The 267,036-nt window shown below is 48.0% G+C and overlaps 13 protein-coding genes, 2 long non-coding RNA genes and 1 pseudogene across 34 annotated transcripts; 13 read left to right on the forward strand and 3 right to left on the reverse strand.

The window, feature by feature from the left end:
* Positions 1–4,571: 4,571 nt before the first annotated feature.
* Positions 4,572–29,084, reverse strand: CALCOCO2 (calcium binding and coiled-coil domain 2). 2 transcript variants are annotated; one of them, XM_019740661.2, is made up of 14 exons: positions 28,947–29,044; positions 25,825–25,876; positions 22,464–22,653; positions 17,806–17,908; positions 17,515–17,648; positions 16,560–16,685; positions 13,808–13,896; positions 12,680–12,749; positions 11,579–11,701; positions 11,232–11,318; positions 8,825–8,920; positions 7,145–7,280; positions 6,116–6,144; positions 4,572–5,596 (listed from the first exon to the last, which is right to left on the reverse strand). In XM_019740661.2, exons 3-14 carry the CDS (start codon positions 22,641–22,643, stop codon positions 5,420–5,422), a joined length of 1,350 nt encoding a protein of 449 aa, XP_019596220.2. In that variant the 5' UTR covers positions 22,644–22,653; positions 25,825–25,876; positions 28,947–29,044; the 3' UTR covers positions 4,572–5,419. The 2 variants fall into 2 exon arrangements, with proteins under 2 accessions (XP_019596220.2, XP_019596219.2); XM_019740660.2 differs by lacking the exon at positions 25,825–25,876 and having other exon boundaries at positions 28,947–29,084.
* Positions 29,085–32,926: 3,842 nt separating this feature from the next.
* Positions 32,927–33,258, forward strand: LOC109451955 (E3 ubiquitin-protein ligase RBX1; annotated as a pseudogene).
* A 2,858-nt stretch (positions 33,259–36,116) lies between these two features.
* On the forward strand, positions 36,117–72,411 carry TTLL6 (tubulin tyrosine ligase like 6). 2 transcript variants are annotated; one of them, XM_074319781.1, is made up of 16 exons: positions 36,117–36,420; positions 44,195–44,418; positions 44,770–44,808; positions 45,749–45,867; positions 45,995–46,125; positions 47,587–47,743; positions 48,536–48,679; positions 49,260–49,345; positions 54,363–54,588; positions 55,904–56,079; positions 57,582–57,770; positions 58,621–58,798; positions 59,771–60,052; positions 66,958–67,327; positions 67,796–68,049; positions 71,704–72,411. In XM_074319781.1, the coding sequence occupies exons 1-15, from the start codon at positions 36,320–36,322 to the stop codon at positions 68,002–68,004; spliced, it is 2,631 nt and encodes an 876-aa protein (XP_074175882.1). In that variant the 5' UTR covers positions 36,117–36,319; the 3' UTR covers positions 68,005–68,049; positions 71,704–72,411. The 2 variants fall into 2 exon arrangements, with proteins under 2 accessions (XP_074175882.1, XP_019596235.2); XM_019740676.2 differs by lacking the exon at positions 44,770–44,808 and having other exon boundaries at positions 36,119–36,420; positions 44,216–44,419.
* Positions 72,412–100,377: 27,966 nt separating this feature from the next.
* HOXB13 (homeobox B13) lies at positions 100,378–102,914 on the forward strand. The gene is made up of 2 exons (XM_019740578.2): positions 100,378–101,209; positions 102,126–102,914. The coding sequence occupies exons 1-2, from the start codon at positions 100,609–100,611 to the stop codon at positions 102,377–102,379; spliced, it is 855 nt and encodes a 284-aa protein (XP_019596137.1). The 5' UTR covers positions 100,378–100,608; the 3' UTR covers positions 102,380–102,914.
* A 24,501-nt stretch (positions 102,915–127,415) lies between these two features.
* LOC141568787 (uncharacterized) lies at positions 127,416–156,218 on the forward strand. Its single transcript, XM_074319372.1, has 4 exons — positions 127,416–127,559; positions 139,616–139,990; positions 149,743–149,887; positions 152,439–156,218. The coding sequence occupies exons 1-4, from the start codon at positions 127,416–127,418 to the stop codon at positions 152,453–152,455; spliced, it is 681 nt and encodes a 226-aa protein (XP_074175473.1). The 3' UTR covers positions 152,456–156,218.
* A 3,566-nt stretch (positions 156,219–159,784) lies between these two features.
* On the forward strand, positions 159,785–164,840 carry HOXB9 (homeobox B9). Its single transcript, XM_019740696.2, has 2 exons — positions 159,785–160,396; positions 162,977–164,840. Exons 1-2 carry the CDS (start codon positions 159,880–159,882, stop codon positions 163,210–163,212), a joined length of 753 nt encoding a protein of 250 aa, XP_019596255.1. The 5' UTR covers positions 159,785–159,879; the 3' UTR covers positions 163,213–164,840.
* On the forward strand, positions 160,264–173,878 carry HOXB8 (homeobox B8). 2 transcript variants are annotated; one of them, XM_019740697.2, is made up of 4 exons: positions 160,264–160,396; positions 170,897–171,140; positions 171,421–171,892; positions 172,694–173,878. In XM_019740697.2, exons 3-4 carry the CDS (start codon positions 171,469–171,471, stop codon positions 172,999–173,001), a joined length of 732 nt encoding a protein of 243 aa, XP_019596256.1. In that variant the 5' UTR covers positions 160,264–160,396; positions 170,897–171,140; positions 171,421–171,468; the 3' UTR covers positions 173,002–173,878. The 2 variants fall into 2 exon arrangements, with proteins under 2 accessions (XP_019596256.1, XP_074175919.1); XM_074319818.1 differs by having other exon boundaries at positions 170,897–171,892; positions 172,697–173,878.
* A 1,209-nt stretch (positions 173,879–175,087) lies between these two features.
* HOXB7 (homeobox B7) lies at positions 175,088–178,583 on the forward strand. Its single transcript, XM_019740699.2, has 2 exons — positions 175,088–175,654; positions 177,754–178,583. The coding sequence occupies exons 1-2, from the start codon at positions 175,255–175,257 to the stop codon at positions 178,005–178,007; spliced, it is 654 nt and encodes a 217-aa protein (XP_019596258.1). The 5' UTR covers positions 175,088–175,254; the 3' UTR covers positions 178,008–178,583.
* A 2,621-nt stretch (positions 178,584–181,204) lies between these two features.
* Positions 181,205–234,963, forward strand: HOXB3 (homeobox B3). 7 transcript variants are annotated; one of them, XM_074320788.1, is made up of 5 exons: positions 181,205–181,340; positions 211,628–211,804; positions 229,674–229,761; positions 232,680–233,278; positions 234,128–234,963. In XM_074320788.1, the coding sequence occupies exons 4-5, from the start codon at positions 232,831–232,833 to the stop codon at positions 234,961–234,963; spliced, it is 1,284 nt and encodes a 427-aa protein (XP_074176889.1). In that variant the 5' UTR covers positions 181,205–181,340; positions 211,628–211,804; positions 229,674–229,761; positions 232,680–232,830. The 7 variants fall into 7 exon arrangements, with proteins under 7 accessions (XP_074176889.1, XP_074176888.1, XP_074176890.1 ...); XM_074320787.1 differs by lacking the exon at positions 181,205–181,340 and adding an exon at positions 195,398–195,507; XM_074320789.1 differs by lacking the exon at positions 181,205–181,340 and adding an exon at positions 203,239–203,366.
* Positions 181,857–189,976, forward strand: HOXB6 (homeobox B6). Its single transcript, XM_019740672.2, has 2 exons — positions 181,857–188,051; positions 189,077–189,976. The coding sequence occupies exons 1-2, from the start codon at positions 187,637–187,639 to the stop codon at positions 189,334–189,336; spliced, it is 675 nt and encodes a 224-aa protein (XP_019596231.1). The 5' UTR covers positions 181,857–187,636; the 3' UTR covers positions 189,337–189,976.
* HOXB5 (homeobox B5) lies at positions 190,128–194,420 on the forward strand. The gene is made up of 2 exons (XM_019740671.2): positions 190,128–192,540; positions 193,198–194,420. The coding sequence occupies exons 1-2, from the start codon at positions 191,979–191,981 to the stop codon at positions 193,443–193,445; spliced, it is 810 nt and encodes a 269-aa protein (XP_019596230.1). The 5' UTR covers positions 190,128–191,978; the 3' UTR covers positions 193,446–194,420.
* Positions 199,519–207,201, reverse strand: LOC141569005 (uncharacterized). Of its 4 annotated transcripts, none has more exons than XR_012492376.1 (4): positions 207,129–207,201; positions 204,220–204,300; positions 202,179–202,254; positions 199,519–199,654 (listed from the first exon to the last, which is right to left on the reverse strand). It is a non-coding gene; the product is annotated as an uncharacterized LOC141569005 (long non-coding RNA). The 4 variants fall into 4 exon arrangements; XR_012492377.1 differs by lacking the exon at positions 207,129–207,201 and adding an exon at positions 204,488–205,901; XR_012492374.1 differs by lacking the exon at positions 207,129–207,201 and having other exon boundaries at positions 204,220–205,901.
* HOXB4 (homeobox B4) lies at positions 207,155–210,158 on the forward strand. The gene is made up of 2 exons (XM_019740639.2): positions 207,155–207,783; positions 208,630–210,158. Exons 1-2 carry the CDS (start codon positions 207,327–207,329, stop codon positions 208,926–208,928), a joined length of 756 nt encoding a protein of 251 aa, XP_019596198.2. The 5' UTR covers positions 207,155–207,326; the 3' UTR covers positions 208,929–210,158.
* On the reverse strand, positions 230,631–240,000 carry LOC109451991 (uncharacterized). 8 transcript variants are annotated; one of them, XR_012492368.1, is made up of 6 exons: positions 238,581–240,000; positions 236,836–236,907; positions 234,907–235,392; positions 233,121–234,368; positions 231,995–232,178; positions 230,631–231,795 (listed from the first exon to the last, which is right to left on the reverse strand). It is a non-coding gene; the product is annotated as an uncharacterized LOC109451991 (long non-coding RNA). The 8 variants fall into 8 exon arrangements; XR_002138076.2 differs by having other exon boundaries at positions 230,631–232,178; positions 233,121–234,339; positions 234,958–235,392; XR_012492369.1 differs by having other exon boundaries at positions 230,631–232,178; positions 234,958–235,392.
* Positions 240,001–240,152: 152 nt separating this feature from the next.
* HOXB2 (homeobox B2) lies at positions 240,153–242,529 on the forward strand. The gene is made up of 2 exons (XM_019740638.2): positions 240,153–240,716; positions 241,449–242,529. Exons 1-2 carry the CDS (start codon positions 240,335–240,337, stop codon positions 242,129–242,131), a joined length of 1,065 nt encoding a protein of 354 aa, XP_019596197.2. The 5' UTR covers positions 240,153–240,334; the 3' UTR covers positions 242,132–242,529.
* An 8,825-nt stretch (positions 242,530–251,354) lies between these two features.
* On the forward strand, positions 251,355–252,721 carry HOXB1 (homeobox B1). The gene is made up of 2 exons (XM_019740583.2): positions 251,355–251,931; positions 252,393–252,721. The coding sequence occupies exons 1-2, from the start codon at positions 251,355–251,357 to the stop codon at positions 252,719–252,721; spliced, it is 906 nt and encodes a 301-aa protein (XP_019596142.2).
* The last annotated feature ends 14,315 nt before the right edge of the window (positions 252,722–267,036 follow it).

Consider the following 267,036-nt stretch of genomic DNA (forward strand, 5'->3'; position numbering starts at 1 on the left):
GCTTTGATCATCTTTCCAGCCTCCTATGTCACTAAGTCCCACTAAGAACATTATGCTCTCATCACATGAATGGTGGCAATCACCTCATTTCAACATGCTCTTTTGAAGCTCCTGTTCTTTTTTTAAAAAAAAAACTTTTAATTTTGAGGTAATTGTAAACTCATATGCAGCTATAAGAAATACTATGGAGAGATCCCGTGTATCCTTTTTGCAGTTTCCCTTAATATCTTGCAAAACTTTAGTAAAATATCACAACCAGGATATTGACATTGGTACAATCTATCCGTCGTATTCAGATTTCCTATTCACATGTGGTTCTCATTCACATGTGTATTTAGTTCCAGGTAATGTTATCATGCGTAGGTTTGTGTATTCACCAGCAATAGTCAAGCTGCAGTTCTACCACAAGGACCTCTTGCATAACCCCTTATATCATCCTTCCCTCCCCTTGCCTTGACCTAACTGCTGGCAATCAGTAATCTATTCTCCAGTTCTATAATTTTGAAATTTCAAGACTGTTAAATAAACACAATATACAGTATGCAATTTAAAGTGCTTTTCAAATTTAGGATAATTTTCTGGAGATTTCAATCAAGTGACTACATGTATCAGATTGCTGAGTAGTATTTCATTTCAGCCTTTTTACTGAGTCCTCCTCAATTTTTTCCCACCCAAGAGCCACTCATCTTTTAATATCAGATTGAAATCCCATCTTCCCACCTCCAGCATTTGGTGCATATTATTGCAATTATTTGTGGTATGCTCAGCTCACACCTATTCTTTTTTGGTGTCTCCCTCTCCCACCGCCCAACCCTCCACATTCTCAAGCAAGTTAAGAACAGCCAGGTGTATATTGTTTTAACAGAGTAGCATTTTTTTTTTTTTTTAAGGAGGGCACAGCTCACAGTGGCCCAAGCGGGGATCGAACCGGCAACCTTGGTGTTATTAGCACCATGCTCTAACCAACTGAGCTAACCAGCCACCCCTAAAACAGTAGCTTTAAAAAAAATAAAAAAAACACACAAAATACCCAGAGCTATAGGTAGCCATCATTTTACATCATGTGGTCCATGAGGCAGAGTCAGCCTAGAGTGAAGAAGTGTTGAAGAGGCTGAAAAGCAGGACGAGAGATGGCAAGGGAGGATGTCTGCGTTACCTACAGCTCCAGACCCCAGTGGGGTTCTGAGATGCTCCTATAGCCTTATAAGCACCATCCTTTCCCCATCCTGAATCCTGTCCCTTCTGAGCTCAAATGAGCTTGTTAGATGGAATTCAACTAGACTGTAGTGCCTTTCAGGACAGAAACTGGTTTCTTTTTGTGAATATGCTATTACTTTTGCTTAGAAGTACTTCGCATTCTGGGCCAGCTTCTCCGTCTTCACTTCTCCTTCCCCCTTTGTGGAGACCTTCAGGATACCCTCCCTATTTTGTCTGCCATTTCTGTCCCCCAACCTCTTCCAAAGCACATGCTTATCTGACATTATTCACTCCGACTTAATTAACATTCAGGTCCCACACCCCTTCTGTCCTCAGTTTGCAAGATGCCAACCCTTGTCTTTGTGTCCTTAAATTGCTTTGGTGAGTAGCTATCTCTTTTCCCCATCAGATTAGGAGACCCCTGAAACCTGAGACTCTCTCCCCTAGCACTAGCAGTTTGAGAGTTCCCTAAGGGCAGAGAGAATGTCTTCATTAATCTTGTAGATGCCTCAAGGGAAGGACTTGTCTATTTTTGTAATCCTGGCTGTCTACTAGTTCTGCACACTGTGGGCGCTCAATGAATGTTGATCGACTGAGTAAACAATAGACTTAGTCCCCTGGAGCACCATATGCTTTCTTTCCACAGCGAGAAAGGAATAACGTTAGGCAGAGCAGGCTGGATCCCTTAATATGATTACCCGGGATTTGTGGGCTGGTGATTCTTTCCCCCACCTTTATTGGGTACATTCATCTCCACAGAATAGATATTCCCAGAGACCACTAATGCTGCTGGCCAAGTAGTGGGTCACCATTAATTGCCCTGACCCCGTTAATTACAATGAAGCTGCTGTCTGCAGCCCCAAATAGGGAGAGAACCCAACACTGTTATGGCAGTGGGTTGTACTGAAATAAGTGTATGCCAAACAAATTCAACAGTGTCGAACTGGCTCCGTACTATATCTGTATTTAAGATATCCTACCCTGAGCCAATGAATGACCTCAGCAAGGTATTTTTTAAACCTTTACAAAATATAACATCTTGAGATAGAATTCACACAGTATACAATTCACCCATTTCAAGAGTATAATTCGATGGTTTTTAGTACATTCAGAGTTGTGCAACCATCTCCATAATACTTTTTAGAACATTTTCCTTACGCCCAAAAGAAACTCCATACCCATTAGCAGTCGCTCTCCATTTCTCCCAACCCCCAGCCCTAGGAAAACACTCATCTATTTTGTTTCTATAGAATACATTTGCCTGTTCTGGCATTTCATATAAATGGAATAATACAGTATGTGGCCTTTTGTAACTGGCTTCTTTCACTTAGCATGTTTTCAAGGTTCATTCATGTTGGGACATATATTAGTACTTCATTCCTTTTTATTACCATTTAATTTTGCCAAATAATATTGAATGGATATACCATATTTTATTTACCTATTCATCAATTGATGGACATTTAGGTTATTTCCCCTTTAGCAAGTTATGTTTCAACTTATCCATCTATAAAAACATGAGATACATTTTAAACTATAAGATACAACATGCATGTAAAGACATTTTTTTCATATTTATATGAGATCAACTAAGGAGAACACTGGAGGTTAGTGTGACTTCCCTGAGTGCAGCCCATTGTCGGTTAACTCAGGGAAATTAGGTGTCTCTTTGGGTTTGATCTCACATATGTAAATCCATTTTGCTTTTTTCCTAGTAATGGACTGCTTCTCTTATCCCCAGTTTATCAGCTCATTAGCATTTGTTGCTAGGAGACCAGGTTAGGGTAGCTTAGCTCAGTATAATCCACTGCTACTGTAGAAAATTACTTGAATCGTAGGAGAATGATATTTAAACATTAGGCAGTTTCATTTCATCCCAATTTTTAGCAAGAACAGGGAAAAGGGGTGAAGCTACAGGTGTCCTCAGGGATGTAGGTTTACCGAATATCTTGCCGACTCCCTTTTCTGATTTTAGGTTAGCTTTCCTTCCCCACTCACACTCAAATGTGCCAGGGTGACTTTATCCCACTGCCCATCAAGTAAGTGTGCTAAGGTGATGCAAAAACATTTTACTATTAGACCAAGAGAAAATGAGTTAGGAAGGAAAACTTGTGGCCATCAGAAGTAAGATTCTAAAATCTAATTTAGATATAAATACGATTTTGCTCCCATACTTCTTGCTATTTTTTTGCAGGTATTTTACAGCTATAAAACATGTGGGTATGAGAGGTGTAGACGGAGAAGGCTGGGGTGAGGAGTGGATTATATAAGAATGATTGTTTCCTTTACCACTAGTAGCTGCCTGGAGCATAATTTCCCCTTCAAAGCCTTGGTAAGAGCAGCTGGGGATAATGAACAGTGGTTAAAGATGCTTTGTTTTACATCCAGCAAAGAGGATCATTAACACCTCAACTGTTTCTTCACCAAGCCTGTGGAAGGGCTCCTGCTGCTGTTGACAATCATGGTGACCCTCAGGGTGGCAGGGGCAAAAGAGTGGGTAATTCACCAGAAAATGATATTCACTGGTTTGGATTATGTGCACCACTGCTCGTCTCCATTCATGTGCTTAATTAAAAGCTGACTAGTACAAAATAAGTGAAATTGCAATTCTTCGCTGGAACTATCTGGGGAGCAACAGAAATTTTGCAGGGAGGCAGGGTATCTGCCGGAAAAACTGCATTACCATCTTCCCATTATATTTCTATTCTAGAGTGAGTCTTAACGCCACATCTGATTCTTATGGGGCAAAAGGCTTACGAGGCCAACAGACATCTTATTGAAATGATGATACAGGAGGAGTGGTAGTATCATTTCATCTTCCTTTTATCAGAGGAGAAATAAAAGCAAGGAGCTGTGACGAGGACAATACAGTTAGTTTAGGGCATGGCTCCGATCACATTAGGGAAAACGCCAGAAGGAATGCGGCCATAGTGGGCTCAACCTTATCCATGACCTCATGTGACCATCATTCAGAAGTTTTTGTAGAAGTCTCTACAGTGACCAGCTGGCTAACTGCCTGGGAGTCATTTCCATTTGTTCAGTCCCTGGGGGGAGAGAAAATGGAACTGCTTTCTTATTGTTCAATTAGGAAAATCTGGGTGGAGGGAATTGAATTTAGTTCACGAAAGGAGCCAAAATCCACACTGCCCCCTTTCAAAAAATGCACGGAAAGTTACAGCAAGAAGTCAGGGCTCCAGATTTCTCATATTAATGCTTCATCACCTCCCTTTTCACCTCAAGATAATTGCCATGACACTTGTCTGTTGACTAGTAACAACAGGTGAAGAGAAATCATCAGTGGGGTCCACAATTCCCACAATCCTTTTGATTACACTTTTCCATAAGCTTAAAAATAAAACGCCATAAACTCAAGGTTTATGTTAAATTACCAAAGTCCGTGAAACAGAGGACTAGTTTATTTTTAGTATTAAAGAGATTAACGTTAGTTCTCATTATTCTGTCGTATCCATATTCAAACTCACCTGTTCAGAAAGTTGCAAACCCATACAGTTTCTAACAACGCCTACCAACCATTAAGAAAGGACTTACAACAATAAAAATTATGTGCATAGGAAATATCAAAGTAGAAAATGCCAATCAGAGGTATCCAGAGAGAAAGGCTTTCTGTGATTGAAATAATACTTCATGCCCATGATTCGGGAATAAGGTGCTTCTATTGGGAAATGAGAAATCAAGAAAAGAAACCTTTGGTATCCAAATTGGATGCCTGAGTTCTCTGCCATGCCATATTTTGGCTAGTCTAATGCAATTAGTTGGAGACAGAGGCCTGAGGAAGAAGAAGAAGAAATTCTCAACCTCTGGTCAATCTCCAGCCCCAGGGTTAGGACTGAGGACTGAGTACAAATACACTGCCTTTAGTGGCTGTGGGACAACTTGGAAAACTAATCACTTAGTAATTGAGTCAGGCCTGTTGTGAACAGCCAGTTCTGTCCCCGGGCCCCTGTACTGAAGGCCCTTGGAAGAATGGGCACCATAAGTGAGAGTTCTGTGCTTTAAAAGATGGTAACCTACACGGATAGAAGTAATAGCCCTTAACACGATCCTTCAGATAATAGAAATAACTCTATCTTTAGGGCAGCAGGACTGAATACATCCCTAATAATTTCAGGTTAGGCAGGATCTTGAGTCACACTCATAGTAAAAGCTATAGGTCCTACTATATAAAATCTATGTACAGTATAGATCCAAGAGGCTAGGACACTTATAGAGTGTGGCAGAACACATGGTCTTCAAAGATTTGCTTTTCTTTTGCTGAGAAGCTCTTGTCACAAATTGGACAAGTCAAATAAAGGGTCTGGATGTGCTGCTCCTCCAAGGTGTGATCACACATGTCATCAGCAAAGTCTGGCGTGCAGGTGGGGCATTTCTTGATGGAGAGCTGAGAGGAAGAACAAAGGGGTCAGTAAAAATGAGACCACATCTATCTTAGTTCCCACTATATCCTTAGCACCTAGCATAATACTTGGCCCATGGTAAGTGCTCAAGACATAGAGAATGAATGAACAAATTCACACTTGGAGATACTCACTGCGGATTCCTCCAATCCCAGGACTGAAAGGACCTAATGTCACTGAAGCAGTTAAATAGCTTCCAGCCTGGAAGGGGCACTGGACATACCTTGTTTGGCTAGCTGCCTGGTTCACATTTCCTCCCTCGTCCTGCCACCAAACTCAACTCACAGTGGAGTTCTTGAGCGGAATGCTGATGGATGAACTGTGATTTCTTCTCCCCGCCTCAAAAGACTCACTCAGCTTTGGGCTCTGAACAAACTGACCCAGCTGACTTCTGGAGTTATCAAAATGAACCCATTTCCCTATGGTTCTCCTATGAATTGGAGCAGGAAGGGAAATTTTCTCAAGGGTTTGATGTGGTCTACCTCATGATTCAAAATACTTACCAGGTTGGGGGCAGAACTTTCTTGGACACCTGAGGGTAATAAAAAAGGTTTCAGTCCATGAAAACATATCCCTGTATTCTCTAACTGTTATAGCAGTTGTTTTCTGTAACCCCCTTGTTTCCTTTCTCCCCACTGCCTCTGACTCTTTATCTCTCATATAAACCATTTACTTCTGATGGAGGGTGTCTAGGTCAATGATAAGGGAAAAAATGAAAAAAATAATGAACTATATTACGTATATGTTACATAATCAGAAGAAAACAATAAACCTATTTTCAGTGTGTGGAAAAGGAGATTTTAATAAAAATAGTAACAATTTAACAAGGAGACCATCTGAGAATAGATTTTAAGATTAAATCCTTCCAGTTATTTTCCAAATTAAATGCTTAAAAATCTTTTTAAAGAAAAAATAAACTTGTACCCCTGCCTGCGGCAAAGATCTGATTGTGACTCTTGAGAGAACATGACTGCTTTAAACCGTCCAAAAACAAATGAGGTATCATATTGCTTTGGGAGATAAAAGAGGAAAGTTCCCTGTTTGGCAAGGACATCGGTCCCCCGGTCCTTGAGTGACGTGAGTGGGGGACATTCCCTGACCGGGGGTGCCTGTGAAGCATGCTCCTACCCTTGGTCAGGCCATCAGGTGGCTACTGTCACTGCCCATTCCTGGGCAGCATTACCCATCTCTTGTGCTTCCATTTCCAAACCTTAATTAGCTTCCTCAGCTTTGGATGTGTTTATCTTCTACTCAGACACATTTCTCTGATTTATATATTTGGAATATAGCCACGGGACTCAATTTGTGTATGCTGCCTCTAGGCGAATGATCTGATTTGCGTCTTCTAGATTCAGATTTATTTCTCAATTAACACTTCTTGCCTGGCAATCTTTCTATTGGGTCCTCAGCTTCTGCCCAGCAAGTCTTAACAATGAGACTGTCCTTAATTAGCATCTCATACAAAAAAAAATTGTGTGGGGGGAAGAGAAGCAGCCAGGGGCGTTTCACCTCGAATGGCAACACTGTCTTACCAGAATATGGGTTTCCGTAGACAAGTCCTGGGCTTTGTCCTGTGCCTCCTTGGTCTGCAGTAGGCACTTGATACGGCAAAGAGTCAAAATCTAGGCCCATGTAACTCATCAATCTGCCATTCTCTCTCTTCAAAAGCTAAGGATAGAATATTTATAAAGACATGTTGAAAGACAACAACAGAGAATGACCCCCAAGGAACTGGCTAGGGCATGCCCAATTACAGGTTGTTCTTAATAATGCGGAGAAACCCAGGAAATGATAAACCTTTTGATTTTTCAAAAGGGCAAGCAGTAGCCTCCATACCCCAAAGATTTGAGTTCTTGAGATCTGAATTTAAATACATACTGAATTTTGTTTAGATTAATGCAAAATAGAATTTTAAATCTCTAAATACACACCAACTGAAGGGGGTACAAGAGTTATGTGGCTATGTGAGGGTGGTAGGAGCTATATTAAGATGGAAACTGTTTTACATTATTGAAAGCAAAATGCTTCTTTTAGTCTCTTTCCTAGAACGATTTTTTTACATAATGTGAATATTCATCTGATATAATTTCCCCTTCCTTATGTTTTATCCCATCAAATATATCAACAGAGACAGTTAAAAGAAGGAAGGAAGAGAGGGAGCGAGGGAGAGAGAGAATAAATTACAACGGGGGCAGACAGCATTTAAAATTCTTAGAAAACAGAAAATTAGTCAACTGCCCATTAACATCTTAAGAGGGCTTTATTATAGTTCTTAATAAAACTTCCTAATATCAGATCTTCTCCTTCTTGTTGTAAGTTGTGTGCGCACTTCCTCCCCACCCCTGCCCAGCCCCATCAGACTCTCCCAGGAAAACAGGGATTTCAAAGTCAAGGCATAGGTACTTATTTAAATTAAAAGGTAGACAATGACAGGGCCAGAAATAGACAACAAGTGCCTTCCTCAATACTGAAACACACTGGCATAAATAATGAAATGAAAAGTAGAAATGGAGGTGTAGCCCAGAATGGTCAGAGAGAGAGCAGAGATGGAGAATGCCGGAGGGGTAGATCTAGGAATAACATGAATACGAGGACACCCATGCTTTGATGCCCCATAAGAAAATGAGAGCGGCTTCAAGGGCAACCACTTCATTTGCTGCCATCATCCTCAATCAATCAATCAAATAACAACTTGTGTTTAATACGCAACAGAAAACAAATACTGGTTGGATGAATGCATGAACTGATGAGTGAATGAATGAATGCAGAGTGTTTATTAGGGGCCTACTATGGGTAGACCACTGGTACAGACCACTTCTGCTCCTGGTTTGGCAGCAGAAAAGAGGAAAACGCTGGGCTGAAGGAAAGGGGTTCCTCAGCTAGCATAAAAGTGACGTAGGATGTTAACACTCCAAAGACAATACTTACAATAATGGTGAAGTTAAAACCAAAAATAGTTAAGTTAGATCTTCACCAAGGCTCTTCCTTTCAAGTTGACTATTGCTATGGCAAACAAGTTTGTCATAGAACAAAGAGGGTTTTGTGGTAGATTAAGAAAACTGATTAAATTTACTCGGTTTAGAAGCAACTGTCTCCCCCACTGTCCAGGAAGAGGTTCTTTTATTTAACTTTTTATTTTATCACCACATCTCTGGGTCACCCCGCTCCTTCCCTTTAAACCCCTGGGGTTTTCTACCCTTTTACACACTTACATCATTTTCTCTTTCAATCCTCTCTTTCTCTCTCTGCAGAACGTCGCCTATAATCTTGTTCTCACTCAGTCTTTTTGACAAGTCCAAGTTCTTGTCCTGTCAATAATGAAAAAAAGAAAATCAGGATTTGGATCACAAGGGTAATCATGGATTGGGGGCGGGGGGGCGTTGTAGAACAAGGAGATCACAGAGGCTCTAGCTTTCCAAAGTGGTGGGACTGAGGTGGGGAAGAAGGGAACTGGGGTAGGGACGAGTGTTTCTGTGGAGGGGACGCTGACTCACAGAAAAGAGACTTAAAATGCCTAAAGGCCTGGGCTGGCATTGAGATGCGGGTTTCTTTTGGTTTCGCTGGGAGTATAAGTGACCAGAGAGTGAAACAGTAAGCTTGGGGAAAACCTCAAGACTGACTTATCAAAATTAGGGGAAAATGGAACCTGGTTTAATCCCACCCAACCATAGAAAGAGTCATTTCTGTCTTGAATAAACATCTCAATCAATGTAGCGTGAAGCACTTAAGAGTTAGATTGGAGTGACTCCCTCGCAGTGTGAGGATGGGCATGTAGACTCAAGTTACACTGAGGAAGGAACCCTGGAAGGCATTTATCCAAGGCTACTGGGAACGCACACTGGAGTCTTGGGCTTCCCAGTATGATGGGTTGACCTGATGAGTTTCATGGACCCCAAGCCCCTAGGCATGCTTCAATGCTTCCCATCGCCTACCTACCTACATACACGTGCGGATACCTCACAAAAATACTTTAAGCTAATCCTACCAGTAGTGGGGGTTTTTTCAAGATTTTTTATTTGAATGCTGGTACCCAAACTGCTGTGTGCTTTTAGCTAACCCTGAGGTAGTAATGAGAGAGGGGCTACCCGATAATAGTGCTAACTGCAGGTTCCTGGCTCCCCATCCCCATTGGCTCCTGTTGGCTCTTCTGGTCCTGCTTCACTTCCTCAAAAGGCAAAAATAAGAAAGGACTATCTGAGTCTGCACAGAAGCCTGCTCAATGGTTACAAAAACCTTCTGAGACCCATGGCTGAGCTGGGGCCTGTTTCCAGAGATTCCCAGGCTGGTTTCTGGCCACACACTCCATCCCTCCTCTTTTTAGCAGAAAGATAAATTTCTCTCCTTAACAAGGGTGTACGATCCTCTGGGTTTCGTTTAAGAACCACAAACCTTCACACTCCTTGCTTCCTGGGCCCCTTATCTCTGTCACCTATCAGCGCAGCAGCCCTGAGTTGCCTGATCTGTTTGTGGAGCCGCTGACACTCTTTGTACTTCTCTAAGAAACAGGCTCTTCCACCTTTGCCTTTAGGTGTTCCACCTCTTGTACTAACTGCTCCTCCACTGCTGTTGTCTTGTTCCTAGGCTACTGAAGTGTAAGACACAGTGCTCATAGTTAGGGGCCTTTTGGATGCATGAGGAATAAAGAATTGCTTTTAGACAGCTGGGGAGCCCCTGGGTCTTGAAAAATACTCCACGAAAACCATACCGTGTTTCCCCGAAAATGAGACCGGGTCTTATATTAATTTTTGCTCCAAAAGACGCATTAGGGCTTACGTTCAGGGGATGTCATCCTGAAAAATCATGCTAGGGCTTATTTTCCGGTTAGGTCTTATTTTCGGGAAAACACGATACCTGCCACATGGAGGTAGCTGTCATCACCATAAAGCCTCTTTTCCAACAATATATTATAGGCATTATTAGTCAATTAAACTTTTATTATCATCTTACTATAGCTCAGAATAATTTATCATGATAATATCTAATATTATATTGAAACAAAATTTGTTTTGACTGTTGTAATATTTTCCAATCATAGAGCTCAACACTATAATCATTAATTTGTCTACCTGCACAGTAACTCTTTAAGAAGGAGATAGGGGGCGGCCAGTTAGCTCAGGTGGTTAGAGAGCTGTGCTCTTAAGGTTGCCAGTTCAATCCCCACTTGGGCCACTGTGAGCTGCGCCCTCCATTACTAGATTGAAATAACTACTTGACTTGGAGCTGAGGGGTCCTGGAAAAACACACTTAAATAAATAAAAAGTTAAAAAATAAATAAATAAAAAGTTAAAAAAAAAATTTTTTTTAAATTTCCTTTGAAAAAAAAAAAAGAAGGGGATAGGGTTATTTTGTGTGATTCCTAGCCCAAGGCTCTGTTTACTACAACTTGTCATGAAGTTTAACTTCCAATATTCTTTATTACCCATCACACATCAGAAATGCCCACCTCTCCTAAATATTTTTAAATCGCAGATTCTCAGTCCTTTTGGGTAGAGTATAAAAAGTCCAGCGGTAAGTGCTAGCCTAATCTGTCTTATTTCTCCTTTCCATCACTTGAAAATAGACCCTTATCCCCCTTTTCTGTAGACTCTCTCCCACATAGTCATCCAAAGACAGACATGCCATTAACTCCTGCTGTTTCTCCGCTGCAGTAGCTTCTTTCTGCTTCAACTCTTCCACTGTCTGCTCGAGCGTCCTCTGGTACTCCCTCTGCACGAAAACACATTTCAGTACCATTGCTGGAAACATGCATGCATGCACTGGGGAAGGGCCTGCTGAGCTAATGAGTAAGCAGGATGCAGAAAAGAAGCAAGTCTTCTCTTAATAATTTCTGAGAAAAGCCATGAGATACCTTATTTCAGATGGCTTCCTCTAGGACCCTTCCCAGAGTGATATGATAAAGATAGAACAATATATATATATAATCTCTTTAAATACCTAAAAAATGTTATTTCCTTCCAGGACGCTACCTGTTCAGTTAAACTGAGAAAGAGCTGGTCATTCTCTTTTTTCAGATGTTCCAACTGCTGTGTCTTATTTTGATTTTCCTGAACAAACTTCTCCATTTCTTCCTCTTGAGTTGACAGCTGGGCCTAAAGCAAAAAATAGTGAATACAGTCAAGATATAAAGAAGGAAGGGCCGGCCTGGTGGCTCAGGCGGTTGGAGCTCCATGCTCCTAACTCTGAAGGCTGCCAGTTCGATTCCCACATGGGCCAGTGGGCTCTCAACCACAAGGCTGCAAGTTCAACTCCCGCAAGGAATGGTGGGCTGCGCCCCCTGCAACTAGCAATGGCAACTGGACCTGGAGCTGAGCTGCACCCTCCACAACTAAGACTGAAAGGACAACTTGACTTGGAAAAAAGTCCTGGAAGTACACACTGTTCCCCAATAAAGTCCTGTTCCCCTGCCCCAATAAAATCTTTAAAAAAAAAAAAAAAAAAAAAAGAAAGAAAGAAAGAAAGAAAGAAAGAAAGAAAGAAAGAAAGAAAGAAATAAGGAAGGAAAGCTAACCAGGAATAATGCTTTTAAATATACAGTAACATAAAGAGATGTATGTTCCCTAGCAACTCCCAACTACCAAATATCCTTTAGAACTTCTTCCCTTTACAGTTCTATCTTATACCCTAAGAATCTAAGACTCAACTGAATAAACTTCGACAAACCACTCTTTAAAGCCCTTCTTTAAGACACAGCTTCCTAGAAAGAGAGCAGTTCTGCTCTCTGCTTTACATTCCAGGCTTCTGAGTAAGATTTTGGTTGAAAAGATTTTATAGCTAAAAGAAAGAAGTTTGAAAACCATTGGTATAGATGACAGTCATCCACCTGAGCTCATGACAAATATAAACCGAACAAGTTGTTCAGTTCCTTGTGGACTGTGACTATTTAAAAAAAAAAAAAGGGTGTGGTGGGGTCAAGAACAGAAAACACACACTCTGAAACTTTAGCCTCATGCTTTGAAAGGTACACCATTAGGCACTCAGTACAATGAAATGCATCTTTCTGGGCCATGAGAGAGGAGTGGTGGCAAGGCTAAGAAAACATACTTGCGCAAAGGTTTGGCATCACCTACCTGAAGCTGATCCACTCTGACTACCATCTGCTCATTTTCTGAGGATATCTTCTGGTTTTGCACTCGCAGTCTGTGGAGGTGGAGATGATTATGTGAAATATATGTTGATGGCAGGTTGGCTCCCCTAGGCCTTCAATGATGGAAGGCTGCCTTAGCGCTAAGCCTTTACCGTGTTTCCCCGAAAATAAGACCTAGCGGGACAATCAGCTCTGATGCATCTTTTGGAGCAAAAATTAACACAAGACCCAGTCTTATTTTACTATAAGACCGGGTCTAATATATAATATAATAAATATAATAAATGTAATACCGGGTCTTGTATTAATTTTTGCATTAGAGCTGATTGTCTGGCTAGGTCTTATTTTCGGGAAAACAGGGTAGAGGCCTTTTAAAATCCACTATTTTTTTTTTTTAAGGAGGGTGCAGCTCACAGTGGCCCATGCAGGGAATGAACCGGCAACCTCAGTTGGTTAGAGCTATTAGCACCACGCTCTAACCAACTGAGCTAACTGGCTACCCCTAAAATCCACTATTCTTGGGGCTGGCCCGGTGGCTCAGGTGGTTGGAGCTCCATGCTCCTAACTCCGAAGGCTGCTGGTTCGATTCCCACATGGGCCAGTGGGCTCTCAACCACAAGGTTGCCAGTTTGACTCCTGCAAGGGATGGTGGGCTGCACCCCCTGAACTAGCAACGGCAACTGAACCTGGAGCTGAGCTGCGCCCTCCTTAAAAAGACTGAAAGGACAACAACTTGACTTGGAAAAAAGTCCTGGAAGTACACACTGTTCCCCAATAAAGTCCTGTTACCCTTCCCCAATAAAATCTTTGGGGGAAAAAAAGGAAAATAATAAAAAATGAATAAAATCCCCTATTCTTTTCTTCAAACCTGTTTTGGCTTCCTGACCTCAAAGTGCAAGTATATTCAATACTTAACATTAATACTTGAATTCAGGTCATTTCTCCTTACCATTCTGACACTAATTCTCTAACCTAGAATCAAAGGCTCATGATTCAAAGGGGAGAATCACACCTATCATTGTCATAATAGGAAGACTGTTTTCTAACAAACTCTAGAAATCTAAGGGTGTCTATAACACAGCAGGTCCTCCCATCCAAGAATCACACTCACTGAAGCAGCTCTGCCCCCCAACTGTCCTCCTGCTCTTTCATCTTCTGTTCCAACTTCTTCTTGAGGCTCCTTAGGCTTTCTAGCTCCTCCTACAGATTGAAATGTCAAAGGGACAGACCATTTCTAAGATAGTTTAGTATCTCAGGCAGCCAACAAATATTACTGAGCACATATTATATGTCAGACATCGCATGATACAGCAGTGAATAAAATATCCAAGTAAAGGGATTTCTACATTAAAATGTTCTTAATATGTTCTTTCCATATTAAAAACACATCTACCTTAATTGTTCTTCCACTGGAGCATATATTTGCCCATTAATTCATTAAACAAATACTTAATGAGTGCCTATTACACACCAGGCACTGTTCTTGGCACTGCAGACACAGCAGTGGATAACATAATGTTGCTTTTCTCCTAGAAAAGTGCTCTCCAATAAATTCAGAAAGCCACATACGTAATTAAAAAATGTTAGTAGCCATTTTAAAAAGTTTACATTTAAAAAAGTAAAAAGAAACAAAATCAATTTTACCAATAGCATATTTAACCCAATATATCTAAAATTATATTGTTTTCGTACTGAGTCTTCAAAGTCCGGTATATATTTTATGCTCACAGCACATCACAATATACCACATTTCACATATCTAGTGGCCACCATATTGGTCTTAAACATTTGTTTTTTCTTTCCCAGTTTCATTCTGCACTGAAGCCAACCTTGTGTGTCAATAACGACTCCCTGCTTTTAAAGCCACAATTTAAACATGTTTAGTTTATAGCCATTTTTAAATCATTTTTTTCTTTTTAAAAAATTGTAGTAAAATACACATTAACATAAAATTTACCATCTTCACCATTTTTAAGTGCACAATTCAGTGACATTAAGTACATTCACATTGTTGTGCAACCATCACTACCTCCACTGAAAGAACTCTTTTCATCTTGCAGAACTGAAATGAAGCTTTATACCTATTCAACACTAACCCCCCATTTTTCCCTCCCCGCAGCTCCTGGCAATCACCATTCTACTTTCTTTCTCTACAAAGCTGACTACTCTAGGTACCTCATATAAATAGAATCATGCGGTATATATCTCTCTCTGTCTGACTCACTTTATCCCAGATGTCCTCAAGGTTCATCCATGTCACAGCATGTGTCAGAATTTCCTTCCCTTTTAAAGCTGAACAATATTCCATTGTATGTCCACACTATGATATGTCTATCCATCTATCCGTCACTGGATACCAAAGGTTGCCTCCACCCTTTGGCCATTGAGAAAAATGCTGTTATGGACATGGGTGTACTACTAGTATCTCTTTGAAAAAACAGGTATTATCAATCCCCTTTTTACAGGGAGGGAAACTGAGGCTCATGAGAGATGTTAAGAAATTTCTTGTTTATCAAACAATAAGTGGGAGAAACAGCCTGATTCTTAACCACTGTATGATCCTGGCTCTAAAACCCTTGGGCTTTAACATAAATATCTGAGTTAAAAAAAAGTAAAAAAAAATAAAATATATATATATATATATATATATATATATATATTTACATATATATATATATTTACACATATATATATACACACACACACCTATATCTATACACACACACACACACACATATGTCTGAGTTCAAATCCCAGCTCGTTCCAAAGCCGCAAACTGTGACATTGAGCAAGACACTTAACCTCTCTGAGCTGCAGGGCTGTTGTAAGAATTAAGTGAAACGATGTGCTCATAGTGCCTGGCACATAGTAGGTGCTGAATAAATACTGGCTTTTGCCATCATTATAACTGGTAGCAAGTATGTAGGAGAGCTATCTCAAGAACCCAGACCCTTTGATTCCTTGGCTAGAACCTGGCAGGTGGGCTGGGCTGTAGGGCTCCTGGCCAGATGTTGGTTCTTGACAGCCAAGTTGTGAGTTATATCTATTCCACCATTGTTTGCTCTTTCACTGCCTCGGACAGGCCAGGTCTGCAGCCTGGACCTCCCATGAACACTTTTATACCAGTCAAGGGCAGAGGACATCACAGGCACTTGTGTGACGCAAAGTATAAAGAACAGAGCACTGTCTGGAAGTCAAGAGAAGTGAGTCCCAGCTCAGTGTGATCCCTAAACAGACCTCTCTGCCCCTCCTCTGCGCCTCAGTTTTCTCACTTGTAGATCAAGGGCTTTACAGGTGGCAATTGCCAAGGTCTGTGTGTTCTGGAAACATCTAAGTTATAACCCCAGTGTAATTAGTTTATAGTATTTAGAGAAAACTCTCCACTTCAGCTTCTAGCATTATCAACTCTCATTCACCACCTGCTGATTTTAAGGATGATTAAAAAGCAGCAGCAACGAGTTTGGATAACCCATCGCACCTTATTTAATACTCTCTTCTCTCTTGATGTCCATGTTCTAGCTAATCAAAGAAAATTATTTCAACTTATAAATAGGCAATGGGGAGAAGCCCTCAGACTGCCTGGGTATGAATCCAGGCTCCATCACTGATTAGCTGTGTAAGAGATTACTTAACCTCTCTGAGCCTCGGAGAGGTTACTCATCTCTAAAACTGGGATAATAATATTACCTGTTCCAAAGGTTCACCACGAAGTTTAAGTAATCCATGTGAAACTTTTAATACTGTGCCTATTCAAAGATATTAGTATAAGGGAGGGAGATCACAAGTAAAAGAGAAAATAGTGCTGGATAAGAGGACTCCTCTGGTCTGCACACTCCAAGTTCACCCCTAACCAGCAGCCATACCTGCATCTTTTGGAGATCAGTCTGCAAGTCTGAGTTCTGCTTCTGGAGGCTGAAACAGCTGTCTTTCAGCTCCTGGTTTTCTTTGCAAAGCTCACTGTTGTGCTGCTCAATCTCTTCCACCTCACCCTACGAAAGAGCATTCCATACACTCACACACTCGTATTTGACCCTTTAGAGCTCAGTGCATATTCAAATCCCTCTAGCAGAAAATTCCTACAGCCTGGGATGTCAAGGGTCTGGATGATTCCCAGTCACTGTAATGACATCTGTGTGTGCCAAATGGGAGCAGCGCCTCAGTATGGAGGGAAGGGGTAATAGAGTACGTCTGTATGATTGTAGCACTGAGCCTGCCATAACCAAGAAAGAGAAACAAAATTAAGGCCATAAAAAGTGAAAAGGAAGAACGACAGAAGAACGTAGGTTCTTCTTGCAAACACTTAGTACTGTTTGTCTCTCCTGCTGGACTTTGCTCCTTGAGGCCAGCGACAGGTTTTAACTGATTCTTCACCGCGTCCCCAGTACCTACTATCATGCTGGAGGGAAAGTAGGTGTCCCGATAAGTAACTGAGTGAGTAAGTGAATCTAGTACTCATGCATGACAGACTCTGGGTCAGAACTGACAGATGCAAAGATGTGGTACGTCTCTCCTCAGAGGAGTTGATCAATTCACTGTGGTGATAAGACGTGGAGATGACAAAAATTAAGTAACTGGAGAAGTTAAGGGAATCACTGAATGCCAACTGAGGAACAGTAGCTTTAGAGAAAGGAGAAATCCCTTGCTGTCATTCTTGTAAATGTCCCTAAGTCACTCCTGAGTGGGCTTGAGTGGGTGCTGTGTAAGTTCTCAATAGCATCTGTCAGACACTCAGTAAAGCCTTATTGACTCAAATTCCACCCTATCCTGGAATTGCTACTCTTACTGCCAGGAAGGGATGGAGGTGAGATATTTACGGACCTGAGTGGTAACAACCAGGATGTCCTCCTCGTTTTCTGGGCGGAACTGGAACGGAATACTTGCTCCCCGGACCACACCATCCTGATCCACATAACAGAACTGGTAATACTCATCATCCTTGGGCAGGTAATAAGCTGAAAACACAAAATGATTTATAATCTAAAAATAAGGTCTATTCAGAAAACTAAAAACCAGGAAGTCTCATCTGCTCTAGAAAGCCCAAGTTCAAGGGAATGAATTAGTCTTGGCTGCTAACTGTCTTCAGTACCTTTGATCCAGTATTTCTCTCACCTTTAAATTGTACTTCCTGCTGTTTGGTGGATTCGCTCTGTAGGTCAGTAGGCAAATTAACCCACATGAAGGTATAATATTCACGGGTTGTCTTCCATCCCACCTGTAATGACAAGAGGCTCTCGTTCAGCAGCTGGAAGTGCTCAGGGGAAAATCCTTATTTGGGCTGTGTCTCCTCAAAATGCACTTACTTGTTATGTATGTTGAAAATTCAATAGAATGAGTTCATTATGACAAGATCTACCCACCGTGGATCAAATCTTGTTTTTTGATTTATGACAATCATATGTGGTAAAATGTCTGATACAACTAAAAATTGGCACACACACAGAGTTCAAAATATCTGCTTTAGAAGGAAATGAAAACTGGCGACTCAACATCCACGACAAGGGTTCCAGAAATTATATCTCCCAGTCAGACAAAGAACTGAGAGGGACTGGGGGAAAAAGTTATAGGATTGCGAACCTCGATCCCACTACTCTTGCAATGGTGTTCTTGGAACTTCTCCATCAGAAAGCACTCCGGATCTGACAGCTCCATTGGTTTGTCCTTTTCTGTGCCCAATTCAATCTGGTCACCTATACTAGCCTGGTCATACTACTGCATTTTAAAAAATGCATTTTTTGAATAATGTGTCAGGGGTAGAGGGGCAAGAGGCTTCTTAGATTATGAGGCACCAGATAACTGAGTCCAGTCTATATAGTTTTCTTTCCTTTAGTGTTTTGCTTTTTTTTTTAAAGGAGGGCACAGCTCACAGTGGCCCATGCGGGAATCAAACCAGCAACCTTGGTGTTATCAGCACCACGCTCTAACCAGCTGAGTTAACCAGCCACCCCTCCTTTTAATATTTTGTTTTTCTAAAGTATTTTGTTTTTGTTTAAAATGTTTTTAATTTTTTTTTAAATTGGGGAATATTGGAGAACAGTGTGTTTCTCCAGGGCCCATCAGCTCCAAGTCATTGTTCTTCAATCTAGTTGTGGAGGGTGCAACTCACTGGCCCATGTGAGAATCGAACCGGCAACCCTGTTGTTCAGAGCTTGTGCTCTAACCAACTGAGCCATCCAGTCTCCCATAGTGTTTTTCTTAATGCATGCTTCATGAAGGTTTTTGGTGATAAAAATAATAACAATCTGGTATTCCTAAGGCCTCGTCTAGGTATTAAATGCAGTAAGTCATAAGATATAAGGATACCGTAAAATATGCCTTGGAGTAGACGCTGGCTAAGTGGAAAATAGTCTCACTAAATGTGAAGAAGGTAAAAGATGGCTCAAATCATATCTGGAAGATAAGAGCACATCAGAGAATAGAAAGAGAGCCATTGTGTCTTCAAGGGGAGAACACTGAGCAGATGAGAAGCAAAATTACATTTATTGCCAAATTTTGACCCTGCCTGAGCCCAGTGGGAAGAAAAAGAACTAAAAATAAATTCCATATACGAAGGAATCAGAGCAGGGTTGAAAAGGCTACACTGAAAGCTCATCAGGACATACTAGGGCATGTTTTAGTGTCTCATTAATACATACCCCATTGCTGTAAGCATCTCAGAGCCCCTGCAGCCTGCGGTGGTGCAGGAAACAGGAATTTTATGGAGTCTTCATTCACATCCTGGAGTTTCTTAATGCACTGTGACCAAAATATCATCTGGAAAGGCCTAAGAACTACTGCTGCCTTGGAACAAGGAAACACCTTCTAGCCACCTGCAATTTCTGTCCTTGGCTCCTCCACCTGAGGAGTCCTGGTCCCAGCCTGCCTCTCGTGGCACAGTATTTCCCCTCTCCAGAACCTACGAAACACTTACATGCCCAGGTAATGGAGAGTATGGAGCACAGAACTATGCAGTAAAGGAAGGAGAGCCGACTCCCACCCACTTGACGCTCGATCATGGGTGGTAGCTTTTGCTGTATTGAGAAGAGGTAACATACAGCACATCCAGACACATTTCCTGAGCGCCTACTTGGTGCCAGGAAGTACCAGCATTAGGCTTGATGTGGAGTTTATGGAATACGATTAAGACCACGTTGTAAGAACTCCAGACTGGGCGAGCTTTAGAAGTGACATACGAAGGACACGAAACTTCAATCAACTTTTAGTTCTCTATTTTACCATTTGTTGTTCAAAGGAATTCAGCAGAATAGAGGCGGAAAAGCAGAGAGGTTTGGGAGTGCAACAAACCTGCTTCACCACTTACTCACTGGGAGACCCTGGGAAAGTCACCATCTTGAGTATATTCATTATGTTCATCTGTGCTCAAGAGATACTACTTACCTGAGGGGACTACTGTGCTATGAGGATTAGATCAGAAAACACACACACACACAACCTCATCAAACATCTAGCACATTGTATATTCTCAAAGAGTCTGTGTTCTCTGTTACTCTTAAAACTTTTTTTTCAGGCTTCAGGATAGGTGTTTAAATCAATACCTTTACGGACAATGAACATTAGAGGCCATTCTTTGGATTAACCACGATTTCTTTATTGAGGCATGGCAATACTTCTGAAATGCATGAAGCATTTCAAGTATAGATGCATTTTTTTTTAAATGTTTTTAAACATTTGTTTTTAAAAAGCATAAGATTTTCATTTGGTTTATGGTGAAGTACTCACTGGAAACTGCTAAGTGCTTTGGGAATACAATCAGTGTATGCAAAACAGAAACATAATTTTTAAAAAGTTACAGATTATACTTCAAAGACTAATAAGTAATTTTTGAATCCTCCTTTTTCTTTTATTATCTATGCCTGCACTGTCCAATATAATAGCCACTAGCCACATCAGGCTATTTACATTTAAATTAATTAAAAATAAATAAGATTTAGAACCTTGAGGGTATTATGCAAAGTGAAATAAGTCAGACTGAGAAAGATAAATACCAAATGATCTCACTCATATGTGGAATCTAGACAAAATAAATGACAAACAAAACAGAAACAGACTCAAAGGCACAGAGAACAAACTGACGGTTACTAGATGGGCGGGCTGAGTAAGAAAGGTGAAGGGATCAGGAAGAACAAATTGGCAGTCACAAAACAGTCCTGGGGAGGTAAAGTACAGTATGGGGAATACAGTCAATAATATTGTAAAAGCTATGTGTAGCGTCATTGTCATGTGGGTACTAGACTTAGCGGGGGAATCACTTAATAAATTATATAAATGTCTAACCACTAAGCTGTGCACCTGAAACTAATATAAAATAATATGGAATGTCAACTATAATTTAAAAAAATAGTCACAGGGATATATAGTACAGCATAGGGAATACAGTTAATAACAATGTAGGAATATAATCAATAATGTTGTAATAACTATATACAGTGTCAGATGGGTAATAGACTTACTGGGGTTATCACTTTGTGAGGTATATAAATGTCTAATCACCATGTTGTTCTGTACACCTGAAACTAATAAAAAATATTTTTAAATAAATAAATATTTAAAATCCTGTTATTCATACTAACCACATTTTAAGTCTCAATAGCCACATTAGAGGTTACTGTACTAGACAGTGAAGGTATAGCTCCACTGTAGAAAGTTCTACTGGACAATTTCGCTACATATGGGAAAGAAAAAAACAACTACCCTCTTCTTTCCAAAATACAAAACACTGTGGTGTGGCAGTTTTCTGTGTTAGAACATCTTTTGGTCTAATGTTTCCCTATCCTGCAGTCTCAGAAGCTGTCACGATACCTGCCAGTGTCCTTCGGTTGTCTACTACCCCTACCTCTAAGCACCAGCTACCATGGCTCTATTAATTAGCTTGGTATTCCAAACGGAAAAAGGAACTCAATTAGAGATGGGAATAAGCACGAGCGCCTTCAAAGTGCAGTCAAGAATAATGTCTGATTTCAGGATGAACAGCATTGGCAAATAAACACATGACATACTGAGGTGTCAAAACAAAGGTCATTGACGTTGGCGCGCAACAATATAAATTATTTAATTTGACCTTTATCTCCTGTCTCCAGAAATAGGACAATTTGTCATTATGGTGTGTGTGTGGGTGGTGGGGGGGAGAGAGAGAGAGAGAGGTGAGAGACAGACACAGATGAGGGAGAAGCAGAGAGAGAGAGTAAGTTGACTATAATAAAAAGGTACCATTTCTGTACTTGAACTGAGAAGGTGATTAGACACTAGAAGAGGTCATTGAGGGACCTCATAAACCTTCCATCCTTTGAAATCTTTACAAAAAAGCAAGACACACTTATTCACGGACAAACTTCTTGGATGCAGTCTGTTGAACTAGGTAACTTCTCCACATCCTTTTCAAATTTGTAATCCTCACATTAAATGAAACACTCTAAGAAAGTGATGTCTAAAGTCACAGAAATTATGTAAGGGGCCATTCATCCCAGTCAAGTCATAGACAAATATTTCAAAATAGGATAATTAAAAAAATTACGTTCGGCCTTTGAGGGCATAATCAAACTTGGGGACTGTATGATTTGCCATCTTATTTTCGCTTGCAAATGAAAGTAAAACTTGAGTCCCACAGCACAGTTTGGTGTGTGAAGGGGGAAGTGCTAGGGAGGTCAGTTTAGGATTTTATAATTGGCCAGACATAATATGCAAAATGTTCATAATACACAGACAATCGCACAGTCAGATCATGAAGATTCACCTCTAGATCCTAGTCACTTGGTACTAAGTTGACCACTTACTCTAAAGATGCCAATCCAATCCTTTCGACGGGGAATGAAATGCTGGGTGAAGGTGTAATAGCATGTGACATCCCCTCCAGGGACATAGAACTTCTCCACATTGTTAAAGATGATCTGAGAGAAATGACAATGATCCAGCAAGACAGCTGATGTGGGGGGGTCCTCTATTGTGTCTTCCATGGTGGGGTTCCTGTTATGAGATATGGGATAGAATAAGGCTCAGAAGGGTTTTATGAAATACTGGAGATTTCTGGACTCTCACCCAGGGAACATTCTGTTCTAGACAAGTCAGCAAAAGCAAAAGCCTGACTAGTACTGAGATCATACACACAACTTGCTTTCTGTTTCATTTTCAGGCATTTTGTGTGTACTTCCTAGGCTGTAAGAATTTTCTGAGAATATCTTTGACCTCTTCACCATAGGCACTACCACCACCCTTATATACCCTTATTCTCTGCTCATAAATAGTTTCCCTACTTCTAAATGCCTTAAGTAAGGTAGCCTAGAGGAAAATAACCTGAGCTGGGAATTGTAAGACCTAGATTCTAGAGTTTTCATCCTAATAAACCTGTGACTTTCAGAATGTCAATTTCTCTAGATTTCAGCATCTCCATTCAATTCCATTTATCCTATAATCATTAGGCCCTCCCATATATTAAGGCACTCTGTTAGGAGCTGGGGATGGGTACAGGAAAAAAGACAGGGATGAGAGGAGACTATTTGACATGCAGTGGTGACAAGCATGGGTTCTGAAATCAGAATGGTGGGAGTTCAAATTCCAGGTTCACCACCTCTTCAATGCATGACCTTGGGTGATTTACTTAATTAACCCGGCTCCATATCTGTTCCCTCATCTGTAAAATGAGGCTAATAACATCTACATCACTTTTTTTGGTGTGAGCATAATGTAAATAATGTAAAATGTCTAGTCCTTAAATCTGTACTTGCCATAGAGTAGGCACATCATACCAGGTAGAAACATGTTGAATGAGAGAATAAAGTACTTAGCACAGAAACTGCACAAAGAAAGGGTTTAACAGATGTTAGTGTTTATTACTGCTGTTGTAGGTTTTATTTCTTTGGCAAGTCTTTGCCCTCAAAGGGTCCCAATCCAATATGGAGCTTAGATGAATAAACAAGTGACTGCCAAATGGATGGAATAGTGCAAAATGCTCTTGGGTTCAAAAGAGGGAGAGATGCTACTGGTAAGGAAAGTGCAGAAAAGCTTTGGGTAAGTGAGTAGAATCTTAGGTAAGCCCCTCAAGGAAGATTAGGATTTTGACAAGTAGGTTTGGGGTGAGGAAATTCTAGGTGAATGAAACACCATGCATAAAAGCAAAGAAACAGAAAAATGCAGCCCATGTTTGGAGGACAACAAGCAAGTTTGGATCCCTATCTATAAAATGGGGATTATAACCAGTATTTCACCTTTCTAGGTCACAACACAGATAAAATGTGATCAAGGATAGGAAACTATTTGGGATGTAAAAACAATAGTTAAAAGAACAAAGTTCTTTTGGATTGTTAAGACCTGAGACTTCCTGCCCCTCAAAAGTCACATGCCCTGTCTTCTAAATGCCTCCCAGGTCTACCATTTAGTGAGCCCCTGATTCTCAACCCAGAATTTTACTGGGAAATGAAAACAATATTGCAGCTCTACACAGCAGATGGATAAAGAGCTATACATATGCAAACACCACATGACACCTTACAAAGTCAGCTGTTGGAGCATGTTGGAAGATTGCATGCACACATACACACAATTAAAAATAAAAAAGTAATAAAAAAACACAGTAGCTCTTTTAGCCCTGCCCCACCCTACTTATTTCCTGGTTTTATTTTGAACTGGAAGCAACCAGGCCTCTTCTTCCAACTCCCCCAGAAGTCAGTTTTTTCCACAGAGAAGGCCAAGGGATTTTGAGGCACTGAACTACCTCTTCTGGTTTGTGACACAGTTTAACCACATCCTCAACCTCAAACCTCAGATCAGTTTTTCTAAGGAAGAGAGAGATCACATTGCTGTCTAGGTCAGAACTTGTTCCTCATGATAAGCTGCTGCCTGTGTGAGCTCTTAGATGTTATGGGAGGGTGGGCAGGAGACTTCTGAGCCTTCAGAGACCTCTTTTTCCTAGTGGTCTCCAGTCAGACTGAGGCCAGCATATCCCCTCGGTCCTAAGCCTGGGGCACCATTTATCTGAGCACATAAAATAACTTAATCTGTCCTTTGACTACAGATCTGAAAAACACTCTCGTAGGAATGACTTCAGGGCCTGTCTATCATCCTACATACCACCCTCCCTGTTCTTTTCCTTCATAACATTATCTACCATACACGATATAATGCCTAGTCCCCAGTGATCGCTGACTGAGTCAATGACTAAATGAATGAATAAGATATGCATGTAATTCATCAAAAAATAGAAGGAAGGGGCTTTGTAGTAAACAATGGTGTGAATGATGGTCCTGCTCTTAATTTGTTAGCTACCCTTGGAGAAGCTGCAGTTTCTGAGCTTTCTCTTTTTCAAAATACAGTGAGGAGATGATAATCTCCAAGTGCTATGTCAATTCTTGGTATAGCTGGTTCAGCTGGCTGAGCTGGTTCAAGTGGCATGGTGCCAAAAAAACAAAAGGCACAGATTTGATTTCCTTAAGGACCCATAAAATTCACACTCCATTACCCACCTTTCACACACTCAAACTCTGGCAAGCTGCTTTGCAAATGGAGGCTACTGTGAAAGGCAAGACCAGCCAAGGGTATGCGGGCCTGGTATAGCCTCTCTTTCCTTACTAGAAAAACAATCTATAAGTTAGCTCATGAACAGGACACTGAAGAGAGGCCAGCATATTTATTCAAAATGACTTGGAAGACCTCATGTCAAGGCTTGAGTGTAGCCTATGGAAACTATCTCTTTTCATTCACCTGAAAACCTAATCATCTGTCTGGAAAAGTCAACAGTCTTGGTTCCTTGCTTATCAAAAATGCAAGCGACTCCATGAAGTTTCCAATTTCAGAGATCTCATCACCTTCCCAGGACGCAGAGGGCACCCAATGGCACTCTGGGTATTCGGAACTCAATCATTCTTGAAATAAAAACTCTCCTCTGCCAAGACTGGGAAAGAGGGTGAGGAGGCAGGCAGAGGGGAGGACAGCAGCAGCTTCCCTTGTCTGCTTCTCAGCGAAGCTGAGGATGAAAAAGGCAAACCGAGAGCATAACCAAGCCAACCTGACCTGGGTCAATGAAGAGGTACCTCATTTGACTTTTCCTGGAAGGAAGGTATCTACTGATTTTTAAGGTCAGTGATCCTTAAAGCCTTCCCTCCCTCCCAATGATAAAATTCCCTGGGAGAAATGGGAAATTACCTTTCTGACAAAGCAGTCTAGAAATGACTTTTTGTGGAGGGGGGCAAGGAGGCTGTAGAAGGAAAATTAGAAAGACTTAAGCATCAACTTCCTCTTCCTTTAATCACTCTTCCCACTATAGAACCTGCTACCATTCACTTCTAATTCTGGCCACATCCATAGAGGCAAGGAAGGGAGAAGAGATATAAGAAGAGCAAAAGTTAAAGTTAGAAGCCCAGAGCGCTACTTGAGTCAAGAAAAAAACAGTGGGGTGAATTAGGCCCCCTGGAAATTGTGGAATGGTATTCCACTTAATTCCTTACTCTTACTCTCAAGTCAAAGACTGACCACATAAGGAGTGACCAGGGGAAAGAAAACAAATAGGGATTTTAAAAAACAAACCATCAAGCATGGGAAAATAATGCGGATTCCACAAACTGTCACAGGCACTTTACTTAGACTCTGAGGTTGCTGTTACTTTTTTTTTTCAGCTCAGTTTTCAAAAGGATTAGGGTCCTCGGAGGTGGGTAATAATAGGCAATGTATTTTAAAATAAGTCCCCTGAACTGGCTCGTGGCTTCTAGGAAAATCTGACACATTTTCATCTAATGAGCTTTCAAGCCTAATATACTACTCCCAGGACTGTTCCATAAGGGCATAGATTCTCTTATGTTCTCCTGATGAAAAGGAACAACAGCCAGTTCCGCTTCTGCTCATTCTGAGTGAATTTTAAACTACACTGGTAAGCTTTTTAGCAGAAAAAAATTTAAATGTAAAGCTTCCTGGTTCCTAACAATGAGCTTCTAGATCCTACCAATGCAAATATTCAACCCAATCAACTCACCAATTTTCCTAAAGATTTTTCCTCATGTATGCTGAACCATGAAGAAGAAATAACTTTATGAAAAATAACTAAAATTCTACCTTAAAGAATGTCCAAGATTTTTACATTAGCTTTTTATATCAGTGGGCACGTTTCAAGAAAAATAAAGGGTATAGGTAGTTTCTCTGGATTAGTTCACGGAAGAAAACCAAATGCTTCCACAGCCAAGGGAGAAATAAATGCAAATCAATTCTTCATTTGGGAACAGTAAAAACAAAGACAAGTAAAAACCAAAACCACATCAATCTAATTCCTTCATCCTTTCGCTTACTTAACTTTCTAAACTATCAGCAATTAGCAAATGAATGAACTGATTTGAGTCCCTCTCCTCCTTGGCCCAGGAAGAGATGCTGACACAGAGCTACGCTTCAGGGAACCTTGACAATGGATACACTGAGTCTGTAGATGGCCGGAGACAGGGAACAAGAGCAAAGATGCAGTCACTGGTCCTCCAATTATTAAGCCACTTGCTCTAATTCAAATTTTCCAAGTTCATTCTAGTTCCTTACATAAAATCTTTCAGAGTGCTTTAGAAAAATTGTATACCCCCAGGAAGCTTTAAATACTATTCATGACCAACTGTTTGGACTGGCAAATAGTTCTGGGACATGAGAATGCAGGCAGCTGAAGAAACTGAAAAGCTCAAAGCTGCTTACTAAATTTCCATTTTACTTGACTGAGATTTTACACTTTTTCCTTGAAAGGGGTTGACTATGATAACCCCTGAAGTGACGAGGGTCGTGATAGTGTTTGTAGTGTAGTGGAAACAGGACTAGACCATGAGCCAAGGGACCTGGGTTTCTGCCTTAGTGCTGCCACTAACAAGCTCTGCGGTCTTGGCCAAGTCACACTACCTCCCTTTAGGCGTCAGTTTCCTCATCAGTAAAATGCCTGGATCAGGCTAGAAAATTTCTAAGAAAATTTCCAGGTATAATGATGATCCTAAGTGAATGAAAAAGGAAGTAAGAGTTCATTTTAACTGTCTCTCTTTTCATCTAAGAAACTAAGGAGGCGTGGCATTATATCAATAAGCACAACATTTTTAAAGAGCCCTGGATATACTACCTGACTCGAAAGCCAATACGACTTATTAGTGCTACGGAACTCTTACTGACCACCTTTCTCAGGGTCCTTTCCACTCCACAGCTGTCATGTCTGCCAAAGGGTAGAGTTTCAGGTAGAGGCCCTCTGAAAACACCTGTGAGTCACCTGGGTGGTCCTTAATCACGTGCTGTACACTATCTACAAAGACCTACTACATAAAAAGTCCTTTGCTTTAAACAGTTTTTACAATAATGGAGAAAAGTTATAATATACAGCAGGTCCTCGAATAATGTTTTGTTCAACATCATTTAGTTCTAGTAACGTTGATGAGATGCCGTAGGAACTTAATTTAGTTTATATCATTAGCCTATGGTAAAATTGGTTTGCTTATAGGTTCTTTAGCTTAAAATTGCAAAACCTGTGACCACATTAAGTGTAGACTTACTGTGTAACATGTGTATTATTCTACTCAGCTCCAACCATGGCCTCTTGTTGGCTTGCATCAGGAGCAAATAACCCAAGTGACAGAAAAAAGTTAACATGCCCAGGAGAGGTTGAAATCATGTGTTTGGGAACATTAGCCCCCAAACTGAATTGACCTGATGGTGGCAGTGGGAGGGGCTCTGGGAGATGACGGTAGAGAAGCAGGTCACCACACGCCAGCTGCTCTCTTCTCGGCTGCCTAGAACACCTCCTCCAATTACAGAGGCCTCATCTGAAGGAAACGGGGCTTTAGTGATCAAGCCTACTCGAGATAGGGAAAAAGAGGCCCACAGAGAAAGTAACTTGCCTGGGGGAACTGGGCAGAGCCCCGTCTCCTTCTCGAAGCAAAGGGCTATGATGTCAAGGACAGGGATTAAGAAACCACTAGGACCTCGGCCCGCGGGAGGGGGGCATGACGCTGTGACGTCAAGACCCTCACTCCTGTCTGTGGGGTCCCTTCTGCCCAAGGAGCCTCCTACCCAGCCACAAGCACTGAGGCCTTGCCCTCCTCGAGCGAAAACTGTCCCTCAACCTTTCAAGGCCGCGGAAGGGGCTGCAGTGGCTCCATGACGCCACTCCCTCTTACTGTCACCCTAGAAAGACGGAAAAGGGTGAAAACCGAAACGAGCCACACCTCTACCGCCCATAGTTCTTTTCCAGGACTGGAAGTCTGACTTGGGGCACACGAGGGTCCAGGTGCCACTAATTGCCCTACTTCACTCCAGAGACTCACCAGGGGTAGCAGCAGGCGGCGGCGAAACTGCAACAAAACTGCAACACAGCAGGGAAGGGGACTTTGGTAGGAGCGAAAATCCCAGGGAGAACTGATCCCGTCTGACCCCCGCCTATACGTCACAACGGTCAACAAGCCCCGCCTCCACCGCGGTGATTTCTGGGACTTGTAGTGTTCAGTGACTTGCGCCCCAGGGACGCTCAGCTAGCTGCCCTTTTGTGGTTTTCCCCAGTCCGGAGCAACGGTCTCACTCCAAAACAAGCTGTTTACTTACCTTAAAAACAACAAAAACAAAAAACACCAAAACACCACAACTTTATTTCTTTCAGTTTTGAATGAGAAACCTCCATACCTTTGAAGGGCCATTGAGAGGTCATTGCATTTTTCTCCTGCTTCCACATAACACTTCACCAAGAATCTTATAGATGAGACTCCCTTTGGCGTTTAAACACGCCTCCCACCTGCCCCTAAAGGAGACCCAGCCATCTCCCTGGGTGCCTCAGATTTTGTGTTTCATCATTCTCTTTCTATAAAGAAATTATTCTTTAGCTTTAACACCGTCAACGTCGTGCTCTTCCTGAGGTAAGAATAAACTCAGCAAGAATCCTAATAAGTCAGTTTAGAGAACATTCCCCATCCTTGATATCTGAACAATCCTTGGCCTGCCTTCAGTAAGAATCTGAAGTTGGTTTAGCAAGAATGCCCCGAACCTTGATGTCTCCTTTCAGTCATTTTCCATCCACTTGTCCTTCTTGTATTTGGAGATGAACACAATCTCTCTCCCCCTATTATAATGTCCCTCTTGCAATAGTCCTGGATAACGTCTTTCTTACCATTTTAACAAGAATAATTATTTCTCTAACATTACACGTGCTATCTATGGAAGGTTAAATTCAGAAGTGCCCCTCCTCCACATCTGTCTAAATCCGGAAAGGAATTTTCTATGTCATCTAACCAGAGAATGTATGCCCTTGAAGCCACTTTAGGTTTCAGGCAGGAAATTGAGTATTCCTAATTCCACCTTCTCACAAGACTGGTGGCATTCAACTGAGATGAATGGATGGTGGGAAATGATGACTAACTCAAGGAGTGGGGCTTCTGCTGAAAATTCAAATCACCTGAGTTACCAAAATAATACTCTTCCATTTTAAACTCTGTCTGTAGGGATAAGTGCTGTCAGTATCCTGGATACATTTCCCTTAATTTTATTTACTAGCTTTTTAAAAAGCGTGGAGAACTGACACCTCCTATACCCACCCGCACAGCTTACTGTCTACATTAACACGACAACTATTTCATGACACTCTTGCCTGGAAATTAAAAATGCAAATAAATCCATTGTTCATTTCAGAACCGTCCTAAGAGAACCATCAATTCTTCCATAGAAAGCATCACATGACAGTTCCGTACACTTCAAGACTTGAAATTCCTGGTCTCAAAATCCTTGCTTTGCTGTGTCCACCAACTCTAAACTATCATGAACTTACCCAATCGTCATCAACTCCTGACCTGCCCCCAAGGCAAACTTCAAGTTCTCAGTCAATAGCACTACTTTGCCCTGCCACTTCTGAGCCATTACTACAACTCTGTCAAGGTAGTGTTCTTCCTCACTGCAGTAAGAATAAACTCAGTTTTGTCTTATCAACAACTTGTTTTGTTGATACTTCTGGGGAGCTAAATTTGACAGCATAAAGTAAAAACAAGATTAATTAGTTTGATTTATTTCCAATAGAAGTGTCAAGGGGAAGCCTGCAAGTACAACATTTTATTACTGAATATTGAAGGGATGGGACTTGACATTCAGAACTACAGAGAAAATCTTCCACTCCTATTTTCAACTGCTAGGTATGGAGTTAAACAAAGACTGGGAGTGGGGGTAGTTACTCTGTGCCTGACACAGTAGATAATTGTATTTAATCTTTAAGGGAAGCACTTTTATTATCTCTATTTGACAGATGAGAACATTGTGGCTTAGAGACATAAAGTTACTTGTCCAAGCTCATACAGCTAGTAAGTGTCATCAGAAGACTTTGAACCCAGCATTCTGATGCATACTTTTTATGAGAGTTCAGATAATCCAGAAGGGAAGACAAACGCATAAATGAGTATGATACCCATGATACTGGCTCTAGAAGAGGAATTTACACAGTGCTAAGATAGCACAGAATTAATTTTTTTCTAGGGGCAAGAAAGAAGGTTTCATAACAGAGGTGTCAAAGAAAAATTATTCTGAAGCCTATTAGAACGGTAAGAAAGACTTTATTCAGGAATATTGCAATAGGGACATTATAATAGGGGAGAGAGATTATGCTCTACTCCAAATACGATAAGGACAAATGGAGATTCACAGCCATCTAGCAGAGTGAGGGGGTCAGTGGATGAAAATTTACCTAGAGGAGACATCAAGGGAAGGGGGGGACTCTTGCTAAACTGACTTAATAGGATTCTTGCTGAAAGCAGGATGGGGATTGATCGGGTTTCATGGGCGGGGCATTGTCTCTAAACTAACACAATTTTTACCAATATTGGACTTGGCAAAGACAGAAACGAAGCCCAAGACTGAGATCTAGTCAAGAAATGGGCTCAGAGGAGCCTAATTAAAGCTTGGTCAAAGACAGAGTCTTTGTCAGAGGTGACATTTGATTTATTTGAATAACAGGCTTGGCAGACACAAAAAGGAATGGGAGAGAAATCTGAGATGGAGGGAGGGAATGCTCACCTACAGCCCTGCTGTCCCATAGAATTCTCCACAATGACGGACATGTTCAATATCTGCACTACCTGATCTGGTAACCACTAACATCTGTGGCTATTGAGCCCTGGAAATGTGGCTATTGCAGCTGGGAACTGGATGTTTATATAACTTAAATTTAAATATCCATATGTAATCACTGGGACTCTGGGAAGGAGAATCGGGAGGCAGCCTAGGAGAAGGTGCCCAAGCAGCAGCTGCTACTTTCACCTCTGCCTTCAGCTTCAGCCCTGTCCAGTCCTGCCCAGCAGCAATGAGTCTGGCCTTTCGACTCTCCATGAAAAAAGAAGGTGAAAGAAATTTTATCCCTGAAGCTTGCTGTTTCTGTAACCACCTAGGACTCTGCAATTTGATGACTTACAAAGTCCAGATAGTTTCTATGCCCAGGTTGGAGAAAGAAGAGGATTGAATAATAAATGGAAAGAAGGAAACTACTACTTAGCTTGAGATACCATTGGGATTTTACCTGTATGCAGGTCAAGTATGGTGTTTTATAAACTTCAAGAAACACAGGAGGGCCGGTCCGGTGGCTCAGGTGGTTAGAGCTCCATGCTCCTAACTCCGAAGGCTGCCAATTCGATTCCCACATGGGCCAGTGGGCTCTCAACCACAAGGTTGCCAGTTCAACTCCTTGAGTCCTGCAAGGGATGATGGGCTCTGCCTCCTGCAACTAAGATTGAACATGGCACCTTGAGCTGAGCTGCCGCTGAGCTCCCGAATGGCTCAGTTGGTTGGAAGGCATCCTCTCAACCACCAGGTTGCCCGTTTGACTCCCGGAAGGGATGGTGGGCTGCGCCCCCTGCAACTAGAAAAACGGCAACTGGACCTGGAGCTGAGCTGCGCCCTCCACAACTAAGATCGAAAGGACAACAACTTGACTTGGAAAAAAAAAAAAAAGTGCTGGAAGTACACACTGTTCCCCCAATAAAGTCCTATTCCCCTTCCCCAATAAAATCTTTAAACAAAGAAAAAAAGAAACACAGGAGCCAAGTATACTTCACATTAACAAACACTGCTTTGTAAGTCTGGATTTGACTACGGGCATATATTACTGTTTTTACCATAAAATGCTACCAATGTGTAAGGAAGAGGACTCCATACTATATACCCATTTCACACACATACATACCGTTTGACTCACCAAACATAAGTGTTAGTGGGACATGAAGGCTCTAAGTGCTTTTAAGAAAAATAAAAAGGTGAATGGCCAGATGACAGATCATGTATTTCCAAAATGCTGGCAGCAATGGATGTGGGTACCCTGACCTGCACCAACAGCAGCACGGACAAAAAGTGGTTTGAGGTGAAAAAGTGGAATGCAGTAGCCCTGTGAGCCTGGGATATTGTGGTTGATAACTGTGCCATCTCAGGACACACATCATGGAACTTTGCATAGAATGTCAAGTTAACCAGGAATCTGCTACTTCTGAAGAGTACACCGATGCATGGGGAGTCTTTAACCATGCTTTTTACTTCCACTGCAACTCTCGCTGGCTCAAAATGCAGCAGATGTGTCTGCTGGACAACAGGGAGTAGGAATCCCAAAAGTATGGGCACTAGAAAAAAAATTCTTCCATCAAGCTCAACTGTTTTGTTATTCACTTAGTGATTTGCCCTCCTGTTATTTAATTATCAGTTAGATAGAACTGTGTCTTTTCTGATCCGTCTTTTCAGTTTGCTATTCGGTTTGTATGGCAATACGATCGCTATACGATACAGTCATATTGTATTATTTGTCAAATAAAATCCAGTTGGATTCTAGAAAAAATAAAAGAAAAAACAAAAAGGCAACTTTGACTGTAGAGGATACTTTAGTTACATGTAGTGGATGTATTAGTGCATGTGTCTGTGTGTCTCCCATGGCACCCAGCAAACTGCTTCGCATATAGGAAGTGCTCACATTGTATGCCCGATACCGGCACCTAGTCAGAGCACTTTCTATGGAGCTTATTTCTAAGAGCCATCCACACTAAGAAAAGGATGCCCTGAAAACAATCATGAATAGCTCCTTTCAGGGAAAACTGTTTTTCCCAGAAGGCAGAGGGAAGATGAAGGACAGAATAAAAACAGAAGTCTGGAAGCTCCATTGCTCATGGCCAAGCAGCCCCATTCCCAGGGGCTCTCTCAGCCCCATTAGATACATGTCAAAACAAAGGACTCAAAAGAGGTGCCGGGCAGCGATTTCTGTTTCTACGTGGATTTCACCAAAAACAGTAATAAGAGTGTGTGAAGGAAGGAGTAGTGGGCTCTCTGAATCCACTGCAAGGCCTTGGCTGTGCCACCACATTTTCCTGGGCCTCATTCTCCTCATCTGAAAACAAGAGAAATACTAGGGAGACTCGAAGATCTATTTTAATTTAGCAAGAATCCTGATTCTGATTATATACACTTCTACAACATTCCCTCGTACATTGCAGACTTAAAAAAAAATAAAAATCTAAGCACATTTGCTTCATTTCTACTCCTTATTGCATCCCTGGTACATATATCAAGACTTCTTTTGGGGGCTTCCAGGAGGGACCTTGCTTCATGGGAGCAGAAGCAGGACTTTTTTTTTTTTTTCATTAACTACTTAAAGCAAGAGTGTTCCCCATGGTGCCTAGTTTCCCAAACTGAGAAACAGAGTGTATGTGCCAACTGTAGAGCAAACAACCTTCTGAGGGTTTTATAGTCTTACTATTTAGACAGGTGGGTGCCTAAGGAACAAAAAAACAAAACAGGGAAAACAACAGTTTCAGACCTGGCCCCTCCATACTCTTGCTTCTGAGTTAGAGCTCGGAGGGGACACAGTCCACGTGTTTTGATGTCTCAAAGGATCTTCCAACACATCACTTCAATCTTTCACATCCAGGTTCAAAAAAACTCTCAGTTCTGCCATGTGTAATTTTCTGTTTCTGGTTTGCCTGACACAAATCACAACTACTCTCTGATTTCTTGGCAGTCCCTCTCTGGCCCTGGAGAGGATGCCTGATTGGGGGTGGGGGTGGGGGTGTCAAGCCTGCTTTGCTCTACAGTGGGGGCAGCTCTACTGTCCTGTCATCACCCCTGAAAGGACAACGGTGCCAGGCTCTGGCCTATTAAATCCTACTGCATCTAGCCCTCTCATAAATAACCAGTTGTCAGGGATTTGAATGGAAACCCTCTGGAAACTGTAAATCTTTGCTGCTCCCTCCTGCATCCTCTTCCTCATTTCCATCACAATATCACTCCAGAGGGATCTGAGACCAAAGCGTGAGCTTAGCAGAGCAGATTGGTAGGACACTAGGGAAAGAAAGAGGCGGGATGGGGGAGGAGAACAGAGCAGGCACAGTTGGTCTTAGGGAAGCATCTGCTGGGTGGCCAGTTGATGATGGTGTCACCTGGGCCCCCAGGGCCCTGGAGAGGGGGAGGGGCAAGATAGCTCAGGGCCACCTGGAGGAAAGAGAGAAGAGGAAAGAAGCCAGGATAGTAAAGGTTTCTGGAAGAGCCTCAGATGGAGGGCTGGTTCCACCTCCTGCTCTTCAGGGTGAACTTAAAGCACCACGTAGCCGGCCGGCTTCCAGAGTCTGCTTGGGGCTAAGCCATGCCTTTGCCTCTAGCCTCCGGCCTGGGCAGATCAGCAGGTAAAGCCGCAGTGTCCTGTGTTAGGAGGCAAGTTTTTCCCCTACCAATTTAGGGCCAAAAAGTAACAAAGTTTATTCATATGCATATGAGAGCACTTAGTAGTGAGTAACTCCCCAAGTAGCGAGTGATAAAGGGTTTATAGGTCAGCTTAATGGGGGAAGGGGTGGGTGTTAGGGCTTCAAAGGATGGAAGGCTCTGAGACTTGTTTACACAATTTTTTTGGAAGGTCGATGTGTTCAAGGAGGAGCATCCCTTACTGGAGATCACCCGGGGGGTTGGCGGTTGTGGCAGCTGACTCTCACAAAGCTCTGCTTTATTCAAATAAGGGGAATTCAGATAAGGTTTCTTTCTGCTTCTGTTTAGCTGAAGTTTTCACTTCGAAGTGAAAACCATGCTGGAGGGTTTTTCAGCCCCTTCACCTGCACTCACCGACACAATGTTCCCAATGAATATGCTTACATCCTCTAGGAAACTTTCCTGGACGAATTCCAACATGCTCCGCCCCAGAGATGTGGATCGTGCCTCTTCCATGAGTCATTTTGACAAACTAGAAGTTTTCTGAGAAGGCTTATACAGGTATAAAATGCCAGAGATCTTGATTTGGATATTGACCCATAGTGCGTAAGTACAACGTGCCCCCCAGCGCAGCTGGAGCTCCGGAGCTAGACGGTTCGGACCCGCCCCTGCGTGCGGCGCGGGGCTGGTGCGGACCTAGGTGAACGCGCGCGACGGTGCGGAGAGGGGAGGGGAGGGGCGGGGACCAGCGAAAAGCGAGCGGTAGTGGGGCCCCGCGAGCCGGGAGCGCCGCCCAGCGTCCACAGAGTCTCCCGGGACAACCCCCGGCGCTTCCCTCTCAGAGAGCAGGAACGGTTAATTGGAATGGGGAGGGAGGGGGGCAATAGCAGCCCACCGCAGGGGCCAATCGAAGGCTTAGAAAGCCCTATATGCAAATATCAGGGCCGGGCGGACCTCAAGGTAGGAAGAGCGCGGTTTAGAGTTAGGGGTTGTCTGGTAGCCAATGGGAGCGCGTCTCAATCCTTCCAGGAGGGGGTCCGCAATTGTGGTTGCGAGTGAGACCTGCGGCGGAGTCAGGGCGAGACTGGGGAGTCGGAATCGCGGGTAAGAGCTCCCCAAAGCCCGGTGCTGGCCCCAGATCGTGGCCTCCGAGTGCCTCCCCACTACTGGTTCTACACGCCTCGGATGTCCCCCACGGTGCCCACCCCTCTGCCCTCCCTGGTGGCATTCTAGGGCCAAAGTCGGCCCCTGCTCCCCCTCCGCGCCGAGGCCCATCTCTTCTCAGCCGGTGTTGGTAACGCTCGCTCTCTTCCCCGCCCCATACCCGAGCTCACTGCTAAAACACCCTCACTCCCTTTTCTCACCCTGAAGACCGGATGCCAGGACATTTTTGCCCATACACCGACCCCTATTTTCTCAAATCCGTTAGCCTTCCTGTCTTTACATCTCTCCCGAAGCCGGGTCTCCCTCCGGGGACACCCTCACTTCCTACCCTCCCTCGATTTCCCCAAACCCAGTGCCCGCAGGGAGCTAGCTGTCCCTTAGATACCAGAGATCCCTGGGAATCTCACAACTCTCTTCACCACCTCTTTTCCTCTCATTGCATCTTTCTCATGATCACCTTTCTTTTGCCTGGAGAAACCTTATAGAAAGACACTTCAGTTTTTTCAGGGCCAGCACAGCCCTCTGCAAATATCCCTACCCTCTTTCCCCCTCTTCGTTCACTTCCAGTTGTTATTTCTCACCCTCCTGAAGGAAAACTGTTTTAGGCTTGAGGAAAGTTCTCTTTTGGGATTTGAGCCCTAGGAAAAATGTAACTTACATTTGGGGATAACATGGGAAGGAAGCTAACATTTACTAAACACTAGTATGTGACAGGCACTTCAGTAAGTTATTTAATATGTACACCAGTCCTACCATTATATTTTCATCTTACAAAATAGCCCTTATTTTGAACCAAGCAGTGCTTTAAGAGCATTAGAAGTATTAACAAATTTAATTTTTAAAATAACCCCATGAGATGAATATTATTAGGTTCATTTTACTTATGAGGAAACTGAGGCACAAAGAAGCTCAGTTCATCACCCACACTCACCATTCTAGTAAGTAGTAGAGCTGGGTTGGACCCAGACCCATCTCTCTTTGCTAGTCATGCACTTGAGTATTGTGGAGAAAATGGTTGGGCATGAGCTTGCCCCGAAAATTGCTTCTTCCAGTCTTGTGGAATTCCTCAATTTCTAGCAGGATAAAAGATGGCATTTGAGTCATCAGGATTCTTATGATTCCCAGTGGATATGGCCAGTCATTCTCAGCACTTCTTTTATTTTTTAAAATTAATTCATTTACTTTTAAATTATAGTTGACGCACACTATTATATTAGTTTCAGGTGCACAGCATAGCGATTCAACATTCATATACCTTACGAAGTGATTACCATGATAGATCTAGTACCCATCTGCTACCATACATAGTTATTACAATATTATTGACTGTGTTCCCCATGCTGTACATTACTCTCAGCATTTCTTATTGGCAAAGCCCTTGACCAGTTGAGTGCCCCCATCCCTCCCTTGCTTCAGGCCATGTTTTGCTACTGACCCCATTCAGCCCCTGCACTGAAATTCAAAGGGTGGCTAGAATGAAAAGCCAAAAAGCCATAAAAGGCATCTTATTTTATCCTCAAAGCACTTTTCTAGACATGAAGCTTTTAATCTTCTTGGTGATCCTCTAATCACAGAGAAGATAGGGAATGCGGGAGGAGATAATTACAGTATTCCCTCTTATTCCCAGGGGATACATTCCAAGACCCTCAGAGGATGCCTGAAACCACGGATAGTACCAAACCCTATATATAAGAGGTTTTCCCTATGCGTACATACCTATGATAAAATTTAGTTTATAAACTAGGTACAGTAAGACATTAACAACTAATAATAGAATAATTATAACAATGTACTGTAATAAAAGTTATATGAAATGGCCTCTCAAAATATCTTATTGTACTGTATTACTCTTCTTATGATGTGAGATGATAAAAGGCCTACATGATGAGATGAAGTGAGGTGAATTACACAGGCATTGCGACGTAACGTTAGGCCACTTTGATAATAAGTTAGAAAGAGGATCATCCACTTCAGGTGATCTGGGTCATTGAACGATGACAGTGTCGATGGTTGGATGTCAGAAGCAGATGATGTTGTTGTTTGGGGAAATTTAATATTTTTGGACTTTGGTTGACCGTGGAAAGAAAAACTGCGAATAATGGGGGACCTGTATACTTGGCTTCTTAGTACATACTATGTCAAAGAGGCAAAGTTGAAAGCAAGGTTGTAAGCAGACCTCTTACCTCCACATCTCCCTCCTCTCTCCATCCACTTCAACCTTTTCTGAGAGCTAGCCACTGGAAGCCTTCAGAGGGATGCTTTTAGTGGGGGAATGAGAATCGGAACATGAAAAGAGGAAGGGGATGAAGGAAAAGCTGTTATTGGAGAAGAGAGGGAAGTCACAGGCAGACACAGTAGGAGAGCTCTTCAGTGCCATATGTATTCCTGCAGACTGAAAGAAAAGTCTAGGCTGTGAAGTTCAGGATGAAAAAACTTGGTTAAAACTTGAAACACGTCCCTCTGTTGTTCTTCAATGATTCTTTCCTCCTATTTACAGGACACGCGTTTTAATTCAGCCTCGCAAAAGAAAGCACTAAACATTTTCTACCCTTCTGCAACACCTGTAGGGTCAAGAAGAATAGTCAACACGAGCTGTCCTTCAGAAGTAGAAATGAGGCATGGTCCCTCCTTTGAGATTTTCCAAATAACCTGCAGTGTTTGCATGGAGCCATCCCAGTGCTCATTCCTTCCCCCTGGTGGCCAACGGAGGTCATTTTCAGGCTGTCTAACCAGGATTTGGTTGGCAGCCCCTGGCTTGGTTGATCCGAAGATCAAACCCCATTCTAAAATGAAAGGAAACATCAGGGTTTTGGTTTTTCCCCCCACTGTTTTAACTATCCTATTTGGAAAGGTGAACAGAACGTGTCTTGTGTCATTAAGGAAAACTGAAGGTGGCATTTATCGTGTTTGGTACATTGGTAGCCCAATGTAGTCTTCTTTTTTAAACTCCCCAAAGCACTTAATCCACATTGCCTGCCCACTAACCTGGCATAATGGAAAGATACGTTGAGAGGCAGAAAGCCAGGCCTTCTGTTCTGTCTCCACTAACTTGCTTTCTGGCTTTGTGCAAGTCAAACCTCCTCTTAAAAGCAAACAGGTCGAACTAGGCACTCTCCAAGGTCCTTCCAGCTGTAATATTCAGGAATTCCATAAGAGCTTAGCACATGTTCTAATTACACCCCAAATAAGAGCCCTGGTACAATGTGGGCATTGGTGAAAAGAAGGGAAAGAAACAAAATAAATACAAAGTAGAAACGATAAAGCTGTTCGCAGTTTATAGCCAATTTGGGAGATCCAGGCCCTTGTTGGAGGTGGGAATTTAGATGCAGTTGGCTTTAAGGAGAATGATGTGGGACCAACTGATTCTTATGGGATTAAAGTCTCCAAGACTGCTTCTGAGAGCTAGAAAATCAGTTGCTTCAGTTTATGGTCATACCATTTATGGGTGATCAGAGAGGGAAAGGCCGTGGGTGGAGTGTGGAGGAGAGACAGACATGGCTTCTAATCCCCGCTCTGCCTCTTACCTTACCCTTTCTGTGCCTTAGTCTTCTCATCTGTAATAGAGTGAAAATAATATCCACGATCTATTATGAGGACGAGACAGTATGTATGTAAAATGCTTTCCTATGTAAATGCCTATTACTTGGTAAGAGGTTGCAAATAGTAGCTACTGTTATAAACAAATGAAACTAAGTGTTTTAAGTGCCTGCTATATGAAAGGACCCAAGGTCGATGCTTTAAAAAATGTTATTTATTTAATGCTCACAGCAACACTTCTATTATATAGATGAGGAAAATTAACCTTAGAAAAGGCAAACTTAGTTCATGAATTTATTCCAGTCAGTTCGCTCTAGAAGCGTACAAACCTCTGCTGTGTGTCAGACACTGTGGCAGGAGCTGAGCATTCACAGACATGGCCTCTTCCATCAGGGAATTCAGTCCAAGGCCCCACAACTGATCATGATAGACAGCATTTAGTGAGTACCTGCTTTGTGGCAGGCACTGTTCTAAGCACATTGTATTGACTCAAGTGAATTAGCTCATTTACTTCTCATAACTGGGACAGACCATTTTGCAGGAAACTAAGGCAGAGGAAGGTTAAGTAAATTGCCTGAGGTCACACAACTAGGAAGTGGCAGAGCTGGGATTTAAATCCAGGCAGTCAGACTCCAGAATCTACGTTCTTAGCCACTTCACTATAGCTACCTTTTAGCAAGTGATTTAAAGTCACATCTCTGACTACAAAGGCCTTTACACCAGGATGTGTGTATATCTCTTCACTCTCTGTATTTTCTTTAGGCCTTTTCCTTTGAATCTGTTGCCTTGCATTCTTTTATTCCTTAAGGCTACCAGACATCTGACCAAATTGGAAGGCAGGAGAGAAGGTCGGAACCCCCAGGTTAGCAGGGAGTAGTTGCTGAGGCTGGGAAAGAAAATTATGGTAGAGCCAAATAAGGCCCACATCTGAAAAGATGGAGTGGGTTCTGGCTTCAGCCAGGTCATATCTAATTCTTGTTCTGAAAATGAGGGCATTAAAATGTTTTTGGTCCAGCGCTGGGGAAAGCAGCTTTTATTCTAACTCTTTGCTGCTTACAGGCCAGAGGTACACTAGAGAAGGATAGGTAAATTCAGATATCTATGGGACCAGCCATGTAACCCCAACGAGAGAAGTGATCCAGCCATACAAAAATGTTCCTTCTCTCTTAATGCTACTGTAAGGAAAACAACAGCACAGGGTGACTGTCACTTGACTTCTGTATCAGAGAGACAATAGGGAATGTTAGGGGCTGGGGCAGACTTAGAAAATGTCTGAAGAGAAAGCCAATTCTCGGCTCTGGTTGATTGCTGGCATGAAGCAATGGGGACCTATTCTCTGAAAGGAATGGAAATCTGGATTTTTATGATAAAAATCTACATTTTCTAGTTACTGGCAGCTTCTATTTAACAACTATAACAACAACACACTACTGTGGGCCAAGTAAACGTTTCTGCGGGTTAGATACAAGATACAAGGCCCAGAAGGCAACATCTTGAGCAAGGTAGTTTCTCTCTGTAGGCTTTGGAGAGAAGCCAGCAGTATTTAGCTTCAGGGGTGGGGGAAGGGAAAACCAGGGGACCAAAGACAAAGCAAAAATAGTCACTTGTGGCAATGACTGTTGTCTGCCATCTTGCACCTGATTCAGGTGCCTCCTATGTCTCTTGTGTCATAGGAGCCTAGAATATGGGGAAGGTAGGCCAGAATGCCATTGCGAGCCAGTTGTTTTAGAGAAGTACATGGACTCAGTTCCTTGCTATATGTGCCTGAGGCCCTCTCTTGCAAGAGTAAACAGAATTTGACCGTTTGTTGTTGTTGTTCTCTTTGACACAGACACATAATAAGCAGCCATGACTTGTTCTTACTACTTGGGCAAGGACTCGAAAAAGGGCAAAAATAGCCCGGCAACTCCAGAGGCCAAATTCAGGGTCAGTTTTCTCTCCTCAAGTTAACATTAACCTTTAGGTAAACGGGCACTCCTCCTCGAGGGCTTGGTAAACAGGAGCCGTTGTAGAGGGGTAGGGGAGTGGAGCTGGCTGTTTACCTGGAAGGAAGGGAGCAGCCCAAGGTCAAGATTTCATGTACCTTAGTCCTCTTGAACTTTGCCAAGAATGTGCCTGTTCCCTGGGAAAAACTGACTCTCAAGGCCCAGGTTTCATCGGTTAGTTGCACTGAGCACAACTATTTCTCCCCTTGCTCAGGTGTCGCCATAAAGGGACTTGGGTGTAAGTGGCAGCCCTCCTCAGCAAGAGAGAGACAAGTGGCAATCCTTAGCCGACTTAATAAGTGTGCCTCCCTCTTGTGGGCGATTATGAGCATTCAGTGAGATGGTGTATGTGACAATTCTTTGAAAAGCCTAAAGAACTATACCCTCGTAAGGGCTTGTTATGAAATGATTCATAGGTAACCTCCAAGTTAGAAGGTTCCCCCAATTTTGGTTTGGAAAAGGGGCAGAGAGAAGTGTCAGGGTGTGGTAATATTAAAAACATGGCCATAAGGTATAAAAGTTGTCTAGAATGAACACGTTTGGGTGCAAAGGGGAGGTGATTACCAAGAGACTGTGTGACTCTGGTGAGCCTGCTGTAATTGCATATTGCTGGGGGTAGTCCAAATTGTTGGCATTCCACTGGGAAACAATATGGTAAAAGAAAGAGAGAGAGAGAGAGAGAGAGAGAAAATCAGAAGCTACGAAGTTTTCATATTCATTAACCTAGTAATCTTGGTTCTGAATAAAGAGCTTAAGAAATCCTAAAGAGGTAAAAGGCCTTCTATACATGAAAGTGTGCATTTTAGAGCTATTTACATAATAGAAAAATTGGAAGCAGCTTACTTTGTCAACAATAGGGCAATGGTTCGTTAAATTCAGACACATTCCTTCAGTGGGGTGTTATTACACAACCATTAAAAACTAGAACTATGTAAACTTTGCCATGACCAAAAGGATATTTATGATGTGATAAGTGAGCAAAAAGCAGATACAAACTTACTTATTACGGTTACAATGATATAAAACAATGTTTAGAAATTAAGAATAAAAGAGAATACACAAAAGGGCCAAAGTAGGGTAGAGAAGCTAAAGATGATTTCCCACCCTACTCTTTCCTATGCTTCCTTTAATGTTATAGTAGTATTTCAGTCACAATAAATTAAAATAAATTGTAATAAAGATATTATGAATATCTTGTTTAAAAGACAAAGGGAAGGACAGGTAATAAATAGCAAGAGGACTATAGGCATCAAAAGAGAGAGACTGAAACAGTGAGGAGGTTGGCAGGGCTTGGGAGGTGAAGAGAGGAAGGGTCAGCACCAGAAAATTGGCATTATGGCCACAGGAGCCTTGGATGTGAAGTGAATATGAGTCAGTTGATCGGACCTGGGCAGTTCTGGATTATCCAGAGGCAAACGAAGCACGTTCTTAAGGATTAGTGAAGCACGGGCGTTAAAAACCATTTAAAAAATGATTTGATATTTCAAATTTCAAGCAAACATCAAAGAAGTCATCATGGGGGTGGAGGGAAGAGAACTTTGCTTGACTTCTTACAGGTATTTTACATTTGGTCATTTTTTTTGTTTGTTTTTGGAATTGAATGGTCGGGAAGACACTAGAACGTTTTCTGTGGTGGGGGTCTCTGCAGGTCTGCATCAGGCCCTGGGCTTGAATCTTGTTCAATCAGCTGCAAGTCAGTCCTGCAGTCCATGAGCACCAGTTGCTTTCACTCTCAGGCCAGTAGATTGCCTGCGGGAAGTTCAGTGCAGTTCTGAGACAGTTAACAGACCTCCTCAAAGCACCTCATCTGCACCCACTGGGACTAACTCCCTCAGCTAGGAAGGCTTAGGGCTTGGTTCTGAGGCTGTCTCCAGATACTCACTCACTTTCATAATAAGATTGTTTACCAGGTGGTGCCATGCATAGCACCTCAGCCAGCTCCTGAAAACCCCAAGAGGGAAAAAACCAAGGCCAGGGTTGGCTAAGTGAGTCCCCAAGGTCATTGTCAGTGGCAAAAGGTGGAATCAGCTCCCTCCCAGAGCCTGCAGCAATGGTGGAAATAGGGTGGCATTTTATAATAGTAATCTGTTGCCTGGTCTCAGAGCACCTGTCGACCACCCCCCGTGAGAAAGGGAGGGGGCTCTCCTGCAGGTGGATCCAAGTAACTGCTGCTTACTCTGTCTTCTCTCCAGTGTGGGCCCTTATTTCCCCAGAGTCGCCTCCCAGCCCCCGGAGATGCTCCAGTGCCTGCCTTTGGAAGGTGAGGAAGGAACAGAGTCAGAAAAGAGGGAAAACAGTTCCTTAGAAGATCGGAAAGAAATCGTCACCCTGGCTTTTGTGAACACCGAGAACTCGGAGACGCAGGAGGGGCTTCAGAATGCCCAGCAGCAAGGCAAGAAGAAGAGGAAGAAAAAGAGGTAAGGATTGAAAGATGGGGAATGGGGATCTATGTTGGGAAGAGCAGGAGGGACCTAGGAGGACGGGGGCCTTGGCTTCTGATGAGTGGGGGAAAGGAGAAACTGATGAGACTCAAAAATCACGCCTCTTTTGATTATCTGTTTTATAGAATCAAATTGTAGTGTAATCTAAAACTATACTTTACCCTAATCTTCATTCTATTTGTTTAGAATGCCTTTTTTTTTTTTAATTGTAGTATATGGTGGGTTAGGTTTCATGCAGCCCCACCTGGGACAGGATGTGGGCAGTCTCTTTTCTGGCAAGTGTGTCTGTCTCTGTCTTGCTGCTTTCCTTCTTCTGTTTTCCAGATGATTGGTGATCAATCTATCCAATTGCCGATATGAGAGTGGTGAGCATCTGCATTTAAGGGATCGATGATGGGGACCCACTGGATCCCCCCAAAGGGTTGGGAAGGGTCACTCATATATTTTTGAGGATGAAAAGGGGTGTCTCCAAATCCTAGTCTTTGCTTCTCCCACCTCATTTAACTATTTGAGGAAGTTGGGAAGCTCATCCCAAGAAAATTTGGGTTTGACCATGATGGTGTGTACTTCAGCCATCTGTAGTTCTTGTATATGGTTGTTAGGGAATCTGATTGTAGAGGAGGCAGCCATTGCTGCAATCCACGGTTCTTTGTCAGAGTACAAGCTCCACACTGGCAGTTCATGGGCTGAAGGTGACTTACAGACCTTCTCTGTGCTACAGAGCAGAAAGTTGTTGCCGTTATTTTAATTTTGAAGCTTTAGGCTGGTCCTGACTCTCCTGGTTACTGCAGGCACTTTCCAGGCCCTTGAAGGCATTTGAGTTTGTGTTGGAATTAGCTCCCAGTTATCAATATTATCAGGGACAGGAGAAGAAGGGTGTGATAGCATATATGTAATTTTGAAATACAGTGTATAAATTTTTTCCTGTCAGCTTACCTTACTGATTAAGCTTGGCTGTAGCTGATGTTAAGGGTTTCAGTTTATATTCCCTGAATATTTAGTGCTTAGTGTTTGGAGGAAAGCCAAAAGCCAACTTCCTGGTAAGGGGAGGCCAGGGCAGTTAAAACATTCATCCCAGATAAACTTCTGTGGGGATTTTTGGGCATATTCTTTATTATTCAATAGCTTTCAATTCTCTGTATTCCTTTCTTGGCAATGGTGTGTCTAGGCAGGAAAAGACGGCTTCTAGTTCCAAGGAGCCAAGGTGTCTTGCTTCAGTGCTTGGTCCCCAGACCAAGTACCCAGAAATGTAACCTCCCTCACTTCCCGGGCTAACCAGCCTTTCTTTCTCCAACTCCGTGGCAGTGCGTAGGGCTGCCCAACAGTATGGCCTTCGAGAGGGAGGGGAAAACGACGACTGGACTCTCTATTGGACTGACTACTCGGTGTCACTGGAGCGGGTGATGGAAATGAAAAGTTACCAGGTATCTGAGTCAGAGCTGGTCCTCAGCATGTGTAGCATCTGCCCCGTGGGGTCCCCGCTGTCCCCTGAGGGGGTCTTGAGGGTAATCGCATGTCCCCATTGTTCATGAATTCTGGTTTCCTTCGTAGAAAATCAATCACTTCCCAGGGATGAGTGAAATCTGCCGCAAGGACTTGCTGGCCAGGAATATGAACCGCATGTCAAAGATGTTCCCTAAAGATTTCCACTTCTTCCCTAGGACCTGGTGTCTTCCTGCTGAGTGAGTACCTACCTGTGCTCCCTTCTGCTCCTGATTCCCGGCTGCTACTTTCCCTTTCCACAGGATCTCCCATCTCTCCTATTCAGGAAGAGAAGGGAGAAAGGGCATGGCCAAGGTTGAGGAAACACAAAGCTCTGCCTATAAAATTAGATGACATTGAGGGGCTGGGTGCTTTGCAACCTGTGCCCACAGTTAGAGTGAGAATTTGTTCTGACCCTGAAAGCTGTTGGTTTTGAACTTGTTCCAACCTTTTAGCTGTGCAGTTTCTGAATTGTTAAGGACCATGAGAACTTTAGCAGGGAGTGAGGTACTAGTTAATGCCCAGGTTAGGAGCAGGGAGGAATGCCTGAGCTCTGTCTGATGGTAGTGCCCTGGGTGGCAGTCAGCCTTTCCCCATCTCTGGTCTCACGTTTTCCATCTTAAAACTGGACATCCATTCCTGGTACATAAAATACTCTGGACCATACCACCAAGAAACAGGAGAAATGTGAGATGACATGAACATGACTTGGGTACAATCTGATGTTTGAGATGAGGTGAAGGGGACAGAGAAATGTTGCCATCAGAATTATCCTCACATGGCAAGGGCCTCAGAGAAATCCCACTTTCCCCTCTTTGCCCAGTGCTTTCCAGAACCAAGAGCTCCAGGGTTCCCAGCCTTTCCTAGCTGTCTGGAGCAACTTTCAGGGCTTAGCAGCAACTTAGAAGGGAATGTCTTTGCCATCAGGTCAGCAGGCGCTTCCAGATTTCATGGCCACTGAAGAACATTGCAGTTAAGTGACCTGCAGTGGTCACAAAGCTCCTTTGAGTTAAAATGCAAAACAAGAAATATAACAAGACTGAGATTTATAAATCCATTAAGTTCGTTTCTTTATTTCTTCCGACTATACTTTCTTCAAAGTTTGTTCAAAGATAGTCTTTGTCCTCTCACATTCTGGCCGAAGTGGAGATGTTACAGAGGAAAAGCTGAGCCCAGGGCAGGGGAAGAAACAGATTGATCCAAGGTCACATTGCTTGGAGCTTGAGCCAGATTCAGAACTCCAAATCTATGTACAAAGTCAGGAAGTCAGACTCCTTGGTCATGGCTAACTTTATGGGGTGTGCAGCATGTATCAGCACCTTGCCTGCATTATGTCATGTATGAGATAGGTGTCATTATCCTCACAGTATAGACGATGGAATTGAGGCTTACAGAGGTCAGGTCTTTGCAAAGGGCGACACAGCCGGTAAGTGGGATTGCCTGGGTTGCAATCCAGGCTTGAATTCCCTCCAAAGCCCACCCTCTCTCCACTGTGTGTGCTCTACTGTCTCTTCTATGATCCGACCTGTGGGTGTCTTTCAACTCCAGGACTTTTGTCACATGAGATCGTTTTTGTTGTTGTTGTGTTTTATAAAGAACTAGCCTTCCTTTTCACTGCTCCCCAACTAAAGGTGTATATCATTCCCTCCTTGTTCTGGTAGCTGGGGAGAATTGCAGAACTACAGCAGGTCAAGAAAAAATAAGACATACATTTGTAAGCCAGATTCGGGCTGCCAAGGGAGAGGTATATTCATCACCCGGACGGTGAAAGAAATCAAACCAGGGGAAGACATGATCTGTCAGCTCTATATTTCAAAGGTACTTCCTCATTCTGATTATCTATTTGTCCCCACAGCGACCTCAGTCTCAAGCCCCACTGGACCAAATGTGAAATGAGGGAATGGAGGGCCAGGGTGGGGGTGAAGCTGAGTCCTGTCTTCTGCCTTGGATTTGTCAGCCCAAGCCTTCTGACCAGGGATGTGACATATGCCTGGGCCACAGCGTCCCTCGCCCTGGCACCTTTGTCAGTTGGTCTGGCCCTACCAGGCTGCTCTCTTGCCTCTTAACACGACAGCTGGGAGGCCCCAGCTCATTTGGGACAGGGGAGTAGTCCTGGAGAGATAATGGTAACGAGCTTTACTCCATGGCTGGGGGTCAGAGGTCACAGTAGAGCCCATTGCTGGAAGGGAGCCCTCTAGACGTGTGTGTGGAGGGGAAGCATCAGCCAGCACTGCAGATGAGCATTGTAGGGAGAACTCTTACAGAACTGCACCAGTAACACAGCCCTGGCTGGTGACAGCATATTCTTTATCACAGGATTTCTTAGTGTTGTCTTGGTTGTTGCCAGGAGACCTCTCGGCGGTGGTTACTCATGCCATTTGACAGATCAGGAAACTGGGGCACAGTGTGGGTTAATGACTTCCACAAGGTCACATGGCAGGTCACGGAGCCCAAAACCCCTTCTCCTCCTCCCCGGCCCTGGCCAAGTCTACACTGTGTAACACCAGGCAATGTTGGAGCTCACGCCAGGACACCCAGATGGGGTGCTAACGAGCTACAAGTCTGAATTTCTCCTCCAATGCTTGTGTGACCTCTGTTCTCTCCTCACAGCCCTTTATCATTGATGGCTTCAAGTTTGACCTACGGGTTTATGTGCTGATGACATCCTGTGACCCTCTCAGGATTTTTGCATACAATGAAGGACTGGTCCGCTTTGCCACAACCTGTTACTCCCACCCTTGCACGGACAACCTGGTAAGCTCAGGGGACATGCTGCCTCCCCATCTTCCCTTATCATGATTAAAAAAAAAAAATCAACCCTAGTTAAATCCACATTTTCAAACATTGTGGATGTGGCTATCATTTGCTGAGCACCTACTATGTGCCTTCCCAGGAGCCCTCAGAATAGGGATTATCACCTCCCTTCTACAGAGAGTTAATGAAAACCCAGAGAGTGTAAGACTTGTCCAAGGTCACAGAACTAGGAAGAGCTCAGGCTGGGACTCGTGGCTACTTCTGCCTGACTGCAAAGCCAGTGCCACAGTTCCATGGTAGGAGGGGAGGCCTTGGGCGAACCCTCCCTCCCCCCACCACCCCAGTCTTCTGAGGTGTCCCTCAGGCAAGGCACTACCCACTCTCAGGAGGAATTGGAGTTTCTTATACTCCAAGTTGTAGGATCATTATTCTTATTTCCTTTGTCTTGCCAGTTTAAATAAGGCTGCAAGCTTCCCCTTTCTTCTCCATCTCTAAGCCCCAGGGACCGTGGGAAGGCACAGGGAGGAAGTGGGAGGCCTGCCCTTCCTCCTGACCCCACACACTTGTGTCTCTTCCCCAGGATGATATCTGCATGCACCTGACTAATTATTCCATTAATAAGCACAGTTCCAATTTCATTCGAGATGCTCACTCTGGCAGCAAGAGGTAAGGAAGTGGCTTTACTTCTCTTTTCTTTCCCTGCCAGTCTCAGAGCTGCTCTCTGGGATTCTAACGAAACCCTGCCAGTCCCCATCCGTGTTTCCATCTTGAATCTCATGGTCTCAGAAAACGTTTCTTTGCCTCTAAACCCAGAACAGACTCCTTAGTCTCTGCCCTCAGGCTGTTAATCATTAAAAGAGGGCCACATCGTAAACCCTAGGAGGATGGGAGGAGGACAGATAAACATGAACTATTTCCCTGGCAGGATACACACACACACACACACACACACACACACACCAAAATGTTCTTGTTACAGTTGGCCCTTCTGACATTTCCAAACCAACAGATATTTATTGATTGCTGGTCTGCCTTGAGAAAAAGATATGTCAGGCAATTGTTCCTAAGCTTGTGTTTCCCTGGGGTGTTGCTCCAACAGAGATTCTCAAATGATGTGTCATGATGCCTGGTGTGACATGACATGTGGCTAGCTGGCTTTAAGATTCTCCAGAAGAAGGAGGAAAAATGAGAGGAATGCATGAGTATCTTCCCAAGCATCTTTTACATGCATGTTATCGTCTAATCCTGTCTCATCTGAGTTTTAAGAAAAAGGAGGGCTTAAGAATGTGAACATGACCAGGCAAAGGGGAAAGAAAAAGGAAATATTTATGGAGGCCGCTTGTGTGTTGGGACCCAAGCTGGATGCTTTGTGTACATTTTTTTTAAATTGAATTTTCAGAACACTATGGCAGAAGCATTATAATCTACCTTTGCAGGTGGAGAACTATGAATTAGGTGCCATCTTCATTTTACAGATGAGGAAACGGAGTCTCAGAGAGGTTAAGTAAGTTGCCCAAGGTCACACAGCTATAAATGCTGGAGCGGATGAGAAGGTAGATCTGTCAGACTCCAAGGCACATGCTCCTTCTGCACCAGGCTTCAAAGGACTGATAAACAGGCAATCTGTTTGGCTTCAGAACATCAGAGAGGCACGGGAAATTTCACGAACTCCCTCAGTGGCAGAGCTCCAAAAATCAAATGGAAAATCACTAGATTAAACCTACTTGAAGGGGACATGTTGGGCTAGGTGGAAGTGATCTCGCCTTTCAGAGAGCACCAGCCACCCGTCTTGCCTGAAGCTCTCCCACCTTCTCTCCCCGCCTGCCCCACGGGCACCAGCAGAGACTCCTGTGCCGTTGCATGTGGAGCTTCAGTGCTCAGTGAGGCCTGACTTCCAGTCCCGCTCTCACTTTTGGTAGCTGAGTCAGCTTGGGCAAGTGCCTTCATGTCTCTGAGCCTCCATTTCTTCTTGGTCTGTAAAATGAGGGTGCTAGGACGCTCTCCCCTGCCCTGCCGTACCCTCCTCACGTCCCAGTTACTGTGAGACTCAAGTGACCCACGACAGCAACGTGAACAGTGCTTGTGATTCACGTTGCTTTTCCTTAGGCTAAGGGTGTGTGATCGAAGGGCCCTCATTTTCCTCCTCTTAGGAGAACTGCCACTCCAACCGCAGGCCTGCAGCCCTCAGGCTGTGAGGGAGAGGGGATCATGGAGGACTAAGGTGGGGGTGTGCAGTATTGCTCTGCTGCCCTCCATTCCCCCTCCCTCCGGCCCCTTCCTTCTCCTCACCCCTCTCTCGCCCCAGGTCTGGCCTCACCCCTCTGTTCCTCTCCATGCACCCTCTCTGCTGGAGCAGTCATCTGCTCCCCTGGCCTCCACCCTGCCCTTGCTGGTCTCAGCCTGTGTCCCCTGAGCTCCAGGCCCGTCTCGCCTCAGCTGCACCTGGACCTCTCCCTGTTGCCTCCAACTTAGCTTTTCCCAACATGGCTGTGTTCTGTCTCCTCGCTTCCACCTCAGTGTTCCAAACTGGTTCCCCTGCCCAACTCCCCCGTTTCTACTTTCCAATTGGTAGGATTAGACTTTGGTGTCATCTTGGACATTTCCTTTTCCATCGAGTCATTGAATCCTGAACATTCCTCCTTCAAATGTCCCTGCATCCCTTGCCACTAGGCCCAGACCTCAGTTCAGCCTCAGACCTGATGGCTCCATCGGCCTCCTCGCTCTTCTCCCTAGCTCCAGACACCTCTGCTTACCCAATCTGTACCCATTTTTTTCATCTCCAAAGTGACATAATAAAATAGGAATCCTGGCTGGCCAGCCTCACAGAGATGTCTTAAGGATCGACTGAGACGATGGGTATGAATGGGCTTCAAAAACAGTAATCCCCATGCAAGTGGAGGCTGTTATCATTAGGCATCCCGTACACTCATTGCTTCCACTTTCAGAACCAGTGTGGCTCCCGGGTGCCTAGAGCATCAGGTTCAAACTCCTTTGCTCAACCGAGTATAATTTGATTGACCAGATCGCACTTTCCACTATTATTACTACTACACTAGTAGTCAACATTTCTTTCTCTTTTTTTTCCCAAAGTCATTTATTTATTTATTTATTTATTTATTTATTTATTTATTTATTTATTAAGGAGGGTGCAGCTCACAGTGGCCCATGTGGGGACTGAACCGGCAACCTCGGTGTTATTAGCACCACCCTCTCACCAGCTGAGCTAACCTGCCACCCCAACATTTCATTTGTTGAATACATGTTATATGCCAGGCACTGCTGTGAGAAATTTACATGCCTCAACCCAGTTCATCCTCACAACAACAGTATATTATGAGCATCCCGATTTTGCATATTAGGAAGCAGGTGTAAAAAGATTAAGGTTCCCCAAGGTTGTGCAGCTAGGAAGTGGTAGAGCTGGAATGAAAACTCCCGAGGGCATGCCCTTAACCACTAGCAAACACTGCCTGTTCTATTTGCTCCGTGGTGTTCTACCAGGACACTCTTGGTCATCCTCGACATATAGGCCTTGCTCATTCCTGCCTCTTGGCCTTTGTCCAACTGAAAACATGGGAGAGCATCCGTGAAGGCCCTTCTGTCTTACTAAGCTTCCACGTCGCCTTCTGTGACCTGGTTCTGGATACTGGTCCAGCCAAATAACCACTCTAGTGTGGGCGAAACCCGTCTTCTCTGTTGGCCTCTGTTTCCTCACTTATCAGATGAGCGCATTGGGTTCCACCTCTAAGGACAAGCCTGTGGAATCTGAGTCTAACAACCCACTGTGACCTTTCCATCTCTGGACTCCCACCACCCTTCTGGTCAACATCAGCCAGAGCCCATAACTGCTCTTTGCTTAGTGCACATGTTTGTCTTGTGTCCCCTGTTGTACCTAAGCCCCTTAAGGGTTAGCATGGGACTCTGGCCTTCTGGGTACTTCCTATGTTGCCAGGCGGAGTCCTCCTTGCCTTCTCTCCCTCCCTTTTCTTTCACCTTTTTTCTTCTTTCTCTTCCCCATCTTTTGAGACAACCTGCTTCTCATACTGACTGCTTCACCTGCCCCCAACTTCCCCCTCCCCAGCCTGAGGCCAGCTGCGCCCCTGGTCAATCCCCCACCAGGCTGCAAACTCAGGAGGAGTAGCGGAGGAGAAGACAAAAAACCTGGACACCTGGAAGGCCTCTGGGGCAGAGACCAGGTCCTCTTTATCTCTCAGGGTGCCTGGCACTTACTGGTGTAGTAAATGGAATTGACTAACCACTGGACATTATGAAAGAATTTACACAATATATACTCATTGTGATATTCCGGAGTCATCACAAAGAGGTTATGTTATGATTCACAATGTCTGTTATAAGAAGGCAAGGAAGTGTATAATCTACTTTGGGAAATTTTATTTCCCAGTTTGACAGTTTAAATACCTTTTTTTTTTTTTTTTTTTTTTGCACTTGAAAGGATTGGCTTCAAGCAATCTGGAAAATTCATTTATGTGCAACACTCTATTCCCTGACGATGGCTGGTAGAGGATATGGGCCTCGATATTAACTGTCTTTATATAAATGCATCCTTGGTTGTTTCATATGTGTGTTGACTTCCCAAATGGTCCTTAGGCTTCCCATGATAAAGGTGGTATTTTCTTGGGATCCCCTCCCTGACTGAGCTTTGCATGCACAGCAGGCCCTTGAAATGTGCATTGACTAGCCTACCCCACATCCTCCTTTTCTGACTATATTGGCTGGGGTCCAGTGAGCTCTTTGAACTCCGTGAGCCATGTCTCTTGTCTTCTCATTCCCCTCTGCTCTTCACTCCCCACCTCTACTCCTCCCGTTTTTCTACTTCCCACTTCAACTCTCTGTGCACACACGTCTGCATGGGAAGGGGTAGTTGTCTGTCCCATTGTTGCCTCTGGACCTGTTGGATTCTCCCTCTCTCTGTCCCGCCAGCGCAGAGCTGCCTGGGGCATCCCTTCAGGTGTTTCCTCATGAACCTCTCCCCATGGGGTAGACATCCTCTGATCTCTGTGACAGGGTTACCAGCCATCTCAACTGGCCTGCAAGTGAGGGGTTTCCTGGGATGTTGGACTTCCAGTTCTAAAATCTGGACTATCCTGGTTTGCCTGAGGCAGTTTGTAACCCTGTCTGTGGAAGTGCCCTGGGGCTGCCTTTTCCCTGTGGGTAGTCCTAAAACAAAATTCCTGTGTCTTTAGTGTCCCCAGAATCCTCTGAGATGGCTGAGGTGGAACTCAGGTAGTGGTGTTCTTCAAAGGCTCCCTAAATACTTCTGATAAACACCAAAGGCTGAGAAATTGCCACCAAAGCAAAACCATGATGTAGGATGTTGGTTTTTATTTTTTAAGTTCATCCATTAAACTTTCTACTCAGGATATTCAGTCCCAGCCACAGCCCATGAGTGTTTTCTGGGTCACAGTGAAAGTGCCCAGGCAGGTCTTAGCATGTCATTATGTTTGTGCCCACTCCAGTGTTGTGGAGGCTTGAGGAGTGTGGCCCCAGGGCTCCCACAGGCCCCTCCTGAGCTGACACAGCCCTGATGTCACCCTGGCTCCTGTATGTCCATCCCTACTGGCTCAGGGGCTTTATCTCCTCCAGAAGTTTCTGGTTTACAGTATGCCATAGGCTTAGGTGACCAGAGGTGGGCCGCCCTGACTTATGGCCTGTGGTTCCCCTCCAGGAAGCTCTCCACCTTCAACATGTACATGGAGAGCCATGGCTACAACGTGGAGCAGATATGGAGAGATATCGAGGACGTCATCATCAAGACAATCATCTCGGCCCATCCCATCATCAAGCACAACTACCACACCTGCTTCCCCAGCCACACGCTCAACAGCGCCTGCTTTGAAATCCTGGGCTTTGACATTTTGTTGGACCACAAACTCAAGCCCTGGCTGTTGGAGGTAGGAAGGTTGGGGTGAGGGGTGAAAACTGACTCCATTACGGCCAGCCGGCTTCGGGCTCATCTCTCCCCCCTCAGCTAGATCAGTTTAATCAACTTCCTGGGCCCATTCCTCTCTGGTGCTTGCTGCCTGGGGCTTCTCCCTTAGCTAAGAAGTGGCCACCAGAGGGGGGTAGACGTCCGGGAATTAGAGAATTCCTGGTGCCTTTTTGAGGTCCACCCAGACTTGGAAACTCTGATCTCAGGCACAAAGTGATTCTAAACACAGGTCTACCTTTTGTAACAGAGTCATCTCCCATAAAGGGGGTATTCTTTATCAAAGCTGGGTTGACAATGTTCAAGGTCAGATGGGAGCTGCCAGGCCTGGCTTTCAGGAGCCTGGACCACTCAGTTCCAAGCACCAACAGAGAATGGCCGGCTGCCTATGGCCACAGGAATGGGTAGGGAGACACTCACTGACTTTCCTGCCTCCCCCAGACCCATGGGTGGTGGAAAGAGGAGGAAGAGAAGCTTCTGGGTGGCTGTCTGTCTTCTGGATTGAACTTGTGCCCAGCAGCCCTTTCAAGCGGCCATTTAGTATACACACAGGGAACGGGGGTGTGGGTGTGGGTGGGATGTAAGTCAGAAGTACTAGTGCCAGCTGCCAATGACACAGAGTCAGCCTTTAGAATGAAGAACCCAGAATTATAGATCAGATTCCTGGGACCTTGCCTTTTCTCCATTCCCAGTCCTGTTCCCATGTGTGGGTGCTTCCCCTCACCCACTGTTTGGAGCTCTTACCAAAGAGCAGAATTAGCCACCAGAAGCAAGCCTTTAGAAACTGCTAGAAGGTTTCAAATGTCACATAGTGCCTCTGAACAATATGGACTTTTCTGTAAGCAGGAATGAATCCCCTCTCTCCTCCCACTTGCCTTCCCCCCAAACCCCAGGCAGGATCCTGAATGCATCACTTCTTTCTACTCCCTACCTTCCCGACTGGCCCTTCGGACTGCCCCCTTCCGTTTGCTCTATGGAATGCACAGTGCACATGAGAGAACACACACACCAGACGGAGGGGAAAACAAAGATAGGGCACTTCCTGATGCTTCTCAAGAAGAATGGACTAAAATAAAAGCTAGTTAAACTAGAAGGGGTTCCACTTCCTCCTTTCCTCACTGTGGCTCCAGGACAGACCTTCTCTCCCTCTCCCTTCCACTCATCTTGGTAGCCAGGGCCCCAACGTGGGCTCAGGTAGCTCCCTGGAGGTGGCCTTTTGGTCTCACTCCCTGCTTTCACTCTGGACAGTCTAGCCCCCAGCTGCTGTCTTGCCCTCACAGGTCAACCACTCTCCCAGCTTCTCCACCGACTTCTGGTTAGATAAAGAGGTGAAGGACAGTCTGCTGTATGATACCTTGGTTCTGATCAACCTGGGAAGCTGTGACAAGAAGAAAGTCTTGGAGGAGGAGAGGCAACGGGGGCGGTTCCTGCAGCAATGTCATTCTCGGGAGACCAGGTACAATAGGGTCTCCTGCCCCCCCTAGGGACCCCATTCTTTATGACGTCTCTGCTCCCAATAAGACTGGTCTGTCCTTGTCCAAATTACAACTCAACAGCCGACTAGTTATGTGACCTTTATGTTACCTTTCTGAGCCTCAGTGTTCTTTCTGTGAAATGGAGCTAATGATACATAAGGTTGATTGGGGAGATTAAATGCGATAATGTATATAAAAGGCCTGGCACTACAATTTGTGTTAGAGACTATTAAGAATCTTGCCTGCAGTTGGTGGGGAGAGGGGTCCATTCTTACAAATGATAATCCTACTTGGAAAGTTAGTTTGTATTTGCAGAATGTGGCAGTTTGAACAGTTTTACTGTGAATATTCCTTTGTTCCTAAAAACAGAAGATTTAAATTATAGGTATAACTATATACAATGGATATGAGCTTATTAATATCAATGAATATTCCAGAATCACCAATACCATTCCTTTATTTTTACAAAAAGAAAGATGTGCCTGTCCTATCCCAGGTTTCTGCTCTCTCCTGGACAACATTTGCCTTTTACCAAAGGCCTTCTGCAGAGTGAGTCTAGTATCAGAAGACCCGGAACCTGGTCAAGGAGATGCCTGTGTTGCTTTTCAGATCCCACTGTGGCTGCTGCCCTCCTCATGAGTGGAGCCAGCCTGGTCCTTCCAGATTAAACTTCTGGAACTGGGGCAATAGCATCTATGTTTGGGTGGCACTGTGTTTCTCAGAGCACTTTCACGTGTACTATCTTCCCTGTAAGGAGCCTGGTAGGCAGGTAGTGTGGGGTGTTGTATGGTCCCATTTTTGGAGCTAAGGAGACCAAGACTCTGGACTGTTAAGTGGCAGGTCAGGACCCACAGCCCAGGGGCTGTGCGGTGGGATTCCAGGGTGCCTTGCACTGTGCCAGCTTTCTCTAAACTCCTTGAGGAGGAGGCAGCGTCAGTCAGGGAGCGGCCAGAGACCTCTGAATCATTCTCCGTATCATGACTTAGCTCAGTGGCTCTTGGTTTCCCTGCTATAAAAGGGGCTTATCATTTCTCCCTCCCTGAATTCTGTCTCCTGAGGGGGATATGAGGAAGAATGAGATCATCACAGCTCATAAAAGCTCACCAAGCTTGTCCAAAAAGCCCTCACATTTAGCAAAACACAAGCTGTTATTCTCCAGAGAAGGGTAATAGGGGCTGTGATTCGGAAGGTGGCAACAGTCTTTCTCATCAAAACTAAGCCACAAGGGAAAAGGTTTTTACTTGTAACAGGAGAGAATTTGGTGAGCTGTCGGAAGACTATTCTAACCAGTTCATAATGCATTGTGACACTGGCTATCCCGGAAGGGCTAGAATCTCCTCTCAGGGAAACACTTAGGAAATGCTGATTGATCACTGTTTTGTGCAAGGCCATTACCTGGCCCTAGATGTCTTCCAGCTTGGCCATGTCCCTTCCAGGAATTGAGTCATGTCCCAATGCAGCCCTGTGTTCTGCTTCCCAACAGGATGGAGGAAATCAAGGGTTTTCAGGCCGTGCGTCTAGAGAAAACTGAGAAGTATGAGAAGGAAAATTGTGGAGGGTTCCACCTGATTTATCCCAGTCTGAATTCAGAAAAGTATGAGAAGTTTTTCCAGGACAACAATTCCCTCTTCCAGAATACAGTCACCTCCAGGGCCCGGGAGGCATGTGCCCGGTAGGCAGACACCCTCGTGGTGGGCAGGGTGTTGGGAGGATTGTGCTTGACTTGCTGGGTAACTGGCCTGGGACCACGAGGAAGGTCTCTGAGCTTCATTCCCCAACCTTGAAGTTGCCAGGGGAACATTTGCTTTAGTCTCACAAGGACCAGGAATCATAAGATTCCCTGGCATGGGTGTAGATGTGTGGCTGTTTCTAGAAGCTCACCCCTGAGACAGGCTCCCCCACCTCCACTCCAGAATGCCAAGTCCCTCAGAGCTGCCTCCTGGATTCATGCAGGTATAAAAACTAAGAGCTATAAGGGACTCATCCCATCCAGTCCAATCCCTACCCACCACCTCATTTTATGGAAGGAGAAGGCAGAGCAGACATCATACAGCAGATAGTGACAAGAGAGGGACCAGAGCCCCTGTCTCCTGACTCATGTGACTATGTTATTTTCACTACGTCACTGGCCAGAGAGGCCCAGGATATGAAGTGGTTCAATGTGGGTTCCCCTGACTTTGGCCTCCTGTGAGACCCTCTTCTAAGCACCTGCCGTGTATGCCATCTGGCCTACTACGAGGTGAGGGTTGTGGGGAGTGGAGTGGAGTCCCCTTCTTGCGCATCTCTCCTTGGATACTATTCTCCAGACTGGGAATGGTAGGGTTGGAGGGATGACTCTCCTCCACCTCCTGCTCTGTGACCTTCAGTCCCTTGTGCAGACTGGACCTGCTGGGGGAGGGAAGGTGGAGCACTCCGCTCTTTGCTCAGTCTTGTCCACCCCTCAAGAAGAATGCCCACATTTAGGGATGGGTTAGGCAGCCCATCCCTACCCTACGTGACACTCACTGTTCCTCAATGGGCAGGCAACTGATCCAGGAGCTGAGACTAAAACAGGAGAAAAAATCCTTCCAAACTAAAGAGAAGAAGGTAGAGATGCAGGGGGAATCGGCAGGCGAGCAAGCAAGAGGCAAGAGCTTGAAGAGCTGGCAACAGACACAACGGCAGAAATACAAGGCAGCTACCACCCACGCCTTCAAACAAGTAAACTGGGAAGGGAGGGGAGCGTATGTACCCAGCACCCTTCCCCGGCTGGGGCCAATCTGTGGGGGGATGCTGAGGAGACCACTACTCAGAGCCCAGACACACTGAAGGAAGGGGGCTGCCTGGAGGGCTGGGCCACAGGAGGGGCAGCCCAGAAGTCCCAAGGAGCCAGCATCCTTCAGAGGATCCCTCCATTCAGGCAGAAAGGATGCTCACTTGTCTGTCCTTCTTGCCTCCTCCAGTAGGAGTTAGCAGCTGGGAGGCTGAACACAAGGGAGTGGGCTCCCGGACTGCATGTACTCATTGTGCCCACCTCCGGTTTGGATTGGAATGCTCCCTTCCAGCAGGCCAGGGGCACAGCTGAGAGAGAAGGCCACAGGGAAGAGCTTCTGGGAGGCAGGACCCTCAGAGCATTACACAGGGTGACTGACCACAGCTGGGTCCTCCCAGCCTGCTCTCTGCTCAATGTGTGGACCAGTTTCCGGCTGTGGACCAGGCCCGGCTGTAGGCCCGCTGTCCAGTTGTCCTGTGATCTGAATCTTTGGATTCCCCCTTCTCTGCCTAGTTCTCTCTTCTGGCTCAGTGGAAAGATTCAATTGACTTTTCAGTCCATCTCCTTTTTCTCAAAGACTTACCTGAAGTAACAGGATTAGAGCAGTGTTTTTGTTTGTTTTAATAACTTTGTTAGGGTCTTGAACTATTTGAGAATCTGATCAAAGCAATGGAATCTCTTGCCATAAATGATACAATTTTAAAACCGCAGTTTTAAGTGGCTCAAAGACCCCATGAAACCATCCACAAGCTCTCTAGGGTCCCTGCACCCCAAGTTAAGAGCCTCAGATTAGAGAGACTTTGATACCAATTGCTTTCCTTCTCCTTATCTCTACTGCACCTACCCTTGGGTGCAGATGAATCTGGAAGTGGACAGAGCTGGGTTCCCATGGGCTGTGTGTTTGGTTTCCTCCTTCCCAGCACCTTCAGCCATTGACATTAGTGTCCCGCACACCTGACTTACTCTTGAGTGTCAGAGATGCAGAGAAAAATGAGACAGACAGGAGCCTCGACCAGGAGATCCCCAAGGAGGAAGATGGCCCTGCTCCGCCTAAGCTTCCATCTGTGAGGCATTACTGCTCTGTACCCGACCTGAGGAATTCAAGCCTTCTCTGCTGCTCCAGGCAGGAGCTCAGTAAACTCATCTCCAGAATCAAGGCAGTCATGTCTGCCTCTGCAGTGAACATATTCACTGGCACACTGGTAAGTGGAGTGTTCTACCTCCCAGAGGGCTGAGCTCAGGGGGTAGTGCTCAGGTGGCAGTGGTGGGGGCCTTGCTTTCTGGTCCCTTCTTTGCCCCTGACTTGCTATGGCCCTTTGAGTAAGCCACTTAACCTCCCTGGGCCTCAATTTCCCCACTTGTGAAGGCCAAGTTGCAGAATGGCATAGCTGCTAGGAGTAGAGACCTATACTTTTAGGGCTTTTAGAAAGGCCACCTTACGCATCCCCTCTTTTTACACAGGGTACCACCTATTGTATTAGTTTCTTAGGGCTGCTGTAACAAATTACCACAAACTTGGTGGCTTAAAACAAAAATTGATTCTCTCAAATTCTGGAGGCTAGAAGTTCGAAAACAAGGTGTCAGTGTGGCCATGCTCCATTTGAAGGCTCTCCAGAGAAGATCCTTCCTTGCTTCTTGCTAGATTCTGGTGGTTGCAGGCAATCCTTGGTTCCTTGGCTTATGGCAGCGTAACTCCAATCCCTGCCTCTGTCGCCACATAGATTTCTTCCTTATGTTTCTCCTCCGTGTATCTTTACATGGTCTTCTTTAAGGAGACCAGTCATTAGATTTAGGGCTCATCCTAATCCAGTATGACCTCATTTTTAACTTGACTAATTATATCTGGAAGTAACCTATTTCCAAATAAGGTCACATTCTGAGGTTTTGGGGGTAGAATTTGGGGAGGGGGACATTATTCAACCCAGTACTGCACCTAAACAGTGTTTCTCAAACTCCATTAATGGATGGACACCATTTGAAGGAAAGAAAACTTATAGGCTTAAATTATTTTTATAAATCCATACAAGCATAAAACCAGGTACAAAATCTCTATACTTAAAAAAGCTCTTAAGCACCTACAAAACCAAACCCAAACAAATACCAAAAAAATTCACATCAAAAATATTAATTTAATGTGACAGTGATGTGCTGTTTTTACAGAAAATAAGTTGCCACGTGAATGTGGTCCTGGCAGCTCTAGCACATGTTCTTTAGTGTTCATTGTAGTTAGGCCCACTACTGGAAAATCAAGTGCAGTATCGAGTAGTGCAATGATTTTAATATTCCTAACCATAGCCCACAATAGAAATCCATTTTATTTCACAGTCCATCACGTACATACACAACTAGGAAAAAATTTCTAAAACGGTGCTTAGCCATACTAAATATGGTGACTCATTTGATATTTTTTGTTCTGTGCTATTCTGTTCTATTCTTTTAAAATATCAGTTACAATCCGCTAAATTAATTTCATGACCGACTAGTAGGTTTACAACCCATAATTTGATAAACACCTTTAAGAGAGTATGATTTCGAGCTTCATGACATTGAATTTGGCAGCGATTTCTTGGATACGACACCAAAATACTGGCAACAAAAGCAAAACTAGGTAAGTGAGACTACATCAAACTTAACAGAGTGAAAAGGCAACCTGTGGAATGGGAAAAGATATTTACAAACTGTATGTCTGATAAGGGGTTAGTATCCAAAATATATAAAGAACTCTTACAACTCTACAACAATCAAATAACACAATTAAAAATTTAGCAAAGGACTTAGACAATTCTCCAAAGTGAAATCAGCCAGTCAAGAAAAAGACAAATACTCTATGATTCCACTTATATGAGGAATCTAGAGTAGTCAAACTCTAAGAAACAGACAGTAGAATGGAGGTTGCTAGGGTCTTCAGGGAGGTAAAAAGTGGAGTTGTTTAATGAGTATAGAATTTCAATTTCGCAAGTTAAAAAGGTTCTAGAAATCTGTTGCACAACAATGTATGTATATATAGTTGACACTACTGTACACTGAAAAATGGTTAAGATGGTAAATTTTACACTATGTGTTTTTTTAAACACACACACACACAAGTAAAGAGTATGCTTTGGGGATCTGGCTGCCTCTGTTTGGATCTAGAGTCTCCTTTTATTATATATATATGACTTCCATCAAGTCACTTTAATCTCAGTAACTAGAGTCTCAGTTTCCCCATCTAAAAAAATGGGAGTACCTACCAGTGGATTACTGTGAAGATTAAATGAAAGGATCCATGAAAATGTTTATAGAGTAGTGTCTGATACACAGGACGCAAGTAAACATTAGCTATTTTAATATTACTGCTACTTCTTAAGACTGCCTTTGTTCTTTTCTCATTAACCTAAGACTTAAAGCAGTACTACTTAACTGTGAAGAGATTTAAAAAATAAAGCAGGAACACTTTATTATTTTTTTTCTTTTTTGAATTTCATGTGCAGAGGGTTGATTTAATCAAAATCCTTGGTTCAGGATGTTGTATCATATTTGGTTCATTTGAAGCCTTTGCCTGTTTTATTTATTTTCCTTTTTCCCTATGCTCACCTCCCATTCTCCTATCCACCATCTTTTGTTAGTATGTTTTTCCTTGCAAAGTAGGGATTTTTAAAATACATGCATTTAGAATTTATGTAAGTATGATTTGGTTATCTCATTCCATGTCATATTTTTTCTTGTTGAACCCCAGTTTTTCTTTACTTTTTTTAAAAATTAAATTTACATACACCGAAATGCTCAAATGTTAACTGCACAATTCTGACAAATAAACATCCCTGTGTAACCCATAGCCCTATCACAATACACAACTTTCTGATATTTCAAAAAGTTCCCTCCTGTCCTTTCCCAGGCAATTGTCCCCCTGCCTCCTAGGTCCCTCCTGGAGACATCCACTGTCCTGACTCTGACTTTTTTTTTTAACCTTAGATTAGTTTTGCCTATTCTAGAATTTTATCTAAAGGGAATAATGTAGTTTATATTCTGTTGTGTCTGGCTTGTTTAGCTCAGTATTACACCTGTGAGATTCATTCATGTTGTTGGGTATATCATTAGTTTGTTCTTATTTATTTATGAATTGTATTCTCTTGTGCAAATATACTGCAGTTTGTTTATAATTCTCCTGTTGGTGGACATTTATGTTGTTCCCAGTTTTTATTTTCTTTATTGCTATTGGGATATTGCTCCTATGAACATTCCTATATGTCTTTTTGTGGAGATATGTTTTCATTTCTCCTAAATAATTACCTACGAGAAGAATTTCTGGGTCAAAGGGTAGATCTATGTATAATTTTATAAGAAACTCCAAAATCTTTATTTAAAGTGATTGTATAATTGTACGTTTCAGCCAACAATGAATGAGAGTCCAGCTGTTCCATCTTTGTCAACATTTGGTGTTATCTGACTTTTAAAGTTTTGCCACTCTAATGGCTGTGTTGTGATTTCGTGGTTTTAATTTGCATTTCCCTGATGAGTAACTATGTTGAGCACTTTTTCAACTGCTTATTGGTCATTCATATATCTTTCTTTGCTGAGAGTCTATTCAAGTTTTTGCCTCCTGCCATTTGAAAAATGGGATTATTTTTTTACTATTGAGTTGCAGGAATTCTTTATATATTCTGGAAATCTGCCTATTCTTATTCTCAGTAGTGTCCTTTGATTAGTGAAAATTTTTAATTTTGATGAAGCTTATCAATTTTTCTTTTATGGTTATTACTTTCTGTATTTTATCTAAGTAATTTTCATGTACTCCCAGGCCACAAAGATATTTTCCTAGGATTAAAAAAAAACCTTAATGGCTTTAGCTTTGTGTGTAGGTCCATGATCCATTTTAAATTAATTTTTGAGTATGCTAGGTGATGGGAAGCTGGGTTTGTTTTCCCCATATGTATATCTAGTTCCAGAAGTTTTTTGTTTTTTTTTAAGATTTTATTGGGGAAGGGGAACAGGACTTTATTGGGGAACAGTGTGTACTTCCAGGACTTTTTTCCAAGTCAAGTTGTTGTCCTTTCAATCTTAGTTGTGGAGGGTGCCGTTCAGCTTCAAGTTGTTGTCTTTTCAGTCTTAGTTGTGGAGGGCGCAGCTCAGCTCCAGGTCCAGTTGCCATTGCTAGTTGCAGGGGGCACAGCCCACCATCCATTGCGGGACTCGAGGAGTGAACTGGCAACCTTGTGGTTGAGAGCCCACTGGCCCATGTGGGAATCGAACCGGCAGCCTTCAGAGTTAGGAGCATGGAGCTGAGCCACTGGGCTGGCCCTAGTTCCAGAACTATTTGTTGAAAAGACTTTCCTTTTTCATTGAATTGCTTTGGTGCCTTATAAATTCTAGTAAGTTTTTTCATTGTTGGTGAAGTTTAGGATTTTCATCATAATCAATTACGTTATCTTCAAATAAAGATGTTTTACTTCTTTCTTTCCAATTTTTTATGCCTTTTATTTCTTTTTCTTGACTTATTGCACTGTCTAGGATTTCTAATATAATGCTGAATAGGAGTGGAGAGTGTAGACATACTTGCCCTGTTTCCAATCTTAGAAGGGAAACATTCAACCTTTTACCATTAAGTATGATGTTAGCTGTAGAGTCTTTGTATGTGTCTTTTATCAGTTTGAATAAGTTTATTTCTATTTATAATTTGCTGAGAATTTTTTAAAATCATGAATGTATATCAAATTTTGTTAAGTGCTTTTTTGGTATCAATTGATAGAATCATATGGTTTTTCTACATTAGATGATTAATATAGTAGATTACGTAGATTGCTTTTTGAATATTGAGCCAGCCTTGCATTCCTGGAATAAATGCCACTTAGCTGTGGTGTGTTATTCTTTTTACACATTGCTGGATTCAATTTTCTTAATGTTTTGTTGAGGATTTTTGTCTGTGTTTATAAGAGATATTGGTCTATAGTTTTTTCTTTTCTTCATCTGTCTTTGCTATCAGGTAATGTTGACTCTATAAAATAAATTGGGAAGTGTTCCCTCCTCTTTTGTTTTCTGGAAGAGATTGTGTAGAATTGTCATTATTTCTTATTTAAATATTTACGTAGAGTACTCCAGTAAAACTATCTGGACCTGAAGATTTCTTTTTTGGAACATTTAAAGTTATAAATTCAATTTCTTTAACAGTTGTGTATTTTATTTTGAGTGAGTTTTGGTGGTTTTTGGTGTTTGAGGTATTGGTCAATTTTATATAAGTTGTTGGATTTATGTATGAAAAGTTGTTTATAATAGTCCCCTATTATCCTTTTAATGTCTGCAGAGTCTGTACACAATTTTGATAAATCGTATTTTCATTCAGTCCAAAGTATTTTCTAATTTTACTTGAGATTTCCTTTATTACCTGTTTTTTTAAGTGTAACACATTTAGAAGTGTGTTGTTTAATTTCTAATTGTTTGGATATTTTCCTGTTACTGATTTGTATTTTAATTCCCTGTGATCAGAGAACATACTTTATATGATTCCAGTTTTTTTTAATTTGTTAAAGTTTATGTTATGATCCAGGATATGGTCTCTTTTGGAGGCTATCCCATGTACACATCAAAATAATGTGTATTTTGCTGTTCTTGGGTCGTGGGTCAATTAGATCTATTTGGTTGATGATGTTGTTCAGGTCTTCTATGTCCTTGTTAATGTTCTGTGTACTGGTTCTAGCAATTACTGAGAGAGAAATGTTGAAATCTCCAACATAGTTGTGAATTTGTCTATTTCTCCTTTTATTTCTAGCAACTTTTTCTCCATGTAGTTTGAAGCTTTGTCATAAGGTACATACACATTTAGGATTGCTATGTCTTGGCATATTGACTCTTTTATCATAATGTGATGTCATATCTCTCTTACTCTACTCCTTTTGTTCTGAAGTCTACCTTGAGGATATTCATAGAGCCACTCCAGCTTTCTTTTGATTAGTGTTTGCATGGTAGATCTTTTCCCATTAGTGATCTATTCTTTTCTTCAGTTCTGAAAGTTTTTGGTAAGCTGTTTATGGGCAGAGTTGCACATGGGCAGCTCAGGGGTGATCCCAGGAATTCATAATCTACTTTACTGAGTCATGTTCCCAAATTCCTTCCTCTCCATAGTCTCTGTGGTACTTTCTGGTTCCCTGAGCCTCTCTTTTTCAGTTTTATGGTTAGCAAGCTGAGGTTTTATTTACCTGCTTTGTGACACACTTCTGTGACTATACCTACTTTCAGGGCCAAGTGGCAGGAAGTCATAGACAGAATAAGTATTAGGGAGTCACTCCACCCTCTTGGGACCACAGCTCTTTCACTTGGAGAGGAAGTTTCCCCTCCCTCAGAGATTTAGGTTTCTTAGGCCCTGCTGTTGATTCTGTTGCTACCACTGCTGCCACCACCTCAGGATTTCATGGAGATGAGGCTCAAGAGAGTAGAGAAAAGAAGGGAAAAGAAAAGAAGGTCTTTGAGCCAAAACTATAGGGTTATTTTATTTATTTATGTATTTATGTATTTTTTTTAATCTATTATCTGATATCATTTCTCCTTCACCTGAAAAACTCCCTTTAGTATTTGTTATAATGTACATCTACCTGCTGGTGAATTTGTCATAATGCACATCTGTCTGCTGGTGATGAATTTCTGGTTTTATTTATCTGAAAATACCTTTATTTAGCTTTTCTTTTTTTAATAAATTTTATTGGGGAATATTGGGGAATAGTGTTTCTCCAGGGCCCATCAGCTTCAAGTCTTTGTCCTTCAATCTAGTTGTGGAGGGCACAGCTCAGCTCCATGTCCAGTCACCGTTTTCATTCTTTAGTTGCAGAGGGCGCAGCCCACCATCCCATGTAGGAATTGAACTGGCAACCTTGTCGTTAAAAGCTCATGCTCTAATGCTGAGCCATCCGGCCGCCCCTCCAGAAGCTCAGCGACAGCTCGTTGTCTTCAATCTAGTTGTGGAGGGCGCAGCTTACTGGCCCATGTTCAGAGCTCATGCTCTAACCAACGGGCCGCCTCAGACCTAATATTTCTTGCTACTGATGAACTCAGCTCTTAATCTGCTTGTTTAAATCAAGAGTGGCATAGGAAGGAGTTCTTTGCTTTCCACAGTCTCATTTTGTACTGTTTTCTCTTCCAGCCCTTGAGTTCAGTAGAAACCTCTCCAGAATCTACCACCCAGGTCTCAGACTCCCCTGAGTCTCTGCTGAGCATGACTATGACAACCAGCTTTGAATGTAGTAGCCCAGAACTGAACAGGATGGTCTCCTCTAAATGCAAGCAGCAGCAGAACGCACAGAACCTCATCCAGGAGAAAATATCAAAAATTTCTCTGCCTACAAAATCCCAGCACTTCTTGGGGAATCTGAACCCACACTGGACTTCACTAAAGAATAACATGAAGAGACAGCATCTGCTATCAGAGCTAGTCACCAAAATTCGACTGAAGGAGAAGTTCTCCTTATTCCCAGATACCTACAACCCGAAACTGGTGTTGAGTAACCAGTCACGTGAGTGCCAGTGTCTACAGGGATGTGCCAAGAGCTTAGGCGATGTAATAACCAACAGACCCAGGCCTAATCTTTGAGGAGCACCCAGTCTGAAAGGGGGGGGGGTGCATCCCCTGTCCTCAGGGAGACCCTGGCCTGATGGTGGAGACATAGTCCATGTTCTCAGGAAATCCCTAGTCTTATTGGGAAGACAAGAAAGATGAAAATAGAATGCTATGTCTAAGTACCCTCTTCAACATTTCCCAGTTCTCAGTCAGATGTGGCCTATTCTGCCGAGTGTGTACCAGTTGGGGGCATTAAGTATGAAGATACAGGGAAGAAAAACTATTTGGAGAGAAGGAATAAGGGCTGATTCTGATTCAAGATCAGATTTAGACTTGGGGACCCTAGAAGGAGGTGACCTTTGCCAGGAACTTGTGCTGAGTTCAGCAGCACAAATTGATCCTGCCAATGATTTTGCCTTTGCAGAAAACTCCTCCCTGCCCAGCAGCCGAAGCTCTGGTGAGAAGAGGCCACTGGATGCGTCCCCCCTCCTCCACTTGCAGAGTTCTCATAACCGTGATGTTTCTCTGAGGGATCTGCTGGTGGTTGCCACTCCAGCCCGATTGGATCCGAGGCCTGGAAGAAGCTATACAGGTGCTATGAGGGACCTGTGTATACAGGATCAGGAAGCATAAAGTCACTGCGTGATCTCTGGCCAAAAAGGATGTGAGAGGCAGTAGGTAGGCCCACCCATAATCCCTTTATGTACCTGGTGCATTGGCAGGTACTATATGTGTATATTTTTGGAATGTCAGGTAGGTAGGTAGATGCATGATGGATTGATAAAGACATCCAAGAAAGTAGATAATTAACACTAACGTCAGTCAAAATGTGACCCCCACCCCCACCCCGTGCAATGTATATTTCTGCTTTGACTGATCCGTTCCCACTGCTTTAAGTGCACTTTGCCTTGTCTTTCACTGATGGCTAAAATTGAGACAGTTACCATGCCAGTCTCAGAAGTAGGAGAATGTCACCTATGAGGGGTTGATTTCTATACTTTCCAACTGTGCCAGCTTGGCCTAGGTCCAGGTCACTTACCCCAAAACCTGGCCCTGTAATGGAGTGTACTGAGGGGACCAAACAAGTAGAAGTGGATCCTGAGAATATGTGTAAACAAAGACCTTTAAGCTTTGATTCCATTGTGAGAAAGGACCAAAGCGAGCAAGGAGTATTCTGTCAGATTTTTAGTGCTTCTGAAGGAAGGTGGTACGTAAAAACTTAGGAGAACTCTACAACATAGCATTGTGTATAGTAGAGGGGTTCGTACTGCTTGGCTGCCTATAGAAGAAGGCTATACATTTAAATCATCTCCCTTAGTCATGCCTCGTATAGCAGACTGTGACCAGACAATCTGATCTGGCCCCTTCATGCCCAGTAGCTCACATTGCAGAAGGACTGTTCAGTGAACATCGGCCCATAGGCATCACTTTGGGTGCAGGTAAAAATGCATATTCCAGGGCCCACACCCAGAAATTCTGATTCAGCAGGTCTTAGTGGGAGGCCCCAAAATCTGCATTTTTAAGAAGCTGCTCCAAGTGATTCTGATGGTCCTCTCAGTTTTTCTTGGAGAAAAACTGGGCTTGGTGTTTCCCAAACTTCCCTGATGATATGACTCATATGGGGGCCATTGTTAAGCCTATAGTTTCCTAGGCAACACCTCTGGAAATTCTGACACAAGAGGTTTGGGATAAGGCCCTGGCCATTTGTCCTTTGACTAAGTATCTCAGGTATGGTAGAGAGGACCATCCTACGTCTAGACCCAGGCCCAGGCGGAGGCACCTGTGACAGCCAGGCATGACCTGTGAGTCCCAAGCCTTATAACGGGGGTGGGTTCAAGCCCACCCCCACTATCTTTGGTTCATCATTTTCTGGTACTAGAATTTTAAGTAAAGGTATGGTTATTTATTGATATTTAGTCTCTCACTTTTTTTTAAAAAAAAAAAGAGGGATGAGACAGCAGATTACAGTGAAAGCTTTTATTCAACATGACTATTAAAATGAAGTTATAATGATCAGAAGTCACACAGAGAAAGGGAAGAGGCAATTATATTAAAACGGTGTGATAAAGTACATCCTGCATTGACCATTGAATTGAGCTCTAAGCCTCTTAGCAGAAAAGGCCAAACAGCATTCAGTTTTGGTCCTTTTTGTCTCCCCAATCAGAATAGATATTCCCTAAGGACATGGACTATGTCTCAATCATCAGACTGGAGTCTTGCTGAGGTCAGGGGCCTTATTCCCCACCTCTCACCTCTTAGACTGGGTGCTCCCCAAAGATTAGGACTGGTTCTATTGGTTACTTCATCCCCAAAGCTCTTGGCTCATTGCTGTACATCCTGGCACTCACGTGACTGGTTACACAGCAGCAGCTTCTGGTTGTAGAGAGCTGGAAACAAAAAGAGATTCTCCCTCAGTTGAACTTTGGTGAGTAGCTCTGATAGCAGATGCTGCTTCTTCACGTTATTCTTTAGCAAAGTCCAGTGTGGGTTCAGACTTCCCAAGAAGCTCTGGGATTTTGCAGGCAGAGAAGGTTTTGATATTTTCTCCTAAATGAGTAAAGATAAGTTTCCTCATCTAGTAAATAGTTAGATAGTTCTTTTGGAGAGACTTCTTTCCCTGGCTCTAATTTCCAAGAGTAGTTTGGCATGTGGTCATTTGTCTATTGTAGACTTTTACTCCCATAGTGGATGATGGCTGAAGGCACTGACATGTTTTTTTTAATGAATATTAGTGATGATAATAGTTACCCTTTTTTGGTAGCCTACTATATAGGTGCCAACATTCTTTTAAATATATATTTAATCTAATTTAATTCCAATCACAACTGTGCACTTTAGAAAAGAAAAAAAAACAGAAGCTCAAAGAGCATAAAGCTTAACATTCAGGAGGTCCCACAGCTTTTCCGTGGCAGAGCAACGCTCTAAGTCAAATGTTTCTGACTCCCAAGCTCTAAAAGCCATGCTATTTTTCTTTCGAATGGCATTTTAAATATTAGTCTTCAGTTAGAGCTGAAGGCATAATAAATGGCTCTTCAGTGAAGACATTTCTGCAGGTAGCAGAGATGGCCAAGACCAAGCAGGGCCTCTTAGAATAGGATCACCAGAGATCAGAGCTGGCCCTTTGCTTTCAGATCAAATAATGGCTTTTAAAATTTCCAACTAATCCCTCAAAGGACTGACACATACAAGGCAAACTCACAAAGGTCTAATTATATGCAGCAGAATGTCTATCAATGCACTGATTTACAAATGGAGCAGGATGTAGTGTGAGAATAGGGTCTCTGCATAATAAATAATGGTTGAATGAAAGAAGGAAAGAGTGGAGCAGAGGTTCAAATGGATCCGGGGCTTTCTTGGTAGGTATTATAATAATACCGTCTACACAGCATGTTTCCGCACCGTATCTCATGTAATTCTCAGGTCAATGCTGTAAGGTTAGCAAGGCAACATTATTATCTTATCCTCAAGTTGCAGATGAAGAGAATCAAGGTTTGCAGGCATTAAATGACTTGCCCAACCTCATACAAAGGGTGGGCTCTGGGCAAATAGCCCAGTGTTTCTCCCTCTTTATCACTCTGCCATGAGCTTAAGGGCAGTCTGACCCATGTGAGGAATGGAGCTCTCACAAATTCTTCCATTTTTCTTATTAAATCACTGTAATATCATCATTCGTCCTTCAATCCATTTTCACAGGGGGTCAGTCAATGAACCCAAGGTTTCAGATCTGTCAACACTTGAGTTTTGGGGATAAATAGCCCATACTATAAGATTTTAAGGAGTTTAAAAACTTGCTAACGTGGGGTGCCTGGCACCCTACTGAATAAATGGGAGTTTTAATGATGATGGTGATGATGATGATGATGATGATGATATTCTTCTGATGGTGATGAGTTCAGCTTGGACTGGACCAAGACATACTTGCTTTTGGTATATCAAGAGCTTTGCATATATTATCTCAATCCTCAAAGAAACTCTATGTGGTTAGTACCATTGTTTTGTGTTTTTTTCAAATGAGGAAACCAAGGTTAGAGAGGTTAAGTAACTTGCCCGAGGACACAGATAATGAGAACTCCTAAGCCTCTGCTCTTAACCACTACCACTTAATATCTCTGGCCAGCCATCTTGGCTGCTCTTAAATGATCCATAGCAAATGTTTGGGGCTGTAGGGATGCAGGGAGATGAATGTTGTGTAGGTAAAATAAGTTTCTGTGTCTATGCATGTGAATCACCTGAGTACCTCCTGACCCACTAGATAGGAATGGTGATGACATGAATATTCTACAGGCCATTTAAAGGAAAAACCTAAGAAAATTTCTTTCTTTTTTTTTCCAGAATCAGACTGGATCTCTGCCATTTTTTCCCTTTCTACTCTTCTTCCAATGTCTACAGTGCCCACAGAATCAATTGAAAGTTTTATTTTTCTCATCTAGATGTCCTGATCTTATAGTTTTCTCCTATTAACACCAATGAGGCCGACAGCCTTGCCTTTTGTGTCCTCCCAGTTAGCTTCCAGTGTGGTAGGACCATGACTTTTGGGAGTTATTGGTGCTGCTCCAGGAGACACCCTAGTTGCCCCAAGTAGTGGCATTCCTATGGGTTCCTCACATGACACCATCATCTAGAGCACTCCCCCAGATAGAGCAATGTGAGGGGAGGAGTGTTTCAGAGAAGGACTCACAAGTTCTGGGAATCCAAAGTCCTTAGTCCACCAATAGGCTGATGTCAGTTGGTCTTCAACCCCAAAGAGAAAAGGCAGAGAAAGGGCTAAGCAGGTGGAGAACTCAGAGCCCTGAGGAAGGGAATTGGGGCCGTTGTAACCACCAGGTAAAGACCAGCCCTCCTTCCATCCCACCATCTCTGTGCCCAAACATCTTCCTGCTACCTCCCTTACCAGCCCAACTCAGCCTCATCAGGGAAGACAGAGCTGAGGCAAGAGTACCCAGCTTGCAGGTGTTTCTTCCATCAACATGCAGAAATGATGCATTTTTCTCTCAAGTGTACATTGGTAAAATAAATTGCCATACTCGATGCCAGAACAAAGAGCCTGATCCAGAGTGAAAATGGGCAGGGGAGGTGGGAGAGAGAGTGCTCCTGAGCACTCCTCATTAAGAAAGCTCCAAATCCACTGAAAATGTGTCGGGGCATTTGAAGACTTTCTTCGAATGAATATTCTACAGCGAACCCTGCTCACCTTGCTGGAAGCACAGACCCTGAGGCGGTCCTTTGGGGGGCACTGTGGCTGCTGTGACTCTTCCCAGCATTGGGCCTGGCTTACTCCAGGCATAACGTCTCACTTTGCCTGCTAGTTTATTCTTTACCGTTTCCAGGAATGTAATCCAAGATCTTTGCCTCATTTGTGCTTCCTGAGTTAGATCCCTGGAGAGAGCTTTGGAGGAGGAGTATGGGGCAGGGGTGGAAGAAAGGTGAGGTCTAAAGTCAACACCTACTTCACAATGTTGACTCAACTTTGCCTTGTGGATTACGAATGGAATTAATTTCTGGCCTCAAGGATTTCGGGATTCTGGGATACCTGCAGCCTACAGTATCCCTCAGGCAAAAGACATTAACTATCCAAGCTATTAAATAGAAAAGTTAGGCTCAAGCCATTTGTGTCAAGCTATAAACCACCTATATGTATACAACAGCTGCATCCCCACGTAGGCCTGGTTTTCAAGGACTCCTGGCATAGTGTTCTCGTTAGTAAATAAGTCAAGGCCCACTTTGATGGCAGAAGAAGGAAGCTCTGTTTACCACTGGGCAGACTAGTCAATGCTTAACTATCATCTTCACTAGCCCTCTCCTGATGACATTCAGAAGGCTCAAAACAGACTGAACTGAAGCCAGTTTTCCCATTGTCATCATCAGGTTGCCATAGATCATAGCCAGGCCCAGGCAAAAGAGTAAGACTTGCTAAAATGGGTCTTCCTGGAAGTTCTACATACCTCCCTTTTCCTCCCTAGTCACCAGACCCAGCCCCGTCAAAGTTCCTGAGCTGATAAAAAGGAAGTCTCTTAATGAGGTGAAGTCAGAATTATTTCTTTCTAAGGGACAATGTGTGCCAGCACCTTTGATCCTAAAGACAGGGTCAGCTTCGTGGGTGTGTAATCTGAGCAGTCGCATAGGACTCTACACTTAGAAGGGCCCTGCACTTGGTTTAATGGTCTGTGGTCACTGTTTTGAAATTCTGAATAATTTTTGAACAAGGAGTCCTGCCTTTTCATTCTGCACTGGGCCCACCAAATTATGTAGGCCAGTCCTGCCTAGAAACTTTTAACAGCTCTGGGTTATCCAATGAGAAGGCAAAATGGCAGGCTGCCTTCCTAGCCCCACCGACCTCCTGACTGTTCACCCATAGGGCTCTGCAAGACAACTGTCTGCTGAATGCTTGTGGGGGACAAAAAAATGCTTGTGGCAGTCCTTACTCTTGTAGAGTGTGCAATGGAGTAAGATAGGTCCACAGATAAATAGCTACTAAGAGAGAATGTTAGTAGATGAGAAGGAAATGCTCCCATACGTCCAGCTGGGAGGGTCATGAGAACTTATTTGAATTGGAGAACTTATTTGAATTGGCAGGAAAAAAACAAACAGGATTTTAAAAAGTGTATATGAGGCGTGGCACTAAGCTATAGAGGCGTGGAAGAAAATAAAAACAACGCCGATCATGATCAAGAAGTAAGGTCTAGTCCAATTTGACTGGATCAGAATGGAAAATTAGGAGAGGACAATGGAAAGATGGCTTAAGAGAACACAATGGAGACCTAGGTGCCCTTTGTTTATATCACCATCATTGCACTCCTCATAAGAGCAAACTTGTGTGCATAGCTTTGTCTCCACTAGACTGTACCATGTCTTCTATCTTTATATCCCCTACTTTTAGCTTAGAGCCTAAGACAATAGGAATTCAGTAAACATTAGCTGAGTGAATTACTATTGTGGAGGATCTAAAATATCCTGGGAAGTTTTTACCGAACTCAATAGGCTGTGAAAAAACACTGAAGATTTTTGAATGGGAGAGGGATTTTATTTAGGGTGAGAAAGATGGTAGACTAGATAATTGGCAAGGAGAGAGCCCGAAGGTGGGAGAGCAGTCAGGAGGCTCATACGGTGGGTGTGTGGGGACAGAGTCCCAGAGAGCAGTTGCCAGGCTCTCGGCATCACGTGGAAAGGTGCTGGCTCGAGTAGTAGATGGCCATCAGCTGTTACCAGTCAGCCATTAGCCACTGATATAACTGCCATGGCTAAGCTAGCAAGCGTGGATTGCAGTTAGCATGGAGGATTGCAGCTAGCAAGTGAGGTTGGTTGGCAGAGAAGCTGACGGCAGGTTGCAGATCGTGTGGCTCCTGCTTCCTGTGTCCAACACAGCTGCCAGCGAGAATATAGTGGTATGACTCCCCTATCTATGGCTCTGTGGGTGTTCCTTTTTGGCCTCACCATATTCTGTGTTCTTGTGTGGGGAGCGGGACCAGAGACTCGGCATGACACCCTGCATGACAGGTGTTCTGGGTTTCAAGCCTTTGCATCCCCTATCAGAATGGCTGGCTGTGGGAAAGAAAAGGCAGGTCAGAAAAACGTAGAGCTGGGACATAGCAGCTGAATGAATGTAGGAGGAAAGGAAAAGGGAACAAAAAGGTGGCTTCAAAAGAATTGAGTCCCTGAAAGAAAATAGGAACATTGGGAGAAGAAGCTTTTGGGGGAATGGAGATTGGAGCATTTCATAAAGCAGGTGGATGACTTCCTGTCCCTAGATGGATTTAAAAGAGCAACATTAGAGGAAAAGTTTCTAAATGCAAAAATGATTTTCCTGAAGACTAAATTGTTAGAAATAGCCACCTTAGACTGGGAAGGTGCTCCAAGCTCAGAACTGTCTGGGCAGCTTAAAAGACATGTGCCCCCACCCCCTACAGACCAAATTAGTCAGTTGGGGGTTGGGGAAATGACCTGGCTTTAGAAAGCTCTCTCAGAGGGTTCTGATATGTACCCATGTTTGGGAGCCACTTCTCTGGCTCAACCCACACCGGGCAGCCCACCTCAGCTGGGTAACTCTCCTGAGCCTTACAAGGGTAATTTCAGATTCCAGTTTTGCTTCCATCCTGGCAGGGAGTGTAAATCAGGCAGATTGGCAGCTGTTCCAAGCGTCCTCCTCCACCCATACTGGGTGATTACATGAGCCGAATATAATCATTCACTACCCTTGTCTTTACAGCTGGCATGTCACTTAGTTTAATTACAGCACACTGTGGCGTTTTAACTCAAGGAATCTAAAAAAGCAATAAAATGGGTTTTTCAAATTGCTAGGAAGGCAATGAAGACCTTGGAACTGCAATTTACCAAGAATTGCTTTCATTATTTTGCATTCTCCAGCCATGACTCTAACCAGCAGCCTGGGAAAGCCAAACAGGCAGTGTATCATGTGGAGGGTATTTCATGTCTGCTGAGAGCGCACTGTATGCTGGGGGCTCCTGGAGCTGCCTTGGGGTGGGAGGAGGGGTTGTGATTGTTCTGAGCTGTGTTCGTCCCATTAGGCACCTGCTAATCATGCTTCTGCCATGACTCTCCCAAACTATGGGCTCTGACTGACCTGGGGTGACCTTCAGCAAGGGACCCCCTTCCTCTTTACTCTGGAACATCTACTGTCCCCAGAAAACATGAGGAAAGAAAGTTTAGAAAGTAAAACTAGTCCTTTAAAAATCTAGGGTTGGTGTCTGGTTCCTCTTAATTCTTGAGAAGGTACTTCATGGGCAGCCATTTTACAGGCAAAGACTGTGGTGTACCGTCGCCACCCTGCTTTCCCAAGCCTGAGTCTTAGGAATGGTAATATAAAGGGACCCCGCCCATCCGAGAAAGGGGTGGAAGCAGCAGGCAGCGCTGAGACAGCTCCCTCCTGCTGTGAGCAACTTTGGTGGGTATGATGGTCTGGAGCAGAATGCCAGCTGCCTCAGCAATTATGCCAGGTGGGAGAGCAAACACTGAAATCCTGTTGGCAAACTCAGGGCCATCACACCGTGGCCAAAGCAAACAGGGGCAGAGGCAGGCCAACTGCAATGGACTCTCACTTCCAGGTTGAGACTGAGCTAGCTGAGCCCACATGTCAGGGCATCAAGTAGCCGTGGGGATGCTGACACCCATTCCTGGGCTGCTCGCCTTGCTATGGTCCCCTTTCAGATTGGCACAGGCCAAGGAAAGTGTGATAATGATAAAGCACTTCATGTGTATTACTTTGTTTATTCACAGCAGTCCTGTGAGGTCAGTATTATCCCCATCTTGCAGATGAGAAAACTGAGGCTAGGGGCCATGAAAGACATAGAGCCAGTACTTAGTCTCAGGGCCTCTGATTCAGTGTCTGCTGCACTTCTCCTTCCCTCCAACTTCCTAGCTCTCGACCCTAAACTCTCCCATGTGAATTCTCTCATTCCCTTCATGGGCAGAACTCCCACAGTAAACCCATCTTGAATTCTTTCCATTTCATAACTGAGAAGCAGAGGCTGAAAGGTAGGGGGGATTATTTTTGTTTTTAGGAAAATAGCTAGTTGACATCCCTGATTCTGTCACATCCACAAACACAAGAGAGGCCCAGTGAAATGAATATGATTACAGATATTTTCAATTTCTTGCACATTTCAACAGCCCCCCCTTATATAAACATGAAAAATCTGAATCAAGTTCTCTGGTTTTCATGTTAAAATTTGGTTGTATTTGGACATAGTTTGAGTAGACCCTCTTATGACTTGGCCCTCTTGGTGTCTCTAGCGCCTAACGTACCTATGAATATTCATATCCTTTGCTGCCTGGTTGGGAAATTTAAAAAGGTGCACAGTAGCTATATTCATGTCTGATGGAGGGACTGGGCTCCTACTGAGGGAAGGAAGCTAGCTGTTGGATTGGCTGTGCCCTCCTGGGTCCCCATTCCTCAGCAGATTTCCTGGTTATTTGAAATTTCCTGATTATTCTCCAACGTCCCTGTTGGGGGTGGGGGTGGGGGGAAGAGACAGGAGAAGAAAAGAGGATTCCTTCACTGGACTCTGTGGACCCAATAGCTAGTCCTTCTCCCCTGGCATTTTGATTTGCTCTGCTTCTGGGGACCCGAAAGGGAACCGCTATTCATCGGAAGGGGCCAGGGCAAAGTGGAGGCAGAGGGCGTGATTTCCCGTCTCTGGAGAGAGGACTTAGAGGGCAGAGTAGCGATGTAGTCCCCAAGAGAAAACGAGGCCTCTGCGGGGCTAGTTTGGTGGTTCTGTTGGAGAATGTGCGCGCGGGAAAGGCGCATCCCTGGGGCGAATGTGCCCGGAATTGGAGATTAGGAAGAGCGGAAAAGAAAACCTCGCTCCCCACCAACGAGGCCCGTGTTGCTGTACCAAGAGACCGGAGGAGGAGGACGGGCTCCAGGCGCTGAGCCCCGCGCTCCTTGGCGAAGAAAATTCACAGATCCACCGCTACTCCCGGCTTGCTTCCCGGACACCGCGCCTCGCACGCGCTGTCCCATCCGAGCGCCACCCGCCCCGGCGGCGCCAAGACTAGGGATCAGGCACCGCGACGAGAAGCCAAAGGGTACCCGCAGAGAAGCCGGGCTTTCGCCCCAGCGGGGTCCGAGGAGGACCTGCCCCGGGCTGGAAGAAGTAGGACAGAGATTGGAGGAGTTGCACCCGAGCTCCCTGCATAAATGCTTAGGGCTGGGTACGACAGCCGGCTACCGGGCGCTCCCCGCTCCCTCCGCTCCCCGCTTCGCCCTAGCGGCTCCCATTTGGATACCCCCAAACCACGAAGGTAAAGTTGATTCCCCAGGGAGCGTGAAATAGGCTTCCTCCCGTACGGATTTAAGAATACGCTTCACTGCTGTCTGTTGAGCGCTATCATATGCCAGGCACTGGGGCAAAGCGCTTTATGAGATTTATTGTCCCCCAAACTACCCGATGAGGGGGCTGCCATTCTCATTTCCAGATGAAATAACTAGGCCTGAGAGGCGGAGTAAACCAATACGTGTTACAAACAAGACTGAACACAGTAATGACTCCAAGGCCGAAGGGACCTCCGACGAGGCCCTTCCCGGACTATGGTTGTTTGCACTTGAACTGTGTGCTCCGCATTCGTTTTCAGTGTGGAGAACAGTGTAAGGCCAGGCAGGTAACAGCCGCGCGGTCCAGTGTGGTCACCTCCATTCCGTCACTGCTCCCATAAGGACTCCCCAAGGAAGTCAGGGTGGGAATGGCGATTAGCCTAGTTTTACAGAGCAGGAAACAGGCTCAGCCATGTCCAGGACATAGCTGGTCCTGAGACCAGCCCCAAGGAAGGTCTTCTGATGTCCTAAACCCAGAAAGAGCTGTCAGCCAGGTCGCTCACCTGAATTGTCATCTTTGAAGTAAATGGGGTGCTGAAAATGCAACCTGTTAGGAGTGTTTCTAGCTACGATTTACTATCATCTACCTCTTCTCAGAGTCACTCAGTTGTTCTAGTCACTTGACTGGAGCTGGGCAGAGGGCAAATGGCCAAGGATTTCTCTGGGACACACGCCTTAGCAAGGTCTGAGAGGAGATGAGACTAGTGGGACATTTTTGCTGTCACTGTGTTGATTTGATCCCAGCATCACCTCTGTAGCTATTAGCATCGTTCCTCTTTCATAGGTGAGGAGATGACGCTGAGGGAGATGAAGACCCTTGCTGGGGCCTGCAGCTGGTGGAGGGTGGGATCTGGGTCTCTGCTGGGTCCGGTTCACCTCACCACTGCTCTCTACTAGTCCCAGGGCCCAAGAATAGCTTTGAATTGGGAGTCAAACCTCCACATCATCTTCCACATTAAAATTGATAACCATAGTGACATGTCCATAAAATCGAGTGACCAGTTCCCTCCTTAAGGAGCAAGAGTTTCCACTCTTATCCTGCATGCGCCCGTAACCCTTCACAGAGGCCCAGTGTCTCTTCAGAGGGATGTCCTCCAGGTGATTCCGAGGGAATGAGTATCAGGCTGGTACCTCCCACCCCTTTCCTGCTCCTCCCACCCCCCAGGGCTGGAAATATTTCTAAAGCCGCTTTTCCAAGGCCCGAGTGATGCCTTTCTTCATCCAGAGGGAGAGAAATAGTGCCTCATAGGATGCTCGAGGATGCGGAGTGGCTGTCCCCAAGGAAGGCCACCACTGGATTCCTGGCAGGAGAGAGACAGGATTTCAGACCTCCCCTCCCCTTCCCTCCTTTCCTCCCTCCGTCTTCCCTGGTACCCCCTCGTCTTTCTTGTCCCACCAGTTTCCAAAGAGCAGAGGTTGTTTACCCTCGGGAGCGAGGCCAGGATGGCACTGAGGTCGGAAGCTTCATTCACCGCTGGGAGGCATCCGAGCCCGACCCCCACCCAGCGGCCCCCAGCTCAGCCGAGTGTGAGGAGATCCAGGCTTGGAAACCCCATCTGGCCAATAACTGCCTCGGCGACTCCCCAGCCTCCCTGGCATTCGTCCTGCGACCCGACCCTTCCTCTCCAAGGCGTAGGCCAGCCCCAGACAAGCTCTAACGCTTGAGAGAACTCCGAGGAGCCTCACCCCAAGTCACTGTCAGATCAATGTTGAGGGCTGTGGGGTGGGGGACTCCATAATCTGCTCCACCTCGACCCCAATTCACTTTAAGACTTTCTTTCCTAACTTACCTGAAACATCATCCCTTGTCAAATAGCTAAAGATTTTTACTCACTACCCCTCCACTCCCAAACCGGGCTCAGCGACTTCTTTTCGCTCTTGGGGAGGAGGAGCCTGGCGCCAAGAACTTGCACTGTCTCACTGGCGACGGGTTGGGGGATCAAAGGCTTTGGAAGTGACTCCCAGGATGCGGGTAGAAGGGGTAGCAGCCTTCTCCACGTCCTCCACCTACTGATTCCCCCGCCTACAGAACCCATAGGTGTTAATATTTCACCAGCTACCCCCTTCCTTCCCCCGGAGACTCCCAAAAGGCACGTCCCGGAAGCCCAGCCACTACGTGGTCCCACATAGGGTCAGTGGGGAGGGCTGGCCCCCAGGCAGCCCCTCCTCACCTGAGCAGCCCCACCCCAGCAAGTCCGCTTGAGCGAGTCGCCTCGGCCCCCGCCTGACCCCAACACACTGATAAGCCCTCAGACAGCCAAACATCGTTAATTTCTTTGCCTTTCTAGACTTCTCTGTCTGTCCTTTCCCCGACCCAGGAAGGGGTCGACTGGCTCTGTGTCTACTTCTCCCAGGCGCTGGACTCAGAGCACCACACATTTGGCCTTTTGCCACACATCCCCTCTCCCCCGCCCATGCTTCTGGACAGGAACCAATGTTCTGTGACACCCTGTTGGTCTAAAATAATGTTCCCTCATCCTCCACCCCACCACCACTCACCTTGCCTACCTAGACTCTACCTTAGAAGAGCTCCAGGAAACAGTAAAAAATTTAAGAGAGAAAGGGGAAGTCGGTGTCAGAATGTCAACAATGATTTCAGAAATTGAAGCTTAAAATCCTTCTCAGCTCAACCTTGAATGTGAGGGGAAGGAGAAGGGTTAGATTGTCCACTGGGACTGCACAAACAAATAATGTTCTCAGTTTCTTATTTCCTGTTGCTTTTTAGAACTTTGCTGGCACACAGAAAAAAAGGGATCAGACTGATAGGAGACAGTGTCTACCCCCAAACAACACCACTCCTGGGAAAGATCGGGATGAGGCTTCCCTATCCCCACCCCATGTCGTGAGTGTGGACAAAGCCTGGTGGGTCATGGCCCCAGGTTCCCAGACCACCTGTCCAGGGTGGAGGGAGCCCCAACATTAGAAAGCTGGTCATTCTCATTGCAGCTACTTTCTTCAGGTGCCCCCACTGTCACCAGCAACAAGAGTTCTGCCCTCAAATCCTCCCCTAGTGCTGTTTTCCCCACCCTTTCTCCTAAGAAAGAGAAGGTTCCTAGAAAAGACCCTTGGGAGAGGCACTCTGGCCAAAGTGGCAGGGTGTGGGTTTGGGGAAGTGACATGCACAGAGGAGGGCAAAATGATCCCTGAATTGGGATGGGGAGCTCTTCCTTCGTTGAGGGGCCACTTTCCTTTCTAGACAGGGGCTGGGGTCTTAAGCCCAAATGTGCAGTTTACATTAATTCAAGCAATATTTTGGATAAATTGGAACATTTATTCACCCAAACTAACAATAATAGGACCAAAAAGTTAAATATTGTTTAGTCAGGAGTCAGGTAAGCAAGCTCCTCAGGCTTCTCCTGGGAGAGAGGTCTTTTGACAAAAAAGAAATAGGTTAGTCATTATCTGAATAATTTTTTAAAAAAAAACCTTTAAAATTCGATTTCCCAAATCCAGACCTCATTTCCAATAGTTCGGAGGGGATAAAACTTTAATAATAATAATAATAATAATAATAATAATAAAAACCTTGGGGAAAGTATATATCTCATTTTTCAAACCTTAAACACTGCCCTGAGGCACTTGACGAGATTGAAGTCGCCTGGAAGTTGTTAGCAAGTTCCTGACACGAAGTAAATGCTCAGTAAACGTTAGCGGTGTCCTCTCCTCGCTTGGGTGGACTTGGATTCTAACATGGAACTCTGCAGGGCCGGAATTCCCTCTTGACCTTCCCTCTAAAGGTCTGCCTATATTTTTTGCCCAGATCTTGACTGGTATTTCAGGAACGGTAAATAGACGCAAACCTTCTGTCTGCCAAAGAATTCCTGTAAGAGCTGGGGATGGTTCATTTTGCATGCCAGCCGAAAAACTCGTGCGGTTTAGAGGGGCTGCGTTTGCGACCAAGCCTGGGGCCGAGAAGCTCCTGCCTGGAGTTTGGGCCGGCAGGACAGAGGGCGGTGGGCTGAGCTCAGGGATCCCGCCCTGAAAGGCGCCTCCAGGGAGAGTGCGAGGGGGCCTCTAAAGACCCTTATACTCTTCTGAATCCTTGCCCCAACTCCAACCCTCCTCCCCCCCACCCCTTGCCCCACTCCCAAGTACCCTCGTCCTCTGAGGACACAAATAAACGCGGGGCGATCATTAGGTCCTAAAAGTATCCAGCGGGGCTGCTTTCTTTCTATCAGGTCTCTGGGAACTGGAGGCGGAGAGGACAGACAGTTTCCTCCCAGGGTGGAAGGGCAGGATCTCCAAAAGCCCATCTGCCTGGTGCCTGGAGGGGCCGTATCTTAGACCCCACCCCCATTTTCTTGCTTTTTGTAAGTTCTTGGGTGAGAGCCTGCTGACCCGAGAAGGAGTTTGCCCTGGGCTGACTCAGAAGAGCTAGGAAGGCTTGGAGGCACTGAGTCTGAGGTTTCAGTTCTGCAGCGCCCAAGCCAGTTCCATCACAGTCCAACGTGGGATTTTTCTGTGTCTTCTAGTCTAAAGGAGAGTCGGAGAAGATGAGGAAATGATTAAGAAAAAAATGCATCTCTCCCCACTTTCCAATAAACATGGAAAATCCAAGTGGGCAACAGTCTGAAATCTACACCCCATCCCCTACATTGTGTCCTCCACTTCAGGAAAAATTGTGGAGAAAATTCCAATACATATAGATGGATAGATGTTAAATCCTCCCTCACATATACCACCTTACTGACCAAACAAAACCACAACCTCATGTTTTAGAAAATATTATAAAAACAAATTAGTAAGAAATTAGATCAACAACAACAGCAACAACAACAACAACAACACAGAAAATAGGAGGACACAAACAGACAGTTCTCTGAAAGGGGACATGCAGGTTGCTTTTAACACTATGAAAATAGGCTCAACCTCTATGAACATTAAAAATGCACAAGGCTGAAGTTCCCGGTTAGCTCAGTTGGTTAAGCTGGTGCTAATAGTAATACCAAGGTTGTGGGGTTTGATCCCCGCATGGGCCACTGTGAACTGTGCCCTTCTTAATTAAAAAAAAAAATGCACAAGCTCTTCAATATCGCCCATTTCTAAGAATATAGCATATTTGCATATCCCAGGGGTACCAAAAAAATACACATAATTTGTATTCATCTTTTGTTATCGATATATATTGAGCACTACAATTTCAATACAGTTTTTCCCTTTCTTAAAATGTGGATGCATTTTTTGGCACCTTCTGTACCTATAGAGTAGTGTATATTTTGTGCAATAGCAGAAAAACTAAGAGAAATTTGGAATCAATCTAAATATCTATCGAGAGTCGTCTTATTAAATAAATTATGGCACAGCAATACAATAAAATGGAGTCATTAAGAAGGAGGCATTAGTAACAATATAACACCACCAACGTGTGTTTTTTTTAATAAAAGGCAAAATACAAAACAATGTGTACGGTAGGGTAGGCTGCCATTTTGTCAAAGGCTGTGTTTGTGAGGGTACAGAAGACTCCGCACAGTGGTTGTTTCTGGGAAGGAGAATAGAGGTAAGAGGCAGGAAGAAGGACATACTTTTGAATGTATGCCCTTTTGTAACTTTTGAATTCTTCCTTCAGCATACATTACTTATTTTTAAAAGATAGGTTAAATATGTACATTATTTTAATAGTGTTTGTTTTTATTATATAGGCAATAATAAGCTTATTATGGAAAAATTTGAAAGCAAAAATTTAAAACCACATTTCTGTTTATTCGGGTCTGATCTACACAACCTTTAAACAACGAAAATATAGACTTTCCCCAGATAATTAGAACTAATAAAAATCAGACCGTTGACTTAATTCGTTTTAAAAAATAAAAACAAAGTATTTTTTTCTAAAGCAAGTTTGCGAAGTTTAACTCCACGAGAAGGACGTTGATAGTCCGGGTAAAACGATTTACTGAGGGGTGGGGAGAATCAGAACACTTTTAACTTCCAATCCAGGTCTATGCAGCTGAGATCGGCTGAAGAGTGAAAAGGGAAATTATTTGCACCATCCAGACCAAAATTTAAGTCAGACTCTAACCGTTCATTTTCAGGTTGAAACGTGCGGGGATTTCTCCGGGTCGGCTTGGCTCTGTGGATCTTGGACTTTTCCGCCAGACCCCGCAGAGCCCGCTCTAGGGGGATGCTGTTTCCGGCCGCCACTTGGCGGGGAGTTGCAGACGCAAGCTGGGACTGCTCTAGGGTTTGCCTCCGGAGGAACCCCGGGGCATCTGGGGATGGAGCCCGGCAGAGGTAACACATCACGCGCCCTACCCCTCATGGGAATACATGCTCCTTGAGGGAAATGCCTCCCTCTGAGCCCCTCTGTGGCCTCCTCATGCCTAGTAGAGAGTTGAGGTCCTGGACCCAGGAGCCCCTCGCTGCCGGACGCTCCATGATCTCAGGGCCCAGCTCCCGCAATCTCAACCGGCTGGGCAGGCTCCCGCTCCTTAATCATAGCGAATCGGCCCCCTGTGCTGGGTATCCCAGGATTTGGTGAGGCAGACGGTGAGCCTGAGGTTTTCATACTTCCAGCACTGAGCTGGGGGCCCCCTGGGACAAAATGTGGGGTGAGAGCAGCGGCGGCAGCGCTGGAGCTTGTGGGTCTGCTGCTCCCACCCATTTCCGTTGGGGCGATCTGGGCACTTGCTGTCATGTCCATGGAGCAACCAGCGAGAATCCAACCCGTACCCCCTTCCCACAGCTTTACCTAAATCCTTTCTTTCCGGCCTTCTCCGGTCCCTCAGCTATCTTCCAAGTCTCCCTCGCTAAAAATATAGGGAAACTGAGGCACAGAAAGATTAAAGCGATTTTTTGGAATCCGGCCAAGAAGGAGACTATGGGGATGACTTTTTCTTCAGCAGAATCCTTGGCAACTCTGAAGGATGGATTGTGTGAAGGGGTACAGACAGGTAAAGGTGGCCCAAGTTGGGGGTGGGGAACATCTGGGCTAGAGAGGGGTGGTGGAGGACAGGGAAATCCCACCTTCCAGAAACCCCACAAGGAGCTCTGGAGAGGAGGACTCTGACTTGCGAGTCAGCTAGCCAACCAACGTCCCAGGCTCCTGGTGCCTCCTCAAAGAGCAGCCCCTCAGAGGCTGACATGATTCAAACCACAGGAATTATAAACTGACTGGATTTACCCCCAAACCAGCAATTTCCTCCCTTTCTGACTTTCTCTCCCTTCCTGGGGAGTCTGCTACCCATTGGCAGTTCCCTCCAAAGAAACTGTTAAATGAAGGACAGATCCTAGTCAGCCCAGCAGGGCCCTTGGAATCTTATTCCTCTGTCACCTCTCCTCCTCCCCCTTCCCCCATTTGACTAGTGTGGTTAAAATGGGGGAGGTGGGATGGGGGTGGCTTGGAATCTGAGTATTTGCCTCAAAGCTCCAGCTTTCTTTGTGTAAATGTGGTTGTGGTTCTGTCACACCAAACAAGAGGAGATGTCCAAGAATAAGACTAATAATAAAAGTTAAAATGAATTGGATTTGGGGACTTTAAAATTGTGGGCAGGTCTCTTTTCTGGTTCTACTTCTGGCCTGTAACCTGATCAAGGAGAAAAGGTTAGAGTTGATAAAACTTCAGGATCACTCTAGGTTGTTTTGTTTATAAGCAAAAAACCAGAACACTCTCTTCTCAATATCTAATCAGCAGAGGAAGAGATTTTTTCCTCCCATAGTGGGGGTCTACTCCTAGATAAGGGCAAAGGGGGCCTAACCAACTATTCACAGAGTCAACAACTCAGGGCAAGTAAAGATTCTAGCCAATCCACTATTATTTAGTCAAAGGAAAGCCAAACAGTGCCTCTGGCTGATTTCTCCTGGAATTGACTGAGCTAGCTGGTTATTTTGGAATCTTAGAAAGCCAACTTGGGCGGGTGCTGAGCTGGGTGATCTGTATCTGTGTCAACACAGGTTCTGGGTGATCCCAACCCCTGCTGCCCTCCTGTCCAGCTGGCAAGGACTTCCCTCTGCTCTGCATACATCAAATTCCCTAATTTCTTTAACTCCAATGTCCATCCTTCTTCTTTTCTTTATGTATGCTCCCATCTGTCCTTCTGTCAGACTGCATCCCTTTCTCTGGGGGTGGGGGTTTCCTCTGGATTCAGTCCTTCAGGTCTGGTGAAGGAATTAACTGGGCACTGGTTAATTGCTTGCTCAAATGCTAGGCCAGAGTGTCTCTGTGTGAGGATGAAACTGCTGTCTGTTGTTCTGTCAGCCTGTCTTTTTGAAGGCAGTGCTCATGGGAAGTGTTTCAGATGCCTTATGAAGCAGAAAAGTTTGTTTTCACGGGGAGGGTGATCTGCTATAGTCTGTGTTTATTAAATTCCCACACACTCTGAAACGACATTAAAATTTCTTTCCTTCTGAATCTGAAAATTCGAGTAGGCCAGAGAGGGAAGAGAAGATTTTATTTTGTTTCAGTTTGGAGTCTTCTTGTCTTGGCCATGAGTGGGGGGAAAAAATTTCCAGGCTGAAACTCCAGCGGAGACAGATTTTACCCATCATTTGGAAGGACCTGGAGGATGGTGGGGACCAGCTAGGACAGAGTTCTGGGGTCCAAAGGGAACTGAGGGATGTTTGGAATCTAGCTTACCTTTTACTAAATAAATAAATTCTGGCATCCAAATCAAGGAAGTAAATTAAAGAAAACCAAAGGGAAAAGAAAACCAGGGGAAAAAAGCTGGAGCAGGCAGGCCTTTCTTAGCTGGGAACTGGCTCAATATAGGGCCCCTTGTTAGAGCCTTCCACACCCAACTCAGGGGCCAGACAAAGACTGAGAGAAAACAAGCTATCCTGCTTGCTATTCTTCCTTAACTCTCCTCTTCCTTTCTTCCCCCAAAGAACCCACACTCCTCTTTGGAGTAGAAGCCCAGACACATGCTCAGTGTCCCACCCCTTCTCTGGTTAACTTCTGGGTGGGTGGGGCTCAAAATCAGCCTTGGATCCCTGCCCCTCTCCCACCGTCCCCCCCACCCCGTACTCTGCACTACCTTGGGCTAAGAAAGGAGCCCTGGCAAGCAGATGTCACTGCCCAGAGCACCCAGCCTACCCACCCCCCCACTGTATCTCCAGATTCTCTTTAAACAAACAGCTTCAGGTCCCCAGCCCCACCATCTCAAAAAGATTTTTAAAAATGCAGACTCCCTGATGCTGTGGACCAGTCCTGTAGGGCTAATGGTTCTGCAGGGATCCTGTACTCTTTCTGAGAAGGGTCCTGTTTTGTGGATGTGGGGCCTGGAGTAAAGGGTTTTTTGGTTAGACAGAAAGGAGTGTAAAGCCCAGATGAGAGCTATTCCATGCTGCACAGCAGACCTCATGATGTGAGGTAAACATGAATCTTGGATACTAAGACTGAATTTCAGAGGCCCCAGCAGTAGAAGGAGCTGAAGCAAAATTCAGCATAAATTTCTGTTCTGCAATGAGATGACTTTACATGTCCTTTGCAGATATTGCAAAACAAATGACTAAAATATATAAAGGTGTGTGTGTGTGTGTGTGTGTGTGTGTGTGTCTAAAACACCAGATATACTAAGAAAGAAAACCTATCAAATCAGCAGTTGAGAAACAAGATTCAGTCTCTTAGTACCCCAGCTGACCGAATGAGCTCTCTTTAAGCTAAAGTCACACTTATATTTCACCCCAAGACCTTCGAAGTTTTGTGCAAGTCTCCCGGAGAGGATCACAAACAGCCCGTTACTCAGGATGGATTACCTGCAATTCAGTTTACAAGGGCAAATTGCATTTCACACATGAGTCACCTTGAATAATCCAATAATTAATTAAAACCATGTTCTCAAGGAAGAATTTATTACATCCACCGGCTTTTTATGAGCTAGGTGTAGTTGGGAAATAACAAATGTGAGGACTCCTCAATGCTGTCTGTACTGCATTCTGAACTGGTTCATGGAAATTCCCTCTCACCAGGTCCCAGAGACCAAAGTCCTGGGAGGAGGGGGGCTTCAGCTTGGAAAGGTAGAGTTAATTTACTGCTGCCTGATTGCACTCCATTCAGCTTCTGTACCCAGCGCCCGGCCAGTGTTTCCTGGAGTTCCTCTTGGAGACAAACTGGGGCTTTGGGGTAGTTGATGCACCAAAGCTGGGAGTCCTGGAAAGAGGGAAGGGGAAAGGGCAGTAGGGAGGGGGCAAGGGATTTAGGAATGAGATAAAATCCTGGTTCGAGGCTCCTTAGCAGCTCCTGGGAAAGAAGAGTGAGTGTCCTGGTATGCTTCTCCACAACGGGAGGTCACAATTTCTCTGCCCCAGCACCACCAAGCTCAGGTCTCTTCTTAGTTTTTTTTTGGGTGGGGTGGGGTTGGGGTTGTTGTGCAGGGCGGGACTTCTCCATAGCAGGAGGCCAGAACAGGTTGTAGGCTGGTTCCTCTTCCCCCAGCATAAATTCTCACCTTCTTCTCAGACACCACCAACTATGAAAGAAACAACCTGTTAGTTACATACATATACTCTGTACGGAGTCTTCACTTCCCTCGTCTTTGTCTCCATGCAGCCCTGTGTGGAAGGTTGGACAGAGATAATCACTTCAATTTTACAGATGAATAGACTAAGGGCCAGAGAGAGGAGATGGCCAACCCAGGGACACACAGCTGGTACAATGGGCCAGAGCAAGGACAGAAGTTCAAGCTCCTCATGCCAGTGATGGGGCAGGAAGGAGTTAGAGATGGCAAAGCTAGTCTGGCTACTCCATCTCAGAAACAGACCAAGATCTTTGGTTCCCTTGGGAAGTGTGGAGGCTTCTGGGGGCATCCCCACGGAAGGAGTTAGACAGTTTTGTCCCACTGGCAGCAATCTGGCCTCTAGATCTGGAGCTCTGTATTCAGTCTTTGACATTCTCTGAAACTTGAATAACCCAAAGACTCATTGGATCTTTGGATCAGAGGATCCCATTCTTGACTACCTAGGAATGGGAAAGGGCGCAAGGGAGGTCCTCCATTCCAAGAGCAACAAGGGAACCAAAGGGAGTCAGGAAGTAGTGGGGCGGAGGGGCCCTCCCTGGCCCAGCTCCACTTTCTTTGGGAAGGAGCAGAGGGAACAGTGCAGCTCTCCTACCCACAACTGGCTGCAGTGGACAGTGAGGCAGGAACCTGTAAGAATAAGTTGATTGGTCCAACACAGAGCAGTAATCTTTTCTGAGGAGGACCAATGCCCTTGAGAATTGTGTTGACCCAGGTTTTTAAATAAATAAATGACATGAAAAAAAAGGAAAGGAGGGAACTGTTATAGGTTATAAAAAAGTTAAGAGACATTTCAACCAAATGTAATGTATGGGCTTCGTTTAGATCATAATTTGAACAAATTAATTGTAAAAAGACAATTTTGAGACAACTGAAGAAATTGAAACATGCATAGCGTTAAAAATTATTGTTAATTTTGTTACCTATGATAATCATATGGAGATTCTGTTAAGAATGAATGAAAGAAAGAAAGAAAGAAAGAAAGAAAGGAAGGAAGGAAGAAAGAAAGAAAGAAAAGAAAAAGAAAGACGTCTTTATCTGTTAAAGATTCAAACCAAAGTATAATTGGACGAAATGATGTCTGGGATTTGATTTAAAATACTTCAGGGGGAAAAATGAAATAAGATTGGCTATGAGTTGATAATTATTGAGGCTGAATGATGGGATAAAGGGTTATTATAGTCTTCTGTGTATGTGAAATTTATTCTTTCTACTGTTTATTTGTCTGCATGTATAAAATTTGCGATTAGAAAACACATCAATAAAGCTGTGGATCCATATCCCAGAAACCGGCCCCTCCCGCACACCCCCACACTAACTTTCACCATCAGTTTCACGGGTGAGCCTTTGAGAACCTCCATGGAATCAAGTTCAGACTTTTCAAGCTACAAAACACCCACTTTTCCCCAGGGAGACGACAGAATTATGAAGTGTTTTGGCGCCACCAGGGTTTCCCTCTCTGCAGTGCTGTAGGTGTGGGCCACGGAGCTGTCAGACGCTGAGGAGTTTGAGCCTCAGTCAATTCGGCTATAGGGGAAAATTTCCAGGCATAGCTCCCTTGTTGCCCATATGGATTCAGCTTTGAAGTGAAACAGGGCGGTGGGAGTGGGATGGGGAAAAGGGGACTGAGCTTAGTTCCCACCTTTATAGTTTTAGAAGTGACGGGGGTCACTTTAGTGAGTTAAAAGGTTCTTTACTTTGGAGTCAATATTTTATTTTCCCCAAATCCCTTTATTTTTCTCTTTAATAACTTCCCATCTGTCTTAGGTCTATGTTAGTATCAGTTTGTACTTCTTCATGAGATTTATTTCCATTTTAAATATTGGAAAAGAGTTGGTGTTAGAATAGGGAAGAGAAAGTGAAATGGCCAGAGCGTGGATTTGGTGCCGTAAAGACCCATGTTGGAGTCCAGGATCCATTCATTTATTCGTGAGCCTCTGTAAGTTGGACAAATTAATCTCCTAAACTTCAGTTTCCTTACCTAGGAAACCTGAGTAACAATCGCCCTCTACCACGTCCTGCTGTATTAAATGAAAGGTACCTACAGGGCACTTACAGTCCCCAGCACATCGGTTACGATGATGAGGAGTTTGAAGGGGCTGTCCCCAAACGCCCAAGGAACAAAGGGACAGGGATGCAGGGGTCTGCAGGCTCTCGCTGCAGGGCAAAGTGACGTCCAGAGAGCGCGCGTCCTTAACCCGGGTCAACAGGCGCGAGCGCGCCGCCCCGCAGACGCAGGAAACGGGTTTTGGTCCTGCGGGAATTTCCGCCTTGAGGTAGAACCTCCACCTTAACGTGAGGGAATCCCTGGAGGGCAGGGTGCACCTGCTGGCCTTGAAGAAATCTCTGGGTGGGTGGAAAGAAGGTCTGGGAGGAGGCTCCCATGCTCTCCAGCTGCGCTGAGATTAGAAACCTCACCCGCCCGCGGGGCCTCCTTGCCATCCAAGAGCCGCAGCGGTAAACCTCACGCCTTAAGGCATCCATTGCGTTACTGAAACATGTACCGACCAGGTGTTTACACACAGGGAAGGAGGGGAAGGAAGGCTTTTAGACAAAAGGGAGAACGTCCTTAGGCCGCCCCTCATCTTGATGGAGAGTTATTGGGTTCCCCTTGCTTCCTATGAATTCTCCTACCTGCAAGGGAGCTGCCTAGCCGGCCTAACATGAACAGATTTCAGGCCACGAAGGGCCCGAGGATGAGGGCTGGTCTTCGGTCCGTCTGTGCCTCCCCTGATCCAAGGCTTGGCCTGCGCCCTTGGGACAGATGATTCTCAAGGCTAGAAAAACCATGCAGATGGGATGAGCAGGGGGCAGATGAAGCCAGAGAGCTTCCCCAAATCCCGTTTGCGTCATCCCCACACACACACACACACACACACACACCCCCTTTCATACACACATGCAACTGGAGATCTGGGTTGGGCCTATGGCAGATTCCAGGGTTATTGAGGGGTTGGAGGGGATGGAGCTATGGGGACTGCTTCCCATCTGGGCCTCTGGAGCTGAGTCAGGTTCCTAGAGAACGTTTTCAGATTGATCTTAGGGGTAAGAAACTGGGAGACCCTGGCCTTGCTTAGTGGAGTTGTAACAGCCAGACAAGTAGTCAAGTCCCTCAGCCTTGAAGGGCGTGCCCTTGTGACTAAGCTTTGACTCCATAGGACCTGGTAGACTTGAAGCTTCTACACATTCATGTCCCAGTCTGACTGATTTTGGGGATCCCCCTGGAGCAAGCATGGAGAAAGACATTCGGACATCACTGGAAGTTCTAACATTGCATCCAGCTGCCATAGCTATCTATCTTCTGTATTCTTAATCCCTCCTCCTGCTCTCACTGTGGCAGCCAGGAGCGGCCTGAAACCACAGAATTGGCCACTGGTTTCCTGAGGCCATTTATTCTGACCTGGGCAAGACAGCTTCTTTCCTCTAGGCATCTGCCACCCAACCACTTGAGGACAGAGTTGGCTAGAACTGAATGATCCCTAAGGATCCTTCCAACCCCAAACACCAACTGACTGGTTTGGGAAAGTAGGGAATTTGGGCTTTCTATTCTTCAAAAAAAGGGGGGATGGGGGAACCCCACATAGCACCCAATCAGAGGCAACCTAATTAATCATTTCATAGGAGAAAACTTTTCTATCTTTCTAAGTTTCTACTTCCTTAGCCTCTGGTGTTAGTTTCTACATAGTAGCCTCCAAGATGGGACTCTCCCAAGCCCCACCCTGGCCATATAAATGGCTATATAAGCAAAGTGAGGGGAGAGCAAAGATCTTAATGTCTCTGGGGAAAGATTTCTTGCGTCCAGGGCCAATAGCAGCTACAATCCCCTCCAGTCATGGATAAAACTGTACATTCTACGGAAACCAAATATATATTTTTTAAATTTTGGTGGGGATTTTCCAATTTAAAGTGAAGGCCATTTCATCTGCCCTCTCAGAACTCTTAGAAAATCTCTGAAGGTGGCAAAAGGGGGAGAAATACTAGTTTAAGCCCAAGAGGTCCAGAGCCAAGACAAATTATGAGCCCAGGGCTCTGCTTCAATCCCAAATTTCCCTTTGCTGAGGGGGTTCCATGTATATTAGCTCTGGACATTTAGGGTCAGTGTAGACAGGCTGCAGACGATCCTCCAGACTCCTCCAGTCTCATAAGGTGTTGGGATCTGGGGTAAGTGGCTGGCACAGAACCTTGGGAGGCTGGCTAAGATGGACTTTCCTCCAGGTCGGAGTCCCCACGTGGTAACCAGGAACTACCTAATGTTCATCTCAGGCTGGGGCTGAAATTCAGAAAGGCAGCTGGTGTGTGTGTGCGCATGTGCACATGAACACACAGCCAAACACTCTTAAAGGCAGACGGGCTATTTTCAAGTCTCTATTAAGTCCTAAGGAGGTAGTCCTTTGTAGCACCTTTCCCTACCATCTTGGTTATGCTTCTTCAAAGACAGGAACCCATGAGCGCCATGAACAGGGCAGGCCTTCCTTAGTGGGCATGGATCATGGGCCATTTTTCTTTGCTCCATCGTGTGTGTGTGTATGTGAGAGAGGGAGAGAGAGAGAGAGAGAGAGAGAGAGAGAGAGAGAGAGAGAGAGAGAGAGACCTGCCTTTCTCCTCTCCCAACTTTGTTTCTTGGAATAGATAACTTAGTGGGAAGAGAAGGGAAAAGCTTTTGCTATGGTGTAGGGAGGAGACAAAGAAGAGGGAGGGGGGCCACAAGATGGTCAATTCTGGGCCACTGGAAGAGTTCAGGCCTCTCAGCAAGAGCAATGGGGGAATCAGAGCAACAGATCAAATCTCTCAACCTGTACTCCCATCTAAGCCTCAAACCTACAGCTCCATTTCAGGCCAAATAGGTGGGTCTGGGACCCAAGGGCTAGGGCCTTGGCACTAACATTCCTCTTGATTTGAGTAGTAAAAAAATCAGTTAGTGTCCCTAGCCAGGTCTATACTCAAGCAGCCCTCAGAGTAGCCAGCAATTGTCCTGATAATTATCACCTACATCCACATTCAATAAGGGAAAAAACAAGGTGAAGGTGGGGTGGGGGTGGAGGCATCCTAAGTGACTGTAATTGCTTTCTTGAATTTGCAGGTAGGTTTTTTTTGATATATTCCCCATTCCTGAGTCCCATCCAGGATCCCAGGGGCTGGAACGAGGAAGCCAAGTCTCCCAGGGCCGTAGAAGCAACTGCAAACCCCAAAGACCTTGGTTGTGGGTTCCCATTTGAGAATCCCACCCCTGTTACTCCACTTCCAAGTGTATGTGTGTGGGTTGGGGGAGCTGTGCTCCTCAAAGAATTATGGGTTGAGGGTGGAGGAGGTGATCTCCTGCACCAATTTGGTCCCATTTAATGGGATACTATGGAGTTCACATCCTGGGGGATGACTGTTCCAACTGAATCAGCCTATAACAATTGTCCCACAGATGCCAGGTCCCACGGCCAGGCTCTCTCAAGGCCCTAATAATGGCGCTGCACCCTAGGTCTGCATGGAATAATCAGTGGCGAGTCTAGTGGCCTCTTTGTGGCCCCCTCTGAGGTCTTCCTCCACATGAATGCCCTCCACCTCCAGTAACACTCCCTTCCCTGCTCTTTCCTGCCCACTTGCCCTCTGTCCAAAGTGAATATTGACATGGACCTAATGAGCAGCTGATCCAGCCCTTCCCTCCTTACACAGCGCAGATAGGAAAACAGAGGCACAGAGAGGAGAAATGACTCTGTCCATCACACCAAGCTAGAGCAAAACCCTGCCTAAGACTTACACCTCGCAGAACAGCCCTCTAGGCCCAGAATTCCTAATGGTCGGAGCCTGACCCAGGCTGGGCTTCTCTGGGTTGGGTACTAGGGGTGGATGACTGAGGTCAGTCTCCCCAGCAAAACCCAGGGTCCAAAGAAGGGGCTGTGGACGCTGGGGCTAGTGGGCCTTCCAACTCGGCACATCGTACACATGGCATGCAAGGAGTAACCGATTTGCCTGCCCAGAGCTATAGGACCAGAGACCAGGGGTCCTTGGTCTCTGTTCAGCGACCCTCAATTTTGTCCCCTTCCTTCCCTGCTCCCTCACTGGGCTCCAGATCCCACTCACAGTTCCTGGGCTTGGCTAAGAGCTCCTCCTGTTTTTAGGTGCTGTCAGTGCTCTGTGGTTGGAAGCAGCCTCTCCCCTTAGTAGACCGTCTTTTGATTGTTCCTCAGATCCACGCATTCTGTGGTGGAGTCTACAATCTGCTCTAATTTCATAGCTGGCTCCTTCAGTGTCAGCCTGTGAAACTTGGGTCTGTCCTGAGAGTCCTAAGGCTATTGCAGCACTGCCGGGGTGGGGAGGGACGGGGGAGAGGATAATGGCCTCCTCCTGACCAGTCAGGCCTCCACTCGCTGGTTCTTTAGCTCCCAGACTCTGCCTTCACTTTGTCCAAAAGATTTCCCTCTAAGGCCAAGAGAGGCCCTGTCTGACTTCATTTTAGGGAGAAGGGCCCTGGCGCCTCTAGTCCCCAACCAGGCCTCTCAGTTCTAGTTGCTGGTAGAGCTCTGCGGGTGGGCAACTCCACTCCACGCTATCCTGCAAGGTTACCCTCTGCCAAGGGCCAGCTTCTGCCTGCGCTGCAGACAGCTGCCACCCGGCAAGCAGCAAGCCTTTTCTAGACTTCGGAGAACAATGGAAAATGGAGAGGGCCAGAAAGGAAAAAAGAGTGTGTTTTCAGGGAAAGAAGGTAGGAAAAGTAAAATAGAGACAAGAGAGAAATAGAAAGAAATTAAAGACATAGATGAGAGGGAAAGACAGAAAAGGAGGAAGAAAGGGAAAAAGATAAAATGAAAACATAAAATGAGAGAACGAAAAAGCAAACAAAGAAAAAATAGTGTAGGTGACAGAGAGGGACCAAGGGGGGGTAGTAAACATGGTGGGAGGGAAGAGAACGTAAGCAATAAAGACAAAAAGACAGAAAACAAGAAAGAACGCTCAAAAAGCAAGATAACTAAAATTGATGGAAAGAAATGCAGAAAGAAAAATACAAATATAAAAAGAAAAGAAAGCTACGGAGAGACTGAAGACAAATGAACGAGCATACAGATGGAAAGAAAGGGTAGAAGAGAAGACAAAGAAAGGAAAGAACGCATCCCAGTTAGGCGATTTTCATAAAACCCAGAGAAGGAAGCGACTCAAAGCAGTTTAGTCAGGCCCGCGCAGTCTGGAGGTGGAAACGGGGTCCCGAACTTTCCAGAAAAAGAAGCGTTGCCCCTGCAAGTAAATTCTCATTATTCATCACTACCAACCTGAGGGCCGCGGTCGTCGCGACGACATACGCTGTTCCAGGTGGGAGAACGAAGTCACCGGGCGCTCACTTTGCTTTAGAAAAAGTAAAGCGTAATTTAACAAACGCAGCCAGTGGGGAGAGTGGGCACTTCTTGCCCCCTCCCCCTCGTTGGCGGGCCGGAGCCCCGGCGCGGGCTGGAGTTGACACCCACCTGCCAAGTCCCCTCGGCCGGACCCCCCGGGGGCGCGGCGGCCGCGCTCAAAGGCCTGGCTGTAAAGGTCACAGGCGGTCTATGGGGCTGCGCTGAATAGGCTCCCGGAGGTAAACAGACTCTTAACTTTCAACTTGGCCTTGACCTGCCTGGAGGTGTCTGGCGGGTATGTAAAGGAGCAGCTGAGGCTTTCAGCGCGTTTGGCTGGCTCAGTAAAAGGGGCTGGGAGTAGGGGGAGGCTAAGGGGTCTGGGAGGGTCTGCCTGGAGGCTCCCAGCAGGACACAAAGGAGTCTCTGGGGCTGGGGGAAGGGTTGGCTCAGCCCTGGCAGGCTGGGAGGTTGGGGTGCCTGGGGTGTCCTGAGACTCAGCCTTGAACTCATGTAGAGCCCCAGGGAGGTTTGGGGAGACTCTGAGCCTTGGTTTTACCATGTGGGAACCTCAGGCTTACTCAGGGCTAAGAGAGGCAAGTGAGAAGTTACCAGTACTCTTCAGGGCAATTGTCCTTTTCTTTATAAATAAAAACAGGTGGCTTGTAATTCATTAGAAACAGATACACATACAGAAACACAAATAGAACTCATATTTATTCAGTTTATAAAATACTTTCATATGCAAAATCTCATTTAATCTTTACATATCTGTAAAGTAGGAATTATTGTCCCTATAAGGAGATAGATAATTTTTACAGATAGGGAGACTTAATCCAACTTTATCGGACTTCAGTTGATATCCACCATAGGTCACAGACCGATGCCCATACATATACATTGTACAGGAAATGGGAGAACATGCTGATGTCATTAAATATGACATTTAGAACGGTTTCCTGGGATTTAGTAGATGCTAAATAAATTGTGGAGTAAAACAAAAACCCATAGTATTTATTTGTATTGAAATGTATCTGTTTACCTAGGGGTCTCCAGCACAGCTGGTGAGCTTTTCCAGGACAGTGTTTGAATTCGTCCTCTTCTCCTTCCACAGTGATGCAGCGTTATGTGCACTTAGCTGCTTGTTTCCATGGACATGGATAAGAACACCACATATCCAAAAAGCACAGTGGCAAGCAATATTACTATGAATTTTTAAATATTTTTACTTAATTATTTTTCTTTCTAAAAATAGAGATGAGACTGATGTACAGTAAAGTGCAGAAATAGCAAGTATACAACTTACATGTTCAAAGTGAACACATCCATGTAACTAGCCTGCAGACTAAGATTGAGAACATTTCTAGCACCCAAGGAGGCTTCCTTACATCACCTCCCAGTCAGGAGCACCTCCCCAGGGTCATCTCTTGTGACCCCTGTTACCATAGATTAATTTTGTCTGTTCTTGAACTACATAGAAATAGAGTCATACAAAAGTTACTTTTCTGTGTTTGGCTTCTTTGACCCACATATCAGTGTGATTCATTCATGTTGTGTGTAGCAGTTGTTTTTTATTGCTGTGTAGTACTCCATTTTAGAATTATAGCATGATTTATTTGCCCATTTACTATTGAAAGACCTTTATGTTGTTTCTATTTTTGAGCTATAATGAATAAAGCTGCTTTGGACATTCTAGTACCAGCCTTTTGACGGGCATAAATATTCATTCTGTTGGTTATATGTCCAGGCAGTGGAATTGCTGGATCATAGGGTTTGATTATGATTATTTTTTTAATTTAGGGATTTATTCATGCCTGTACTGCCATCTACCAAATGAAAACTGGTGAAAAAATTTAAGTCTTTAGGTAAAAATCATGGTATTTCTGCCTTTCATAATTGGACAAACAAGAAGCTATGATAAGAAACTGGGAAACATTGAAGAGCATTTCAGGTATTTTCACTGAAAGCGTCTTTGCCGTAGACACCTTTGCCACATGCATTTTTGCCATAAACATTTTATGCAGAACTAATTGGCCATAAGGCAATTTTGCTGTAAAAAAAGATAAAATAAGTGGTTGATAATTTGATGTTTTTGTTTGTTTGGTTTCATTTCTCCACTGACAAATCAATCAACCGCCTTCGCAGACTTCATATAGTTAAAGTAGTTGTTAGTTTGGTTTCACTTCTCTATTGATGAAGTTCTCATAGTTACTTTCATTTTTATATTATATATAGATCTTAGCTACCCTGTTTCCCCGAAAATAAGACCTAGCCAGATCATCAGCTCTAATGCGTCTTTTGGAGCAAAAATTAATATAAGACCCGGTATTATAGAATAAGACCGGGTCTTATAGTAATTTATATAATTAATTAAAAATACTATATTAAAAATTAAAATAAGACTTGGTATTATATTATATTATATTTTAAGACTGGGTCTTATATTAATTTTTGCTCCAAAAGATGCATTAGAGCTGATGGTCTGGCTAGGTCTTATTTTCAGGGTATCAAGGTAGCCCTTATATAAGGTCTATACAGTGACAAGTAGATGTGATGATGGTCTTAAAATAGTTAGCATTTCTTTAAGAGGATGATGATTTGCCCCAAGAGTTGGTTTCTTATTTTGAAATACAGTACAGGTGTATCTCATTCTATTGCACTTCACAGATAATTGCATTTTTTTTACACATTGAAGGTGAGACCCTTGACCAGCAAAAAGATTGCGACTCCCTGAAGACTCAGGTGATGGTTAGTATTTTTTATCAATAAAGAATTTTTAAATTGAGGCATGTGCATTTTTTAGACATAATGCTATAGCCCTTATACTTAACTAGACTACAGTATAGTATAAACATAACTTTTATATGCACAGGGAAACCAAAAAATTCGTGTGACTCGCTTTATTGCGATGTTCGCTTTATTCCAGTGGTTTGGAACCAAACTCAAAATATCTCCGAGGTATGAGTCCACTTTTTCAGAATGATTTGATTTAGGAGGGGTAGTGAAGGGAACAGAAAACCTCTGAAGACAGATTTGTGAAACAAAGCGGTCTGAGTCTTCTGCATTGCACTGCACAATAGGCCCCAAGCAGAAGGGCCTCAAAGAATTTCTCCAGTGGTTGGGGCTCCTTCTTACAACCCCTTTTCCTTCTAAGGAAATTTAAAGCCTGAAGGAAGCAAACAGGGGTCCTGGGCTTTCTCTTCATTCAGCTTGAGTGGAAGCATGCCAGTGCCAGGGGAGTTTCCTGGGCCTCTTGGAACATAGGAGGAAGACTTCAGGGCAGAGAGTCTGGGCATCTTTACACAGGCCAGGCTCCTATGTTCTTGGGGTCCAGAACCCCCACAACTAGTTCATGGCCAGTTAGCCATGCCAGCCTTAGCTTCCTGGAAACTCCTTAGATCCCAGAAAGGGGAGGAGGACTCCATTTTCGGATTGGTATTTAAGGATATAAGACCCTTTCCCGTCCCCTCCTTCAACTTCTCTTTTCCTCTTTGTGCTGTCATCCCTGGGTCTTGTCTTTCTGTCTGTCTCTGCCTCTCTCTGAATATATGTCCATGTGTCGTCGTTCCCTATCTCTTTCCCCACCCTTAAACAGAAATCCAGACCCCCTTTCACAGGCCAGGTCTAGAAGCTCCGTTTCCCCTTCAGGTCTGAGCGTTGCGTGTCGCAGGCTCCATATCTCACGCTTCCTTCTTTGGAGCTCTGTCTCACTCCCCCTTCCTCCTCCCCACCTTGAATCCGCCTGGGCGGTGGTAGCTGGTGTCCCTGGGGAAGGGGCGTCCCAGGCATTTCCCTGGGTTGGGAGCAGCTTATTACAGCGCTTCCGGGATGGGAGGGGCATTTGGGGTGAACTGGGATGCTAGTACCCAGAACCCAAAGCAAAGGGTCTCAGAAATACCCTTTAATCCCCATTTCCCAGTCGTCTCCGCTCAGACGTTCTCCCAGGTTCCCCTTTCAGGCCCAGAGCGGCCTCCCAGCCCCACCCCCGATTCCCCTTCCCCCCAGGAGATGGACACTTTATAGGGAGAGCTTTTTATTCTCTCGTTAAACCTGCCAAAGCACAGGAGACGGAGCCAGGGAGGGAGAGGAGGCGACGGAGGTGGGGGCGGATTCCGTGTCCCCTCTCCCTCCCTCCGCCTCCCACTTTTCCCCGCCCCAGGACGCTGTGCTGGGTCGCTTCAAACTGGAAAGCAGAGAAAGGACACCTCCTCTCTTCTCTCTCTTGTTTGCAAATGAAAGAGAGAGAGAGAGAGAGAGAGAGAGAGAGAGAGAGAGAGAGAGAGAGAGAGAGAGAGAGAGAACGCGCAACAGGGAGGAAGAGACAGGGAGGAAGAGACAGGGAGGAAGAGACAGGGAGGGAGAGAGGGGGAGAAAAAGAAAGAGGGAGAGCGCAGCGCCAGGGTAAAGTATTTTCGCATTTTCTGCCATGAACATTTTATTAGCTTCTCTCCGCTAGGCTGCAGCCAATCAGCGCGCGTGCCCGGGCACCTGCGTCTCTTGCGTCAAAACCGCCAGGCCGAGCGAATGCAGGCGAGCTGGGAGTGATTTAAAACGCTTTGGATTCCCGGGGCCTGGGTGGGGAGAACGAGCTGAGCGCCCCCGGCATCCCCCATCCTCAGCACCCCATGAGCCGACCTTCGGCCCCATGGAGCCCGGCAATTATGCCACCTTGGACGGGGCCAAGGATATCGAAGGCTTGCTGGGAGCGGGAGGGGGTCGGAATCTAGTCGCCCAGTCCCCAATGACCAGCCACCCAGCGGTGGCGCCTACGCTGTTGCCCGCTGTCAACTATGGGCTGGATCTGCCAGGCTCTGCGGAACTGCCAAAGCAGTGCCACCCATGCCCCGGGGTGCCCCAGGGGGCGTCCCCAGCTCCGGTGCCTTACGGCTACTTTGGAGGCGGGTACTACTCCTGCCGAGTGTCGCGGAGCTCGCTGAAACCCTGTGCCCAGGCGGCCACCCTGGCTGCTTACCCCACGGAGACTCCCGCGGCCGGGGAGGAGTACCCCAGCCGCCCCACCGAGTTTGCCTTCTATCCGGGGTACCCGGGACCTTACCAACCGGTGGCCAGTTACCTAGATGTGTCGGTGGTGCAGAGTCTGGGTGCCCCCGGGGAGCCTCGCCACGACGCCCTGCTGCCTGTGGACAGTTACCAGCCCTGGGCCCTCACCGGTGGCTGGAACAGCCAGATGTGTTGCCAGGCAGAACAGAACCCAGCGGGTCCCTTCTGGAAGGCTGCATTTGCAGGTAACCTGCCTCACTGCTCTGGGTCCCCTTGGCTGTAAGGGTGGGTTTGCAGGCCCAGCTGGCACTTGCCTGGGAGGAAGCGGAAGGAGACCTGGAGCTGGTGAAGAAGCGCTTGTTGCTCCTCTTTGGCTACTAGAACTCTGAGGGAGGGGTGAAGAGCCTGCGTGGAGACCCTGGAGGGTCAGTGTGAGGGGTGGGAGCTGGGTACTGTCTGTAGCCAGAGGGCCACCAGGCCCCTTCACCTCCCTCAGAGGCCTTGCAACCAGCCTTCAATATATCTGAATATTTGGCTCTCTTTGCTGTTCAGTGGGGCTCAGGGTTTCCTTACGCAGTAGATCCCAGTTTAATTCTACAAAAAGGCTAAATAACTCTTAATTCAGTGAATGTGGGAGGTGGGGTGGGTGAGAACAGAGATGTTGGATGTTCTGTAAAGAATACAACCCCTCATTTTCTCTTGAGTTTTTCAGTTTCCAAAGGAAAATTTGGATTTCCTGCAGCCATAACTTAGTGTGTGCACTGATGTATGTGTGTTGGGAGTGGGGTCAGAAACATGTTCCCTGTTGTACAAAATTTGCCTGTAGAATCTATATAAGTGACCAAGAGTCTGAAAATGCATGTGAGGGTGAATCTATGTGACTGTGGGCAAAGGCCTGGCTGTGTGTGATGGGTGTGTTTGCAGACTTGCAGGTGTGAGGGCAGTGATGAGTGAGGGTGGCTTACAGGAGCCTGGTCTTTCCAAGGCTGAGCGGTGATTAGAGAACCAGCTGGACGCTGAGGTGTCCCTGGGTGCTTTGGGGGAGCAGGAGCACACCTGCGCTTGTAGGGTGACCTGGGTGCACCTACAGGATAACTTAGTTTGTGGGGCCTGGGTAGGGGTCTGAGTGTATCTTTCTCTCTCTCCCTCTCTGCTGCGAAGACTCAAGTGCTCAGCACCCTCCAGACAGCTGCACCTTCCACCGAGGCCGCAAGAAGCGCATTCCCTACAGCAAGGGGCAGTTGCATGAGCTGGAGCGGGAGTATTCAGATAACAAGTTCATCACCAAGGACAAGAGGCGCAAGATCTCCGCGGCCACCAGCCTCTCGGAGCGCCAGATAACCATCTGGTTTCAGAACCGCAGGGTCAAGGAGAAGAAGGTCCTTGCCAAGGTCAAGACCAGCACTACTCTGTGAGGGAGCTCCCTGGTTGGGGAGGTGGGGGAATGTGGGGGCATCCTAGGAGACAAGGAGCCTGCCAGGGACAGGTAGGGGCCTCCAGAGGTAACACTCTTTTCAGGCCATGGCTCCTGTGCTGTTGTTCTTCAGGGACAGCCTGAGTACCCCATATGTTCCAGAGAGCCAGTGAGGCCGAGTTACAGCCCAGTCCCCCAGAGTGACACTACCCAAAAGACCTGCCCCAGTCATAATCATTCATCCGGCAGTGGTGATAATCACCATGTCCAGTACTAGGTGCCATGATAATTAGTCTCGTATTTTCTATCTAGAGCTCTGTAGAGCGCTATAGAAACTGCTTTCATGGAATGAACTGATCATGAATAAACTTGGAAGGAGATGGACAGTGGCAGGGGAGCTTCCTCTGGATCCTCTTCTGTTTCCAAAGCCCATCCTTCATCCCAGCTCCAGTAGAGAGAAGGCAGAGTCACCCCTGTCACTTGTCCATTTAGCATTTTTCTAAGATGACAGCTGGGCAGCATGGACAATGCATCTCTCTCCCTCCCTGCCCACCCCATAATGTTGTAACCACTGGCCTCTGATGTTCCTACCCCTAACTCTTAGATTCTGTTCTTGTGTGAAAGTGAAGTCATCCAGATGCCCTTCCAGGTCGGTCCTCCTTCCTTCTAGAGAAATGGAATTTGAGAAAGTGCCTGTTTAATTCACCACTTCTCACTTCCTCCCGAAAACTTTCTAAGTTGTTCCCTGACATTCCTGGTGGTTCCGCCCTAAGCAGGTCATGGTTCATTGGACATCTGAGAGCCACATGAAATAGATATTTGTGGCCTTCCAGACGTGGCCCCTCCCAGGCACACACGATTACAGAATGAGAGTAGAATCCTACCTTACTGGCAAGCGTGTCTGAAACACGCTGGTATAGCCAGGTAGGACAGAAAACAGCCCCTTCACCACCCGTTGCTCCTCTGCCTGCCTCCCGGTGACACTTAAAGGAGCTTGTGAGTCTCAGGCCTGCGAGATGCGGATGAAAGAACCGCGGGTGGCGGAAGCCCAAAGATCCAGGCTTACGGTGGGGAGCCCCATGCGGCTCAGGCGACAATGGCCACAGACTTCATTTACTTTTCACTTAGCACTGGTTCAGTCCACGTACCCTGAATTTCGGGTGGGTGGAGGGCGCGTTGGCGCCAACTCCGTTGTCCTGGGCCAAGTAGACAGAGACACACAGTGCGGAATTACGGAGACCTGGGGCAGGCCGGCTGTTCATGGAGCCCTGGACCCTGACCTGGAGTCTCTCCCTCTGTGCCGGCTCCCTGATGTCGTGTGCCTAGACTGGTAGGACTTCCATTCGCCGCGCAGCAAAGCCAGCAGGTTTGTGCTGGATCTTCCTGCAGCCTGGGCTGGGGTCCCGGTAGACACGCTCCCCACGATCGAGCACACAGGGATGAAGTGGAGAGGACCCGTTGGATTCACGTTCTGAGGCACTCAGCAACTGGACGGTGGGGGGCTGCGGCCATGGTCTCGGTGGTGGTTTCCTCTCAGAGCCGGCTCTGAGATCTCCAGGACACTGCAGGATGGCCGCTGCAGCCCAGAGATCAGGGTATTTCCAGCCTGCGGTCGGGTGGGACCCCAGAACTGGCTCCTCTCGCGGGAAAGAGTTGGGGAGCGACTCAGACTCTCCTAAATCTGTTTACCAAAGAGGAGCAGGGGCTGAGGGAAAGGACCCCCGAAGGCGGGCGGTCACCCTCCCTCCCGGAGTCTCCTTAGATTGTGTGTGCTGGGGGGTGGTCAGTGTCAATTTCGTGGTTTAAAAAAATCCTTCCAAGCCCGGTGGTCCAGTTTAAGCTCCACGGTAACGCGCCCGACTCAGAGGAGGTTACTTTCTGCCTCCCACGTTCCCCTTGAAGCGAAGTATCGAGCAAGTAGCTTTTAACATCAGTTTCTTCAGGATAGTGCGTGCAAAACCCTCCCTCACCACCTCAGAAATGGCGAGACTTTAGCGCAGATAGGTGTGCGAGTAGGCTGTGGGAGAAATGACCGGGAGCACCATGCTGCGGGGGGGCCCCTCATGCGGAGGGGAAAGGCCACGAGAGAGGTTGTCACTTGTATTAACCCGGATGGCCTAGGTAGAGGCCTGAATGAGTCAATGCCTCGAAACTCTGGACTTCTACTCCGCGATCGGGACTTAAAGTTTCGGGGTTCCTCTATTATTCACTCGCAATGATTTCAGAAGGAACAAAAGATTGGGAATTTTAGAGATTTATTTCTCTAGCAACGTGGACTATTAAAAAGGCAAGGGCGCCCCCTTCCGGCAGAGGCTCGCCATTTCAGGGAAACCTGCCAGTGGACTCCGCTGTAACCTGCAAGCGTTAGCCTCTGAGCTTCGTGGTGCCTGGGGCCTCGGGCTTCAGGGTTGCAGAATTTGGGGCTGCGTGTGAGAGCTCCAGACCCGGACTCGCCTGGAATTGGGTCAGGGTATCAGCAGATGTGTTAGTTCAGGCGCCGAGAGACCCAGGAGGGCAGCAGGAGCCATCTCGAATAGAGAAAGAACAGGACGGTCAGGGCTCTGGGAGCACGGCCGGGGCGCCATCTGCCCTCAGTCCACTTCTTCGTTTCACGGGAGGATTATATTTATCTCTCGCCAGACAATTTGCAGCGCCCCCACCCCGTTTTTCCTGAATGATTTACTTGTAAGGACCCTGTGCAAATACACACGCACACACACACACACACACAGAGGGTTCCAAAAAAAGTATACACATTTTAAGAAAGGAAAAACCTGTATTAAAATCGTAATGCTCAATATATACCGATAACAAAGATGAATACAAGTCATGTGCATATATTTTTGGCACCCCCCCATATGTAATTTCGTTTTGTATTATACCTTTTTAAAAATCTCTTTCCAAACACTAATTTTACTGCCGAGGCGGATTATAACCCCCTCCTACCCAAGACCATCATTCAAAAACCTTTACTAATTTGTGTATAAATTACAACACCACCAATACATCTACCTTTACTTGCCTACAGCTGTTTGCCTTTAAATAGGGCACTTTTACACCACGGGAGAGCGCGGATTTTGCTAAAATTACTTAGGCTGAAACATGTGAACGCAATGCTCACAAATTGCGTTCAGACAACATTCTCATGGACAAATACACACAGAGGCGCACAAATACACTCTGGAAAATCCACCACGCATTTTTTCACCAACGAGGCGTAATTTTGTTCGGAGCTGGCCTCTCCCTTCCTCCGCGCCAAACGGCTCCTCCGGCTGAGTCTCAGCAAACTTGGAAACAGGATCGAGAGTCAGGTCTATGTTGGCTTCAGGAACCAAATCACTTCCACTTCCAAACAAGGTGGGTTATATCAGGCCTGCAGAGAATTAAGGGGTAGTGGTGAAGTGCGTAGACGCGCCCTCCCGAAGCGCCTTTCGAATCTTGGTTCCCGCAGGAACCCTTCAGAGAGCTCACCCGAGGCTTCAGTTCTGGGTTCGTTCCTCATACTGGCAGACTCTTCCGGCCGCGCTGGAACTCGCGAGGCCGAGGCTGGCCAAGTATCTGCACCGCCGTGCCCTCCCCCCCGCCCCCATGGTCACCCCTACTCGGAGTCGGTCCAGGACCGGAAGCTGTCCCTGAGGCAGGAAAAAGGCCCTGATCAAGCCCCTCAAGTTCTCCGGGAGACGCCGGCTCCCCTCCTCCAACGCGGAGCAAACTGCCCTCACCTCCTTACCTTCATTAAAGTTTTATTCAAAGTCTAAGTGCTGCACTTTAATTAGGTTCCCTGTGGGTGGGTGGGGACTCTGTGCTCTCGCCCCCGAGTCTATAATCGTGAAGTAAAAGAACCTGTTACCGTTAAAATAAAGCGCGGAGGCAACTGCTGCAGAGGGGGCGAAAGAAGGCGGTTCTGTTGTTTAGGGAAGAAATATATATCATATTATCAGCCACCTAAATAGTTCCTCTCTGGGAAAGCGGGGAGAAAGCACTGGTTCAGCCCTAGGCCTCTCATTGAGTGGGACACCCCGCCGGGCTCCCGGCGCTGGCCTGGGCCTGGAAATTTAGAAACAGCCAATAGGGACAACAGCCTTTCTGTCTCTCTCAGCTACCAGTTACTTCTGTGTAGTAAATGGGGGTGAGGGTGGTCGGAGCAGACGGAGAAAAAATGAGTTCCTCCACTGGCCCTCCTCCCCTAAACTGCCTCCCCAAATGAGAGCGGGATGGAGGCAGCAAAAGTTGAATCGCCCCCAGAATGGTAGGAAAGGCAGCGTCTAGCAGGCCCCCAGAGGAGGCGGCGGTCAGGGACTTTGCCATTGAACTTGAACTTTCAGGCTGGTGGTCTCCGCCGCCCCTGCCCTCACTCTCCTAAAAGCTCTATGGGAAAAGCAAGAGAAGAGGAGGGGGGAAGGAGGCCAAACGGCCAGGGAAGGGCCGGAGCGACTGGGGAAGAGTCTGGAGACGCCAAGGTTGGCGGGAGGGAGGGGGAAGAGAGGCGAGGAGGCCTTGATCTGCACTGGGGAGGAGACACTCCAGCCTTCGCCCGACTCTCAGCCTGGACGTGGGGAGCCTCCGGCTGTGCGCCCTCTCCCTGAGCCCCGCCCCAGACTCCTGGGAGGGGGGTACCCAGTGAAGCGCTCCGGTCGTCCCTCTTCTAGCTTAAGGTGCACGAGCAGAGTCCTGCGCCATTGGGAGGCTGAAACCCTCAGGCCAGCCCTGCCGAGCGCGGCTTTGAGGCAAACTGAATGCCGGCCCTAGCCTTTGCAGAGAGAAGAGTGTTACGAGCCCATTTCTCTGATCAGAGACCGGCCCATTTTCACTACCTTCAAGAGTGCGTTTCTCCTTAATAAGGTAAAATAGCTGATCTTTAAGCTAAGGGCGTCTCCACTCCCTTACTCTGGGACCCGTTCAAGGGGCTGTGGACGCGTCCTCCCAGGAAAGCGGTAGGGGGCTCCGTTGTCTGGGCGGGCAGGGTTGGGTGGGCGTCAGGCTCTCGTAGAGACCGCCTAGCGGGGCCCCGCCCCTCCTGCTTGTTTTCTGGAGACTTGGCAGCCGCTAGGGCAGGAAAGGACAAAGAAAGCGCTTCGCAGCACGCGGGACAAGAGGGGCCTCCGCTGGGGAGAGGCTAGCGGGTGGGAGGGAGCAAGCGCCAGCCGCACGGCCTCCCCCACATGACCTTGTTTGTCTCCCACTGGACGGCGTCCTAGCAGAGACACAATTAATATTGTTATTGTTAAAAAATATAGTAATACTTTACAAAACGCCTACTTTTCGAAAATTACCTGTAATGTATGGTTAGAATGGTTAACAATGATAATTTCCTAATTCACACTTAAGGGAAAGGCTCTGGCCCTTTAAAGAGATAAATTAGTGCTCCTTAGTCTCCAAATCGCTGCCTTCTTTCCCCCATTCCTGCGCCTCTTTAGAAGCTTGGTAAGGGCCAGGATCTGAGGAGCAACTGGAGGGGACGCCCACTGCTGGCACATATGCACAGGAGTTCAGAGCCTGGCACAGAAGCAGCGTGGGGCCATACACCCGCGTCCTTAGTCACACTGCTAACTCGTTCGTTGGCCCTGGGGTGGGCAAGGTAATCTATAGACATAGTCAGGAATCACCTAACTGCACCCCTCCCCCAACTGGCTCCTGCCCATGCTCCCTCAGAGCTACTGCCCCACACTGACAAAACCCACAACGAAGAGAGCATTTTATAAAAAAATATTTCCAGCCCCTCCTCGCCGCATGCCCGACCGGTAAAATTTTTAAAAATTTAGATTAAGAGGGTGAGTTACTTGATTGGTGTCACTCAGGGGCAGTGGCAGAGCCAGTCCCCAAAGATCTTAACGTCTAAGCTCCTGGGTCTACACCAAAGACTAGGAAGAGAATAGGAACACCACCTCTTCCCCACCCCCAAAGTACTTCTCACAAGGTCCCTCCAGACACTGACAAACAGCTGTTTCCATCTGGAGCCCTCCCCTGATGTCACACAGGTGCACTCAAACTACCTAGACCCAGCTCCGCCTGGGTGCCCGTGGCAGATTTACATTAAGTGCGAACACAGGGGATTAAACACAAGTGGAAATTATATTCAACCCACTACTCATTTTGCATGCAAAACCTTCCATTGGGGATGGGAGGTTGGAGGAGAGACAATGGAAATAGCACCACCCGGTCCTGGCTCTTGTTCCACCCAGATCTTGCGTCTGCACCTTCCGCAGATGTGTCCTGAAGGCAGGGGATTCTATTCCGTACCGATATTATGAGACGGAACAAATAGGGAACAGGGAGTGAAAAAGATCTCCTCCCCCCTCCCCCATTGGCAGCTGGAGAGGCTTCCCAGGAGAGGCGGGAAAATATGGGCGAAACTCGGGAGTGGGAGCAAGAAAACGCAGGTCGAGGGGGAAGGCAGACTACTTCCCTGCTCTGGTTGGGCCAGAGCTGGCAGGAAAGAGGGCAGAAACGTTCTCACTGGGCCTTGCACCCTGGGCGAAGCTTGCTCTGTGATCAGACAGCCTGTGGCCGGTTCAGACTGTGACTGTCCCATTCTCACCCAGGCGGGCACGCGCTGAAAGTTGGCGTTGCACCAGGGGTCACACATCGCAGGCCTCAGGCTGGTGACCGGGAGACGCCAGCTCTGGGAGAGCGGGATCGGTCCTCCTCTCTCGGACCCTCAGCTCCGGGTCCAAGGTGGGCCCAGCCTGTTGCTCCCGCCTGAGACCTGAGCCGGCTTTGTTTGGTTGTTGGTTGGAGTTCGTTGCCCCTCCCCCCCCCCCCCCCCCCCGGCAGGGTTTTGTCATTGAACTTGAGTCAGGCCGTAAACATTCCTACACCTTTCCGGGAACTGGGGGACTGGACGGGGACGTAGAGGGGGTGGAGGGAAAAGGCGCACAGGAGAATTGTGGAAGGATCCGGAACGCGAGAGGCAGGGCCTCTCCGCATTGTTGTATCAATGAGCGTCTGATGAACTTGCTTTCCCGGAAAACTCGCCGGTCTGTCTTATAAAACCGATTATTGAGGCCATACGGCAAGTTAGACTAATAGTTTCGTCAGGATCGACATAATGTAACTTTTTCATTTTCACTCATTTTTATTAATTTGTTCTTATCTTTTAGGTAGCACAATCCCCTATTTTTTTTTAAATAACCAGGATAACCAAATGCACAAAGAGAAAACGAATAATAGCTAAAGCAGATGGATTATTGGAGAAGATTCGAGTAGGTCATCCTGAGGAAGTCGCCTCAGTAGTTTAAAAGCGTCCCTCGCTCGGTGGGGTCATCCCAGCGGGTGGCGGACGAGCCCCGCGGAGCCCTGGATCTCGTCAGAATTTGGAAACTTAAAATTGGTAAATGGAGCGCCCTACCCCAGCCACCCGTTGGCAGAGGAAATGCTGGTCTGAGGAACAGCGAGTGGGGGAACCTGGCGGCGCGTCCTTCCCAGCGGCGGGCCCACCGCGAGGCTGCGCAGAGCGGCCGGTTCAGACTATAGTAGTGATTTTGCTTTTGTTTTTTCTTTTAAGAATCCAGGATCCTGGAACAAGGGAAGATAAAAAACTCAATCCCGTGGCTACTCCTGGCTCGATAAAGCCCAGTCTAAGGGGCACTAGGCTTCCAGGGCGGGCGGGGGGAACGCGGGAATTATCCAAGATCTCGTGCAGGGTCAGTTCCAACCAGAAGCCCCGGCGGCTCTGCCACCGGCTAAGGCACCAGATCCCTGCAGACCAACGAAAAGCTCACGGCCTCCTTAATTGGAGCCGGATAGAATTCCCACAGGTAGATCCTCAAGGGCAAACCTACAAAGAGTCCTGAAGGAGTCGTCGGGGTAATGCTCTCCAGGTTCTATCCGACTCCCCCCCCCCCCCCCCAATTTGGCTTTCACCTGCCGCAGGACTTGGACCAAAGGGGTGTATTATCATATCCTCCTCCCCAACCTTGATTTCCCAGGCCTTCGGGGCCCTGGAAAGAACCCAGCCAACCCCTCTCCCTTTATCTGACCTTTGGGAAAAAGAGACGTGGGCGCCTGGGTCAAGTTCATGGACCCATATCTTTAAGAGCAAGTGGGGCCACCCTCGTCATCTGGACCGGGAGGGTCCAAAGCAATCGGGTCTTTGTGTGTTGGGGGTGGTGGTGGTGGGAGTGGGGAGACAGAAGTTGTGAGAAGGAATTTTCGGTTTTAGTCTGTAGTTTCATTCTCACATCCCGGCCCTCTTCTTCACTCAGCTCTGCAGAGGAGAAATATTCGATCAGAAACAAAGCCGTTTATTTGGAAAAATAAATGCGAAAGTCTCATGGAGTGAGGTTCCCAGAAATGGTCTTTAAGTCTTTGGCACTTAGTTTTGCAGTCCTGGCATTTGGGAAGGTTAAGAATTTACAGTGTTTATTCAGCAGCGAATCAATTTCTGCAGAATCTGATTCAAAGGGGCCACAACTACACCGCTATCCAAAAGCTTCGGACTAAACACATTGAAATAATTACCCACAACATTCCTGCTCTTAAAAATACCCTCAAAATGGAAAAAAACATATCCAGATCACAGAAAATAGAATATGGGGCTTTAACGACATACACACTTTAAAAACTTTTAACAAACAAACCTTTAAAAACATTTTTTTCATTCTTTATTCCAATACTCATGTTTTATAATTTGCAACCACTGTTATTAGTTACTTTTGTCTTTCCTTTCTCCATCTTAGTTACATATATGCATCCCATTCTGGTTTTAAAACACACTATACATTTACTATGTCATAGCAATTTCCCAAGTCATTGTATCCTAAATGCCATTTAAAAATGCATAATATGCAACGAAAGGAGTTGTTATAATTTAGAAAACCATGTCTTTAATGTTGGTCATTTAGGCTATCCTCATATTTAAAAAGAACCCCCCCATTAGAAAAGTAGCACATTCTCATTATCAAAAATTTCAAAAATATTTTTAAAATATTCTAAAAAGGGAAATAAAAACCACCCCATAGTCTACCTCACAAAATTGACCAAAGCTAATCTTTTGTTGTATTTTCTTCGGTTATTTTCATTGCATGGTACATAATTTTGAAATTGAGATTCTGCATGAAATTTTTGTATTTTGCCTTTTACTCAACTATTAGATTATGAACTTCTCTCAGTGTCATTAAATATTCTTCCAAAGCATGATTTTAATGATTGGAAAATGTCCAATCCTCCAGGTGTGCCATAATTTGAAAAGCATTTCTCTAATTATTGGTCATTTCGATTGTTTCCATGTTTACTTTTAAAAATAATTCATAAGCGAGAAAGAGAACATTGTTATGCTCCTAAGTGTGTTTGATAGGCAGATGAGAGCTGAATCTCCCTAGAATAGAATGTTTCAGATTTTTTAGGTTAAAAATTCCCCCTCCCAGGGGGAATTGGGAGGGAACAAAAGAGGGCCGTTTCGGGTGCTTGAAATATTCCATGTTTTGATGTATATATGTGAAAAATTCGTTAAACTGAGCATTTAAGATTTGTGCATTTTATTTTTAATATTTTAATACTTCTCTCCCACTCGCACAACTCTACTTCCATTTACAGAGAAAAAGAACAATTCAGGAAATAGGTGGAGGAAGTGTGGAAGGGCTGGGGACCAACCCAAACTGGATGGGTTCACCCCTTGCTAGGGTATTATCTTTGGTTCAGAGAGACCAAAAGTAAATATTTGAGAGCTAGTAATGAGGAGGAAAAAAAAGAGCCTGGCCCTTCTCTCCCACCCCAGTGCTAACAGTTGCTAAGTAAAGTTTTTCTACTGTAGTCGCACTTGCACTCACGTGGCTTTGAATTTTCCTAGTGAATAGAATTTAAACAAAAATAAGGTAGAAGAGGTTTGCAAACAGTGTTAAAATTAACATATAAATAGCTGAATCATCTAACATTTCAGTGAAATAGAAGTGGGGTGCTTTATATATAATGTAAACATTATTTTAATTTTCAGTAAAAGATTCATTTGAGATCTATTTTGTAATTTACTTTTACACTTTAAAAGATAGCAAGTAGGATTTGGAGGCTGCAGGGACAACTGCTCTCCCCAGTGATGAGGAGGATCCCTGAGGGCGTGGAGAGGTGTCTGGTTTCTATGTCCACTTTTATGGTATCTTGTGTGGCGCTGTGTGCTGGCCAGAACGTATGCTTAATTCATGGGATGCTGAAGGAGAGGGGAAAAAAAACCCTTTGAAGTATTTGGTACCACAGTCACTTCCTGTTCTGCTTTATATAAAAGACTGCTATAACCACTACACAATATTCAGCTGTGATTTTTAATTTTTTATTGTCATATCACTCTTTTTTCATTAGGATCAAGATAAAGTTGGATTTTTAAATACCTGATGAAGACAGACATAAAAGACAACTTTCTATGTCAGGAAAATATACTGTGGGTGTCCTATAAAAAAGTTTCCCCCCTCTCTTTTTGAGGTAAAAAATAATCCAGTAAAGTGCATTTTAATCTTAAGTGTATGGCTCGAGAAATATTTACCCATGTAACCACCATTCAGAACAAGATACAGAACATTTCTTGCAACCCTGTAGGTTCCTTCCTTCCCCTTTCCAATAAAATATTCCAGAGATAATTGCCATTCTGTTTTTTTAAAATTCAATATATTTAAACTTAAAAAATGAGAACAAAAACAATTTACCCCCACGCCCATCCCTGCCTCTGGCAACCACTAATCTGTTCTCTATGTCTGTGAGCTTGTTTTTTTCTTTTAAATGATCTATTTTTAGATTCCACATATAAGAGAGATCATATGGTAATTATCTTTCTCTGTCTGATTTATTTCACTTAGTATAATACCCTCGAATTCCATTCATGTTGTTGCAAATGGCAAGATTTCATTCTTTTTATGGCTGTTACATATATTTCTTAGTGTCTTTATCCTTTTATCCATTGATGGACACTAGGTACGTAGGTTGCATCCATATCTTGGCTATTGTAAATAATGCTGCAATGAACATGGGGGGCACATGTATCTTTTTGAGTTAGTGTTTTCATTTTCTTCAGATAAATACCCATAAATGAAATTGCTAGATCATATGGTAGTACTATTTTTAATTTTTTGAGGAACCTCCATACTGTTTTCCATAGTGGCTGCACCAATTTACATCCCCACCAACAATGCACAAGGGTTCCCTTTTCTCCACATCCGTGGCACTCTTGTCTTTTCGATAATAGCCTTTCTAATAGGGGTGAGGTGATATCTCATTGTGGTTTTGATTTGCATTTCCCTGATGATTAAAAGATGTAGAATGTCTTTTCATGTACCTGTTGACCAACTATATGTCTTTGGGAAACGTCTATTGAGATCTTCTGCCCATTTTGTTTTAGTGGGATTATTTGTGTGTTTTTTTCTTTTGTTTGTTTGTTTTTGCTGTTGAGTTCTTTATATATTTTGGATATTGTTAGCTCCTTATCAGATACAAGTATATGAATTGCAAATATCTTCTCCCATTCAGTAGGTTGCCTTTTCATTTTGCTGATGGTTTACTTTGCTGTGCAGAAGCTTTTTAGTGATGTAGTTCCATATCTGATTTCTATTGCTATAGATTAGTTTTGTCTGTTCTTTAACTTTATATAAATAGAGTCATACAGTGTATACTCTTCTGGGTCTGATTTACACCATTCAACAAAATGTCTGTGCGATTCATCTATGTGGTTATGTGTATCAGTAGTTTATTCTTTTAAGATGCTCTATGCTATCCCATTGTCTAGACACACCACAATTTATCCATTTTCCTCTTGGTGAACATTTGAGTCGTTTCTATTTTTGGCTATTATGAATATTTTTGAACAGGTCTTTTAGTAGACAAATTGACTCATTTCATATAGAATTTCTGGTATAGGGTAGATACATGTTTAACTTTACTATGTGGTGTCTTTAAAAATCAAGTTATCCATGCACCAGTCTCAATTCCCCACAACTGGTGTAAGTGGTCAGATTTAAGAGGGAGAAGAAGCTAACATTATTGGATATGATTACACTTGCTTAAATTTCTATAATGACCTTATTTGAAGTCTTAATGACCTGGATCCTTGGAACAGTAGACATTTGAGTTTGCTAATAGCAGAGCATTAAAATTCTGGTTCTTCCTGTATCCACCCTCCACTGATCCAGTCCTGGGATACAGTTGTATCTGCAAGTTACTTCTATGTGGATCTCTCCAAACTCCCCCAATGCAATAGCAATGAGTCAGGGCTAAGAAGAATTACGACTGAGGACAATGGTCAGAATCAGCAGGGCCCAACAATCCCAGGATTCGTGCTAGAAGGTGGAAGCGATTCTCCTGAGTCCTGATTTGGATGCTGAGTTATGATTCGGGAAATTTATTGCCTTGTGGTCTTTTAACGAGAAGTGATCTATTTTTCAAGGCAGAACTTGCATTACCGGTGACAGGTGCCTGGAGCCAGCTTATTAAAAACTATCGTTTCAACCCCCAAAGCGAAGGTGTCACAGTGTATTGGAACAGAATGCTAATTTCCAGCTTCATATCATAATCTGGAACATGGAGAGAGCGTTATGAGGCATTTTAGTATTCAAGAAGAAGGAAAGCCAGTGCTATTTCTGTAGTTACACCCTGAGCCCAGGGAGCATTAGCATCCAGGTCACCCCCCACCCATCCCAGCAGGTTAACTAGTTCACAGGCTCTCATCTGCTGCCTCAGGCGGTCCCTGGCCTTGCTCTGGCCCAAGACAGAGCTTACCCGGATGCTGCCCAGTTGTGGTGGTATGGAATGAGCACTGGACTTTGAGTCAGTGGGTTGGATTCCAGTTCTACCTATGGCATGTGTCTTATGTATGTATGGTGCTTCTTATTTTTCCAAGTATCTGTGTACATTCACATCTTTAATCTCAAATGGTTCAGTGAGGTACAGGGAGGGGGAAAGAATCTGCCCATTTTATAGAGAGGGCAAATGAAGTCCCCAGAGGCAGTACCTGGTTGTTGTTTTGGAGGTGAGAAGAGCCTCCACTCATTGGCTTTTGTCTCTAACTCTTTCCTGTGCAGCTTTGAGAGTCGGTCTAAATTTGGATGGGGGAAGAGGGAGCTATTTCATGGAAACCTCAGGGTGGAGCCTGTTTTAATGCTCCCACTGAGTTTCTCTGCCTCCATCCAATCTCCCAGGTGATCTTCCTGGCTGGATTATCCATCAACTTTCGGTGTTATGTAGGCCTGGGTGTGCCCAGGCCAATGAAAAGGGAGATCTAAGGAAATGGTCAGAGTAGTCAGGTCAAGAATTAGCCAAGTACAATTAAACCAAGCACAATTACTTTACAGTCTGGCCTGTCAATAGGTATCTCATATAATATGCTTGGAGTAGGGACATGGGGTTTGGGGAACTGATTACTTAGGCATAATGGTGGCAGGATCACCCCAAGAGGTGGGATTGAAGGGTCATTTTTCAGCTGCATCATAGCAAAATATTCAGTTTTCTGAGTTTAGATTTCTATCTTAACAACCAATATGAATTTTACATAGTTGCCATAGAATATCAGATGTTTCAGAATATATGTAGCTGATTTCATGCACATTCATGGTTTATGTCACTGACAAAAAACTTCCCTAGAAAGTTTTGTCCCTCCAGCAATTTGGGGGGCACACACTATGTCCCTGACACTCCACATGAAGACTCAAGTTTATTTTCCTCAGTCTCCTCTCCCCTTGATGAAAATATTCAGATTAAACAAAATGAACTCGTTTCAAATTTTCCAGTTGTTTTAACATCTCAGTGGGCTGTAGGAAAATGATGTTGTTTTGCTTAATTGAATTTCTCATTTGGTTGTTTGGTGGCATGTGGGCTGAGGCATGGGAAACCTGAAAAATTGGTGTCAGGGACCTTAGTGGACTGTGTGTGTAGGTGACAATTAAAACCAGAGTCGCCTCCTTTCCAGCATGTCCCAAGATGAGGCTTACTTGGCCTTGTAGGCAGAACACTTTCCTGGGCCTCGGGCCTGAAAAATCAGCTGTCTCCTTTCCTAATGCAGATTTCCTGGACAGTAAGCCATGGCTCTAAAATGAAGGAGTCCCCCATTCACGTGCAAAGCAACAAGGGTTCCTCCAGTGGAGCATCTCCTTTAACCCAAGTGTGAGTAACTGGAGATTGATCAGTGTTTCATTTCAGAGATAATTTGGATGATCAATGCAAGCCCTTTCCCAATAAAAACATTTTATTTGTTCCTGAGAAGGTTTCCTTGGAAGCATCTCAACATGCCCCATATACTATTTTTACTCTGAATGTTTCATGGCCCAGAATCATTTTGGTCACTGCTCTTGGGTGAAAGTGTGACTCTGGGCTAAGAAATCTGCCTCCAAGTTGCCAAGGGTTTTCTAGTGGGTGGGCTGAGGTGGGCCATCTCTGCCACCTTGGTTCAGTAAACAGGCTGATGAGGTTTGCCCTGCAGCTTATACCTCAATTCACATCCTCTGTAAAAGCAGGAAACTGGAAAGCTGCAGCAGAATCTGGGGAGAGAGGCAAGTGGGAATGAGGCATTTCCCCCCCTCTCCTTGAACCTCCAAAGGGATAACTGAACCAGGTAATTATACACCATCAAGTCCCAATTACCTGCAAAAGAATTTCCTGCACTGGGCTTCTCTGGGCTAATCCTATCGTCCAGACTGTTGATGTCATCACTTCCCCCTCTCAGCCTGACTCGTGTGATTCTCAGCACTGCCATGGTTGATTCCTTCCAACTACAGGGAGCTAGAAGTCTGAGAAACATGTGGACATTATTGATCTTGAGATTCAAGGAACAGGACAGCTTCTCTCAGGCTCTGCCATGATGTTCCAGGGAGACCTAGACTACAGCTGAGCGGTTGTGGAACTCTTCACTCAGCCCTCGGAGCATACCTTGATAACTTGACCTCAGGGTCACAAATCCTAACTCTTTGTACGTTCTGGATAAACGCTGATTGAATGAATAAATCAGTGAGGAGTGGATAAATCAGTACATCCCAAGGGCACCATCGTACAATTATATATCACACAACTGAAACCACTTTCGAAAGTAAAACTGTAAATCAGTTTTGTAATAAAGCAAAAGTTTATTTGACATGTGGTTGCCTTTCATTGATAACTGAGAGATAAGATTTTAATACTATCCTACAGCACTTAATGAAATGCTTATCATACCACTGCTCCCCCCTCTTCTCAATCCTATAAGTCATGTCTTTATCCCAAACTCTTCCGCGTTCTCTTCTCTAAGCCTAAACTCTACATTATGCTCCCCAAGGCCATGTAAGGTTAAATGCCTATGCACATTTGTAGCCTTAACAATTCACACTGCATAGTTCTTAATTGTTTACAGAATTTTCACTAATATTGCTTCATGTAATCCTTCTCACAATGCTGGGAGGTAATAATTTTTATCCCCATTTTACAGATGAAGAACCTACTAGCTAATAGGGGGTAGAGCCAGGGCTTGAACCCAGGTTGCTGACCATACAGTCTCTGCGCTTCCTAGGCACACATTCCCTCTCCTTCCATATCCTCTTCCACCCGGCCAAGCTTCTAGTTTTCACTTCCTTCCATGTGCCAGAACTTTCCCACCTCTAGATTGTTGACCTTATGGACCTTCCCCAACTGTGTGGATTCAGAATCCTATCAATTTTTCAAGATTCATCTCAGATTCCCCCTCTACCCGGAGTTGTCAGGATGCATTTAATCTCCTCCCTCTTCTGTGCTCTCAACACCCCTGGATTTACTTACAGTGTGGTTTTAAAAAATACAGTGTGGTTCTGCACATATCTCCTCTAATATCCCTCTCCACTGGAAACTCCTGCTACACTTCCTGGCCTGACCTTGCTCTCCTTTGATGTCTGCTGGGGAGGTACTCTACTCTCTACTCTGAGGAAGGAATGGCTATGAATGAGCAACACAAATTTTCCTTAGAGATATCTGACCCACCTGGGTAGACCCAACTGCCAAGGGCAGCATTGTTTCTGGATGTGAACTTAACTTGCTGTGGTACAGCCTGAAGGGGAGTTGGGGGAAGATGTGGGGAGCAGTGAAATGGAAGCAGGAATGAAGAACCAGAGAGGCTGGGGAACGGATACCCTGGGTAAAGTTTTCTATCTCTGCTCCAGGCCTCTAACCAGTTAGACCCAACATCTGGATATAAACTGAGAAAAGGGGGGGAAAAACACCCTAGCTCATAATCTAGACATTTGGTTTGCATGCCACTGAACATCTGGACACTGGAAAATATCTGGTTTGGGACCTATAATTTTAGTTTCCTTTCAAATTTTGGAACCTATGGTCATACTTGATTGCCACAAGACCTTAAACAAATTCATCTTTAACTCTTGCACATCTTTAAAAGATCTCTGTTACACACACAACATCATCATCTAGATAACTCACACTGTTCAAGGCTTCACAGAGGAAAAATACATAGAGTCCAAGAGATCCAGATAACTGAGTGTGGTTAGGGAAGTCTGCAAATACATGACCTCTATTTACATCTGGGAACACAGATGCATCTCTGGAGAACATTATTCGCATCCTCTCCCCAGTCCCACCACTCGAGATATGTATTGGAGCATCCCCTCCTTTGTCCATCAGCAAGTGGCATCCCAGATTGACTGCTGCTGGGCTAGCATGACAGTGATGAAGCCTAAGTTCTTTGATTTTTATAAGCTCTGCTTTATTACCCATTCAATAGCCAGCTGAGGAGCCAGTCCAGGAAACGAGGCTTTCTTTTTTCCAGGAAACTGCTTGTCTTGGCTTTGGAGTAGCTCTTTTCCAGCCATCTCTGAGCTGAAGCAGAACACAATCATTAACTCTTTCTGCCAAAATCTCCAGTTCTGCCACATCAGCATGATTCGTCTCCCTGTCTGGGAGGGGCCAGGCTGGGAAGAGGATGACCCTGTCCAAATGGCCCTGGGAGATCGGAGCCCAGCAAAATGATGCTGAGGAGGTCATATTCTGATGGGCAACATCTATTTATTTTCTTAGAGACCCGCTGAATGGCCCTGTAGAGGTGAGAGTTTGCCTGAGACTGCTCAGTTCCTTCCCTACTTCATCTCCCTCAGAATCCTCAGAACAACCAGTAATTCTTTTCTTCATTTTGCAGATGAGAAGACTGAGGCTCAGAGAAGTGACCTAAACTGCCCAAAGTTATGTAGCTATTTAGTACTAGAGTTGGGGTCTGAATCCAGACTATCAATTCCAAGCCTTGTGCTTTGTACTCTAACCCAAGGGCACAGAATCCACTGCAGAGACAAGACCAGACCTTATGAAGAAAGAGTTGACAATGAACGGTGGAAGGATCTTGCAAAAAGAAGCTAGTTAGAATAATCACTGGAGGCTTCCAGAAAGAGGGGCTACGTGAGCCTTGAAGAAAGGGTAGGACATGGATGGAGGAGGAAAGGGAAGGCATTTCAGCCAGTGAACAGCGTGAGCAAAGAAATGTAGGCAGAATTGGGCTTGGATGGTTCAGGGCCCAACAAGCACAGTTGCCTAATTGTTAGTATTCTGATTCTAAATAATAGCCATACATGGGAGGGCTCTAAAACAACCATAAAAGTGCCCCATTAGAAAGAGTTAGCCTTTGGACATTGGCCATACCCAGGAGGCTCCAACACTTGATTAAAACTATACGTCACATAAGAGCTTTTCTGCCCCTTATCCTTCCTCGCTCTTTCTCACTGCAACACCAGTGGAGGCAGATGCAACATAGAGAATGAGGGAAGGAGAGGCGGCTGGATGGCTCAGGTGGTTAGAGCACGAGCTCTTAACAATAAGGTTGCCGGTTCAGTTCCCAAATGGGATGGTGGACTGCTCTCCCTGCAACCAAGATTGAAAACAGCAACTGGACTTGGAGCTGAACTGCACCCTCTACAACTAGATTGAAGCACAGCAGCTTGGAGCTGATGGGCCCTGGAGAAACATACTGTCCCCCAATATTCCCCAATAAAATTTATATTTTTAAAAAGTAAGGAGGGGGAATAGTAAAGAAGCTAAGATTCCCTTTTCCACCATGGGTGGTGGGCCCTAAGTTAGGCCTAGGCTTTGGGAGGGAAAAAATTAAATTGGATGAGAATTCAGAGTATTGATGAATATACACCCTTATCTTTTAGTCACTGAAAATGACTTAAAAAGCTATGGATCTGCCTGAGATTTCATCCACAAGAAAAATGAGGCCACAGATCAGATCAAAAGAGACAGTCGTGAGAAAGAATAAAATTGTTCTCTGCTTACTCCCTCTTGAGTTTGGCTTGTTTAAAAACAGGAAAGCAAAGATTTCCACTCCTGAGAAGATGGAGGAGCTGTACTTTTCCCCGCTCCTCTCACTAAGTACAGCTGAGGACCCTGGACATTATCTGTAAGACAATGGTAAGAAGATTCTGAAGGTTGAGAGAAGGCAGATGGGGGCTGGACCTCTATACTGATGCACGACACGGTGGTGAGTTCTCTCAGGTTTCATTTTGTTTCATGTATTCCAGACTTGGAAGACCACCCCAGGAAAGACAATGGATGAAGACCAAAATAATAATAATAATGATAATAATAATAATAATGAAAAGCCCCAACTAAAAGCCTGCTCTCACTAGCCAAAGGACCAGGAAAGGGACAGCTCAAAAAGACAGTAAACTTTTAGAAAATGACCACTCTACTCCCGCCAAACACCACAGGAAACCCAGTGACCCCATCCATGCCTGCAAAGGCCAAGTGAGGAGCCTGGACTTCCACTCTTTCAAGGGTGAGGCTGTAACAAGCCCCCCCCACACACTTGTCTACTGGGCTGGTATCAGAGAAGGCCATGTAGGGATTTGGGATTTTCATTTCTGCAGGCCAGTGACAGTGTCAGTGGAAACCATGGGGGGTGGCTGATCTTCAATCCCACCTGGAATGAGGTGTCCTTTCCTCTCTCCACTGGAATATTGTCAGAGGCCTAGTGGAGAAGCAGGACTTTCACTATTACCCAGTGATAACAAGGAAATGCCCGCTGTGATATCACTGGAGACCATGGGGAGCGGAGGCAGAACTCTCACCCGTGCACAATAGTAATGGGGAATAATCCCTCCACACACACACACGCCCTCACACACAGATACGGATCAAAATCTCTAATGAATATAAATGCATAAATCTTTAATAAAATATTAGCACATAGAATTTGGGTATCAAAGGAGGAAAACCTGGGCTTTTATCTCTACCTGGAAGTAAATAGTGGTGCCCACCCCCATTCCCCTATCAGAGCAGTGGCAGTGACAACCAGCTAAGACAGAAGGTTATATAAATCCAGAGTCTCATAATATATTTTGAAAATGTTTAGGTGTCAATTAAAAATGAGTCATCATACCAAGAACCAGGAATATCTCAAACTGATCAAAAGAAAAATAAATACCAACACTGAGATGATAGAGATGTTAGAATTATCTGATAAAGATTTTAAAGTAGTCATCATAAAAATGCTTCAGTGAAGAATTAAGAACACACATGAAATGAATGAAAAAATAGAAGTTTAAGCAAAGAAATAGAAAGTCTCAGAAAAGAAATATAAAGAAGAACTAAATGGAATTTTATAACCAAACACACACACACACACACACACACACACACACAACCAAAATAAAAAACTCAGCAAATGGGCTAGATAGTAGAATGCAGGGGACAGAGGAGAAAACCAGTGAACTTAAAGATAGAATAATAAAAATTATCCAATCTGAAAAGCAGAGAGAAAATAGAATTTTTAAAAAAATGAACAAGAGATTGGTGGGACTAGACAAAAAGATTCATGGCATTGGTTTCCTGGAAGAAAGGTAAAGACGATGGCAGGGCTCAAAAAGCTCAAGATATGTAATAGGCTGAATAATGGCCTCCAAAGATATTAGGTCCTAATCCCTGGAACCTGTAAATATTTGGGAAGAAGGTCTTTGCAGATGTGATTAAGCAAGGATTTTGAGATGAGGTTATCCTGGTAGGCCCTAAGTACAATCACAAGTGTCCTTGTAAGCGAGAGGCAGAGGGAGATTTGATAGAGGAGAAGGCAATGTGACCATGGAAGGAGAGGTTTAAGTGATGTGGCCACAAGCCAAAGAATACTGGCTACCACCAGAAGATGGGAAAGGCGAGGAATGGAAAAAGCAAGTCTCTGGAGGGAGTGTGGTCTTGCTAACACCTTGATTTTGGTCCACTGATACTGGTTGTGAATTTCTGGCCTCTAGAACTGTGAGAGAATAAATTTCTGTTGTTTGAAACCACTAAATTGTGGTAATTTGTTACAGCAGCCACAGGAAACTAATATACTGTGAACAACTCTACACACATAAATTTGGCAGCTTTAGTGAAATAGACCAGTTCCTCAAACAACAAACTACTGCAACTCATCCAGTATGAAAGAGAGCATTTGAATAGTCCTATAACTATAAAGGAAATTGAATTTATAATGAAAACTGTTCCCCACTCCCCATTTCCAGGCCTAGATGGTTTTACTGGAGAATTCTACCAAACATTTAAAGAAGAATTGAATTCTGTACAATACCTTCCAAAAAAGAAAAGAGAAAGAATATTTAACAATTCATTTTATGAAGCTAATATTACCCTGATGCCAAAACCAGATGGACAGTGCCTAACACACACACACACACACACACACACACACACACACACACACTCACAGCTACAGATCAAAATCTCTAATGAATATAAATGCATAAATCTTTAACAAAATACTAGCAGATAGAATTCAGCAAAATATAAAACAAAATATGCACTATGACCAAGTGGAGTCTATTTCAGGGATACAAGGCTAATTGAATATTCACAAATCAATCAATGTAATCCACCACATTAACAGTGAAAAGAAGTAAAACCACATGATCTTTCCAACTGATGCAGAAAATGCACTTGACAAAATTCAACACCCATTTAATAAAGAAAAAAACCTCTAAAAAAAAAAAAGTAGGAATAGAAGGGTATATCCTCAACTTGGTAAAAACCAACTGACTTTCTACCTAATGGTAAAAGATTGAATGCTTTCCCCCTAAGATTCAGAACAAGCCACCACCTTGAGGGACCTCGTGAGCATGTGTGTGGACATCTGTGCGCAATCAGCCTCCACCCACACCTGCTGCAAATAGCAGTCCTTTGGTCACGTCTTAGACTTAAGAGTGAATATATTAGTAGCATTCTCTTCTTCCCGGAAGAGAGTTCTGCACCAGCTTTAGAGTCAGAAAAGAGGTCTGTGCAGGCGTTGGGCCATTTGGATAGCAAATTCCAGTGTCCCAGGGACCTGGGACACAGCCTAGATGGGAGGTATGCCCAGGCTTTGGGTGAGACTATCCTTTTGTCTCACAGACTCCTCACCTGATGGGAAAGGGCCACCTGAAAAAGGGACAGAGCAAGGACTTTCAAAGGGTAGGGGTCCTCTTGCCTGGGTCTAAGTTCACCACTGTGGATGAGTTTTAAAATTCAGAATTGTTCTGTTTCAGAAAGGTAATATGCTACATACACTGCAGCTTATCAATCCCTCAGTGGGGCCTGGGCAAGCAGAGCTTAAAATATATTGACACTTCTGCAATAAAACACATTGATATTTGTTCTAAAAGGATTTAACAGGGCTATCACTAGTCTCTATAGATGCTTCTGTAAATTCCTCATGTTATTTCAAGTCAGATTTTGCCACCATATGAGTTTGGGCCAAACTTCAGAAAAAGCTTTTGATTTTTCAGAACTTGCAGATGAGGGGTTGTGGAACTATAATAGAATTGTAGAGTAATTCATGGCTGCTCAACTGAAGATTCATTTCCGGACTCCCTTTCAACTAAGTGTGGCCATGCATGACGAAAATCACTAAATTCTCACCAATACAATGTGGGCAGAATTAAGGAGGGCCACTTTGGGTCTGAACTTGAAGATATTGGGCTTATGTCTTTCCAGGAAAAAGTCCTCATATTGGCAAAGCAACAATATGGAAGGAACCAGAGTTCTCAGATACATGGCCACGTGAGGGCAGAACCCTGGACTGCTCAACTCAGGACTGCCAGGTGGGGGAGAAATAAACTTCTATTCTTCTTCAAGTCCCTGTACTTTTTAGTCTCCAGCCCACTTAGCCTTGAACTAATTAATGTAAGAGACACATGCTGGGCATGTTAAAGATGGAAGACATAGTCTCTACCCTCAAAGGGGTTCTAGTTTAAGTACAGGAAATCATTCATATATAGATAATTCCAGTAAAATGTGCTAGGCTGATATAGCTGCTGTGGAAGAACACAGGCCCACCTGAGGGCTTCAGGGAACATGTCCTTGAAAAGATAATGCCCCAGCTGAAGTATGAAGGTTGAAGAGGAGTTGGTCAGGTAAAAAAATGGAAAAGGGTATGTTATAGGTTGAATTGTGTCATTGTGTCACCCTAAACAAAAGATATATTGAAGTCCTAATCTTCAGTGCCTCACAATATGATCTGATTTGGAAACAGCGTCCTTGTGGATGTGATTAAGATGAGGTCATACTGGAGAAAGATAGGCCCTTAATCCAGTATCATTGGTAGCCTTTTAAGAAGAGAGAAATTTGGACACAGTGACAGATACACAGGGTGAACATCATGTGAAGATAGAGAGACACACAGACGCAGGGGTAAGACAGCCATGTGAAGACAGAGACAGTGACTGGAGATACGCTGCACAAGCCAAGGAATGCTTGGGGCCACCAGAAGCTGAAAGAGGCAAGGAAGGACCCTCTTCTGGAGGTTTTGGAAGGATCATGGTCCCACTAACACCTTGATTTCCGACTTTTAGCTTCTAGGACTGCAAGAGAATAAATTTCTGTTGTTTTAAGCCACCCAGTTTGTGATACTTTGTCACTTCAGCCCGGGGAAATGAACACAGGGAGTTTCCACCATAGGCAAAGGCAGAGAGATGAGAAACAAATCACATGGCACATTGAAGGAAACTACACACAACTCCCTACTTATAAAGCATAATGCTCAAGGCAGGGCATGGCCTGTGATAGACACGTTTCATAAATGATATACGCACGTCTCATAAATCAAAAGATGGTGATCTCGGGGAAAGATGGTAAAATACCTGTGGGGGCATCCAAATAGGAATGTCCTCTACTGGGAGGTCTAAGTGTTGGTCTGTCCAGCACTCCACTCTAGAGTTCTTCTGGTGAGTTCTCCTTCCCCTGCTCCATCTCTGTGATTCTAATGGCAGATACTACATGTTCATACAGACTCTGCACGCCCAGCTACAGTTGATTGGTCAAGGAAGGAGGTCTGACCCAAAGTTCTTTTTTCTTTTTTTAAGTTTTTTGAATATCAAAGACAAGACTGGTGATAAATCTGGGAATCACCCCATATAGGTAACAGTTAGATCCATAAATGGGTGAGATTTTCTAACGACACTTTCCAAGGAGAGGGTGTAGGGGGAGGAAAATGGAAGCCTGAGGATGGAATCTGCCAAAAGTTAAGGAGAGAGCAACAGAAGAAGATCACAACTGAAATAAAAGGAATGTTCAGAAAAATAGGAAGAAAACTAGGAGAGAGTACTGCCCAGTTGAAAAAAACAAGCTGTGAGAAACTAAGCCAAGAAGTTGGCTGATTCAAGACTCAAATTCCAGGTCTTTGTTCTTTCTATTGAGCCATTGCCCCCCACCCCACCCCAAAAAAAGAAAAATTCCCATGGATTTTGATTATTCTGTGTTGTTGCTTTTTAAAAATGGACTTTCAGGGAGAGAGTCAGTATAGACAACCTGTTTTATTTTCCAATTTCCCTCTAGAGCCTATGCCTGGTTTTGAACTGAAGGCTGCCTTTCCTCAGCCCTCCTCTTGTTGCCTCCTATTGGTCAATGCTCACACATCTGTCTAGGATTTGGTATTTTTGGCCTAAGAGCCTGACCAGCACTGCAAGCATCAAGGTCCTGAAAATGCTTTGGACAAGGACAAATGGACTATTGAAGCAGGGTGAGGATGGAGATGAGGCTGAGGGTGTTGGAAGCTCTGGGGCCACATGGGAGACCATTCCTGGGACATTCAGAGCCACATGCCCACAGCATTTTCTCAGAGATTTCTGTTTAATTACACTTGTCATTTCCTCACACCTTCTTCTCAATGTCATAAGTCACAAAAACAAGTCATTAAGCTGCTTTACTTCATTTATCTTGTGAACATATAATATTAATTTGATTGTTATTAAATCCTATGACTTAGCTAATAGGACAGGGGTAAGTATTTCAGGAGATCCAATAATACCTTTAAATTAGACAATGGTCATTACAGTTAGTAATTAGTGTCACTTGTCTGGTAATTGAATGGTTGGTATGAAAAATGGCTCCGTGTTAGGATCTGTCTTGGAATAAATACATTTATATATTCTTTCATATTTATTGTGCATATACTATGCATCAGCAACTATGCTGATTAACAGACTTAGAGCAGTGAGTAAGACAGACGACATCCTTACCCGTCTGGAGCTTGTATTCTAGTGGGCTGGTTTCACAAGTCCCTTCACAGGGGACATTTCTAACAATTGAAAAATACCTTCCCCTACTTTCCCTCTTAGCAGGAGAGAACACTTACCAGGCTCTAAGCCAAGTTGTCAGGAGAGAATAATAATAAAAATTCCACAGTTTAATTCTCACTACAGCCCTGCAAAGCAGGGTGACATGGTGGAAAGGGCCAGACCTGGGTTCAGATGCCAGCTCTGCTACTTCCTGCAGCTAACCATCTCTCAGGGCCAGTTTCCTTATGTGAAGCCCTGAAATGATAATATACACAGCATACGGCAAATAAATCTTTGTCACATGGCATAACAGCTATTCTTATTGTCATTAGCTCATTTTTGAAGATGAGAAACTTGACATAGAGAGGTGAAGTGATGTGCCCGAGGTCACACAGCTGGTAATCGGCAGAGCAGGAACCGAACCCAAACCTGACTCCAAGCCACGTTCTCTTTCTAATTTGGCACCGCTGTGTGGCATGAGGCTAAGAAGTAATCATCCGTGGAGTGATGTATGCTTCTGAAGGGGTGCAGGCATCGTTGCTTGGGAGGGGCAGCCTGGGGGAAACCAAGACAGATGTGGGTCTCAACTGGGCGAGAACCCAGATAATGGTGAACAAGTCCCGACAGACCTGCGGAATCAGATTCAGCAGCGGGCTGCTGCCTGCTCACCTGCGGCGAAACACTGACCCCTGTCGGCCGCCCGAGGAGCGGAGGCGCCGGCCCAGTTCACGGAGCCTGCGGGCTGATGCGGTTGGAACCGCTCGACCGTCGCTCACTGCACAGGCAGGAGCCCTGGGGACCGTGCCCTTCTCTCCTGGAACAAGGCTGAGAGGGCTGGAGAAGCGTCGGCACCTTGTGACCTCTGTGCCCTCCTGAGTCACCTAGGGTGACGTCGCATCTGCCTCCTTGCTCACTCAGCTTTTGACCAGAAGGGTCCAAAGCTAAGGATTTCCCTGTGGTGGGGCCCCACCCCAGCATCTCCCAGCCTCCCCTAGTCCCCCCCCCCCTTGCCGCGCATCCCCCCACCCTGCAGGGACCTGAGGGCCACCTGCCTCTTCCCACCTAGAATGCTAGCCACATGGAACAGGCGGGGGACACCTTTAGGGCTAAACCTGAGCCTCGCGTGGGTCATCTTAACCAACTCTGGACCAAACGCCACTTGCTCTCCGGCCGAGGAAACGCTCTGTGGCAGCTGCCACCAAAAGCAGCCGCTTCTTATTTCCCCTCCTGGCAACCCCCGAGCTTCCCTGTATCCAGGTCCAGAGGGTTAATCCTGCAGAGCCAGCCTACCGCTCTTTAGGCTGCTGGGCGCCAGGTGTGGGGGATGGGCTTCTCCCCACTTCATCCCATTTCCTCCCTCCCTGCTCTCCACTTTCCTTGGACTGAACTGCTGAAAAATGAGTTAAAAGTCAATATTTCAGTTTTTAGTTCCTACGTGACTGCACTTTCTTCCGTTTGCTCTCTGCAAAATGGAGCGAGTGAAACACTCTGAAAACAAAATAAATAGCGTATCTTAATATAACCGTGAGCATTTCTCAATCTAAGAGGACCCCGTGGGGGAGCAATCTTCAGGAGACCTTGTTTGCAATGCAGCCATACCAGTACATCAGACACCACCAGGTAGCAAGCTGGAGATATGACATGGCTCATATAATGATGTGAAGTTGGTGAAACAATGAAGAATAAGCCCCATAGCAATGGGGAGGGAGGTGTGTGTGGGGGGGATGGGGAGTCTTTTAGCTTCCTGTGCAGGGCTTGGCATTTTATTCTACAACTGGGATAAAAACAAAGAATACAGGCTTGTTAGCAATTCAAGTATATTGATTTAGGAGGCAAAATTTTAAAAGATTTCAATAAACTCAGATTACCTTTGGAAAGCAACAAGATGTTTTCACAAACAAGGATCGATGTCAGGTCCTTTATCTTATTCTCCCCAAATCATGAATTCTTATTTGGGGGAGGCTGGATGGCTCAGTTGGTTAAACCATGAGCTCTGAACAACAGGGTTGCCGGTTCAATTCCCACATGGGCCAGTGAGCTGCACCCTCTGCAACTGGATTAAAGGACAATGACTTGAAGTTGATGGGCCCTGGAGAAACACACTATTCCCCATTACTCCCCAATTTGAAAAAAAAAGAAAAAGAATCCCTATTTGGAATGGAAGATCTGACTCAACTAAGCTTCCCATGAAAAAGGAGGGGGGAGTTTTCACAGATAAAGGTAGCTGAGCCTGACTGAGTAAGCAACACTCATATTTACAATGTATAAAGAACTTTACAATGCATCCTTAGGTCATCTGAACTCCACTCTGACTGGGATGGGAGGTAGGCCGGCTGGGAGGTAGGCCGGGTGGGACGTGGGCCGGGTGGGAGGTGGGCTGGGCAGCTATTGCCATCCTCATTTTTCAGATAAGGAATTTGGAGATTAGCTTGACAGAAAGAGGAATGAGAACACAGGTTTTCAATTTTTTCCAACCCAGTGTATTCATACCTTTTTAGTCAAGTGTGACCTGCAGCCCCAGAGAGGAGGCACACTACATCCCTTGCACTCTTGAGTACTGCATTTTAACAAGGACACTATCAGACTGTCTCCTTATCATCAACTAGGTCTCCACTCAAATGTTACCTCAGAAAGGTCTTCCCTGACCTACCTAGTCTCATTTCCATCCCCAATGATATTCTTTCACTTTATGGCACTACCATCTGAAAATTTCTTGTTTATTTATGTGTGTACATGTTTATTGTCTGTCTCCACACAAGAATGCAAGGCCTTGTCTTGTTTCCCTCTGTGTCCCTAGAGCCTAGAATAAGGCCTAGCTGTTCGAACATTAAAATGTTTGAACATACAAATGAACTAGAACTGTGGTTCTCAAAGTGTGGCCCACAGACTCCTGGGGGTGGGGCTCTAAACTCTTCCAGGGGGGCCTGCAGAATCAAACCCTAAGTCATAGTTTGTCTTTTTCACTGCATTTACAATGATGGTGCAAGAACAATGGTGGGTAGAGCTGCTGTAGCACCCAACGGAACTAGTAGTCATTGCATTCTTCACCGCATGCACTGACAGGAAAAACAAGACAAAACAAAAGCCAGTTTCACTTAAGAATGTCTTGATGAAGCAATAAAGATGGTTAGTTTGATTAAATCTCAACTCTTGAGTACATGAAATAAGAAATAGACAAAGTATTTCTGTTGCTCACCAAAGGACAGTGGTTATCTTTAGGAAAAGCACTTGTTTAAGTTGTGAGCTAAACTAGCCACCTTTTTTATGGAACTCTATTTTTCCTTAAAAAAGTGATTGACACAAAGTCTATGCTAATTCAAAGAATAAAATACATAGAAGAAAACATAGATATTCAACTTATGGACCTTGGTCTCAGAAGGTTTTTTGTGTGTTTTTTTTAACTTGCTCCCAAAGACAAGGCAAGTGAAAGCAAAAATGAATGGTACTATATCAAACTAAAAAGCTTCAAAGAAAGCAAACGAAACCATCAACAAAACAAAAAGGCAACTGACTCAATGGAAGAAGATATTTGCAAATTATACCTCCAATAAGGGGCTAATATCCAAAATACATAAAGAACTCATACAATCAATAACAAAAAAAAATCCAATTTTAAAATGGGCAGAGGACCTGAACAGACACTTTTCCCAAGAAGACAGGTAGCTGGCCAACAGATATATGGAAAGATGCTCAACTTCATTAGCTATTGGGGAAATGCAAATCAAAACCACAATGAGCTACCACCTTGCACCTGTTGGAATGGCTATTAACAAGACAAATAGTAACAAGTGTTAGAGAGAATAGTAAGTACATGGCTGTTTGTTATATTATCCCCTTTATTTCTCTGTATTAACATTTCTGTACTAATAAAAAGGGTGACAGCTGGGTGTGTGTGATGATTTAAATGAGTTAATAAATGTAAAATACTTAGAAGAGTATCTGGCGTCCTCTATATTGTTAGTCGTTGTTATTCTTTTCAGTGACATTTTAAGGAGCATCTTTTGAAGCTACATTATTAGGGTTCAAACATTGACACTGCCACTCCATAACGGTGTGTCCTTGGGTCAGTTCTGAAACCTTATCACATCCTAATCTGCAGAATGTGGATAATAACCTTAGCCTCATAAGGTTTTTGTGACAGTTAAATGAGATAAAGACATAATTAAATGAGATACTAGAGATAATAGGAGAAGCTTGAACACAGTAGGCACTAAAGGATTATTTGCCTTCCTAAAATTCTGCAGGGAGTGATCAACTTGGTGAAAAACCTGGAAATCTTTCCACATGAAGGACATGAAAGAAACGGAGCATGAAGCTGTTTTTAAATATCCAAATGCCTGATACACACACACACACACACACACACACACACACACACACACACACACATATTGGTACTCTAGAGAGAACAAGGACACCTGAATTTAAGGAAAGCATTTCTCAGCAACCCTCCTGTGGGGACAGAGTCCCAGAGAACAGTTTCCAGGCTCTCGGCCTCACGTGGAAAGGTGCTGGCTCAGGTAGTAGATGGTCATCAGCTGTGACTAGTTGGCCATCGGCTGTTACCGGTTGGCCATTAGCCACTGATATAACTGCTAGTGGCTAAACTAGCAAGTGTGGATTGTGGATTGCAGAGAGGCAGATTGCAGTTAGCAAGTGAGGTTGGTTGGCAGAGAAGCAGACTGCGGGTTGCGGATCGTGTGGCTCCTGCTTCCTGTGTCTCCAACCCAGCCGCCAGCGAGAATATAGTGGTGTGACTCCCCTATCTATGGCTCCGTGGGTGTTCCTTTTTGGCCTCACCATGTCCTGCGTTCTTATGTGGGGAGTGGGACCAGAGACCCCGCATGACACCCTGCATGACATTTCCCCAAACCCCAGGCCTCTGGGAGCTCCAATAATTCTCCCACATATAGGTACCAGCACTTGCCAATTTATACTTAAAATTATTTAGATCTCAGATGCTCCCAATGGCTGGTACGATTCCTTAAATAGTTACCAAGTGCTTACAAGTGTGCCAGACACTATGTGTGTTAGACCCCAGGCTCATGGATGGATGAATAAGACACTGCCCTGGTCCTCCAGAAGGTCACAGCCCAGCTAAAAGTCAATTGGTGAAAGCTTGAGGGAGCCAGATTTCTGCTCGATACAGCCACTTGCTGTCCCCTCCAAATCCCCCCAAAGTTCTCAGTTTCAGAACCAATGCAAACTACTTCACTACAAATCACTAGACTGGAAAGAAAAGCAGGGTGAGCAGTCCAAGCGCTCATTGAGAAGTCTCTGGCCCTGAAAACATGCGGCTTTCTGAGCGTGGAGCACCCTCTAGTGTCTGTCCACAGCAAGGCAGGTCCAACGCGAAACTCAAAGATGTCTATTTGCTGTCAAGAGTTTCTTCCCTTAGTTTAACGTTTCTTACGGATAAGCTTATTTTCAGTTCTCCACTGCAAGAAACAACACTGACAGTTAAAAAAGTAATAAATAAAATAGTTGCTAACATTTTTCAGCACTTACTATATCCCAGGCCTGTGTTAATTACCTTACCCGGCTTACCCAAGAGGCAATATTATTATTATTATTATTATTATTATTATTATTTCCAGTATACAGATGAAGAAACCCAGGCAGGTGAGACAGGTGAGACAGCCAGCTAGAGGCAGAGCCAGAATTCAATACAAGTGGTCAGACTCCATAACCATGCTCTTAATTTATTTTTTAAAAGATTTTATTGGGGAAGGGGAACAGGACTTTATTGGGGAACAGTGTGTACTTCCAGGACTTTTTTCCAAGTCAAGCTGTTGGCCTTTCAGTCTTAGGTGTGGAGGGCACAGCTCAGTTCCAGATCCAGTTGCCGTTGCTAGTTGCAGGGGCCACAGCCCACCATTCCTTGCGGGACTCGAGGAATTGAACTGGCAACCTTGTGGTTGAGAGCCCACTGGCCCATGTGGGAATCGAACCGGCAGCCTTTGGAGTTAGGAACACGGAGCTCCAACCGCCTGAGCCACCGGGCTGGCCCCTGCTCTTAATTTTTTTGGTTTATTGTCAAGGAGAAGCAAATACCACAGGCAATACCAAGATAATTCTAGTCAAGTTCTCCTGGTTACTTGGGAGAATTGTAATTTATGTAAATTCAGAAGATATATGTTGACATGTCAAGTATAGAATGAGAACAGCTTTCTTGGGTTCATACTGAAAGGGATAGAAAGAAATAATCTAGACTAGAGTTTTCAAACTGCAGGTTGTGACTCCTTGATGAGCTGTGGAAACAATTTAGTGAGTTGTGACCAGCACTTTAAAAATTGAAATACAGAGGTGGCCAGTTAGCTCAGTTGGTTAGAATGTGGTGCTGATAACACCAAGGTTGTTGGTTGGATCCCCGCATGGGCCACTGTGAGCTGCACCCTCCTTATTAAAAAAAAAATAATTGAAATACAATAGATCAGAAAAAACACTAGAATGCATAGTGACCTAGTGCACATCCTCCCCTTGCTTCCCTCTCTCATATAGTATATGTATATATATACATATGTATGACTAATCAAAAACATTTGAAAACCTCTGATCGAGCTATCTTCCTGACTACCCAGCACTATAGATAGTCAAGCCATTTTATCCAGGTGAAGCTGCCTTTTGTGTTTTGAGACCCCAATAACATGGCTTCACAGCCACTTAGTCATTAGTTTCCTTTGAGTGTCCCACACTGCCAAAAAAGTCACTTTGGGTCTAAAGTAAATTCTCCATGCTATAGCCACCCCGCTCCCTTTTTGAAGATGAAGAATTGCGATCTCTTCTTCTTTTTGTGACAGGACCTGTGGTTAAAAAATAATAAGTTTATTTTTCAAATCTAATTTGGTTATCCAATAGCTTTTTTCTCTAAACTTCAAGGGTTGAAATTATCCTTCTCTGTGATGGTACATTGAAAGATGATAGGCATTAATTAGTCCCAATTTGTATTTGCATTTTAGAGAGGTTAAGTGATTTGTCCCAGTTCACACAGCAAATAAGAGGAAGACATGGGATTTGAACATAGGACAGTGTGACTGCAGGACAGCAAGCTTTCAACCATTATGTTATATGAAAGAAATACCCCCTCAGCGCCAAGGCTGACAGTACACAGACACTGTCTGGGATGAACTTGGCAAGGCAAGAGTGTGTTGAATTGTGTTGTCAGAGCTGCTACATTATAGAGCTGTTTGAGTTCCACAGTCCTGGAGATCCCGTGACAATGAGTTGGGTGGTCCTTGGCGTTTCTGCCTTGACGTATTACACTGTGAGTATGTGTAGCAATGTGAGACACTGGGATAAGTTTCAAAACAATTCTGAGATGCTTGTTATCATTGTCCTCACATAACAGATGAAGAAACAGAAGTGAAGGTTAGTCCACAAAGAGTAAATAACCATGATGCAAATCAGGTAATAAAAAGTATAACTAACAGTTATTGAAGGCTTAGTATATGACAAGCACTATGTTAAGCTATTTCCATATATTATCTTATATAATTGTCCCAAGGAATTTTTATGAGTTTTAAAGATAAGGAAATAGGCTCAGAGCAGTTGATTAATATGCCTGAGGATACACAGTGAGTGTAGAGCTGTCAGTTAAACTTTGGTCTACTTGTCTCCAAAGACCTTGCTCTTCACCCCTCTAAGACCAAACCAGAGAATGTCTGACCTTTTCCTGGGTCACAAAAGCAAAATGAATTTAAAAATAGAAAAAAATTCATAGCTATAAAAGAGTCAAAATGGTATGGTGGTTAGCACTCAATAACTATTGGCTATTATTTATTCCAGTTTTCTATTGTTGCATAACAACTCACCCACAAGCTTGGTTGGCATGGCCATTGATACCTCTTTACTAAAATGAAAATGGTATCTACCTGGTACCATAGCATATCCCATCTAAAGGAAGGGATGGTGGTCTCTCCTGTCCTCAGTTCCTAGTTAAATACCACAGAACTGGAGGAGGTCATTCCTCTCCTAGACCCCTTGGCTTCTTGGGGAGCCCTTTGGGATCAACTAAGTGAACCAGCAAAGGAAGTTCTTGTACTTTAAGAATGACAGTGCTACTATCATACCTGATGAGCCTTGCTTTCTGTCTGGCCTTTCAACCCTTAAAAGACATCTCTGGTAAAGGACAGGACTCAAGGGTCCACACAATTTGACAAATGTCAACAGTGATCAAAGCAATAAAGATGCCTTGGTCAACAATTGGCGTCATCTGCACATTTTTTTCAGACTTTCAGGCCATTGCCTATGATCTAGCCGTCTGGTCCAACCAATAGCAACAACAACAACTCCTTATTCAAAGTCACCCCCTTTGGGGTAAAGAACTCTTGGAATGTTCTTATTTCACAGATTCACAAAAATATAAATCAAGGTCAGACATGTCTCAGCACGTACTAAAGCCACAATACAAGGCCTCACCAAAACACTCTTTATCCCGTTCAGCGTTCCAGACATTACTGAGAGTGACCAAGGCATTCATTTCACTTCTAAAAATATATAACACTGGGCCCTTGAACAAGGCATTCATTAGAACTTCCACCTCCATTACTGGCTTCAGGCGGTAGGCCTCATAGAGCACCATAACGGCTGACTTAAGTTCAAACTTAGTTAAATGAAACAACACATTTTAGTTGTCAGTCAAACATCTGGGTGAATTGTAATAGAGTCTAGGTTTGTTAATGGGCTTGATCATCTTTTAATCTGGGCAATAAAATAATCTGGGCAATAAAATAATTCTCAATAAACTTAAAAGGATTGAAATTATGCAAAGTATGTTTTCTGACCAAAAAGAATTAAAGCAAAAATCAATAACAACAGATCTGACAAATCATCAAAACTTCTGGAAATTAAACAACACACTTCTAAATAGTCCACAGATATTATGAAAATAGCGAAGGAAATTAGAAGATATTTTGAATGAAATTGAGTAATACAATATATCACAATGTGTGGATGCAGCTAAGGCGGTGTGTTAAGGGGAAATTATAGCATTAAATACTTATGTTAGAAAGAAGAAAGGTCTAACAGTAATGTTCGAAACTTTTCAGAAATTAGAAAAAATAAAAGAGCAAATTACACCCAGAGTAAGCAGAAGGAAGGAAATAATAAAGATAAGAGTGGATATCAATGAAATAGAAAATGTAAACAATAGAAAAAAAATCAATGAAACGTGTTTTTTTAAAAAGATCATTAAACCCTTACAAGCAAAAATGACTTTGCAGATATCACTAAGGACCTTGAGATGGGGAAATTATCCTGGATTATTCAGTGGGACCAATGTAATCACATGGGTCTTTAAAACTGGAGAAATTTTCCTGGCTGAATCAGAGAGATGAGACCAAAGACAAAGGAAAAGAAATTTGAAGCACAACAGGGCCTTGACTGGCCACCAATGGCTTTGAAGATAGAGGAAGGAATGTGGCAAGGAATGAGAGTGACCGCTAGAAGCTCCTGTCCCCCACTAAGGTAAACACCCTCCCCAAGATCCCTAGACCTGCTTCCTGAATTTTCCAAAATGGCTTCTGGCTTCCTCTCTGTCTTCCGTTCTAGAATGTGATCTTTCTTTTTTTTTCCTTTCTTTTAAGTGTGGAATTCACTTTATCAGCATTATTAAACACAGCGCTTAAAATAATGTCTAAATACAGGTTTTCCACACCAAAGTGGAGACAGATGTGCCTTAATATCCTGATGTTAGTCTATTTCCTGATGACCCTTAGACTTCTAGGGTGGGCTTCTAGTTTCTCTTTTGAAACAGATGTTGGTAAATGTCTTAGAATGTGAGCTCTTTGATGGCAGGACTTGCTAAGTCTTCCTTACTACTGCCTAATAGTTAATGGTTTCTGCATGAATGAATTCTTTAATGAAAACAACAAAAAAAGACTTTCAAAGAGGAGGATATCCATAAGGCTAATAAACATATGAAAATGTGCTCAAGTTCACTAATCTTCAAAGAAATGTATATTAAAACCACAATGAGATATCATCTTATACCATATGATCCAGCAATTCCATTTCTGGATATATATGCAAAAGAATTGAAAGCAGGATCTCAAAGAGATATTTGCACACCCTGTTTCACTGCAGCATTATTCACAGTAGTTCAGATGTAGAAGCAATGTCCATCGAAAGATGAATGAATAAATAAAATATGTTACCTATATACAATGGAATATTATTCAGCCTTAAAAAATAAGGAAATCCTGGTTAGCTTAGTTGGTTAGAGCGTGGTGCTGGTAGCACCAAGGTTGCCAGTTTGATCCCCGAATGGGCCACTGTGAGCTGCACCCACCTTAAAAAAAAAAAAAGAAAAAAAAAGAGAAGAAAATCCTGTCACATGCTACAACACAGATGAAATTTGAGGACATTATGCCAAGTGAAATAAGGTAGTCGCAAAAAGACAAATACTGTATGATTCCATTTATATGCGATCGCTAAGAAACAAAGGGCCATCTAAAGTAGTCAAACTCATTGAAACAAAAAGTAGAATGTTGGTTGCCAAGGGCTGGGAGAAAGGAGGAATGGGAAGTTGATGCTCGGTGGGTATAGGTTTAAGTTTTGCGAGCTGAAAAATTTTTAGAGATTTGTTGCACAAATGTGAATATCGCTAACTACTGAACTGTACACTTAAGATGGTTAAGATAGTAAGTTTTATGTTATATGTTTTTACTACACTTTAAAAAATACACACACACACACACACACACACACACACACACACATTGCAACATCACTATAAACCCACCAGAACGACTACAATGAACAAGATAGACAATAGTAGGTATTAGAAGGGATATAGAGTTACTGGATCTCATACATTGCTGGTGGGAGTAAACATTGATTAACCACTTTGGAAAATTCTTATTATCTAGCAAAGATAAACATATCCCTATCCAATGACCCAGCATTTCTACTCCTGAGTCTTTAAGTGCAGGTGTCCATTAAAACACAGAGACACTAATGCTCACAGCAGCTTTTCCTAATAGCTCCAAACTGGAAACAACCCAAATCTGCACCAAGAGAAGAATGGATAAATATATTGGTATATATTCATACAATGGGATATGACACTTAATGGAATATGGCAACAAAATAACCATTGTTATCTACAGCAACACGGATGAGTCCTACATACATAATACTGAGCAGGTGAAGCCAAACACAAAAGAATACAGACCATGACTTTATTTATATGAAGTTCAAGGACAGACAAAACTAATCTATGGTGATGGAAGTCAGAATTACTTCTGGGAGGGATATTGACTAGAAGGTTATTGATTAGAAGGAGTTACAAGGGAATCTTCTGGTAGGTTGGAAATACCCTGATCAAGGTGGTGATTACACACATGTGTACACATGCAAAACTACATTGAGCCATACACTTAATATCAGTACTCTTTGCTGCATTTATACTATACATCAATGAAAGTTACAGAAAAGGAAAATAGAAAAACAGACTCATTCATGGAAGCAAAATTTAATTGTATCATATTTCTATATTCATATTTAAGTGTCTATAGAATAAAATCACCATTTGGATGCCTTTTTCTTTGGCTGTACAAGCTCACCAGAACCTGCAAACCAGAGCAGGATACAGAGACAAAACATAGAGCACCCAGCCTGCGCCTCCATTTTACAGAGGAAATAAATTGAGACCCAGACAGGAGGAGGGGTTGCAGGCTCAAGTTCCACAATAAGTTAGTGACAGAGTCAGGCCTAGAACTCAGATCTCAGACACACTCCTCCGGCCTCCTGGACAGCCATGTGCAGGAAGGATATGAGTGGGTGGCCAGCCCCACCTGGCCAAGGAGGAAGGTGTCAGGTCTCAGGCCAGGTAGGCAGGGCAACTCCTGGAGATCAATCAGGAAGGTTAGAACTCTAACTATTTGTGGTAGTTTCACTGGTTTTAAGTAAGTTGGAACCTCTATTTGGGTTTCAGAGAGAAATAAAGAAAAGAGCCTGCAGTTTCAGGATGACACTCAAGGAACCCCAAGGGCCAACAAAACACAAAGGGATCTTAGGTGCTCCAATGGAAGGTGAAACTTCCAAGCTTTTCATTTGACCTTGATCAAGGTCATTCCCTCTGGCCTCATTCCTCTGTTCATTCAGTGGGGGAAAATTCCATTTAAGGCACAGGGAACAGAGGAAAGGAACAGGTAGAAGGACAGCTCTCAGCCTGGTGCTGTCCCGGAAGCAGGACCCAGCGGACAGAAGCGGGTAACAGGAAGGGAGAATGGGAAGTAGCCCGGTTGCTGCATCAAGCAGAAAACAGGGTGCAACAGGGCAAGGGATTGAGGGCTGGGGGGACGAGGACAAAAGAGGGTCCCGCGCTCTTCACCTCCTGGTTCTGCGTTCTCTACACGAATCGGTCGCCTCCAGCCTCTAGCCGAGGGTCTGTGGGGGCAGGGGGGAGGAGGCCACCTTCTCAGACTCCTAAGGCCTCTCTTCTCCCATCTCTCGCATTCCGAACTCCCAAGGACAACTTGTCGCTCGCTTCAGAAGCCGGGCTTCTTTCTGTCTCCCCCACCCCAAATCTGTTTTCTCCCCTACTTCTTTTGTTTGTTTCTGCATTTGACTGTTTCTCTGGGAAGCGTTTCTGGGATCTGCTTCTCTCTTGTCTGTTACACCTCTCTCTCTCTCTCTCTCTCTCTCTCTCTCTCTCTCTCTCTCTCTCTCTCTCTCTCATACACACACACACACACACACACACACACACGCACACACGCACACACACCCTCTCTATGCCGGCCATCTCGGCGCCCTTCCTCCGCCGCTCTGGCCTTTCGGAAGCGCGCAGGGCCCATGCTTAGAACCGCTGCGCGGTGATCCGACGGCGTCTCAGGGAGGGGACAGGTGAGATTGGCTGGAGCCCCGCCCGGACAGACGCGGAGGAAGGTGGCGCCCGCGCCAATCCGCCGCCGGGGCCCTGTCCTCGCCCCCCCAAACTCTGCTCGCTGGCGTCAGGGGAGCGGAGGACGCAGGAGGCCCTTCGCGCCGCTGCCCCAGACCTAGGCGCTGCGCTCAGAGGCCTCACGGGGCGGGGGCGGGGGCGGGGGCAATGGACCCGGAACCACCTAGTCCCTGGCTTCTGGGGCCGTTACCTCGGTCCCTGGGCTCTGTCGCACCTAAAGGCCAGGGTTCCCGCAGCCTATGAAGACGCATGGAGGACAGCGCAGTTCGCAGAGGTAGGTGAGATACTCCCCGCCCTTCCTCACGCTGCTGGGGGCCGCGACCACGCAGATCAGAGCGGTGGCGTGAAAGACCCTTCTGGGGCTCGGCAGTCCCCGGCCGCTAGTTGAGCACTACTAGCCGTGGCGGGCAAGGGCTACCAAGAGCCCCCAGTTAACCTTGAGCTCCGGACCGATCCAGACTCTCGGGCGGGGCCTGGGACGCCCCTGCAACGCCTGGGCCGCCAGCCCGGCTCCCATCCGACTCTCCCTCGCCAAGCGAGGGTGTGTAAGGGGGCAGAGGGTCTCCTCCCATCCTTGCCCTGAAACTCGGGCTCTCCAGAGCTGGGTGCTGAGTGTCCTGTGCAGCCTCGGGCCCTCTCAGACCAGTCTCCACTCACAACCCCGAGTTCCAAGCGGATGTAGCCAGAGAGACAGGGGCCGGCTCCTCTGAGCGGCCTCGTGGTAAGGTTCGCTTAGAAAGGGGTTAACAGTCGTTCTTTCTCCAAGGAAATTAGAAATTGGCCTGGAACTCTGGGCCCAGACTGCAGTCCCCAGGCCCCCACGGTGCAGAATCAGTCCTCTTTCTAGCAGCTCCCTGGAAGGGATGGGGGCAGAATACTTGGGGGAGTCTCTTGCTTCGGACCACCTTTCGGTGAAGGGGGGGGGCCGGCTGGGGCTCGGGTGGCCTCCTGCCTGGGAGAGTGGTATCTGAATCTGAAGGGATGCCGGGTGCCGCCATCTTGCTTGAAACTCACACTCACAAAAATCGTGAGTGTGCTTTTTTTGTAGGGGGGTGCTGCTGTTCGTGGGAGGGGGCAGAGGCAGGGAAAGGATCTCAGTCTGTCTGGACTGGGTCAATACAAAAATGCTTGTAGAGAGAAGCTGGCCTAAAGGGCCTGCATGGTGGGTATTGTGGTGTCTCTTAGTAGGAATTAGTAACCCTCAGGAGTCTGTGAGGAATCCTCTATCAGAGTATTGAGGATTGTACAAACACGCAAAGCAGATATGAAATTATGTACTCCCAATTGCATTCAATAATAAACGTAGCTGATGGGAAATTCATATTTTCACCTATATGGCCCCTTTCAAAGTAGAACAGTGCAGAGTGTATTTCCCGTATTCCGCATATGTGTGCTAAATGTGGAAACATGCAGCACAGAACCGCACTTGCCAGTATGGATAGAAGCACAGAGAGCCATGAAGGAAAGGAGGGGCTCCCCGAGTGAAAATTCGAATTTCTGGGTGTACTTCCCTGAGCCTTGAAGGAAGAGAGTCAGTGCTTTTCCTGATATGATCTTCCTTCCAAATCCCCTTTGGAGCTGCAGCTCCTCCCTTTCCTAGAGTTGGAGCACTTGCCTCCAAGTCCAGAGAGGCGTCTTCACTCCAGCCCAGAAGGGGGTGAAGCTTTCTTCCACTCCCAGCCATATTGCCCTGGGCTCCCCGCAGGCGAGTGGCCTGCCCTCTGCTATGGTTTAGAACCACCACCCCAACACCACTCCAGTGCACCCCAACACCTCACATTTCTCCAGCAGAAATGCAAGGGAAGGCTTTGCTGTGGGAGACCTCAGAAGGCCTTAAGAAGAGGTCCTCATTCTTCCATACTACACTTTGGGAGACTCAGACCTCTACCCCCAGTAGATGGTTGGCACTTCTCACTGCCTCAGAAGGTACTGACCCTATGATCGAAGCTTCTGTTAGGCTGGAAGCTTAGTCTCCCACCCACCCTGCCTCTGACTTCTTTTCCTGGCCTGATGAAACAAATATCAGGCTTCCAGTGCTATTGATTAGAGAGTCTGATTATTTTAATCTATTGGAATTCTCTCCCTGATTTTCTAATCATCATTCTCTTACTCGGGTTTTGTCTATTCTTTCTCCCTAAACATAGACAGAAAATCCATGACTTTTCTGGGCTTGGAAGGAAGGAATGGAGAGAGAAATGAGGGATGTCTGACCCATCCAGGCAGCACCCAGAACTGTGATTGGAAGCACCAAAGTCATCATAGTATACCATGCCCTCCAAGGCCGAGAGGTCATTTGATTGCATAACTCCAACCCTCACCCCAAGATACAATGATACCATCTTCCTTAAGAGGAACTAAGGATTTAGGGCTTCTGCAGTTTTCAAAAATAGGAAGAAGAAAAAAGTCCTGTATTATTTGGGTGGCCAGATGTGGAGGGAGTTCACAGTTTGGCCAGCATGCCCTGGGCTCATACAGAAACGGAGTCCTCAGGGATGAGGGGTTTGGGGCAAGTCCTGCTGAGCTTGGTGAGGGGCAGGCTTGGCCCCAACCCAGCTGGTAGGGGATCCTAGGCTGTTCACCAGGTGAAGGTGAGATCAGGGGACTGAGGGTCCAGGTTCCTCACCTGCCTGGCTGCCCCATGGGCCCCAGAACCCCCTCTGAGCCTAAAAGCAGGAATAGGTGAAAGAAAGAAAGAAAATTGAAAGCATCCAGATTTGTAATCTGCTTAAATACCTAGAACTGTGAAAGCAGTGGAGAAACTATCTCCTTGACTGACTGGCAGCTTTTCACTCTTCAGTTTGGTAATGTGTGGATGGGGTCGGCCAGCAGTTCAGATCTCAGCATCCAGAGTTGTGTCTAAGGATCTAGACTGCAGGATTTAGGGACTCTTACCTCCTTCTCCCATTCCCCCTTGCTTTCTTCCCCTTCCAGAGTTTCTCAGAAGGTGAGTAGGACTTTCTTGTACAGCCACAAAATTCTACCATTTCAGAGGGTTTCAGATGCCTTGAATGTCAGTCAGGCTAAGAACTCCTGTTTGGATTCATCAGAGAATCTGTGTCTGGAAAACGCTGAGACCAAATACGGTCGTTAATTTAGGTCTCCACTTTTTTCCCCTTTAGCTGATGCTGTGGTGCTTATCAGGTCCACCTCCACCCGTGAAAGCACCCAGAGGCAGTGTGTTCCACCCCCCCACCCCCCCAACCCCAAGCAAAAGTCACCTGGGCCTGAAAGTTAGGCCCAAATCTCAGTGCCCTTTTCCTCTGGAAGATGACTGAGTGGCCCCTCTCAGCCCACTTTCCATCCTTACCTTATCCCATCCTCAGCCCAGTTACAGGAATAACAGCCTTTACCTTTCAGGGATCATTACGGCCAAAGGGCCCCCACCCCCATTGCATCGCCTATCTTGGGGCTGAGTCGCTCCTTTTGAGCCCTCACTTATGAAGTACTCCTGGGCTAATGTTCAAGGCTGAATCTTGGGTGGAATGGAGGCAAGGGCTTAGCCAGGAATAAACTGGATATTAAGTTATAACAATGAAAAAAAATAACCATGAACTCCCGTGCCTCCCCCATGCAGAAAAGTTCCTCCTAAAACTGTGGCCCAGACGTGGCCAGACGACAAGGACTGATTCAAATGCCCCAAACTCTTATGGAGAGAGCAATCAATATCCAGAGACCTCATCCTTTAACGCAATGAAAGGGAAAGGGTCCAAATTTCTATCCAGTAAACCTCTTACCTCTTCCTCAGTCCGTTCGCTCCTTGGCCCATGACCTCGGGCTCCTGAGCTGTAAGGTGAGCCGGAGGGAACAAGGTGAGCTGGAGGCTGGAATGTCCCTGCTTTGCGGCTCCAGCCGAGGCTCCGAGGAGCGACCACGTCACTGCTGTGGGCCCAAGTTGCATGGGGATTGGGATGGTCGGAGAAGTGGCGAGGGGTTTGAGACCACTGCGCCCTTCGGTCCCCAACTCAGGCTGTGTTTGGGCGCGGCCAGTCCGGGTCCTGTCTACGGTTCCTTTGCGCTGGGCCAGCGCGGCAGTCCCCGACGGGGATCAACATTTTTGTCTCCAGCGGGGTGTGGAGTGAAGATCTCTGTGTCAGCCGCAGGGCTGCTCCGCTGTGGCAGGAGGACAGGAAAGTCGCCAGGCAGGGAGATGGCTGAGCCGGAGCCGCAGAGTTGCCGGCCGGAGGAAGGTCGGGCACCTCGGGACTCCGCGCGCCTCCAGCCCCATCCGCCAACAGTCCAGCCGCAGAGATGGAATCTGGAAGCCTGGGAGGGCCTAGCTCCAAGGTCGGGCTAGGGATTAGAAAGCAGGCTTTCAAATCCGGCCAACACGTCCGGGAGCGGCAATTAAGGGTTGAAGGGAGGGCTCAAGTACACAGGTGTCCGCTCGAACGCTGCAACGCCAAAGGCCTGCAGACTCCCAAGCTCTGCTAACCGAGGAGATGGAGTGGGCTGAGGGGCTCTGTCCAGCCACCAGCGCAGGAAGCGGCTGGGATCGCGGACCCAGCGCCTTGCTCAGCGCGCGGGGACCAAAGAAGTTGGGGCGGGGCGCCCTTTCCGAGTGAGCAGCTTCTTCCCGCTGTCTTGCTCAGAGGGGTGTGGGTCCTAGTTTCTGGGCCTCAGCGTTCCCTCCAGGCCGCCGCCGGGCCAGCATCACTTGCCCCCATTTTTTGGCTCTAGGTGCGCCTCCTCAATGCGCCCTTGGTACCCACAATTAACAAACGATCTCGCGAAACCCAGCCAGGGCCCCGGCGTAGGGTCACCTCCGTCCTCCGATACCGGCTAATTAATCAGAGAGCCTTAAGGAGACCGAGGAGTTGTAAACGGAAGGTTTAAAATGAGGGGGCGCTGACAAGGCCATTAACCTTCCAGTAAAGATGGGAAACGGAGACTCCTCCGCGGCCCCTGTGGGCCCTTCTCAGCACGCGGGTTTTGGTTGCTCTACCTACACGCGGCGTTCCAGCTCCTGCCTCCTGTCTGGCTGTTTCACTTCGCTCTTTGTCATTCTCTTTCTTCTCCCTGGCCACCTTCGAAGTCCCCTTTCTTTGTGTCTGCTTCTGTCTACCTGTCCAGCTGTCTCTCGCGCCCTTTTCCGTGCCCAACCCCGGCCAAAAGAACTTTAGAGTCAGGCGAGCAGCCTTGGCGGGCTGTCTGGCTCCCGGGTCTCAGACGCGGCACTGCAGGCTTGGCTGGAGCTGAGGGAGCTGGAGGTCCGGGGGAGTATACCCCCTCCAGCAAGAGCGAGGGCATTTGGGAGGGGAAAACGCAGAGTGGAACTTTCCGTTCTCTTTCGGTATGGACCAGTTCAGGACAAGGCGACAAGTGGCAGGAGTGACCCAGGCCCCAAGGTTGAAAAGCTCTGTATCATTTTGATTAGAAATACAATACGGAGACCTTGTACACTCTGTCTCTATCCAGGCAAGGGTGTACCAGGTAGGGACTGGGCATTGTGGGCCACCTGGTTTCAGTCCTGGAGTCCTCAGCACCTATGAGCAGGTGCCCATTGTTCCCGGGAAGGCCAGGTGACAGTATCCATCTGTGACACACACAATTGTTAGCCCTCTCTTTTAATTTATCTTATCGGATACCCAAGTCTATTTCGTTGCCTCCCTCTGCATCACGTTTGTGATATTTGTATGTCAATGGTGGATAAAAGGTTGTTAATATTTTTGGGGTCACTCACTTTAAAACTGATGAAAGCTATTGAGTCCCATCTCCCTAGGGGAAAAAATGCACTTATGTCGTGCTCACCAAATCCCACAATTTCAGACCCCTTGGACCCAGGTTAAGAACTCTTATTTGAACTGATCAAAGAAGCTGGTGTCTGGAAAATGCAGAGGCCAAATATGGTCAGTTAATGTAGGTCTTCACCTTTTTTCCTGTGGCTGATTTTTCAGTGTTTGCCAGGCCAAGTTTCACCTTTAAAAACACCCACGCAGCAGTATTCCCCCCCCCCCATTACTGGTGAGTTCTGGGTTTCCAGGGGAAGTCAGTCTTTCTTCCCTCCCTGGACCAGGGGGCTCGAGCAAGTGGGAAGAGCTTTTCTGGGGAAAGCTGACTTTGGACTGGCCAGGGATGGGACTGGACCAGTTGCTGGAGGGAAGTGGCGCTTGGGCAGCCTATTGGAATAAAAAACACACTGGAACTCCTGGGAAGGGAGGGCTATCCAGCAACAACCCCCTAGATAATTCTTTCTGTGAGCCAAACAAGTGGGGATCAGGCAATCAAATTTTGAGTCCCTTATTAATCTACTCTTCAGTTTCCTCAGAGACTCCAAATTTCATGGGGCTAAGGGCTTAACCAAAGTTAGAGGCTGGGGGATACCGAATTCTGGGCTGAACGGGGAAGGATTTGTTCCTAAATATTTTTTGTAATCTTCTTTGTAGGAGCCAAACAGCAGGTAGCCTCTGACAAGCCAGGGTGAAAGGGTGGTGGATAGAGTGGGGGGAAAGGGCTTGGGGACCTCCTAGTTTCACCCAGCCTCATGTGTTGTGGCTTATTTAGACTTAGCTCTTGCTCTCCAGCCAGTGAAAGCTTCCTGGCATTCTCTCCCCACTCCTGTGAAATGACCAAGCTAGATCTTCCAGGGAAATGTCAGGTTTCTTTGGGGTTTGTGATGTGAACAAACTTCCTTCTTCTAGGACTACAGTCAAATTAGGGGAACTGTTCCCACCAGGCAAAGGTCTTATCTGGTTTATTGCACCCTGCTCCTACACACACACACACATGCACACACACACACAAACTCCAAACCCAACCCACCTCGCTGTCCTCAATTTACTACATATTTCAAGCAAATGTGAGTTGGGGCAGGAAAACCCCATCCCATTCCTGGCTGCCCCTCTCTAAGCTGGCACAACCACCACCTACCAGCCTAGCAGTTCTGGGCTGTAACAAGAAGCAAAGAGTTGGTTAATAGTATTCAGACCCCTGCCTGAAAATAAAAGGAAAAAAATAAACAATTTTCTGCTTGGGACAACCTAAATTGAATAATTCTAGCTGTGAACACCTGACCTAAATGCTTTTAATTAGAGCAGAAGAAATATATGCCTATTTGTTCCCTACTTTACTAATTAAAGAAAGCTAATTGGTGTTCTCAGGAACTTCCGACTGAGGGTCAGAAACCTCTAGTCAGCTCTTTGCCCCTCCCCACACAAGGCCATCACCACTGTGGAGTTGGCCTCTTTCTGACAGACAATGGGAGGGGGTTCCCTCAGACCCTTTGGCTCCGCCCTGTGCACCAGGACTTTGGCTCTGAAAAGGCAATATTGTCATTGGCCAGAAGTTCTTGCCCAGCAGGGTCCTCCCCCTTTCCGGGTCCCTGCACTCTTTTCTAGGATCTCTTACTGGCTACAAGTCAGCACTCTGCCAACTGGTGGGGTGCAGCTCCCACTGGAGCCCTGGAGCTCAGCCCAGTGCTGGGCACACAGTAGGCACTCAGGAAACGTTTGTTGAATGTGGGATGAAAGTTCCCACCAGGCAAAGGTCTGAAACTTGTTTGGGGAGTCTCTGAGGCCCGTGCATGGAGAGCTCCAAGGCCTCCTGGCTGCCAAGAAAATGAGCAAGACCTTACATGTTGTTTTAATTCCAGCTTCCTGGGCCCCTATTTCTTTTCTACTCATTCTCAAAGGCAGGATCTTGCTCACTCTGGCAAAGGGAAAAGACTTATTGAGAAGAGGGATGAGAATATGTCACCACTCCCCAGACCTTTCCCCCACCAGATCCCGGTATTTCAGGCTAAAGGGAGTTTGAACCTGAAATGAGCCAGATAATTGCCCCAATTCTCTGTTCCTCATTGAAGAGGGAGTTACAGGCCAAGAGGTTCAAGGGGCCTCACTTTTATGGACATTGCCCTAAGTCAAAAGAATTCATTATACATATACAGGCTGAGAGGCACACCCTCCAACCTACACTGGTTCTCTGAGAACAAAGTCGATTTCTCCCTTCTCCTTCTCCCTTTCTCTTCCTCCTTGTTATTAATAGTTACTATTTACTAAATGCTCCCTGTTCACCCCACATTGCGCTAAACCCTAGATATGTTGTACATTAATTAATCCTTACAACAATTCTAAGAGTTAGGACATCTAGATTTTGCAGATGCAAAAACTTACTTTTCAGGCATGAAGACTGTGTGTGTGTGTGTGTGTGTGTGTGTGTGTGTGTGTGTGATAATGTTAATGTGATACTGGCAGATCTGAATGCTCAAGAGGTATAACAGGGATGGTTATAAAGAAAATTGACAATGAAAAGCTCTTAAAGTTTTTGAAATATGGAATGTTTTAATAGAACACAGATAGTTTTTCTTGCCCTAAAGTGAACAAAGAAGTGATGCAATTAACTGGCTAATTCTAAGCCCCAAATGCTTTCCCTTGAAATGGCCGGATAATGAGGCTGACAGTATGTTCTCAGTTGAATTTGCCTGATGTTGCTCCATTCCCCGCCCCCCCCCCAACTTTTATGAATCGATTGGGCAATCACAGTGAGACACACAGGCACACACACTCACACACACAGGAATGCTGACACACACAGACCCGACTTTATCCTGCCTCCAGAGTCTTTTATGACTCAGCCCTGGGAATGAAAATAGGGTTTGGAGCAGAATAACGTGCCGGAGGCCGGATAGTGTGCAGCTGCTCCAGATGTGTACTAGATAATTAGGCGCCCAGAAAAGCCCCTGTGCGACTGGGAAAGGCACCTCTCTGTGGGCTGCAGGCCTGGGCAGGCGCTGTACTGTGGTGCCCTTTGCTACCCAGGCCCCTCTAGCTCCTTTTCTTCCCTTCCTTCCCCGCAGGATATTCTCTGGGATCACTGTCCTAAGAATAACTTTGGAGAAATGCCTCACAGAGACCTGTGAAGTATAAAAAGCCATCTCTGCCTTGGAGGAAGGTAGAGATGCATTTTTATACTTCACAGCTTAGAGCACCCATTTCTCCTACCTCGATCTTCTCAGGTTCTGGATGTCTCTGAGCTCAGACTCAGAGGGGCTGGTAGTGGAACAAGGCTTCTTTTTCCTTACCCCACCCTATAACTTGATAGGCCCCAGCTGAGCCAAGGGAGTGACCCTACTGCCTGCCTTAAATGACCTTCTCTTTTTGGCTTACGGGACAGCCATGTACCTGGCACCTCCTCTTAGTCATCACGGCCTCTTTTATAAAGTTCAAATCTCACAACATCCCCATCTAGTAGATCATTTTCATCCAGGCATTTGAGGGCCTATGGTACTTACTCAGGATCACACAGAGCAAGGGAGGTTATAAGCGTTGAGCTGGTCGTGTCCTGGCTCCCAATCCTAACTGAGCTGCTCCTATGTGCGCCTCCAACTCCCGTATATGCTTCTTCAAATCTGAAACCCCCAAACTTCCAACGTAGAAACCCCCCAAAGACTGCCTTTCTGGAAGTGAGTTTTGCTTACAAGAAAGACATTTTTGTTGGAGTCGTGGAGTCATAATTTTGGAGGAAGAATATTCCATTTGAGGTAGAGGACACATGCTCCAGCCCTGCTTCATCACTTTTAATAGCTGCTCTGATCTTGGCTAACCAATTCATTTCTTTTCTTTAAAAACAAAAATTATTGGGGAATATTGGGGGACAGTGCATTTTTCCAGGGCCCATCAACTCCAAGCCATAGTCTCTCAATCTAATCGTGGAGGGCACATCCCAGCTCCAAGTCCAGTCACCGGTTTCAATCTTTAGTTGCAAGGTGCACCAGCCCACCATCCCATGCTGGAATCGAACTGGCAACCCTGTTGCTGAGAACTCGCGCTCCAACCAACTAAGCGATCAGGCAGCCCCTAACCAATTTAGTTCTTCGGGCCTCAGTGTCTTCTTCTGCACCTTGGGGAAGGGAGTTGAAGATTCTGGCGCTGCCCTTGAGCTGGCTACTGGGGAGATCAAAGGAGACTTGAGCTGTGGAAGGCTCCCTAGAGTCAAGATGCCGGTAGGGGTGGTGAGCGGATGGAGCCATGAGTAGCTGTCGATTGCTTTCCCAGCCCTCACTCGTTTAATCGTGTTTCTCTCGCTTGGCAGAGGGCGCCAAAGGCGATGCACCGGCTGCCAGCTCCGGGCCAAGCCCAGTGCGCCCACAGGAACCAGCCCCTTCACCCAGCGCGGGACGCGGAGCTGCGCGAGAATCTTGTTCAGCGCGGACTCAACGCCAGGGCGCCGCCTAGAGGTCAGCCGCGGCCTCAGGCTCACCCGCCAGCGCCCCGGAGCTGCTTCCCCAGCCGCCGCCAGAAATTGGGAGGGGCGGGAGGGTAAATCTAGCTCGGGTCTCAGGAACGCTGCTATAGGCACTTCTGACTTCTCTGAGACCACCCCGCCTTACCAACGAACCCTAGGAAGGGAGCAGGAACGCCCAGAAATATTTATTCTTGTGATTCTCACTAAATGGAAGGGGATGTCAGTTTCGGTTTCTTTGAAGATCCTGTGTTCTGCAATCTCTTACCATCCAAATTGTCCAGCCCCCTCCAATTACGCTAGAAAGAACTCTGCAGTTATTTTCAAGGAGTAAAGGGAGTAGGGAAGAGTTGCCCCTCAATCTTACAGTTTGGTCATCTACATTTTTAATTCTCTGAATAATTTGGAGATTGACATGCTTTTGGGAAAGTATTCAGAAAACTTTTGAGGGTGAAAAGAAACATTGCTTAAGTGGCCTTTACTCACTGAGTGACCATCAGCTCAACTAGTGTATGAGAGACATTCAGGAGGGTGTTTTTGGCACTAGCGTCCCTGTTGGTGGGTGTCTGTGCTGACCTTTTGAAAGTTGACTCCTTTGGGGCCAGGGGACCTCGGAATGAAAAGGCTGGCTGGTGTCTATGAGACTGGATTTGAGGTGTCGTTTCACCCTATGCAGAGAGTTTTCTTTTTTTAACTGGGATCCATGGCCTGGGTTCTGGAGATGAACGTAAGGAGAAGCAACAAGGGCCTGAAAAGTGTATACAAAACTTGTGTGTGCACAGGTATGCAATTCTAAGACTGTGGCCTCTTCAGATTTTCTAGAGTCTAAGACTAAAATGGTTTAATCCCCTTTCCTTGGCCCAGGGAGCCATGGAGTCCCAGTTCAGGGAGCTGACACACTGACCTGCCTCCACTGCAGGCCCCTGGGGTGGGGTAGAGGGTGGGTCATAACAGTCTTGATGGTGTGGAAACTGCTGGACCCTCAGTTCTGCCCTCCACACCCATCACTAACAGCTCTCCAGAGGCAAATCCTGATAGGAGGGTGACAGCCAGTGGCTGCCATCACAGTACTTTTAATAAAACTATAGCATGATAAAGTGCGAAATGAGGAGGGGAGCAGGAAGGGCCTCCCCAGGCGTATCCTGAAATATGAATGTTGGGATGGAAACAAGCTACTTCCTGTCCTCTAGATGTTAATGAGCTCCCCCTCTTCCTCCTTCCTGGTGCAAGGAAGGGGCCGGAGGGCATCCAGACCGTCACTGGCTAGGGCAGAGTGTGACTGCCTGCATTAGAATTAGCCTTTCAGAAAAACCAGGATGCGTAGACCACAGCCTAGTATTTTCCTGGCCCATTCCATTTTTAAAAAATCGCCAGCAGTGCTTTGACACCTTTCGTTGGGTGTGGGGAGTGCAGTTGGCCCGTCACATAGGGTCGTACATGTGTGTCTGTGGGAGGAAGGTGTCCTCGGGGCACCAAACACCCACCTGAGTCTGCAGCTGGACCTCAGTCTTGTACCGAAGGCCAACCTGAGCCTGAGTTCATCTTAGCCCTCCAGTACCTCATAGACCTGGCTCCTTGTTATTTTTTTGATGAATAACTGTGAGGTGTGATTGAATTCCTTTGCTCTCCCACCCAGAAGTGCACCTAACCAGGCCCCTCCAGCAGACAAAGTGAGCGGGAAGCCAATAATTTCACTACTACTTATCTGGATCCCAAGGTGCAAAGGGTTTTTTCCTAGTTTGGGTTCACAATGGCCTAATAACCATTCCAAATTTGGATTCCACAAAGTTTTGTAAAAAAACAAAGGGTCCAGAGCAGGAAAGAACTACAGAGAGGGTCGTTGAGGTCCAGTTTGTTTTTGTTTCATTTTGAGGCTTTTTAAGAGCCGGAGAGGAGATGGCGGCAGAGCTCGGCAGAGGCTAGTTTGGACACTGCCCAGCGCTGGCCGTCACTCTCACTCCCCCAAAGACCAGCCCCTCGGTTACTCCTTTGGGAGCCCCTGCCCCGCTCAGGTCTTCTATCTCCCTCTCTCCTTCTCTCAAGTACCTGGCAATAAATGGGCGGGGCAGGGCAAAGTTCTGGCCGCTGGAGACGGGAAAAAAAACACACAAAACAAAACAAAAAAACACCCGCTTTCAGCAGAAAGATGCGAAGAATGGAAGCCCAGGGCGTGGCTGGCAGAGCCAGTTAGCCAGGAAGGAGCAGGGAGCCCAACTCTGTTTTGGCGAAGACCCGGGAGCCTCGTCGGGGCGGGTGAGCCGAGCCGTGATGTGCGCGGGCCTCCGGGACTGTTGTTCAGGCGGTGGCTTCCAGTCCTGGCCGCACAGCCGGCCGGGCCACCGCACGGGCCGGGGCAGCGCGGCGGCTAGTCGGAGAGAAGGGCACGCCTGGCGGTTGGGGCGGCCGGGGCACAGCCCGGGGCTGCTTCTCTCCACACGGACAAAGTCTGCTCCGGCAAAAGAAAGGGGCCGAGGCGGGGGCTTCTGCGGCTCATAAATTTGTTTTCCTTGCCTTTTAACCCGCCCCCCGGCCGTCTTTCTTTTCAGGACGTGAGGGGATGTAAACCGTTTGAAGTTCATCAACACGGTGAAGTTTTATTGTATTTCCGGTCCCCAAGATTTATACCCGGGAGGGGGAGCGGGGAGCCAGGCAGACTCCTTCGCTCCCTCGGACTTCCCTGCCGGACACGTGGCCACTCGGACACTTCGCTTCCCGGGCGAGGGCGGGAGGGCGCCGGGCCTTACGGGATGTGAACGCTTGCCCCGCACCTTCCGACGGCCGCTCCCGCCCAGCGCCGCCGCCACTGCCCAGGTAAGTCCACCGCCTCCGCCCCGCCGGGCGCCGACCGCGTGCGGGTGTGTATGCCCAAGCACATGTGAGGATGCGGGTGTCTGGAGGGGTAGAGGTGGCAGTAGGGGACATCAGTCCGGGTCGGGGAGCAAAGGGGCCAGACTGAAGGTCTGGAAGGAAGAAGCAAATTTGTTCTCGGCGTCCCAATCCGAGTCCTCAACCTCCCGGTTTCATTTGTGAATTCAGAATGGGTTGTCTTACCTGGGACAGCTCTGCCTCCGTGGACCCAGGGCCACCGGACATTTAGGGCAGGGTGACTTCACAGCGACTGTTCAGGTCAACCTGCTTTCCCTTCCAGTCACGTTCTTCTGCTTGCTCCCTAGTCTTCCTAATACTTTCTCACACGCTGATTTTCTGTCACTTTCTCAGCACTCCTCCTCTCCACTCTCCTGTCTGTATCTCAGCCTCAAAGCTGGGGTTTGGTGTAGGGCTTGAAGATTTGGCCTCTCTGAGCTACCTTGCGTGACCCTGGAATATAAGCACTAGCTTCACCATTAATGTAGACGCACCTTGATAACAGTTTGAAGTTGAGAAATCCTTTTATTTGTGGAGACCTCCAGCAGTGGAAACAAAGGCTGAGGGGTGGTGACCAAGCAGGTATATCCACAAGGTTCTGCCCAGGTCTGGGGCTGGGCCTAGGGTCCCCTCTGGTCAGGGCTCCTGGAAGAGAGCAAAAGTTCTTAGTATCCAAACTGTCAGGACCAGCTCCAGAAAGGTTTTTCCTGGAGTCCTACCTCCAGTTCTTTGGGTATGTCGTTTATTAGCAACTGGGTTCTGTTGGGCGAGAGGTTGAGGAAAATGAATGAAGTTAGCCGGTCAGCAGGTTTGGCCCACAAAATAGCTGCAGCAGCCTGCCCCCAGTGAGCCCTTGACCCGGAGCCTGAACTGGAACTGCTGAGTGAATTAGGTAGTTTCATGTTGTTGGGCCTGGATTTCTGAACACAACGACATTAAACCACCCGACTCACGGCAGTTACTGCTCCTCGCTTAGCTGGAGGAGTGGGGGGTGGGAGAGTGGGGAGTGAAGCAGAGTCACGACTAGTGTATCACCCTTGAGAGGTTTGAGGCCCCTCACCCAGGGGCAGCTAAGATGTTCCCCAGAGAGGAAATCTGGGAAGTTCTAGGGTGTTTCCCCACTTCTGCAATTTTTTTTTTTTTTTTAGTGTGTGTTGGGAGGGAAAGGAGGAATTCGGAGAACACCACTCTCCAAAGGCACCTTGCTGGGCTGTTCTGCAGAGCCCAAGGATGGTAGATGAGGCTTCAAGCTGCCTGCTGTGGGGTCTTCAGCTCCTGTCTGTATTCAGACTTTCCAAAGAAAGTCTCTCCAGCTTGGCAAATGCTTGATATTAAGAGACACAGGGGGTCCTTGAGGTCTTGTAGCCCTTTGGGGGGCAGGGCTCTACCTCAACAGGAACCTTCAGTGCCTTGAAGAGGGCTCAGTACGTCCCATTCTGAAAGGGAAACATCAGGATCTCTTGTAGTCTCAGCCTCTAGACCTCTAGGGTCTTTCCTAGGGCCCCCTAGTGGGACAAAGGTGGGTTTTAGAAAGTCCTCCCTGTCCTAAATGTGTAGTGGGCTCTTTTTCCCACCCAGTGGCCAAGTCTTCCCCAAGACCCTAGGTCTGCGCTTCAGGTTTGCATAGGTCCTGAGGGCCAGTCCCTGGGAGAGGGGCCTGACTTGCAGGCTAGTGGGGAGCCTAGGCAGTTGGGCAGTTTCTTCAGACTGATGGAATGACAGGAGATGGAGCAGGGGGTGGGGCAGGGGCAAAGCTGTGATACCCTCTTTGACCCCAGCCCTCTCCAGGCTGCTGGCTGTCTGCCCAGGAAAGAAATAAGTAGAAGTGCTTGCGGAAGGCGTGGGACGGTCCAAAGCATAAGCTGACTTTTGTTCCCAAACTTTTCCCCTCTGCTTGAGGCAGAGGAAATGTGGAAAGGGGCCTGACCGGATGGGGCTGGGGCGCCAGGCTGACTTGGAGGGCAAGGGGGGTGTCTCTTGCTAGAGTGCAGGGGCCCTTAGGAGACCCACCCCCAGCCCAGGGGAAATGCAGCCTTCAGCCCAGTGTCTTGGTGAGTGAAGGCCTATAATGCTGTCCCTTGTCATGTTCTTGTCCTCCAGTCTGGGTGAAGATGGTCTGGAATGTCCTGCTGCCTTGTCTTGCTTCTCCCTGGGCCTCTCACAAACCTGCCCAGCCACTGGGCGCCTAACTGTCTTCCATCCCTGGAGGCCCTTGGCCACCCCCTCCCAAGAACAGCGCTGTAAAAAGAAAAAAAGGGGAGATGTTAGAGAGAAAGGAGGAAATAAAGTCTTTGGAAAGCAGAGAGTTTTACAGCCACAGGTTTTATGGAAGCAATTCCGTAATAACCTTCTACCTGCTCAGCTCCTTTCCGCCCCGCCTGCCGTTTACCCCGTTTGGCCTCCGGGATGCTCCCTCCCAAAGAGTCAGCCACCCCCACCACCTTCCAGATCTCTGATGGCGGAAAGTTCGTAAGACATTCTGAGGTCTGCCTGTGCCGCTGACCTCTCAGTCCTTCCTTTCACCTCTGACATCCTGGGAGGGAGGTTGGGTAGAAGGTTTCGTTACTTTACAATTAAAATCCCCATTTGCAGGGTGTGGAAGCGCTGAGGTTTGAACTCATGTGTGCAGATTTGATGTGATTCATTTTGGAGGCCGTTTTGTACAAAGGGTGAAGGTTCTGGGGACCTTGATTTCTTCCCCCCGGAGCAAGTGTCCCCACACCTTCTTTCCTAGAGTGGGTCTGGACTCTGATCCTGGGTCAGAAGAAATATCTCCAGGTGCTTAGGGACATAGACTTGGGAACTTTTCTAATTTCGTTATACACAGCAGTGCTTCTGTGTGACCTCCACAGTTACCTGAGGGCTTTCACATTCAACTCATCTCTGCCCACTGGTCAAATTCACACCTGTGTGGGACACACTCATGCGCAAGTAGTGGTGTCTTCATCTGGTGCCCATCACTGCCATGAAGTAAAGATCACACGATGCGTACTGTCCCTGCAGCGTTGGGTAAGATACGCAGTAAAGGATTTCATGGTCAAACAAAAAAGTCACAAAATTTCATGACCTCCCCTAGGCCAATCTGAGGCATTTCCTTCACCTTCCAGGGAAATATTTTGGAAGGAAGTTGTAAAAGAATCCCGATATAAGTGGCATGTGTTTATTTGAAGATACGGTATATACTTTGCTTGAATATCAAGTCAACAGGCAGATTTTCAAGTGAAGCTTCTGAATCAGCTAATGTGCTATAAGCCACAATTCAAGTACACAAATACTCAAGTTTTTGCCCTTTTCGTAGGTGTGTGATGGTTATAAAAATGTACACAGAAGGTTTTGGGTCATAGATCTTCTTATATGAGTATAATTGTAAACCCACATCACTCACAGGGGTTATTCACACAGCTACATATATAGCACTAGATCTTACATACGAACACCCAAGCACATCCAGTATTCTGGTTGTGCAGATTTACTTATCACATATTCTATACGCAGCATAGAGCACAGCACATTTGCACACTGGGTTCCCCATAAAGAAATATTGATTTGAAATATATGTACAGGATATACACATCTATTCAAATACAGCCTGTGTAAATTTCAGCTTAGCTTATCAATTAAAAACAAGCTTTCCCCCTTTCCCATTCATTATTTTTCTTCTTACTTTTTTCTTATTTCTTTCATTTCCTTCCCTCCGTCTAAATCTTGTCTCTCTGCTTACTGACAAAGACCCTTCTGAAAGCCGCCCCTAAAACACAGGGACTCACCGGCTGGTCCTGGCCAGGGTTGGCCTCTGCGCTCCTCAACCTCAGCCTTGATTTCGATGCTCTGGGCCCCAGTGTGGCCAGGGGCTGCAGCTTTACCCGGCCTGCTCTTCCCGGAGCTACCAGATGCTGGCCCCAGCAGTGTTCAGGAGCCGCTCCTGTGCAGGGAATGGCAAGAAGCTTCAAGGGAAGGCAGGGTGTTCCTTCTTTCTCTTTAGGACTGACTGGGGTGGGGTGGGGAGCAGTTTGTGCTCTCAGGACAAAGTGACCCCCACTCAAGCAACCCCTCTATTACGCATCCTTAGAAGCTGGGCTTCAGAGGCCCGCAATCCTGTTTGCCTCCCTCCAGTCAGCCATGGTAGGTACCATTGTCTGGGAAAGAAAACAAGGGTGTTTTTTTTTTTTTGGGGGGGGTCATCGGCTTTCAGAGCACCCGAACAAGGAGCTCCCTCTCATCCAACCCTTTAATCATTTGCCTGAGGTGGAGTTGAGCTCCAATTTTGGGCTGCAATGCTTTCTAGAAAGGCTCTCTGGGGTGGGAGTCATTGCTTACTTCTGCATCCCCACCTGGAGAGAGAAGAGCTGGGGTGCCGACTCTTGGGTGCTAGTTCATTCTTTTCATTTCAGAGTCATCTCTCCTGAGAAGACTGAGACCCTCAAAACCTGTCATTTTGAAATTGTTCCCGTCCTCCAGCTTCTTTGTGAGCAAAGCTTTGGTCTCAAAGAGGTCTGGCTCCCTCCTATTCAGCACCCAGGAGCCACCAGGGGTGAGGGGCAACTCCCAGACAGACAGCAACCTTCAAACCTGAACCCTGCCCACTGGGATACTCCACCCTTGTAGGGCACACGCCATGAGCCCAAATACTCTACTTCTAACTTCTTCCCTAAACTAAATGGCCCTCTTGACTTCTCTCTTGTTGCGAAGAAAGGCAGCGACAAATCCAGGACGGGGAATGGCAACCAGAAGGGCTGCAGTCAGAGTCCAGCGCAGCCTGGGTCTTAAGAACAGCCCAGCGCTGTGACTTTTCCATAAATAAAAAAAGTCCCTGCCCACAGTCCGCATGTCCATTTGGACCCTAATTTATATACTACAGAAAGCCATATACTCAGCCAGCCATGCTTCATAACACCGTTATTTATGGCAAGAGAGGAGTTTTTTTTTCCTGAAGAATATATTTATTACAGGTAAAGCCAACAGCAGGCTCCATACGTCTGGCAAATCCAGAACAGGTGCTTTGCCTTAACTGTGATTCATTCACTCTACGCCCAGCTTTCTCGCTGAGTCCGGGTAGCTCCCTCGACTTTCCAAAGCGTCCAACCGCTGCTTAGAATTTGCATTGGGTTTTTTGTTTCCCCACTTGGGTCCCATGGAAAAAGCAGATCTTCCCGCTGTTTGGTTTCAGATCTGCGGGGCTGTTGTCCTCGGAGAACTAGGATGGAAAAGAAGGGGGGCGGGTTGGGCGCCGGCATTGATCTTTAAAAAATCATTTTGAAATCGCCTTAATGTGAAGAAATATGGCGCTTTGCCCTCGTATTTCACACATAATGACACGAGATGGCTTCATTTGGAAAGGAAAGCAGGCGGGAGGGTGTACGTGTGCGGAGGTGATCCACAGCCTTCTGCATGGCAGAGGGGTACATGGCCCAGAAGACAAAACCTCACATTAGAATGGCTCCACTTTTGTTAAAATAATGGGGCTGGGAGCAGCCTATCTTATAAGGGCCCAGGGTCAGCGAATACCAAGAAAATCAGCCACAGCCTGCTTCTAACCCCAACCCGAAAAGAATCGGCCTGTCCAGGGGCTGTCCTCTGTGAGCGCCCACACCACAAGAAGCTACTGCACCCAGGGCAGAAACTGAAAGAGCACCGGCTGGGAGATGAGCCAGGAAGCCAGCCGGTGGTCCCAGGGGAGTCCCAGAGCAGGGCCCGTAGAGTTGATACCAATAAAACAGGCTATTTGGAGGCTCCAGCGAGAGAATCGCAGGAGGAAAGGCGGCGGGTGGGCAGGAGACTGACCTGGCAGGCTCTCTGTCTACGCTGATGCCCAACACCGGGTATTTGGAAATCCTTTGGAGCGACAGTTCGGAGTGAGAGGAGCAGGGCAGGAGAGGCGAAAGGCTCCACTCTCACTGGGTGGAAGGGGAGATAACTCCGGACCCCTTCCCACACCTCTGTTCTGCTGACACCTTAGGGAAGTTCCCTTAAGCCTTTGTGACGTTCAGCTCTCCCATCCCCGCAATTCTAAGGGCCTGGCCTGTTATTTAGTGAGGGAAAGGAGAAATGGCTGTGCCCCCCCTCCCATACTTCCCTCTGGCCAGGGCCAGGGAGAGGCCCAAGAAATTTAAAGGAGTATTAAACTCTTTTCAGAGGCTCAACTTTCCAGGGCCTGATGAATTCCTTTAACCTCATGCAGGTTCTCAGTTTAGGACAGCTAAATTTTAGGACAGGATTTTTAGACACACACCCATATTTCTCCTCTCTCCTCTCTCAGCTGCTGAGGGGTCAGGAGAAGCTCCCAGGTCGGAAACTCTCCCAAAATAATCACAGAAAGCCCCCTCCAAAAGAGGATAACTTCTTAAAAATCCCCAACTTCTCTCCCCATCATCTCCAGTGGATTGCTGCTGCGCTGTTGTTTAATAAACATCTTGTGTCAAACGGACAGAGAAGAGGAAACGAGGGCCTGCGGGGTGGAGTGGAGGTGTGTGTGTGTGTGTGTGGGGGGGACAGGACCACTTCCTCTTTAATTATGCTGCGGGCCCCTCTGGCTGCTCCCTGGAAAGGACTCTCCCTCCCTCTGCCCTGCTCTCCCTTTCTCCCTCCCGGACCCGCCTAGGGAGAGGGCTCCACAGCCCGCGTCGCTCCCTAGGCAGCCCGCTGCTTTTCCCTCCGCCTCTCCTCCGCCCCCGCCGCCCCACGTCGAGAACTCCCCCCCTTTCTGCAAAAGGCGGGGGAACCGGGCGGCCGGCGGCTCAGGCTGAGGTTACGTGGCCGCCGGAGCCCTGACGTGATAGCACATTGCATCAGCATAAAACAATCCATCCTCGATATGGAATGCGGTGAGGACGGATGACAGCGAGAGCGCAGCCCCCTCGCCGGATTGATTTATGTCGGAGCTGACGCTTTATCAGGCAGTCGGAAAAACTTTGACCAATCATTTTGCAAGAAGCGCTGAACCGGGCTGCTCCACTGTACTTTGTTGGCTGAGAAGTTGAGCAGGGGGTGGGGGTGGGAGGGTGGGGGGCTGGGGGGGTCGCGTCCGAAAGTCCTCACACCGGTCTGGGTGCCACCTCTCCCTGCTTGGGCGCCGCCGCGCGAGCGCTTCCCTTCCCCCTGCGAGCGCCCGGATAATGTCTGAGAATGTCCATTTCTGGGACGCTTAGCAGCTATTATGTCGACTCGATCATAAGTCACGAGAGTGAGGACGCGCCTCCAGCCAAGTTTCCTTCCGGCCAGTACGCGAGCCCCCGGCAGCCGGGCCACGCGGAGCACCTGGAGTTCCCCTCGTGCAGCTTCCAGCCCAAAGCGCCGGTGTTCGGCGCCTCCTGGGCGCCGCTGAGCCCGCACGCGTCCGGAAGCCTGCCGTCGGTCTACCACCCCTACATCCAGCCCCAGGGCGTCCCGCCGGCCGAGAGCAGGTACCTCCGCACCTGGCTGGAGCCGGCGCCGCGCGGCGAAGGGGCTCCGGGGCAGGGCCCGGCGGCGGTGAAGGCGGAGCCGCTGTTGGGCGCGCCGGGGGAGCTGCTCAAACAGGGCACGCCCGAGTACAGTTTGGAAACTTCGGCGGGCAGGGAGGCCGTCCTGTCTAATCAAAGACCCGGCTACGGGGACAATAAAATTTGCGAAGGAAGCGAGGACAAAGAGAGGCCGGATCAAAGTAAGTTATAAAAAGTGAGGAAATACCCAGGCCGAAGGCCAGGCGAGGGGGAGGGGAGGGGAGAGGCAATAAACTGCGGACAATGTGAAGGGAAACCGCGGCGGTGGCCTGAGAGCGAGCAGGGGAGGAGGAAAGAGGAAGGAAGGAAGCAAGCTGGGTGCCCCAAGGGGAGCTCGAGGCCGCGGGAGGAGCGCCGCCCCCACCACGCCAAGTCCTGGAGGGTACTGGGGCGCAGGGACCAACTCGCTGCTCTCGGCCTCCCTTCCCCAACTCTCCCGGAGGCCCGACTGAAAGCCGGGAAAGAGGCTGACGACGGCCGGCCAGGAGAGGAGCTGGCAGGGCCGGGGCGGCAGCCAGCGAGGCCGAGTCCACGCAGGCGAGGGCGGGAGCGCACGGGGCTGCCCCGGCCGGCGCGGCTGGCAGAGCTCCCCGCGCCACGCGCAGACCGTAAAAGCCGGCCAAGGGGAAGTGGGAGGGGGCTCATTAGGATTTTATTTGCGATGCAACAGCTTGGTGGAGGATTGAGCCTAACAGATCTCGCGCAGTAGCCGCTCAAGGTCTGCAGCCGGCGCCAGGAGGGGCGGGGGTAGCCCAGGACCGGGTGACTGAGCCCCCTCCCTGGATGCGCCGGCCCCTCCCCGGGAGCCTTCCCTCCGGCTGCCCCCTCCCCTCCTTGGCATCATCTCTTGGGTTGAGGCTTCCTTTTCTGCAGCCCCCCGCCGCTCTCCGCAGGGCTTCCCAGCCCCAGCCAGCGCTGTCCGCCTCGCAGGGAGTCGGGAATCGTTTCCGGAACTTCGGGGCCCACAGCCAGAGCAGAGAAGGAGAGATCCCGAAGGGACCCTGGGGAGAGGAAGGGTGGGAGGAAGAGTGGAGTGCGGAGAGGTGGAGAACTTTATCCTTCAACGGTAGTTTCTCATCACCTCCCACTCCTCCAAAAGCACCCCCGCCAGGAACCCAAGTCTGGCTGATTTCCAGGAGGTGCTGCTGGCTGAGCATGGTGGTGGTGGAAAGTCTCGTATTTTTCGTTATTAAGATGGAGAAAGGCAAATTGGTAGCCCCAACCAATAACCCTCAGGCTGGCAGGGACAAATCCTCACCCTTTACTACTTTGGGGGCCTGGGGGTCATATTTTGTAGTCTCTGCTTGCCTTCCCAGATTTCCCACTAAAAGAGCGGTGTACAGGCCCTTTGGGGCACCCTTACTGCCCCACTCCCCTGAGGTCCCTGTGGGGTCCCACCTGCCAGGTTGAATCACAAGAGCTGGCATTTGAGTAACAAGGAGTCTTCTCAAACCCTCCCTGCTCACAGCCAAACACACCCCTCCACCCCTAAGCCCCCAAACTCTGCCTGGAAAGCCCATTATTGCAAGGCAGCAGTTTGGTTAGAATCAATTATTAACAGTTTTTTTTCCTCTTTCATATTTAATGTAACTGCGGGTCCCATCACAGGCAATCACATTAAGGAAATAGCGCTGCAAATTGGTAAGAAATGGTACTTAGTGTAGGATGAACCAGATTATTTTTTAAAAACATATTCAGTGCTTTTTATTTGGGAAGAAGGAATCTAGCGGAGGGTAGCTGTTATTTTTAATTGGCTCTGCTTTATTTGGCAACTTTTCTGAGTTCCAGAGTAGGGAGAAGAGAAGCCTGCGTGTATTTTTGTTTCCTCTTTTCCTCGGCCTCCACTCAATTACCCCTTTCTCTGTTTCCCTTCACCACATGGAGTTAGGTGTGCTGTGAAGGGCTTTCTGTTACCCCCACATCATCCATGGTTCCCCACCTTGGGACTGGAGCAATATTGCTTCCAAATTTCCCTGAACTTGCTTTAACCAAACTGCGAGCTGTGCAGGAGCGGAAAAAGAGAGACTATTGCAACCATAAGTTATCTGTGAGCCCCCAGCGCTGCCTTGTCCACAGGCTGGAGTTGATAAATGGTTGCAATTGGGTTGCTTGTGAATTGCAATGTGCTGGATGTTTGCGTCTCTAAGTGTGGACCCATATTGGTGGTGTGTAGTGTGGTGGTGGGGGCAGATATCTACACAGACACACATGCCTGCTGCCATGTGGCTAAGAGACAGACGCGAGCTTGCAGATCAAGGCAGGGTATACTGGGACTGCACTTGAGGGCCAGGAAGTCTCTTGGTTGTGGCTGAATAGAAGTTGCACTCCCCCGGTCCAATACTTCTCTCACCTCCCAGACCTATAGCCAGGACCCTTCAGGTCAACCACCCCTAGTTAGATTGGTGGTGCTGGGTGGGGGGCTTTTGCCATGCTGGGCTCTGACCTGAGTCCTAACCAGTTTGGACCCAAGTGGAGAAAGAGAAACTGAGGCAGTTAAAGCTTTGGAAGTGCTGAGCAGCCTGACACATGGTTGGCTCCCTCCTGTCCAAATAACCTCTCATCTCTATGTGTCCATAGCAACTCCTGGCCCATCTCTGGGACCCTTTCTGGGAACTTGACGGCCCAGGTGCCTCTTTCTCCAATGGGGAGTGGAGACCAGGGGTGTGCCCTCTTGAAAAGAGAACACGAGGGCCCTTCATCTCCCCTTCCTTTCTTTGATTCTATCGCTGCTTCTCTTTCAGCCAACCCCTCCGCCAACTGGCTGCACGCTCGCTCTTCCCGGAAAAAGCGCTGTCCCTACACCAAATACCAGACGCTGGAGCTAGAGAAGGAGTTTCTGTTCAATATGTACCTCACCAGGGACCGTAGGCACGAAGTGGCCAGACTCCTCAATCTGAGTGAGAGACAAGTCAAAATCTGGTTTCAGAACCGGCGGATGAAAATGAAGAAAATGAATAAGGAGCAGGGCAAAGAGTAAAGACCCCCCTTTGCTCTCCCCACCCTTTTCCCATCTCATGCTTATTTATAAGTGATGGCTGCAAAGCCAGTGCTGTCTGGGATGTATTCAAGTGAGTGGGGAAGGGAGTCTTTCTCTTCAAAGTCCTTTCCTGCATCTAGAGCCTCTCTCCTTTCCTTTGCCCTCACCTGCCTTCTTCTCCCTGGGCCTCAGGAGGATGTTTTGTTAATTTAGAAGGTAGATGTAGTTGGTTCCTAAGAAGAGGGTGGGCCACAAGGAAAGAGAGACCTAGTCGAACCCCTAGCAACCCCTCCCCAAATCAAATTTTTCTGGGAAGCCCCAGCCCCTCAGTTCAAGCCTGCCTGTTTCCCCTACACCTATCCCCAAATCACCCTGGGACACTCCAACTGCACACAGCCCAACAGAAGCCCGCATACATAAAGCCTGGAGCCCACAGGAATAATGGGGAAAGCGCACAGCCAACACTCAAGTGAAGTGACCTCCCAAATGCAGACCATCGCACCCCAAATCTGGCAGAACAGCCAGCAGACCGTCAGGCAAGATTCTATCCCTGACTCAAATACACAGCAAGATGTCTAGAGACACACTCCAGAATGAGGCACTGCAGCCCAATGGGCTGACTGAGCATCACAATACCACCCCCACGGAACCCCCCCAACTTTACCCTGCCCAACCCAAGGGCAAAGGGAGTAAAAGCCCCCAAGCTGGTGGGCTAGAAAGGGCAAGGAAAGGCAGTGGTGGTCTTATGAAGGTATCTTAGGTTTTATGAAGGTATTCCACATACGCATTTTGTTGCAGGAAATGTTTAATTCTGCATGTTGTTTTCCTCTCCTTCCAACAAAAGGAGGTCAAATTGTGGGTCGTAAGCCTTGACAATGTCGTCCGTCTGTTCATCTGTGCCCCGCTTGACAGAGACTGTAGCTTCTCTTGCTCTCCACCGGCCCCTGCACTCTTCTGCATCCTCCTAGCTCTGAAATCAACTCAGTTCGGCCAAATCCACCTCGTACCAGCGAGTCAAGCCGCCCCTTGTAGAAAACCCTTCCACCCTCCATCCCCTGCTAGGTCAACCTCGCCCTAGGCAGGAAAGCCAGGGCAGGAGAGTCCCATGGAGAATTTATTAGGAATCGATTCCTGAGCTCCCTTCCGGGCTAAGTTGTGGAGGACTGGGAGCAGCAAAGGCTCCAGCGCGGCGTTAGACGCGTTCCTCCCCCATCCTGTCCACTTCCTGACCCATGCTGAGGAGCCCCGGGCTTGGCGGCTGCGCGCCCCAGCGCAGAATGAGACCGGCCCCAGCGCCAGGTTTTGCCTGCCGAGACTTGGGCCTGGATGGCAATCTGCGCGGCTACTGTGCGCACGCTTCTGGGGAACAGTCCCGCGTGCAAAGGAGAGAGGCAGAATTGCGCCTCAGCATCAGGCCGAAGCGTCCTCTGTGCTTCCCTGCCGCCCCGTGTTTCCCCACCTCTTCAATCCCTTTCAATTCCATGGACGCTTGCTCCAGCTTCTCCCTCCCCTGCAAGGGGACATTCCAGTAGAACTTTTTGCTTTGTCGGTGGCTGTGGTGAAATTGTGCTGTGTTTTGTGATTTCTTTGGGGTTGATTGTCTCGCTTGTTTTCAGTTGTCGCTTATATGGGAGGGTGGTGGGTGGGAATGGGGAGGGTGAGGGGCCGAGAGCTCTGATTGTTTGTTTTGGAAGAAAAAAAAGAAAAAGAACAAAAATATATATATCACTCTAGAAAATCAATCTCTCCTTGTGTCTTATTCTGTGTTGGCTCTCCTCATCTGGCCGGAGGTAGAGATCCGATTTCCAAGAGGGTGCCTTGGAAAAAAGAGAAACTCCTGTGCCCAAGAAGTTTCTCCTTAGACCTTGCAGAGCAGTCTTCCTGGTGGAGCTGAGAGCTAGTCCGGACCCAAGGTCCCCAGACCACTGCCTAAATTGAGTAAGAGCCTATAAACAGGAGAGCTGGGAGACTGGCCAGGGAGGAAGAGAAAGGTGAGCAGTTTTTAGAGGGGTCAGGTCTTGCTTCCTCCAAAGTCGCACCAGGGACCTCCCCACCAACTCCAGAGCCAGAGGGAAGGCAAGGCCTTCCCTGCCTCTCCTGGAAGCAGTTCCTCTCTCAGCCGGCTGAGCATGTCACCTGGGTTTGGCCACTTGAAAATATTATGCATGTGAAGAAGGCAGTAACTTCCTTGCACTATTTCCAGAAGCAGAGGGACTGGGTCTAGGCAGAGGCCACTGGAAGGCCAGACTCTCCTTCCTTCCACTGAAAAGGAGCCAGCCTCTCGGGGTTCTTGGTCCTCACCTGGAATTTGAGGCTCCAGTGTGAGCCACAGGGGAGCAGCCTTGGTATAAGATGGGTGGAGGTTGGTAGGGGTGGAGGCCTGGGGAGGCAGCTCCCAAAGACAAGGGAAAGGGATTGAATGTAGAATAGAAGTGTCTCAAGAGGAAAGAAATCCTTCTCAGTCAGACCCCAGAACTAAATTCCATTCAAAGAAACACCTTTCTGTCCTTCTCAGACTGTGTGGTGTCCCTGCCAGAGCCCCTTATGAAGACGGCCATTCTCGGGCAGCCCTGCCTCTCTCATTCAGGCTTTGGGATTCGGCTTCTGCCTGTCTGGCGCTTAGGAACCGGCCCCGATCAGAGGTCCCCACCCAGCCACCGCAGCACTTTGCAGCCTGCAAGGACCCTGAGAGTTGGGGTAGAGGTGGAGACAAAGAATAAACCGAGTGAAATAATCCTGGAAGTGAAAAGGCCCGGCCTACCCCTCTCCAGCGAAGGAAAGGGTGTACTAATCGGAGAGATGGCAGGAGGCAGGAGAAAGTGAAGCTCCTGGGTATGGCAGGGCCCAGCACCCTCTTCCTCCTAGGAGGGTTCCATTCAGGATATAAAATGAATCTGGCTTTAGAGCTTGTGTAGACGGGGCTCCCTCCCCATCCTGGGTTCCTTGGAGCAAGCCGGAGCTGAGAGTGAGTGAGCCGAGAAGGCCTGGTTCCGCCCAGGGGAAACGCAAAAAGCGAGGCTGGGACCGAACAGAGTGCTGCGGGGTAGAGGGCGAGGGCCCCGGGAGAAGCCTCCGGCGATGTCTCTGGGTCCTTAGCCGGGGTGGCTTCTTTAAAGAGAAACAAAGGCGAAGATGCAGAGGCTGGGAAGCCGGAGATGGGGAAATCTGTTGTCGTAAAAGAGAGCGAGAGATTCAGAGAGAGAGACCGCAAGAGTGCGAGACAGAGAAGCCAGGAGAGGAATTCAATGCCGTGTGCGCAGCAATAAAAGAATATGACCGCTATAAAAGTTTATAGCGTATAAATTTCTGAAGGTTAAGAAACTAAACAGCAGCAAAGCAAACAGTGAAGGGAAACTTTCCGGAGCTGAGAGAGTCGCAGCTGGGCCTGGGCTACAGTCCTCGTGGGGGGAATGCGTGGGCCTGATTCTGCAGCCCCCACTCTCACCGCCCAGTACAGAGCTTAGGGTTTCCGGGGCCCCAGGGGGCAAAGAGGGGAGAAGAGGGAAGGGCGAGGGAAGAACACTTTGTTGTCACAAATGCTTTAGAGAACGCAATCGGGACTCTCGCCTTTGTTCTTTACACCCCCTTCAGAATCGGACGTCATAAAGAAGCCCCCTGCGCGCGTGCACACACACACACACACACACACACACACACACACACACACACACACACACACACAGGTCCGGCGGGGCCAGACGTCTGGGCGCGGGCAGCCTCTTGATCCTTTTACAGTCCCATTCCACCCTCTCAGGCCTCCTCTCCCCCCACAAAAAGCCCAATTGTTTCTCCTCAGAATTTGAAACAATCGTGTTGGGTTTGAAAAGTGCTCAGCTCCCCCTTTTACGGGTCATAAACGGTGCACTGCTTGGCGGTCTCCGCCAGAACTTAGGGGTTTGAAATGGGGGGGGGGGTCATACGAGAGAAAAAAGCTTATGGCTTCTTCTTTTTCTCATCTCCACCCCCTCACCTTTTTTTATATAGCTTATCTGCACAATTTCATGAACCATTTCCTGATTTCCGATGCCTTTTCTCTCGCCCGCTCTCATTTCCCTCCCCCCTTTTCTGCCTATAAAGAGTTTCTCCCGCTTGTCGCCTGGCTGGCTGTCTTTCCGAAAAACTGGCCGAGCCGGTGGCGACGGCACCTTTTCTCAGGATGGCCGCTAGATGGCACCCTTGCTCCACGTGAAAATCCCCGGTGCGGCGGTGCGAGCGCTGACGGCTGCACAGCGCACCTTGGTCGACCCTGAATCTACGAACTGAGCGCTACCAAAGTCATGAATAATTTGCGTGTAATAAAAATATAGGTTTGATTATGGCGTTTCCCCCGTTTTATAGTTTTCAGATGTAGTGGTGCTGCCCCTCCCTCCTGAAATGGACAATTTTTAAAATTTCCCCCAGGAGGAGGGTGACTCAGTGCTTCTTACCCAGTTTCTGTGTTCGGTGGGGCAACAAATGCATGAAAATCGGGAATAGTAGCAGTAGTAATAGTAATTAATAATAATAATAATAGGAATAATGTGTCTAAACAAAAGAGGAAAATTGGTTTGGGAAAATAAGATTTTCCCGGGAGGGGAGCAACAGGAATGTCTGCAGATGCGGGTGAGCAGGTCAGGTGAGAGCGGAGAGCCGAGAGAAGGTCGGCTGTAGAGGAAGCTGCAGGGAAACCTGCTGCGGGGATCGGCTGGAGAGGGCACCCGGTGAGCCAGCCCAGGGGTGGTGTGGCAGTGGGGACAATTTAGCGGGAAATGGATCCGTGGCTTTGGTGGAGATTGGAGGTGCCCAGAGTCGGTGGGGCGGCTCCACTCGGACCAACGCTCCAAGAGCCTTTGTAAGTGTCGGAGTCTGGGCTGGGCGCGCGCCGGGCGACCCAGGCGCGGAGCAGGGACTCCCTGGAACTGCGAGGTGCGAGAAGGCTCGAATATTTCCTCCGTTGTTTTGCGCTCCCCAAGTTGGACCTCTAAAAATATGCGCGTTTTCCGGATGGATGTGGGGAGCAGGCACAGCGGCGCCTGGAAGCAGGAGTTCGGTTCTCCCTGCGGTCCGTTTTTTCTAGGTGAGAGCGCTGGCTCCCTGCGCAAACCTGAGGGACACGGGTCTTCTCGCAGTTTAGCAGCTGGAGGCCTGGACTCGGGGCGTTTTTCGTTCTGAGACTCGCGCTCTACTCTACAACCCCTTACAAATCTCCCATTTGCTCCTGGCCCAGCCCGATCTGTGCCCCCCATCCGGACAAACCTGCGCGAGAAATAGATTCCGCCCCCTCCTTTAAATTAGCCCGGCCGCAGCCTCTACTCTCTTCCTCCAGGAGCGGGTGCAAAGAGGCGAGCGGAGTTTCTCAACTTGAGTTTCTCTAATAAATCTGCGCTCCGTTGGGTGTTTATAAATTATCTCCTCGCTCTTTCTTGTTTTTTCTTATAATAGAAACATTTTCCTTCCATCAGGAATTTCTGGCACGATGTAGGGATGATTTAGAACAAGCCATTGAATTTCTACCTCACCGGTGAGTCCTCAAATCATGACCATAAAATTTCCCGCACTTGATAAAAATGTTCGCTTCGGCAACAACTTAACTCTCTCTTCGGCTGTCTCGCCTCCCTCTGATAATTCAAGACCTTTCCTTTCCTTTTTTCCTTTCTGTCTCTCTTCCTGTCAGCCTTTCTCTCCCATTCTCCAGATTCACTTTTGAAGGATGGAGTGGCCCCACTGGTAACTTCCCCTTAGGAAAATGATAGTTTCATTTTTACACAGGTTAAGGTGAATGGGATCCCTAAAAAGCACCTCTGCAAACACATCGCAAACCACTCTCCTGAATAAACAATGGATTGAATATATTTGTAAAGCCTCCACCTTTTTGCTAGAAATTTTCTTTCTCTCGCTCCCTTCTTTCTTTCCTTTCCTTCCCTTGGCCAGAGAGCCCCTTCAGGAAGCCATTGGTTTGGACCCTCAGACTGGGGCCTTCTAAAGCCTGGCCACCATCGGTCACTAGGCCTAGTAGGTGAGGAAATGCCACCGGCAGGAAAGCATGGCACCCAGTCACTTCTGTCCTGCAGTCTGTTTCAGGACCCATGTCCTCAGTTCTGGAGGGAGAGCTGGGCTTAACTAAGGGGTCCCCAAGGGTGAGGAGAGAAAATGGGGGACTCTGGCTTTGCAGCATTTAAATCCCCTCTTCCCCAAGGTCAGTTTAGGCAGTGACAGTGGCTCAAAGGACGCTGAAACCGAAAAGGTGCCCCCTTCATACATACACTACATGCATACACCCGACAGCCTAGGGCAGAGGAGGGTACAGGACCTCAGGCCCAAGGCCAGGCGCCAGAGCCCCAGAGCCCAGCAGCAGCCCCATTACCCTTCCCTCCCTTTGATGTGCTGACAGACTTGGCGGTGCCCTCTCACCCTAGGGTGCTGTGGAAGGTGTGGAGGACTGGCCTGGGAAGGTTGGGAGTCATTTGGGCTTGGTTTACTGGGTCCCAAGGCCTGGTTGCAGGAGTGGGGTAGCACAACTGGGTGTCACCCTGTTGGTGGCATCAGGGCCCTCTCCCATAATACAAAGTTGGTCCCCCAAAGTGCTGACTGGGCCCAAGTGCCTTGCAGAGACTGCTGTCTCTATCCCAGCACTCCTCCCCCCACCTCAGGCCAACCGAGGTTGTGAAAAACTGCAGTATCCTCAGTTAAAGGGCGAACTTTGCTGGGTGGTTCACCACTGCCCATTAACCTGAAAGTTTCTTATCCAGTCCTGGTCCCTTCTCAAGCTCTTCCCCACCCCTTCTCCAAAGAAAATCCTTGCTTGTTTGTTTAATGAGGGAAAGTTGGTGAGTGGCCTGGGTTGGGCACAGAGGGGGTGGCTTGGGGGCTCCAAAGATGGGGTGGGGGCAGGTGCCAGAGCTGAAGGAGGCAAAAATCTCTCCGAAAAGTCCGACGAATAACCGATAATCTTTCTCATTTCGGCTTTGTCACCCCCACCGTGCTGCAGTCGGGCGGCGGGGGCGATCGAAGCTGCAGTTTTATAGCTGTAGAGGAAAGAACTCGTAAAATGCTAACAGCTTTTATGCGCTGCGGCATAAACAACAACAGACTCCGGCTTTATTGCGTTTTATAGTTTGTTAAAGAGTTTACAGCCGTTTTTTTGGGGGGCCGGTTACCCAGCCAATTCCCTCCACACGATAGTTAAACCTTTATCAATAATAAGGAAATTGATCATTAAAGCCTTAAATATGACTACCTCGTTTGTTTGAAAATATGTTTAGGAGAGGAAGCTGTATGATTTGATAACTTGTATTAAAATACCAATTACATTTATAGGACCTTTTAAAACTCGGCGCAATTAAACCGTGTTCTTTTACATTTTTCCAAAGCGACCCTGACATTTAAAAAGACTCCAACTGCCTCGTTAAAATCGTGAAATTAACAGCGTGCCTACGCCTGGCGCGTTGTATCTCTGTGTGCGTGTTTTTTTCTGTGACTCCCCCACATCAGTCTTTGGGGGTGGTCTGCGAAGGTATTTGATTTGTTGTGAGGAGAGAGATATCTCATTAATGTAGGTAGTTAAACAGATTTAATCCGTATTCATTCTCTCTCTCACCCCCTCTCCCTCTCCCCCTCTCTCTCCCCCTCGCCCCCTCTCTCTCCCTGGGTGTTTTTTTTTTCTTCCCCTCTTTTTTTTTTTTCCTCACTCTCTCCTCACTCCCAGGCGCTCTCTCGCTCTAGCTCTCTCTCTCGCTCGCTCTCTCTCGCTCTCACCCTCGCTCTGCGTTCTGTCCGGGAGGAGTACGGAGAAGCCAATAGGATGCGGGGTCTCTAATGGATGCAAATGATCATGAAAAGACAGTGCAAAATATGAAACAACTCATTTGCAGGGAAGTAAATCACCGAAAACTGTTTATGAACTGGCATCCCTTCTTCGAAATGTAAAGCGAGGACCTCTTTAAGTGGCGGTATATTTTTGTTTGGGGGGTGGGGGGTGGGGGGAGGGCGAGCGAGCCGCGGCTGCCATGCAAGCTTAGACTTTTGGAGGCTTCGCTGTCCTTTTCTATTCCTGGAAATCACAAAAAGTGTGGTTGCTTCGAGATCTTCTTCGCCTTTTCTTTCTTTTCTTTTTTCCCCCCTCCTCCCTTTCCCTCTCCTTTCCTGGCGAGGGTGACTAGGAGCCGGCGAATCCGCGTTTTTTTCTCTCTCTCTCCCTCCCTTTCCCCCTCCCCACCCCCTCCCCAACAGCCCCCAACTACAGTCGCCGCCGCCGCCGCCGCCTCAAAATTCAATAAAATGAGCTCTTATTTCGTCAACTCACTGTTCTCCAAATACAAAACCGGGGAGTCCCTGCGCCCCAATTATTATGACTGCGGCTTCGCCCAGGACCTGGGCGGCCGACCCACCGTGGTGTACGGTCCCAGCAGCGGCAGCAGTTTCCAGCACCCGTCGCAAATCCAGGAGTTCTACCACGGGCCGTCGTCGCTGTCCACGGCTCCCTATCAGCAGAACCCGTGCGCCGTGGCGTGCCACGGGGACCCCGGCAACTTCTACGGCTACGACCCGCTGCAGCGGCAGAGCCTGTTTGGTGCGCAGGATCCAGACCTGGTGCAGTACGCCGACTGCAAGCTCGCTGCCGCCAGCGGCCTGGGAGAGGAGGCCGAAGGTTCAGAGCAGAGCCCGTCGCCCACCCAACTCTTCCCCTGGATGCGCCCGCAAGGTGAGCTCGCGGAGGGGCCGGTGGGACGCGAGGGAGACCCGAGGGCCCGAAGCTGGGCAGGGGGCAGGGCAGGCCGGGGCGCGTTTCCTCCAGCTCCTGAAAGACGTGCCTGCTCTGTTCAGATGGCCTCCCACTTCTTTCCTTCCTTCCTTCCTTCCTTCCTTCCTTCCTTCCTTCCTTCCTTCCTTTCTTTTTTGTATCCCTTGAAGGAGGGTCGCTAAGCGACATTTCCTGAATCCATAAACCCCTCACCCCGCCTTACTTTTCTTCCTCTCCCCCTCCTTTTTTTCCCTTTTACTGTTTTATGGGGGGTAGTGGAGAGAGGGTGGTGGGAGTAGGGGCGCTCAACTTTTGCACTTCTCAATTGCTTTATAGTTTAATTACCCTGAAGAAACTTTTCTTCTGGGGTAGAGGCTCTGGGGGCTTTTCGAGGTGGGTCCATTCGTCCCCATCACGGCTTTTTTATTCTTATTTTTCCCCTCCTTCACATTCGTCCTTCTAAAGTTTATGGCACTTTTAATAGATTTGAACCACCCCCACCCAACTCTGGTGCTGGTTACCAGGGGAGGGGGCTCCCCCTTTCTGACTCCCTTAGATCCAGTGGTGTCTGATCCTCCTCCCCTCCCCCTCCCCCGCTGACCGCGGCCTCCTAGCGCCCCCACCCCCGCGCGGGCATAGAAGGTCCCCTGCCCTTATTATACTGGTCTCCTAGGCTGGTTCACGAATCTTCCAACCTTCTCCGTCTCTGCCCCCTCCCCCACTCTCCCCTCCCCTCTGTCTCGCCCTTTCCCCCATTCCCAGCAGCCGCCGGACGCAGGCGAGGCCGACAGACCTACAGCCGCTACCAGACCCTGGAGCTGGAGAAAGAGTTCCTATTTAATCCCTATCTGACTCGCAAGCGACGGATCGAGGTATCGCATGCGCTGGGACTGACAGAGAGACAGGTCAAAATCTGGTTCCAGAACCGGAGGATGAAGTGGAAAAAAGAGAACAACAAAGACAAGTTCCCCAGCAGTAAATGCGAGCAGGAAGAGCTGGAGAAACAGAAGCTGGAGCGAGCCCCGGAGGCGGCAGACGAGGGCGACGCGCAGAAGGGCGACAAGAAGTAGGCTCCAGCTGGGACTGCCAGGGCCGCGGCCGCCCTCGGGCCGCGGGTGCCCCGACTGCGCCGCCGTCGCCCGCCCCCGCCCGAGAGAGCTCTGGTCCCGGGGGTCGGCCCGGAGCCTGGCCTCCCACCGCTGCGTCCCCGCCGCGCCAGTCCCCGCTAGTGGTAGTATCTCGTAATAGCTTCTGTGTGTGAGCTACCGTGGATCTCCTTCCCTTCTCTTGGGGGCCGGGGGAAAGACAAGGATTGTAAGCAAGGACTCCCTCGCCTAGCGAGGGTGAGCGGCTGCAGCTTGGCTGAGCCCCCCCCGCCCCCGCAAGCCCCCGCCCCGTGTAAAAAGCCTCCTTGTGCAATGGTCTCTTTTCCTTTGAACGTGCTTCTTTGTAATGACCGAGGTACCGATTTCTGCTAAGTTCTCCCAACAACATGAAACTGCCTATTCACGCCGTAATTCTGTCTCCCTCTCTCTCTCTCCTCTCTCTCTCTCTCTCTCTCTCTCTCTCTCTCTCTCTCTCTCTCTCTCTCTCTCTCTCCTTCTTCCCCATTTCTCTCCTCCCACCCCTCTCTCCCCGCTGCCCTCCCTAGCTCGCTGGCTTTCTCTCTAGCTTCTATCTTTTCCTCCGCCCACCCCCCTTTGGTTTGACAATTTTGTCTTAAGTGTTTCTCAAAAGAGGTTACTTTAGTTAGCATGCGCGCTGTGGGCAATTGTTAAAAGTGTTCTTAGGTTTACTGTGAAGAGAATGTATCCTGTAACCGTGAATTGCTTTACTGGGGGGAGGGAGGGCTAATTATCTATTTTGTTGTTCCTCTATACTTTGTTCTGTTGTCTGCGCCTGAAAAGGGCGGAAGAGTTACAATAAAGTTTACAAGCGAGAACCTGAGACTGGCCAGGCCCGCGCTCCTCATTTGCTCCCGGTGCCTTGCAGATCCGGGGGGAGCCGGTCACCGAGATCCTGCGCCCGCCAGACCAGGCCGCAGAGAGGAGGGGGCGGGGGCTGGAGGCAGGTGGTGCTAGTCCCTTGGCCCAGGGACGCAGGGGGTGAGGGAGGCGGCTGCGCGTGATTGGAGGAAAGAGGAACGAGGGAGGGGAGCCAAGAGAAACCCCCTCCCTTCGCGTTCCGAGGCTGCCTGGCCCTGGAGACCCGGCGCCCAGGCCACGCTGGAGAGACGCGCCTGGGCTGGTGGCTACATCCCCGCAATCTTCCCCTTTGTTTCTGTGTGCCCTCTCGTGTGTTTCGGGGCGGGGTAGGGGGCGATAAAGGTGGAGTGCAGGCCTGCTGAACAAGCTTAAGCTTATATGTTTTTATTTTGCCCGGGACTCTGGGGGGGGGGGGCGGCAGGAAGAGAGGTGAGATGCTCTTCCCCGCCTCTCCCTCTGAGACTTGGCCACCTTTGCCCGGCTTCGGCTCGCCGCCTTCTTTCATTCGCTTCCCTGCTTCTCCGGCAGCCGCTCCACGGAGGCATCCGCCTCCCGGAACCAGGAGAGCAGCTTACCCGGCCGCCCCCCTCCCTTCCTTTCTCTTCCCACCTACCTCCACCCCCTTCCTTTTTTATTTTCAAACCTTGTTTTTTTTCTCTAATTTTAGTCACCAGAAACCGCAGCATCCCACGCCTGTGGGCTGGACCCCGCGTCTCTAGGAGCACCCACGAAGCCTGGCTCCTTCCCTGCCAGTATGTCTGGGGCACCGAGAAAGAGCCTGACGCCAGGCTCACCTAGAGAGAACTGGGCCGAGTTCTCTCGGCCCAGCCAGACCGAACTTGTCCGGATTAATAAAGACCTGACCTGCCCGCACCCACCTGCCCCGTTGCGTGCAATCCCTGCGTTTGTTTCTCGCTGGGTAACGGGCTGGGGAGGAGAGGTGGGGGCGACAACACGGGTCGCTTGGAGGTTATTTATTTTACCTTCCACTCAATCCCTTCCTCCCCAAATCTCGCCTGCAAGCTGCCTCCAGCCCACGGGGTTCGACAGCGGCCCTTGAGCCCCCAGTCCCAATACACAGGGCTTGGCTTCCCCCATTCATTATTGATCATATTTTATAAATCTAACGCCACACAATTTTTTCCACATTACCGGGAGCCGTGGGGAGGCTGCCCGGCCATTGGCGGAGGGAACGTCACGAGGGCGGGGTCACGTGGTCCAGAGAGGAAAAAGGGGGTCCTTTTTGGTGTAAATCTGGACTCTAATTCTGTAATATATCAAGGAATCTCGTAAAACCGACACTAAAACGTCCCTGCCTACAAATCATCCGGCCAAATTATGAGTTCATTGTATTATGCGAATGCTTTATTTTCTAAATATCCAGCCGCAAGTTCGGTTTTCGCCACCGGAGCCTTCCCCGAACAAACTTCTTGTGCGTTTGCTTCCAACCCCCAGCGCCCGGGCTATGGAGCGGGGTCGGGCGCTTCCTTCGCCGCCTCGATGCAGGGCTTGTACCCCGGCGGGGGGGGCATGACAGGCCAGAGTGCAGCCGGCGTCTACGCGGCCGGCTATGGGCTCGAGCCGAGTTCCTTCAACATGCACTGCGCACCTTTTGAGCAGAACCTCTCCGGGGTGTGTCCCGGCGAACCCGCCAAGGCGGCGGGCGCCAAGGAGCAGAGGGACTCGGACTTGGCGGCCGAGAGTAACTTCCGGATCTACCCCTGGATGCGAAGCTCAGGTAACGCCGCGCACCGAGCCGTCCCAAGCCGCAGTGGACCGGGCACATTCCCCGGAAGGCGCCCCCTTCCAGGCCAAGTGCTCCTTTCGGCGTCCACAGTGCTCCGGGTAGGAGGTCAGCCCTAGGGACGAGGCACCCCCTTGGCCTGCAACCCGGCGTGGCGCCCCCACCCCCATTTTTGCTTGGTGCTCTCAGGCTCGCTCTGCTTCCCGGCGGATCTCTCACCGCCGACGCCGCGGCGCTCGGAGCCCCCAGCTCGCCCCCCACCCTTCCTCCCGGCCTTTTAGCTTTAAATATTTATCAGCTGCGCCGGCACGGGCTGGAGACGAGGCCGTTTGTCTTGCGGAGGAAGGCTGGGGTTTGCAGAGAATAGCCATTAGGGTCTCCCCCCTCCTTTCTCCCTTCCTCCCCCCGGGGATCTCAGCTCTGGGTGTGTCCCCCAGGCCCAGCTTGGATAAGGTCTGAGGGAGGGGGCCGCAGCTCTAAGCAATTCTCCCCTCCCCCTTCCTTCCCAGCCAACCCGGCTCCCCCATTATTCCCTTCTGGACAATTAGAGGTGGGCTCTCGAGGCCCGGGGGGAGGAGGGGGTATGAGAGATTAGGACCCAGCCAGGGACAGAGAGCCGGAGAGGCAGGTGGAGAGATGAGTCTCCTGACCCCCCAGTGAACTTGGGACGGGGGCGGCAGAACTAGAGAAAGAGGCAGACACCTCATGGTCCTACAACTGGCTTCCTCAGGTGCCCTTCCTAGGGCTCCTAAGCGCCCCAGGAGAACTGGCCAACAAGTTTACAGGTATCATTCCAGAAGCGTGAATGTCCTCTTGCGGGAGTCACTAGGACTTTATAGAGTGAAATCAGGAGTTAGAAAGTGCAGGCCACTGAGCCAGCTGCTGTTGGAACCTCAAGAGACCAGGGGTTCCATGGGGTCTCCTGACAAGCCTGTCCCAGGCATCCTTCTTAATGCTGCCCTGGGCTCAGGGGCCAACCCCCAGGTCCAGAAGACCCAAGACTCATGGTCAGAGGCTCCCAGTCCAGCCAGGGTTGAGGACCAGGAGAAGCCCAGCTCTTATGCCATCGGTATTGGTGGTCACGGTCCCCATTACCTGCTCCATAATTCAACTGCCTTTCCAGTTGATTTATCAAAGACCAAATTTTTCTGCTCGTAAACATTTCAGCTTGGCTTTTATCTGACTTGAAATTAGGGCCCCTCCTCCCTCCTCCCACCTGCTTCCCTGGAGGACTGGCACCAGCACTTCCCCCAACACAACCTCCCCAAGGATCCTCAGGATTTCGGGCCTAACCTGGGAAGCTGAACCCTGCCCTTCAGCCCCCACCAGTCAGATACTTCATGTTCCACTCTAACCCATGTTGCTGTCTCTCCTCTCCCCCTGTGCCACCTGAGAGGCCCAAAGATTGCTTTGGAGAGCTGGGTTATCTTGGCAGGTAGGCAGGCAGGACAGCCTGGCTTTGTCACAACCTCAGCCACTCACTGGAAAATAGTTATCAGCCAAGGAAATCTGCAAATTCTCACCTCCTCCTCACGCCACAACAGGCTGACAGGGCTGGACGGGAAGACTTGTGGAGGGATGGTGGGTGGGTGTGAACAACTGGACCTGTGAGAGTCCTTTGTCTCCTTTTCTTTGGGGGAAAAGCACACAGACACTAGAGCTTTACTCCAGGGTCACTTACATGCTTTCCATTGCCCCCTACCCCAAAGACCATCAGAGGCAACATCCAAGAGGGGAGGCGTAGGATCCCTGGTCCTGAGGGTGGTGGGAAGATTAAGTTCCCTTAATCCTACATACACCCCTTAGACGCTGGGCCTTTAACAGCCAGCAGATTAGATGTGGGTTCGGAAGCCCTAGGCTAGAAGACTTCTTGGCTAAAAAATGGGAATATTTGCCTCTCAGGAGGCCTGTAGAAAGGTCTTCGTACTTAAGGAAGAGGCCTGGCATAGGCTGGGATATGGAAAGTGGAAATTTGGTTTAGTGGGACAATGGGCTCTTCCAACCACTGACTCCAAAATCGCACACAGAGGGAGATGGCATTCTTGTGGGTTCCCCCCACGCACTGATTTTTCTTCTCTAAATACTATGAGCAGGGACCGACCGTAAACGAGGCCGCCAGACCTACACGCGCTACCAGACCCTGGAGCTGGAGAAAGAGTTTCACTACAATCGCTACCTGACCCGGCGGCGGCGCATCGAAATTGCGCACGCGCTCTGCCTCACCGAAAGACAGATCAAGATCTGGTTCCAGAACCGGCGCATGAAGTGGAAAAAGGAGAACAAGACCGCGGGTCCCGGGGCTGCTGGCCAGGACAAGGCTGAGGCAGAGGAGGATGAGGAAGAGTGAGAGACAGAGAAAGGGTAGAGGAAGAGAGATGAAAAAAGGAGAGAGGGAGACGCCCAGCGCTGAGAACTGAGAACCAGGAAACTCAAATCAAATAGGGGGGGGGGGGATACCTATTTAAATGGAAAGCAGTTAATTTTTTTTAAGAAGGTGAAATTTTGGTTTCTTAACACTGAAAAAAAAAACTACCTATAGAAAAGTCAGCAGGGTTTGTTTTATACAATATGGGAAGGACATCATCTACCTGTTCTGTAGCTTTCTGGAATTTGCCTCCCCTTTTCTATGTTGCTATTGTAAGGTATTTGTAAAATCTTGCTGTTTTGTAAGCTTCCCTTGTTTATTCTATCTTTGTGGTCTGTGGGTCTGGACTAACGTGTGTTGTTCCCTCGCCTTCCTGAGCCCCCACCTTCCCAGTAGCCACGCTGAAGGGGCCTTAGGGAGCCCCAAGGACCCACTGGCGAGCTCAGGTCCTCTCTGTGCACCTGGCTGGCCCCATGCTCCTTGCTCCTGCCGACTCCTTTGATCCTCTTTACATTTTATGTGTATCTGAAGAATGGAGAAATAAAACACAATTTAAAATATAAATGGATGCTCTATTTTCTCTGTCTCCCTAAGGCTGGAAAGGGGTCACGGATAGCCATGCATCCCAGCAGTCAGCACTCAGCTCCAACTTCTGCCGCTGGTCCAGTTCTTACTGGGCTGGGGTCTTCTCTTTTTACTGGTGCCCCTGCTCTGGTGGCTGCCAACTAGAGAACCCTATCATACACATACACATTCCCTTAGCATTCTTTTATACTGACAAACGCAAATGTACACAATCATACATATTTACAGGTTGATATCACACATAAATGTACACATTGTCACATACAGTCACAAAGAAACACCCATATTCATATGTTCACAAATACACATACAGGCATTTATACATCCCAACACCACGCCCAGACACATGCATTCACATTTACACACACAAGTAAACACACGTTCACACTCACTCAGACTCACACATAGCAATGTACATTCACACATTGGCTGATAAACACACAGATTCGCATTTGCCCCCAAGTAAACACATCCATGAATCCACATGCTCACACACATTCTCCAAACCAAACCAAACTAAACCCCCACAGCTTGACAAACTTCCTCAACCTGGCTTTCAAGCTAGGCTGGGGCTTAGTCGTGCCGCTGGTGCACAAACAGCTGAAATGCAAAGTACTGGGCCCCATACGGAGGAAGAGCGAAAGGAAGGGGAAGGTGACCACCCAAATCCACTCCCGCTTCTTGGGCGGCTTTGGTCAGAGGCCAGGCCGGCAGCAGAAACCTCAGGGAGGCCCAGATAGGCCTCCAACGCCAGGGCGCTCCCGGCTGCCCCGCTCATTCGGCAAGTATTTTCCGTAAGAGCTATTCGGTTATTTTATTTCCACTTATTTTACTTTCATTTATTTTAATTCATCTATTCTAAATTAACACAGTGACCTAAATAAAACTTTAAAATAGGGGGAAAAACAGCCCCGAGAGCGAGAGCCTGAGCAGTGCGAGTTTACCGGTTCGTGTGGCCGCTGCATCCCGGCGCTCTGAGACGACCGCGCCGCCCGCCCCGGCTCCGCCGGCTTCCTCCGAGTCTTTCAGGCGGCTCTCCGAGCTGCCGGCAACCTGAAATCTTTTTCCGGAGTACAGAGAAAGAGAGAAAAAGAAAAACATTTTGGGGGATGTTATTTCGTTTCGTGAATTTGGGCGCCAGTAGCTCAATTCAAAATACGGGACTATTTCAGGGGACCTGGAAACACGACGTAAATTTTGTTGCTCTTGTGTTGCTTTTGCTCCCAAAACACGCCCGATTGAGGGATTAAAAACCCGGAAGTTGGTGTCTACACAGCTAGACCTGCGGAGCTGATTTTTAGTATTTATTCGATTATAAACCCTGGATTGTTTAAATTTAAAGAACAGCACCGGACAGAATGGGGGAAGAGGGTTGCAAGGGAAGCACGTTTTAGAATCTGTTTAATTTGAATTTGTAAGTAAAAGGCCCTTAAACCAGCAGTTTCTCCTTTAATGACCGAAAAACCCCCTGGAGAGCTCATGGAATTGTCATTGGGAACCCCGGTATGCCCGCATTTGGGCGGACGAGGCAGGGATCCATCCGGCTGTAGCCTCCTCCAATTTCTGGGGTGCAGAGGTGAGAATCCAGTTACTACATTGTCCACTTTGGCCTCCATCAGGGCCACCTTTCCGCCCGAGGCGTAAACTAGGCCTTAGGAGATCTAGGGCCCCCACACCTGCAATGCTGCAAGCCTCACAGGTGGGGTCCCACCATCAGTAGGGTTGAGAATAAGGGGGGAGTTCTGAGGAAAAGAGGGGGCACTGAAGCTTTCATTTTGCCTTGACGCAAGTGGCAACGCTGGACACCAGCTGCTGCTGCCGCCGACTCACCCCCAAATTGGCTTAGAATGGTACTCGTGCGGAGGATTTAGGGTGAATTTTTACTAGAAGATGGGACAGAGCGCCAGTGAGAATAGGGAGGTTCGGAAAAGAACCCACTTTCCTCGCTGGACCCTTGTGGCTCCTCCGCCTGATTGCCTGCACCCCAAATCTCACCGCTTCTCAGATTGGGGTTTCTCCAAAAAGCGAGAAGGAGAAGAAAAGAAGATGGCGACTGAGAAAAGGGTTGCTGGTGGAGCAGCCATGAAGAAATGCAATAAATTCCTTGTTGTTTTATGAAAATTTACAACTTTGTGATAGAAGTTTATGAGTGGTTGAATCCAGCGATTGGCCGGCGCTGGTCATGTGGCTGGGCGATCGTGAACATGAACTTTTTATCATTTCCCTGGTGGTTATAATGCAGCATTCTTTTGGACACCACACCTAGGTCGGAGCACTGTCGTCCTTTAGGGCTCCAGCCTCTTGATATTTTTATACTTCAGTATCAGCTCGATAAAGCAAAAGAGAGAGAGGAAGAGAGGGAGAGAGGAAAGAAGAGAGAGGGGGAAGGAGGGGTGGGAATTACACAAAAGGGAGAACCAAAAATAATTTTAATTCCTAAGTTAATTTGCTTGCTGATCTGGGATTTTAGTCATCATGGAGGGTAAATGGACAATCTGCCCAGGATCGCAGCCTGATACCATTTTTCAAAACCAGAACTTACTACATTTTCTATGCAAATATCAGAAAAGCGAAACACCCTCTCTTCCAAGTCAGAGAAGGGGAAGCGACGGCTCTCAGGTTGGGACAATATTATCTGGAGGATGAAGAAGAAACCGAACGCTCTTTTTTTTCTCCTCCTTCCTCCCCACCCCTTTCAATCGGAGGAAAGAAACCCCAAGGTCTGCAAAGGTAAGGGAGATTCTACAATTCTCATTCTTTCGCCTTGATTTTGTAGGGGGTGGGGCTTGGGTTTGTCTCCCTCCTCCCCCCGTCCAAGACGGGGCTGAACCCCACCTCTGGGTGCTGCAGGGAGAGGCTTCCCAGGAAATTCGGTGGCTGAGAGAAGGGTGGCTGCTTCCTGGAGGGGGAGCCCAGGCAAGAAAAATGGGAGGAGGAACCGAAAGGGGCCACGGAGGCGAGCTCTAAGTCGCCTTTTTAAGCTGGGAGGAGAGGCTCAAGCGAGGGTTTTGCGAAAGAGGATGGGGGTGTCGAGGCTTCAGGGCGCTGGCAGAAGCCGGTTGCTATGGCCTCTGTGGGTTTGCGCCCCTTCCCCCTCCCACCACCCCTCCCTCGTTCCGGCCTCCCCCGGTTGCCCTCGCGCGGTTCTCTTGCCCGGTTTGGGTATCGGCAGTTTCCCGGCAGCATTGGCACGAGGGGCGGTGGCGCTGAGGGACGTCCTGGTCTCTGGAGGGCCTGGAATCTCCGCAGAGGCCGGCGAGGGCGAGGAGGCGGCTAGAGAGACACAGAAAGGACAATATACAGAGAAATGCTCATTATCTCCCTTCGGAGGAGACATTTCTGAAATTAAAGGGCTGTAAGTGGAGACACCCAAATCGAGAGACACCTCCCCCTCCCCAGGAAGCCCGCCTGAGAATGCCCAGGTCTCTCGCCACTCCTGAGGAGGGAGCCTTGCTCTGCAGTGAGACAATTTTGTGTGTGTGTGTGTTTTGTGTGTGTGTGTGTGTGTGTTTAACGCGGTAGGTTACAGCGTGTTGGTTTTGGAGCCTTGCTCTGCATTGAGACAATTTTGTGCGTTTTTTTTTAACGCGGTAGGTTACAGCGTGTTGGTTTTGTGCAATATTGATTCTATTACTTGTGTTTTATTGATATGGGGTGTATGGATTTCGGTGGAAGAGAAAATTGCCATGTGTGTGTTTGATGTGGAAACGTTTCAAACTTTCCTGGATCCAAACCTGGTAATTGTGAAGAAGCTGTTTAGCGTGTTGTTGTTTTAGGCTTGTAAACACAAACAAAAAAGAAAAGAAAATAAGAAAATTAAATTAGGGGACCTAATGGTGTCGGGACTGGAAAGCTTCCTTGCCGCTGAGCTCAGGCAACTTGTTCTGTTCCTCCGGCGCCTGATTTCATTACCCAGCCAGGCCTCCTGGAGGGGGCGCGGGGGTGGGGGGAAGAACCTTCGGGCCAGAGACTGAGATTCCTAAAGTAGCTGACTGAGTGCAAGAAGGCACAAGCCGCTAGGTGAGGACTTGAAAATAGAGTGAGAGGGCTTCTGCGGAAGCTGTAAGCCAAGAGATAAGAGACTTTGGGCGCGGAGGGCAGGGGAGACTGATTTAGTTTTGTTTGCATGAATAGGTGATTGCTTTTCTTTTTTTAAAAAGACCAGACGCAGAGCGTTCAGCCTCGGGCCTCTGGTTGCCCAGGGATTGCGGGGTCTGGGGATGTGGAGGGCAATATTGGTCCTCACAGTCCTGAGCTGGGAAGAGAGGGACACAGCCACTTGTAGCGCGGGAGGGGGCCTCTGGAGGCCCAGGTAGATGCCCTCCCAGCCAGCCTGGACTGGATGCCTGGAGGGACCCCTCGCTGCGTAGCCAGAGAAGTTCTCAGTCAGCACCCATGGCACTCGGAGCCTATTCTCAAAGGAAAAAATTCCCCAAACCCACCCAGACTAAAGGTCTTTTTCTCCTGTAGTCTCGACGGGGTATAAATCATCCCTCAGACAGTTTGCTCTGACCCAAATTATGCGGTTTGCTGCCATCTACCGTCCGTTTGGAGACATGCGGCTTCGGCAAGTCCCGCGACGCTGCCTGAACCACGCCGGACGCCTGGAGCCTGGCGGCTCAGGTTCCGTGGGATTTGGGGGAATTCGGGCCCAGATTGTCGCTTTCCGCTGGATCTTGGTTCCCGCCCGCCGGCGTGTGGATTAGAGAACAAGAGTCCCCTAACTGCTCGCCCGCCCCATCCCGGTTCCAAACCTGGCGGCTGGCTGGGGAAGCTGTTTTTTCTAGGACATATTTAAAGAGGACTAATACTGCATCCCGCGGGCAGGGGGCCCTGAAACGAAGGGTTGGGGAATCACTGTCGTGAGCCCCCACCCTCCCACTGCAGGTGGGAGAGGGGATTATCCGGGCCGCTCCGAGATCCGAGGCCAAGGCTGTTCAAGGTTTATTTGGTTTTCTTTTCGGCCAAGGGAGGGTCCAGCTGAGGAGGCGCCGGCCCGGCAGTTCCACTCGGTTGTCAAAAGACAACCGGGTCTGTGTTCTCCCGGTTGGCTTGTGGGTCTTGGCCAGTCCCTTGGCCGGTGAGTCCGTGATGAAGGAATTGAGCCGAGTTTTCTGGAAACTGATGGTGTCTGCAAGTGAGTGTGGGCCCCTCCCTCACTCTCGATCGTTTCAAGCGAAATCGACACAAATATGCTTTGGGGGAAAATTGGGAGGAGTAGAGCTCAATCATTAAGGAACCGAACCATCGTAATTTCCGTTCCTGCCGGACCCTTCACACCCGCTTTCCCAGAAGGGGTGGCGAGGGCGGGGGTCCTTGCCTCTGCTGCCGCGTTTGAATATTGGCCCCTGTCTCACGGGTTACTGATTAGCCCGGACTTTCAAGCCGCAGGAGGAAGCTCTGGCCATTCCTTTCAAGGTGCTGTGGCCCTGGTTCCTGGGCGGGGGCTCCAGGAAATTGCCTGTAGTGCCAGGCAGGCCGAGGTGTTACCAGGGTCTGGCCTGGGAGCTGGAGGAGCTGCCGAGGTCCAGGGGCCCAGCGGTGCTGGGGGCAAACACGGCGGCTGTCGTCCCCGCGCCGTTAGCGCGGGGTGAGTCTGGGCCGCAGGGAAAGAAGCCCTTTCAGCTTTTCCGCAGGGAGAATGACTTCCTGGCGGCTAGAAGGCCCGGCCCAATGAGGGAGGCCCCGAGGGAGCACGCCCCGAAAGTCTTGGGCCCCTCGGGGATTTTTTTCTTGTGGGCAATCCAAAGGACAGATATAGAAGGGAAGGCGTCTGGTACAGTGTTGAAACACTTCAGGGCTCTTAGGGTGCCGGCAGACCTGAGGGGGTGGGAACAGGGAGAGCGAGCTGAGCACTGCCGCCCTCCCCACCGGTAGATCTGGGACGTTGCCGCTCATTTGCATAATGGAAATTATGTCTTTGTACCGCTCTGGACCGGCCCATTTTAAGGGCCTGTCCCATCTAAACAGCTCCCAAAGGTTGGAAGAGGCCACACTGCTCCCTCTGGGAACATTTATGTTCCTCAAATCCAGAGAATCACAGATTTGGGTTGTGATGTTTTAATTCACGCCATCGTAGTCAGAGTTGGGAAAGTGGTGGGGGAAGGTGCCCACAACCCAAAGAGCTGGAGGTGGTGGGAGCTTTGTAGCTGAGAGGCGAAGGGAAGCCTGGACAATGTCTCAATCTCCCCTCCCCTCCACATACATACAGGCAAATACCCCTCCCTGAGGTTGCTGGTACAGGAGAATTTTACTCCTGAGCTGAACACAACCAAGACATTTCCCTGGGAGCTGGAATGTGTGCATCCACAGGAGTGTAGATTTGCAGCACAGAAAACTACAATTAAAAATCCTGCCTGTGGGGTTTCTGTACCATCCTTCTGTTGTGTACTCAAGACTTGGTACACATTTATATCCACCTCCCCATACACACGCTATCTCATGGAGGCAGGGAGAGACACCCCACACTGGCAGATGGGCTGTGTTGCTGTGTATTTACATATACCCCCTTGGAGACAGACAGACGTGGGCGGCAGTGGACCGAACCACAGACAGATTCTAGAGATCTGGCTCCAGAAACCAGGCGGTCTCTGGCCCAGCTCTGCCCGCCTGCTCTTTCTCCCAAACAAACGGATCAGAGGAATAAACGCTCATAAATACCTCTGAGCTTAGATAAGAGCGATGAGGCGCTATTTCCTTTCATGCCGGACTCCAGGCGCCCAGGCCCTGCCTTTGCGGCTCCATCTCAGGACAGGCAACCTGCAGAGGTGAGGTTAATTTGGGGCTATGACTCTAAGGATAAGGCAATTATTTTCCTGCTTCTATATCACAAGGGGCTTCTATATTCAAGGGGAACCTTACTTTGTCCAGGCTCCACACGCAAGCCCAAACCTTCTAGTCCTAAGATGAGGACATTGTGGTCAGGAAGGAGGCAGAGAGGGCTGAGGCCCAAGGTCCAGCCTCAGTGGCAGAGAAGGGGGAGGTGTATCTAGGCACTCTCCCATCTTGCTCCCCCTGCCCAAATGTTCCCCATTCCTCTTCAGGAGTGGGCCCAATCACAGCTAGATTGGAGCATTTATGATTCTCCCTCATTAGGAGGCTTGCGTTTATTTTCTTAAATCTTAATAAAACGGCCATAGAATCAGGCTGGGAAGGGATCACCACTTGGTCATGAAAGTGGAGCCTAGAAGTTGTCCTGAATTCAGGAAGCCTTATAGGCCACTTTACAACCATTCGCATTCTTGCCCTTAGTCACCAACCTCAGCCCTCTACTATTTTCCCTAGTGTCTTGTGTCATCTTCAATGGCTAGAGCTGGCCCACCAAACGGAACCCAAAAGGCAAGGTAGAGAGGAAGCTCAGCTTGGTCCCTTCATCAGATTTTATCCTACAACCTGGCCCATTCCTGGCTCCAGGTCCAAAGGTACTGCCTGGCAACCACATGCATATTAGAATGTTGAAAAACACATTGTGGCTCAGGCCTCCAGCCTGGCTTCAATGTTGATTTTCCTTAGATGAGAGAGCCAGAGACATATCCTCTCTCACACACCCAAACTTGAACCACGCACAGCAAAGCTGGTGATACAAACATGAGATGTGGGAAGGATTGTACAAATGCTGAGACAGAAGGGCGGTGAGCATCTGGAGAGGGGATGCAGGCTGATAGTTAGTTGTAAGCTGCCTGCTAAGTCCCCAGGAGGACCCTAACACCCTTCCCTCTTTATAAAACCAAACCATAATCAAGTCTTGGGAAATAATTGATTTAAAAAAGAACTTCCAGCTTCTGAAGAGACTTGGAAAAGGTGCAAGGGCGCCTCTCTTCCCAGTGGTCTCTGATCGCCTCAAATATCAGGAGGGTTTGAGGACCCTAAATTGGAGGACCACTTTCTTCCCTATATCCACTTTCTGAGACAACCTTGATTCCTAAGACTCTGTAGCTCAGGATATTCTTATATCTTTTGGGTAAGACGTGGGGGTGGAGTGAGGATTGCTGGCAGGATAGGGATCAGAAAATCTAGGCTGGGGGTCACCCCTCACACCTCCTCTCCGTATCCCTAAGTGAGGAGAGGGCTAATCCCTTTCTCCAGTGCTCCTCCCCGTGCCAAGAGCAAGTGGTGCATACTAGAACCAGGCGAGATGTCTTGGGCAGCAGCAACCATAGACTTCCAAAAAGCTCCTAGCCTAGCCGCAGAGCCAGAGGGAGAAGACCCTCCTCCTGTTTCCCTGCCCTCGGGTCTTCTGGGCAGCAGGCTCTGGCCTGCCCCTCAGACCATAAGAGTTGTGGAGAAGCAGGAATAATAACCCTGGGCTTGGAGGAGACAGAAAAAATCTGAGAAACAGGAAAAAAAAACGGTTTTCAAAACCTGGGAAGGAGATGGTTTCTTCTTCGACTCTCTTTCTGAAGACAATGCTAATTAGCAGAGAACTCTTCTCCCCTGCGACCAACACAAAACCCTAGAAACCGTCTCTTTTAGTTCCTTTCTAGCCAGATTGAAATTTGAGATTCAGGGATGGTTACCCACCCTTCCTTTGAGGGAATGGGACTCAAGCAACGCAGGGGTTAACTTTTCTGAAAACACAATTAACTTTTCCCTATTCTGCGTGGGGAGGGGAGGTTATATTTATTTAATCACTGGGGAGTGGGGTGGTCTCAACCCAAAGCTCCCTCCTCCCTCAAAGGCACAGACGCTTCTTTCGCAGATCCTACGTAGGTGGAACAGGACGCGTCGGGTTGTGGGGAGAGAGAGAGAAAGGAGAAGGAGGAAAAAAAGGTTGATAGGTTTGTGCGCGGGTCCCTCGTGCCGGCTGCGCTCCTCCTGGGTGCTATTTGACAATTCCTGCCTCTGCCATTGGTCAGTGTTGGATCAGATGGTTGTATTTCCTTCTGGCCCTCACTGGCACCTCGCCATCCCCCCTCAGCTAAAACCCAATCTCAGATATACTACTAATAGGCGCGGCGCTCGGACTATAAAACACAACAAATCATAAACCCGGCGGAGCAGCAGCGGCCGTGCGCGCCTCCCTCCCAATGAGTTCCTATTTCGTGAACTCCACCTTCCCCGTCACTCTGGCCAGCGGGCAGGAGTCTTTCCTGGGCCAGCTACCGCTCTACTCGTCGGGCTATGCGGACCCGCTGAGGCACTACCCTGCGCCCTATGGGCCCGGGCCCGGCCAGGACAAGGGCTTTGCCGCCTCCTCCTATTACCCGCCGGCGGGCGGCGGCTATGGCCGAGCGGCGCCTTGCGACTATGGCCCGGCGCCGGCCTTCTACCGCGAGAAGGAGTCGGCCTGCGCTCTCTCGGGCGCCGACGAGCCGCCCCCCTTCCACCCGGAGCCGCGGAAGTCCGACTGTGCACAGGATAAGAGCGTGTTCGGCGAGCCTGAGGAGCAGAAGTGTTCCACGCCCGTCTACCCCTGGATGCAGCGGATGAATTCGTGCAACAGTGAGTGAGACTCCGCCGTCGCTGCGACCCCTGCGGGCCCCCACCTCGGGAGACAGAAGTAGCAACCCCCCATTCTCCAACTGGATGCGGGGTGGGCATCTCAGTTAGGAATGAAGGGAAGATGGGGCGCTTGCACTGGGGCTTCTGCTCTGTCCTCTCACCCTCAGTTGTTACAAAGTTTGCAAAGTCCCAGCCGCACTCGGAGGCAGGGTAGCGAGTGGGCTCTCGGGGGTGGCAGGCCAGAGCAGGGATTGCGAGTCAGGGCAGGGGGCAAGGGCCGCAGTCATGCGCTTGGCTTTCCCTTGCGCCCCCAGACCTGGTAGGGTCCCCCATCCAAAGATTGTTCCATTAAAAACCGAGTGCGTCACGGGAAGGGGGGCGGCGTGACGCTGTCGAGGGAGAGTGGACTTGTCCCGAACTGTGTTTCCCTGGGGGTGGGGGGTTGGGGAAAGATGAGGAACGAGGAAAGGGGCGGTAGTCAGAAGACGGAGGGAGAATAAGGGTAAGAAAGAGCGGGGTAGCGGGCGGAGGGGGAAAGTGGCAGAAGCAGGCGCCTGGGTCTCAGGTTGGATTATTTGTCGGCCTTAAGTCCCAAATTGATGTCCATTAGCGGGACACGAAAGTGAGGAGCCGTTAATGCCGACTATGGATCGATCCACGTCATTACGGATTAAGGGCTGGAATCTATCACACGGTGGTGGGGAAGCTAGAAGGATGGGGAAAAAAAGATCCGGCCAGGAAGAGACACACCTGGCCAGTATACTTTCCCAGCCCCTCCCCCTAGACTCAGGTGGGATTTTAAACTGCTCCTCCCATCCCCCACCATGAGTCTAGACCGGAATCGCAGGCCTAGGAGACCCGGAGGGAATCTGGAGGGGGCGCTGGAGGGTGAGGGGGGTGGGCAGGGAACGTGAGATTGGAGGGCATCCCGGGACAGGCTGGAGTCCTTGTTTGAGAGGCGAGTGGGGGAGGGGGACTCTAGCCCTAGTGACCTCAGGCCTCAGCATCTCTTCTCTGCGTAACAGGTTCCTCCTTTGGGCCCAGCGGTCGGCGCGGCCGCCAGACTTACACGCGCTATCAGACCTTGGAGCTAGAGAAGGAGTTTCACTACAATCGCTACCTGACCCGGCGGCGGCGCATCGAGATCGCGCACGCCCTGTGCCTGACCGAGCGCCAGATCAAGATCTGGTTCCAGAACCGGCGCATGAAGTGGAAAAAGGAGAGCAAATTGCTCAGCGCCTCTCAGCTCAGTGCGGAGGAGGAGGAAGAAAAACCAGCGGAGTGAAGGCGCTGGAAAGGGAGGGGGGACGCGAAAGGAGAGGCCTGTGGGCAGCCCGTGGGCATCGGAGAGCCCCGAGAAGGCTCTGCAGGCGGGGGAGCCCAGGGACCTGCTCTCCAGCACAGACAGGTGGGGCCCAGCGCTCTCCTGGACGCCCCCACCTGCAGAGCTCTCGCTGTGAGCTGGGAGGCTGTGCCTCCTGAGCCCACCCGGCACCCCGTGCGCCCCCTGTATCTGCGTGGAACCCGCCTCAGCCCCATCAGCCCCCCTCCAACCCGTGAGAACTGAGGACCGGACTCACTTGATGTTTCCTGGAAGCAGAGCAAAAAACACTCTTGTCCGTGTCGCGTCTCATTTCGTCCATGTCCCCCGTGCACGGTTTCAATGGTAGCTTCGCAGTCCCCTCAGCGGGGGCCTCGAAGACTCCCTAACCCCAGACCTCTCTCCTACCCCCTACCCCCCAAAGCCACTGGAAGGAGCACATACTACCTAGAAGTAAGAAGAGGAGCCTCAGAAGAAAACAAAGTTCTATTTTATTAATTTTCTATGTGTTGTGTTTGTAGTCTTGTCTTAGCTCGGGACGTGAAATACTTCGGTAATAATATTAATATTATTATTAATGATGATAATAAAGAAGTAAAAACTCGCCGCTCAGTCACCTCTGCTCCTCCCCTGCCACTTCCCCACCCCTACAGCCACCCTGTGGTGCCTTGCCGGAAACTCCGCAGCAAAGGCAGGAGTCTGGTAGGCCCCAGCGGGCCCGACAGGACTCGGAAGTTACAGTTGAGATAAAGGCTGGAGCCGTTCTGCCCAAGCTCCAGCGCTGCGCCTCGCGGGTTCTGAGGCTCAGAATGGCCTCTCCAAGGGCAGTCTTGGGGGACTGAGAAAGGTCGTTTCCCTCCTGTTCTCTAGCTTTTCCTCGTTTGTCCCTGGCACGAGGGACAGCACAGAGGCCTCCCAGCCAGGATCCCCTGCAGAGACTTAGCCAGGCGGATGTATAGCTTGAGCAGCGCTTTTCTGTCCTCCCGCTCACCCGGGTCGTGGCCTGTGGCCTGCCCACATGGCCTGGTCTACCGCCGGCCTTGGCCCTCGGCTCCTGGCCTGTGGCTCTGAGACCAAATCAGGGTCGCGGGGTATCTCCACCCACAGCTGAAAGCTTCCTGCTTCGAGTAGGAGCTCAGCGAGGAGTAAGAGAATGCGAAGCCATAGGCAGGCGTTGGCTGAAGGGCACGACTTTCCCCTGCTCATTGGAGACCTGAGGGTAGGAAGCCAGGTGATCGGGCAGTTCGGTCTCATCTCCTCAAACAAAAACGACCATTCTCTCCCACCCACACCCAGGCGGCAAGCTGCGGACACTGTTTTCCTTTCTTCCTCCTCCCTCTCTCCCTTTTTTATTTTTAAAGAAAATAGCCGCCCGGCAGAAGGGGCCCAGCTGCGGCGATCTTTGGCTGCGCAATGCACTCAGCAAGGCGCCGCCGGTCCTCGGAACCCCTTCCTGGGGAAGGCATTGGGCGCTGGGCACATTCTGACACTACCCGGACGCCCGCGAGGGTCGTCGAGCGGGGCCTCCCGACGCAACAGCCGGTATCTGGTGAGGAGGAGAAAGGATCCTGCCTTGATCCCAAACTCTGAAAACCACATTGCCACGCAAACCCCGGACACCGACGCGGTCGCCGTTACCGTTTTCCCCACAGCTAGGCCTCTTAACCCCAGGCGTGCTCGTTCTCTGGGATCCCCATCCTGCTCTGCCATTCCCCAGGCGGGGTTAAGCATGAGGAGGAGGTCTGGAAGAGGATTCCAAACTTCTAAGGGACATAGGAGAAGCGAAAGTTTCTCCTTTGAACCCTTGGCCCAGCCTTGCCGGCTCTGCCTGGGCGCTGTGAATGGGCCACGGCAGCCCCGTTAGGAAGACCAGCCGGAGCTCGCGTGAGAAGGGGGAGGACCCCGTGGCAATAATTGTTTATCACACACCTCTTTCAACCCTCTCCCCCATTTCCACCCCCAACTCAGAGACTTGCAAAACCCGAGTAAGGGAAAAGCAACTCAATGTTTGATCATCTCATCCAGAGTTAAAATAATAATGACAGGGAGAAGAACATAAATAGAAGTTATCCCACTCTCAAGAAAGCGGATAAAGGCTCAACCGGTCCCTCTTCTAAAAGACTCAAGCCTGCGTGTGAGCCTGGGCCGGGTTTCTTTCTCGCCTGGCGGTTGCGGGGAGCCAGCAGGGAGGCAGTCGTCGCCGCCATGGCAGTCTGGGGCCCGCGCTCCCGCCGATCACCGGGAGGTGGCGCGCTCTGCTCAGAGGCCACCGCCAACCTTCTCCCTGTTTCTCCCCCTTCTTTTTTCCCCCTCTCTCGGAGGCTCGCATTGAATCGGCCCTAACGATTCTCGGATCGTCATTATTTGTAACCATAGAGCATGAATTACCTCTTGAGGTCATCAGCGAGAATTTACGACTGGTCAACAAAAGCACGTGATTCCCTAACGCCCCCCCATCCCCCTTCCAGGCCCCCCCCCATATTTGGCCGCATACATAGCAAAACGAAGTACAGTGCATCGCTATAATTCATTAATACATCATAAATCGTGAAGCACAGGGTTATAACGACCACGATCCACAAATCAAGCCCTCCAAAATCACCCAAATGAGCTCGTACTTTGTAAACTCCTTCTCGGGGCGTTATCCAAATGGCCCGGACTATCAGTTGCTAAATTATGGCAGTGGCAGCTCTCTGAGCGGCTCTTACAGGGATCCCGCTGCCATGCACACCGGCTCTTACGGCTACAATTACAATGGGATGGACCTCAGCGTCAACCGCTCCTCGGCCTCTTCCAGCCACTTTGGGGCGGTGGGCGAGAGCTCGCGCGCCTTCCCCGCGCCCGCCCAGGAGCCCCGCTTCAGGCCAGCGGCGTCGAGCTGCTCCCTGTCCTCGCCCGAGTCCCTGCCTTGCACCAACGGCGACAGCCACGGCGCCAAGCCCTCTGCCTCGTCCCCCTCCGACCAGGCGACCCCGGCCAGCTCCAGCGCCAATTTCACCGAAATAGACGAGGCCAGCGCGTCCTCGGAGCCTGAGGAAGCGGCGAGCCAGCTAAGCAGCCCGAGCCTAGCTCGGGCACAGCCAGAACCCATGGCCACCTCCACAGCCGCACCCGAGGGGCAGACTCCGCAGATATTCCCCTGGATGAGGAAGCTTCACATCAGCCATGGTAATTCTCGCTCTTTTTTTGTCTTCTCTGCGTTTGGGGGGTGGGGGGAGGCAGGGCAAGGAGAGCTTGGCTTTTCCTCGAATATAGATTTATTTTTTTTCCAGAGAGGGAGAAGTCTCTAAGAGGGTCCTCATGGCTCGGGGGACAGAGCCAAAGAAGGTCTTTAGCTGGGGGAGGAATATTTTTAATAATTTGTTCCCAGACTCGGCTTAGATTTTATTCGCCCAGCTTGTATTAGCTTTCAAATGAAGGATCCGGTTTATATAAGATGGGGAAGGGTCCTGTTTACCCCCGAAAATTTGAGACTGCCGCCAGCAAAGAAGGGGCAAGCAGTCAAACGAGCTTTCCAGGGCAAGAGTGCAGGCACTCTCCTCCCTCCCGGGGCCAGCGGCCGCCTGAGCCCAGCCAAGGGTGAGGCACAGGGAGGGAGACAGAGACAAAGCCGAGTGCTTTCGCTGCTGGCAGAAGTGGGGTCTGCAGGAGAAGGGGGTGCAGAAAGGGAGCTTGGATGCGGGGCATCTGGAGTGGGGAAGATTGGAGCTGCAGTGAGCTGGGGGCCGGGGACGCCTGGGTCCTGCTCCACGCCCCCTCCCACCCAGTGCCCCCTCCTTTAACCGGAATAACGTTGCCTCGCGGGCTCTACTCTGTCTGCTCCAGATATGACCGGGCCAGACGGGAAAAGGGCCCGGACCGCCTACACCCGCTACCAGACCCTGGAGCTGGAGAAGGAATTTCACTTCAACCGCTACCTGACGCGGCGGCGGCGCATCGAGATCGCCCACGCGCTCTGCCTCTCCGAGCGCCAGATCAAGATCTGGTTCCAGAACCGGCGCATGAAGTGGAAGAAAGACAACAAACTGAAAAGTATGAGCCTGGCTACAGCCGGCAGCGCCTTCCAGCCCTGAGCCCTCCGGGAGGAGTCCTGGGCGGCCCAAGAGCCCGTGCCGCCCCCAGCCCCGGCCCCTCTGAGCCTCCCCGCGCTGCCGCCGCCCGCTGAGGACCGGTTCCCACGAGCCTGCCTTGCTCTGGCCTTGTGTTACGATTTTTCGTTTGGTCTTAGGTCTTCCTGTGGCTCCCTCTCTCCTGGACTGGTTAATCTTGTTATTATTGTTAATAATGATGATAATTATTATTTTCCCTCCATGCTCCTCACTCCCCTCCACTCATCCCAAATCCACCAGTGTTTCTGAATGTTCGTGTCTGTGGTTGCACTCCTTCCCCCAGGAAGAAAAGAAACTCGCATGTTTAATGTGAACTTTCCCCTCCCCATCTTGTTCTAACTTATTTATAAAAGGATGATCGCTGTATTTTGAGTTTCAGCTTGAAACTTCTCTAAGGGGCAGCAGTTGAGGTGGGGTGGTGCCGCAGCACTGGGGCCCAGCTGAGCTGGCCTCGGAGATGGAGTCCATGACTGTCTCTTTCCACCCTCCTCTGCCTCCTCCCTCTCTATTCCCTGGGCCCAAGTCTCCCAGTGGCTTGGTTCTGGGGTGGGAAGCAGCCAGGGAGGACCAAGGGGGTGATGTTGAGAAGAGGGAAGGTAAATAGTGAGATTTGAGTTCCTGCCACCTGGGTAGGCCCCACAAGGCCTGATCTGGGAGTGTACGGAAACAAAAATAATCCTCAGTGTAAAATGTCTTGTGTATTTCTCTGTGAATCCATAGGTCTGGCGTAGAGGGCCCAAAGCTTGTAAATATGGGGGTAGTCTGGGTCAGACCCATCCCTTTCCCCCTAACCCATTTCGCTTCCAAGACCATTTGCAGTGAGCGAGTGGATGCTGTGCTACGTGTGAAATCTGTCTTTGCCCAGCCTGTCTCAGTGATTCGCTTTTGGTATTTGTTTGTAGCTTTCCTTGAAGTCAAATAAATGTTTCCCCTACTCCACCGCCCTTCCACTTGTCTTTTCTCTGGGAGCCTGCGTCTCCCGTCACAGGGCATACCCTAGACCATTCTTGATAGAGCTAGAGAAGGGAAAGCTCACCAGCAGCCCCTCTCAGCCACCTAAGTCCCTGGCTTGGTCAGTGGTGCTTGGACCAGAGGACAGGCTTTCATGCCTGGAAGACTGAGAGGCCCAGAAACCCCTCATGGGGCTGGGGCAAGGGAAAGGCTGAGCTGGACTCCACCCTGGCCTTCCAACAGCCAGCCAGAAAAGTGTCAGGAAACCTCTTCAGGGAAAGTAATTTGGGCCTAAGTCCTGAGCAGGAAGCTCCTGGACAGATGAGAGTGGTACAGGCCTACCCAACCCCTCTGTCCCCTGCTTTGAATTCAGCTCTGCCACCCAATAAGGGGAAAAAAATCAACTAGATTTCAAAGATTTCCTCTCACCCTCAGTCTTCTCTGCACCTATCCAGGGCTCCCTTTCTCCAGCAGCCTGACTTTCCCTCTTGATTAGGAGTTGGGGTCCCTCCTGGAAGACCCCTGGTTCCCCTTACAGCCAGACTGGCCCAGGGCCAGGGCCCAGTCCTTCTCCATCCAAGTCAGCCTCCACCCTGAGCACAAGAGTCAAGTCTGGACACTTACCCGTTCAATCCCTTCCAGCTTGGCCCAACTTCTTACAGGACTTGGGGGGAGGGGAAGCTGGTGAGGAGAAAGCCGAGGGTCGTGGAGGCTCTACTGGGCCCTCCTTCCCCCCTCACCCCTTGACTTTGTCCCCCTTTGTCCATAGCAAACTATCCCAAAAGTCGCTATGACATTTAGATGTCAAATGGATAGGGGTTTTATCTTGAAGTTAGATCGTAAAAATCGCCGAGAAGTCAGACAGATACCCCTCACTGGCTCGAGAAAGTCACGTGAGGTCCATAAAGTTAGTTTTATGGTTTTGGGGAGTTGACACCGCGCGGTATATTTCACATTCTCCAGAATGTTAAGTGACACTTTAACTGCTCGCTGTGGTGGGGAAGGGGGCAGAGGTAGGTGAGGGCTCTCCCAGCCCAGAAGGCAGTGGCGGCAGCCGAGGCCCAGCACTCCCGCAGTAAGTTGCTTCCAGCTTTCACTTTTTCCCTTTGCAATTTCGGGGCGGAGAACTGGGGAAGGAAATCTTGCCTCTGGCAGGGCTGTAGGATAAGTGGGGGAAATTTAGTCTGCTTTTTGCACCAAGTTCTGACAAGTTGGGTGTCTGAAGTGGGGGCACCCAGTTCAATAAGGCCTCAGTGGTTGGGGTGCCTGTTTTTTATTTGCAATAGTGTCTGACTCGTTGTAGGGGAAAGGCTTGTGTGGGTTCCTTCAGTGCCCTTGGAAATTTAGAAGGTAAGAAGGAGGGGTGTGTACTGGTGAAAGAAGGGCCCCTTGTGGGGCCACTTCACTGCTGGATATCTTCAGACAGACATCTCCCCAACCCCAGGAAAGAAACTTTATGACATTCATTTGTCAGGGGTGTGTGTGGGCGCGCCGCTGGGCACTTTTATCTGGATACATCTGAGCTGAGAAAAAGCGCCGGGAAGGCTAATCCAGCTGCTGTGGGCTGCCTTGTACTGGGGCACTTTCTGGTTTTCAGATCTTTGAACCCCATGAAAGGGGGTACCTTCCATTCTCCCTGGCCTCATCAGGGCTATCCAGGATAGGGAGCGTGGTGCTTTTGCATTCCACTTTAGCCTGTTGGTCACAAGCTTGGCTCTAAGTAGGGTCCTGAGGTCAGAGTGGGGAGCGGATAGAGGAGGGCAATCCCCTCAAATCCAAAACCTAATTCCTCGCCAGCAATGGGTGGAAAGGGAGACCTTCTCCCCTTGCCTAGCGGAGTTAGGTGTTTTAGTAGATCCATGGCAATCCTCCCATAAATAAAACTCACTCAAGAAAATAGACCTTCAGCTGTCCGGAGGGAAAAAGGGACTCGAGCTGGGAGAGAAAATTGGAAAGGTGCTATCTTTCCTTTCCTCTCCTCTCCTTTCCTCTTCTCTCCCCACCATACCCTTAAAAGCCTCTATGTTTTGTGGTACCACACACCAGAGGGATTTCATGATTTGACCTTCAGGGTTCTGTTATTTTCTAAGGATCAGTCAACCATCTTCTAAAAACCAGAGGCCCCTTCACCAAATTGACTCCCCGATTTTAAGACCTATAGGGTCAACCACCCTGTCACTCCTGCTTTCGCCAGCCCGCCAGCTCTTGATTCAGCTTACCAATTCCTGTGGATAGTGCCTGGAATTGGACATGCGGCATCTTAAGGGGTTTCTGATCTTTGGGATAGGGAGAGGGTCACTAGATTCCCTCCATTTCTCATTAAGGACAGTCCCACTCTCTTTCTCTCACCTCTCTCCTGCAGCTGCTCTCTGTTCCCTGAGTTCTTCAATCCCTGCCCTGGCCTGACTTACAGGAGACCCTTCACAGGCTTTGAGAGCAAACAGGACAGACAGCTTGGGGTCCTCATCCTGATTTGAAGGCATATCTCCCCAAGAATGATGGAGCATTTGTATCTCCTGGGAAGGAGGCTCTGCTCAGGTCCTCAAGGGTTCCCAGCACCATATAAAATACTAATAAATTTCCAGGCAAAGCTTCCACAGGCTTCCACTCTGGACAAGGCAAATGGGTTAAGTGAGGTGCAGAGGAAGCATGCAGCAGGAACAGAATCCCGCCCGCGGCCTCCTGGGAAGCCCTATCCTATTTATTGTATGTACTCCTGGCCTCCCTCTTTCAGAAACCCCAGACCACCAGGCCGACCTCTGAAGATTTTTTTGCCCCCTCTCATGTCAGTCCTGTGAACTCTGATAAAGAGTGTGTAGGGTGGGCGGCCCAGGGACATCTGCTGGGCATATCTTGACAGATTTTCCAGAATGGCTAAGAGCAGCCCCGGGGTGGGCAGGCGGGGGTGCCCATTTCACAGCGGAGGCCAAAACCCTTGGAGGGTCTCCTGTTCTAAGTGGATCTTGGAGAAGAGACCCTAGCTGGGCTTTCCTCTTCCCCACTTCAGGCTCTCTGGGCAACAGTCTCTTTTGAACCCCAACAAGGACGCATTGGGGGAGGGGATGAGAGGTGAGAAGAGGTTTCTGGTGCAAAGGAACTCTCGTCTGTCCCAGACCCGCGCTCTCTCCTCCCGCTTTCCCCAAGATCTTCTCCGGCTCCTTTTTTGTCCTCTCCCATCCGCTTTCCCTCTTGAAATGGGTCCAGGCCTCAACCTTCTGAGCTGGAGGCTGGTACCATCTGGCCAGATCCTTGCGCCCAGCCGCCCAGCCTCCGCGCACCCTTGACCTGCGGCAGGGCGGAGGAGGTGGCAGAGGGCCTTAAGGCTGCAGTTTCCCTTTCCCCTCCGATGCCAGCTTGACCACCACTCAGTAGACCATCTGAATTTTTTGTTTTGCTTTATTTGGTTGTTTTGTTTTGTTTCTCCGCGGCCACAGGGTGGGAGGAAGTATGAAGAAGTGTAAACAGGAAAGCCAGCCGGGCTAGGAGTTCCCAGCGCCCATATTTCATGGGCTTCCTCTCCATAACTGCAGCGGGGACACTTAACCCTTCCCTGGCTGTGAGAACGTATTCAGTAGGGGCTGGTGGGGCAAAGTGTGGGGAGAAGATCCAAGTGGAAGCTCCTCTCCCGGCTTGGTTCTTTTATTCCTGGGGTCTGGATGCTGGGGCGGATGGCCAAGGATTCAGAGCAAGGGAGAAGACAGCCCGCTGAACACACTCCCCCAAACTCAGTCCCTTCGGGACAGAAAGGAGAAGACGCATGGGCTTCCCAGCCTGGGAACCACGATGACCAAACAAGGAGGACAGTGCTGGCAAGAATCCCTCCCCTCTGTTAGGGGAGAGACCACTGGTCACTCTCTCCATTTTGGGAGATTCTAGGAGTAATGGGATTTCAGGCTGGGATCTGCACACAGCGGGATTTATTGATTTCTTTGGCGCAGTTACCCATCCATATTAATTAACCCAGACAACGCCAGGAAACCCAGCTCTTTGGGGAAAGGGAGAGGAGAAATGGGGGCCTCTTCAGGAGTAGGGACATATCTTCCTAAGCACCTCTGGGGCCCGGATTGGAGAGTCGTTCCCACCAGAATCCTGTGGCCATCCCCAAGCTCGAAGTCCTTGCCCTTCTCAGCGGGATAAGCCTGACTTACTCTCCACAGTCCGACCCCACACCAAATCTCCGGGGTGGGGGTGGGGTGGTGGTTCAATTAAACACCGCCGAGACCTGACTCTTCCATGGCAGAGTTAGGTTGCCCCAGCCCTTGGATGGATGGATCTTCTGGTGGATGTTCCCAGTGCGACCTTTCTAGGGAGGTTAACGCAGGCTCCCTACCTTTCTTTTAACTTCCCCAAGGTAGAATCTTTTTCTGGTTTTTGGACTTGTTTTGTTTTAGTGTTTGGTGGTGGGGTAGTGATGGCTTTTCCCTTCCTTCTACCCCTCCCTCCAAAAAGTGATTAAAATCTGTTAAAGGATTTAATTAAGAGAGTTTAATGAAAAGGAAGGAGGCGCAAATGAGTTGGGGGAAAAAACCCACACCAAAGCTATTCTCAACGATTAAATCGCCATTTTAACAATATAATGGAGTTTGCATCCTGAAAGGGGAAATCAACGCTCATATCTCATCAATAATTCATAGAGTCCGGGATCACCCAGAGGTCAGCAGACGGGGCCGGAGCGCCGGCCTACTTGGGGCTGCCAGCCGCTGCCGCATACATTACGTGCTGCGGTTCGCACCGCCACTGCTACCTCCGCCAGCTCTGGCCCCGGCAGGGTCATGCCGACAGGTTTAGGCGGATTTTGCATTCTTTCTTTTGGAGAACTTACGGAGATCCAGAGATCGGGCTCCAAGAGAAAGTGGGGGATTTGGGAGACTGAAGAGGATTGGACTTCGGGCAATTCGGGACCTGTCGGACCCCGAATATCACCACCTTTCCAAGTTTTAATCTTTCTCCCTTATTTCTCCGTTTCTCTGTTTTAGGTGTCCTCTGTCCTGTCTCTTCTCTCCATAAATTCCCTTTCGGAGAGGAAAATACACTCTGCAGCATCTTCTAGCTTCTCCCACGAAATGCTCCCTTCTTTTTTCATGTTGGGCTCCCTTCTTTTTTCATGTCTGGCCTTGTTCTCCAAGTGGATTCGGGTTGAGCCCCGAAGGCTGTGACCTGGCTGCGGCCTCGGAGCTCAGGACCGGCTTTGGCTGGAGCGATCCCTGATTGACCTCGGAGCCCTGTGGGTTAGAGATGAATGTATCTAGGGAGGAAAGGTACCTCCTTGGACCCAGTCAGCCTTGCCTAGCCAAGAGGCGACCCAGGCCAAGTGGAAAGGAGGGGATTCAGCCTGGAAAGCAGCATTTAGGGGAGAAGTGGAGGGAGAGTCCCATTGTGGGAATGTCTCCTCTTTGGGGTTGCAGACAGCAGAAAGGATAATCCCTATTTCCCGGAGTTTCTGCAGGCTTGTTTCATTCTCTTTCTGTCTGGTGTCTCTCTCTAACTCGTTCTACCTTTGCTGTTTTCCGACTCGCAAGGGCCCCTAGGGAAGGAGGAACAAAATCCTTCCTTGTGAGAGGTGGGGGGCCTGGGAAGTGATATTTGGGAGCAGGGGAAACTGAGAGAGCTCAGGTCGCCCCCGCGGCCGCTGCGCTGGCGGAGAAGCAGAGGCTGTAACGTCCCGGAGCTGCCAGTAGAGTCCGCCTTAGACCAAGTTCACAGCCAGGCTGGGGCCTGCGAGGCGCCAGCGAACGGCCGCGTAAGGTGGCCCCGAGCCCGCTGGGCCTCGCATGGCTGGATACTGAACGCTCTCTAACCCTGTGGGGACTATCGCCCCCCCTCCGCTCCCAAGGAACCCTTGCTCCAATCTCTCTCCACTTTTTACTTCAGAAACACCTTTCTCCAGGTCAGACCATTGTACTGCTCCCCAAGCGTCTCCATGCCAGCAGCGGGCCCCACTGTGGGGGACAGGAATGGAGAGGGGTGGAGCATCAAAAGCTCTTCTAAGCATCCTAACATGAGAGACCCGCGAAAATGTGGGAAGTGGGGTCAATGCGGGAAGTGGGGTTGGTGTCTTTTCTCAAGGAGTTATTTAATAATCAAAAGACTTCTCTTCCCCAAGTCTAAGGCCCCTAGTGGCGGGGGTGGGGGTGGGGGTGGGCAGGAAAGATGTTTTGCGTTTGGATTTCTGCAGCCGGCGCAGCAGAATGAGACCATGGGCGGTGAGGCCAGTGTTATTGCCGGAGGGGTCGCAAAGTTGGAGGGTCAAAAGTTTACCGCATGCGTGAGCGGGCGATGGCGGCGTCTAGCGGCGGGGGCGGGGTGGGAGAGGGGAGGAGGCTGTGTGTGTGAAGAGAGGAGAGAGCGAGCAAGGGATGCTCGAGGTAAGGAAGGCTTGTGGGCTGGGGGGAAGTGGAGTTGCAGAGCTGGGGAGGGGAGAGGCAGATGTCTGGGGAAGGAGAAACTGAGAGAGTAAGAATCCCTTCTTCAAAAACGGCGCTGGTTGGGTGGAGAGCAGCACAAAAGAGAGCGATCCGGGTATGGCGAATCCTCTGTGCAATTTTCTCTCCCTAAGATAACCTTTGAGTCACCATATAAAATTTAATTAAAACCTACCCAGCCGCACACATTTAAAAAAATCCAATTACCCACACATCCTTGCAGGATTTTTTGTGGGGCCAAGGAAGGCTTCCAAGGTGAAGGACTGAGTCTTAGCAAGGTCAGCCCCACCCGCTTCCCCTAAAGGGGCCAATTAGCTGGTTCCCCCAACCCCTCTCTCCCCAGGCAGGCATTTTTTCAGGGATTCCTAACCCCCAGGCTGGGTCCAGGCAGCTGGAGTCCATGACTATGGGCCAGAACTGGAGGATTTCTAAACTTCCATCTTTCTTTCCAAATTGCTTGGGTTTAAGAACTTGAATATTGAAAGAAGTTTAGCTTGTTAATTCTCTTACTCTCCCAAACCTCCCCTTGTATGTTCATCCAGAATCTCTCTCTTCCTATTTGGAGGAGGGAGAGGCAATGAGAAGGAAAAATACTGAAAGGCCTCACAGAGAGCATTTTAACTGGAGTTGAAACAGGTGACCTGAAATGAACCTTAAATCCATGCATTAAGCTTAGCTCATAAGTAAAATGCTGAGAGAGACTCTGTAATTATAACACCAGGGTGTATGCCTATTTTGGGGTCTTTAAATGACTGTTTGTTGTGTTATGAGATGTCATCATATTCTCTATTAAGCAGTTAATATAGGAGGTGCTCTGTGGGTGTTTGTCCTGCCAGGATAGAGATAACCTGAGAATTTTAATAAAGACGCCCTTTGAAATATGGCCAGAAGAGACAATGGTTCAATGTCAAATTTCAAATTGATTTGACCCCAGCTTCTGACTAACCCAGTTGGGTGTGGGTCCCCATTTCTACTCAGCCTTCAGGAAAATTTCTATGGGGAGTCAGGCCAGGAAGGAATTCCTGGGGTCCAGAGGAGGTAGAGGTCAAAGCCTGAACTGGAGAATCTATCTCCTTCTGTTCCCCCTTAGTCTCTTTCCCCTCCATCCCAGGACAGAATGTTAACAAATTTATGGTTCTGCGGGATAGACTGGAGCAGCCCAATGTCCTGGGCTGGAAGGGCCCCAGGATGGGGAAGGAGAGTCCACTGCCATCTCAGGCCAAGCTAGGTGCCTTGGGAAGCTCTCTCTTGACCTCCCTGTACTAGGGGGATACCACCCTGCAGACACTCCCGCTAGACTTGAACTGGATGGAAGGGGAGTTACCTGATCTGCCTCTGCTGGTCCCTTGGAGGATTGAGAAAGGGGAAATGTGTTGTTGGCAGTCCACTCGATTCTAATCCTGGAGGGATAAACCAAAGGAAACCTCTGAGTATTTTTAACGCTTTCTTGATTCGTCCCTGAACCTCCTTGTGGTGGTGATGGGGGTAGGCAAAGGAGTTACTGTATAGATGAGAAACGCTTTTAAACAAAAATGGGAGAGGTATTTTGGTTTTAAAGGAGAATGAAAGCCAAGTCAGCTTGGACCAGTGCATTTCTCTCTGTCTTCCCCAAACTTACTGGCCTGCAGACCAAATCTTACCCTCGACACCCTTGGTAGAGTAGTCATTCCTAGGGCCCTGGAGCCTCCAAAGTTTTGGCAGAAATGGGAGGTATTTATGACATTGGGGGAGAGAATAAAGCACATGGAGTATGCAGCGAGGTTGGGATACAGGCCCTGCCAAATGCAGCCATTTAGAGGGGAGGCAAGAGGGAAGGGGGCTCTCTCTCAGGCTTGCTCTCTGGGACCCAGATCCCCAAGGCCACATTTCCATTTCTCCAGGTGCCAGCCTCCTTCACAGGCCACAAAGGGAAGCCCCATGGAATCCTACCTTCTCTCTCTTTGCCTCGCGGAACCAGAGCTGACAAATTTGATGGAATATCAAATCTGAGGCCGTGTGGGCTGAATTCTATCCGAATGGAACTTTTTGGGGATGGGGGTTGGGTTGAAGGGAAGGTTCTGGCAAAAAGTGAGCTAGAGAGGATGAGCTGAACCAAAATCCTGCTCTGTCATTTTTCTCCCAAGTAATGACTTGCGCAAAATTCAATATGACCGAGCTAAGTGCGCGAGGGTATTATAGTAACTGCCTGCTCGTGGGGGAGGCCTGGAGAGGGGTGAACCGCAGGTCACGGCGTCTAAAAATTATTAAAATGTTCGAGAGCCTCGTGACGCGCCTAGCTGTTTAACAAAGACTGCCAAAGTATGAGATTAATACGAAAACTTACGCTTCAAAAACAAAAACACACCAAAAAAAAAAAAAAAAGTCTTGTTCCGGCCTCCAAGGGGCCCGGAGCTCCTCTTCCCGCAGCCGCGGTTCGGTTTTCCGGACACACAATAGTGGACAAGAGCGAGCTCAGCTGTTGCCGAGCGGGTCCCGGGCGAGTCGGCGGCCGGGAGGCGCGGGGAGCCGGCGGGTGAGTACTCTGCCCGCTCCCTCTCTGGGCCTTCCACTCCTCCGCGCCGCTGCGGGTGCAATGGAAGGGTCGGCTGGGGGCTCGCTTCCTGGGCCCTTCGATTTCCCTCTCTGGCTCTGTCCCTCCCTCCCCGCCTACAGAAGGTAGATGATTCCGCGCGGGCTGGCACGCCCAGGGCGGCGGAGGGGCGCTGAGCAGTGAGAGGTCACTCTAGCAACCTGTGGCTGCCGGGAGAAGGCGGCCGGCAAGCTGGCTAGCCCGGGAGCGCAAGGAGGTGGCTCGGAACGCGCGCGGAGCGCTTGCCCTTTCTTATTTTTATTATGCGTATTGATGTTAGTATTCTTCTGGGGGTGGGTGAGAGAGACAGCCTCCTGCTCTGCTGAAACCCGTCTTGGGATTCGCTGATAAACCTTGTCCTCTACCCATCACGGCTGGATTTTGCTGGATTGGGAGGTGCGGCGCCTGGGTGGGATGGGTGTTGAGGGCAGGTGGCGGCGCCCGGCGCGCAGAGAAAATCTCCGCTCTCTGTCTCTAGGATCAGGCATACCCAGCCCCGCAGTGGCTCTGCCTCCTATCCCTCTCTCTTGGGGCGCTCCAGGCACCTGGGCCGCATGCCTTGTGAAGTATCGAGCAGCAGAGAGGCCTGGTGGCCAGCTCAGCGGCTCTCCCAAAATTCCTAAAAGCCGAGGAGTTGGACAGGTTTCAGAGAGCGGGAGAATTGAGAAGGCGGTATGGGGTGGGGGAGGGGCTTGACCAGTTGGAATGGGTCGTGGAGCTCCTGACAATGTGGCCTTTGACAAGACTTGGAAAGGTCCTTGCCTGACGCTGGGGGGCTGGTGGGGGTCCTACTTACGCATGTTGTCTGTGGGTCCAGGGCCAGACTCCAGTCGTCCTGGTTGCCCAGATGGAAGTCTGAGATATCCTATTGGACCTTCTGTAGGCAAAGATAACTACAATGTAATTGTGTGTGTGTGGTTTTTCAAATATATGTGAGTCCAGACTGGCTGGGAGAGTGTTGGTGTTAGAAATCAGGCCCGAAGGCCAACATTGGCAATATAGATTTGGGATAGAAAAGAGGGTCTCTGGACCTAGTTGTAGATGGGAGCTCTCCTCCTACCTACCTGTAAGGGTCCCAGGACCGGAGATGGGCAGAGACTTCTGGAGTGTGGTGGTTAGGGGGTTGTTGTTTGTGTTGTTGCTGTATTTGTTAATGAAATTGATACTATTCTGACTTGCTCACTAGGGATACAAGTTTTTCTCAGACGTAGGGAGATGGGTAGGGAATCTGGGTGTGGTGGAGGCTGCTTCTGTGCACTTTTCCCTCACTCTGGGAAGGCCCTCCAGCCTTCACAGTATAGGACTCAGTTCACTCCAGTCCAATCCCCAGTCTCCCAGTTTAGTAAATTTAGCGGTTACTGGAAGCCTCAGGAAATTCATTCAGAAACCCCAGATCCCCCAGGTTTCCCAGCTCTCCATTTTGGTTCTCCTGCCAGCAATCCTAGCAGGTGGCTTGAGTAAGCAAGTTTAGAGAGAGCCTGCCTGGAGCTCAGGGGGATGGAGAAACGGGGTTCCTCCTCACACTTCAGGGATCATCCCCCTTTTCTGGTCCCAGGAGGTATAGGAGGTTAGGAGGGGCTGGAATATCATCTGGCTGCGTCATTTATGGTTCCTCATTGTCCTTCATTGGGAAATGAAATGCCTTTGATCTTTTTCTCAGGTTGTAAACGGAATTGCCCGTCATTAAATATCCGGGGGCTCCATCTGCTTGGTCTCCCAGCATTTTTCTTTACAGCTGTTTCTCTCTCTTTTTACCATTGAATTTTTCCAAAAGGACTTTTATGATACCCCCTTCACACCCAGCCCTCCCTTTGCTGAGAGGCACCTTTGGAAAATATCTAGATATTCGTTTGATCGCAAACTAAAGGCTGTAAGGGGCACTGAAGGAGCCGATTTGGGTTTTGTTTTTCTTAAAAAAAAAAAAGTCCTGGGGGGAGGGGAGGGGCGCGAGGGCACCCAGAAGGGCCAGATTCTGACTTGCCCGCAGCCTCAGGATGACCCTTCCTCCTTTTGTGTTTAGCTAATGTTTACAACTCATAATTCATGCGCCACCGCCGAGAGTTTCGCGGAGGCCGCGAGGTTCGCGTCTCTTTGCGGGACCGGCTGCTTCTAGTTCTAACAGAAGAGAAAGAGAATTGAAAACCTTGTTATCCCAAGGATGAACCCGCAGTGCCTTTTCCTGCTCCCAGAGCTCAAAATCAGAACAAAACGAAATAAAATCAAAGCACTCAAACAACACCCCAAACGAAGAACACTCGGAAAGTAAGAGAACTGGAAAATTTCTGGGCCAAGAAGATCTGTCTGTCTTCTGTATATACCCTGTAGATCCGAATTTGTGTAAGGAATTTTGTGGTCACAAATTCGTATCTAGGGGAATATGTAGTTGACATAAACACTCCGCTCATTTTTTTTCCCTCGAAGAAAAAAATTTTTTTTTCTAAGTGAGGACCATCCGGTGACTGACCCCGCGAAGACTCCTTCCTTCTTTCTTTCTCTTTCTTTTCCTCCTGCAACTGGTTAGAGATGGAGGAATCATCTACCTGAAATCTCCCCATGCCTGCCCCTGGAAGCCTTGGTCCCCGTTCACTTCTCTTGATAGGTTAATGTTGTTGGTGGTGTTTTTATTTTATCCTTGCCTGCAAGCCCACCTATTCTCTCTTCCCGGCTCAGGAAGGTTTTCCTGAAAATCCGGAAAAAATGACTGTTGTCTTCAGTGTGCGAAGGCAAAGGAAATTCGCTTTCAAACGGATACTAAGGTCGCCTTTCCGTTTGGGTGCAGAACAAGATGCCCTGCAAATACTCGAGTACCAAGGGATATTCTTGTTCCTGGGGGGTCACCTCCAGGGCTCCTAGCCCCAGCATCACAAGGAGGTGAGATTTCTGTTGGCTGTGGAGACGGTGGCATTAGCGGCAATTAGAACGTCTCCACCCCGTGGTTAGTATTGCTCCGATGGTTCTGGAATTAGCAAATTGCTATTCAATGTGCTCTGAAAAGTTGCAGATTTTTTACTCCAGCGCTCATGTTCAGTGTGGGAAACCAAGTCGTTTCTCCCGGCTTCGCCCATATAGGGTAAGGGGAGGAGTGGATAGGCGAGGGGAATAGACGGACTGACTGACACAGCCAAACTAATAGCTCAGCTAAATGCGATTTGGAAGGCGAGGTCTCCCCGAATTAGTGCATGAATTTCCTATCGATCCACCCGCGGTTCCATTCATCTCTGACAAGTCTCTCTGTGCACCCGCCTGCTTGCTCCCGACGCCTCCTCTGTCACTCCCCACTCCTCCCCATGCGGCCGCAGAGAAAAAAGCCCCAAGCTCAGTGCCTCTCGTCCCCAAGTGGGTTCCCCTCTCTAGGCAGAGCCCCCAGTCAGCCCCTCACTTCACTCCCCGCACAGACGCAGGGTGCATGGGCTCCGTCCCGTCGGGAGGAGGGGATAGGGGCCTAAGGAAGGCAGAGAATGCTAGGCAGAGGGGAGGCGGGACAGGGGGGGCTACACCGGGAGCCCCAACTTCATAGGGGATCAAGGGATTGCGCTCTGCCCAGCGCCCCAACAGGCCCTCCGGTGGCAACCTGCTCTCTCTCTCTCTCTCCCTCCGATCTTGGAGAGAGCGAGGCGAGGAGGCGGTCGCCCCTCAGGAACCCTATGTAAATCCTGGTGTTGGGTGGGTGGGTGGGGAGGGGGATGAGAAGAAGGGGAAATAAACCTCTTTGGCTGGAGTAGGGTCCGGTGAGCAGATTTCCTTATCCGGGAATCACAGGCGGGGCGGCCATTGGCTCCCAGGATCACGTGGGGCCCTAACTTTGTTCACTTGACAGTAAGTAGGAGGGCTTTCGGAAACAGGAAAACGAGTCAGGGGTCGGAATAAATTTTAGTATATTTTGTGGGCAATTCCCAGAAATTAATGGCTATGAGTTCTTTTTTGATCAACTCAAACTATGTCGACCCCAAGTTCCCTCCGTGCGAGGAATATTCACAGAGCGATTACCTACCCAGCGACCACTCGCCGGGGTACTACGCCGGCGGCCAGAGGCGAGAGAACAGCTTCCAGCCGGAGGCGGGCTTCGGGAGGCGCGCGGCGTGCACCGTGCAGCGCTACGCGGCCTGCCGGGACCCCGGGCCCCCGCCGCCTCCGCCACCACCCCCGCCACCCCCGCCACCGCCCGGGCTGTCCCCTCGGGCTCCTGCGCCGCCGCCTTCGGGGGCCCTCCTCCCGGAGCCCGGCCAGCGCTGCGAGGCGGTCAGCAGCAGCCCCCCGCCGCCTCCCTGCGCCCAGAACCCCCTGCACCCCAGCCCGTCCCACTCCGCGTGCAAAGAGCCCATCGTCTACCCCTGGATGCGCAAAGTTCACGTGAGCACGGGTGAGTGCGTGGGCACCCCTTCCCCCTCCCACCCCCGGCGCTTTACACCGAGGGGACCTCGGAGGCATGGGGGTGGGGTGGGGTGGGGAGCTAGGGGAAGCCAATTGTCCCCACTATAAACTCGCCATTGACGAGATTTACGGTCGCCTGTTTTCAGAGCCACATAATTACATCCCCCATAAATTTTTATGGCCTAGTGGGCCCTGCGCCTTTGAAGTCGGTTCCCCATCCTCTTTGCCATTCTCACCAGCGACTTTTTCGCCAGAGAGATGCAGTCTCTGTGAAGTTGGAAGTTGGGGAGGAGGGTTGGAGGTGGGAGAGAAGGAGGAGGTAATCTGTATTTAAGCGGAGAGTTGAGTCAACTCCCACTATTTATTTTTCCCTTTATTTCCTCTAGTCTGGCTCCTTGGCTCAAGAAGTGGGCAAAAGTTTTTACTGGGGGCAGGCACTGCTTGGAATCTGAGCAGAGAGGGTGGGAACTAACAGAAGAAAGGTTTAGGGAAGCCCTCCTCCCCTTTCACCCCTCATTCTCCCATCCCGGGCCCCAGGCCAAGGGGGGAGAGAGGAGCGATTAAAACCTTGTGAAGATCCCTCACTCCTCCACCCCACCTCCAGACACCCAAACAACAACATCGAGACAACACAACTGTCCAAAACTTTGAAGCTCCTTTCTCTTCCTGGGGTCCCTCTTTCTTCCCTTTTCGTCCCCACCCCCCTCCGGAGGAAGAAGAGGTGGCGGGAGAGGGAGGGAGGGAGGGAGATACTGTGTTAGCTGAAAGAAAGGGCCTCCCTCCTCCCTTTCGGCAATAAAACTTTCTCTTTCTCCTTCTCTCTGTGTGTGTTCAGTAAACCCCAATTACGCCGGCGGGGAGCCCAAGCGCTCTCGGACCGCCTACACTCGCCAGCAGGTCTTGGAGCTGGAGAAGGAATTTCACTACAACCGCTACCTGACGCGGCGCCGGAGGGTGGAGATCGCCCACGCGCTCTGCCTCTCCGAGCGCCAGATCAAGATCTGGTTCCAGAACCGGCGCATGAAATGGAAAAAAGACCACAAGTTGCCCAACACCAAGATCCGCTCGGGTGGCACCGCAGGCGCAGCCGGAGGGCCCCCAGGCCGGCCCAACGGAGGTCCCCCCGCGCTCTAGTGCCCCCCGCGCGGGAGTCGCGAACCTGGGGCGGGGGTGGGTGACTAGCGCCGGGAATAGGCGGGAGAGATGCGGGAGGAGACCCTGGGGCTTCGGCCGGAAAAGCCTACCTGCACACACACACACACACACACACACACACACACACACTTTATTTACACGAATAAATGCAGAGGAGGGGGATGGGAAGCTTTATTTATAGAAATGACAATAGGGAGCCCGGCGAGGCCCCCCAGAAGCAAGGCTCAAGTCTCTTGCTTTCTTCCTTAAAAAAAAAAAAGAGAGAGAGAAAAGAAAAGAAGAAGGAAGGAAGAAAACGACAGAAAGAGAAATAGGAGGAGGCTGCACTCCTCGTTTTCAGCTTTGGTGAAGATGGATCCACGTTTCACCTTTAATCACGCCAGGCCCAGGCCCATCTGTCTTGTTTACTCTGCTGAGGAGAGGATGGGCCTCGGTGGCGACCATTACCTCGACACCCGGCTAACAAATGAGGCCCGGATCGGCCGCCGCCGCCTCTGCTGCTGCCGCTGCTGGAAGACGGCCTGGATTTTCTTTCTTTGTCCCCCATTCCTGACACCCAGCGAAAGCACCCTCTGACTGCCAGATAGCGCAGTGTTTTGGCCACGGTAACAAACACACACACACAACCTCCTCCCCCTCCGTGCCCCTTCGCGGGGACACTGACTGCTCACCCCCTTCCACTGCTGGGGCTGGGGCTGCGGGGCAGCAGGAAGGGGACAAGTGGAGGCGCTGGCCGCTTTGGCAACGCAACAGCGGGCAGGGAAATTGAGTCCAAGAAAAAAAGAGAGACCGGGAGACCCGGGATGACCTTCCTCTGGAAGGTCAAGCCATTCCTGGCAGGGTGAGGGGCCAGTTGAGTTCTGAGAGCTGGGCACAATCCTCTCGCCAATCTAGACTTGTACAGCGGAGACCTGCTCTCCTAGACTGAAATTGAATGTGAAACTAGGAAATAAAATGTTGCGCCCCTCCCGGTCTGGGAGATAATGTTACAGAGACCTCTCCCATAGTTTATCATTGTTGCATTGATTATTATTATTATTATTAATTATTATTATTATTTTATGTCATGTGCGTCCTATTTTCTTCCTGACATTCCAAACCAGGCCCCTTCCTAGTTTTGGGGCTGCCTGAGTCTAGAACCCTTCGTTGGCCTGAAAATTTGTGTCCTGTACAGAGTGACAATAGAAATAAATGTTTGGTTTCTTGTGACCAGCACAGCGTGTTTTTGTTGAAGACTTGATCCAAAAATACAAATGCCACCTAGCCTGTATTTTAAGCACCCCAGTCCCATTCGGCCTCACATTGTCTGGTTGAGGGTCCAATGGGAACTTCTATCTCTGAGGACTCCAAATTGTGGTAGTTGGTTTGTTTTCCTTTTGGGGTGGGTGTGTTCTGTCTGGGGCTTTAAATTTTTTCCCTCCAGTCCAAAAATGGATTGAAAGGACTGGGAGGGCTGACTCCAATCCCTAATGGGGGGAAACTGTTTCATTGTAGGACACAAGAGGCTTAAGTACGGCAAAGCCTTTCATATCGTGATTTATTTGTCATAAGCAAATAAAATGCGGTTAAGCTGTCTCCTTCTAGACAGACGGCTCTTTGCTTATTAAAGTTCCGAGAGACGATTCCGAGAGGCCAGCCTCTTTCCTCCCGCGTAAGAAGGTATCGTTTTCCTCTGAGGTGTTTAAGGCTTTAATGAGTCTAATTTTTTGCACAGATGTTTCTGGGTGTTTGCAGGTTTTCGGAGTATTTTTATATTACAAAGGAGCTAGCCGGTGCCATAGCTCAAACTCTGACAAGCAAATAGATAATCAAGAAGACAAATGGCCTCTTTTGTGAAGCCCTGCTCCTGTATTAATTTTCATTTTCTTTCTCATAGAAAGTATCGAAAGTACGACTGGGGACCAAATAGCTTTCTGTCTCGGAGGTCCCAGTCACCCCTAGAATGGAGTGGGGGAAGGGGAAGGGGATGCGGGTGGCCCTCAGAAGCTCTGTCAGGCTTGGGACGCTTTTGTAGAGCACCCAAGAGAAGTTCTAAGGTCTCGGGGCTCCAGCCTGGGGTCTCTTGTTCTGTGGTGGTCCAGGGTAGAGCCACCCACCTCCAAAAAACTCGGGGCTCAGGACAGCATATGCAGTTAAAAGTTGTTTTTCAGTCCAATCTCCCTTCCAAAAATAAAAATAGCCAATTTCACCCGCACGTTTTATTGTTATTTCTTTTGTATTCTTCCGGTTTGCAGCGCCCGGGAGTTTGAGGCAGGGTAGGGCCGGGGGACAGATGGATCGGTGTCCACAGCTCGGGAAAGGACGGTTGAACTGGCAGTTTAAATGCTGCGGGGAGACTCATAAAAAGTAGCCAGGACCTGGAGGATGAGAGCGGCCAGCTTTGTTTTGGTCAATCGCGGTGTGATGTTTAGCTGCCAGGGGCTGTGGCACTCTTAGCAGAGGGGGGAAGTACTTCTTAAAAAGCATATGCCCCCCCCCCAGGAATGCCTCTATAGAATCAAATCAAAGCTGCTCCTTGGAAGGTATGAATAGAATAAAAAAAGATTTCTATGGAGCTTAAAGTTCACAGCCATTCTGTGTAGACAAGAGCTAAGAAAAATGTGAGAATTATACAGAAAACCATTAATCACTTCTTTTCTTTAAATACGTATCCTCTCTCCTTTGTTATTATTCAACAGCAAATCTCCGCAGACCGGCTGTTGGGGGAAAAAAGTGTTAGCCGTCTCTCCCGGATTTGCGAGGGGGAAAAATTTGGAACCATAAAGTTGAAAACTTTTTTCTCTCAGTTTGGAAGAAGCCCTTCATCATGAATGGGATGCAAGGAGTTCGGGCAAGAGGAGGCGAGAGACGCAAAGGTAACAAAGCCCCCACCTGGGCTGGCGTTTTTTTTTTTTTTTAATCGTTTTATGAGTTCTTTTTACAAGGGAAAGAAGAAACACTCTCTCGCCTCCTTTTTCTTTTTCAACTGTCTTCGCGGGGTTTTTATGGTGGACGCTTGGTGAGGTTTGCTGCCTTTTATGATGACTGATGCTAGGGTCAGAGGGAGAGAGAGGCCTGGACACCTGGAGAGTGTTTGAACTGCTGGGGACTGAGGTGTCAGGGGCCCTGAAGAACCCCAGAGAAGGTTGTTTGTGAGGCAGCTCCAAAGTGCTTTCCTGGTTTTGGAACATGCAGGTGGGCCTGGGGAGCCGCAGCATGTGTGCGTGTGTGTATGGCGACATGCACATGTGGTCAGTGTGTTCGTGACTCCGCTTGTCTACACTAGGGGCTTGTGTCCCATATGTCTGTTTACCGGTGAGATGTTGTCACTGCCTTCTCCTGGAAAAATGAAATGCAGTCGTTCGATGTGATGCCCCAACCTTGGAGCAGGGTATAGATAGGTAGATGTGTTTCGTTTTTGCTTTTTGTTTCTAGCTTGGAATTCTAGGCAAATACTCACAACTCTCTGGAGCAGGAAACTGCTCCGTTTACAGGCAAGGTTCCTTAACGCAGGAATCTTCCTCTTCGACTCTGCCTCCTCTACCGTCTTCCTGGAGGCTCCGTGTTCAGTTTGGTTTCCTTTTGCTCTTTTGGTTTGAGGGCTCTCTCCCCTACTTCTGGGGCCCTGCTTCTGAGGGTGAGCCAGTGGACTCTACCTCAGACGTGAATGTGCTATGGCCCCTTTTCCCTGGGGCTCACTGAGAGTTTGGAAGCAGGAGGCTGGCAGGAGAGAGTTCATGGAGAGGCCACGTTTTCTAGGCGATTAGCTCAGTATTAGAACCACAAAATGACCTCGGAAGCCCCTTGACCTCTCTGAGACTGGACATTGTGCTGGCTCTTTCGTCCTGCCCAGGAGGAAAAGTCACCCCTCGGCTGGGAGGGGTCCTTGGGCTGTTGGGTGCCCATCTTGTTCATCTCTCTGTAGTCCCCAACTCCTTCTTTGCTATTTTGGAATTTCTGGGTTGTTTTTCTATTATGGTCCATTGGGGAGAGAAGGAATAACATTTTTAGCTTGAGTATAGCTGGGGGAGGGGAGAGGGTGCTGGTTGGTCTTTTTGTGCAGAGCTCCTTCCCTTGGTTAGGCCCTATGTCCAGTTTATCCCTCCTTCTTTCCTCTTTCACTTGGAGAGAGCTGGGAGAAGAAAGACAAAAGGAGGGGACAGGAGAGGTCTACAGTACTTCAGAGCGCTAGGAGAACAAGCCCCTGGGTCCTAAGGAGAGAGAGGGCTCGCTCCCCTCACGAACAGTCCCTTGGGGTTACTGTGTCTCAAAGTCTAATAACCAAATCCACAGCCTCTCAACCCATTTTTCTGAAGTTCCTTTGTTTGAGAAGCTATTCCTATAATCACTTTCACCCCTTTCCCCTAATCCCCAGCCCCACCCTAGCTACTCACAGAGCCAATGGGGTACCCTCACCACAGGAGCAAGAGAAATGGAAGAAGGATCAGTGCAGGGTGTTCTGACCATTTTCAGGGACAACTCTGCCACATTAACTAAAGTTTACAGCAACTTTTAATTTTCAGAGATGGGTAGAGGTTTTGCCGAGAAGAGAACCCTGAACATAGAGCCTTTTTAAATGTATATTCTGCTTTCTGAATCTTAAAAATCCACACTAACAGCCATCCTCTTAGGAGGAGATAGAGAGATAGAGACAGAGAGAGACTCCAACTGGGAAGAGGAAATGCTCTCTTTGGGTTAAGAGTAGGAGAGACAGAACCTTGCTGGGATGTGTTTGGGTGTTTGTTTGCATTTTGTAAAATGTCTCCTGTAACTTAGGGACTCTGTCTCGGGCAAGAAATAACTGGTATTGGTTGGTATCCTCTCCTTTGTCCCTGGGTGGCATAATAAATGCAGGGGGCGGAGATCTCAGGAAGGAAAGGGAGTGAGCAGAAAGGTGAGCTGGGCTTCTTCTGGACTGAAAATATTTGGGGCTCAGGGGAGATGTGCACTTATTATTCATAAGGGCAGATAACTAATTGTGGGCCCTCTATAGGCTCAGGTAACAAAGATCTAATCACCTGGAATTTTATAAGCTTCTGCTGCAATGTGAGGATTAGGGGTTCACCAATGGGGAAGAGGAAAACAATGGAAAGGGAAGGTTGGGGTTCATTCAAGGATTTCAGCCTCACAGGTGGGAACTTTGGGATCCCTCCTTTCCCTCACTCCCAGCCCCTTGGGCTCCTTTTCTACAATTCTAGCGGCCACCCCTAGTTCTCCTAATCTTTGACCTCTCTTCCCTCCAGGTCCCTGGCCCTCCCCATCTCCCTCCTACTTCCACCAGCCTGGGGCAGCCTCAGCGCTCGCGGTGGGTCTCCCTGGGAAGAGGCCAGGGAGGGGGTCTGGTTGGAAAACGGAGTGGGGAAGTTTCCCAGTGTGAGTTGAGCGCTGACGGATTTGTGATCGGCCATAAAACCGGCGCGTTCAGATTCGTAAATCAATCTCGCCTTTCTCACAGTATAAACGTTCGCTTTATCGGCAGCAAGAAAGCGCTCAGCTCGCGCTTAGCGCTTGTTTATTTGAACATGGACATTCCCAGGATCCGAAAAAAGTGTGGGCATTTTAACAGAACCTGCCCGGCATGCCTTCGTGTCATTTTGCTGTTATTTTTCTTGTCCTTAAAAATAATTTCTCAGTTTCAGAGATTGCTGCCTTCCCGTGCTCCCGCATATTATATTGTCTCTCTCATTCGCTCATAGTTTTCTTTTAGACTTTAATGGAGAGTTTTCTTTGGGAGACCATTTTAATGGATTTGTGGTCAGAACCTTGCAGGGAGTTAGTTGCTGGAGCCCGGCTTGGGGCACACATTGGGAGCAGGCTGAATTCAACACTAGGCTGTGTTTTGTATCTGGACAATCAAAGCCCACCACTCCCCTACAGAGTCCAGGCCCCTCCAGCGCCCCACCTCTGCATCAGGAGCCAGATTCTGAGGCCAAACCGGTCCAGTGCCTTCTGCACGGGCTGTGATGCCGCCACAGCTGGACCCTACGGAGGCTGACACAGGCAGGGCTATTTCTTTGGGGTTTGTTAAAACATCTGGGGCCTCAGCCTTTTCCCCATTGAGTTGCTTTTGGTTCAGACCCCTCCAAACAAACCAATAACATCCCTGAAGCCCCAACTTCCCCCACCCTAAACCCCATTTGTCCTTCCCTTGTCTTGCTTGTCCCCATGGCTGTGGCTGGGCTGCCCCCAGAGCTGGTGAAGATAAGGCTGGGAATGTGTGGAGAGGGGTTTCTTCAGGAATGTATTTTTTGCTCCCCTTTGCACCTCTACCCCACACTGTTGCCAAGAACTCCGATTCTGGTTGTAACTGGGCTGCTTATTCTGGGGCCGAGCTGTAGGTTTGGGGATTTGCTTTGTTTTGTTTATATCTGAGATGAAGGCGTCTATGTACATTTCTCTGTCTAGGCCTGCGAAACAGATTTCTCCCATCGTCCCTGGTGTTCAAACTTTTAATATGCAACCCCCCGCCCCCCATCCTTTTCCTATTGATCAGTCTCCATTGTTTGTCAATTTGAAACTAAGTGTCAGGGTACTAACACCTGGGAAGTAGGGACCGGAGGCTGCCAGGCTGACTTCAAAGCCTTTTTCTTCCTTTTTCTTCCCTTCCCCTCCAGTTCAGATCTCCAGCTGTCTTCACTGGAGTTGGGTGTGAGGGGCACTGAGACAGGGTGTGACATAGGTAGAGAGAAACTGATTGTCCACTTCTTTTGTGTGGAAACCTTAGGCCCGGTCTTTGTCTCTAGAGCGTATTCTCAGCCGGTCAGTAGAATTTGGTTCCCTGTAATAGTAACACCACAAATGAAAAAAGTCCCCCTTGTGGTTATTCTCAACTCTGGAAGTCCCAGAGTCACCTCTTCACCCTGTCCCTTTTTTGCACCTTCAAAATGTACCACAAAAAATAAAAAAATGGAATGAAAGCCAGAAACCCTATTATATATATATATATATATATATATATATATATATATATATACACACACACACACACACACACCCCGTGGACTTATGAAGTGTTTCTTTTGAAGCTGGTCCCTTTAGAAATTTTGTTGATTATTTAGGATAGGGAGAGTGGGTTCCACTAAAATCAGTATCCTAGGAGTGTGGAAGAGAATGGAGTTGGGGGAATCTGAATCTTAAAGGATGCAGAGAAAACTGGAAGCTGAGAAATCCAGGGGCTTGGAGAAGGGCTCGTGCCCACCCCACCCCCACCCCCAGACGCCCCTGCAGACTATTTCTGCACCTCCACGAACTAAGCAGAAGCAAGAGGAGAAGGGAGAGAGGAGAGGTGGGCTGTGTGGGTAAGTGTGTGTCTGGGGGGTGGTTAGGGGGCTGTAGATAGAGTAGGTATAGATGTGAGTCTGGGAGAAAGAAGGAGAACTCACTACTATTCCATTGGTGGGTTGGGGGGAACCCACCTATTTTGCAGGAAAATTTCTCCTCCTGAAGGGGAAGGTCATAGTGGTCCTTTGAGTCTGAAATCGAAAGACCCCCTTCCCCCTCCTGGTCACGTGATTCATTAAATAATTAATGCCGAGGTTGCAGAATAGATATGTATTCGTCAGGAAAATCGCAGGCTCGGTCTCCCTGTTTCTGACGTGCAATTCAACTGTCCTTTGAAAAACAAGCCTATACCCCGAGAAAAAAAGAGAGAGGGGGAGAGAGAGGGAGAGAGAGAGAGAAAAAGAGAGGGAGGCAGCAATAAAACAGCCCCGCAGCCGGAGCCACACCGCGGGCTGGGGTATTGTAAGTAGAAGGGATTTCTCACTACCTACCGCGTCTTATATGTCCATGTAAATTTATTGTTTGTTATTAATGTTATTGTCGTAAACTGTGACAAATAGCCATCTTCATTTCCTGCCATTTCTCTTCACACGGTGCTCTGTGTGTTTATACCCATTGAGGCATTGCATAGAGATTTTAGGAATATTCCTCTTCTCTCTCTCTCTCTCTCTCTCTCTCTCTCTCTCTCTCTCTCTCTCTCCCTCTCCCTCTCCAACCTTTTTCTTGATTTATAGCAATATGGGTGTCAGCTTCTCAGCCCGCATGCCAGCCATTGTATGTGTGTATGTGTGTGTGTGTGCGCGCGTGTGTGTATGTGTGCGCGTTTGCGTGTGTTTGTGAGCGAGTTGTGTTGTTTATGGCCATGTCTTCGATAAATCATTTCTCACGGAAAATGATGTGGAAGCTGGGCTATTTCTGCAGCCGGGAGAGAGTGACTCTCGGAGGCACTTCCTCCCTTTCTGCTCTGCTCCCAGGAGTTGGTTATTTCAGACGATTTACAGTAATATATCAGCAGTTAATATGAAAGCTCTGTAGCTGGAGGTCTTAAATTACAGCATCCGTGATTATCAATTAAGACGACATTTGTATAAATTTGGTAAACCAGAAATGCCTCATTGGCATATAAACCCAGTCAAAGACCACGACCTAATATAAAAATTATATTTGTGAGCCTGATAGAGCCAACATTCCTGCAGCAGCAGACAGAGCTTCATTTTTCAGCAGTTCCTCTCTAGGAGTTGGGCTGCTCTGACTCCAGTCTGGAGGGAAAGAACCCAACTCTGAAGGCAGAAGGGAGCCTGCGGGCAAAAGAGGTGGAGGGGAGGGGGAGGAAGAAATTACTAGAGTTGAAGGCAAAGATTTTTGTAATCAATGGGGATCAGATCGAAGTCCTGTTCAATTGGAAGGGAGCTGGAGAGATTCAGCTATAGTATTAAAGCTTAATCCATAGGACTGATGTGAAAGGCAGGGTATTTAGGGTGGAGAAGGAGCTGCCCAAATTCGGGGAGACAATGAAGGCAGAAGGTGAAGGACAGGGAGAGAAGCTAAAGCCTTGGCTCCCCACCCTTCTGGTTAACAAAACAAGGAAATGAATTCACACCCCCATAGCCTTCCTTCGACCTCCTGAAACAAAGAAAGTTTCCTCAGCAGTGAGGAACTTGTGTGTGGGGCTAAAGCCGGAGAAGTTCTCAAGTTTTTCTAGAAAAGAAATGTTCCAGGAATCAGGTGGTCCCAGAAAGTTGGAGAGTGTTCCAGGACATGGAGTGTGCTCCTCTCCCTAAGCCCCCATCCAAAGAGGAAGCAAAATGGGGTGCAGATTGGGAGAGGGTGGGCTGGCAACTTTTCTCTAGGGTTTCTTGTGGAGGTCTCAGTCCCTCCCCATCAGGGAAGAGCCTGCTGGTCAAGAGCAAGGCCAGAGGTGGCTTCTGAGGATATGCTATGCTGCGCCCCAAAGTTGTGATGGATGAGAGGCAGAGGGCCAGAGCCTTTGCCAAGTCCAGTCTGGGCTGCTGGCTTTTTTTTTTTTCCTGGCTGGAGCTGAGCCAGCTCACTTTATAGCCACTATTATCTGTGATATTTAACTCTGCCTGCTAGTGTAAACCTTTGAGTGGGAAAATTAGAGTGACGCTGCTCCCAGGTGTTAATTATTTATAGCATCAGCTGCCGTAGAGTTGTGGCTTAGGCTCTAGTGATGGAGCATCCAGGAGCTCGCTCCCATGCTTTGCTTCAAGTAGGTGCTGAGCCCCGTCCTAATTAACAGGCAGATTTGTGGTTGGGTGGTGGATAAAGCCTCCCAATTTGGGAGTCTGGATTGAAAAGGGTTTAGGGAGAAAGAGGAGAGGGACAAGACCCTAGGCTGGGATGGGTGGGGGCATTACCTGGCCTGGATAAAAGGAATTGGGCGGAGTCTGGATTCACAGGCAGCTTTGACAGGGCTGGAGATCATAGGAAGGGGTGAAGGGCTGGGGGAGGCAGCAAACAGACCCAAGGGATGGGGGCTCCAAGTGCTTCAGGACCTCTATCCTTCAGTGTTGGAGAATCTCCCCGACACACACACAGAAGGTGGGAGGCGAGTATTTCCTTTTCCGTCACCTGGGAAGGGGTGTGTGTAAATGTGGAAGGGTTGAGTTCACCCCCAAACCAGTACTCCAGAATTTAGGTCAAAGTCTTGGAATTCCTGAGAGTGTGGGGAAAGATGACTCCTTCCTTAGAGAGGAAGAGGGACATAAAGGAGAAGGAAGAGGGTAGAATCAAATCATATTTATTAGCTTCTGAATTCAGCCTGTTTTGGAGGATGGGGAACAAAAGGTGGAGGGTGAAAGATCTGCTCTTTGGGACAGGCCACAGCTAGTGAGGAGAGCTGGGAGCCAGTCCCATAGGCCCCTGCCCCTGTATTCCCAACGCCTCCTCCCATCTCTCCTCACCCTGCTGCCTTCTCCTGTGCCTTTGACCTGGAGGTCTGATCCCCCCTTTTCCTCTCCATTCTCTCAGCCTCCTTCAGGTCTTTGTCTCTTCTGGCCCTGGGGATACCCCTTCCCCTCCCCTTTCCCCCAGTCACACACAGACTCTTCCCCAGGAGACAAAAGCAGGGAGACCATCCCTTCCCACCATTATCTTTCAGTTGCTAGTCCCTCACTAAATCTTCCTATGTGAGGCCTTATGCCCTCCATCCAGGCCTATCGGCCCACCCCCCAAATCAGCAAGTTTGAAAAGATTATTTAAAAAAAATAGATACATTTGGTTCATTTAACCATGAAGCACTCTGCCTCTTACCAGTTACACACACACAAACACACACACACACTTGCTTTTGTGCTGTTCAGAGGATGGGGTAGAATGCATTTGATGGAAGGGGCTTTAGGAAAGCTGCTGACTCTGTCTTCTCCCCAGACTCTGCTGGTGTCCACTTTCTCTATATAATTACAATGTTTTCCCTGTGTCTTCGAGAAGCTGGGCTGCCACTGCTTTAATGATCAGAGGAGTTGGATAGAAAGATGAGGAGAGAGAGGATGAAGGAAAAAGAGAGGACCCTAGAGAGAGAACAAGCAGCAGGATCCCTTTCTGAGGCGGGAAGTCAAGGCAGGGCCCAAGGAGAGGAAGACAAAGTGGAGACAAAGACCAGTCAGAGAAGCAGGGAGGCTGTCCTGGAAGAATGAGCCCCACAACTGGGTGGATACACACTTGCACTCAGAGTTAAGTGAGAAGAAAGGAAGTGGAAAGGAAGCCACTCACTTAGCCCCCTTCTCTGTAGATGAGAATGTCTCCATGACAGAAGAGAGAGTTTTCCCTGCAGAGGGTAGGGCCCTGAGGCCAAGGGCTCCACATTGCTCCAAGGAGAGGGGCAGCCCAATAAGCGAGCCCAGCAATGATTTCTGGAGACATTCCTAAGTCCTTCAAAGAGTCCGTTCAAAATCACCCAAGACACGGAGAGAGGCAGAATTTGAGAAGACAAAGGGCTGTGAGAAAGGGACAGAGATGACAGAGATGGGGGGGGGGTAGAGAGAGAGAAAAAGAGAGAGAGAGAGAGCCCAACCCCCTGGGGGGCAGGCACAGAGGGGAGATGGCTTCAGGGTCTGGAAGCTCCTCCAGACTTTGTGCTTTCTTTATAGGCAACTGCCCAAAGCTGAAGCCATCCCTGAAGCAACTGGCTCTAGAGTAGGCCCTCCTGGGTGCTAAATCAGGTGTGAGGCAACTGGGGCAGGACTGAAGCCTCAGGGAATAGCCAAAATGTCTTGGGCATTCCAATTTCCTCTTCTACCACCAGCATCAGTAACTTAATGGTTGGACTGTCCCAAACCAGAATTCCACCATGGGGGGGGGGGGGAGGTTGGGGTCAGTCTCTCACACGTGGACCCTAGGATCTTTCTTTGGCCTCTCTTCCCCCTGGTGGGTTTGGTCTCTTCCTTCGGTCTTTAGGGACTGGGAGAAGTAGATCTTCCAGCCGCCTAAGAACTTTCCCTTTCACCTCCAATCCACATCCGTTCCCTTGAATCCCAGCCTGAACAAACGGATGCCACCCTCACTAATCTCCTCCCTCCCCCATCTTTCAGGAAAGAAAAGGAAAAAGGGAAAGAAAGAAAGTTCCTACCAGCCTAAGCAGTTTTTAAAAACTCCAGGAAAATTGGGAAATGCAAGCTTCCCGGCCTCCCCAGTCCCTCTCTGCCTTACCCCCTTGACGCCGCTCTGCTCCCTCCATTGGGCATCCCCCACTCCTCGTCCTCTCGTCCTGTCCTGCCCAGAACTCTCTTCCTTCCCCTCCCTTCGCCGGGCCGGACATATGGAACCCATTTCGCTGGTGACATTGAAGAGCCGCCCGTGCGCCCGCCTTCCTCCATGGCGCCCCCGGCGCTCCCGCGCCTCGCTGTGCCCCCGTCACTCGCGGCTCCCCTCGCCTGGCAACTTGGCCGGCTCTCAGAGCCCCGAACCCAGCTCGGTTCCTGGCCGCCCCGGCGAAGGGGGATCCCCGGCTTCTCCAGAGAGGGGCGCCCCAAGTGGAGACCCCGTGCGCCCAGCCGCCCCGCGGCCTCGAAGGCCAAACAAAGCCGGGGGCGGGGGCGGGGGCGGGGTGCGGGCAGCGTTTCCGGGCCTCTCCCCGCGCGGGCCTGCCGCCCTGGGCTGCCCGGGTCTGAATTACCGGGATGCGGCCGGCGGAGCCCCAGCTGGGGCCGAGGGACCCGGGCCTGGCCGTTGGCTCCCGCGCACGCCCCACTCCTGGCCACCCGCCGCGGCCCGCGCCTTAGCGGGAGACGCACAGGTAAGTGTGGGTGCTGAGCCAGGGCGTACCCGGACGGGCTTGGGGTGGAGAGCAGGGGTGACAGGGATCCCTGCCCTCAGACCTCCCTCCTGGATCAGCAAAGAGGCTGGATCCGAATCGTGGAAGATGAAGATGAGGGCAACGTAAGAGGCGAGGGGAGTAGAGGAATCCTCGTGTGCAGGGTAGTGTGGAGGAATGTGGGGCTGTGAGAATGGGTGTGTGGACTGGAACGGTTCAGGGATGGGGGAGCTCTCCCCCTCAGGAGGGGTGTTGGAGGCTGTGGAGTGTTTTCCATGGGAGCTGGGAGCTGTGGGTTGTAAGGGGCATCTGCTGGGGTGGGGGCACGCATGCCTGAGTCCTGCTCCCACAGTCCAGCTGCCACCATGGCCAAGCCTCAAGGTGTTGAGGGTTATTTGAAGCTGGAACTACAAGGGGTTGCGCTGAAGCCGGGTGTTAAACTGAGAAGGTAGGAGAAGGGGTGATTTATGGCTTCAGAGAAGCTGTGTTTACTCCCTGCCTGCTCTGGAAACCAAAAACCAAACAGAGTAGAGGTGGGAGAAGCCCCTCTCCTTAGAGTGGGAGGTAATGCCAGGTTGATTCGCTGGGATTTATTTTCCCAGATGTGGGGAGATGGTGGGAACTGTCCCTGCAGGCACAGGCGGTGCTGGGTCTGTGTGAAATATAAGAAGAGTGTGCAAGCATGCACACGTGTAGGTGTGTTGTGCATAGTGTGAGTGCTTGGGCTGAAGTTTGTCCGGTGCAGCATGGCTTTGTGAGTGGTCACAGAGGGAACAAGGAGGGAGACTGGATGTTTCCTGGTCCTGGTACTCTCAGATGTGGTAGTGTGGATAAACTCTGCTGCCCCGTGCCCTCGCCATGGGGTACTGCTTGGTCCCGCCTGTGTTTTCTTTCCTCCCACGGCCGCATGCAGCAGAGTCCACTTGGCCTGGCCCCTGGCCCCTCTGTTCCATCTGCCCACACCACCTGATCTTCACTTTGAACCTTTAACTTTGCCATGGGAGACTAAGGAATTAGTGAGCATAGCTGTGTGGGAACGGGAGGGAGAGAGGAGAAAAAGGTCTGAGGAGGGGAGATTGGTGGTTTGAGGCTGGGCCTTGGCAGGCTTGGGTTCCACCATTGCTGCTCAAATTCCCCTGAAGTCCCTGCTTGGGGGCGGGGGAGGGGGGCATGGGAGCACAAAGGGGAGCAGAGTGAGGGAGCCATGCAGGATGATGGGGGTGGGGAAAAAATATTTTGACCCCAGATAGTTATTTCCGCAGGCCAACTGGTGGCTCTTGCATTTCTATCCAGACGCCTGGCTTTGCCTTGAAATTGTTTTGCATTAAATTTTCTCAGCCACAGAATTATCTTTCCTCGCCTCCAGCTAAACTTGCATTTTTCCACCAGACACTTGGGCCCCACACCAATGAAATCTGAGAGGAAGCGGCTGGGCCCTAAGTGGCCATAATTTAATTGATTTTATCATAAATCATCAACTTGATGAAGAACCCGAGGTTTCAGTGAAGTAAATTGATATTAATGGGAGTTTCTTGAAATGCAAACTCGCTGTATTGTTGGGGCATCTTGAGCTGGGGAGGTGGATTACGTGTGTCCCAAGAGCAGGGAGCCTGGACCTGGAGCCTGGCACAGCTTTAGGGGGTAGGGAAAGCAAGCTGTGAGGGGCAGCTGCAGGCAGACTGATTTCTGGGGAGGGAGAAGGCAGGGAATGGAACTTTGTGGGGAGGGAGCAGAGTCTGACTCCGTGAACCCTGCTGGCCATCTTGGGAATGCCGGTCTCCAACTGGGGAGAGGCAGTTGGGAAGCTGGTAGGTGTGTGGGCAGAGTAGGGGGTCGGGTGAGAAGGCCAGGCTGGTACAATGGGTGCATTGACTCTTGGTTAAAAATTGCCAGGTTGAAACCTTCCTCTTCTAATTATACAAATTAATTATTTACTGCTCAGGTTCCTGTGTCCAAAAACAGCACTTTTGACTTGGTGATGAAGGTAGAGAACAACCACCTCCCTTCCCCCCACACTCACAGAAGAGCAGTAAGAGCCAGTGCATGTGCCTCTGTGAGGGCAAGAAGGACCAGGAGTGGGGTTGGTGTAAGCATTTAAATCCCAAAAGAAAAAATCCTGTGTGTGGCTGTGTTGGTGCCAGTTATTTTCTGAACTCAGTTTATTGTTATTGCTTAGTGTCGCTCACATCAGCACATAGAGAACCACAAACTCTCAATCCAAAAAGGGATCTCAGAAGATCACTTAGCCCAACACCCCCTCCACACACATGCTCTGGCTTTATAGAAGGGGACACTGAGGCCCAAGGAGTTCTCTGTTTCAGCTCACACAGCCAATCTGGACTGCCTAGAACCCAAGCCTCCTGACTCCCAAGCAGATTTCAAGGATGACTAGAAAAATCACTTCCCCGCTCTGAGCCTCAGTTTCTCTATCTGTAACACTGGCAAGGGTGGACAGGATAATCCCTGAGTTCTTCCACTTCTGAATGTGAGTAATTCTCTAGTGCTTGGGAGCAGCTCCCTATGTGTGTCCTCGGATTCTGTGGGCCTCTGGGTACAGAAATGACTACATGTTTATTTGCAATATACAGGGTTTTGTACCCGCCCAGAGCAGTGTATGGTGACTCAGACTGGCTCTAGGAAATCCACTGGAATCTGGACCATTCCTCCTCCTGACGGTTGGAGGAGAAGCCCAGGTCTCCAAGAGCAATGAAGATAGAAGGCAGTGGAAGGGCTAGCTGGATTGGGCTGGGGTTGGCATCTGGAAGGAGGCTAAGGAAGGAGGGCTAAGCCTCACAGAGCAAGGCACTCTCCTTGCCAGGCACGGAGCTGAGGCTGGAGTTGTTCAGAATGCAGTCTTAAAGTCCGTTCTACCATACCAGGGACTGAATTGTGGTTTCAGAATTTAGATCCCATGATGGCAGGCCACCCGCACCCACAGCCCACCCTGACCCTTTGGACCCTCTCTCCCTTGGAGAGGGCACACACAGGGTGCCACAGCACTATACCAGGTCTCTTCCCAGGACAGCCAGGACAGGAGGCTTGCAAGGTGGGTGACGCTCCCTCCCCAATTCTTGGTTTTATTTTCCATCTCTTTCCCCAACTGGGAGAAAATAAAATTCAAAAGGGAAGGGGTTTCTCAGAAGTTGCGTGGCTGTTAGGGGGGGTGGGGGAGATTTCTTGTAGGATCAGGGATATGAAGAGGCCAGCAGAGGAGGGGAGGTTTCCAGTGTGGTCAGGAATATGAGTTGTGCTGGAGGAAGTGGGAAGAGATGGCAAACAAGTTCACCTTTTGGGTTCTAGAAATCAGAGTCTCTGGTTAGATAATCTACTTCCTAAAGCCTCACCCTAAACCCTATTTTGAGAGAAAGAAATGAGAGAGAGAGAGAGAGAGAGAGAGAGAGAGAGAGTTGGCAGGTCCAGACTCTGGCCCTATCCCATTCTGACTTTGGAGTTTTATATTTGGAAGCAATTCGGAAGGCCTTCCGCTGATTGGTCATTAATCCGGTGAGTTATTGTCTGCTAAACAGAGGTCACTGGGAGAGAGACATCCAATCTGTCAGGAGAGACCTGCGCAGTCACTCGCAGCGGCTGGGCCCGTTCCTCTTTTGCCTGCTTCTCCCTTCCTTTTCCCGTACCCCTCACCCAGCTGTCCTAGATTCAGCCCTCACCCTCTTGCCTTCTCCAGTCTGCCCACTTTTGTCTGGACATCCGTTGGGGTGGGGTTTGCCCGGCCAGGACTGAGCTTCGATGAGGCGAGACCCCTGATTCAGAACGGCTCATAGGCCAGCAAGGAGCTCGCGGCACCGTCATCCGCTCATCAGCGCGTTCAGGCGGCCTCCATGATCACTGAGTAGCCTTTGCAAATACCATCGTGGCTGCCCTGTTTTTTTCCTGCCTCCCCCACGCCCTGCCGCCTGGGGTGGGGGGAGAGTATTGCTTGGATTTTTCTTCTTCAGTGGTAATGGCCTTTTTATTCTTTCGATCTCTGCTTTTGCTTAGGCGGGTCTACACCGGCCTCAGCCCAGGCGCTGAATCTTCTTGCGGCTGCCCCTTTGTTCCCTCCCGCTCCCGCATCTTAGAGAGGATGGAGACTGGGGATCCAAATATCAAGAGCCGTCTTCAGTAGCAGTTCCCAATTTACAACCCCTAGCTTTGAAATTTTTATTTTTAATTAAGTTTATTGGGGTGACAAGTTAGTAAAATTACGTAGGTTTTAAGTGTACAATTCTATAATACATCTACATATCACTTTGTGTGCTCACCATCCAGAGTCAGTTCTTGAAATTTTTATTAATATTTAGGAAAACATGGAGATTCGGGTGCGTGTGTGAACTTTACATGACTCTGCTGCTGCCACAAAGTTAGACAGTAAAACTGGAAAAGAGAGTGGGACCGGGCACCCAAGACAGGACCGCAAAGAAACAGATTGCGAGGCGCCTCTCCCAGCTCAGGTTCCAGCTTCTCCACAAGCCCTGCGGGCCGGCGGATTTGGGGCTGGCTGAGCTGGGGGCAGCATCTTTGGTCGCCCCGAAGCTGATATTAGAAATAGATTTTAAAGAAGCCAGCCAGTTTGTGCTTATTGAGAGAATTTTCGTTTGTTCTTTGATGGATTTTTTTGGGGGACAGGGAAACAGACATGATCCCCCAAAGGCCTAGAAAGCTGGGTCGCCAGTGATCTCTCAAGGGAGTTTAAAGTGCTCCTTGTCCCCTGTTACTGTGGAAGAGGGGAGTGCCAGCACCAAATTCAGTGCTCTGGCTTTGTGGAAACTGAATCAGAGAGAAAAGAATGTCTATGAAGGGGAATATTTTCTCTAATTTTTACCTCTATTATTAATTTTTGCCTTTATTAGATTACACTAAGATCTCTGTGTCTTAATCTTTCTCTCCATTTTTTTCAATTTCTCTCTCTCTCACATACACAACACAGTAAGTTGCCCAAGTTTATCTCCTTGAGTCTGGGAAGAAATTGTTCCCTCTTCTCTCTCTAGTCTGCCCCTAAATCATGACTTCACCGCAGGGGTGAAGCCTTCTCCACTCCTCTTTTTTCAGACTCCAAAGTCTTTTCTCAGACCCCTCTGCTCTCTGTCACCCCAAATTCCCTGCCCAAGCTCCTCACTGCACTGCCTTGGTCCCCTGAAGTTTGAAAAGTCCATAATCCACATCAACATCGCAAACGAAATGGGTGCCCTTGGGGCTGCCTGTTCTACCTCCACCCCCCACCCTCCCAGCCCCAGTCAGGGGCAATCGGCCAGCTAGAAATCTCTGAGAAAGAAAGAAAAAAGGCAAGAAAGAAACCAAACTGGGATCTTTTTTGCCTCCCAAGCATTTCAAATGGGCTCTGCTCCACAGAATTAAGAAGTCCCCACTCCATCTCCTACCGCATTTGGGAGTGCATGTCCTCTGAAATTTTTCTCCAGGTTAGCTTTCTTGCTCCCCTGTTCTTCTTTATGCTCCCACCCCACTGCACCCCACTTTCTTGTGCAGCCAAAAGGGACCACAATCAGGTGAGGCTCCGAGATGGGAGGGAGGGGGTCTCCGAAAACCTCCTCCACCCTCAGCTCAGCTCCAGGTTGGATCCTTCTGCAGCCCCGGCTTGCATGCCCGCAGCTGATTGAGTGTCCTCCGGGCTCTCTTTTTCATTCCTTGAGGCAAAGCTGTGTAGCCCCACAAGCGACCAGGTTCTCCTCTACTCTCAATTTCACTATGACCTTCTCTAGCCAGTGGTAGCGACAGCTAGAAGAGCTGGAGCGTCTGGGGTACACTCTTGACTTTTTAATTTTGGGGAGTGAGAGAAAAGGTGCTGGTTTCTTTCAGCCTCTGGAAGCATCCCTGGGCCAAATCCCTGACCCACGAGGCCCAAGGGAGCCTTCCCATGTTGTAGATTTCTAATCAGGGTCTAGAGATCTCAGGACAGACTCCTTGCAGCCACACACTCAGGCAGCCATAATGGCTCACTTTGAGGGTCCTGGTTTCATACCCAACACTGGGTCTGGTTTGGGCATTTTCTTTCTTTGATACTACTAATAAACACAGAAAAAAATCACTCCCACCTTCCACCCTCATCTCCTCCTCCAGACTTCCCTCAGCCACCAACTCTATAGGCAGGCCATAGGATCCTTGGGACATCACAGTGGGAAGCTCAGCATACAGTTCCTGTGGCTGGAAGGTAGGGAGGTCATGAGTACTGCTGCTCCCCATTCAGCAGGGCCCCAGGAAATTGGCTGCTCCAACCCATGAAAACTGACTTAGCGGGCCTAGAAGAAGTGGGGGCTGGAGGAAGCCCCTTTCTCAGCCCAAAGCAGAGTTTGAGTGGGGAGCGACGGTATGAGGGAAGCTTTGCCAGACGCAACCACCCTCTCCTGGAAGGGAGACAATAGCTGGAAACCATCTCTCACCTTTGTTCTCCCAGTTCCACCTCTCCTGATGCATCCAGATAGGAGAAGGCAAAAGCCAAATATTCTAACCAGGAGGTCACAGGGTAGTGACTGGCTCTGCCTGCTCGAAGTTAAGAGAACAAGTTTTCCAATATGCCTTTGTAGAAAAGAGAGACTATCTGCCTTCTATTTTATCCCCTAAGCCCCGAGTCAGCAGTTAGGCAGAGTTGCAAACTCCTGCTTTTGGAAATGTCCTGGTGTTCTTTTTGTCTTTTTCCTTCACCAAAATGGCTCTTCCCCACCCCCAACCCAAATCTGCAGACACCTACATTCTTGACTCCTGTCTTCCTCCTACAGGCCTCCTCGCCTTTTCCTGCCCTTCTCAAACACACCCTAAGAAAAGTTTAGCTTTTGTAGTCTTTCTCACTTGTGCCAAGAATCAAAAATCTTGCACAGCTAAGAGAACAAACAGGTTTGTTCTGAATAATGATAACAATAACCACTATCCCGTCTGTTCTGCCCGTGCATTTAAAATTAAGCCATTTTGCTAGTTCTTCTCATCCTCTTAGAAGTACAAATGCCTTTATCACCTCTTAGCCCCTCTGCCTGTCCGGAGGTGAGAATTGTAACAGAAACTTCTCCGTGAAGTTCTTACAGCCTCTTATTGCCAGCCGGTCTGGAGCTCAAGCTAAACACAGGGTCCTCCTTTTGTCACCCTCTCCTCAACCTCCCCTCCCCCTGCAAGATGGTCTGGATTTTTTAAAATAATCACTCACCGCTTGTTGTCTGTTCTCAAAAAAGGGGGGGTTGTTTAAAAAAAAGAAAAAGGTCTGGACTTCCCCCCTACTGATTGGAAACGGGGCCTGGAAATGTGTGAGGAGAGGAAGAATAGAGAGGGTGTGGGGTAGAGAAGAAACAGACTGGGAGACTCAGAAGAAGGGAGCCAGAGCGAGAGGGCAGAAGACCCAGCTGCCAGTCCCAGAGGAGTTAAACTACTAAAAAAAAAAAAAAAAAAAAAAAAGTCCTAGTGTTCTACAGCGAATGAATGCCGAAGGGCACCCAGCACCCCCACCCCCAGGGAAGCCAGGGTCTTTGACTAGGCCTCCCAACAGCTACTTCTCCAATTAGCATAATGGTTTACTAGTGGGGTGGAGGGAGCTGTGTACTCCAACTGGTTTTGCCTCGCCTTTGCTCCCCCAGCCTCCACTGCCAAAATCACCATTTAAAAATTTACCTGTTCTTAAAAAAAGAGAGAAAAAAAAAACCAAACCCGAAAACCTCTACCTTTTTCCCTTTCTCACTCTTTTTTTTTGGGGGGGGGTAAAAATTCCCCCCTCCCCCAATACCACCATCACCTTCCCTCCTTATCAGGCATCTAAGCTTGCTAAAGGGGGAGAGGTAAGGGGATGTGTGTGAGCTTGTGTGTATGTGTGTGTGTGAGAGAGAGTGTGAGTGTGTGTGTCTGTGTGGTTTTTTTTTTTTTTTTCCCTGTGCAAAAGCAGAGGCCATTGTTACGGAGAGTAGGGCGTACCAGTCTTATAGGGCAACCACACTGTGGCGGCTTGGCCGTGCTGGAGCCCGGAGCTGGATTCTCCACGAGCCCAGCCGCCCCAGCACCTTTCGGTCTTCTTCTATTTTTTTCCCCGCTCCCCCACCCCCTCCCTCCTGCGCACCCCCGCTCCTAAGCCGAGTGAATTGAAGCGGACGCCGCGCGGCTCCTCCGGCCGGTCTGCCCCTCGGGCTCACCAGCCAGGGTGGCTATTGGGGGGGGGCGCGACGCAGCTTTAAACAGTGGTCTTTTTTTCCTTTGCCTTCAAGGAGGGGAGATTTCTCGCCTGCCGCTCGCGCTGGGGCTCGATGTGAATATATATTATGTCTGCCTGTTCTCCCCTCGTCGGTGGCTAAGGTAAGCTGGACTGAAATAGGCTATCAGTTTGTGAATGGCGGAGAGTATGTCTCAATGATTTATGGCCCATATGACTCCAATCTCGGTTCAAGAAGAGTTCACAAGCTTTAAGCTTCCTTCCACGCAGCGACTCTCTCTCTCTCTCTCTCTCTCTCTCTCTCTCTCTCTCTCTCTCTCCCTCTCTCTCTCTACCTCCCTCCCTCCCTCCCTCCCTCCCTCTCTCCCTCTCCCTCTCTTCCTGCTTCTCTCTTTTTCTCCTCTTTTCTTTCAGCAGCCAGGTCCAGGGCTGAATTTTCCCCCGGCTGCTAAGAAGAGCTTAACCTGTCTCTCTCTTCCTTCCCTGTTCTTTTATTTTTCTTCCATTAATTTTTTTAAGTCCTGGTAGGTGGACTATCCCCTCTCCCGTGGTTCCCAAGCTATTGTTACTCTCCTCGGCTCTTCTGGGGGTGTGCCTGCAAGGTGGGGTTCTTGGGGGTGGCTCATTCCAGCGAGATCCTGGGGGGAAGCCGGGAGCCACCGTCTCCCTCTCTGTCTCCCTCCTGAGAAGCTGTTTGAAGCCTGGATTTTTCCAACATGGAGGCAAGGGAAATAGACATGTTTGGCTTGGTAGAGCTGTTCCCCACCCCCTCCTCTCCTGGATCCCCAGATCTTGGATCCCCTTCTCACTGTCCCGTAAGCCAGGCCTCGGCACCCTCCAGTCCGGCCTGGCGAAGTCCCGGAGCGGAGTTGCTAAAGCGCCTTTTAATTTGGTTACCTCCAGCGCCCAAACTTGCTGCTGCCCGTAGGGCTCGGCCCTCGGCTCGATGCGCTAGAAACCTGCCACCACTAACCGTTTGGGCATCCTGAACGCTTTCTCTTCGCCTCCTTAGGCCAGCATAGCTAGTCGCCTGCCACCGCAGCAGCAGCGGTCCAGACAGCCCGGCGGCGGCAGCCAGGAGCTAAGCCGGTCCGCAAACCTTCAGGGCCCTTTCCTCGCCACGGCGGAGTCTCCATTCTTTCCTAACACGTCCGACTCCTCCGCTTCCCACACTCGCCTGTCCTCGGTCCTGCGATGGTTTGCAGGTTTATTGCAGGGGGAGCGACAGAAATTTCGGCCCCAGGCGTCTAGTCAAATTATTGTTTTATTATTATTATTACCATCATTATCATCATTACTGCTGTAACAATCATTTAGACTAAATAAAGCCAGGGCCCGGCCAGCCAACCCCCTCCAACGTTTTTATTTTATTCTCCTCTCTATCTATTAATAACAAACTCAACTGATGCCTGTTAATTAATTCCCCCTTCAGCCAGGGCTGCTCGGAAGCTAATTTTGGTTAAGTCATCAGAGGCTAATGGTAATAATAATAAAGGGATTGGGTCAGCCTGGTCAATTGTACTCCAGTTCTCCTCCCTGAAAGGACCTGCTGCTTTGCAGACCCATGTGTATTTCCCAGAAACAAATTCTTCCAGGAAACCAATCCGAACTCAGGGACTCAGGGCCACCCCAGCTTTCTTTTGAGTATAAATCTGTGCCATTAAAAATGGGATTTATGTGTGGGAGGGACTTCCTTCACCTACACTCCTTTTTTTATTATCCTATTTTTAGTTTTCTTTGGAGTTGGCCAGCTGGAGTGAATGAGATTTAAGTGTTCCAAACTCACATGTCAGAAGAAAGGGTCAGTCTGGAGGTTTTATGAAAAGTGATGGTGAGGTGTTGGGGAAGACAGATAGGGATAAAAAAAAAAAGTCAGAAGTTTCAGAAGAAACACACAACATCCTACTACAGCTTGAACCTTTATTTTTCCAGCACACTTTTAAAAGGCTGCATGAAAATAATGATTTTATTATTATTATTATTTGCCTCAGCGAACTTCAATAAGCAGGGGTACCTTTTTTCCAACCCAGAGAATATTATTCAGATTGCTTTGTTGACTTTTTTTCCTGAGGAAATTTTTTTCTCTTTTAGAAAGCACTTTTCCCATCTCTTGGTAGAAAATTTCAGCAGTTATCCAGTTTCTTTCTTCTTCTTTTCAAGAAATCAAAGGAAACAAACTGTCAAGAAAAGGGTGGGAAAAAATTAAGTCTGATGAGAAAAATGGAGGAGTGGGGAGATCTGGGCCAAATGGTCACAGCACCACCCAGCCTGGCCAGGAAAATCGAAACAACCCTGCTCCATCGGGGGCTCCATGAGAGCCGCAGGCTGCTGTGTCCCAGACTTGGCTGAGCAAAGACTGACTTTAGGTGGTGGTACCTGCAGCAGGGACATGGCGGAGGCTCAGTTCTATCCGCTCAGGAGGTTAAAAATCTTTAGAAAGTTTATTGTCTTCGTGAGATGAGAGGGGAAGGAGAGGATCCCTTGCAGGAGAAGGTTGTCTGCTCAACTTGCTTCTCTCTTCTGTTTCTTTTCGAGACCTGTTTTTCCTCCAGGAGAGACCCTGCTTGGGTGAGAGAGACCTAGATGGACTTGGAGGGAGGCAACGGCAGGAGGCAGGAGGCCTCTCAGCTCAGAGGAGGGTGTTGATGACGCTTTTATTTTGGAGTCTCCAGTCTCCCCCCCTCTTGAGCCACCCTATCCCAGAGTTGGGGGGGGGTGAGGTGGGGAGACGGAGGAGAGGTCAGGGGCTAGTGTGCAGGCAAGAAAGAAAGCAATGACTCTTGCAGGGGTAAAATTCTATACCTAACCAGTCCCCAAAGGAGTACAGTCCTCATTTTTTAAGTGGAAATGAAAACTGGTGGGCTTTTTCTTTAAAATTAAAGCGCTGAAATAAGAAAAATCCATTTCAGGTCAGGAAGTAGCCTCAGCATCTGCTGTGAAGATGTTGGGGTGGGGGAGAAGGAAAAAAAACCCTATTGATGTCAGTTCCCTTTTCAGTTCCTAAGATGGATTCGAGCCCCAGTCCTCTTCTCCCCCTTGTGTCTCTTCTCTCACCCCGCAGGTCAGACGCTCCGAACAGACCCCGGGAGGAGGGGGGCAGAGAGGGGAGGGGGGGTCCGGCGCCTCACGTGACCCCCAGGGGTGCCAATGTCCGGTCGTGAGGGTATCAGGCCCTTGCAAGTTGCCACGCACTGCCCGGGCCTCGCCCAGCGATGCAGAAAGCCACCTACTACGACAACGCCGCGGCTGCACTCTTCGGAGGCTACTCCTCGTACCCTGGCAGCAATGGCTTCGGCTACGACGGTGCCCCCCAACCCCCTTTCCAGGCCGCCACGCACCTGGAGGGCGACTACCAGCGCTCAGCGTGCTCACTGCAGTCCCTGGGCAACGCCGCCCCGCATGCCAAGAGCAAGGAGCTCAACGGCAGCTGCATGAGGCCTGGCCTGGCCCCCGAGCCCCTGCCCGCCCCGCCCGGCTCACCCCCGCCCAGCGCCGCACCTACCAGTACCACTAGCAACAGCAGCAGTGGGGGCGGGCCCGGCAAAAGCGGCCCCCCCAAGTGCGGTCCCGGCTCCAACTCCACCCTCACCAAACAGATATTCCCCTGGATGAAAGAGTCGAGGCAAACGTCCAAGCTGAAAAACAGTTCCCCCGGCACAGGTACTAGCGCTCTGCCTTCCTCGTCGTCTGCTTTTGTCCGGGCCAGGAATGTCACTGTTATTCTAGCACCCAGCTCCTAGGCGCCAGGAGGCGGCCTAGGAACAATATCAGGTGGCGGAGGCAGCGGCGCAGTTCCCTTACCTCCCTACTACCTGATGACCCCTGACCCCGCGAACACCCTCTCCTTCCAGCCACCCTCCAACCGAGCTCCCGAGAGCTCTAGAAGGTCAGGCGCTCGGCCTCAGCCCTTGGAAAGGCCGCCGAGCCACGAGATGCTGCCAGTAGACGCAGAGTCGTCAACGATTGATTATTATTAAGTATGATTACTGTGGGTATTAATCACAGTCGCTCGGGCGGCCCGGGGTCCTGGCCTCCAGGCATGGCAGCCTCTTCGCGCCACACTTCTGTGCCCGGCCCACGGATGTCCAGATTCTCTCAAGGGTCTTCCTCGGCCACCCACCTTGTCCACAGGGTGGGACAGGAAGGGGGAGTGTCTTTCCAGACCTGGAATTGGGGATGGGGGAGAAAGCGTGCGCGAGAAAATCCAGCCCTAAATAAATGGCCATGCGGCTCTGTCTGCGTGACATGATCAAATTTTCATAAGCTGGGGCAGCGAGAGGAGAACAGGTCTCTTAATAAATGCCACTATTATAGAGTGTCCGCTAATGCGACGGGCGTTGGGGGGGGGGCGTGGGGAGCGAGGAGGAGGCGGGGACAGGAAGGGGAGGCTGTGAGGGCTCTGAGTCCAGGCCTGGATTTATTAAGAAACGATGCATTCAATTTCGGCGTGTTCAGTAATTATCTTTTATTTCATTTTCTCCTCTTCCCACCCCTCCCCCATGGATCCAGCGGAGGGCTGCGGCGGCGGCGGTGGCGGCGGAGGAGGCAGTGGTGGTAGCGGCGGGGGTGGCGGCGGGGGAGGGGACAAGAGCCCCCCGGGGTCGACGGCGTCCAAGCGGGCGCGGACGGCGTACACTAGCGCGCAGCTGGTGGAGCTGGAGAAGGAGTTCCACTTCAATCGCTACCTGTGCCGGCCGCGCCGCGTGGAGATGGCCAACCTGCTGAACCTCAGCGAGCGGCAAATCAAGATCTGGTTCCAGAACCGGCGCATGAAGTACAAGAAGGACCAGAAGGCCAAGGGCCTGGCCTCATCGTCCGGGGGCCCCTCCCCCGCCGGCAGCCCCCCGCAACCCATGCAGTCCACCGCCGGCTTCATGAACGCCTTACACTCCATGACCCCCAGCTACGAAAGCCCGTCCCCGCCCACCTTCGGCAAAGCCCACCAGAATGCCTACGCGCTGTCCTCCAACTACCAGCCCCCTCTCAAAGGCTGCGGCGCTCCGCAGAAGTACCCCCCGACCCCAGCGCCCGATTATGAGCCCCACGTCCTCCAAGCCAACGGGGGCGCCTACGGGACGCCCACTATGCAGGGCAGCCCAGTGTACGTGGGCGGGGGCGGCTACGCGGATCCGCTGCCGCCACCTGCCGGCCCCTCCCTCTACGGCCTCAACCACCTTTCCCACCACCCCTCGGGGAACCTGGACTACAACGGGGCGCCCCCTATGGCCCCCAGCCAGCACCATGGACCCTGCGACCCCCACCCCACCTACACAGACCTCTCCTCTCACCATGCGCCTCCTCCTCAGGGTAGAATCCAAGAAGCGCCCAAATTAACACACCTGTGATGGGAGAGGTTGGGCAGAGCAGCGAGGTCATGGGGTATGGGAGAGCCAGGAGGGGCAACCTGGAGATCTGAGACAGAAGCCTCGGAGGTGGTAGCCATCCTTCCTGGGAAGAAAGGGCCCAGAGCTCCTTCCCCTCCCCCTGGCCGGGGAGGTTGCATTTTAAGTCCTCCAGCCCTGGTTCCATCTGCCTGCCAACCCATTAGAAAGGAATCCACAGCAGATTGGAGATGACCCCATCAATCTAGGCCTCCAGCAATACCCAGTTCAAATTCCACGCTCCGGAGTAGCGTAGAGGAAGAGGAGTAGAGAAGACAGAGAAGCACACTTTAAAAAACAGACAAGATGGCTGGGCCATCACCAACCAACCAACTTACCTTCCGTCTCTGTGGTAATTCCCCCAAATCTTGACTTTTTTCCCTCGCAATTCTCCTTTAAAAAATATTAGAAAATACATTTCAAAACCAAGGGCACAAAGCACGCTCCCCTCCCACGTCCCCGACGCCTCAAATTTCCTCCCATCTATTTGAGGTTAATTGGGCACTCCCTTTCTAGCCCCATATTTTTCTGCTCTAGGACATTAATATCTATACCCCACCCCCATCAATTACAGTTTTCAGAGGGCTCAGGGATGGTGAGAAATCCTGAAAGTCAGAGCTGTCTATATTATAAATATATTTTTTTTCTTTTATGGAAAAGCTGGAAGGTGAGGGCAAGCAAGTTGTTAGGACTGAAGGTCTGCCCATTCTGCTGCCTTCCATCTCAACTCCAAGTACATCCCCCCTCTCCACAGAAAGCGATCTGTGACACGAGGTTCTACACTTTTCTTTTCTTCTGTTGCTCTCTTGACTTAACGTGAAAACAGGGTATATTTTAACAAACTGTCTGTCCCGATCAGGGGCTGCAGCTGGGCCTGTGCGCCTTGCTCAACCCCCTGACAGGACACTTTTGTTGCACTTAGAGTTTACATTTTAATGGATATAAAAACAACTGTGAGAGATGCCTGGGCCTGCAGGAGTCTAGCATCGCTCAAAAAGTGTGTGTTCTAGTGAACATTTTCATATATATTTATTGGTTATAGCCTGTTAAGATATTTTCTTTTTTGTATTATTTATCCCCTTACATTATGTATTTATATGAGGGAAAAAAGGAAAAAAACCTGTACTTTTTTTAGTATTTACTTGTTATAAAGGATGTTGTGTTTCCTGTCATGTAAAACCAGCTATTTTAGTTATTATTGTACTCTAGAAAAGAGCTGTAGATTTATGTTAAACTCGTACTTATGAGCAATTGTAATTAGTTCTAAAAGGCATGAGCTCAGCTCCTAATTGTCACTGTATAGTCCTGAATTTGTAGAATTAGAGTTATTTCCCTCTTGGAACTTTCTTTGTTCTTCTGTAGTTACTTTTTTCCTTACTTAAAAGGATTGTCTGTCAAACAATTCTTGAATAAACTTTCTGTTATCAATTTTATCTTGTCCTGGTGGTCCAATTTAGATAGCAGAGGGAGGCTGCTGACTACCAAATTTCCCCCAAGGGAAGAAGGACATTGAAGACCCTATCCTGGCCTTTTTGTCCACTGCTCAGGCCCATATCTCCCCTTCCTGTGTCTCATGTTTATATAGTTTTCCTCACTCACACAAGCCTGGAACATTCTGCCAACTTCTTTAGCTAAGATTTTGTAACAAGTTGGGGGAGAAGGACTCTTGGTGCTCTCTAGGCCTTTCTGTTTGGCTTCTTTGCCTCTCCGTTTTTCTCATTCATTGACCTTTTGTCTTCTCGCTCCTTTGGTCACAACTTCCTTGCCCCGCCCCCCCCCCCGCCCCCCAAAAAACAACAACAAAAATCTAGCGGAATACTGCTCTTTCCACGCAACCTAAACTTCACAGTTCTCTTCCGGAGCTACAAAGAAGTCGTCACGTGACCCGAAGACCAACCACTATTGGGTCTAAAATGAAAACAAAGGAAAATGATTAATCTAAAAAAAAACAAAAACAAAAACAAAAAACCAAAAAAAACCCTGAGGCCTGGACTTCTCAGGTCAAACCTTAAAACTAAAGTGAAATTAAATAATTTTTAAAAACTGGGGCGGAGGGAAAGGAAGCGCGTTTGATTTCCCCTCCCAGGGAAAGGGAAGAGGAGGTGGGTGGGAGAAGCTGTTGGATCCAAACGTAAATAAAATAGTCCCCAGGCTAATGTGCGGCTCTGTTTCCACGATCCTTGGGAAAACTTCATTTCTTAGTCGTGGTTCCATAAAAGTTTTATCACATTGGAGCGAGGATAGAGAGGGTCTGTCAAAGATGAAATGTCACCGCCGCTTCGCTGGAGTCGATAAGAGCGAGGAGACAGGGCAGCTGAAATATGGAGCTAATTCGTTGAAAGAGAAGCGATGGCTGCTTGCTGAAGAGTTGCATAATTCTAATTGTAAGCGATGCGCCCGCATTGCTTAATTAGGAGCATATATTTGGTGGAAGTGATGGGGAGGGGGTGTCGGTGAGAATCGTTGCAGGCCCTCATCCTTAAAGCGAGGGCTGATTTTCATTTTTATGTTGCATCCTGGCAGTCCAAGGTTAGTAATTACAATCTTTATGCAACAATAAATAACAATAAAAAAGCAACCTGAGTTCTACCCCCCACCCATAGGATTTTAACTGGACTCGGCTCATCCAAGCAACAAGCAATTTAGCATTGGGTCAGGCTATAATTTAAAGGCATAAGAGCGTGCAAAGTTTGATTGGGATCAAATAACGCTCAAGGGTTTTTCTTTCTTTCTCTCTTCCTCTTCCCTGAATAACATTTTCTGAATGATGTAACTAGATGAAGCGCCATGTTTGGCTTTGGGGTGCTGTAGATTGATTATTTATCTAGGAGAGAGGCAGGCCAAGAGAGAGAATTTTGCTCGAGTTTGAAAAACAGCTTTGGCTTGAAGCTGGAACTGCAAACAAGAAAAATAAGAGCCGACTTGGCTTGGTGTCCCCTACCCTTCTTTCTGCGAGATTCCTTGCGCTAGTTCAGCAGCCAAAGTCAGGGGGAGAATATGTGTGCTGTACAATTCACAGCACAACAGGGGGGAAGGGAAGCAGTCTCTGGGAAGGAGGGCTCTCTTGGCCCCCCTTTTTTTCTCGTGGCCCCTTTTAACACCCAAGTTTTCTGCTCTTCCTTAATCTGGCAGTAAAATCTGTCAGCAGGGTTAGGGAGAGCCGTATTTCCTGCAGGGACAGTCTCGGCCGGCTGTTGCCGACAGAAGTGCTCGACCCTGCAGCCAGCTGGAGAGCCTGTGAAAAAACTTCCACGGCTTCTCAAGGGGGCGGCCAGAGGAAGAACCGGCTCTCAGGCCTCACTGTGCAACTTCCAGACAACTACTACCTGGATTCTTCTGTAACCACCCCCACCCCATCTCCAAATAGCAAAAATGTCTTTCTTTGGAGCTGAGTTGAACATAACCATCTCCGGCCAGTTTGCCCAGTTCAGAGCAGTTCTGTCTGTTCTGAGCCCTCCAGAGCCTGCCAGCCCATGTCTCTGCAGCCGCCACCTCCAGCATGCTCTCCTCCAGTCCCACCCTTCTCAGACATCTCTGTCCTTTTTAAATACTCACCACCACCCACGCGGATGAATACTCACCACCACCCACGCGGCTGTTACATTGACAGAAAGTTTCTAGTTCCAGCTCCCAGCTAAGTTGCCATTTCTCTGCTAACCAGCTTTCTCTTCCTTGCTGGGCAGCAGAGAGCCAGGAGGGGGAGGGGAGGCCAGAGCCGTGGGAGTTCTCCAGACAAACTTTCCATCCAACTCAGCGCCCTTCCCTCTGTTCCCATTTCCCATCTGTTCCCCCCCCCCCAGAATCACCTTTCTCTTGTGCTAACACCCCCACCCAGGCCTTTTAAAGGGATGTGGAATTTCGGCTGTTCCCTCCACTTTCCCAAAGAGCCAAATTCTTTGATGCCATCGGAGGGAGCTGTCAGGGGGCTAAGATTGATCGCCTCATCTCCTCTCCGTCCCTCTGACCCACTTATTTAAAAATCTTCCACTAGATCGACTTTTCATTTCTGCTTTGAGATCTAGTTTCCCACCAATTGCTTGGGGCCCTGAGTCTTATGCCCCCTCCCTCCAGTAAATTACAGCACTCCCTAATATTCAGACTATCTCAATCCCCTTGAAATAAAATAAAAACAATAACAACGAAAAATTTCCCCCACAGGCCAGAAATGGAATACCATCTCAGTGGTCATTATTTCCACCCCCTCCATGTTCAGGGATTTTTTTTTTAAACTAGCACAATGACAAAAATTGTCCTGGAGGGGAAAATCCTCCCCCCCATATATGGAACTGAGCGTTGAGAGTGATCTGTTAAATAAATCCGTGGCTACCTTGATTCTTGTTCATGTCCTATGTAGATACAGATACAGGCTTGAGATGTTGTGGGTGCAATGCATCTTAGACCCTGATTGTTGGGGGTGTCGTAGAGGAGTACAGATGCCTCCACCTGAGGAAGGCAGATTGACATAGGGGCAGGGGCTGTGCTGCAAACACGGGGCAGAGAAGGGAACTGAGACCACACAGCTATGGAGGCCGGAGGCCCAAAAGGGCCCCTCAACATCTATCTCACTCCTCTGTGTCAGCCTGGGAGTGCCTGTCGATTTTCCAAGATTTATCTGTTGCTTTTGGAGGGTGGGATGGGGGTAGTGGTGCTGATGATTGTAAATCTCTTCTCTTCCTTATTGCACCTTAACACTGACCTTTCCTAAAGGGGGGAAGCCTCTTTCTACCACCTCTTTCTCTCACATTGAGATCCTCACTCAACCTTTTCTGGGGGATGGGGGGAGAATGCTGCTGGCTGTGTAAAGAAAGCATTGATTTACTCTATTAAAAATATTTTAAAAAGGAAAATTTCTCCCTTAGATTCTCTTGTTTCTGGGGCTTCCAGAACCTCCCATCCTCTGAAGGGGATGAGGGAAAGGTTCTCTAGTTTTTCTGGAGAAAGGGAGGCATTGGAGAGAGGGAGTGAAGGACTGGGGGGCTCATGGTGTCCAGGTCGGGGTCCTCTAGAGTTTTTGAATCAATTAAAGCAAATAATGCTCTCTGTTTTCCACCAGGCCTAGACGAGCGATTGGCCGAGGCCGGTCCCGTGACCACGAATTCCCTGCAATTTCGCCGGAGTCCTGGGTTTAATAGAGAGAGTCCCCATACGCTTGTATTTATCAGCAATATACAATTATAAAGGCCCAAAATTAAAAAAAAAAACAAACGAGAGCGAAATCTCCCCCTCCCAAAATCGCTCCATCACATAAACCTGGGGGGGGCAGGAGGGGGGGTCCCTTCCGATCCTCCCTCCTGACGCCCCCCCCAGCAGGCCCCCTCCCCCTCCACTGAAAGCCATGAATTTTGAATTTGAGAGGGAGATTGGGTTTATAAACAGCCAGCCATCGCTCGCCGAGTGTCTGACTTCCTTCCCCGCTGTCTTGGAGACATTTCAAACTTCATCAATCAAGGAGTCGACATTAATTCCTCCTCCTCCTCCTTTCGAGCAAACCTTCCCCAGCCTGCAGCCAGGCGCCTCCACCCTTCAGAGACCCGGGAGCCAAAAGCGAGCCGAAGATGGGCCCGTTTTGCCGCCGCCGCCGCCTCTCCCAGCCGCCCCCCTGGCTCCCGAGTTCCCCTGGATGAAAGAGAAGAAATCCGCCAAGAAACCCAGCCAATCCGCCACGTCTCCTCCGGCTGCCTCCTCGGTCCCGGCCTCCGGGATCGGCTTGCCCGCAGGTCGGTAAGCGGAGTGGGGGTGGGGTGAGGGACAGCTAGAGAGGGGGAGAAAGAGCGATGGGGGAGATAGACAAGGTGGCGAGTCTGTTGGGGTTCCTTGCCCCATGGATTCCAGGGACGAGGAAGCAAAATAGACCGCCGGGGTGCAGGCCTGGCCGCTGCCAGATTTTTCTCCCCTACAGCAGATTTTGGAAGATGATTGGGGAAGAGCTTTTTCTCTGCTAGGAGAAAAGAATTTGATTGACCCTCCTCTGTGTGGAGGAATCAGAGTGTTGTTGCTGGGATTGACTGTGGGGGCAGGAAACGATTCGGTCCCATTTTCCCCAGCTCTCAGACAAGAGAGGGGATCTGAGAGCTAGGGAGGAAAGCGGGTGAGAAACAATCTTTCTTTATGAAGCCTCTCCCCGGGTGATATTGGAAAGTGCAGAATTGAGGGGTCCACTAGGACTGTAGGAGGAGGCTCTGAGGTTCTGGGGCTGAAGTGGAACCGCTCCCTACCCCCTGCGTGGCCCGTGGGCGGCTTTCTGAAAGCTTTGTCCTGACGTGGGCCGGGTGTGCCGGCGAGGAGGACGCGAAAGAAGGGAAAAGCAGTGAGAGCCGCTCGCTTGGGTGGGCGGGAAAGGGGAGGGCTGCTGATACTGTTTTTGGAGGATGGGTAGTCTTTATTTCAGCCGAACTGAAGTTGGGAAGAGGACACGGCCCGCTTTGACGCCCAGCCTGCTTTCCCTGCAGATGGCCCGGGGCTGGCGGAGACGGCTGGCGGCGGGGCGCGCAGGCTGCGCACGGCTTACACTAACACGCAACTGCTGGAGCTGGAGAAGGAATTCCACTTTAACAAGTACCTGTGCCGGCCGCGCCGCGTGGAGATCGCGGCCTTGCTGGACCTCACCGAGAGGCAGGTCAAAGTCTGGTTCCAGAACCGGCGCATGAAGCACAAGCGGCAGACGCAGCACCGAGAGCCGCCCGACGGGGAGCCAGCCTGCCCGGGCGCCCTGGAGGACACCTGCGAGCCCGTCCCCGAGCCCTTGGCTAGCCCGGGCCGCCCCTCCGCCTCGCGGGCGGCGCAGGAAGCCAGCTCTCACCCTCCTGAGGTCGCGCCGGGTCCCCTGGGCGCCCCGGGCGCCCTACCTTTGGCCTCTCGCGTGGATGGCGCGAGGGCGCCGAGCCCCGGCTGCGACCTGCACGGGGTCGGAGGGCTGGAGCCGGAGCCTTTGCCTGAAGACGCCTTCTCCGAGCAGCAGGATTCGCCTTTCCTGCCGGACCTCAACTTTTTCGCCGCCGACTCCTGTCTCCAGCTGCCCGGAGGCCTCTCCCCCAGCCTGCGGAGCTCCCTCGACAGCCCGGTTCCCTTGTCCGAGGAAGAGCTGGACTTCTTCACCAGCACCCTCTGTGCCATCGACCTGCAGTTCCCCTAACCGGTCCCCTCCTGCCAGCCCTTCCGTCCCCCACCCCTCGGTTGTCTAATGGAAAACCCCAAGGCGTTTAGACGTCTTTCTGTGTCTTGCTAAAATTCAGGTATTATTGAATTAGCGTTTAATTCACTTCCTTTCTTCTTTCTCTAAAATATTGGGCACTCGGGCGTCTTTTTCAAATCACACAGAAAAAATCCGTTTGGTAGACTCCTTCCAACGAAATCTCAGGAATAATTAAACTCTAGGGGGGCTTTCTTGAAAAAAAACACAAAAAACTAGAGGAACCTGTTTTCCTCATTTTTTTAAGTTTTAGACGGTAGATTATTTATTAAAATTCTTTAATAGGAAAAGGGGAAAGTATTTATTGTACATTATTTTCATAGATTAAATAAATGTCTTTATAATACGAAAATGAGTGTTTGTGTTGGGACACAGCCTTTTCCCCCACAGCCCCTAGACCGTCCTCGTTCCCTCAGTCCCGCGCGGGGTTGGTCTGGCCCTGGGCCGGCTAAGTCCGGGTGGTACAAAAGTGGCCCGCAGCTCCCACAAGACTGGGGCTTTGCTGGAAGCTCGGCCACCTCGCCGTCCCTTAATAGATGAGATGGCCTTTGGCCCTGCGCTGGTGTTCCCCGGCCTCGACTTAGACATAAAGGTGGCGGGTGGAGGGAGAGGGTGTGCTGCCCACAGAAGAGGGTGCAAGGAGAAGAGGCCTCGGGAACAAGCTTCGGAGTCGTGGCGGGGAGTGGGTGGGGGGGCGGACACAAGCTTAGCTAAATTGGGAGGGGTCGTAGGGTTTCCGAGGCTTCTCGCTTCAGTGCCCTACACCTGGCGGAGGGAGCTTTTCCCAGAGAACAGGGAGCCTGGGGACGCGAGGCCTGGGGACATGGCCGGGCTGAGGAGTGGAGTGGGGGTCGGGGCTTTTCTGAGGAAGCAGGATCCCGTGCCCTGGCATGGTAACGGGCCTCCAAGTGGGGAGATATGCGGCCGGGTGAAAAAGGCAGCGGGGCCGGACATCAATGCTCTTCAGTCCCCGCAGTCACTCCAGGGCTCCTGGGGTTGGGAGAGCGTCCGAAGAGCGATGGGCCGACGAGCCCAGGGAGGCCCGGGCAGCGTGGGCAGGCGTTTGGCCTGCAGGGAGGGAAGGAGGAGCGAGGAGAGCGGGAGGGAGACAGGGAAGCCAGGAAGATGCTCAAAATGGCGCTGGGATCGGGCGGCAGGGAGGGCGAAGGAAGAGCTGGTGGCCGCCATGACAGCCGCTTCAGGAGGCGCGGAGTCCCGCCCAGGGGACCTATCCCCGCGTCCACCTTCTCCTTTCCCGGTCGTCCAGACGCCAAGGAAGAAAGGGAGCTTTCTTTTAGGTTTTGTTTATTTTAAAATTGAGCCCAGCGGACCCAGAGGAGCGAGATGGACGGAGATTCCGCGTGCGGGTGGGAAAGGGAGGGGACGCGACGGGTCTGCAGGCCCCGGTCGGCCTCAGCGACTCAGACTTTTGATCCTTCGCTCTGGGATTTGAAGCCCGGCCAGACTTTCTCCAAATGCAGACCTACCTGTCTTTGCCAACAACTTCATTTGCCATCTCAATACTATCTCCTATTCCCCACCGCACCCTGCTCGACGACTTGCAAACCCGGTAAGCGGGAAGCAAGGATCGATCTTCCCCATCTGCCTTCTGGTTTCTTCCGGGAACGTGGAGATTTAAAGGGCCCTGGAAAGTCATCCATCCTCAGGTTTATTTAATATTTTTCGGGCTCAGAAACAGACACCGCAGGGCTACCTCCCTAGCAGATGCTGCCGTTCTCTAAAAGCAGTTTATTTCCTGGGCCTCCCAGACTTCCCTGGACCCGCAGGACCGGGACTTGGAATAGCAAGCACCGAGAGGCAGCGAGTGTCAGGAAAAGCCAGGAGCCCTCATGGGTCGCGACATATAGGACTAGACAGGCCCTAGCATATTTTTTTTAGCTGGTCCCTCAGTGTGGGAAGTAAACACATCGTATTCAGCTGAAATTTAATCCCTTAAACGGTCTTAATATAGAATTCATCTCCTGCATTAAATAATCTTATGTCATGTTAAATTGTACTTATTTATTTAATAAATAAATTAATATAGAACAATTAGATGTGTTATAATAATATCATGTATCTTATTAGTTTACTTTTCCTCATAAAATATATAGGTATGAAATAAATCCAATATATTAAAGTAATAATACACAGCTTATTGGCTTGTGTGTTTATTTTCCCCATAAATAAGTGAATATACAATATATTAAAACCACACTATACATCTCTTTGGGCTGTGTGTTTATTTCTCCATAAAATATGCCCATAGGCAGTGTTTAACATCTTAAAAATCACAGCGCATAACCATCTCTGCACTGACAAAATGAAACAGACATTTCAGCTGGGGCTTTGATTTCTGTGGACAGCCAAACTGGATAATTTGGTCTAATTAAAAATGCTCTTTCAGCTAGAGCAGGTTGTTACAAAGATCAAAAATACCAGAAAGATCATGCTAATTGCCCACCTTCCAGCTTTCTGTGGTCAAAAGCAGAGCACCCTTCATCAATGCCAAAAATGCAGGATCTGCTCTGCTGGAGAGAATTCACATCCTGGGATCATGACTTGGTCTGCGATACTCAGGGGCTTCTGAAGCTCCAGTTCTCTAAGAGCCTTGCTGCTCTACAGCCCAGCAGCATCAGCACTACCTGTGAGCTAGTAAGAAATGCAGAATCTTAGGCCCTACTGCAAACTGAATCAAAATTTCAATTTATCAGATTCCCCAGTTACTTTGCATGCACATTAAAGTTTGAGAAGTACTGCTCAATCATAATGCCACCTTGCTCTTTGTCTTCCTCTCACACTTAAGAATTTTTTGACCCACTTTACCTGGCCACTGCCTTCCAATCCTCCCCAACCCAAATCAGTGGCCCAAAGGGCAGGGAGCCTCAGCTCCTGCCTGAGGCTGCAACTGTCCTGATTCCTCCCTGCCAAAGTGAGTGGGGAGCTAGGAGGGTCTAGACGAAAGCTCAGTCTACCTGTTTATAGATATAGGTACTCTGTGTATCCTGGGGGTGAGAAAGAACCAATCCAATGGAAGCAGGAGGTCCAGCATTTCCCTTGGTTGATTATTAGAGAGGAGTTGGAAATCTTTTTACAAACAGCACATAAACCTTTCTCTGTCTCTCTTATACTCACAGAACTCACCATCTGATGCCACCACAGTAGAACAAAAAGGCAATGCATTTCCAAAAGGAAATGACTCCTGCTTTCAATCTTCTCACCCAATTTCAAATTCAAAGGAATGCCTGGCAATTTGGGATTCAAAAAGGATAGGGATTCAGCGGCCACTGTTCCAAATTAGCTTTTTCCTTGTGTCATCTCTGGGGTCATCCTCTTTAGCCTGCATTTTCCTGGCTGGCTATGCAGAAGGAAGGAGAAGAGGAGGGGTTCCCAGATAAGCCAGCAGGTCCTCCAGTGATGGCAAGTTAGAGGGCAGTGCCAGGCGGCTACACTCACTTATCTCATCCTGATTGGGTCAGGACCAACTGTGAGTGGCCTGTAGCACAGACTGGATATAAATTGACTGTGGTTGGAGTGGGAAGGTTTCAGTGCCATCACGAAAGCTGCTGGTCAGTCTGCCCTGATCTTAGTGAGTCATTCTTTTAAGAAGAATGGCTCATTAATATTATAGTGAAAGCAAAGGGCCATTAGATTGAGGAATTATTTGCAATCACGATAACCCTGAGTCATTAAAAAAAATGTAACTCATGCCTGGGCAAGTCCCTTCCCCTTTCCAGACCTCAGTTTCTCCATCTGTAAAATAAATGGAAGAATTAAATGACTCTAGTGTCCTCTGCATCAAGATATGTCAAAAGTATATTTGTTAGTCTTCACAATGTATTAAATATTTATTGTGGCTGGTGCCATGACTCTTGATGTTTCACAATTGTCCACCTCCCAAGTATCTGGTAGAGCCATTTTAACAAATTTCAATCTGTGTCTTTACACCAAAATTGTGCCCCCATCCATCATTTAAACGAGTGAGGAGAGAAATCTTTTCAGCAAACATGTAACTGGATGCAGTACTGTGTACCAGGTGCCAAATATTCAATAAATATAAATATTAAGAAGTGTCCTAGTCATTTTCCCTCTGGCTTTCATCTTCTGCCACCTTCTCCAACATTTGGTTATGTTTACTCTTGTTTAAAAAAGAGTAGGATATTTTATATGAAAACAGGCACTAAACTTCTTCTTTGACATGGTATACTGGACTTTAAAAGACTACTTTAGGTTTTGTCTGGTTGATGGGGCATCAGAGCATTGGTACAAATTCTGGGTCTCCCTAAATAGCCCTGCTGAATTCCCCTGCCTACCTATCCCCTAAGTCTATGACAAACACTCAATGGCTCCACTGTACATCTTGCTGAAATGTGCTCTAGTTAAATACATTTCCTCAGTTTGCAGAAAGTGGTCTCTGGGGCCCCACATAATCCCTTCTACCTGCCGTGGTTGGTGTGGCCCCAATCCTCCACTGACCTCTCTAGCCCAGCTCTGCTCTTCTGTCCTGTCACCCACCCCCATCCTCTCTATGCACTCAGTGGTGAGGCAGATATTTAGTGCCTGAAGGAGATCTAACAAACTGCTTCCTCTTCTAAGGAAACAGTCAACAGTGAAAGAAACTTCCTAAAACCTTCTCTAATTACCAAGCACCACAGAAAAATCACAGTATGGAGAGTCATTCAGATACAAATTCAGCTTGATCAGTGTTCGATAAAATTTCCAAAGTGGATATTTTGGCTACAACTACTACAGTTGAATAAACCCAATTTAGTAGGAAATTATTTTATTTCTTCATGTTATGCTAATCTTTCCATTTAGAAAGATTCCAACCCTCTGACTTACCTTTCACTCCAAATAAAAGTTTACATCCTGTTGCTCTATCTAGATCACAGAAGTCAGGTTCAACCCCAACCTCCCAGGAAGGACAGTTTCTAAGGTAAATCTCTCAAAGGAGAAGAGACAACACCCTCCCTGGAAAACTTTTCCTAAATATTTGAAAGATCAGGAAGTTCTTGTTAATATCCAACCTCAAACATTTGTGCTGCAATTTTAATCATTTGGGTTCTTTATAAATTATATGTTAGACTCTAGTTTTCAAAAAACTTTAGCTTAGAAGAAAATCCATTGCCTAAGCAGGGCCAACCTTCTCAATTCTCAGTGAAATGTGCATATGATAAAGTATGTATTGTATAATATATGGTGATATGTTACGTGAAAATATAGCACATGTGCTATTTTCCTATCACATATTTCCATATTTTAATATGCTAGCTATATTAAAAAACAGAAGATTGACTCATACTATTTCAGAATATGCATGTAATGTTAATATCATACGTTTATAGAGTTCTCTATGGTTTATATTTTCTTGTTTACTTTAACCCCACTAACAATGCAGTGAAGTAAGTATTAAACCCATTCTTCTTCTCTGAGACTGAGACTCAGAAAAACCAGGAGACTTGTCCAAGGTCATAATACTAAGAAATGATCAAGCAAGAATTTGAACCCAAGTATTCTGTCTGCCAAACTAAGTAGTCTTCCCATTGCAATATGTACCACCCACAGTCTATGGTACTTACCCAGATTTGTGACAATTTAATTAGCTTGCATTAAAAGAAGCACCACTGAATTAAAATTCCATCCTCTCACAAACAGCAACAAAAAATCCTCTCTTGGGGTGGCTGGTTAGCTCAGTTGGCTGGAGTGTGGTGCTAATAATACCAAGGTTGCTGGTTTGATCCCCACATGGGCCACTGTGAGCTGTGCACTACTAAAAAAACAAACAAACAAAAACAACCCTCTCTCTTATAGAGGAAAAAATTATAACCCTGAACATCCTCTTAATTCTGAAGTTCCAACCATTTATCTTGGGTGTGGCCTCCAAGATCTGGGCTGGGGAAAGTAGGCAGAGAGATACTTAAGAGCCTAAGGAAAGAACTGTTCAGATTGCTACTGCCAACTCCCAGCTAAAATAGATTACTTCACAGAAAAGACCACAATAAGGTGTACACTTCTAACACATCCCCATTTTGCTTAGAATGGTTCCCCTGACTGCATTCTTAGTGTGACACGGTCTAGCATCTCTTCAAGACAATGTCAATTCTAAACATTCTTATGGTCTCCTTTCTCTCCTATATGTCTAAGTAGATGATATCAAAGAGGAAATCAACTTTATTTCACTTTGGTATTGGGTCCATCCAGACCTTCCCTGGTGAATTTAATTTGGTCAACCAGAAAATCCTATAGTCCATAGATTTTTCCAGAGGTGGATTACTTCTCTTTGTTTATTTTGTTTTTCACTCAGCTGTGGGCTTAGCAAGGAACCCAGACTCTACAGACTTTCTCCTCAGGCCAGAGGCTGGCAAAGCTTCTTTAAAGGAAGATACTTGGGAACATAACATAGGGAGCCAAGTTGCTTTTTCTCCTAGTCCTTTCTGTTGGGGTTGGGAGAGTCAGCAGGAATTTTGGAAAAAGTTTTAATTGTTCTGCTACACAAGGGAGAGTAGTAAGACTCAGGGATGAATTGGAGATTTTAGTGACTTTGGAGAACTGAGCCAAAACAATCACTGACAATGTAACTTGAGGCACTTTAGCCCCACCCCTTTTCTTCTTGTCATTAATAATGGACTACTGGTGACTTCAACTGTTACTAAGGAGACTGCATTTCCCCAGCTCACAGACTGATTTCTGTTCTTTTATTAAACTAACTTGCAATTTACTTCCTCCTTTAGACCTCAAATTTTTCTCATAATTAAGAGGGCAAGGGATGAGGTGGGTAGGTTCTCTCTGGTGTGAGGGAAATGTAGAAAGCCAAGTCTCAGATCTCTCAGAAACAGAGCAGCCAGGCTTAGCTCAGATATAGGCCTAGTTCAGATTTGGGGTTAGAAGAAAAACCCTAGTTCCCTACATCATTCTTCTCCAAAGGCCTCTGTGGAGAACATCTTGAAGTGAGAGGAAAAAGCTAGGAGCATCTACAGACCCAAAAAGAGGAAATAGAAGTAGCTGGCTCTCACCTCAACACCCCTTTCTCTTCAATTCCTCTGTGGGCCACCCCTGCCTCCCATCTCAGTTCTTTCCTTTGTCTGTCCTCATCCCTTTGGCAGTGAACATTTTTTCACCCTCCCCTATTGTATCTCTCTTAAAGAAGTTACCATCTGGTTGCTCTCCCCCTAAATAGTCCTGGTCTGAAGCAGGGTCTGAAGCAAAGTAACATGTGAGGAGGGAAAGGGGCAGGAGTCCTGTGAAATGCTCTGAGCTCTCTCTTGGTTGGAGGCTAAGCGAGGCTCACAGCCCTTAAGAGAAGAGATAGGCAATGTGACTCTGGTGATAAAGATTGAAAGCAGGAGAGGTGACTATAGAGGACAGGCAAAATGAGGAAGGATGGAAAACAGAAAGATGGAGACACAAAAGACACAGAGAGACAACTTTGAGGTTCCTTGCAGAAGGATGAGTACTAACCCTGCCCTTTTGGGGGTGGGGAAGTTTTGAGGTTTCTCTCTGGACCTGTCCCACCTGTTTCTCTTCCCCTCCTGAGCTCAATTGTTTATAGAGATCCCTCCCTGAACTCTTGCCCTCCTGGACTTGCCCTAGCCCCTGCCCCAGGCCTCCAGCCAGGCAGACACCCTGACAGGTTACAAATGAGCGTGGGTGTTGGATTGCTCCAAGCTCTTGTCCTCAGAGTCTGGAGGAGGAGAATCAATGGGCTCTACCTAAGAGCTTCTCTTCCAGTCCCATCCCTGTCTGAAGAGAGTGAAGGAAGCACTTCCTGTTCTCCTCTCTTCCCCCAACCCTGGCGCAACAGACACACAAAAACAGAAAGGGGTGACAGTCCACTCCTAAGCCTCAGGATGGAAGTCCTATTCACTGAATATCTTATTCTCTGAGCAAGCTCCCTTGATCTATGCTAGAAAATTCATTGAAAATTTGAGTAGTCTTTAAGATGTAATTGGTATTAAGTTTACAGATTTGAGGCTTGAGATTCTTTTGGGGGGGTGGGGAAGAGACGGAGGGAGGTGAAGGAAGGAACCAAGGGATACAGAATCTACACTAGTTTTAAACACTTCAGAAAAAGAATAAGAATTCCCTCCTCTTCATCTGTAAACATCACCTAGCCTGGTGCTCATTGTGGCTCTCTGGAGAGATACAGGAGGTTATTTGAGTCTGAGTGAGCAAACCAGCTACAGCTATGGATGGCTAGAGAGAGGATAAATACATCTCGAGAGATGAGTTGATGGATAGGTAGGGAACGAATATAAATATGGAGAGAGATGGACGAACGGAGAGATGGATTGAGACAGAGGGAATATAAAGAGAGGCTGAGGGAGAGAAATGGATGTGTGAATGAGGAGAGAGCATTTATGCAGAGATGGAGAGAGAAACAGGGTGTTTCTCATCCTCCCTCCACATATCTGTCCTGTCTTTCTCCCTGAAATGCCAGTTTCCCACCCCCCACTTAATGAATTTGTCCTCTAGATTCTAGACTCTGCCTCACACCCTTAGGTGTTTTTGCACCCTCTTCCTTCACAGTCATCCATTTGGTCCAAGATAACATACCTCACCCAGCTGTCCTAGCCCATTACCCCAAGACAAATTGGGAGAAACTGGGAGTAGGAGTTCTGGGCAAAGTAAGGGGGTTAGATTCCCTATCTCCCTATCTACAGCCTTGAGGGTAAGACTCCTTTGGGGGGTGGGAAAAGTGAGGGGCAGCTGGGTTGAATTTGTCCAAATCTAATAACCCAGGAGCCTATTGAAGGCCTGGGGGGATTGGGAGGGGAGAAAAGTCTTGAATATTCCTCTAACTTTTCCCCCTCTCCCTCTGGTCCCTTCTTTGCAAAAGTCTTTGAAGAAAGATGTTTTTGACGCTTCCACGTCGCTCTCAGATGGATGGGCTGCGGGTGATTGAAGTGTCTTTGTCATGCTAATGCTTGGGGGGTGATGGATGGGCGCTGGGGCTGCCAAACTCTGGCCCGCTGCGCCCATTGGCCTGGGAGAGATCACATGCACCCCTCCACCCCCACTCCCTACCCCCTTCTTGGGGAGCGCGCTAGCCCAGGCGAGCTGGGCCAGGCCATGGATGCAAGCTTCAGCGCTGTGACATACTGCCGAAAGGTTGTAGGGCAAGAGGGTGTCTCCCCCAAACGGGCCGACCCTCCTGCGGCCTTCACGCATGGACTATAATAGGATGAACTCCTTCTTAGAGTACCCACTCTGTAACCGGGGACCCAGCGTCTACAGCGCCCACAGCGCCCCTACTTCCTTTCCTCCTAGCTCGGCTCCCGCAGTTGACAGCTACGCGGGCGAGACCCGCTATGGCGGGGGGCTGCCCAGCCCCGCTCTCCAGCAGAATTCAGGCTATCCTGTCCAGCAGCCGCCTTTGGCACTGGGGGTACCCTTCTCCAGTTCCGCGACTTCGGGGTATGCCCCAGCAGCCTGCAGCTCAAGCTATGGGCCTTCTCAGTATTACCCTCTGGGCCAACTAGAAGGAGATGGAGGCTATTTTCATACTTCGAGTTATGGGGCCCAGCTAGGGGGCTTGCCCGACGGCTATGGAACCGGTGGAGCTGGCTCGGGGCCGTATCCTCTGCCACAGCCCCCTTACGGGAACGAGCAGACGGCGAGCTTTGCACCGGCCTATGCTGACCTCCTCTCCGAGGACAAGGAATCGCCCTGCCCATCAGAACCCAGCACCTCCACCGCACCGACCTTCGACTGGATGAAGGTTAAGAGGAACCCACCCAAGACAGGTAGGGCTCAGGCGTGGCCACCCCCTCTCTGGGGGGCCCAAAGCGGCTCTGCTGCTCCTGTACTGAGGTGTCCTGGGCCCAGGCTGAGATGCTCTGGTAGAGGCAGGTAAGAGCACTCCGCCCCATTTCAGGCCAGGTGGGTTCTCCCCATCCAGTGAGTGCTGGATTACCCTTAAGAGTAAGTCTACACACACACCCTCGCTTCTGATCTGTGTGCCCAGTACTGGCCCAGGACCTGGTGTGCCTTGGGGTGGGGGAATGGAAGTGTGGGGGAGGATGCTCTCGATTTGGAGATCATCTTGTGTGTGTGTGTGTGGGGGGTGCGTGGTGATCCGTGGGAACTTGGAGAGCTGAAGTTGGACAGAATGGTAAATAGTGCTACAGAGCTGGCCCGGGGGGAGGGGAGGGGAAGGAGAAAGAGGTGAGATAACTGACGTGGCCCTTCTCCGCCCCGCCCCTAGCTAAGGTGTCCGAGCTGGGCTTGGGAGCGCCCGGCGGCCTCCGCACCAACTTCACCACGCGGCAGTTGACCGAGCTTGAGAAGGAGTTCCATTTCAACAAGTACCTAAGCCGGGCCAGGAGGGTGGAGATCGCTGCCACCCTGGAGCTCAACGAAACGCAGGTCAAGATTTGGTTCCAGAACCGGCGCATGAAGCAGAAGAAACGTGAGCGGGAGGGAGGCCGGGTGCTTCCAGCCCCTCCAGGCTGTCCTAAGGAGGCGTCTGGAGAAGCTTCTGACCAGTCGACGTGCACCTCCCCGGAGGCCTCGCCCAGCTCCGTCACCTCCTGAGCTCAACCTCCCCACCGACTGGGCTCCGGGTCCCGCGGTGCCGCAGTCCAGCCCTCTCCTCCACTCTCCCTGTCCCCGGCCTGGGCTTTACTGCTGGGCGATCCTCACCACGGCTGGGGCGCCAGTTTAGAGCTGCCTTTGGGGAGGGGGGGAATGGGGAAACACTTTTCTCCGGTCTGGGCGGGGTGCTGATGGCTGGGGACCCTACCTGACCAGAGGCGTGGGAGACGTGGAACCTGTCAATGTGGAGGGAAAGGCTTCCTTCCGCCTCTGACCTGGGGATCAGCCCGCGGGTGGGAGCAAGCCGCATCCTCCTGGACTCTGCTTGCCCTTTCAACTTCGGTTTGTTCAGTTCAGTGCCTTTGAGCTGTGAGGGCGCTCCTCATGCGCTCACTCATATTCTAACTTCCCCTTCTAGGCCTGGGACACAGAGAAGGCCTTGAAGTTTCTTGTGTGGGAAGTATTTGATATAGGCATGTCACCAATACTTAATCTCTCCAGTCACCACAGACCTTACAATAGCACCAGCTGCCTTGGGACAGACCAAAAAGCACCCCTCCCAATCTAACCTTATTAACCCCCTCCCGCACATTTGTATTGCACTAACGCAGCCTCCAGAGGTTGCTTTCTGAGATCTGCCTCCTCCCACCAGTGACCTCATTTCTAAGCCCAAAGTGTTTTGGAACTTGGTGCTTCGAAGACTTCTGGAATGTTGTGCGAGGCCTGCCCCCAGCAAGCCTCTACCAGGAAGGCACAGGCACAGCCCCACTAGTTCCTCCCCTATTTATTGTCTCCTGGAAAACCCAGGGCCCTCCTCCCCATCTCCACCTTTGCCACCAGGGCAGCCCAGGGAGGCCCAGGTGCAGTGAGAGCTCCTAGCAGCAGCAAGCATTACTCTGAACCTTGGAGACAGTGGAGACACCACCCAAGTTTCTGGAAACCGGAGCCCCAAGCAAGCTGGGTTCTCTCTGTACCTCCAACTACCTCATTTCAATAAACTCTTGTGTTTTTTTTTTTCCTTCTTCCTGCCTGCTTTTGCTCCTCCACCTCAGGGTAGAGGAGGCCTCATATTCCAAGAGCCCAGGAGAGAGGGAAGGACAGACTTGGTCAAAGCTGGGGCTGGAAAGAACTGAGTGGAGCCAAAGCAGAACTGGGCTCCAGACCTCCACGTTTGACAGACGCCAGTTTTCTGGTTATTGGAGGAACCAGGACAGAGATGGAGGAAAAAGGCAGTGGGGAAGAAAGAGTTGGGAGAGGGTCCTGAGAGAAAGGCAGGAAAGGAGAGAAACAGGGTTTCTTTTGGAGAAAACAGAAAAGGGTGTAAAAAGAATAGGAGGTGTAATGGAAGGCAAGGGGCCCTTACCCTAGTCCTTAACCCCTCACCCCCACACTTAGCTCAAGACCTGGTATAGAGTAAGGGCTCAGTAAATAGTTGCTGAAAGAGTGAAGCATGTGGGTAGGCTGTGTAATGTCCTCCTTTCTGCCAATTCTTGCTCAGAGAAAGTCAGAGGAAGTGTGACCTACAACCCAGAGCCTTTCCACCCAGTTGGGACACCCGGACGTCGGAAGCCAGAGTGACTGGGGCACTCGGCCAAAGCCAGCCGCCTCCAAAATGCCATCTAGGCTCAGTGCCATGCACCCAAGCTCAAGGTGAACGCCCTGGGTCTTAGGCCCTGGACCAGATGAAGGAGGCGGCTATGAAAGAAGCTAGTGGCATAAGGGTGGGTGCAGGAGTAGGGGTAAGTGACCCTAGGGAGGGCAAGTTGGAGGACTGGGGGACATGGGGTGGGCTGAGGAGGCGGAGGTAAATCCAAAACCACCACTGACCTTTTTACCTCAAAGCGCCCTTGGGCTTTCCAAACAAGCCAACAGCACGCCCGCGGGGGGCAGCTATTGTCCCCTGGCAGTCCCACTGACAAACCTTTGGTTAGCGGAGGCAGGGGTGGGGGTGGGGGTGGGGTAGGGCCGGGGCCCAGGAAGCTCCATGACGGCCAAAAAACTCCCATCACTCACTCGCCCCTCAGCGCCGTCGGGATGACACGAACCTGCGGGCTCCCGGTCTTGCTTTATTGATTCAGGTTACCGGGGAGCCCACATGCCCTGGAGCCAAGACAGCTGGTGGGAGGCAGTGGGACCAAGGGGGACGCTTATCCACCCCATCTTAATTCTTGATCTTTCAAAGGAAGCGAGGCAGCGAAAAGGACTGAGTATGTAAGAAACTCATCATTTCTTTCCTAATGAAATTGGTGCCATTATAGGAGAGGCAATGTTATCAATAATTGCACAGTCCAGCTGGAGAGGAAGGGAGTGTGTTGCAAGAGGAAGCTCAGCTCTCTCAGAGGCTGCTGTGTTGCCTTCTGTCTTTAAAATATCTATTGACTGATTTTCTGTATTTAATTGAAATTACCACCAAGGTTGGCTTCCCCAAAGGAGTCACCTTGACAGAGAGGACAGAGTAAGTGTCCGTGGAAAAAAAACTCCCATTGTTTGGAGCCATTCAGTGTAAGCCAGTAGAGCCTTTTGGTTGGGGTATTTGTGGATCCTGCAACTTTGGGCCACTGGGCAGGAAAGCAGGGAGGAGCAGTGATTAGAGCAGGACCACAAGGATGGTGGAGCTGGGCCTCAGACTGGGGCTGACAGGTCCAGGGAGAGGGAGGTGTGATGGAGGGGACAGGAAGAAAGAGGAAGGCTGCCCCTTTGATTTTTGGTCATAGCAGAAGGAACCATCAGATTCTGGCAGAGAATGGTGAGGGACAAATCAATTCTCTGTTAACAGAGGGGCAGGGTCAAAATAATCCCCAATAAATGTGAGCTTTTCACCTCCTTAGATCCGAAGCTATTGACCCTTTTCCCACTTTGTCCTCTCCTAAAATCCCACTTTGAATCTGAGGCCCCGGACTGGTCTACACATAAGGCACTTATTTGGAGAAAAAAAAGGATCACTGTGTATTTCCCTATCTTAAACAACAAAGGAGATGGTCAAACAAACAAACAAACAAACAAAAACACATTTTGCAGTAATTCAATTAAGTTGATGGTCTTTGTTAAACTTTCCAGAATAGATGCTGGCTCTTCCACTCATAGACTCCTCCATGCTTTTCAGATAGGTGGTTTTTCACAGCCCTTGAGGGGGCAAAGGGAATTACATTTGCCAGGGGATCTGAAAGCGCCCTTTCTGTAAAATTTGGAAGTCCTTCGCTCCTACATCTCCATCATTTACCAGATCTCGAGAAAATCTCCTGCTTTGAAAGTAAAAATCTTAAGAGAGATTATTTGTCTTGAGTCTTCATGGGAGGGAGGATCTTCTCAGGTATGGTTGAAAGTTTGTCAAGGTTTCTGAGGAGCATATCCTGGCCCCTCCCCCATGTTTTTTTTTGGGGGCGGGGGCAGTCAAGCCTCCATTCCACCTAACCCTCTGCACCATCTGTTTCTCGTCCCCAAGTGTGAACTTTTCCTCTTTCATTTGCCTTTTTCTTCAGCATTTGTTCTCCCAATGTGAGGCCCTTTGATCTCCTGGACACGAAAGACAAGAAAAAGAGAATTAAAATCCCCCGAAATTCTCCTTACTTTTAAAGTTGGTTTCTTTGTTATGAACATTCCTTGCATCAGTACCACTGGGCTGCTGGAAGGAAGTTGGTGGGATGGGGAATGGAAGAGGGTGCAGATGGGGAACTGGGGGCACCCCTAGATGACAGAGATGAGGGACATCCAGATGGGCCTGAGAGGAAGGTGGGGGAGTTGGGGAGATGTCCAGAATACCTGGGTTCAAATCCTTCCACCCCTGCCTCTCAGAGCCTTGTGGCCTTGGGCAGGTTGCCCAGTTTCATTATCTACAAAATGGGGATCATAACAGTACTTATTTCATGGGGTTGATGTGATTAAATAATGTGTGTAAAATGCATGGAGCAGTCCGTGATAAATAAAAATAATCTATAATAATAATTATCATTATTAAAAGGGACATGTCCTCTCCCCTTTCTATAGTCCCTAATCTATTCTAGGGCACATCTTGACCATTTGAAGTGTACACACTTTCACTTCTCACACTCATATCTTGTTTGAATCCTGATAGGTGTATGGAACTAGAGACAGGTTAGGGGGTTAACGACAGGTGTAAGGGATTCCCTTCTTAGCAGCTGAGAACATCTTGAATGGGCCTGGTTGAGACCCCTTCCTTACCTTCGAAAAGGCCTCAGCTTGCTCACCTGTAGAAGAGAGTTATTCTGGGCCTCCCACCCTCTTTCCCTACTTTCTCCATTGGGAGGATGGATAAGAAATCTTGAATTAGAGTGGTGGAGGGCAAGAGTCCCGAGGTCTAACTTAGTTTTCAATGTGCTCCCCCTCTTATTAGCTGAGTGAGTTTATGTCAGTTTCCCTGTGCTTCCATTTCTCAGATATGAAATGGAAAATGTTGAAGAGTAAACGAGATATATGAGAAATGCTTACAATACTGCCTGCCTGGGTTCAGGAGAGATTTTTCTGTTTTATATATTCACATAAGACATTTTTCTATTACTTTCTCACACTGAGTTGTTCTTGGTCTTGGTATGATGGGAGACTTGGTCCTCTTACACTGTACCCACAGACCTACCTGGTACCATAACCATGGAACTTGTTGCTAGAGAATAAAATAATTATGAACGAAAGGGTTCAGAGTAGTCCCACAGAATACTGGTTTACAGTATGGACAGCATTACAATGAGACATGCTCTTGGCAGGGCAGCCTCATTGTGTAACTCTGCAGCACATTCTCGTGTGGTCTATGAGATTGGCACCCCCTACAGTTGTGCCAGATTTTTTTCTGATGGTTCAGTCCTGGTTCTAAGGACTTCCTTGCATGACCTTTGCATGGTTCAACCACAGTATTCCAGATGCTTCAGCTTTTTCTATTTCCCTGGCTCTCTAAATGTTTTATATAATCAGAGTGAATCCTGGGTGGGACAGGAGTTGGAAATACAAAATATTGAATGTCCATATCTGGGAAAACTGAGAGGCTGAAACCGCTATAGACTTCAGCTCAAAGACAGACCTACTGGCCCTTGTCCATTGTCATTCTCTTCATCGGGAAATAATTTGATACTTTAGAGAAGAAAGCCGGGAGACCAGAGTTTCCTCTCCCAAGTGTCTGTTTTGTGTCCTCTGTAAGTCACTTAACCTCTTTGGGCCTGCTTTCCAGGTTTTAATATAAGTTGAATTATCCCACTGTAGCTTCACTCATCCTTTCCTCTGAGGATAGAAGACTTAGGTAAGAAGGAATGTTAAACTTGGTCCAGATACGATGGGATGGGGGTGGGGAAGCATCATGTTGGATACAGGCTACTGGCCTATTTAGAGCTAATTAAAATCATCCCTCCCAAGCCCAACCCTAGTCCATTTCCTACAAGCTCTCAAGATGACTGGCCTGGGTCCAGACAATTCTGAGCCCTGCAGCCCTTTCTGCCTGGAGGGGAACCTCGGAGGGAGGGAGACTCACAAAGCATGCGCCCTCTGCTCCTTAGGGGCCCAAAGCTCCCTTCAGTTTACTCTGGCCTGACAGCTCCATTTCAACCCCCACCTTGGAGATGAGGCAGCTCAATATTTACTCAGCCAGAGAGGTTTGCCCAGAAGCCTTGCCTTCTCCCCAGCCTGCTCCTGCTGGCTCTGCTCTGTTGCCCCCACCCCCTTCCCTCCTGGTTCAAAGAAAGTTCAGCCCTGCAATGGCTTGCAGCCCCCAATTCCCCCAGCCCTGGCGGAGCCGCCTGTCCAGAGGATTGCTGAGGACAGAGGGGCGGGGAAAGGGTCCCGGTCGTGGGGTCATGCCCTGGTCTCTCCACTCTTGCCAGACCAGCAGCCCAGGCCTTTCAGAGGAGAGACAACTCAGCAAATGGTTGTCTTTTGGGGGAAGGGGTGCATGGAGATTGGCTAAAATGGAACTGTTGGGTTGGGGAGATGATCCAGGACTGCAAAGGGCCATGTGTCTATCTGCATGTTATTAGTATTACAGAATATGTTTAATGATAGAGAAAGTTGGTAAACTTATAATAGTTCGGACTCTTTTCAAAGACACTATGTGGGGACAGAGTTCCAGAGAGCAGTTTCCAGACTGTAGGTCTCCCCTGGAAAGGTGCTGGCTCAGGTAGTAGATGGCCATTAGCTGTGACTAGTTGGCCATTCAGCTGTAACCAGTTAGCCATTAGCCACTAATATAACGGCCGTGGCTATGCTAGGGTGTTAGTTGTTGGTTGGCAGAGGAGAGGATGGCGGATTGCAGTTAGCGAGTGAGGTTGGTTGGCAGAGAAGTGGACCTCAGGTTGCAGATTGTGTGGCTCCTGTTGTCTCCAACCCAGCCGTCAGCGAGAACCCAGTGGTAGGACTCCCCTATCTATGGCTCTGTGGGTGTTCCTTTTTGGCCTCACCATATCTTGCATTCTGGTACGGGGAGCGGGAGCTGAGACCCTGCATGACAGCACGCATGATACACTAAAAGAGGTAATACAATAAGGAAGTGACACCCACATTGCCAGCAACCATATATGAAAACAATCTCTCTCCTCCTAACATTCAAGAATGTAAGAGCCACAAAGGCTGAAATTTTTGTCTGTTTTGTTTATGGCTCCATTTGCAATGCTTCCAACAATGGCTGGAATATAGTAGATGCTCAGTAAATATTTGTTGGATAAGTGAATACTGAAACAAAACTCTCCTGTCTAGGTGTTCTGAAATGATGACAGTTTTAGTTTGATTAGTCCGAGAGTATTATCATTATCAATGTGTTAATATGAAAGCCAGGAAAGTAGGGTTAAAGATGGAAGGGATTTGGGAGGCATTTTCTTTTCCCCTATCTCCTCTTAGTTAAAGGTATCTATCTCAGACGGAGTTCACTTCATAGGGCAATCCTGCTCCCAAAGTTCCACCTACTGAGTTTTTCTTTGTTTTGTTTGGGCTTCCTTTACATTAGCAAGTGTAAACTTAAGCAACGCCTCCCGTTTGAAAATGTAAAAGATTTGAAGGCCCAGCTGAATATTTAGATTGATAGAAATGTTGGTAGAAAAGAGACAGAGAAGCCATCCTTCTGCAGGGAGATCCAGGCGAGTTGCTCCCAGCACAGACAAGCCTTCTTTTCTCCTCTCCACCTCCCAACTTATCCCGACAGAGTTTAGCGTCCTTTAAACACCAATGGATCAAGGTTTCCTTTTATTGTTTCTAAAAATGTTTGGGATGTCTTCCCCTTCTAGAGCCAATACAGTGCATTTACACAGGGCAGTGCATTGGTTTGTTTGGCTCCGAAAGGGGTAGTGAGAAGCATTACTGTCAATGTTAATGGAACTCTGAGGGCAAGGAAGGCCACCTGTTGGAAGTTGCAGAGTCCTGAGAAAGATCACCCAGTTTGGCCTGGTCTATTTCCATCAGTGGAAATTGTTGGGAATTGATGACATCCTATTGCTTACCACAGATCTACACACAGAACCTAATTTAAGGCAGAAAAAGAAAAGGGAAAACTGTCAAGAAAAAAGAAAAGTCACCTGCCCCCTGCCGCCATGCTTTACCCTGGGGTTAGAGTTCTAGATCTGGGGTCCCTCAGGAAGAACGAAGTTGGGCGAGGGAATCCCTCGGCAGCAGCCTGAAGGAAAGCAGAATGTTGCACGGTTCTGGGCATGGCTCTAACAATTTTGGCCAGAGTTGTCTGATTCCCCATTTCCATCCGGCCCGCAATCTCTGCTAGGCGTTGTTTTTCCGGATGGGGAGCCTGAAGAAGTGAAATCTGTATAATAAGCTGTGCAGGGGAAAAGCCTTCGAGGTGTATGTCAGGAAACACAGGCTGGCAGGTGGCGGGAAGAGCTATCCCACATTCTTCTCCAGCCCTGAAATTCCTTTCCCCTTCCATCGCCTCCAGTTCCTCCACTGTCTGTCGTATTTACACTCAGTCATTTTCCCCCCAAACTCAATTTTCAATCCCCACCTTTGGGACTCCATAGGAGAGATCCTGCCCATGGAGCTGAAGCTAGAAAGAGTCAGAGGAAGGCAGGAAGCCAACATCTTTCCCGGAGGATGGGTGAGGTGGATGGGGCAAGTCCTGAATCCAGCATGGGGTCTCTATTCAGTAATTCCAATTCAGTAATCTGCGTGAATTGGACATGGGGAATTGCAAAGATGCCTTTGAAAGGGTCTGCATGCCTGCAGCTCCCACCTACAGTGCGAACATTTCAAAACCCATTGAAATCCACACCTTGACACATTCCTGCATATACTCTGGCCTCCCTCACACATTTGCAGACCTATCTATAAACAAGCATTGTTATTTGTGCCCCTGACCAGAAACACAGCTTTGCAGACGTGGCTGCAACAGCCAGGAAAGCAAGCTAGAGATATAGATAGTGTTACCTGCATGGAAAGGTTATCTTTGTCTTCCACTCTTTGCAGTTTATATTTTGGCTGTAAGTGATGCAAAACGAAATTTCTGGGAAGTGTGAGTGGAAAACAGAAGAGTTCTTGGCATAGACATGAAAAGGAAAAAAGCCTTTGCTAAAAATCCCTTAATCAATCTATCTCTACAGAATTTCCAGAATGGAAAAGGAAAGGAAAAGAGGTGAGAAATGAGTCAGCTCTCCATAGTAAGTGGTATGTGGCTAAGCACTCATACAGAAAGCAAAAATTAAGACAAAGCAAAATGCAAAAAATTCCAAATGTGACTAATTTTCCACATTTTCTTCACAGACTACCAAAGATCTGGAAAGTGGATTTTTTCCCCTTGTTTTCATTTGGGTGTTTGGACCCAGAGTTTAGCAGGCTTTACCTGAATCTCCCTGCCTTGGGTAGGAAGAAGAAAAAGAGCTTGTATGGATCCCTAGAATTTAATAATGAACAATGAAGAGACAGATCAAAAATTAAAGAAAAATAGCAGCCAGCTTGTGTCTAACACCAGTCTTACTTTGGGGTTCTTCAACATCCTAACCTATTTTGAAAAAAAGCAAACTTTCAAATGTGCATCAAATAAATTACCAAAAAAATAATTTCAGCGTCTCCCCAAGTCCTCCCTTTATGGAAAACTCCCTTTATTTCAGTAAAGAAAAATCTGTTTTCAAAAGTTCCTGTTTTTGAGTAAGAAGAGGGGTTTCGCTGCAATAGATATGGGTCTTCCTTCTGTCTCTTTATTCTTCCTAAGTCAAAGGGATATAGGACACTGGAGAAATTTCAGAGCAAATTTTGCTTTACTCTTTCTCTTCTTCCAACTCTCTTGTGCACAAATCTCTAAGGGGCAAAAGCAGGATTTTAGGTTTGAATTTAATTTAATCAGTACGTTAAGCTCTTGCTTTTATGTCTTGTGCATTGGCCAGGTGCTGAGCTGCTCCCAATGTCAGATTCCTCCCTTGGAAAACGAGAAAAGACCCGATTCCCTCTTTTTTTTTTCTCTCCTCCCAGATCTTTTAAGTTTAGTGTTCAATTTTATTTTTGGTGACAAGTGTAAATGTTTGCTCAGTTGCTGAGACATAACTCAGATTCTTCTCTCAGGTCAGTCCACGCCTGGAGGAACACACTTCCATCCTCTTTTCACTCCTTTGAGTCAGGGTTCAAGACATAGTTTTGCTGTAGTCACAGAGGGTCTCACTCAGGCCTCCTAGAGCCCCTTCCCACTTCAGCCAGGAACAGGGAGCGATCTCCTGTATCACAGGGTCCACTCTCCAGTGGGGTCTGAAGCCCTGGTTTGGGAGAGGAGAGAGAAAAGCTCACACATCCTTGACGGGTCTGAAAAGTTGGTCTTTCTATACTAGGATGTGCCTGGAGATAAAGAACTCTGCCCTCCTCTCCTCCCAAAACACGTGCACACCTCCCACAACCCAGCAAGTTGGATGGAGGAGTTTTGTTGTTTAAAGGAATAAAGACAGAGGAGGAAATTATTAGGCTGGTGCAAAAGTAATTGCGGTTTTTGCAATTTTTTTTTTTTTAAACCTTTTAAACTGCAATTACTTTTGCACCAACCTAATACATGTAAATCTGCTTCCAGAAACAGGGAGACATGGTTTTCTCCTGGCCTTTGGCAGAGTTGGTGAGAAATTCCTGCTCCAAAATGAGATACTAATCCAGCTTCCAAGTTAACATTTCCTTTGGATATTTTCATGGCCAATTAGCTGCTTCTTAGCTGATAGAGAGAGCTGAGGAATCTGCATTGCTGAACTCTCTTCTGTTTCCTTCCCCCTTTCCCCATGCACCCCCCTGACACATAGACCCAAAGCCTTTTATTTTTCCTTTAGATGAGTGAATTTCCCAAGACATCTCTGTGCTGAAGTTGACAATTGCTGGGAATTTCTTGCTTATCTCAACCTCACTAATGCCCACCTGAGATGGACTTAAGAGGGTGAGGGTGGGCAAATCAAAGCAAAAGAATGATTAACAGCTTGGTATGAAGGGAATGTAAAGACCTTGTCCTTGATACTCTCATCCAATCTTTACTACAACGTCCTGGGCTTGGACACCTCTGACAATAGGAGATTATTATTTCTAAGGCAGTCTTCCAATGTTGGCCTGCTCTAAATGACAGAAAATACTTCTTTCTATGGAATAGGAGTTTGCCTCCTTGGGACTTGTACCCATTGATCTTACTTCTTTGCTGCCTTCAGGAGCCAACAGAAGGACTCTACCATCCTACCCCTCCAAGTATTTGAAAACAACTCTTGAACGTGTCCCTAGGTCTTCCCTTCTCTAGAGTATTACATATTTCCAATTCCTTAATTTGTTTTTCTTCAGACCTGATTTCCAGATCTTTCCCCATTCTTTTCTTCCTTCCTTAGTTAATATTTTCCATAAAATTAAGTTCCTAGAACTGGACAGAAAATATAGAGTACGTTTGAATCAGTTCTAAGTAGAGTGGGAATATCACGTCCCTTGATCTGAGCACTGTGTTTCTGTTGATAAAGGCAGGATAGCTTGGACAGGGAAGCACAGGGGGGTAGGCTGGTGGCTGGTGAGAAATGGGAGGAAACCTTTCTCTCTTGCAAACTGTGTCCATCTACTTGATCTCTAGGGCTGTAATAGTCACTGATACCATAATCCATACAAATCCCTAAGCTCAGGGAGAGAGCTACCAGAATGGCAGCTATTTGTGAGGAGTAAACATTTGCTGAGCAGAGTCTGTGTAAATTGTGAGAAGGGAAAGGAACATTAGAGTAGAGAAACAATGTGGACAGGTGAGAAGGACAGGCCTGTTATCTCCAGGGAAGGAAGTACAGATGACCTTGCCTAAGGCGGCTACTCCAGTTCTACTCCTTCTTATCATTGTTGTCCGGGTTAGTCTACTTCTTTCACAGTGCTTTACCCTGCGCTTCTTTCTTGGTGGCAGCTGTTATTATTTTTGTTATCGTTGTTGTTGTTGACATTTATATAGCACTTTGCTATTAGCCCTTATTTCTCATCACATCTCTGGGAGGTTAGTAGGATCATTATTCATTATATGAGGAGCCTGAGGCTCAGAGAAAATAAATAATGCACCTAAGATCACATATCTGAAAAGCAACGTATCATTTTCTTTTTCTACCTCTGGCCCTCAAGAATTTGTATAGGTCCACATATTTGGAATATGCAACGCATTTAGGATGATGGCCTGTCTTCAGTCTCATCCTACCCCCAACCCCATCCTAGCTATCAGACCATCAGGCATTGTTCAGGGTCTTAGTTCACTGTCTTTTTCCTTTTGGAGTAGAGAAATCAAGCAGACTACGCAAATATCCAAGATCACCAGGTTTAACTAGGGAATATCCCTCTCTATTTGAGAATTCCTGCAAATAGAGTCCAAGTCAGCTACTGACTGACTTGCAGATTCTGTGAAAACCTCTAATGGTTCAGGGTTTGGCCATGATAGGAGGTTTTGCTTTATGAATCTTCCAGTTGGGGGTGGTCTTCTCCAAGTTTGGAAAAATGTAGATACTTTGAACATGACTCATCTTGTAGTTGAAAGGTTTAGGTTTGGTATATTGCAGCAAGCCTGGGGAAATAGAAAACGGGCAATTAAAGCGAATTTGGGAAGGGTTCTCTTTGAGGACACATATTTCCTAATTCTTATGATGCGTGTGCAGTTGCTATGACTTCCCAGGTACTGGGAATCATGAAACAGGGATGGATAAGAAGTGATGGCTTTCAATAGTGATGTAATGTACAGCATAGGGAGTACAGTCAGTAATATTGTGATAGCGTGGTACAGTGTCAGATGGTTGCAGGACTTACCATGGTGATTGTTTCTTTAGGTCTATAAATGTTGAATAACTATAGTATACACCTGAAACTAATACATTTTATGTTAGTTATATTTTAATAAAACTCTTTAAAAAATAGATAAAGTGTAAGTACAGTTACAGGGGAAAAAAAGAAGTGAGGGCTTTTAGCATTGCTCAGCTGCCAACTCTGATGTGGAGCTGCCTCCCTGTGTATTCTCCCCACCACCTTGTTGGAGATCCTGGTCATTGTAGACCTGTAGGTCAGAGCTTTGAACACTTTGAGGAATAAGCAGATCAAAAGTCCAAATTTCTAACCCCTTCCACCTGTGAGCCTCTGGTCCGCAGAGCCAGGCAGAAGGCAGATGGAAGTCAGAAACCTGGAGGCCACAAGCAGCTTCCCATCCCATAACTCAGCCGTGTCCTAAGAACCAGCAGAGTGGGCCTGACAGTAGAGTTAACACAGGGAGAAGACAGGAAGAGGAGAGGGGAGGAACAGAGAGCCAGATTAGGGGTAGTAGATCACTTGGGTCTGCCATCTAATCTCCTATTTTATGCAAATGTTGCTTTAGCCCCCCAAAGAAGCCACATTCCGGGATGGGCTTGCTGTTTATTTAAAAATACGCAGACTTTGCAACCCGTTTGGAAAGCTCTGAAGGGTCTCCTGATAAGGACATCTCATCATATCCCAGCAGCAGGGCAGTAAATCGAGAACATGCAGAAACATCAAAAAAAGCCCTTCCTTGATCAGATGTTGTAAAGAATTTGCCAAGTCTGCAGATAAGGAGATCACTAGAGACAGTGCATGTGTGAGTCCCTCCGAGAAAGCCCATTTATTTTCTCCTTTCCGTTTCCTTCTGTTCGCTGGATGAACAAGGCACGCACAAGGGGGAGGTGGGTGAGCAGTGGTTGTGAGGCCATGCAGCTCATGTCACATGTGGCCTCTCTTCACCAGGTGCTCCGAGTAAACAATGTGGAGGGATCTCGCCTTTCCTTATCATTTTCGGAATACGAGGCTCAGAGACTTAGCGGCTGCCAAGGTAAAAGGCTATCACAGAGCAAATACTTGAATGGGAGAGACATATTTGAGAAAGAACAGATAACATTTTCAACATATTTAGAGATCCCAGCCCTCGTTCAGCTTCAGTATCTCTTCACCTGAGCTTTTACCAGTAAGAGGTGTCAAACAAATTAAATAGTTTATGGGAAGGCAGGAGCCAGGCATCTTACCAGTTTTTTTTTTGTTTTTTTTTCTTATGTTGGAGCCAGCCTGGAGACAACAATGCTGAAATAATGGGTCTTGGTAATTTCACAAGCTAATGGTCTCCAAGCATTCCATATTTCTCTTACTCCGCAGATAGTCACTCAGCCCCCTGACCAAAGGGAATATCAATTTTTGCTGAGAATCAGTAAAAATCATTAAATAGGAGTGTGTGCGTGGTGGATTAGAGTTTCTTTGTATAAAGTCAAATTAAGCCCTCATGAGGTACTTCCATTCTCACTTTCAATCCTCCCATCATCAGCCTTGCTTGTTAACTAAAGAAATAGAGGACAAAGAAATTTCAATTAACTGGAGGCATTATTGGAGGAACCCGAGAGTGCTCTACGCATGACATACTTGCAGAGAGGGTTCTGATGGGAGATCTAAGATAAACCCACCAAAAGGTAGAATGAATAGTTGGGGTATATTTTGAGGGACCAAAAATCTGATAAGTACAACCAGGATGAGACCTATTCTAGCTTGCTATATCTGCAAATCCTCTTAAAATATAAGTAAAACTGAGAGGAGAGAAAACACTAAAAACTAATTCACTAATAACTTACAATGTGAATGAGGTCACCAGCTTAAAGAAGGAAAAGGTATTAGGTTTTAGGAAGAGGTCCCTAAAAGTGGGAAGAAGAGGAAAAAGAGGTTGAGCGCTTAAGTCTCTTTCTCCCTCTCTCTCCTTTTAGAATTGTGAAATGTTTCTGATGTTCTTGGTTTTTCATATTTCCTTGAGATCCAGTCTTAAAATTAAAAAAAAAAAAAAGTTTAGTAAAATATAGCTAACATACAACATGATATCAGTTTCAGGTGTAAAATCATAGTTATTTAACACTTATATACCTAAAGAAGTGATCACCATGGTAAGT

The sequence above is a fragment of the Rhinolophus sinicus genome, linkage group LG15 (assembly GCF_036562045.2).
Source record: "Rhinolophus sinicus isolate RSC01 linkage group LG15, ASM3656204v1, whole genome shotgun sequence".
In the NCBI taxonomy this organism is placed as follows: domain Eukaryota; kingdom Metazoa; phylum Chordata; class Mammalia; order Chiroptera; family Rhinolophidae; genus Rhinolophus; species Rhinolophus sinicus.

Excerpts from the sequence above, each read along its gene's own strand:
- CALCOCO2 (XM_019740660.2), bottom strand. The coding sequence starts at position 22,643 with ATGGAAGACACAATAGAGGACCCCCCCACATCAGCTGTCTTGCTGGAT. Across the intron at positions 11,702-12,679 it reads TCAGAGTGGATCAGCTTCAG|GCCCAGCTGTCAACTCAAGA; the intron begins GTAGGTGATGCC and ends TTTTTGCTTTAG. Across the intron at positions 7,281-8,824 it reads GGATTGAAAGAGAAAATGAT|CTTTTGAAGAGAGAGAATGG; the intron begins GTAAGTGTGTAA and ends TTCTATCCTTAG.
- TTLL6 (XM_074319781.1), top strand. The coding sequence starts at position 36,320 with ATGGGAGCGCGTCTCAATCCTTCCAGGAGGGGGTCCGCAATTGTGGTT. Across the intron at positions 44,419-44,769 it reads GAAGAAGAGGAAGAAAAAGA|GATTGGTGATCAATCTATCC; the intron begins GGTAAGGATTGA and ends TGTTTTCCAGAT. Across the intron at positions 67,328-67,795 it reads GGTGTTGAGTAACCAGTCAC|AAAACTCCTCCCTGCCCAGC; the intron begins GTGAGTGCCAGT and ends TTGCCTTTGCAG.
- HOXB13 (XM_019740578.2), top strand. The coding sequence starts at position 100,609 with ATGGAGCCCGGCAATTATGCCACCTTGGACGGGGCCAAGGATATCGAA. Across the intron at positions 101,210-102,125 it reads CTGGAAGGCTGCATTTGCAG|ACTCAAGTGCTCAGCACCCT; the intron begins GTAACCTGCCTC and ends TCTGCTGCGAAG.
- LOC141568787 (XM_074319372.1), top strand. The coding sequence starts at position 127,416 with ATGGTGAACAAGTCCCGACAGACCTGCGGAATCAGATTCAGCAGCGGG. Across the intron at positions 127,560-139,615 it reads GGAGCCTGCGGGCTGATGCG|AACCGCTGCGCGGTGATCCG; the intron begins GTTGGAACCGCT and ends GCCCATGCTTAG. Across the intron at positions 139,991-149,742 it reads GGACAGCGCAGTTCGCAGAG|AGGGCGCCAAAGGCGATGCA; the intron begins GTAGGTGAGATA and ends CTCGCTTGGCAG.
- HOXB9 (XM_019740696.2), top strand. The coding sequence starts at position 159,880 with ATGTCCATTTCTGGGACGCTTAGCAGCTATTATGTCGACTCGATCATA. Across the intron at positions 160,397-162,976 it reads CAAAGAGAGGCCGGATCAAA|CCAACCCCTCCGCCAACTGG; the intron begins GTAAGTTATAAA and ends CTTCTCTTTCAG.
- HOXB8 (XM_019740697.2), top strand. The coding sequence starts at position 171,469 with ATGAGCTCTTATTTCGTCAACTCACTGTTCTCCAAATACAAAACCGGG. Across the intron at positions 171,893-172,693 it reads CCCCTGGATGCGCCCGCAAG|CAGCCGCCGGACGCAGGCGA; the intron begins GTGAGCTCGCGG and ends CCCCATTCCCAG.
- HOXB7 (XM_019740699.2), top strand. The coding sequence starts at position 175,255 with ATGAGTTCATTGTATTATGCGAATGCTTTATTTTCTAAATATCCAGCC. Across the intron at positions 175,655-177,753 it reads CCCCTGGATGCGAAGCTCAG|GGACCGACCGTAAACGAGGC; the intron begins GTAACGCCGCGC and ends TACTATGAGCAG.
- HOXB6 (XM_019740672.2), top strand. The coding sequence starts at position 187,637 with ATGAGTTCCTATTTCGTGAACTCCACCTTCCCCGTCACTCTGGCCAGC. Across the intron at positions 188,052-189,076 it reads GCGGATGAATTCGTGCAACA|GTTCCTCCTTTGGGCCCAGC; the intron begins GTGAGTGAGACT and ends TCTGCGTAACAG.
- HOXB5 (XM_019740671.2), top strand. The coding sequence starts at position 191,979 with ATGAGCTCGTACTTTGTAAACTCCTTCTCGGGGCGTTATCCAAATGGC. Across the intron at positions 192,541-193,197 it reads GAAGCTTCACATCAGCCATG|ATATGACCGGGCCAGACGGG; the intron begins GTAATTCTCGCT and ends TGTCTGCTCCAG.
- HOXB4 (XM_019740639.2), top strand. The coding sequence starts at position 207,327 with ATGGCTATGAGTTCTTTTTTGATCAACTCAAACTATGTCGACCCCAAG. Across the intron at positions 207,784-208,629 it reads CAAAGTTCACGTGAGCACGG|TAAACCCCAATTACGCCGGC; the intron begins GTGAGTGCGTGG and ends GTGTGTGTTCAG.
- HOXB3 (XM_074320788.1), top strand. The coding sequence starts at position 232,831 with ATGCAGAAAGCCACCTACTACGACAACGCCGCGGCTGCACTCTTCGGA. Across the intron at positions 233,279-234,127 it reads AAACAGTTCCCCCGGCACAG|CGGAGGGCTGCGGCGGCGGC; the intron begins GTACTAGCGCTC and ends CCATGGATCCAG.
- HOXB2 (XM_019740638.2), top strand. The coding sequence starts at position 240,335 with ATGAATTTTGAATTTGAGAGGGAGATTGGGTTTATAAACAGCCAGCCA. Across the intron at positions 240,717-241,448 it reads CGGGATCGGCTTGCCCGCAG|ATGGCCCGGGGCTGGCGGAG; the intron begins GTCGGTAAGCGG and ends CTTTCCCTGCAG.
- HOXB1 (XM_019740583.2), top strand. The coding sequence starts at position 251,355 with ATGGACTATAATAGGATGAACTCCTTCTTAGAGTACCCACTCTGTAAC. Across the intron at positions 251,932-252,392 it reads GAGGAACCCACCCAAGACAG|CTAAGGTGTCCGAGCTGGGC; the intron begins GTAGGGCTCAGG and ends CCCCGCCCCTAG.